The sequence below is a fragment of the Aedes aegypti genome, chromosome 2 (genome assembly GCF_002204515.2).
Source record: "Aedes aegypti strain LVP_AGWG chromosome 2, AaegL5.0 Primary Assembly, whole genome shotgun sequence".
Lineage (NCBI taxonomy): Eukaryota > Metazoa > Arthropoda > Insecta > Diptera > Culicidae > Aedes > Aedes aegypti.
In genome coordinates, this window is record NC_035108.1 from 77,170,054 (window position 1) to 77,458,411 (window position 288,358).

Genomic DNA, 288,358 nt, shown 5'->3' on the forward strand with positions numbered 1-288,358 from the left:
GGAGAATATGCTATGAAAGCAATAAAACAAATAAGTACATAACACTAGTACAAAACGGTTGGGTGACAAAACGTCGAAAGACAAAATGTCGAATGCCAAAATGTCGAAAGGACAAAACGTCGAAAGGACAAAACGTCGAAAGGACAAAACGTCGAAAAGACAGAACGGCGAAACACAAAATGTCGAAACATAAAATGCCGAATGCCAAAACGTCGAATGCCAAAACGTCGAAAACCAAAACGTCGAAAGAAATGACCGTTGAAAAAAATATGATTAATATCTAACAAAATGTCGACTTATTCGATTATTAAAATAAACGGTGAAATATAAAAATGAAACGCAAATGTAACGTAAAATTCAAATACTAAAGCATGTTTGGAGCAGTTGAAACAGTGAATAATACAGTATTGAACAGATTTAAGTACAAATTGGCCATTTTACATACATCTCGGCTTCTAATGGTCCCATTGACAAGAATTTTTTTACCGCAGATCAGAAATAACATGAGTTTCATTGTATTGGAAAATCACAATAATTGAAAAACAAAATTTTTAAGTTTTTGAATATCACCCATTTTGAACACAACTGTCAATTATACTCAAAATCTTATTCTACAAATTTGTGTGGTTCATCAAGTAAAATATTTTGTTTTACAGAAAGGCATATAACTCTAAGTATTTCCATTTTACAAATTATTTTGAATTCAAGACTTTTATCGTTTTATTCAAAATTGCAGATTTGTGATTTCTCAAAAGCTTGATTATTAAATGCTCTGAATTTTGAAGCCGCGGTGAAAATTTCACTAGACTGTGCACTAGTAGCCGAGATCCATGTCTCCAAACTTGACCGTTTTGTATAGAATATTGGCCAATGTGTACTTTATTTCGCCCAGTATTGTATATTCTTTTTCAATGTTAACATCGTGAAATTGTAATTTGTATCTGGTCTCGGAAGCGACAATAAAAAATAAATTGAAAATTTAGCTCGGATTTCATTAGGTTTATTAATTATAGACTACTATACTCCAAAAGAACATATTTAAAAACTTACTGGATATCCTGATGAAGGATTTCTGTTTCCGAAAAGCTAAAAAAAAATTGAGTCAACTATTCCTATTCGAGAGAAGAACGAGCAAGTTTCTTAAGAATAAAAAAATAGCTAATTCCTAGAAATCTAGTTGTATGTTTAATGAAGTTTATGTCACTAACTTGTTAAAGGAATGAGTGTATTTTAAAAGAATAAAAAATACACTTTTATTCAACACATAGCTTAACCAGAAATCCAATTCACTTTAGACGTGCTACAACGATTTTATAGAATTTATTTAACTGAAAAATATTCACAAGAAAAATATATAAAAAAAATTAAGCATATTGAGATTAAAAACAAATTAAACTTAGGCTAAATGCTTACGCTCTTAATATAGAGAATTGTTGGAGTTCCCACATTCTGATGCATCTGATGGTAAAAAATATTTTGTTTGCCCACGTAGAACAGCAAAAAAGATAAATACCCGAGCAACACACATGTTATAATTGTGTATTATCAACTAATATAGGACTAATTTTGGTCATATATCAGTTGATAATACACAATTATAACATGTGTGTTGCTGGGGTAGTGAACTGCTCTCAAGATTCATTCTCTCTGCCATCATGTGAATCTAGAGGTGCGACGAAAAAATGCTATACGACTTGGTCTTCTTCATACTTTTATGTAACAATGATAAAAGTATGGAAAAGACCTTCCTCTGGCTTCATTTTAAGTCTTCCTTTTGAGGTGCTGCAGTGTTTCTTCTGTGGTCCGAACTGAGTGTAAGATTGACATTTTTCTTAAAATTTGTTCCATGCTTACTTTGATGAACATTGCAAATTTTGCAGTATCCAACGCCGTTCGCATCGCAACCATATTTTCCTTGGCAACTTTATAGCCATCTTTGATTCCAAAACCTTCGCATGAAAAATGGTTGCTTTCGACGTTTTGTCCATTCGAAGTTTTGTCCCTTTCGACGTTTTGGGATTCGACATTTTGGCATTCAACGTTTTGGGTTTCGACGTTTTATCTTTCGACATTTTGTCCCTAAGCCCGTCTTGGTTATATGTTTTGAACTATTTTTTTATATTCTACAAACAAAATAACACTATTAAAATGAATGAATGAAATGTCTTTATTTTCGAGACAAAACTATTAAAAATAATACTCGACAAAAGAATTAATTTTTACCCATAGTTTTGCATGTAACTAAATGTGTTATAATTTTGAAATTATCGTATAAATGTGTTATTATTTTGTTACAGTCAGCGTCAGAGGCGCGTCAACTTTCGAAACCATGGGTAGGTCAAACATTAGCAATTTTATTTGTGTGCAGTGATGCTAAGAAAATTTTTAACCCTTGGCTGAAAATTGAAAGTTACTATATTTGAGGTGCTCAAACACAAAGCGGTGTAAGTGACATTTCGGTCGTTTTGAGTTGAGTTTAGTTGAGTTTAGGAAATTCTTCTGTTTCCAATTATTTTAACGATTTTTTCAGGTGATTTTTCCGCTCAACTAAATAATAGCGTAATTTTTGGAAGACTGGTTTGTTTATTTTTGACTCCCATACAATTTTATAGAATGAAAAGTTTCTGGAAAAACTTTTAGATAGATTATCACAAAACTAGTTTTTTGTCTCTGACATTCCTTTGCTTCTAACCCCTCAATTTCATGTCAGCCTTTACGACAAGACTACGAAAGCTTTTCGTCGGGCTGGTAGCGACTGAGTGCCTTAAAAGGATCCAAAAGGAGACCAAACAGGAACCAAGAAAAAAAATGGAAGTTAGAATAGAGTTTATTGAAAAACGTTGTATAGAAGCTCCATAGAAATTAGTGGAATAATCAAAGGAATTATTGTAAGAAATGCTGTAGTATATACTGGTGGGAAGACGTAAACAAACTTTTGCAGATTGCATGGGAGTTTTTTGAGAAACTTTTTTTAAGTAATGGAGCAAGTTCTGGAGAAAATCTTCTAAGCATCCTTTGAAAATTCGCTGAAAGAATTTCTGGGACAAACGGTAGAGAAATTTCTAGAAAAACTTCTGAAGAGAACTCTGTGAAAGACTGAAGCTTTTCCTCGGGAAATTTGCTACGAAATTCTTGAAGAACCTGTTGAACCCGTTATAGTCTCTGAAAGTTTTTTTTTGGAGCATGTAAAATTCTCCATCAGGATTCAATGCAAGCAGATTAAGGAAGAAGAGAGACTAAAGAGACCTTTTTTGTTGAAATAGATACTCTAAAGGCCTTCCGTAAAATGTGGAGACTTCTTGCATGTACTATCAGTGTGGTTTTTATAATTTTCTCATTTATTTCTAGACATCAAATGGATAAGCAACGAAAATTCGGTGAATTTAAGTTGTTTTTGTTTCTTTACCCCGAAGAGACTTGGCTATTCGCAAAAGTGTTCAGGAGAAACTTGATGATTGAGATGCTTGAAAAATTCTTCATCGTGCAGAAACTCCAACAAATTAATTGCTGGAATCTCATGAACAATTCTGCAAAACAAAAATCTCTCGAAAAATCTATTTTAATGAATGATGCTACAAAATATAGAAGAAATGATCCAAAAAATTTTAAGGAATTAAATAATAATTACTTCCAGAAATTTCTACGGCTTTTCTGAATCAACCAAGAACTTCTAGAGAGTGTGCTGTGGGATTTCTATTGGAATTGCTCTGAAAAACGTCAAGAGATTCAGCAATGCTTTGATAGATTATATCAAGAGAGATCAAACTTTCAGAAATCGCTAGCATCATCACACTTGTGCTGTTTATAACACGATGCGACTGGTATTAGATTATCTTATTATTACTTCATCTAAAGATTCTTCTATAATCTTCTAATAATTATCTATGGATGTTCCAGAAACGACTCAAGAATTACTTCTAGGAATGCTCATGGCAATTTGGCCCAGAACATATACAGGGTTGGCCTTAGATATATATAATAAACCATTCATTGATTGATTCAGAAATGCCATAGATGATGCTCCATTTGTTTTTATAGTGGACTAAGAAGTTTATTGTAGCAAGTATTACAGTTGAGAATACAATGAAAAACCTTACGACATTGATCGTGTTCCTGCTGATCTAGTGTTTTGTTTTGTTGAATCGTGGGTAGGACATTCCTTCGACTGTCCTTACCAAGTGTTTTTGTGCGTAGTACATGTCTAGCTGTCCTACCTGTCCTACCCACTTCCCGCGCCACTGTTCAGCGAATATTTGATTATATATTTTTTAATATTATGTTATAACAAACTCTATTACAAACAAAAAGGAAATAAATAACAACGGTTGTGATATGCTATTTTGCTCTTCTGATCGGGTTATGATATTTTCGAGTTGAATAGCGCAAGCACACAGGTCAGATTACTTAGATCGCTGGAATTTAACTTGGTTGTTGTGAAAATGATTGAAATATTCAATATTTTTATCGATAAAAAATTCAAACGAACTCCTTCTACAATATTTCAAAACGAAGTATCTGTTATTCAAATTTAAACAATATTTGTCAGTAGTAAGAAAACCCAGTATTTTATTTTTTTTTTATCAAAAACAGAATCCTTTTTTTTTACCATGCAAAAATGGTTATAATCTGGGAGGGAGAAACCGATACGAAATTTCTGTACGTCATAGTGAGCCGAGATTTTGCTGTCACAAACTGTCACTGTGAGCCCGGATCTTAAACAATGGACAAACATGGAAAAAGCGCGTAATTGATCAAAATAAATTTGTGCATTTCATCAAATGTGATAAAAATTCGAATGATAAGCTTTTTATGCCTGTGCAAAAGTAATGTCACGATAGCACCTTTTATTCTGATTGAATATAAAGTACTCAAATACGCATCATATTACTTTTTCTAATAAAAACGAAAATGAAATGTAAAGAAAACTTTGGCCATTTTTCCATGTTTGTCCGAAAACGCAGATGGTACACAACAAAACAAAACTAGCGATTTTCATCAAGTCTGCCTTGATTGTCGTTGGCAAGCTGGAGTTTTCTTGCAGTTTGAAAAAAAATCATGTCATATTTCGTGTGTAGTATCGGTGCCTCCCTCCCAGGTTATAATAAATTAGAAACAATTTTCAAATCTTTTTAAATGGTTTACCAGGGTGTTATAGCCTGTTTTTCACTAAAAAATCAACGTTCAAATGGCAAATGTCTTCATAACTTTGTTATTTTCTAACCAATTTTAAAGCTACTAGCATCATTTCCATAAATTGAATTTATGGAAAGTTTAAGAAACATCAATTGTGTCTAAAATCAAAACTAGTCTGTTTTCTCCCAATGTTTCTCCATGTTACTAAAAAGAATCATCTTATTTTTGTTATGGCTATATCGGTCATGCGACTCAAAGGTAAAGGGAGTCCCTAGACAACCAGAAGTCGCATCAAAGCTAACGTAATAACTCGTTTATTCATACAAATTACATCATACCCGCAAAATACGGTGGATCAAATCATCAGATTGATGAGTTTCCTCGCATAAAACGATATTTTCTGAGTTAATTTGTTTCGTCCCGTACACTCGTACAAAGTAAGTCGAATCAATTCGTAGCAGCTGTCAAATCAACATTTGTTATTATAATTTAAGTTGCACAAGATCACATGTTAGTTCGGCACAAAATTTATATACTCGCATTGTATGCTATTTTTCATCACATAATATATACACGTATATCGCCTCCACTTTTGTACGTAGAAGGCCTTTTCGTGACATCTTATAAGTAAAATGTTGCACGTACAAAGTCTCTAGGTGATTACGTTATACGTACATTTTGGTTGTCTGGGTCTGTAGAATATTTTTACAAATGATGAAATGAATAGGTGGATAAGGTGAAACAGTTTGTAATCAACTTCTAAGATTGCACTTAAACTTCAAAGGTACAAATCTCGCGAAGAAAGCATCTAACAACACTGCATTTTTATTTAGGCTTTGTGCATTAGCAGAAAGCTTAATAAAGAAGATCAGAAACGTTTGCCAACCGTTTCTCCAGATAAGCCTTCGAAAACGTGAGTAGGACCAAAAGTCGGTCATTATGACGGCTAGCATTGGACTCCGAGATGTGTCACCTTAAGGAAGCGACAAGATTGAAATTTTATTAGGTGGTGAAAATTGAGCAAGCCATCGTAGGCAGCCTGAGTACCACAGTTTGTAGCAAAGCACATAGCTTTGAGCATTTGGGGCCTTCAATAGCCGAGTGGTTAGAGTCCGCGGCTACAAAGCAAAGTCATGCTGAAGGTGTCTGGGTTCGATTCCCGGTCGGTCCAGGATCTTTTCGTAATGGAAATTTCCTTGACTTCCCTGGGCATAAAGTATTATCGTACTTGCCACACGATATAGAAATGTGAAAATTGCAACTTTGGCATCAAAAGCTCTCAGTTAATAACTGTGGAAGTGCTCATAAGAACACTAAGCTGAGAAGCAGGCTCTGTCCCAGTGAGGACGTTAATGTCAATAAGAAGAAGTTATGGAATCAGTACAAATCAAAAAGGCAATCATTAAAAGAAGGAATAATTACTGGTGAAAAACACTCTATACCCTACGTTGGTAACTTAAAACGAACCAACTATCAGCTCAGAGTCTAGACGCGAGTTCACAACTCCATCCTGAATTAAATGAAGGTTTTATTTGTTCTCTTGGAGCACTAATATAGTGACAAACATGATGTTCGGCCACATCATAAAAATCAGCAAATTAATTAGCTGATCAGTTATTGGGCCACACTTTTAAAATTCGTCTATTATGTATTATATATACTATATAAGAATTTAAGACAAAAAATACTTTTTTACATGTTCTTCTTCTTCCTCTATGGCATTACGTCCCCCACTGGGATAAAGCCTGCTTCTCAGCTTAGTGTTCAATGAGCACTTCCACAGTCATTAACTAAGAGCTTTCTTTGCCAAAGTTGCCATTTTCGCATTAGTATTTCGTGTGGCAGGTACGATGATACTTTATGCCCAGGGAAGTCAAGGAAATTTCCATCACGAAAAGATCCTGGACCGACCGGGAATCGAACCCTTTCAGCATGGCTTTGCTTTGTAGCCGCGGATTCTAACCGCTCGGCTAAGGAAGGTCCCTACATGTTTTTCTACATGTACGGACGTTAAATAGTTGCACATGTTTGAAAACATAAATTGCTTCAAAACTCAACCAATTCATTTAAAAAAAAAATATGCTAATTTGGGTTGCAGCAAACGTTTTTTCTCGTCGATTTGAATCCTACACATCAGCCTTGAAGCCATTTGATTATTTATTTTTGTTCTTTATTTGGCCAAACGGCTTGCAGCCAAACGACATTCGGCCAAATGGCCGGACTCCGTTTATACATGGGGACGGTCCTGGTGTAGTGGTTAGAACACACGCCTCTCACGCCGAGGACATGGGATCGAATTTCATTCCCAAAATAGTCACTTATGGCTTTTAAAAATTATAATGATGACTTTCTTCGGAAGGGAAGTGAAGTCTTTGGTCTCGAGATGAGCAAATCCAGGATTAAAAATACCGGTTATAAGGATAAATAAAAGGTTGCGCATTGCTTTCAAAATTTCTCCATGGTAATTTCCATGTAAAGCTACATTGTCTTTGGACCACCTTCAAATCACCAACGAAAACTATGAAAATTTCACAGAATACTATTGTTAAGGTAATGTTACAAACATGACCGATTGGTCACCACCAACGATTGATCAATGGCTTCGATTCATCTTCAATTTAACGAAAATATTGTAAGGAAAATATGAGGGAGTGCAATGGATATACAAGCTTTTTTTGCTCATTTGATCCGCCCTACTCTGCCATCCATCCCGCAGTCCACCAAAAGTAATGGCTCTCGATGCAAAACAAAGAACGGAGATTGCATCTTGATTACAAACGAAACACTTGTAAAGCGTGCAACGCAAACTGGGTTCGTCGTCTGTGCTAGAGTGTAACTTTTCCGGTTACTGATTGCAGGCAAGCAGGCGTCACTCTCAGAAAACCGGCAGCCAGTTTAGTTTAATGGACAATTGCACTGCTGCCGCGCCGTGTTAAAAGCTAAAACACACGGATTAATCATTCAAATTTTCCACTCGCCAGAATCCAAAGTGACAAACACAGAAACGGTGCACGTTGTAGCCCTTCCTCGATTGTGTTGGCGTGTCGCAGTCAGATGCAGTGGCAAATGCAACGGCAGTGGTTGATCAAAGCATCTGTATACAAGGTAACGGATTCGCTGAAATTGTCTCACCAAGTGGTCTTCTTGTACAATTTGAAGAAAAGTTCATAACTATATTTTGCTTTTTTTAATTTTCACACTTATGCATAAATAATTGGAAGAACCCGTTACCTTGTACGCTCAGGTACTTTGGTGGCTGACGAGGAATGGATTCAAATTTTTAATTACGCTCGTTATTCTGAGCTGTTGTCTGGACGACGCGGTGGGAGTAATATGTATCGCGATGAGTAATGATGTGATAGGCAAAAATAATTCAATTATAATAGAACATGCCATCACGGGGCGATCTGCCGTGCATAATAATCGGAAAACCCGCTTCAAAGTTTGCTTGTTTAGCTCTTGTGCTATGGAATACAAAGTCAATTATGATTATGCGTTCATCCTCTGTTATATTTAAGGATAGCAACCTCTATTTGGTGTTCGAATCTAAAATATAGAATATGTTACATAATGTTATCAGTATCTTCTTTTTCGATTGGAGAATTTTAAGTTACTAATGAAAAAAACTCGTGAACAATAGCGCTCCCTTTGGCCGGCAATGAAATTTCTCACATCGTTTTGGTTTTTCGCGCATAGGTACCCTGTATCCTTTTGGGGTACCTTTAACTGATCCCGATTTTTGGGTACAGTTAAAGCTCGTTATATTACAAGTTACATTGCGAATAATCTCTCTATAATGACATCTCCAATGGTCCATTCAAAGTTCCATATTAATGTTTCCTGTTATAGAGACACCTAATTGTTTCGACAGTTCTCTTTTACGACATTCGAATTCCATAAGGTCTTCACTCAATATAACGACATTTTTACGTTTTTCAATTATATTAGTTCATATAATGATCCCTTTCTTCCTCCTCGTTCCATTAAGATATCCAACTTTTTTCCAACGACGTCATTTATAGCGACATCTCCATATAACGAAGGTTCTTTGCGATGTCGTTAGTGGTACGGTCGATTCTTTGTCAGTATATTGAAGCTTATTAAATATTTTGCACAAGATTTACACAAATACTCCAACAAAGAGTTCTTCTGAGGATGCATGAGGAACTATTTAGAGATACCTATGGAAACTTCTCGAAACATTTTATTTTCTGAGCCACCATAAAACTTTTTTCTTAGGACACCAACACGCCTCCAGAGGACGAATTACCCTTTGATGGAAGCTCCACACTAGACAACGGAATACAACGCCCAGTGGCATAATAGGAAACTACCGTGTTGATTCGAATTGCTCGAATTCTTTGAATCCCAGACACCGACTCTAAAACACTCAAAAATTTCATATTCGACAACTTTTATGCATGGATAATGTAGAATACGTCGCAGTTCTGGATTGTAGACGGAAAACATCAGAATGAATTTCAAGAACACCTTAGGCTACTGTCCGGTTTTCGAAGCGTTCGGAAATTCGAAGCGGCACGGTATTCTTCACGAAAAGTTTTCCGAACTGAAGCGAAAACCGAAACTACACTCCATCAATCGATGAGGCTAAATGCTTGGTAACACTAATCGCATTTAAGCAAATTCTAAAATTCCTGAATTATTTCTTTATGTTTTTGGGACGTTTTAGTAATTTGAGAAAAGTTGTTGCTGATGTTCATATTCAAAAAATGTTAAAAAAAAAACAATCAGGTAAAGGTATTTTTGAAATATTTTGGCACACACTTTTATCAATCCTTAAACCCATTTCATAAATAATCAGAAAACTCCAAAGAGGATGAATAATTTAAGAAGTTATTCATGGCAAATTTATTAGGAGTCGAAAGTGTAAAGAAATATTGTTCGTTTAGTTGAGGAATAGATTATCGTACACATCTTCAACGAGGAAAAATAAATACTCACACGTCAGTTTATATGGCACTTTCATAGAAGCACGCACCTTGCATTCAATGTACAATCCAACATAATGCGTTACATGTGCGTTACTTGTTGGTTTTGTTAGCTACGACGCCATCCAATATATGGCAAACATGGTGGGAGAATATTTTGGTGGGACAAAATTATTTAGGTGTGAGTCTATTGGAGGGCAAAATCCTCAATATCCTGAAGAAATCTTAAATACAAGTTGATATTTTTTTTTTAATGATCTTTTAAGCACAATTTTGATTTGATTCGTAAAAACAAATAAGTAGTATGTCTGAAATTATGCCTATCAATTTTCTGGTGAAAATCTTGAAGGAGAGTAGTGTTTGGTCCGTTGAATCTGTTGCTACTTTATGGGCGAGCGACGGAATCCGGATCAATTGTGTCCGGTTCGCGTAGTAATCACACTATCGGTATCGTTCACCCGTGTATATGCTCACGTATTCGTTTTTCTTTATCATTCACCAGAACGAATCCTTTCCCATATCTAAACTCCCAGTGTTTTCTTGTAGAAGTGCAGACTCCTCGACTTCTGTGAAGCAAGTAACATGTCAACATCTCTCTCCCATCCCCAAATTGACCTGCATTCGGGCGCAGCCGGCGCCGGTTTTGTTTGTTATAATAATGGGAGCATCATTGCTTGCACATTGAGGATGCTACTGATCCCGAGTAGTGTCTGTTGGTTCCCTGTGTAAGTACAGCTGTTCTTGCAATTACGGAGTAGCGTCTGCGGGCGGTTAATCATGCTCATGCTCAATTATCCCTATCAAATTTCTAGTGAAAATCTTGAAGGATTCCAATGGAAAATATTCGAAAAAAATCCATTAAGGAATTTCTGGGGGAGTCATTAGTGGAAATTAATAAACGAATACTTTGTGGAGTCCTTAGGAAAATCATTTGGTTATTCTTGAAAAAAAGTTTATGAAAACAAAAACCGAGATTTCCAAACATAATGCATGCTAAACAACATCATGAATTCAATTCTACCTAAAACAGATCACAACAGATCAAATATTAGGGTTCCATTAGAAAACCTAGACAGGGAGAAATTTTCGTTTCCACTCTGAAACAGGTCATGCGGCAGCTTTCATTTCATGATTTTTCATGAGAATGTTTTAAGAGTATTTGAAGCGGGTCATCATTAGGCCACATTGGCATTTTCTGGAACCACCAGGATGCCCACACTGCTTTGAGGAGACAATTGCATTTTCTCTCCAAATCGTGTGACAGCTTTTTCTACATCATTTATCATAGGAATACTATTAATGTATTTGAAATGGATCATTAGCGGCAATGTTCGTTCCTGGAATCAACAGGGTGCCCTCAGGGAACCTGTGACAGAGTAAATTTTCTTTTTCACTCCAAACATGTCACGGGACAGCTTTTTCCTTACGATTTTCAATTGGAGGATTTTCAATGTATTTGAATAGAATAGTTGGCAAAATTGGCTATTCTGGTGTTCTTTCAGAGATTCTATGACAGAGGACATCTTTGTTACTACATCAAAACAGGTCTTGCGACAGTGCCACCATGATCCGAATCGACAATTAAGCCGGGAAAAAGTGCTTTCTCTGTTCTCGCCGATTTTAGAGTTAGATGTCTTCAGAGAAGTTATTCGTTATTGATTTTTGCATCTTCTGATAAAAAAAAATGAATAGGGTGATCCTTCCTTAGCCGTGTGATTTAACTAACAAAGTTGATACCTCGTATGCAATTGTCCAGATTCCAGTTCAAATTAAAACAATTTAACAGCCATAGCTAGGCTTTAGTTACCGAGTGGAACGTAATCTAGAAATCAATAAACAGATAGCGTTTAATTCTTTCAAAACGAAGTACATGGTTGCAGGTATAGAGAGTGGGAGTCGTAGTGGTGTTGATTCTGGTGTCGTGCTTGATGGGGATATGTTTGAAGCCGATGAAGACTTTATTAATCTTGAAGCACTTGAGACATGTAACCATAGGCGCGGGAAGTGGGTAGGACAGGACATGTACTACGCACAAAAATGCCTGGGTAGGACAGTCAAAGGATTGTCCTACCCACGATTCTACAAAACAAAAAATCAAGATCAGCACAAGAGCAAAAATATTCCATATTAATTTTCGTGCCACCTCTTTTTTTGTTGAAACATTCATGTTTTGATAAATATTTTACTATGCACATAAAAATTACCACACCTTGTTTGAAAATGTTGTGGAAAATATGAATTGAAAAAATTGAAGGCATAAGAAGTCTCTAACTTTCTACAAGTTCTTGGCTTATTCCATAGAAATTTATGGAAGTAGTTCGTAGTAAATTCATGAAAAATGATTTGATTAAATTCCTTAACATATTTAGAGCAGATTATGACGATTTTTTGAAATTTTGTTTTGAGTATTGTTGAAGAAATTCCTGCGTAATATATTTCTCCTGAACACTTTTGCGATTAGACAAGTTATTTCTGTGCAAAGAAAAAAAAACTATACAAATTGATTGAATGATAACGAAAGTTGATCCAATGAATCCTGAAGACAGGACTGGTAGTAGGATTTTTTATAGACACTTGGTCTCTATTTTAATGCAAGTTCCAATTTTTAGTGGAAGGTCTCTAATGTATATATTGTAACCAAAATAGTCTCTAAAGTCTCTTATTTACTTATCCTGCTTGCAGTACAGGCTCCGAAGAAACCTTTAGAGACTATAACTGGTTCAACAAGCTCTTAAAGAATTTCGTCTCAGATTCCCAGAGGAAAAACTTCATGAATTATCATAGTGATTTGATTTAGAACACTTTCAGGGTCTCCCACAGGGATGTCTATAGAAATTTTTCTAGAGTTTTTTCAACCAATTCTACCAGAAATTCTTCAAGCGATTTGTCAAAAGGATGCTTAGAAGACTTTCTTCAGAATTTGCTTTAGGGAATCCTTGAGCGCTCTAAAGCTACTACTTCCAGTAACTTCCTCAGGTATTACTTTGATTGTTTTTCCAAAACTATTATAGAACTTCCTCCAGATATTTTTTCGCTAATCCTTCTACCGAATTCTCTAGAAGATCGTTCAAAGATTTCTATAGAATTTCTTCCGAGGAAAAGGGTTTTTTAAAGAAACCCTACAAGAATTCCTCTGTCTGTTCATGTAAATTCCTTCAAAATTTCATCTACGTTTCCACCCACAAATCTGCAATTCCTTGAGAGGTTTGAACATGTTTTTCCATCATTTATCTAAGGTAGTATTCCTGCAGTTTTAGCAAACATTCGTTCAATACGAAACATTCTCATGCACTCTTCAAAATTATTGAAGCTTTCACACCAGTTTATACTACAGAAATTTTTCCAATTATTCCTTCAATCATTCCTACACAAATTTCTAAGACATTCTGTTTATTGGTTTTCGAGAAATTTCTTTAGAAAGTCCTGTGAAATACCATCCCGAGATTCGATTGTTATTTTTTTTTTAGATTATCTAGGAAGTTATTTCTAGGGAGTTATTTCACGATCCTTGCTCATTAATGGTGACTTTGAAACTTACCCAAGTTTTATCAGAGATTACTCTAGGATTTTCTTTAGAAATATCTCAGGGATTTATATTTTCGGAAAATTTCCTTGGAATTTTCCCGGAGACATTCCTAGAAGAATTCGTGACAAAAATCGTTCAAGACTTACTTGAGAAAAACTCAAAGAATAGCTGGAAGAATTTCTGTAGAAATCTAAGAAGGAATATCTGGAACAATTGCTGAAGGTAATCCCTACTTGCAGTCTTATATAAATTGTAAGAGACAACTTTAAAGGAAATTGGAAGAAATTTCTGGAGAAATTATTGATTGAAGTTTTGAAGATGTTTTGACTAGGAATCTTGTAGGATGTCCCACAGAAATCTATGGATGAATCTCTAGCTAAAATGTTGGATGAATTGGGACTTCCTTGAAAAATTTATCAAATATTTTTTGGAGGAATGATTTCTGAAGCCTTTCAACAACACTCTTCAGATGATTTCTGAAATAATCGTTGGAAAAATTCCATTTCTGTGGTTCTCAATGGGAAAATCAGGATTGAATTCTTGTGTGATCTTGAACAAATTTTTTGTACAGTAGAATTTCATCAACTCAACTCAAAATCGATTAAAATGTCACTTACAACCTTTTGCGTTTGAGCTTCTCAAACATTGAAACTTTGAATTTACAGTCCAGAGTTGAAATTATTCTTAAATTCATTGTGCACAAAATATTTGCTAACGTTTGTCCTACCCATGGATTCGAACGTGGACGCGCCTCTGCATGTAACGTTGACGTTTCTTGTACTGCGGAAAATCCTATTGTGGCTGGAAATACAGAATACCGTAATGCGGGGTGTGGTTGATCATATCCGTACCCACATGTAAAGACTGTCAAGAGAGCTATGATCTGTCGCATTACCTCTTGATATTCCTTAAACCGGTTTGTGGCAATAATTATACCATAGGAAAGAAGATTTTGCAGGAAATGTAAGATGAACTTTCGAAGGGTTCTTCCCCAAACAATCGACTTATGCTAAGGTTATATAAAGGCACCATTGAAATAAACTGTTCCATACATTCCACGAATTTGCATTGAGGATAAAAATTCATTTTCAGTAAAAATATCAATGTTTCTGTGAGTGGATTGCTGATTTCAAAGAATATTGCATACTTTTAGGCGTTTAATGTGGTGTATTCAGAAATTCACAACATGCAATACTAAAATTGGCCGATTTATTAACAAGTTGTAAAATTTTTGACACTTGATTCAGATTCAGTGACCCCAATTTTAGTGAATAGCATATTTCTTCAATTTTGAAAACTTCACCCCGGAATAAAAAACTTCACTTTTTGAGTAAAAAAAAAAATGTTTTTTGATATGATGATTATATTTCGTCGAAATTTCGTAGATGTATTTCGATAAAAATCCACCCAGTACATTTTTTGAAAATATTTTGATGATAATACATGCATCCTATTAGGAGTTATAGAACAAAATCACTCAAAAGTGATCAACTTCACCCCATATTACGGTAGGATAACTTTAACGAAAAGTGCTGAGGACAATACTCACACTCAAAAAAATCCAAACGTCATTGCTACGTGAAAAATCACGTAGATCATTCCAAATTCATTTTACCTCCACTTCACCTGACTAAGATAAAGATTACTAAACCATTCATAAACATCAAATAGTGACTCGGTAATGTTTACTGAGGTTACCTATCGCGCTTACGTGGAATTCACGTAGGTGCCTGAGTTCATTTTGACATCTGCATAGTGTACGTACATTCGGTGTTGAGCGCAAATCCTAAGATGGCGCCCGCTTGATTTAGAAGAACTTCAGAAGCTGCTGCGGCTTTATACCCTGTGTAAGATTGATTTCAAGGTAAATATGCTTTGAATACCGAAGAATCCGTGCATTACTTCATATTTTATACGTGATTTATAACCTCTATCAATTATAGCACGCGAAGGCTACAACAAGACAGACCAAACTTACAACATTGGGGAAACGAACAGGAATCAAAATGCTCAGATAGACAATAAAAATATCACAATCTTTTAAGTTTGTTTACATTTTCCAATTGGGAATTAGTTTTCTTCCAAAGCCTATTAGAAATAAGGTTGGTCTTTATTACAGTTAAATTTAATGCAAAACCATCTAGGTCCTATTGAAACGCTTCGTAAAGGCTACCGGAAAATCCACGTAGCTCTTACGTTTAGCGACGGTGGAATGGACGAAGTTCAAAAGTTCATGCGTTCATTCTGGGCTACCTATGATTAACGTAAGAGCTACGTGAAAAGTGCGATGGAAAAAAATCACGTATGTTTTCACGTAACAATGACGTTTGGATTATTTTGAGTGCAGTGAAAAACTAATCGTATACCTACATGAAGATAAGTATCATATGTACAAAGAAGCTATTTTTATTAAGCAAAATAAATACGGTAGACTATAATGGGCTGGACAATTAATGTGAAAGCCAAAAAATAAGCTGAAAAAAATAATATTCAGCAGGGAATACTTAACTTTTGTCTAACATAACATTAACATTTTTTTAAAATATTAGTTCAATCAGCAGTAAACATTGTTAATTATAACAACGGTAACGATAATATACTCATTGCAATCAGTGTTGCCTACTTTCTAAGCGTTTTTTTAAGGTTTATACTATCGCGCAATTTTAATATGAATTACTTTGAATTTATTAATCAAAAACTTAAGAGCAAGATTTCTCGAGATTCCTCCTAAGGATGTTTTTAAATTGGCCCAGAGGTGCAGAATGGTCTCAGGAGTCGAGCCCTGCACTTGAATTTGATGGTCATTTTTTTTATAATAAGGGTCTGTCGAGGCACCGTGTCCGCCAATTCTTTTAATTTTTTGTGTGGTGAACTACTTAGTAGTTGCTACTCCACTATCGCCAGATCAGCTGAACTTATACAAGGAACCACAGCCAGATGACTTCTTGGGATTAACAGAGACCTTCAGTGTATACATTTCTGACGATCTTCTATTTTTTTGGCGCCTGCCACGACAAACCAATGAGGAGAAGGGGGAGAAATTGATGATGTACAGTAATTTCTCGACTGCATCACGGATCCTAAATTTTTTGACGTGATATACCAAAGCGTGATATTCATTTATTTAGTTAACATCTAGGCAGATAACACTGAATCAACAATTTTACGCCACTATATTCGGTTTGTGGCCGCATCTCTCCATTCTCGGTTATGCCCCACGCTCGCCAAATCGCCAAATCACCAAAGCGTGTTATAATGAAAATGTTTTTTCTGCCATATAATTTTCATCAAAATTTGATCTTTATGTTGCAGAAATAGAGCAAATGAAATGAAAGGCACATGAGAGATAGTTCAAATAGGGTTATTTTTCAATGTGAAAGTATGAAATTCAAACAATTATTGTTCGTTTTGTTGAGGAATAGATTCTCGTGCACATTTTGAACGTGGAAAAATAAATACTCACACGTCAGTTTCTATGGCACTTTAATAGAAGCACGCAACTTGCATTCAATGTACAATCCATTATAATGCGTTACATGTGCGTTACTTGTTGGTTTTGCTAGCTACGACGCCATCCAATATATGGCAAACATGGTGGGAGAATATTTTGGTGTGACAAAATTATTTAGGTGTGAGTCCATTAGAGGGCAAAATCCTCAATATTGTTGCATGTTAAAATCGAACAGAAAACCGTGATATAATGAAGCGATATTAAAACGAGCAGTGATAAAATCGAGAAACTACTGTATTTTAAACTGGCCCACAGTAGACCGAGTATACTCCTGCATCTACACCAGCTCATGCGGGAAGGTGTAGGGGTGATGAGGAAAGGGGTGCTATAATGATGGAAGAATGGAAGCGTAGGGAAGGTTTTTTTTTTCGTCTCTGGTTCTAGTTAATTCTATGACCGAATAGATCAAGTGTGATAGATTAAGTGTTGAAAAAGTAGAAATTCATCGTGACATAATTTGTGTCTATCCCTAAGTTTATTTTACAAAAAAAAAAACATCAATACAAACAGATCTAACACAAAAACTATGCACAGACTTCAGTGTGTTATCACTCAATCAACAAATGTGCTGAAGAGGCCTAGTTGATTCTACCCATAGTTTTATTTTACTAGAACACTTTTTGTCTTAGTGCATTTGTCAAAACTGAACCTAAATGTAACTTTTGAATCAATAGTTTTCACACAACTCTTTCAAAAGCTACCAAAGCTTGAGCTAATTTGTTGTTCGTCACAGCCAGAGTTGGGATTTTGGGAACATTCATTAGATTTACGCTACAGTAGGGGAGAAGCATTCATTTTCGACCTACAAGTCTTAGAGCTCTACGCCAATTTTCGGATTTTCATGTGAAGTAGGCCAATATAGTATGAATGGGTCGCAAATTACTGCTCTTCCCCTAGTCAAGCAAAGCAATGAAGCAGCCGATGAACTCAGTAAAACTCACGCCTACCACCATGGGTGTAGCCAGGTTTTCTATCAGGGAGGGGCAAGCGACCTTGAAAGTCAATTAACGAGTTTTTCGCAAATACAACCTCTGCACCTTTTCTGCATGGAACCATAAACTATAGAGGACATCTATTCCCCTTTTTCATCACAGTAAGAAAAGTGTAGTCAAAAATCGTACACAGTTAAAAATAATGAAGATTACACGTCATGTAAACATCATTTATGCGATGTAAACATGACGTCATGTAAATTTAAGTTTGAAATCATGTAAAAATGTGTTATATGTCATGTAATCACACAGAATCCTGCTGGATTACATGACATATAATTGAATTTTACATGACATATCATGTAAATATCCATGATATTCCACGCTCCAATTATGTGCATTATATGTCTCAGAAATTTACACGTTTCGTTCGAACTGTGTACTGTTTTCAATTGTTTTCTGAGCAGTATGTCCATTCACGGTTTAAAAATTTACTATGATAGATTCCAGAAACATTTCATCCAAATCTAATTTCAATTTTTTTTGCAGACATCCGCAAATTAATTGTTATGTAGTCTGACTTTAAGCAATCCGTTAGAAATTTGTCATGAAAATGTCTCGGGATTTCTATAGAGTTTTCTTCAGGATATTATTTCAGATGGTATGTTATCAATCAAATAAAAAAAATATAAGGCATAAAGTTCATGATATTTATTCTAACATAATATAGTATTCATCTGTAAGAAGCTTTTAGAGGGTTCCTCAAGTAATTTCAAAGATTCTTCTAAGTATTTTTCTAAGGATTCCACAAATGGTAGGGGAAGCTGGTCCAATTCGGACCCTGTTCAAGTTCGGACCATCAAGCATTTCTCAATACTGACGCTATTGTAAAGATCGTGTGTAACGTTTTCCTACCCACCGTCAGGCTAGGATCTTACACAAAACATTTGACGCCATTCAGTTAATTCGTTTGATTTTCATATTAGTTTGTTGTTTTGAAGTGCTCTAGTGTGCTATCGGTTAGCATTATTTACAAGCTTCTGTAATTGACAATAATTTTCCAATCTTTCTGTGTTATTTTAAAATCTAATCCCCTAAGCCTAAGCTTTCATCTGACCATACGGTTTTGATATGTCTATGCACTGTTTGTGCTCAACTAGTTTGAAAATCTCAAAATGTGAGCTGGTCTAATCCGGACCTTTTATTATGGTTCAATACGGACCTCCTGATATTCAACGAGCAGTAAGTCTATTTCATAAGCTCCACCCCATGAAAGTCTTCTCGGCTTGCTAGAAAATCATAGAATTTGTTATTTTGATGGATGGTGCCTATGTTTTTGTTGCAGTCAAAAAAAACTAAGAAATACGAAAGACCACCCAAAGACTTTCCCTTACCCGATATATTGTATATTGTGGACCTCGTGGCCGTGCGGTTAGTGTCGTCAGGCATTTAAGCGCATCGTTTCATGGGGTGTGGGTTCAATTCCCGCTGCAGCCATTGAAAGTTTTCGTCACGAATGTTTCTCGGCTGTGCCACTGGAGCATGCTTGTCCGTTGTCTAGTGTTAAGTTACAGTCTGTGCAGCTAAATGGCTGGAGACGGTGTCCGTGTCTTTTTTTTTAATGTGTTTTGAACATGAATATTCGAAGTTTTGTTTAATTTTATAATCACTTTAATATAGCGTACTTTGACCCTAAAATGTATGTCAATACTACCCCAACTTGTTATTCGGAGACTCGATGCTGTCTCTCAGTTTCCCGAACAAGTTCACTTTTTCAACCCGATATTTTCATGACATGATTCATTATTTAAATTTTATTTGAAATTTTACTATATTCTAAGCAAAACTGTCTTTTTCCAATGAATTTTGTCGAAATAACAAAAAGCTCCAGAATAAAAAAATATGTGTTCTTTATCTCGATATCTGCCATACACGATACACGATGGTCAAAAAGTTTACTGTACTTAATTTTGAACCAGGTTCGGATTTCACCCATGTTTTATTTTAGTGAAATTCACATTTTACTTAAGCTAGTTCCGACTCGAACTAAATTGCAATTTTTCACACATTGATTTAATTTTTTATGGTTGCGCCTCTAGAAGAAGTTCAACAAGCTTTGAAACCAAACAAATCGGTGTTATATTTTATAGCTATCGTAGCAAAAAACAAAAAAGTATAGGGTGGTCCGAATTAGAACTTGTGGGGTCCGAATTGGAACAGCGTTGGTCCAATTCGGACCTTTTGGAGAGCTTTGTACAAACATGTCTTGTCATGTCCTGGTAAGAGATATCACAAAACTCTCTGAGAGAAAAATGCGCGCGGTAAATAAGGCTTTCGAGAAAACATAAAATTTTTCATGTCGTCCATCGTGCTGAAAAGATATGGCCAAAAAAATGTTAGTAGGTCCGAATTGGACCATGTTCCCCTACATATTATTTATCCTTCAAATATTACTCTTGATTTTCCTCATGAATAACACTCAGAATTCCTCTAGGGATTCTTCCCTGGATACTGTCAATGTTTTTTCAGGAATCAATTGAAAATTGTTTCATAACTTTCTTCTAAATTTCATCAATTATCCAAAGTCAAGATATTTCTTTCGACATTATTCCAAGAAGTTTAACTGGGACCCTGCCAAACATGTTCCACAACTCTATCAAACATTCTGCTATCGAACTCTTTAAAGGAATTTCGTTAGAGATAATTGGTGAAAAATATTTAAGGATTCCTCCAAAAGTTCTTTCAGCGATAACATTAAAATACCTGTACAAATTCTTTTATTTTATTTTTTTTCAGAATACACCCCAACAACAATTCCAAGAATCAAGAATTACTCATAGATCAACAAAATGTCTACAGAGATTCTTATAAGAGCTTCTCTCTGGATTCCTTTAGACACTCCTAAAAGTTACTTTCTAATTAACAATTCTCAACATTTTTTTGAGCACGATTTAGAAGATTCTTCCAAAGTTTTATCCAAAGATTTATACATAATTTTTCACAAGAATTCCTAAAAAAACCGTCCAACAACTTTTTCATGAATTTCTTCTAAATATACTTCAGATTTTTTCATGCAATCCTTCTAGTATTTATCCAGGATTTTTTGTGAGCATATCTTTTGCAGAAATGCATGGAATCCAGGAAGTTATCTTGAGTGATTTCCTTTGGATTCTGTTGATTTATTTTTGGTATTAATCATAGAGATATTCATAGATAAATTATATGTTTTGCTAAGAGAGGTTTTTCGCAGAAAAGACATTCGTTCCTAATAAAGCTATAAAATAAACCCAAAGGAAGCATTGAATGAAGACCAAGAAAAATCTATTTTTCCAAGAATCCATAAAAAATCAATCCAGATGTTATTTTAGATATTTTTTTTCTAAAAACGCTTCAGATTTTTTTCAAGATGTCCTTCAAGGATTCGTCCGGGTTTTTTTCTAAAAATTTTACTTTCAGAAATTTATAGAATCCAGAAATTAATTTCTGAGAAATTTTCTTTGAATTGCACAGATTATATTTTTGTAGGATAGCCCGGACAACCAGAAGTCGCATCAAAGTTCACGTAATAACTCGTTAATTACAAATTACATCAAACCTGCAAAATATTGTGGATAAAATCGTCAGATTGATGAGTTTCTTTGCATAGAACGCTTTTTTTCTGAGTTCATTTATACATTTTGTTTCGTCCCGTACACTCGTACAAAGTAAGTTGAATCAATCCGTAGCAGCTCTCAAATCAACATTTGTTATCATAAGTTAAGTCGCATAAGATTACAGGTTAGTTCGGTAGAAAATTATAAACTCGCATTGCATGCTATTGTTCATCACATAATATATGTACGTATATCGCCTCCACTTTTGTACGTACAAGGCCTTTTTGCGACATCTTATAAGTGGAATTTTGCACATACAAAGCCTCCAGGTGATTTCGTTATACGTACATTTTGGTTGTTTGGGAGTAATCTTTTTTTTTCTTTGATCAATGTTGTCCCAGTAAACACAAACTCGTATAAGATAGCGCATAAGAGTACAAATGTGGAGGCGATATACGTGCATGCACCATAAGGCTACATGCAAGATGTACGTATATCGCCTCCACATTTGTACTGTTATTTACCATCATATACGATGGTGTGTTTACTGGGGTAGTAGTAAATCAGTAAACATTAACTTGGAAGAAATGCTGTGTCAATATTTAGAGGAATTCTGAAATATTCACAGGATTAATTGGTCGGCGTTAAGTCAGAGTGGACCAAGTGACATTTTTCATATTTTGAGAAAAATGGGTTTAAAGTCTAATGCTCTGTAATTTTTGAACTCGTTCAAATTTTGATTCAATATTTCTACACATCTTTGTGTTACTTTCAAACAATATAATGTAAAGTGATAATCATGAAAAATCATAATCCAATCCTCTGATAGAACGATTTTTTGATGGACTATGTGTATTTGGTCCACTCTGACTGAACTCAAAAACACCGTTCAGTGAGTTGGTTCACTCTGACTGAACAATTTCTAGGAAAATAACAATCATTCAATCCTTGCATGGTCAAACTGAGTGCATATCTCTAAGAAAAACAGATTATCAAGACCCTTCGACACCAGTATCGTAAATTATTTAAGAATCCATATCGTCAATACTGAAATCAGTGGCATTACGATAGCTTGAAAATTAAGGTTTTGCAGGTAAGGGCATTGAAGACCAGAAATATTCAAATATGTGTTCAATCAGAGTGGACCAAGTGAAAATCTTGAGTACCAGACAAAACATACTGGTCCAATAAGCGGGTTCTAGGGCATTCCATACAGACATCATAGAACTACCAAAAACTTCCATCGGACTCTGAAAACGACTCGAAAAATTCAATAATCAATCAGTTTATTGCTTTTTGACACTTGGTCCGCTCTGTCTGCACAAAAATTGTTGCAATCCCTGACCACCCATCCAAATATGGTAAATGGTCAGAAATCAAAATCAAATGCATCGAATTAAGTAATATTTATAAATTTCTGTTAATGGATAAGTAGAAGAATTATTCGATGTCGAAAAATCCGACAAATCTCTTGAAATGTTTTTTTATTTCCTCGCATTCCTCAGCGCGTAGGCCTTTTTCGCGATTATGGTGTTTAGCACTTGGTCCCCTCTGACTGCACACTTTTATCGATTTTTATTGATCATCCAAAGTAGATTTGTTACATATCTCTCGCAGTTTACAGCATGCATCGAATCTGGTCAAAGTGAAACGGAGGTAAGGTAATTTTGCATCTAATGAGAGAATAATCCAATTTTCCCAAGTTTTGTACTTGGTCCCCTCTGACTTAACACCGACCAATTGTTAGAGAGACCAAAACGAGAAATAAAAACATAATACTTTAGGTTTTTCAGGAACAATTCCTGGAACTTTTGGAGATTTTCTTGTTTCCCTAAATCTCTATATAATTTTTATGATCTTTTTAAGAACTCCTTAAAATAACATCAACGAAAAATTTTATGCAACATACTTGGCAAAATCATTGATGGAATCCCAGAACAAATTCATATAGAAATTGTTAGAAGATCTTTTTATGTGATAGCTGCAGTAATTCCCAGAATAATCCGAGAAGAAATGCGTGGAAAAATGTATAGCGGAAATTCCTAAACAATTTTCAATTATTTAAATAATATTGCAAACTTTCATAAGGAACCCCAATCAGCATTCATGCAGAAATTGTACGGATGATATTTTGGAACTACTCAGGACACATAACTGGTGAAAAATTTCCTGAGGTGGGATCTTAGATTGCAATTAGAGCAATCCCGATAAAATTCTCAGAATGTTATTTGCAAGAATAACTGAAACATTGCATGATGCAATACCCTTCTGAAGACCATCTCTTATAAATTCAAAAATGCATCCAGCTAGCAAGCCAGTTGATTTTGATATTTGTTTTTCATCAGCCAAGGGAACACTGCCCCCCTCTGGCTACGCCCATGCTTACCGCTACTGCAGGAATAATACCTTGCAAGTAGCAAAATTACTGTAGAAAAAAGCTCTATTAACCGCTGTATTTCCCACATTTATAGCCTGTGATGTCACAAAATTAGAAAATTCATGCACCCAACTTAGGCTAATTGATGAGCTTGACAAATTTAAACTACTGTATTGAGGAGAGCCACGAAATATTTACAAAATTTTATAAAATTCAAGCCTACTACAATTACCATTCCCAGTCCTGGTCACAGTAAAAATTAAAAGAAGTGAATGAGAAACTGCGAAGCTTTCTGAAGTTGACCATTTTGTATGGGTAATGGCTTTGGTGCATTTCATATGTTCGATACTGTTTATAAACAATATAAATTAAAAACAAAATATTTCCTTTTTTATTTTTTTGATATATCTTCAGATCTATTAAAAATCAGTAAGCTTTTCTTGACTAATTCAATTTATCTTTTTTGTTGAGCCTTTCAAAAACGTTATACACAATTTATTCAAACGTACAACTCCAGGTTTCCACGAGGAATATTAACACACCAATTCCAGCTTCAATAGTTATGGTGCCTTCAAAGTACGTTAACAAAATCAACTCATATTCCTGTGGGAAACGAAACAAATTGTGTTTTTAAGCATGACAAATACATTTGATCAAGTTGTTTACGGGAAAGTACGTAACGTAATATCCAAAACCAACTTTTATTGAAAGTAAACAGCTTGACAGCCATACGCAAACAGGAACCAGGGCCACCAGGTAGGTTCTAAACAATCAACTCCCGGTTATTTTTTTTTTGTTCCTCCGTACATAAACTCTGACGTCACACGCGCTGACGCCTCTCGACATCGAAGGATGATCAAGCAATTGAAAGTCATTAGCAAGGAAACAACTTCAATTCGGCTGTACGTACACACAGTCCGATTGTATTTACACACCCGAAACCACTCCACATAGGAGTTAGTAGGTCGAATTCTTGGCCATAAGTCGAAATTGAATTTTGAGGATTTTTACTTGCCTTTAATTTATTTGAGATACTTGAAGGTATTATACGTGATTATGCTACATTTTTCCGAAAATCATTAACAACCTAATTTAAAATGTGTTCAAAACAATATGATCTATGTTTCGCAGCCTTTTAATTTATAACAGGCCATTTAAAAATCTTCAAACATTTTGGCAATGAAATAGGTTCTGTTACTCCTGTGTACCCTTTTATCGAACCTTAGCCCCATTGTGATTAGGCGTAAGCGATGCGAAGAACAAACTTCACAAATTTATGTACGTCATTCAGTGGCAATTACCATTCCCTGATGGTGAAGGTTCCTGTATGTTGTCGAGTCGACTGGGCGATATTGGATCAAACCAGAACTTTTTCTGTCCAGCGAGTGCAAGGGTTCAAATGATGACCCCTCGCGGTTAGCTGTAAGTTTTTTTTAGTCGAAGTCAACTCTTCCAGTTGAAGAAGAATAGGATCGATGGATATGGTTGGCAATATTGGTGGTTGGTAATTGACGATTTAATTTTTTTGTAGCTGTACTCAGGAACGATAAATTGAAATTTGAACGATGAGGCAGCATGATAAGGTGTTCCGAGAAATACGAAAAAAAAACATCTGATTGACAAGTTGTTTTGTTAAGTAAAAAAAGGTTGTGATATTGTACCCTATAATGACCGCTGATATTCTCTTAACTTAAGTGTTTATTAGAGGTTCAAATTAGCAAACAGTATTCGATTACATGAGACTGTTGCATTCAGTAAGCTATCCACTGCACATTTCAGTTCTATAAGGACGTACGATCTCATGAGGCATCATAGTTACTACCAAGTGTTTTCGTTTAAAGCGAAGTAGTGATTAATAAAAATAGTCTTATACAGCATCGTGATGCAACTTGCTTAGTTAAATAACCATTATGCTCCAAGAAAGAATAATAAAGAACTTTTCTGAATATAAAGCTTCCATCCATAAAATTACTCACAAAGGCATGAATTCAATGCTGTCAGAAAAAAAAAATCAGTGGGGGTTGTGTACAAGACACGACCGCATGACGTTAACTACGCCATGTGATTTGCTGCATTTGAATTTAAGTCAATTGTCATATTAGCAACCTTCCAGAATGTAACGGTTTGTGAATTTAAGAACAGTGAGAAGCTCTTCGTTCGGAAAAGTGCTCCAGTTATCGATATCGTCATCGCCAACGTAAATTTCAATTTGTCGTATTGTCAATTATTCTTCTTCTTGGCATAACGTCCCCACTGTGACAGAGCCTACATCTCAGCTTAGTGTTCAATGAGCACTTCCACAGTTATTAACTAAAAGCTTTCTTTGCCAAAATTGCGATTGCGCTGAGCAGGTTCGGAGCACTTACCAGCTCGAAAGCGAAAATGGAATGAAACCGAATCTGACGTAGAAAGCATGTTTTATTACCTTAGAATAGCAAATGATGCTCCTCCCTTTCGTGTTCTTCTCTTTCTGATAGTCCAATCAAGGAAATGGGCATGTGCCAATGATGTGTTGGGCTGAGAATTACTTGAAAATCTCAGAAAATGCTAATGCGTAAGAAATGAATGATTTGTTGGAAGAGTTGACATTTACTAAATATTCAATAATTAGCTATTGATAATCATTAGTTTTATTTATTATGAAGGTAAATTTCTGATCCATTATTACAATTTCCAAAATTATTTTAATTGTGCAATTTGAAGTAGATTATAAAACTGAATTTACTACAATATCATTAAATTCCACTAGAGTTTGTATCCTTTGACAGATACGCGTATTTCGACCTCAACTGTAAGGCCGTCTTCAGTGTCGTGTACTAGATTCGACTGTGCAATTTTGTTACATGTGATAATTTTCGTCATCGAAGTTGTCCCATGAAATATGGGAAAACAAAGACGCTGTTTGAAATGCAACTCTATTTTACAATCGTTGTGAAATGTTGAGCACTCATCCCAACGGCACTGCAGCAGCGTCCTCTAAAGCATCCTTAATTTGCCGTATTGTCAATTATTCGTAATAAATCAGTTAATGAATGATGCTAAGAGATGAATAAAGAGATGTGGTAAACACCTTAGGGAATATTACACAATCAACTCTTTTAAACACATTTGTTGGCTCTGGAAAGTGCCGATTGAATTGTTGATTTTGCGTAACACGGACACATTTTGACGGTGCACTGGTTGCAATCCTCCTCGCCCGATGAGATTTGCGGTGCTGATGACGATGTGCGCTTCAACAAGCGGCTTTGGTCGATTTTCTTCAGCCATCTCGTACAAACAGCTTGCCTCTGGTAGCGAGGAGCTGAGCAGGTTTGGAGGAGCTCTTACCAGCTCGAAAGCGAAAACAGAATGAAACCAAATTCAACGAAGAAGGGATGCTTTATACCCTTAGCATAGCAGGTGATGCTCCTCCTTTCAAATTCTTCGTTTTCTTATCTGGGAAATAGGCTATATGAAACTGATGTCTGGGTAAGGGATGTACAAGAATGGCATTATGCTGTTATTGCATCCCGACGGCACTGCAGCAGCGTCCTCGGAAACATCCTCAAATTGCCGTATTGTCAATTATTCGTAATACATCATTATTGTATGCTGCTATGAGATGAATTAAGAAATTATAGCAAGTATGTGGTAAACACATTAGGGAATATTACACAATTAACTCTTTAAAACACATTTGTTGGCTCTGGAAAGGGCCAATTGATTTGTTGAATTTGCGTAACACGGACACATTTCGGAGGCTTTAGTTAATTTTCTTCAGCCATCTCGAACAAATTAAGGAATATTACACAATCTACTCTTTAAAACACATTTGTTGGCTCTGAAAAGGGCCGATTGAATTGTTGAATTTGCGTAATACGGACACATTTTGACGGCACACTGCTGGCGTCCTCCTCGCCCGATGAGATTTGCGGTGCGGATGACGATGTGCGCTTCAACAAGCGGCTTTGGTCGATTTTCTTCAGCCATCTCGAACAAACTTGCCGCCGCTTGGTGATCGGACACACTTTGACGGCGCACTGGTTGTGATCCTCCTCGCCCGATGAGATTTGCGGTGCTGATGACGATGTGCGCTTCAACAAGCGGCTTTGGTCGATTTTCTTCAACCATCTCGTACAAACAGCTTGCCTCTGGTAGCGAGGAGCTGAGCAGGTTTGGAGGAGCTCTTACCAGCTCGAAAGCGAAAACAGAATGAAACCGAATTCAACGAAGAAGGGATGCTTTATACCCTTAGAATAGCAGGTGATGCTCCTCCTTTCAAATTCTTCGTTTTCTTATCTGGGAAATAGGCTATATGAAACTGATGTCTGGGTAAGGGAATTACAAGATTAGCATTATGCTGTTATTGCATCCCGACGGCACTGCAGCAGCGTCTTCGGAAACATCCTCAAATTGCCGTATTGTCAATTATTCGTAATAAATCAATTATTGTATGCTGCTATGAGATGAATTAAGAAATTATAGCAAGCATGTGGTAAACACATTAGGGAATATTACACAATTAACTCTTTAAAACACATTTGTTGGCTCCGGAAAGGGCCGATTGAATTGTTGAATTTGCGTAACACGGACACATTTTGGCGGCTTTGGTCAATTTGCTTCAGCCATCTCGAACAAATTAAAGAATATTACACAATCAACTCTTTAAAACACATTTGTTGGATCTGAAAAGTGCCGATTGAATTGTTGAATTTGCGTAACACGGACCCATTTTGACGGCGCACTGGTAGAAATCCTCCTCGCCCGATGAGGTTTGCGGTGGCGATGACGATGTGCGCTTCAACAAGCGGCTTCAGTCGTGGCGGCGTGTTGTTGTTCCATTCGCGTTCCATTGAAAACTGAGCTGAGAATGCGAAAGGCACTCGAGACTTGCTCGCCGACCATGTTCACAGTCTGACGGCAAAAAGAAGAATGAGCGAAGAAGCAGGAATCGGTCTGGTTTTATAGTGCGAAGCGGAACGCAAAAGAAGCGTGGAAAACTGCTTGCACGTGATTGGTTGCGTAAGAAAGGGGTCGACATTTTCCAAATTTTCAATAGTTTATTGTCGATATTCAATAGTTTTCTTCATTCGAGAAAATTGCTGTATACACTTCCGACCGATTGGTGGGAAAATTTTTAAAATCTATAGATAAATGACTGAGTTATTAGCGTTCAAAATCTTTCATAATTTCGTGACGGTCGCAAAATTTTAGATTTTCGATTGACACCCAGTATATTGCCGTAAGACGTAGTTAACGTCAAAAGAAATCGTAGAGAGGAGTGATACGCCATGCACTTGTTAGCAAAGACTACCTAATCCTCTTGATTTGAAAGAAATTTGTACCGTCGATATAGCTCGGGTATTGGCGCAGCTATGATTTTTTTTTCTGGAGTGGACCGAAAGGAAACCTGGCCTCCTCTGGTGTTGGGGATACAAGATCCGTCGAAATAATCATAATTTTCATAAATCCAATTATTTCCGGAGATTTTTAGTTATTATACAGTTTTTGTGATTTCAGTGGAAATATTTGAACATTAGAAAACAATATAACGTTTGTGAGTTGAAAGTTGTTCATTCATCCAAGAGATTCATACGAGGAATCTCTTCACTAGTTCCTCTTGAAATCCATTTATGAATTCCGGCAGGAATGGCCTTTACAACAACTTTCACAATTTGCATTTGCGTTTCTCTAGTTCTTTTTCAGTTTCTTCAAGAAATAGTGTAGGAAATTCCTTAAATTTAAATTTTAAGGACCATACGACTCTGAATCAAATTTTTCCATAATTATACGAGCTACACAAATTTGCCAGAAACCCACCATTTACTGTTACAGAGTATCTTTTCACAATTTCCATAATCAATCAGCGAGTTCTCCTATGCTTCCTTCAAATATTCAAAAGCTCCTCCACAAATTTTCCCTGATTTTTTCAGCACATCTTTAAGAAATTCCCGAACCAGCTCTTAAAGTGGATTTTCCGTAAATCTTGAGGGATAGAGATTCCTTCAGGAATTAGGAATTCTTTATGAATGATTTTCGAGAGTTTTCTCTAGTAAATCTTGAACGATCCTATTCTATTTTTTATCTTAAAGACTTCTATAGATTCCACTAGACATCACTCCATTGATTTCCAAAATTATTTAGGACAAACGCTAAAGTAATGTTACAAATTATTTGTCGATCAATATTTTAAGCAGCTTTAAGTTTGTATATTAAAAACTTATTATATTTTAACATTTTATTTCACTTTGTAAAAAGTAGAAAGAATATGAAAAATTCGGTCTATCTGTTACAAAATAAGCAACATTTTAGAATTGAACCAAAGCTGCTGTTCTTTCAAACATTTATCAATAAATTCTTTTTGTTTCACCAGAATTTTTCAAGGAAATTTTTCAAAAAGGGGTCATGCACAAATTATGTCACGCTCCAAGGGGCAGGGGGTCAAGCCAAGCGTGACAAGCCTTACCTTGACATTGATCCAATAATTTTCCTTTAGGCCTTATACAAAAAAAGTGAAAAAAGAGGGGAGGGGGTAAAAAAAGTTGAACTTAAGAGTGGCATAATTTGTGTACCATCTTAAAACCTATAAATCGGTGGAAAATTACTCCAGAAAATGAGAATTCCAATATATTTGTAAAAATTAAGCTTTCCAGAAAAGAAATCAAGCCTTCCAGGACATTCAAGATTCATTCATGAAATCCTCAACAAATTTCTTTCAGTAAACTATTCAGTAATTCAGCCCGCAGTTTCTCCAAAACTTCACAGAATGCTTCAAACACTTAATTGTAGAATGGAATACAGTAAACGCATTTTCATGTCTTTTTTGAACGAAGATAACTGCTTTGAAAAGTTTTCAAATCAATTATGGATTCTGCCTCCTGAATGTGAGGGATTCCACGGAGGCATGCAAGTCGATTCTGATCGACCATTTCAAAAATATCTGAAACTTTGCACAGTTTTTCAGTTCCATCTAAATCGTCATTTTCCGATATCAAATCTTCAAGTTGAGTCACGACTAACTTTTCAAAAGGGTGTATGTGAAAATGGTTCAAAAATATTCAAAAAGCTGCACAGCAAAAACGGTTCGTTCGATTGTTAGACAACTAAAGAAACAAAGTTAGACAACTAAATAAAGATTCCAAAAAAATACACACAGTAAAAAAAATTTTTTTTGCATTAAAAAACATCATTTTTGTCACAAAAACTCAAATATCTCAAAACCCTATCGGAATACCAACGTAATTTTTTGAGAGAAAACGGTCCATTATATTAGCTATCTACCATAAAAATTTGGTGATGGTAAGCCAATAAACAAAAAAGTTATGACATTTCAAATATTTCACAAATTTGACAGTTAGTGAAAAAAAATTTTTTTTCATTGTTAATTTTTTTTAGGACCGCAGTTTGTTGCTGAATTTTTTGTTAAGGGTACCACATGAGGTTAACAAGTTGTTTTCATGATATTTTATTTAATTATTCATAACTATTATAGCATCTATTAGAAAGTTAGACGCGATCCAGTGTTGTGATCTAAAGTCTTGATAGTGTCATATTTTTTATTGTACGTAACTGAAGAAAAATTCTCTCAATAGTGTTGAAACCTTTTGATAAAAGAAACCTATAAGAAATCTAATATTGAAGACAACAGCTACAAAAAAAGTTTTCTATACAGGTATACGAATAGTTTACCTGCAAAAAGTTTACCTCGTAGAGAACAAGGCGGGTGATCTAGTATACGTAAAGCAGGTCGGTTTTCTCGGCGCTGGTTTTCTCCACAAAGTTAAAATCTGAATACACCTGGGTATAGACCCGCCTTGGTAGAGAATAGACTTTGTTAATCATATTTGGGAGAAAGCGAGTAACTTCAACAACATCAAAAACATGATAGGTACATACCATGAACATACTCACGAAAAAGCTAAAAATATACTACTATAGGTCTTCGCTCAACTTTGACGAAGATATGAGCCTCCGATGGCGTAGATGAAGCACGCCTTACATCTACGCTGTATTCCATTAACTGTTCGGATGTTACTTGATGCTCATCTAGCCTGCTACTTGTCTAAAATTAACGATCCTGATAGTTTTTCAACCTTGACCGTTTTTCTCTTCAGTGCCACATTCCCTCGAATGTCGTTTCCTCGAATGACACCTCTCGGAATAACCCGTTTTTCCGATTCACCATTAGTGTTATGAGCACTTCCACAGTTATTAACTGAGAGCTTTTTTTGCCGATTGACCATTTTTGCATGCGTATATCGTGTGGCAGGTACGAAGATACTCTATGCCCTGGGAATCGAGAAAATTTTCTTTACGAAAAGATCCTCGACCAGCGGGATTCGAACCCACGACCCTCAGCATGGTCATGCTGAATAGCTGCGCGTTTACCTTTACGGCTATCTGGGCCCCACTAAAGAATATTATTTATTTATTTGGGATTGCGTCACTTTTCTGGGAAACTTGACATTCGAAGAACTGGCATTCAGGGAATTGAAATTCGAGAAAAAAGTAGTACAATTGAATGCATAATAGAGTAATATTATAGGGCAATCAAATGACAAAAGTCAAAAAAACAGTATTTATCTATCAAAACACACCAATGAAAATAACTGAAACAGAAACAATACAGATGATTCCTTGTTCTGTCAGCTTTCCGAGATTTCCGAGACTGAACAAACAATTTCGCCAAAGATGTTAACAATTCAACTGAAAACGTCTTAAAATGCGGTTAATTTGGAGCTGCAGTTCTTATGGGAAAGCTGCCGAAAAAAAAAACGAGGCTGCCGACAATAGTCATACTGACAAAAGATGTTCGAAGCGTTGTAAAAACGTTTAAAAAAATCTTTTAACAATTATGTCCGTGTGAATCGATAGAGGATTGAGCATCTCACAGACAAACACATAGTTTGTCTGCTGGAATTCCCCTATGTAGATATCATTCCCATACTTGAATATTCCATTATCCTATGTTAATTGAGACTTAATAAGATTCAATAAAATATATCAATTACATCAAATACAACAATTGACATCCAGTTCGATTTAATTTAATCGATTTAGTTTCATGTCATCTTACAAATCTTCCGCCTCCAACAAAGTAGCATTCATTAGTTTCTTGATTCCGCGAACAAGTCTACAGACTTCCTTAGTTTATTAGCAGCTCCGTTATAATTCCAACCAAGAAGTAACCAATTAATCACGACTGAGCACAGATCCTTCGCAGAGGCAAAAGGGTGTAGGCATATACGAGCTATTAGAATAGCACCTGCATTAGATAATTGGAATACCGTTAAGCTCGCCGGTGAACGTTCGGAACTGGACCTAAGATACAAAAATAAACCTGCGCCGAACCAGATTAAGGTCAAACAATTGCACCTGATTTAGTGCGGCAGTGGACGCTGCTGATCCGAATAACAACGACGACGACGACAACACCTCGCCGTCGACAATGCTGATCGGCGAGCTGCAAAACCGCGACAACGACAATAACGTGCGTGGTCGATAGTGCAATATAATTAGCTTAATTTGTACGCAGCGTGAAGCCGGGCGGTGCGTTGCTGGTGTAGGATTGCATGTTACAGCCAGCGCGAAAAGGTGATCAAACCGCCTCAGGAAGTCATCGCTTAACGCGGAGGGAGCGAACAGTTAGATGGTCCTTGATGGTTCCCTGATTGAATCGAGGATGTTGGTGATCTAGCAGAAATCTTTTTGAAAAAGTTATTTAGAACAGAACTTTAGAATCAAAATTCAACAGTTAGGTTTCCGACATGGGTATTCGACCACTCATTAACTTTTTATTATCAGAACTCCAAGTCTGAAAGGCTTCCTGGGAGAGATGGTGTTTCTCAAGGCAGCATTTTGGGACCAATATTATACAATATTTTCACATCTGACTTACTCAGGGAAGTCATTACTATTAAATCTTTGTTTGCGGATGACACAGTCCTCTGCGTCAAAGGACGAATCCTGTGTATTATCTGTAGTAGATTGCAAAAATGTTTGGATATTTTTCTTCATACTTGCAAAAAGGAGGATTCTTCCTAATGCTTCTAGAACTCAACTTATTATATTCTCCAACAAGGCAAAAGCTCTTTCTGTGAATCCTTCAAATAGACATGTTGGCATGATGAGAAGGGTTCCAAGAAATTGGTTAGATGAAATTGAGTATCTAGGGATTATGCTAGATAAGAATTTAAGATTCAAAAATCACATTGAGGGCATTCAAGTCAAATGGAACAATTATATAAAATGTCTTTATCCACTCATTAACACTAATTCGCAACTTTGTCTTAAGAACAAGCTTATGATCTCCAAATAAATTTTCAGATTATTAAAAAGGCTTTTGATGATGTTACAACAATCATAAGTAAAACTTCAATCTCAATTGATTTTGTTTGCTGACCTTCACGAGCTCATCCTTCCGATAAGTTAGCGCCTAAATTTTTCATTATGTCGGTTCATACCGGACAACGCAATAAAACCCATATTTACTTTTCCGGTTTACTTTAATGGGGTGATCATTACCAATATTTGCATTCGGCAAAGTGAGTCAACTGGTCTGATTCGATGGTGAAGACTATAAAACATTTACCTGAACTCATCTACCCTCCTCCGATTTAAATCCCAATTCAAAGAAAGGCAAAAAAACCGACACCTCGGCTATTGGTTCACATCTCGGTTAATGACAAGGTTCCCGCACTCAGGTAATTTATGAGGAAGTACTCGTCGATGGCGGTGATCTATGGCAGTACAATAAAGCCGATCATAATTATGTGTTAATTTGAAGCTTTCTGCCACACGCACCCTCTGTCTACCGAAGACGATGGATCGATGCATATCTTGATTGCCGCTGCGGCTCTGTATGCGTGACCAACGATTCTCTGTGTGAGCCTCGACGTAGTGTTTGGCATCACCGGCCTCACCTACGGTCACTATATAGTGAAGGGAATGTAGCTCCATCGTGTTTGTGTTCACGTGAAACGGTTTGTAATGATGTCGTAAAAGTTGCACAGTTGATATAAGCGAGAAGGTGCTTTAGAGGAGATAAAAGCTTTCGAGCTTTTCGTTGAAAAGTGTAACTGCTGTAACGCGTATCTAAGCTTAGGATAAAAGTAAAAGGAAATAATGCTAGGGTAGTTGCTTCAGTAGTGGTAGTCTTTATTACAGTCACTATAGTTTTAGTCTAGTCTATAGAACCACGTAACAGTGCCTTTAATGATGTAGATCAACTCCCTGAGGAAAGCGTTCTTGAAGCCAGCCACCATCTAAGTGGCGCTAGTGCTGAGTAAACAAATTTGCCCTGTAAACCCCGCGTGATAGCGACAAATGTCGCATGAGACAAAAATTATTACTATTAAAAATCGTTGATCATTGTGCCTAATAAAATGTGGCTAAATTAACTTGCAATTATAGGAAAATGGAAAAAGCAATACGCACTTAACACCAGAATGATAAGCGAAATATGAACGTCGCATTCGGAAACGAGTGTGTTTCGTGCTTAAATTGGTATTTTTTAACGAGCTGTCAAATCTGCACCTTCTTCAGCCCCAAATGCACGTTATGACCGTTTAAATGTCCGTTCGGATATTCGTGAACAAAACATCATGGGGAAAGGAACGCACAGATTGTGCTAAATCGTTATGACATGACATGACGCATGACGTTTATCTCTAGAATTCCAAGAAAACTGCCAGTTGTTTACAGAATATTTTTTCAATTCGGAATAATATTCATATTATATATAAATAATATAAGCAATTTGCCGATCATACTGAATACCACAACGAACAGCCAATTTCGCTAAAATATCAGCCTGCTCATTACCATGCAGGAACCCAAACAAATTTAATGATGTAACCCTGAGAATGTAACTGAAACAATTCTTCTTTCAATTTCAAAATAATGTGATGAGTTTTAAATTTGAAATTAATGGATTTATTTGTGTCGTAAATTCACATTCATCCGCCAATCTCTACAGCAAAACACAATCAATTTTAAAATAAATAGTGTGGACGCCATCTCAAACACGTCCGTTTGCCTCATAGTCTATCCAAAGAATCCCCTTCAGATTAGCAACAAACTCGTAGCAGCATTCTAACCTCGTCCTTTCTCTCTTTAACTAGAGAACCACATTATGTGAACATATTATGTCTGTCTTCCTTCAACGTCAGCCGTTTCCATTTTCCCACATCTGTCTTCGTTATGTCGACTATCAGTGATGCCAAATACTTCTGAATAGACCGTAATAAATGCACCAACGATGATGGCATTTTTAATATTTCTATTTTTATTACTGGCCTCGTTCTATATACTACATTCTTCCCCTCCTCTACTCTTATGTTAAGAAAATAAAATATTCTAAATGTTGCCAGTTATACATAAAGAACTACAATGTCACAACGTAGAATTTGTGACCGGAAGCCATAGTATATGGTTGGCAAATACTTATAACATGGTTACGCTTCATTGCCTTCGAATGCTGCAATGTCCCATCGATATCAATAATCCATAAATTAATGGTTTATGAACTTCATTTATTTTTTCAACAGTCCATTTTGCTTCAATAAGCTCAACAAGAAACGAAACAAAAACCAGTGATATATGTCCTCTGTTTTGGAATCACTGTAAATTTAAATCATTGTGAATTCATATACCTTCCGAACATGAAATTACTATGATCATTTCCCTTACCATCGAACTACAAAAAAATCAGGTGTAATTTTGTTGGTCGCCAAGTAAAAGCAAAGCATCTAATTTACTGGTCGCTACTGATACTAGCGAAACACCTCTTTTGCTCATGGTCTTCTTGCACTGTCAAAATTCACATTTACGCAACGGCAATGAAGTTTAGGGTCATCTACAAATTACGCAATGCTTGAAGTGGTGACAGGGTAAGCCCAAGTGGCGTTACGACCCACAAAAAAATGGAAAATTTTCATACAAACAGCAAAACGAAAGGGAGATGGGGTCAAAAATTTCCATGTTTAGCGTTACGTAATAAATGGATGGCCTTATCTACAGCACGGCGCTCTCTCGTACCAGCCAATCTCATACGGAGAAAAAAAAACTAAATTATGAGTTTGCTATACCCAAAATTAAGTATATCCATTATACTTTCAACCCAAAATCACCTTCCTTCCTCACGAATGTTGTTGAAAATAGAAAAATCTGAATCAATGGGAGTACTTTAGTCCAATAATCCAAATATGGGTAAATGAAACTTTTCTTATGCTTGGGTTGAAAAAAACCCAATTTTGCGTTAAATAAACCCAACATTGAGTATATTTTTTTAACGCCATCAAAAGGAAACTACCTAGTGGGACCTTGGAAATTTAGCCAAAATTTGTTGGAACCGTGTCTACATGCATCATATTCTTTACGCGGTGTTCTCTCGCACCGGCTAAACACGTGTGCTTTGTTCGGTATCTCACGATGGCGAGACCACAGATAACAGATGTTTATGTAAGAACAAAAATCTTCTGAAAACTTGTGTAAATATTCAAACTAAAATTCGTTGAAAACACTAGCGCCGCCACACAACGTATTGCTGCAATAAGTGGTGAATATAAGTATCTTGAAATGTTTCATATTAACCACAGACATCACCATGGGAACTTGGCGATAACAGCGCCACCACAATGTTGCTACTTGTGTTGCCACTTAAAATCACCATTAATTGTCTTACCCAGTTTTACAATCGGACATAAACATCTGTTATCTGTGGCGAGACACATTCTCTCAATATTTTTTTAATGCTCGGCGTCCTCTCGCACCGGCCAAACACATTTTTTTTTGCTCGGCGTCCTCTCGCACCGGCCAAACACATTTTTTTTTTAGTACGGCGTCTTCTTCCACCGGCTAATACATTCTCTTTTCTCGGCGTCCTCTCGCACCGGCCAAACAACATTTTTTATGCTCAGCGTCCTCTCGCACCGGCGAAACACATTTAACCACGCCATCTTATCGCATCGGCAAAAATCATCTGTTCACTATTTGCTTCCTTCGAATCATTTCATTTTTTGTTTTCCATTTTCTTCAGCAAACACTCAATACTTACAGATTCCTGGGAGCTCTACGCCATTGTCGTAACTTCACACTCATCCGCCAATCTCTACAGTAAAACACAATCAATTTTAAAATAAATAATGTGGACGCCATCTCAAACACGTCCGTTTGCCTCAAAGTCTATTCAAAGAATCCCCTTCAGATTAGCAACAAACTCGGAGCAGCATTCTAGCCTCGTCCTTTCTCTCTTTAACTAGAGAACCACATTATGTGAACATATGATGTCTGTCTTCCTTCAACGTCAGCCGTTTCCATTTTCCCACATCTGTCTTTCGTCATGTCGACTATCAGTGATGCCAAATACTTCTGAATAGACCGTAATAAATGCACCAACAACGATGGCATTTTTAATATTTCTATTTTTATTACTGGCCTCGTTCTATACACTACAATTTGCATTCAAACAGCTTAAACTATTTGTTCATAACACAGCGCAACAAAAATGACATTTTTGCGTGTCTCAAGGATCAAATTATGTGTCTCTAGTAGATTTAGGGTTGCTGAATCCGATGCCGTTCTCAGAAATTTCCCAGCACGTCACAATTTTTGGCTACAGGTCGCCAAAGTTGGATAAAACATTGGTTTTATTGATGTTTACCTAAAATTTGAAGTATATTTTATCAAACTTTTTTATGATCTCATCCACCAAGCATGCAAAAGAGGACTTAAATTTTCATTTTAAATATATTTTGGTTGAAATTTCACGATTAAATTTAGATTAAACCGATTTTTTCAACATGCTTGCAGTCGCCATACATAATTCTTCGTTTCTCTTATATGGCAAAATACAATACTTTTCTAAACCATCAAAAAATAACTTTTCCGCATCAAAAATGTTATAAACTTTGATGATCAGTATTGTTATACACATAAAGTTTGAGTTCTGTGGCAAATTTAGCAAATAAATTGCCTTACAAGCTGGCAAACTTGCATGCAAGTTGGCTGAAATAGTTATTTTTTGCATTTTCAACAACCAATATCTCAAAAACTAGACGTGCTATGATATTTCTGTAAACGGCAATGGATTCAGCAACCCTTAATTAAGTAAATAGAGGTATTTTGATGCTGGAGACAAAAACGTGTTCCGCAGTGTAATATGATAAAAATATTTGGAGAAGATTTTTTAATCAATGTACAAGTGAAATATAATGCAGTTAACTCAGCAACAAAAATGGGACAAGGGGATTGTAATTCATAAAAATATGCGGAATAATGATTATACACACCAAACCCAGCAATACCTTGGATTAATGAACCATCAGAAAAATATACATAATTTGTGTCAAGACCAACAATTTTACGTTTGAAAAATAAAGGTGCAAAACGAGAATATTCATTACTGGGATTTTGTTTCAATTCTTCATGTAATGATACATCAATATTAGGTTGAAATGAATGAACATCTATGGCATAGTAGTGAAAATTGAGAGAATGGTCTGAACTAGGTACAATATTTACAGAAGAGCAACAATTAAAGGAATCTAAAATCCTACAAGTTGGATTTATTTCATGTAAACATTTAAGAATATTTATAATTGGATGATTTCTTTTATACAGTGATCTCTCCATGAGTTGATGTACCATGACTCGATATCGACTCATGGAACCAAACTGGAAACAAAATTTCATGGTTACTATGATGGTCCCTTCAAACAGCTTTCCAAAGGATTGCTGTTCCATGACTCGATATTTCCATGAGTCGATGGTCCCTTCAATATCGACTCATGGAGGTTTCACTGTAACATTGTAATATGAGTTGACAATTCAATTCATGTAAACGAATTTTTAATGGATAAACTTCAGATAAAACTTCTACAGATTTTGTGTGAGTGGAATTCATCAATTTTAAACAAATTCTTAGGCATCGATATTGAATTTTTTGAAGTTTACAAAAATGAGTCTGAGCAGCACTTGCAAAAGTAAAACATCCATATTCCAAGACAGACCGAATAGTTGTTTTATAAAGTATGATCAAATCAGAAGGGTGAGCACCCCATCAAGTACCTGTTATGGTTCTAAAAAAATTTATTCTCTTCGAACAAACTTTTTGAATATATTGAATATGTTTATTCCACAATAATTTTGAATCATACCATATTCCTAAATATTTATATTCATCAACCCTTTCGATTTCATATCCATTAAGAAACAAATTAATACTGACAGATGAACGCTTACGAGAAAATAAGATGAATTTTGTTTTAGAAACTGAAAAAGTAAAACCATTGTTATGAGCCCAAATACCAATATTATCCAATGTATTTTGCATGAAGTGACGAATGATATCTCTATTCTTTCCACTAACAGCAATCACGTTATCATTGATAAAATTGACAACCATTTGGAATGACAGAAGAAATATAACTAGGAAATAAGTTAATGGACTTAAACAAGAACCTTGTGGAAGTCCATAATAACTATGTCTTATGAGTTTAGAAGAACAACCATGAAAAACATGCAAAGGTTTTAAAAGAAAATAAATTGTATATAAAAATTAGCAATAATGTTTGGAATTTTTAAACTACCTATTAGGTTTTTTTTAAAAGTAAATCAATTAAAACAGAATCATATGCTCCAGAGACATCAAGAAAAGTAGAAACTACATCCTGGTTTTTATTACATGAAAGATGAATTTGTGAAGCTAAAAGTGCAGTGCAGGCTCGAGTACTACAACCTTTTCTAAACCCTAATTGAGAAGCCGATAAAATTAGATTATTTTCAGCCCATAATTCAAGACGATTAAGTATCATCCTCTCCATAAGTTTTCTAAGACATGATAATAAACTAATAGGTCTACAACTATCAACTAACGAAGGATCCTTTCCTGGTTTTATTATACTAACAACCTTAATAGAACGCCATTCTGAAGGAAATATATTATGTTGAAGAAAACAATTATACAATGCTATCAGATGAGACTGGGGGTGACCCATTTCGCATAAATACGTTTCGCATAAGGACGTTTCGCATAAGGACGTTTGGCATAATGGACGTTTCGCATAATGCAGTTTCATAGAAGAACAGGTAGCATTTAAGAGAAGGCATATAATTATCGTTATGCCAAATGTCGATTATGCAATCGTCCTTATGCGAACCGTCTTTATGCGAAATGGCCCACCCCCGATGAGACTTCCCATCAAATGGCAAATTTTGAAGTACAATAAATTTTATGTTACCAATTCCTGGAGAAGTATTATTTGTAATAGATAATGCTTAATCTAATTCTTCCAAAGAAAAAGATGCACTAAGTTCAGGAAAGTAATTATATTTTCGATGATTTTTAAAATTATTAGCTTGAGGAACAAAATTCGGACAAATTTTAGATGCGAATTTATCAACTAAATCTTCAGAATATTCCAAAATATAAGAAGCAGAAGAATCATTATTTCTCAAATTTCTAGGTACAGACCATAAAGTAGTTAATGATGAATTTCGATCAAGACTTTCAACAAAATGTTTCAAATTATTTATTTTTTTATACTTAGTAACTCGAGTAAATTGAGCTTCCCCTTTGCAATATGAAAAATAATTTTCCATTGTTCCAGAATGACGAAATTGTTTGAAAGCTTTTGATTTATTGTTAAATGCTAATGAACAATCATTATTGTAGAAAATTGTTCATAATTTTCAAGTGGAGATAAAGAATAATCAAAATTAATTAATGAAGAAGAAATTAAATCAGAAAATTTAGTCCAATCCACATTGTTATATAAATCAGGAACAAAGGATACGTTAGATATATGACCACAATTAGAAGGAGTAATTTCAATCAAAATAGGTAAATTATCACTACCATTTGGATTATTGATAGTTTTCCAAGAAGAAAAAAATGTTAAAGAATTGGAACAAAAAGATAAATCAATGCACGAATGATGCGCAGATGGAACAGCAATCCTTGTAAATGATCCATCATTAAGTATATTCAAATTGAGTTCATCTACTAATTCCATAATCAAATTTCCTCTTCCGTAAGTATTAACGCTACCCCAAGCAAAGTTGTGCGCATTAAAATCTCCTAATATATAAAATGGAGTGGAAATATTATGCAAAATATTTCTTAATTGTGTTAAAGAAAAAACAGAATTGGGAGGAATGTAAAAACAAATAATCGAAAATTCCAAATTATTATTTTTAATGGTAATAGCAATATATTCTATTGATGAATTAAAAGGTGAATACCTTTTTCTATGTGGAACAAAGTTCTAGAATCCATGAATTTTATTCAAAATATACATTCGAAAATCAGCTTGTTCCAAAGATCGTGACGGACTGTGTGCATTTTCTGGAATGGTTTCACCTGTAACCCGTTTCCGAAGGAACTGTCACATATCATATTCAGAAGTTCATACGCTTATATCACGCATACCTGGAATCACGATACTATCAAGCTTGAATGTACCTAAAATTTTCCTTCGCAGGGTTTGAGTTTTTGGTCTAACCTTTCAGAAAACTCTTTCCTCAAAATATTCTATCGGTGAAATATTAAAATATTCGAGTTTTAATATTTTATATGAAGAAGTCCTAGATGGATGTTCCATTAGATAGAGTATGAGGATACTTTACATGACTCTCAGCCTTCAAATTTCCCCACAAATCTAAAACAATGCAAATAAGATATGGAGAAATCGAAAAATTTACAGTTTAATAATTTTCACTAAGGGCTCATGTAGCATACGGCATTACGGAGCCGAATAGATTTCTAAATTATTTCTATTTTAAACTCTGCAACTTAGTTATCTTTGTTAGTTAGGACATGTACTCGACTCTGGACGAGTAAGCTAGAGAAAGGCTTAGTTTTGTATGCTTCTGCCATTCAGCTTCATTCTGGTTATGTTATATTCTGTGATCATTTGTTCATTGCAACATGTTCACATTACAAAAAGTGAATACTACTCGTTTATTGCGAAGCATATGCTATGTCAGAGTGACGCTGAAGTGAATTGAACTACATTTCAAAGTTGTGTTTAAAAGAAAATAAGCATTTAAGTACTTTTTGATTGCAACATGTTGAAGATTTGCAATGGAAAGATCTGTAATTAAAACATAAGTGATGCATGAATGTTCACTGTACAACAAAATCTATTATCAAGGAACACCTACTTAAATACTTGATAAACGGAATCAATCGTGATATTGAAGCTTATAAAATGGCGTGAATGATTATAACTTTACAGAATATTTGGCATTAGTTTCAGTAACAAAATCGTAACTGAATCTTGTTTTGTAATTTAAAATACTATTAGAAAACTCATCAGAAATCAATGAAAGAGTATGCATGTAATGTTAATCACAGAACAGGTCAAATGCATGTACCGTAAATTCGGGTGAAATTTATCACCGTGTAACTCGATTTTATTTCTTCCTAATTGAGCACAAATACCAATTTTACCTGCAGTGAATGAACCTTATTTTTAAGAAACCTGAAATATTTAATTGATACCATAGTATTATAGATCTAAACATACAAGCGCACACTGTGCACAACTATATGCAAAACAAAAGTCGTTGTCTTTAGTAAATCTAAAAAACCTCAGTGATGCAGCTGAGGGTGTATAATCGCTAATGTCTTTAGTTTGTACGCTAATATTTTTGTATTGTATCAATAAGTCCACCCTTTGCCATTTAGCATTGCCACCGTATTCAATAGCATGTTGATTTATGTCTAAAACTCAAAGAAGAAGTTTAATTAAATAATGTTATTTGTTTAAGTTTCCATTGAGTCTTTTTCCTAGACAAAAACACCAAGAACATTTATTCCCAAAAACCATCATAGATAGCTGAGTTACAATGTTGACATAGAAAAAAATATCAAATTTTTGTTCGGCTCCGTAAAGCCAAATGCTGTATGAGCCCTCAAGTAAAAGTAATAAAATGTTAGATTTGGTTTCTTCAAATCTTTTTTACAGTGTTAGAGATTTTGAAAGGAACTCAAAGGTTGAGAGTCATGAAAGGAATTCTCATCTTCATTCTGATGGAGGGGATTTTTTTTTATTTCCGTACAGAGTGGGCCGAAGGGTCTCAGATTTTCATGAAACTTTTTCCACAGGCAGGGCTCATCAGTATATGAACAAAAAAAAATTGAGAAAAATTCAGGGTCACTTATTTTCCCGGAAAACTCAGTTGGATTTTTTTTGTTTTCCTCTGACACGAAAAATCATAACTCAAGAACGAAGCATCTTAGAAACAAAGTTTTTTTTTATGAAAATGAAAGCAAATTTTCTCAGGAATAAAAAAAATATTAACTGGAAAAAGTTTTCCACAAAATTTTCCACCGTTGAGAAAATATGTAAAGTTTTAACTTTCGATAGCATTCTCAGTTTGGGGGCCAGTTCAAATTAGGCTTCATTATTCCTATTACTACCTCCAGAGACTCTTCCGGAGATTTTTCTTGGGATTTTATCGAAAGGTTTTAACAGAAAATTCTCCTAGACAATCTCTACCGTAATTTTTACAGCGATTTCTCCAGGGATTTACCTAGCGGTTTTGCCAGAGATTCCTCCAGGCAGAACTTTTATTCGCCGTGAGACATTTTAGACCGGTTCTGTTAGAGAACCAGGAAAACCTTTAGCAATTCCTCCAGATATTCCTTTAGGGGTTCGCCAAGGGATTTATCCAAGGATTCTTGCAAGAAAATATCTTTATTACTCAAGGAAAATCTTTACTGGGATTCTTTTATGAACATCCCCAAGGCTTCCTCCAGGATCTGTTTCAGGAATTCTTTCAGGAATACTCCGAATTTTCTCCTGAGATTTCTCCTGAGATTTCTCCAGGGACTATTCAAGAAATTTCTTCTGGAATTCTTTCAGAGATTCGTATAGATAATTTTCCAAAGACAATTCCAAGAATTCCTCCAGGAAAATCTTAAGAAGGATTCATACTAGGATAATCTCTTCAAAGTATAACCAAGATATTTCTCTAGTGATTTCAACAGAATTTTGTCTAAGCATTCCTCCATGGATACATCTTGAGATTCGTCCAATAATTATGCCAAAGATTTCTCCCAGGATTCCTCCACGGATTCTACCAGGAGTTCCTCCATGCATTCCTTCAGGAATAACTCCAAGTATTCTATTAGAAATTCCTCCAAGTGTTCTAAAAGTCACGAATTCCTCAAGGGATTCCTCAACAATTTCCTTCATGAATTCTCCCAGAGAAACTATCAGAAAAATTGCTACATGACATCTTCGAAGGATTTCATCAGACTCCAAGAAATTTATCCAGAGAATCATTTGGGGCCTTCGAACCATAATCTAACGATTTCTACAAGAATTCCTCTTGAAATTCCTCCCGAAAATCTTCCATGAATTCCTTCAGGTATTTTATTTGAAATTATCCTAACATTTTGTCCAAGGATCACATTAGGAAAATCCAGCTAAATCTCTACATAAATTCCTTTCGGAAAATCTCCCCAGAAATTTCTACTGGGTTTCCATGGATCCCTCACACGAGGGTTTCCATGAATCTCTATTGTGATTCTTCCTGGAATACCTCCAATGATTCTCCAGAGATGTCTCCAGGAGTCCTCCAGCAATTAACCAAGAAAATCCTTAAGAGATTTATACAGAAGTCTCTATCCCTGTCTGAAGAAACACACCTCTGGGGATTTTTAAAGGAAAATCTCCACAGGAGTTCGTGCAGATATTTCTCCAGCTATTTGCATTTTACAAATTTAGACATTTTAACAGTGAAAAATTTGAGAAAGCCTTGAAAATAACTCTGCATAGATCCCTGAATAGATTTTCCTGGATGAATCCTTAAAGAAGTCTCTGGAAGATTTTGCGGAGGAATATTAGGAGAAATGGCTTGAAAAATCTTTGTAGGAATCTCTGGAGGAGTTCTTGAAGTGAAAATTTCAATGCGAGCCATTATTACCTGTTAAGAAGGTGTATTTCAATGTAAATACAACCTAATTACGTTTTTTACGAACACCCCTCTTACAATGTATGCACCCAACCACCCACACCCAAAATTGCAGCGCAGTCGTCGGCTAGTCTATGTAAGTAGGTCCATTGTGGGCTGCAAACTCGAATGTCAAGTTCAAAACTTTGCCAACCGTATCAATTTTCCATCCTTCCAAATTTCCACTCTCTCGCTCTCTGCGCGAGTCTTCTGGAAAATGAAGTTCTCTCCACAGCTAGATACATGCTCTCACCCAGAGCAGCAACAACTGTTTATGTTGACATGCTTTCGCATAGCCTTTTGCGTGAAAATCCTATCAAAACAGAGCAACAGACACATGCCATCAGCCATCAGGTGGCGTCATCGGAGATAGAATAGGTGTATTTCCAGCTCAAAACGCAAATCACGTAGACACTACCTTTCTTCAACACTACATTGCAGCAACCGAGTTAAGGTGAAGATGAATCTATGCCAAATCTCAAATTTTCAAGAACACAAATCTGGAAAACCAAACCTATGTTTAAGCTGAAAACTTAATCGATTGGTCACATGCTGGTGGTGACCAATCGATTAAGTTTTCATCTCAAATGAATGTTCGGTTCTCCAGATTTGTGCTTTTGAAAATTTGAGCTTTGGTTTCGATTCATCTTCACCTTAATCTCATTTTATTGACATTTTAACAAAATTTTGATAGAAAATGTCTTATTAGTTACTGAAAGTATTATCTAAAATGCAAACAGTCAGTCTGAAAAGGCTATTTTATTGACGTTTTGAGCAGGAACTGCCTATAAGAGAAAGTGTCCTCCCAGCTGGTCGGAGAGAACACCCCCACGCTGAGAGCATCCCTTTCTAAGGATAAAGGAAGCCGTTTCAGTCCAGTGAATCCTACGAGTGAAGAAGCATACTGCAGTGAATCTTGGTCGAGTGTGGACGCGTTCGTTCGGGTGTTCTCTTTCGGTCCCAGCACTTATTCCAGAACAGAGCAGATTTTGCACCGGATAACCCGCTTTTCACAGCCCACCGTGATCCGCTTTTTCCCTGGTCGCAGCATCCCGCTGAGAGAAGCACCTACTGGACGTACCTACGAGTGAGGATTAATCGTTCCGCATTAAATCAGTGCGTCCCCCGGGTTGCGTGTGTGTGGTGAGCTTAAGCTGAGTGATTTTTCTTCCGTGTGAAGATCTTTTGGGTGATTTTGTGTCGGTGGTTGGTCGTGCGTGAAATTTTCAATCCACCCTTGTGTGTTTTTCGGGTGCCCTCAGGTGTCGCGTAATGATTATTGCACAACGTTCCGAGATGACAATTTAGCAGAAAAAGCAATTCTGTTCTCTGTTCTTGTTGGTTCAAGACTATGATGTATTCAAAGAAGTAGTTCGTAATTAAGTTTTGAATCTTTGTAAAAAAAAGTTGATTTAGGTTTGAAATGTGCATCAAATTATTTGTTTGAGGAAATTTTTGATTGCTTTCTTCAACAAACATTTAGAAAGTGGTATTACAGTGAATCTTTCATGAGTCGATGTTCCATGACTCGATATCGACTCATGGTACCATACTTGAATCAAATTTTCATGGCTACTACAGGTTTCCAAAGCATTTCTGTTCCATGACTCGATATTACTATTATATTATATTACTCGATTACTTCCCAGGTAACAATTTGATGCTGCTCAAACGCTTTTCCAACTAATTTAAATCAGCCTTTGTTTGAACAAAAGCTGTTCATAGTCTCCACACACTCTTGTTCAGCTTTTAAATATCTAATTCTGGCGATTTTATTCAGCCTTAGGCTCAATTGAAACTTTATGGAAGGCTAAATAAAGGCTTTGCATGCGCTTATCCAACCTCCCTTAAATGACTATTATTCTATTTTTAAACCAGATGTCAACCTTCGAAAGCTTAACAATCGCTTATTCATCCTTTATTCAACAATAAAGCAAAAAAAGTGTAAAAATACTCACAGGATAATGATTTTGGAATTTATCAATGCCACTAACAATTTCAAACACATAGTGGATATATGCGGTGTAATTTAAAGACAAATTTTATTAATTATTAAAAGTTGAGAATTGAACTAAGATCCACCGATTTATAACCATATATAACATTGACATCTGCTGCACATGAGACTGCATGAACATTACTAAAAATAAGATAATAACTTATCGACTTGTCTGAATAAGGGTTACATTAAAGGTTGCTTTGAGGCTGGAGAAGTGACACTATGCAAAAACTCTTAGCTGTATGTGATTATGGTCTTTTTATAACATTTGTGGTGAAAGTGATGGGATATATATTTGCTAAACATGGCATAAACTTTCTTGTAAATGATAAGTTATAAAGAAATTTTAAGTGAAAATCTATGAATTCTAAAGATGCTAGTAACTCATGGAATTGATTAGACATTTTTTTTCTAGTGCCGTTTGAAAGGTCATACATGAGCTTGAGCTTGATTGGCCGCCCGTGGTTGCTACTCCAGTATCGCCAGATCAGCTGCACTTATTCAAGAAACCAACCAGATGACTGCTTGGGATTAACAGACATCGTCAGTGTATAAGTGCGGGTGATCTTCTATTTTTAGGCAACAATGGTGCCTGCCACGTCAGAATGCAGACCAATGAGGGGAAGGGGAAGGAGTTGATGATGCATTCAACTGGCTCCCACGGTAGATCGTATATACCTGAGACGAGACTCGCGATTGCTGTGATTGCTGGGTTTTTTTCTTATTCCACTTTGTGTTTATACCAATTATGCGCAAGCCGTTCAAATCCTCACATGAACCTCTCAGCAAAAAATGATTGAGTTTGCATCACATCGAATCATAAATAGCCGTTGGAGTGAAATTTCATGTCAGCAAACGTAGCAGACATGAGAAATAATTAATCTTCTGCTTAGATTTATCAGCAACTTTGGAAAAAACTGCTCCGCTGACTAAGGTTTTCAATAACAATTTACTTTGAACACAATACTTTTCAGTTTTTCAGCCATAAAAACGGTGAGCTGCATTTGACGTTTCATGAGAGGGGAATCTGGGCTGCATATGACGTTGATATTTTTCCTCTTCGCGAGTCTCTCTCAGGTATATACCACTGCGTCTAGGGCAGATCATGCGGGAAGAGTGAAGGGTGGTATTTTTTGTGTCAGCGAGGCTTGCTGGTTTGGTTAGCAGACTGCCTATGTATCAGACGTAAGGAAAGGCGTGCTATAATGATGAAAGAATGGAAGCGTTGGGAAACGGTTTTTTTCTGTTCGTCTTGGGTTCTAGCAAATGCTATGAACTATGATAGATCAACTGTGATATATTAAGAGTGGTAGATAGAAGCAAGTGAAAGATACAAGTACAAAGTACGAGGAAAGGGACGGGCCTGGGATTTGACCCATGACCTTCTGCTTATAAAGCAAAAGCGGTAGTCATTAAACCACCAACACCGTCATGCCTTTTGAAAGGCCATACACGAGGCAACTTTTCCTGCAAAAAAAAAACTGCTAGAGAGACTAGAATTTTCTTTGTGTATTAGAGTCATTTTTGGCCAGTGTGTGAGAAACTCTAATTCTCATAAATCAAGATTGTTTTTTTTTTCATGCGTGGATCCGTCATGTTATCTTATTTAAAAAGAAATTTATCCAGAAACTTTAAGAAGAATACGCCAAAGAGTTTGTTGAAAGCTTCACGTATTACAAAATAATTCCACCTAGAATTTCTCTGAATTCCTTCCTCTTTCGATTCTTCAACAAATTCTTCTATAATCACTTAAGGGTTATGTCGGGAAATCGTTCGTCAGAGTAGCTCAAATTTTTGCAACGAGTCGTAAGCAAAATCTCTGGGTATTTTTTGGAATGCAACTTTGGAAACTTACCAGAAATTTATTCAAAATAGACGAATTCCAAGTCAAATAGGTCAGTCACAGAGCTCGACCATAATTGATTTGCAGTAAACTTTTCACATGTTTTCGGTTTGGTAGAATAAGTGTATTCCACAGATAAATTGATTATTTTGCCGCAAGAATAACTTTTGAGAATGGCCTATGTGTTTTTGCGTGCAATTTATTTATAAAATTACACAGAGTGGTGTTCGATCCATCGAATCTGTTGCATGCTCCTCTGAGGGCGAGCGACGGAATCCGGATCAATTTTGTCCTATTCGCGTTTTTCGGAAGAAAAAAATAAAAAGCGCGGGTGAAAAAAAAATGAAAAAAAAAATCTACGCGTCAGTAGTTCTTGGTCCGTTGAATCTGTTGCATGCTTCTTTGTGGGTGAGCGACGGAATTCGGATCGTGTCCGGTTCGCATAGTCACCGCACTATCGGTATTGATCATTCGTGTATATGTTCACGTATTCATTTAAAAATATACCTTTATCGTTTACCAAAACGAATCCTTTCCTATATCCAAACTCCCAGTGTTTTCTTGTGGAAGTGCAGAGGACTCCTCGGCTTCCATAAAGCAAGTAACACGTCAACATTTCCCTCTCATTCCCAAATTGATCTGCATTCGGACGCAGCCGGCGCCGGTATTGTTTGTTATAATAATGAGAGCACCAGTACTTACACATTGAAGATGCTACTGATCCTGAGTATCATCTGTTGGTTCCCTGTGTAAGTACAGCTGTTCTTGCAATAACGGAGTGACAACTGCGGGCGGTCAATCATGCTCATGCAATTTATTTGAAAAATTACACACAAACCCCATTTTCATTATTTTGAAATTTTTACCATAGAATCATGATAGGAAACAGAGCTTCGGGACGAAGTTTCATTATTGAGACATTTACCTTAAAAAGTTTTTCTAAGAAAAACTTTTGGTTGATTTTAAAAATTTTGTATTGTTGTCAAAATAGATTCGTTCTGATGATAAAATAAAATTTTGAAATCATTCAAAACCATAATGATTATAATCATAATCACACCATAATCGCCTCTTCGGAAGCACTCATTTTCGAATTATTTCAAGTTTAATGCAAAAATGTAATCATTAATCAATAAAATAGGCCATTTTATTTGGTATTCGCGATTCTCCATCAAGAACAATAAGTTTTTAAGAGTATAGGCCATATTTCCCTCTACTCACTTATTTTACTTGATGTAGAACTTTGCCTAACTTATAAAAGTGGCCAATTTAATAATAGATATTTGTATTAAACTTGAATTATCTCGCAAGTTGCTACTTCTAGAAAAACGATCGTGTTAACTATTATGGTTGACGGGGGGTCTGTAGCCTTGAGGTTACGCTTTCGCTTCATAAGCGGAAGGTTCGATTCCTAGCCCTCCACAAACAACCCGTCCAGACACCAGAACCGTGCTTTGGGGAGCACATCCATCTTCCGTCAGTATCTAGATGGTGACTGAGACAAACTGACCCTCGTCGCAGGCAGCTAGCCTCACTAACAGCAGAGCACTCTTTTACCTGCACGGTGTGAGAGCAAAAGAGTAGGAGAGAGTGAAAGTAGACGTAAATATAGATACGTTGAAAAAAGATCTGTATCGGCAAAGAAGCTACAGAGCAACTGATTCCGGCACATTAGTGGCCACAAGCACAGAGTGCCTTAAAAAAACAATTATGGTTTAGAATAATATTAAGATGCTTTTTCTATCATTAAAACGTATTTCTCTTGACAACAAAAATACGTAAATTTTAAAATCAACAAAAAGTTGTTCTTAAATAATTTTTTTTATTAAAAATTTCTTCATTATGAAACTTGTTTTCAAACATCACTAAGATCCTACGGTGAAAATATAAAAATATTAAAAATGTGTAATTTAAATTCAAGGCTTTATTTTTGAAACTTCCATTATAATTTTTTTTTTCAGTGTGTATTTTTTTCTTGTAACTCAAAAGGCTTACTAAAACTTCTGTATAAAATATTTTTCTCTAAAATCAACAGTTTTGGAACTATGTAGATTTTTCCAAATAAATAGCATATTAAACTCATAGGCCATTTTCAAATACCGTGCACCCCCACTAATTTGAACGGTACCTCATGCAAACCATCGGGGTTCATTTTTAATTTGAACATCTAGTCACCCTAGAAACGTGCTTCTGGTACCTCTTTCACTGTTTTGTTTTGATTCTGCGTTCCGTTCCACAGCGTTCCATTTCACTTTACTCCGTTCCAAGAGCTAAATGACGTTTGAACCATTTTTAATCTGAACAATGTGCAAATTAGCGGGGTACAGATTAAAAAGTGTTCAGATTAAATGTGGTCAAACCAACGGGGGTACCCGGTATTATTCGTGAGTCAAAATGATCGATTCATCTACGGAAACATTCATTCTACCATACTTAAAATATGTGTGAAATTTTATCCAAATCGAAAATTATCGATCACGATTTCGAATTTTTTCGACTCATTCTGGATGGAATTCGTCAATACAAAGAATTGGTTCATTATTTTTCCCAAGGTTCTAGCAAAGAACTTATCGAGAAATTTATAAGGATTTTTCCAAGTATTCATCTACGATGACACTTTCTCGAATTCTTCTGGATATTTTTTGAGAAATGGCCCATTCTGGTTATTTCTCATGCATTCATTCATTTACTACCGGAATTCTTGCTCCTGTATCTTGTAAAATTCGTTCATTTCTTAAGAAATCTTAAGCTGTTCCTTGAGAAGTTGCTCCTATCTTGTGATCAATGAATAACATTATACACTTTTTTTCTGACATTTCTCTGGAAAACATTCATGAAATGCAACCTGAGACTGATATAAAATATTCTTTAAACTCTTAAAGAGAATTGTACAGATATTTCGCTAATTTTCTTTCGGGAATTCCACAGAACTTGAAACAAAACCAATTCTTTTGGACCAGAAACAGAAGATTGAAACAACAAATCTAAGTATTGCTACAGGAACTTTTAAGTTTTTGATCAGGAATTTCTTTAGTAAGTAGGAAGCATTCCACAAGAAATTGCTAAAGGGATTCTAAAAAGTAATTTGCTTCAAATAGTTTTTGAGCATTTCTCGCGTTACTTTTCAAAAGGACCTATCTATTATTCCGAAACATACTCCAGATTATTCCGAGAATAACTCAAGGTATTTCATAAAAATTTCCAATGGCGATTTCTGCAAAAAAATGCTTCAGGCATTCAAGTGCCTATGGAAAATAATTCAAGAAATTAATGAGAAAATACCTGAAGTGATGCCATTTGTTATCACACAGGAATCACTTCTAAAACGTTTCGCATTCATTTGTCCAGGACTAAATTCCGTGGAAAATAACTAAAAGGAGAAAAAAATACTAAACTTTCTCAACAAATTGCTTGTTGGATTCCACAAGTTTCTCAGAAGATATTAGAGAAAAAAAATCTGAAATATTTTTAGAAACAATTGATTGCCACTGTTTTGGTGAAGTTGCTAAAGTGAAAAAGTCTATATTATTCTTTTTACCAATTTTGTAAAATGAAGGTTATTCTAAGATTCTTATTTTAAAAGAATCTTCTAAGGAACTTATGTACGAAATAGTTAAAATTATTTGTTTAGGGCTATCTGTCAAATAACTTTTGACGATATTAAGAATCGTTTTTCAGGCGGGAATATTTGCTTTTATATGTGGAGTGCAATCAGCACTTCAACAGCGCGTAATGGGTAAAGTCATATACTGCCCATAAACGCATGTCAGTTCCATGTTTGTTTCCTATTCACATGGGACAATTATGCGTTTATGGGCAGTATACTTCTGTTCAGATAGTCAGGCTGTTATTAAAGCTTTTGCTTCGGCCGACTCAAGGTCGGGTACCTGACTATTTTTCCATCACTAAAAACGACTTGGCTGATGAGCTGATGAAGTGTGTGATAGTTGTGATTCTGATTATGAAACTTCGTACCACCTGATATGTAACTATCCGGTTTTTGCGCAAATGCGATTTCAATGACTAGTTTACCACTTATTAAGTGAAACTGATTTCAAAAGTCTGGTTTTCAGGACATTTTGTTATTCTTAACCCGCTGTGGTAATGAGCTATAGGCTCTCCTTACGCTCATACATTTTGCAGTGTCCTATTTTGGGCGCTGTTTGAACTCATTCTGGTATGGAGCTACATGCTCTCATTTTGCTTACGCGGTTTTTCCTCTTCAAGGGACCTCCAGGCTCAAATATGGGGATGGTACAGTCACCCCACAGTTATGGATAGCACACAGATATGGATCAGAGTTGGACTAAAACGGGAATATCTCATCAACTACAGGTGCAATTTAGCAGAACACATTTTACCTACGTGAACCATAAATCTGTACAGCAACGTAATTAATCATAATATGCTTAAGTATATTTTTTACGTCCGTAGGAAATAAAATGTCAACCGTATTCCCAGAAGCGTTGATTCATAACTGTGGGGCACTGAACACCATACCACAGTTATGAATCAAAGATAAGACGATTCCGAAAGAAACGCCGAAACGAATGCTTTCACTAACACTTCATTCGTTTACCTCGCAGATAAATTGCTGTTATAGTGTTTTGATCCATAATATGAGTCGATTTGATCCATAATAAGGATCCTCCTCTCCCACTGATCCACATCTGTGGGGTTGACATCGTTTGGAATTTCTATTGGAATCGACCCTTTTTGGTAAATAACCGAGAATTGTGAGCTGTAATCTCGAAAACGACTATATTCTGCAGGGTCAGGAAGGTAATTTTAATTTGTACAGCGTCACCATGTTTTTCAATCATATTTTGTTCTGAAAAATGAGCCTTAGTTGATCCATAACTGGTAGTAAATGTGCCTCTGGAGCTGGCCTTCTGATACTTGATACCAACGATATAAGCGAATGAAATATTTTCCCACTTGCGCCATCTTGTTTTCCGAACGTTTGACGTTCGATTTGGGCTATGGATCAAATTTGTCGAACACACCAACTTTTTATTTCATCACTAGCCAAGCGAAAGCAGAAATATTCGTGAGCCGAAAATTTGTTTTATATACCTATTGCTTTTATATGCGACTTTGGTTGGAATATGTGTACTACCTGGGTAGTGAATTCTGAATTGGTCGGCGTTAAGTCAGAGTGGACCAAGTGACATTTTGAATATTTTGAGAAAAATGGGCTTAAAGTCTAACACTTTGTAATTTTTTAACTCGTTAAAATTTTGGCTCAGTATGTCAACACATCTTTGCGTTACTTTTAAACCATAAAATGTGAAGTGATAATCATGAAAAAACATAGTACAAACCTCTTATAGAACGATTTTTTGATAGACTATGTGCACTTGGTCCACTCTGACTGAACTAAAGACCAACGTTCAGTAATTTGGTTTACTCTGACTGAACAATTTCTACGAAAATAACAATCATTTAATGCTTGCATGGTCAACCCGGGTGCATATCTCTAAGATAAACAGATTATCAACATCCTTCGACATCAGTATCGTAAATTCCTCAATAACTTCAATCCCAAAATCAGTGGCACAACGATAGATTGGAAATTAAAATTTTGCAGGGTTAGGGCATTGAAGACCAGCAATATTCAAATATGCGTTTAGTCAGAGTGGACCAAGTGAAAATCTTGAGTGCCGGACAAAATATACTGGTCCAATGAGCGGGTTCTAGAACATTCCATTCAGACACCATAGAACTACCAACAGCTTCTATTGGTCTCTGAAATCGGCTCAAAAAACGCAATAATCAAGCAGTTTATTGCTTTTTGACTCTTGGTCCGCTCTGTCTGCACAGAAAGTGTTGCAATTTCTGACCACCCATCCAAATGTGGTAAATGGTCAAAAATCAGAATCAAATGCATCGAAATAAGTAATATTTATGAATTGTTAGATGACAAGATGGATAATTCGATGTGAAAAAATCTGACAAATCACTTGAAAGGTCTTTCATTTCGTCGCATTCATCAGCGCGCTGATTCTTTTCGCTGTTATAGTAATAAGCACTCTGACTGCATACTTCTATGGATTTTTATTGATCATCCAAAGTAAATTTCTTACATATCTCTCGCTGTTTACAACATTCAACAAATCTGATCAAAGTGATATGGAGGTAAGGTAATTTTGCATCTAATGAAAGAATAATCCAAATTTCCCAAGCTTTGGAACTTGGTCCACTCTGACTTAACGCAGAGCAATTCAAACAAGTGGAATTCAGCAGTTTTATGATCAATTGTACAGAAGACAGTTCTCTCCTAAACTTTTTTATTACCACGATATTGATACTACAAGTACTGTCATATTAATCAGTGATGCATATTGAACTGAACGCGAGCCAAAAGTGAACTGAACGCGTTCTAATTTTGCTCGAGAACCTAGCAAGCATTGAACTCTCGTGCAAGATTCTGCACCTGCTCAAGAACGGCCCGTTCACTTCAAAATGCACAACGAAGCTGAAAACCATAAAAAACTACATCAGAACATATTGCGTTCATGACATTACAAATATATTGAACCATTTAAGTTTCCTGGCATGTTTGCTAAACTTCCGCATTCAAATATGTCGTGTATCTGCCATGGAGACAGTTTGCATTTCACGTTCAGTTTGTAGCTCGCACGGGTTCAAATTTTTGAACTGCTCATTGTTCAAGCCTACTTGATCCCTCGTTCAAAGGTTTGAACTGGAACGCAAACTGAACGCGTTCAAATGCAACACTGATATTAATAGGACGCTAAGCAATCGGGGCTTATGTCCTATTTTTAGGACGCTGGGCGGTTAAACTTTCAAAATCGATTTCAAATGAAGAGTTGTCAAAAGTGTCTTTAGTGAAGTTATTCGTACTAATGTTTTGTAAGAGTTTACTGGATAGCTATCAAAAACTACAACAAAAAAAGTTTGATTCAAAATTTGGACCTGAAGACTGGTTTGCTACTGACAAGAAAATGAATCGCCTATCTCGATGCGTGGAAAATTTCTTCCGAGAAATGGTACAGAAAATTACATTTTTTTGATCGCAGTATGGAGTTGAGAAGAAATGTCATTTCAAATGGGTCTCTCTTTAGGAAATTTCTTGACCCATTCAGTCAAGAAATTTCTTTACTTTTCTTGAGCCAAACAGCATACTTAGCCTAAACAACGAAAAACTGCTCTGAGAAAATCATACCTAAATCAACAAAACAGAGAAAAATTGAAAAATGCTAAATTATCGATTCGGACCATGTAGAATGTGCTCATCCTCGGATCACAGCGCCGTTGAAAATTACACCCGAAAATCTAATTCGGAGCAGTTCGATCTGTGAACGCGAAGGTTCAGATAATTAAGAGTTAACGGCTGCCGGACAACTTTCGGGGTCCTCAGGGCAACATCATTAGTAACCTAGCAGCGTTGATTGGCCAGGCGGGAGTGTGAAAATTGTCCCCTGGAGGGGAGGACAGCAGCAATAAGTGTGACAGCGAACCCTTGGGAAATTAATCATCGCACAACAAAACCGTCGCTGGACAGTGTCAAACGGATCGCCGGAAAAGCCCCAGAAAAACCGACGATGGATAGCACCGGGAATAAGAAGAACACCGTGTCGGAGTTCAGCTACATGTTGCAGAGACAAGTAAGTGGATTTCGGAAGGGGACGAAAGTTTAGCTTTTCTTTTCGGTTGGGGTGCTTTGTTTCGATGGCGAAGATTAAGCGGTTCGCAAGAAGTGGATTTCCATGGAAATACCAGCATCTGGAGTCGAGAGAAAGCGTGACTTAGATTAGGATCGTGGGATTGTAAATGTTAATTAGCTTTTGGAATGTGGGAGGTGTGTTTTTTGGAGGTGGTTAAGATAATCAAAGTTTTAATATGATTAATCAAAACTCTTTCTTTCGGCTGGTTGAGATTTATTCGTATAGAAATATATACGAATTCGTAAACTGTTCAGTAAAAATTGCCTTTGAATTCATACCTTAGATTTTCTAAAACCTTGTTTCACCATGATGAATCCGAACATCATGTCTAATATATATTCTCATACAAATTATCGCTCAGTATTCTATCTAACATCGTTGTGGTTTATATGTATTAGGAGCTGTTATAATACTGATCATCTATAGAGAATTTTTGAAAATGAAATAGATTAAGGGCAATGACGAACTACAGTAAGGTACAGTGGGGTAAGTGGATCATTTGTCCATATTAAGCATAAATACTTGAAAATGTTGAATGTTTTCGCACCATTGTTTCGTTTTAGGTTATATTCTTACGTCCACACTAATACTACTGCAAAACTGGTAAAACACGTTCACCAACACAAGCAAGCTTGTAAGCTGCAAAAATCAATTAATTTCAAAATTGTTTTCTATCAATCAAAAATCCATTGTATCTCTGTCTAAAATCGAAAACTATTAGTTTTTTCAACGCATGGTGAGTATTTCAGTTCTAATTGAGTGAATCACAATGAAAAATGTGTGATTTTTATAAATAAATACAGATAAAATGAACATGGTACACTTTCCCCTACTTTTAAATGGGATGGGGTAAGTGGATCAAGCATTGTTATAGCATATTAGCAGACTAATTATGCGAATTTGAATAAGTTTGAATATGCTGAAATGTTGTTTTCCTTTAATTTTTTTCATTTCTAGCTTAAATTTGTCAAAGTTCCATAGAAAATTTGACTTAATCCACCTAAAAGTATTTTCAATCTCTCTGGTATAAAAAAATATAAAATAATGAATATTTCAAAATTTAAACATAACTTTTCGTGGTTTATCTAAGCTTAATTGCGATAGTGCAAAATAAACAAATTTACCAATTGAAAGCATATCATCATACCTTATTTAACGATATAAATTGTTCTAGACGGATGGTACAATTATATTCACGAATAGAATAAAAAGATTTCAGTTTGTTAAACAAAAAAAATGTAACTATTATTTTTAAACTACGAGTATTTTTCGAAAACATCATTAGGAATAATCCTACAATATGTCTACAATACTTATGACAATAAAATAGATGATTTTTCTCCAAATTATTCAAGTTACAATATTTTTTTTTAGTGTGAATAAGTGTACATATATTTTTTATAATATTTTGATAAAATAAAGATACTTTTCAATTTAAAAAGTATCAAAATATAATATAACTTGCACTAATAACATGTACGAGAGTAATGTCATTCTTACTATACATAATTACACCACATTTGTTTTGAGAACCGTTTTATTTTTATTGGTGATCCACTTACCCCACCATGGTGGGGTAAGTCGATCCTTTGGCGCAAATTTTTAAGTCCCTCATACTCAATACATAACAATCAGACAAATCGAAATACATGTAGATTTGAAGTATATTAGTCCATCATTTGTTATCCACAGAAAAAAGATTGAATTACATTATTTACGATAGCCGTACATAACAATGAAGAGACTATTGATTTTTCTGTATCCACTTACCCCACGGTACCTTAATTAATCAAGACAAAGATAACATTAAAAACAATGCATTTATACACTTCAAGTTGATTACGTTGACTAATCATTAATCAACTAAAACTTTGATTTTGCCCAAATTTCAAGCACCCACATTGTTGCGGAGAGTATGTTATAGCTTCCTAATATTGTTTTTAATTTTCGTAAAAAAACTAAATTGAAATGAATTTAAATAACAGGAAGGGGTGGTACAAGTTTGATTCTTTGATATATCGGCGTCTAAGCAAGCATAGAGAAAAATGTTCCTTTGACAATTATTAGGCATTTAGAGCAGTAGCGGTAAACGCGCCCGTGATTCAGCCAGGTCAAGCTGAGGGTCAAGGGATTGAATTCCACCGGTCGTAGATCTATACGGGTTGGATATTTTCTCGACTTCCCAGAGCCCTTCTGCCACACAATATACAAATGCAAAAAAATGATCAATCAGCAAATAAAGCTATCAGCAAATAACTGTGGAAGTGCCCTGAAATGATTAATTATTTTATTTGACATTTGTTCCAATGTTTCAACATTGGATATGCTATGTAACTCATTGGTTCTATACTAGGGAGGAAGCTTCAGAATCATTTTCAAAATTTTATTCCTTCCTGGTATTACAACAGCTAGTCCATATTGGTACAGCATACAACATGGCTGGCCTGAAAAATTTGTTTGAATATCAAAAGCTTGTTCTTAAGACAAAGGTTTGATTTTCTTTTAATGAGGGGATAGAGACATTTTACATATTTATTACATTTGGCTTGAATGCCCTCAATGTGATTTTTGAAAGTAAAATTCTTATCTAGCATGAGCCCTAGATACTTAACTTCAGCTAACCAATTTATTGGAACCCCTCTCATCGTGACAACATGTCTACTTGAATTGAAACCTTCAAAGAGCTTTTGGTTTATGTGGGAATATTATGAGTTGAGTTTTGGAAGCATTAGGAGAAATCTTCCATTTTTGCAGGTGTGAAGAAAACATATCCAAACTTTTTTGCAATCGACTACAGATGACACGCAGGCTTCGTCCTTTGGTGGAGAGGCCTGTGTCATCCGTAAACAAGGATTTTTGACATCCCTGAGGTAACTGCTGCCTTGAGGAACACCAGCTCTTACAGGAAGTCTTTCAGACCTGGGGTTCTGATAATTAACCTGAAGTGTACGATTTGACAGATAACTTTGAATTATTCTAACAATGTATGTTGGAAAATTAAAGTTTTTTTTTACATTACGATCAAACACTGTCGAATGCTTTTTCTATGTCTAGAAGAGCTAGAATAGCCTTCAGATTTGTTGGAACGGATCAAATTTGTTACACGTAAAAGTTGATGAGTGGTCGAATGTCCATGGCGGAATCCGAACTGTTCATTGGCAAAAACTGAATTTTCGTTGAAAAAGTTTACTGATGGAGGAAAGCAAACTGGTTGGACGATAGCTAGAAGCTTCTGCTGGATTTTTGCCTGGTTTTAAAATTGGAACAACCTTAGCATTTTTCCACTTGTCAGGAAAATATGCTAATTGAAAACATTCGTTAAATATGTCAACTAAAAATGATAAGCTACTTTCTGGAAGTTCCTTGATGAGGATGTAGAAAATTCCATCATCGCCAGGAGCTTTCATATTTTTGAATTTTTTAATAATAGTTTTCACTTCTTCCAAATCAGTCTCCCAGGCATTTTCGAAAACGTTCTCTTGATTGAGAATATTTTCGAAGTCCTGAGTAACTTGATTTTCAATTGGGCTATTAAGTCCTAAATTAAAATTGTGCGCACTTTCAAACTGCATAGCAAGTTTTTGAGCTTTTTCGCAATTAGTTAGTAATAATTTGTATTCCTCTTTCAATGCCGGTATTGGCTTCTGTAGTTTTTCCAAAATTTTAGATAATTTTCAAAAGAGGCTTAGAGCCAGGGTCCAATTGAGAAATCTTATTTTCAAAATTTTTGTTTCTTAATTGTGCAAAACGTTTTTTAATTTCTTTCTGCAAATCCTGCCATATAATGTTCATAGTAGGATCGCGAGTGCGTCGAAATTGCCTTCTCCTCACTTTTTAAGGCCGATCAAGAGTTTAAAATCATCGTCTTTAATCACGGATTCAAATTTTACTTCACATTTTGGAATTGCAATGCTTCTGGCTTCAATAATGGAATTTGTTAAATTTCCAAGAGCATTGTCAATATCAGTTTTGTTTGTAAAGGAATATTAACATTAAAATTAGAGTCAATAAATGTTTCATATATAATCCAGTCGGCTCAAAAATAATTGAAAGTGGAGCTGATAGGATTGAGAATTGCTTCATGGGATATTTGAAATGTAACAGGGATATGATCAGAATCCAAATCAGCATGAGTAACTAGTTGGCTACAAAGATGACAAGAGTCGGTTAAGACCAAGTCAATCGTAGATGGATTTGTAGAAAAAACATGTAGGGCTATCAGGGTATTGAATTGAGAAATATCCTGAAGAGCACTCATCAAATAAAATTCTTCCGTTGGAATTACTTTAAGATTTATTCCATGACCGATGTTTGGCATTAAAATCACCAATGACAAAATATTTTGACTTATTGCGAGTCAATTTCCGCAAGTCAGTTTGGAGCAAATTAACTTGCTGTCCAGAGCATTGAAAAGGCAAATAGGCAGCTATGAAAGTATATTTACCAATCTGTGTTTCAACAGAAACACCCAAAGTTTCAAAAACTTTAATTTCAAATGACGAAAACAGTTGATACGCCTATGAATGATCATTGCAACTCCCCCACATGCCCCATCAAGTGGATCGTTACGATAAACAAAAAAGTTAGGATCTCTTTTGAGTTTAGAACCAGGTTTCAAATACGTTTCAGAAATAACTGCTATATGCACGTTATTAGCTGTAAGAAAATTAAACAGCTCGTCCTCTTTACCATTCAGAGAACGAGCATTCCAATTTAAAATATTAAAATTATTGTTTGGATCTATTAGAAAAACGTAATCCAATAACAATTTGATTAGTAAATTTTACACCTACTTGGACTGCTTCAGTCATAGTGGTGGCTTTGAACATTGAATCAATCATTAGATTCAATTGTTCAGTTAGAAAATTCGGTAGACGAAGAGGCGGATTAGCGTTTACCTGTGGCGGTAGGGTTTTTTCCATTTGATTTGAAACAAGTAGAATGGGTACTGTAGTAGATAATCGTTATAAAACATGCTGATCAATTTTAGCCTGTTTCACTTTGGAAATGCAAATAAACCGCCCAATATGATTCAGCACATCTAGCAGATATTTGAGGATGTGATTATATTCGGGTGGAGTGGGATATTTCGGCATTACGAATGAAAAGCGAGAGAATAGGCGCGAAATTATCTAGGATTTCAGCTTCGGATAATCGGCAACGTCGAAATGTCTCTGTATCGGAATAAAACGAACGACGCATGGGATATGAAGAAATAGAACCATAGAATGCGACTCGTGTAGGACGTCGGAGAGACATTCTTTAAGGAGATTGTAAAACGAAGCCAAACTTTGAATTTTCAAGTGCACAAGACTGGAAAATCTGACAACTGTTCGCGTTGAAAATAAATCAAATTGCTTGCTTGCTGGTGGTGGACAATGGGATAAATATTCAACGCGGAGCGCTGTTTGGTTATCAAGACTTGTGCTCTTGAAAATTTGAGGTGTGGCTTCGTTCTATAATCCCCTTTAGCAAAGCGGAGAGTTCTAAGCGGTTTGCTTTGAAAAAAAAAAAACGAGTCTAGAAACCGACAGCAAGCTATACCGCTGCTCAGTACTGAGCAGCGTGAGAGATTCAACGACGCCACGTCATCGTCGTCCTTTACCTCGGCTCGTAGCGCGCTTACTCAGTACCGCGTCGGTTACTCAGTACCGATCTTTGGGAGAGGTTCGAAATCATCACGAAGACACGGGAAGATTATTCTGTTGGCATATGTTGGCGCGATCGGACGTACATATTTGAATCCGATTGACGTAAAAAGTAAGGTGCATAAACGAAGGTAGAATCAGGTGAATTTTTGTTTTCGGTGGATTTAAAAAAAAAAACAATAATAAGATTTCGTTACGACAGGTACTCATAGTACGAATAGGTGAGGAGCTCAAATTACCTGCTACGATATTGGCGCAGCTATTCAGCATGACCAAGCTGAGGGTCGTGGGTTCGAATCCCACCGGTCGAGGATCTTTTCGTAAAGGAAATTTTCTCGACTTCCCAGGGCATAGAGTATCTTCGTACCTGCCACACGATATACACATGCAAAAATGGTCAATTGGCACAGAAAGCTCTCAGTTAATAACTGTGGAAGTGCTCATAAGAACACTAAGCTGAGAAGCAGGCTCTGTCCCAGTTGGGACGTAACGCCAGAAAGAAGAAGAAGATATTGGCAAAAGATTTTCCGTGGGTAGATACATTCGAAACTGAAAGATTCGAACGGCTACCCGACAGATTAAAATTAGTTTGTGAATGAGCATGATTATGATCTTCCTGATGGGTATGATTCCTAATCAAGCGATCGTTAACTGAAAAGTGAGTATTGTTCGATACTATACCAGGGAAATTCCGGAAACGATCGTTATCGTAACGGATATTATCTTTCATCTGCCTGGCACGAGCCTCAATGACTCTTTTGCGTGAAGGACAATCCCAAAAATTTGACTTATGATTGGCCCCGCAATTAGAGCATATAAACTTGGTGGTATCTTCCTTCACTTGACAGACGTCCTTAGCGTGAGAAGAACCTCCGCAAATCATGCATTCAGCATCCATGCGACAATTTTTTGTACCGTGACCCCACTTTTGGCACCGACGGCACTGAGTGGGGTCTAGTAATTTTCTCCAGGTTTCTGGAAATGTTCCCATGTCACACAGACATCGAACATAAGTTTTGCGTTCTTCTAAAGCTTTAATATTATTTAGTTCTATTTTGTTAAAGTGAACTAAATGATATTTTTGAGAAAGCCCTTTCCGAACAATGCCAGATTGGGTTCTCTTTTTAATAATGATTATTTGGACTGGGGAAAATCCAAGTAAATCATTTATTCCATTTTTGATCATTTCAGGTGACTTATAGTCACTTGAGAGACCTTTCAAGACAACTTTGAACAAACGTTCAGTTTTGTCGTCATAAGTAAAAAATTGTGCTTCTTCTCTTCAAGATGTTTGAGAAGAAGTTCGCGATCTTTAAGAGTTTCCGGCAAAACGCGACAGTCTCCTTTCTTTGCGATTTGGAAGGAAACCTTGATTCCCCTAATGGAGTTCACGATCTCTTGCCTAAATCCCCCAAATTCGGAACAATTGACCACGATAGGCGGCACTCTTTGCTTCCTCACTTGAATCAAAGAGCCTGGGCTAGAGGCTGCTTCGATTTGGTGTTCGGAAAATTTGTCTAGAACATCGAACTGATTGCTCATTTCGATACAATTATTCATTTCACCCTTGGAAGAAACTTCGCATTCCGGGGAAGCGTCTTTTCTTCCATTCTTGCCACGTGTAGTGACAGTTTTAAAACCCACTTTTTTGGAAGGAAGTAGTGAATTCAGAGATTCACCCTTCCTTTTGTTTGTTGTTGATACCATGTTTAGTTAATAAACGAAAGAAGACGTGACCTTCGAGAAGTTTTTTTTCCAAGACGGTGTCCAAGAAGGATTACCACCGCTAGCTTTCGCCAACGGGTCCAACGAAAAACCGAAAGCACGGGTCCAAACAAGGATCGTAAAGGATTCAATAGTAGACAAATAGTACTGAAAAGTACCGTTTTTAATTTTAGCACTTAAAAGTACTGTTTTTGTAGCACTGAAAAGTACTGTTTTATTGCTTTAGGTAGTTTTAAAGAAAACTTTCAAGAGCAGAGAGAATTCGTGTACGCACAGCACGAAGGTACGATGCGCACTGATGCATTTGACGTTTCGTGACAGCCGAATCTGGGCTGCATATGACGTTGATATTTTTCCTCTTCGCGAGTTTCTCTCAGGTTGCTAGGCGTCCTTTGATTATTTTGCTTTATGGCATTTGGAGGACGTTAATTCAACATTCGCATCTCAAATGCAAGCAACAGTACTCAAGAAATTTCCTGGATCCTACTTTTTTTTTCAAATAAACAATACGTTTCATTGTAAAACATTATCACTGTCTTGATTTAGTAAAACTTTATTAGGTTTTCAACCAGGTTATTTTCTTTGGCTTCAACAAACCCTTTTTAAAAAAAAGTTAGAGCCAGCAATATTGCCACCGTAAGCGTTAAGGGTTGTTTTCCCCTTTTCTTACCTTCTTCCTATCGCTGATGATAGGGAAATTCCTCTGGGTCATCTCATAAACTTGACTTTTTAGATAGTCACTATCTGACGGCCAAATAATAAAGGTTGGGAAAAGCGATATGGGAATCAGATTGTTATTTACACCAAAGTATGTTCACATTGGGGAAGATTTTAATTTTCTAATTCGACAGTCAAAGCAAATATGTTGGTGGTCACCCCGAAAAAGGCTGACCATCCATGGTGTCATCAATTAACAGATTTGTGCCTTACGGTATCCACGGAAAAGGCTAACAGAAGGATTCATTTTTAATTTTCCAATGGATGCGCATTGGTGTCACACCCAGTTCAGTGTATACCATATGCATATCTTGTACTTTTATTACAGTCCAAGAGAAGGTGGCAGCATGACGTCATTTAATCGGATTTGATATACTGTTGCCGTGGATAGTCATCACATGATTTATAATCTTTTTTTCCGACGAAGGGATCCTGCCTCGGAATCCAGATGGGACCAGCACCGCAGACACTCCAGGTTGGTTTGCCTTGCGAATGGGAAGAAAAAAAACGAAATCACTTGGAAGGAGAAGGATTTCTATCCAGCTTTGATGTGGGTGTGGACCTAACACCCAAAATAACCACCTTCAGTCGAGAATGAGAAAACCCTGGTTCGAATTCCGGAACGGGGGAATAAAAAGGCAAGGTACATTCAATATTCATTCGGTAGCTACTGTTTGCTTCCGAGTTTGAAGTGGCTTTTGTTGGTTGATTCGAGTCATTCGCCAGATTCCTCGAAATGGCTCCTTGCCTTCTGTTTTTCTCCTTTTTTACAAGCTTTGAATAATGCAGCCATTTGTATGCAAAATAAAATGTCAAATAATCTACAATTGAAGATGGTTAAATGGCTATCGTGACACGTGTGCGAACATCGCAATTTGTGTTCCATTTGTTGGGAAATAGGGTCAACAGAATGTGTTTCTTGTTCGCAATTGATAATGTGGTAATTTCACAGAAAATATGTGGAAGTAAAATAGAATGGTGCATTTACTGCCGTTTGTATCCTTTGACAGATACGCATTTTCCGACCTCAACTGTAGACTCGAGTCGAGTCTAGTACGCGTCACTGAAGACGGCCTTACAGTTGAGGTCGGAATATGCGTATCTGTCAAAGGATACAAACTCTAGAGGAATTGAATGGTATAGTACTATATTCGGTTTTTCACTAAACAGCTCGAAGATTTATTATCCAGATTTTTGTTGGTGACTTTTAACATCTGAAAAGAATACATAAAAAAAAAATAAAATGTGTACATAAAAATTTCAAATATTTTCTGTGATATTTCAAATATTTTCTGTGATATTAACAAATTTTGTTAAAGTAATGCATTTATAACTTTGTTCTCATTTCACAACCAACACTCGTCCACTCTTCAATCATACAAGAATAGGGATTCATAGAAAATATGTTCGTGCATTTTTCGCAAAAGCTCTTTGATCTTCCTTATGCCTAGAATTCATGTGAAAATTTAATTTCGTCCAAAGCGTAAAAATAGCGCCCTGCGTCATCTTGTTTGGCAACACATATGAAGCAATGGCTTGACTTTCTGTACGAAAGCACGTACCCGACCGAGCCCCCGCTACAACCAGAGTATGAAAATGGCTTACATTTGCCTTCTGTCTGCCTGTCAAACACATTCAACGGGTCCAACTGTGATCAACATCTCCCAATCAAACACCAACCGAGTCGAAGCCGAAGATGATGTTGGCGATGATGTGATGCGGGCAATGAAAGTTTGATGTGTGGTGGGATCATGGTGAGGTTGGCAAAAAAATAGTACTCGCACAGGAGTGTTTTGGGTAAATCATGGCTAAATTAATTATTATCCTCATTGATCTTCTAATGTTTTGAAATTGATTAAAAAACGGCTATACTTTAATAAGGATTGATTTCAAACCATTGCACAATGGTCCAGGAATCAGTTTTACGCGGAAAGATGCATTTTGAGCTTTAGAATGAAACATTAGACGAAAACGGTCTTCTACAAAGTTGTTTGTATTAGTAAGGCCCTTTGTTTGGTGTTATTGAACATTAGGGTGGTCCACGTTTTCATGGAAATGGCGTAACTAACTTTCTTATTTGTAGAAATTATATTATACATGCTTCAGCAAAGTTGTAGACCATTCAATTTCAAGCACCTATGCCGAAAACAGTTTTTTGTATCTCTTAAATTGACCGATTTAGAGCTTTTTTCCTACGGTGACATAGGGTGGTTCGAACAAAACTGATTTTCTGTCTCTAAAGTTTTCAGTTCAAATTTCTCATCAAAGTAGTCTATGAAACGGTGGTAGGTCATTTGGCATAAAGTCGTTTGGCATAAAGCCGTTTGGCATAAAGTCGTTTGGCATAATGGTCGTTTGGCATAATAGTCGTTTGGCATAATGAGTCTGAAACCAAGAATTTCTCAATTTTTCGTTTTAACGTTTCTATTGAATCTTTCTGACGACATCAGGCTTGTTTTCATGTCAATTGATACAAAATGACATCATATTCAACAATCATTCGCTCTTGAAGAAAATTTAAGCATAGTATGAGAGTTATTGCCAATAGTATTTTATTACTTATCCAGAAATTACCCTTCTTTCAAATATTATTTCTTCTTTTTTGTTTCGTTATTGGAACATATTTTTGCACCGAAGATTTTTATATATTTAGTACAAATTTACCCTTCTTTTAATTGTTCTTTTTTTCTAAATATGATGTAACCATAATTATAGGTATGAAAACTGTTGATTTAAAATATCAATATATGTCTCCTTCTTCTATGGGCGGCAATCGATAAGATTGATCTGCTCAAATTATCAGCGAAAAGAGAAATCGATTACTGCAGTTACTTCGGTGGATTGTGCTACTTTCCCCGAATGTCGTTTCCCCGAACGCCAGTTTCCCGATTATCCCGTTTCCCCGACAAGCCCACTTCCCCGAAAAGTTTTTAGCACTCATAATTGTCGTAACTTCATACATTTCAGGGTGGTGAACGAACTGACCATCTAATATGCACCCTTCTTTATTTAATTGGCGGTTCTTTCGAGTTTTAACCTGAGAGAGACTCGCGAAGAGGAAAAATATCAACGTCATATGCAGCCCAGATTCCCCTCTCACGAAACGTCAAATGAAGCCCACCGTTTTTATGGCTGAAAAAGTGAAAAGTATTGTGTTTGAAGTAAACAGTTATTAAAAACCTCAGTCGGTGGAGCAGTTTTTTCTAAAGTTGCTGATAAATCTAAGCAGAAGATTAATTATTTCTATATCTGCTACGTTTGCTGGCATGAAATTTCACTCAAACGGCTATTTATGATTCGATTTGATGCAAACTCATTCATTTTTTGCTGAGAGGTTCATGTTAGGGTTTGAACAGCATGCGCATAATTGGTATAAACAGAAAGTGGAATAAGAAAAAACTCAGCAATCACAGAAAAAGAAGACCGTCTACGCGAGTCTCGTCTCAGGTTTTAACGTCCTCAGCATTTTTGCCAACATGTGTATAGCCGAGAATCACAGAATACTTCCTTGTTTTGACTGTTTATCGTTATTTCTCGTCACCACTTTTCGGGGAAACCGGTCATTCGGAGAAAAGTAGCACAATCACTTCGATAATTCTGAACGCACTTTTTTATGTCTTTTCGTTGTAATATGCCGCAATAATTTTTTGCGTCCGTTTTTCTATTGGTTTAATTATAAATTTTGCCTCCTTTTGAAAATAAGCTGTTCTTTTTATTTATACTGGTTAAGCCGAATGTTAACTATTTTTATATTTTGCTGTTTTTTCAATTCTTGCCAGATGTGTTGTTAGAATGATAATTACTTTGGAACCTGCCAATATTCAACATATACTTTTTTGGGGCAAACGCGTGATCTCCTTCCGAGATATGCTGGAAAAAATATTATTTCAATCACAAATTTTCCCTTCTCTCGATAATAGATGTTTTTGATGTACACTTACAAAATTAGAATTCATATTGAACCGTTGAAAAGTTTTGCCACAAATATTTTCTTTTAAAGATGTGTTGTTCATTTGAGATATGCTGAAACAACAACATTTTAAACGAAAAATAATCTGATCTCATATATAGACTATTTTAGCATTAAGTCGCATTGATAGATCTTTGGTTCAGAGCTTTTGATATTTTGCAAAAAAAAAATCCATTCTTTTATCAAGTAATTGTCATGGAGTGTAACGTCCAAACTGGGACAGAGCTTGATCTGCAGCGAAATATTCTATGAGCGTTCCCTTGATGAATAACTGCGAACTTTCTTTTCCAATTTACTGTTCTCAGATATGTATATCGCAACTAGCACAAAGATACTCAATGTTCTGAGATGAAGAGACCCGTCACGAGCTTTATGTAATAATGCTCTCTAATGTTACAGCAATATTTTAAATTCTTACTGTGGAAAATCTCTAAACGAACACCACGCTTGTTTTTTTGCTATGGGCTCGGTTGTGTGAGTTCTCGGTGAAAGCTAGAAAAATGCCGATATTTATTTTAAGTCAATCATTATGCCAAACGGCCATTATGCCAAACGACTTTATGCCAAACGGCTTTATGTCAAACGACCTTATGCCAAACAACTTTATGCCAAACGGGGTACAATCCTATGAAACACTTTTAGCGCTTTGAAAAATGCGTAATTTGATGAGTGAAGAAATCGCTATCTCCTTCCGTTTGGGAGTTATTGTCTTTTTCTCTCAAAAACATGCCTACTTTGATTGTGAATATCTCTGATTGGGGCAAACATAAAAAATATGTTTTGACGGTATTCAAAAGACAAAATAAAATTGTATTTTAAATCATATATAAAAATTACAGATGTGTTTTTTTTTGCAACTCTAATAAAATGCCCTGAAAAACAAAGGATTTTAAACAGAAAAACTTTAACAACTTTTGAACTAAAATAGATATCATCAATATTTTTGCATGAAAATTTGCGTTTTGTGAAGTTCTTAAAGTCGTTCATAGACCGCTTCGACGTTTTCTAAAATAAACAATTTTTGAAGAAAGATTAGTCACCTTTTGCGTTACGTTACGTTTAACTATGCTTAAATAAAACTACTCGCTAACTTACATTACATTTCATTCGGTTTATCAGCCCATTTGAGTAAGCATCCTTTTCTGAATTCCTTAAAATGTTAAAGCTGTGGAGGAATGAAAGTCATTCTTGCGTTTGGTTTTCTCGTGTTGTTTACCTAGAACTATTCAAAACTCTCCCAGAGAGAAAAAAATCTAAACGTAGGGCAAATCTGAACACGACTTTGACGACAATTCCAACTCTCCGGCACATAAATTTCTCAAGATGGAAAAGTTTACAAATCAGGAGCCTCCTAGTGTTATATTTTCCACAGCCTTTGATCTACTTGATAGCTTTTGATCAGCTGAACTGCTTTACCGAAGACTAGCTTATCAGGATGTCGAGATACAGAAGATACAAGAGAATTTGTTTCTAGTGCCATCTTATAAATTCTCAATAATACTTATTACTGCCAGATGGCGCTTGATCTACTGAAAAACTTTTCTTAAGACACCTACATTCTAGCTCATCAAGATTCGAGATTAGGACAGCGTTGCTAGCTGTCACTATCAAGGCTTAACATTTGCTGATTTCGACTGGCCGACTGCGATACAACTCAGATCATTCTGTATAACATCAACATCATGCTGGTTATTCCATCATGATGATACAATATGGATATCACCGAAAGGTTAAGTTGAGTCTTAAATTAAGCTAATAAAACGGCAACTTATCAGTACGATATTTTTGACAGTGCTGTGGATGGATGGACACTTTTTGTTAAACATCGAAAAACATTAATAGCTTGGATAATTAGCACGTGCTTACTCATTCTGCAGTGATTATGATCTAGAGGGCGGTGTCGCTTCACTGCACTTGGTTATCAAATCAAAATTATATTGATAGCTCGAGAGTGACATTGATAGTTTTAGTCCATCAGCCATCAGTTGATATGACTGATATTGTGCAACTCTGGATCAGGATCCTGAGATATTGATCATTGAAGGAAATTTGTTATTAGTGCCACCTAGCGGATAAATTTCTAATTAAAACAGTTACCGCCAGTAGCCCTTAATCTGCTCAGCAACTTTACCGAAGACACTAACCTTAGAAGGTTAGCTAGAGCTCGTCAGGGTCTTTGGGGGTCATCCATTAATTACGTAAGAGATTGGGGGGGTTTGAGATTTCTTAGGCGTCATACAAATTATTCTAAATTTTCATACAAAAAAATCTAACCATGGAGGGAGGGGGTAAAAAACCGCCAAAAATGTCTTACGTAAATAATGGACCACCCCTTAAGATATAGAAGGTTGAACGAAATGTGTTTTTAGTGCGATAAATTCCCAATTAGGTTTGTTACTTACAGAAAGCCCATGATCTGCTCAACAACTTTGCCGAAGATACCGTTCTGATTCAAATTCCAAACAGCTTCAAATTCTGGACACTCAACTTTGTATGGGAAAGGTTTCAGTTAAAATGTTTCAAAATCTGCCGTTCAAAGTTTTACTAAGCATTTTCCTTAGCAATCCATGAAAATTTACAATTCTCAACTAGTTTTAACGATTTTCTAACGGCTAATAGTGTTTATTTAACGATTTAACTGTTCCAACTTTGCTTTACTCCGGAATAAGAAGCAAAAGTTAGGTCGCGTTAGTTGGTGTCCAGAATAAGAATCATGAAGAGGGCACACATTTCTATTTAATTAAATGTGTTGAAGTTTATATGCTTTTAGATTTCTCACACTTCGAAGAGGGATTTAGTGTCCGTAATATGAATCAAAACGGTACCAACCTTCTAGCTCATCAAGGTCTTGATATATCCGTTGAATGGATGATTTGGCCAAATCATGGTACCCCATGACAACCCGAAATAACTCCGGAACTACTTGGACCATATTCTCAATTCTTCCGGGCAATTAACTAAACGAGTTTTTCGTAAAGTTCTGAAAATTTCAATAAAATTCATCAAGGAACAATGATGTTACGCACATTTATGGTGTGTTTTCAGTATGTGCAAAATATTTTGGCTGAATTAATCTTGATCAATAGCTTTCAAACACTGTCACTAGCAAAAGGAGTATTGTGAAAACCATGGAAGGGTGAAATCAGTCTCTAGTACCAATGAACATCACACTAACATTCCTTCCCTATCCCGATTTATTTTTAGATAGTTCTCAAAACAGAAAATTCGTGTGCACGATGTTTCCCTGACCGTTATTATCAGAAAAAAATCAAATTTGTGCTCACCAGTCGTTTTCTATAGCTATGCTGCAGGTTTAGGCAAAATTTAAAAAAAAGTCGTAAGGCCCTTTTGATTGTATAAGTCCAAAAATTCAAAGGACGTTGCCGTGAATTTCAAATGAAATATACCAGTAATATTTTATTCAAATTTTATTCATTTGATTATTTGTAACTCGTGAATGGGGTTTTGAATACGAAGATCGACGAAATTTGGAGTTACGCCCTTTTGGAGTTGTAACCATAAAAAAACACTTATTTAAATAGAATAATTATGTTCAAATGTTTTCAATGACACATTGCACTTGCATGCTGTTAGCGGTAGTCACAATTAACTGATTTTTCAAAGGCTCGAGCGCAATAAGGCATTGTGGAGCTAATTTCGTCATGAAACCAAATTAATTTTTATAACACAATATTCTGGATAGTTTGGTGGGTCCATGTGTTCACGATTCAAATTATTTTACATGCCACTAATTGGCACAAACATGTAAGTATAAATCAAAAAAAATTCTTTCAAGCCTCAGTTTCCTGTTATAAGTAGCAATCCGTTATACTTGGTTAAGTTTTTAAGTGTAAGTAGTGTATGCTAGAAAATGAAATCATTGAAAAAGAAATCAGCAATACAAAATGAAAAAATATTTGAAAAATGTGGACTATCCGTAATAACTTTATGAAATTGAATTCAAAGTTGTAGCACTGTTTAATCTTAATTTTAAAAAGTTTGTCTTCGTCATCTTGGAAAAGTTTGTACAGCTTCCAAAGTACAGTTTGTTTATAGCAGCTGATGAGTTTTAATTCCACAGGAAAAGTTTGTGACCTAATAAAATGAAAGTTTACAGAGAAATTTTCAGTTTGTGTAAGATTTAAACCAAGTTATGGTAGGCAGACCACCAGGTAACTAACAGAATCATAAAACAATTTACAATTTTCCGGTAACCAAAACTGAAAATTATACAGAATCTATTAACATCTCTGTATTTACCATATTTCATATATCATTTTAAATTATACACTATCACGAATGTCATAAACCTGACGACCCTTACCTAGAGTTCCAGTACATAGAATGGCATTACCTAGAACTTCATTATCACGGAGCAATGTCATACAAGGGTGATGGAGTATGGGGTAGAATCTTCTTAAGAGAGTTTTGATGTGGGTATTATTTTTTAAAGAAGACATGTAAAACTAAACTCTGCAAGTGTAATGATTCAATAAAACCAGAGAGATTAGGTGATTTTTTGAAATATTAGTTTCCTCCCATACTGCGATAAAATGCAAACTTGGTATCCCCATTTACTCAATGCCTACTTTTGTCGAATGTTACAAATATGCAGTTTATGGGCAGTATACACGATTGTAATATTTTTTGTGATTATATATTATATTATATATTTTTTACAAATTTACAATTTTACTTGTGGGTTTTTCCGTACTTATCGATCATACAAACACGTAAGAGCCCTGGAGAATACAATAAAGAAAGAATTGTATGAATCCATCAACCCTTTCTCAAGCTAACTCGTGATAAGGAACCCTCAATACTTGGAATTCGCTTAAGAGGAGTAAGAAATATCCGTTTTAATTTGGTTTTATTGAATCATTACACTTGCAGAGTTTAGTTTTACATGTCTTCTTTAAAAAATAATACCCACATCAAAACTCTCTTAAGAAAGATTCTACCCCATACTCCATTCACCCTTGTATGACATTGCTCCGTGATAATGAAGTTCTAGGTAATGCCATTCTATGTACTGGAACTCTAGGTAAGGGTCGTCAGGTTTATGACATTCGTGATAGTGTATAATTTAAAATGATATATGAAATATGGTAAATACAGAGATGTTAATAGATTCTGTATAATTTTCAGTTTTGGTTACCGGAAAATTGTAAATTGTTTTATGATTCTGTTAGTTACCTGGTGGTCTGCCTACCATAACTTGGTTTAAATCTTACACAAACTGAAAATTTCTCTGTAAACTTTCATTTTATTAGGTCACAACTTTTCCTGTGGAATTAAAACTCATCAGCTGCTATAAACAAACTGTACTTTGGAAGCTGTACAAACTTTTCCAAGATGACGAAGACAAACTTTTTAAAATTAAGATTAAACAGTGCTACAACTTTGAATTCAATTTCATAAAGTTATTACGGATAGTCCACATTTTTCAAATATTTTTTCATTTTGTATTGCTGATTTCTTTTTCAATGATTTCATTTTCTAGCATACACTACTTACACTTAAAAACTTAACCAAGTATAACGGATTGCTACTTATAACAGGAAACTGAGGCTTGAAAGAATTTTTTTTGATTTATACTTACATGTTTGTGCCAATTAGTGGCATGTAAAATAATTTGAATCGTGAACACATGGACCCACCAAACTATCCAGAATATTGTGTTATAAAAATTTAATTTGGTTTCATGACGAAATTAGCTCCACAATGCCTTATTGCGCTCGAGCCTTTGAAAAATCAGTTAATTGTGACTACCGCTAACAGCATGCAAGTGCAATGTGTCATTGAAAACATTTGAACATAATTATTCTATTTAAATAAGTGTTTTTTTATGGTTACAACTCCAAAAGGGCGTAACTCCAAATTTCGTCGATCTTCGTATTCAAAACCCCATTCACGAGTTACAAATAATCAAATGAATAAAATTTGAATAAAATATTACTGGTATATTTCATTTGAAATTCACGGCAACGTCCTTTTGAATTTTTGGACTTATACAATCAAAAGGGCCTACGACTTTTTTTTTAAATTTTGCCTAAACCTGCAGCATAGCTATAGAAAACGACTGGTGAGCACAAATTTGATTTTTTTCTGATAATAACGGTCAGGGAAACATCGTGCACACGAATTTTCTGTTTTGAGAACTATCTAAAAATAAATCGGGATAGGGAAGGAATGTTAGTGTGATGTTCATTGGTACTAGAGACTGATTTCACCCTTCCATGGTTTTCACAATACTCCTTTTGCTAGTGACAGTGTTTGAAAGCTATTGATCAAGATTAATTCAGCCAAAATATTTTGCACATACTGAAAACACACCATAAATGTGGCGTAACATCATTGTTCCTTGATGAATTTTATTGAAATTTTCAGAACTTTACGAAAAACTCGTTTAGTTAATTGCCCGGAAGAATTGAGAATATGGTCCAAGTAGTTCCGGAGTTATTTCGGGTTGTCATGGGGTACCATGATTTGGCCAAATCATCCATTCAACGGATATATCAAGACCTTGATGAGCTAGAAGGTTGGTACCGTTTTGATTCATATTACGGACACTAAATCCCTCTTCGAAGTGTGAGAAATCTAAAAGCATATAAACTTCAACACATTTAATTAAATAGAAATGTGTGCCCTCTTCATGATTCTTATTCTGGACACCAACTAACGCGACCTAACTTTTGCTTCTTATTCCGGAGTAAAGCAAAGTTGGAACAGTTAAATCGTTAAATAAACACTATTAGCCGTTAGAAAATCGTTAAAACTAGTTGAGAATTGTAAATTTTCATGGATTGCTAAGGAAAATGCTTAGTAAAACTTTGAACGGCAGATTTTGAACATTTTAACTGAAACCTTTCCCATACAAAGTTGAGTGTCCAGAATTTGAAGCTGTTTGGAATTTGAATCAGAACGGTATCTTCGGCAAAGTTGTTGAGCAGATCATGGGCTTTCTGTAAGTAACAAACCTAATTGGGAATTTATCGCACTAAAAACACATTTCGTTCAAACCTTCTATATCTTAAGGGGTGGTCCATTATTTACGTAAGACATTTTTGGCGGTTTTTTACCCCCTCCCTCCATGGTTAGATTTTTTTGTATGAAAATTTAGAATAATTTGTATGACGCCTAAGAAATCTCAAACCCCCCCAATCTCTTACGTAATTAATGGATGACCCCCAAAGACCCTGACGAGCTCTAGCTAACCTTCTAAGGTTAGTGTCTTCGGTAAAGTTGCTGAGCAGATTAAGGGCTACTGGCGGTAACTGTTTTAATTAGAAATTTATCCGCTAGGGTGGCACTAATAACAAATTTCCTTCAATGATCAATATCTCAGGATCCTGATCCAGAGTTGCACATATCAGTCATATCAACTGATGGCTGATGGACTAAAACTATCAATGTCACTCTCGAGCTATCAATATAATTTTGATTTGATAACCAAGTGCAGTGAAGCGACACCGCCCTCTAGATCATAATCACTGCAGAATGAGTAAGCACGTGCTAATTATCCAAGCTATTAATGTTTTTCGATGTTAACAAAAAGTGTCCATCCATCCACAGCACTGTCAAAAATATCGTACTGATAAGTTGCCGTTTTATTAGCTTAATTTAAGACTCAACTTAACCTTTCGGTGATATCCATATTGTATCATCATGATGGAATAACCAGCATGATGTTGATGTTATACAGAATGATCTGAGTTGTTATCGCAGTCGGCCAGTCGAAATCAGGCAAATGTTAAGCCTTGATAGTGACAGCTAGCAACGCTGTCCTAATCTCGAATCTTGATGAGCTAGAATGTAGGTGTCTTAAGAAAAGTTTTTCAGTAGATCAAGCGCCATCTGGCAGTAATAAGTATTATTGAGAATTTATAAGATGGCACTAGAAACAAATTCTCTTGTATCTTCTGTATCTCGACATCCTGATAAGCTAGTCTTCGGTAAAGCAGTTCAGCTGATCAAAAGCTATCAAGTAGATCAAAGGCTGTGGAAAATATAACACTAGGAGGCTCCTGATTTGTAAACTTTTCCATCTTGAGAAATTTATGTGCCGGAGAGTTGGAATTGTCGTCAAAGTCGTGTTCAGATTTGCCCTACGTTTAGATTTTTTTCTCTCTGGGAGAGTTTTGAATAGTTCTAGGTAAACAACACGAGAAAACCAAACGCAAGAATGACTTTCATTCCTCCACAGCTTTAACATTTTAAGGAATTCAGAAAAGGATGCTTACTCAAATGGGCTGATAAACCGAATGAAATGTAATGTAAGTTAGCGAGTAGTTTTATTTAAGCATAGTTAAACGTAACGTAACGCAAAAGGTGACTAAATCTTTCTTCAAAAAATTGTTTATTTTAGAAAACGTCGAAGCGGTCTATGAACGACTTTAAGAACTTCACAAAACGCAAATTTTCATGCAAAAATATTGATGATATCTATTTTAGTTCAAAAGTTGTTAAAGTTTTTTCTGTTTAAAATCTTTGTTTTTCAGGGCATTTTATTAGAGTTGCAAAAAAAAACACATCTGTAATTTTATATATGATTTAAAATACAATTTTATTTTGTCTTTTGAATACCGTCAAAACATATTTTTTATGTTTGCCCCAATCAGAGATATTCACAATCAAAGTAGGCATGTTTTTGAGAGAAAAAGACAATAACTCCCAAACGGAAGGAGATAGCGATTTCTTCACTCATCAAATTACGCATTTTTCAAAGCGCTAAAAGTGTTTCATAGGATTGTACCCCGTTTGGCATAAAGTTGTTTGGCATAAGGTCGTTTGACATAAAGCCGTTTGGCATAAGTCGTTTGGCATAATGGCCGTTTGGCATAATGATTGACTTAAAATAAATATCGGCATTTTTTCTAGCTTTCACCGAGAACTCACACAACCGAGCCCATAGCAAAAAACAAGCGTGGTGTTCGTTAGAGATTTTCCACAGTAAGAATTTAAAATATTGCTGTAACATTAGAGAGCATTATTACATAAAGCTCGTGACGGGTCTCTTCATCTCAGAACATTGAGTATCTTTGTGCTAGTTGCGATATACATATCTGAGAACAGTAAATTGGAAAAGAAAGTTCGCAGTTATTCATCAAGGGAACGCTCATAGAATATTTCGCTGCAGATCAAGCTCTTGTCCCAGTTTGGACGTTACACTCCATGACAATTACTTGATAAAAGAATGGATTTTTTTTTTGCAAAATATCAAAAGCTCTGAACCAAAGATCTATCAATGCGACTTAATGCTAAAATAGTCTATATATGAGATCAGATTATTTTTCGTTTAAAATGTTGTTGTTTCAGCATATCTCAAATGAACAACACATCTTTAAAAGAAAATATTTGTGGCAAAACTTTTCACGGTTCAATATGAATTCTAATTTTGTAAGTGTACATCAAAAACATCTATTATCGAGAGAAGGGAAAATTTGTGATTGAAATAATATTTTTTCCCAGCATATCTCGGAAGGAGATCACGCGTTTGCCCCAAAAAAGTATATGTTGAATATTGGCAGGTTCCAAAGTAATTATCATTCTAACAACACATCTGGCAAGAATTGAAAAAACAGCAAATATAAAAATAGTTAACATTCGGCTTAACCAGTATAAATAAAAAGAACAGCTTATTTTCAAAGGAGGCAAAATTTATAATTAAACCAATAGAAAAACGGACGCAAAAAATTATTGCGGCATATTACAACGAAAAGACATAAAAAAGTGCGTTCAGAATATCGAAGTGATTGTGCTACTTTTCTCCGAATGACCGGTTTCCCCGAAAAGTGGTGACGAGAAATAACGATTAAACAGTCAAAACAAGGAAGTATTCTGTGATTCTCGGCTATACACATGTTGCAAAAATGCTGAGGACGTTAAAACCTGAGACGAGACTCGCGTAGACGGTCTTCTTTTTCTGTGATTGCTGAGTTTTTTCTTATTCCACTTTCTGTTTATACCAATTATGCGCATGCTGTTCAAACCCTAACATGAACCTCTCAGCAAAAAATGAATGAGTTTGCATCAATCGAATCATAAAATAAGCCGTTTGAGTGAAATTTCATGCCAGCAAACGTAGCAGATATAGAAATAATTAATCTTCTGCTTAGATTTATCAGCAACTTTAGAAAAAAACTGCTCCACCGACTGAGGTTTTTAATAACTGTTTACTTCAAACACAATACTTTTCACTTTTTCAGCCATAAAAACGGTGGGCTTCATTTGACGTTTCGTGAGAGGGGAATCTGGGCTGCATATGACGTTGATATTTTCCTCTTCGCGAGTCTCTCTCAGGTTAAAACTCGAAAGAACCGCCAATTAAATAAAGAAGGGTGCATATTAGATGGTCAGTTCGTTCACCACCCTGAAATGTATGAAGTTACGACAATTATGAGTGCTAAAAACTTTTCGGGGAAGTGGGCTTGTCGGGGAAACGGGATTAATCGGGAAACTGGCTTCGGGGAAACGACATTCGGGGAAAGTAGCACAATCCACCGAAGTAACTGCAGTAATCGATTTCTCTTTTCGCTGATAATTTGAGCAGATCAATCTTATCGATTGCCGCCCATAGAAGAAGGAGACATATATTGATATTTTAAATCAACAGTTTTCATACCTATAATTATGGTTACATCATATTTTAGAAAAAAAGAACAATTAAAAGAAGGGTAAATTTGTACTAAATATATAAAAATCTTCGGTGCAAAAATATGTTCCAATAACGAAACAAAAAAAGAAGAAATAATATTTGAAAGAAGGGTAATTTCTGGATAAGTAATAAAATACTATTGGCAATAACTCTCATACTATGCTTAAATTTTTCTTCAAGAGCGAATGATTGTTGAATATGATGTCATTTGTATCAATTGACATGAAAACAAGCCTGATGTCGTCAGAAAGATTCAATAGAAACGTTTAAAACGAAAAATTGAGAAATTCTTGGTTTCAGACTCATTATGCCAAACGACTATTATGCCAAACGACCATTATGCCAAACGACTTTATGCCAAACGGCTTTATGCCAAACGACTTTATGCCAAATGACCTACCACCGTTTCATAGACTACTTTGATGAGAAATTTGAACTGAAAACTTTAGAGACAGAAAATCAGTTTTTGTTCGAACCACCCTATGTCACCGTAGGAAAAAAGCTCTAAATCGGTCAATTTAAGAGATACAAAAACTGTTTTCGGCATAGGTGCTTGAAATTGAATGGTCTACAACTTTGCTGAAGCATGTATAATATAATTTCTACAAATAAGAAAGTTAGTTACGCCATTTCCATGAAAACGTGGACCACCCTAATGTTCATAACACCAAACAAAGGGCCTTACTAATACAAACAACTTTGTAGAAGACCGTTTTCGTCTAATGTTCATTCTAAAGCTCAAAATGCATCTTTCCGCGTTAAAAACTGATTCCTGGACCATTGTGCAATGGTTTGAAATCAATCCTTATTAAAGTATAGCCGTTTTTTAATCAATTTTCAAAACATTTAGAAGATCAATGAGGATAATAATTAATTTAGCCATGATTTACCCAAAACACTCCTGTGCGAGTACTATTTTTTTGCCAACCTCACCATGATCCCACCACACATCAAACTTTCATTGCCCGCATCACATCATCGCCAACATCATCTTCGGCTTCGACTCGGTTGGTGTTTGATTGGGAGATGTTGATCACAAGTTGGACCCGTTGAATGTGTTTGACAGGCAGACAGAAGGCAAATGTAAGCCATTTCATACTCTGGTTGTAGCGGGGGCTCGGTCGGGTACGTGCTTTCGTACAGAAAGTCAAGCCATTGCTTCATATGTGTTGCCAAACAAGATGACGCAGGGCGCTATTTTTACGCTTTGGACGAAATTAAATTTTCACATGAATTCTAGGCATAAGGAAGATCAAAGAGCTTTTGCGAAAATGCACGAACATATTTTCTATGAATCCCTATTCTTGTATGATTGAAGAGTGACGAGTGTTGGTTGTGAAATGAGAACAAAGTTATAAATGCATTACTTTAACAAAATTGTTAATATCACAGAAAATATTTGAATATCACAGAAAATATTTGAAATTTTTATGTACACATTTTTATTTTTTTTTTATGTATTCTTTTTCAGATGTTAAAAGTCACCAACAAAATCTGGATAATAAATCTTCGAGCTGTTTTAGTGAAAAACCCGAATATAGTACTATACCATTCAATTCCTCTAGAGTTTGTATCCTTTGACAGATACGCATATTCCGACCTCAACTGTAAGGCCGTCTTCAGTGACGCGTACTAGACTCGACTCGAGTCTACAGTTGAGGTCGGAAAATGCGTATCTGTCAAAGGATACAAACGGCAGTAAATGCACCATTCTATTTTACTTCCACATATTTTCTGTGAAATTACCACATTATCAATTGCGAACAAGAAACAACATTCTGTTGACCCTATTTCCCAACAAATGGAACACAAATTGCGATGTTCGCCACACGTGTCACGATAGCCATTTAACCATCTTCAATTGTAGATTATTTGACATTTTATTTTGCATACAAATGGCTGCATTATTCAAAGCTTGTAAAAAAGGAGAAAAACAGAAGGCAAGGAGCCATTTCGAGGAATCTGGGCGAATGACTCGAACAAACCAACAAAAGCCACTTCAAACTCGGAAGCAAACAGTAGCTACCGAAATGAATATTGAATGTACCTTGCCTTTTTATTCCCCCGTTCCGGAATTCGAACCAGGGTTTTCTCATTCTCGACTGAAGGTGGTTATTTTGGGTGTTAGGTCCACACCCACATCAAAGCTGGATAGAAATCCTTCTCCTTTCCAAGTGATTTCGTTTTTTTTCTTCCCATTCGCAAGGCCAAACCAACCTGGAGTGTCTGCGGTGCTGGTCCCATCTGGATTTCCGAGGCAGGATCCCTTCGTCGGAAAAAAAGATTATAAATTATTGATGGACTATCCACGGCAACCAGTATATCAAATCCGAATTAAATGACGTCATGCTGCCACCTTCTCTTGGACTGTAATAAAGTACAAGATATGCATATGGTATACACTGAACTGGGTGTGACACCAATGCGCATCCATTGGAAAATTAAAAATGAATCCTTCTGTTAGCCTTTTCCGTGGATACCGTAAGGCACAAATCTGTTATATTGATGACACCATGGATGGTCAGCCTTTTTCGGGGTGACCACCAACATATTTGCTTTGACTGTCGAATTAAAAATTAAAATTCTTCCCAATGTGAACATACTTTGGTGTAAATAACAATCTGATTCCCATATCGCTTTTCCCAACCTTTATTATTTGGCCGTCAGATAGTGACTATCTAAAAAGTCAAGTTTATGAGATGACCCAGAGGAATTTCCCTATCATCAGCGATAGGAAGAAGGTAAGAAAGGGGAAAACAACCCTTAACGCTTACGGTGGCAATATTGCTGGCTCTAACTTTTTTTTAAAAGGGTTTGTTGAAGCCAAAGAAAATAACCTGGTTGAAAACCTAATAAAGTTTTACTAAATCAAGACAGTGATAATGTTTTACAATGAAACGTATTGTTTATTTGAAAAAAAAAGTAGGATCCAGGAAATTTCTTGAGTACTGTTGCTTGCATTTGAGATGCGAATGTTGAATTAACGTCCTCCAAATGCCATAAAGCAAATAATCAAAGGACGCCTAGCAACCTGAGAGAAACTCGCGAAGAGGAAAAATATCAACGTCATATGCAGCCCAGATTCGGCTGTCACGAAACGTCAAATGCATCAGTGCGCATCGTACCTTCGTGCTGTGCGTACACGAATTCTCTCTGCTCTTGAAAGTTTTTTTTAAAACTACCTAAAGCAATAAAACAGTACTTTTCAGTGCTACAAAAACAGTACTTTTAAGTCTAAAATTAAAAACGGTACTTTTCAGTACTATTTGTCTACTATTGAATCCTTTACGATCCTTGTTTGGACCCGTGCTTTCGGTTTTTCGTTGACCCGTTGGCGAAAGCTAGCGGTGGTAATCCTTCTTGGACACCGTCTTGGAAAAAAAACTTCTCGAAGGTCACGTCTTCTTTCGTTTATTAACTAAACATGGTATCAACAACAAACAAAAGGAAGGGTGAATCTCTGAATTCACTACTTCCTTCCAAAAAAGTGGGTTTTAAAACTGTCACTACACGTGGCAAGAATGGAAGAAAAGACGCTTCCCCGGAATGCGAAGTTTCTTCCAAGGGTGAAATGAATAATTGTATCGAAATGAGCAATCAGTTCGATGTTCTAGACAAATTTTCCGAACACCAAATCGAAGCAGCCTCTAGCCCAGGCTCTTTGATTCAAGTGAGGAAGCAAAGAGTGCCGCCTATCGTGGTCAATTGTTCCGAATTTGGGGGATTTAGGCAAGAGATCGTGAACTCCATTAGGGGAATCAAGGTTTCCTTCCAAATCGCAAAGAAAGGAGACTGTCGCGTTTTGCCGGAAACTCTTAAAGATCGCGAACTTCTTCTCAAACATCTTGAAGAGAAGAAGCACAATTTTTTACTTATGACGACAAAACTGAACGTTTGTTCAAAGTTGTCTTGAAAGGTCTCTAAGTGACTAATAAGTCACCTGAAATGATCAGAGAATGGAATCAAATGATACTTGGATTTTCTCCCAGTCCATAAATAATCATTATTAAAAAGAGACCCAATATGAGGCACTTGATCGGAAAGGCTTTCTCAAAATATTTATCATAGTAGCACTTTAACAAATAGAACTTCAAATAATATTGTAAAGACCTTAGTAAAACTGCAAAACAACATGTTCGATTGCAGTGTGGGTGTTCCAGAAGGTACTCCGGCATGAATCGCTCGCAATAATACCATTGGGAGATTAGCAATATCTGTGCCAATCTACATTTAGAGTCGTCTTTGCGATCATGGTCAAAATATGTGAACAGGCTTTCACCTCACATGGTCATAGGCAATAATAATATCCTCTAATGTTTCAGTCGGATATCACTCCGAGTGCTGTAATCACTAGCATTGTTGTGCCAGTATCTATCTCACGCTTTAAAGTACGATTTAGTCACATGTGAAGTGGCACACGAGTGACATCAAGTTTCTTAGGTTGCATACTTGCTCTTCTCTAATGGTTGGCGTTACATAATGCAAATTGTTTGATAATAGTATTTCGGATGGTCAGTGCTCGCTACCAGCCTCAGTGATGAGACGTAACATTTCGATCAGTTTACTAATTTAACTAGATTGGATTGTAGCTATTACTCATGATGATATTCAATTACTGATTATTAGTTCGAAACTCGAATATCCGCATTGACGGTGATTGATCTGATACATTCGAGGATATACGAGCTCATCACATACAAGTATCTAGTGTGTCAGTCTCGATATTCAGTACGTAGTGCAACGATCTGCATAGTACTCACATCATTTCTCGGTTAGTCGAATAGAGAGTGCTCTCAGGCTTAGTCTTTAGACTCCCAGTGACTTTCGATCAACTTCGATGCCAATCTGCACATCTGATGGATAGCCTTAGGTAGCGATAAAATATGAATCGCAAGCACAATTACTACGATAGATCTCGACCTGATTTGTTTATTACAGATCCTCAGCGTCACTGATCATAACCTGCCAATTCGTATCGATTTAGTCCTCGAGTTACTACTGGTCTTCGTGATAACCGAAACCTATTATTGTTTTTTTTTATTTAAATCCACCGAAAAACAATAAATTTCACCTGATTCTACCTTCGTTTATGCACCTTACTTTTTACGTCAATCGGATTCAAATATGTACGTCCGATCGCGCCAACATATGCCAACAGAATAATTTTCCGTGTCTTCGTGATGATTTCGAACCTCTCCAAAGATCGGTACTGAGTAACCGACGCGGTACTGAGTAAGCGCGCTACGAGCCGAGGTAAAGGACGACGATGACGTGGCGTCGTTGAATCTCTCACGCTGCTCAGTACTGAGCAGCGGTATAGCTTGCTGTCGGTTTCTAGACTCGTTTTTTTTTTTTTCAAAAGCAAACCGCTTAGAACTCTCCGCTTTGCTAAAGGGGATTATAGAACGAAGCCACACCTCAAATTTTCAAGAGCACAAGTCTTGATAACCAAACAGCGCTCCGCGTTGAATATTTATCCCATTGTCCACCACCAGCAAGCAAGCAATTTGATTTATTTTCAACGCGAACAGTTGTCAGATTTTCCAGTCTTGTGCACTTGAAAATTCAAAGTTTGGCTTCGTTTTACAATCTCCTTAAAGAATGTCTCTCCGACGTCCTACACGAGTCGCATTCTATGGTTCTATTTCTTCATATCCCATGCGTCGTTCGTTTTATTCCGATACAGAGACATTTCGACGTTGCCGATTATCCGAAGCTGAAATCCTAGATAATTTCGCGCCTATTCTCTCGCTTTTCATTCGTAATGCCGAAATATCCCACTCCACCCGAATATAATCACATCCTCAAATATCTGCTAGATGTGCTGAATCATATTGGGCGGTTTATTTGCATTTCCAAAGTGAAACAGGCTAAAATTGATCAGCATGTTTTATAACGATTATCTACTACAGTACCCATTCTACTTGTTTCAAATCAAATGGAAAAAAACCCTACCGCCACAGGTAAACGCTAATCCGCCTCTTCGTCTACCGAATTTTCTAACTGAACAATTGAATCTAATGATTGATTCAATGTTCAAAGCCACCACTATGACTGAAGCAGTCCAAGTAGGTGTAAAATTTACTAATCAAATTGTTATTGGATTACGTTTTTCTAATAGATCCAAACAATAATTTTAATATTTTAAATTGGAATGCTCGTTCTCTGAATGGTTAAGAGGACGAGCTGTTTAATTTTCTTACAGCTAATAACGTGCATATAGCAGTTATTTCTGAAACGTATTTGAAACCTGGTTCTAAACTCAAAAGAGATCCTAACTTTTTTGTTTATCGTAACGATCCACTTGATGGGCATGTGGGGAGTTGCAATGATCATTCATAGGCGTATCAACTGTTTTCGTCATTTGAAATTAAAGTTTTTGAAACTTTGGGTTTTCTGTTGAAACACAGATTGGTAAATATACTTTCATAGCTGCCTATTTGCCTTTCAATGCTCTGGACAGCAAGTTAATTTGCTCCAAACTGACTTGCGGAAATTGACTCGCAATAAGTCAAAATATTTTGTCATTGGTGATTTTAATGCCAAACATCGGTCATGGAATAAATCTTAAAGTAATTCCAACGGAAAATTTTATTTGATGAGTGCTCTTCAGGATATTTCTCAATTCAATACCCTGATAGCCCTACATGTTTTTCTACAAATCCATCTACGATTGACTTGGTCTTAACCGACTCTTGTCATCTTTGTAGCCAACTAGTTACTCATGCTGATTTGGATTCTGATCATATCCCTGTTACATTTCAAATATCCCATGAAGCAATTCTCAATCCTATCAGCTCCACTTTCAATATATTTTGAGCCGACTGGATTATATATGAAACATTTATTGACTCTAATTTTAATGTTAATATTCCTTTACAAACAAAACTGATATTGACAATGCTCTTGGAAATTTAACAAATTCCATTATTGAAGCCAGAAGCATTGCAATTCCAAAATGTGAAGTAAAATTTGAATCCGTGATTAAAGACGATGATTTTAAACTCTTGATCGGCCTTAAAAAGTGAGGAGAAGGCAATTTCGACGCACTCGCGATCCTACTATGAACATTATATGGCAGGATTTGCAGAAAGAAATTAAAAAACGTTTTGCACAATTAAGAAACAAAAATTTTGAAAATAAGATTTCTCAATTGGACCCTGGCTCTAAGCCTCTTTTGAAAATTATCTAAAATTTTGGAAAAACTACAGAAGCCAATACCGGCATTGAAAGAGGAATACAAAATTATTACTAACTAATTGCGAAAAAGCTCAAAAACTTGCTATGCAGTTGAAAGTGCGCACAATTTTAATTTAGGACTTAATAGCCCAATTGAAAATCAAGTTACTCAGGACTTCGAAAATATTCTCAATCAAGAGAACGTTTTCGAAAATGCCTGGGAGACTGATTTGGAAGAAGTGAAAACTATTATTAAAAAATTCAAAAATATGAAAGCTCCTGGCGATGATGGAATTTTCTACATCCTCATCAAGGAACTTCCAGAAAGTAGCTTATCATTTTTAGTTGACATATTTAACGAATGTTTTCAATTAGCATATTTTCCTGACAAGTGGAAAAATGCTAAGGTTGTTCCAATTTTAAAACCAGGCAAAAATCCAGCAGAAGCTTCTAGCTATCGTCCAACCAGTTTGCTTTCCTCCATCAGTAAACTTTTTCAACGAAAATTCAGTTTTTGCCAATGAACAGTTCGGATTCCGCCATGGACATTCGACCACTCATCAACTTTTACGTGTAACAAATTTGATCCGTTCCAACAAATCTGAAGGCTATTCTAGCTCTTCTAGACATAGAAAAAGCATTCGACAGTGTTTGATCGTAATGTAAAAAAAAACTTTAATTTTCCAACATACATTGTTAGAATAATTCAAAGTTATCTGTCAAATCGTACACTTCAGGTTAATTATCAGAACCCCAGGTCTGAAAGACTTCCTGTAAGAGCTGGTGTTCCTCAAGGCAGCAGTTACCTCAGGGATGTCAAAAATCCTTGTTTACGGATGACACAGGCCTCTCCACCAAAGGACGAAGCCTGCGTGTCATCTGTAGTCGATTGCAAAAAAGTTTGGATATGTTTTCTTCACACCTGCAAAAATGGAAGATTTCTCCTAATGCTTCCAAAACTCAACTCATAATATTCCCACATAAACCAAAAGCTCTTTGAAGGTTTCAATTCAAGTAGACATGTTGTCACGATGAGAGGGGTTCCAATAAATTGGTTAGCTGAAGTTAAGTATCTAGGGCTCATGCTAGATAAGAATTTTACTTTCAAAAATCACATTGAGGGCATTCAAGCCAAATGTAATAAATATGTAAAATGTCTCTATCCCCTCATTAAAAGAAAATCAAACCTTTGTCTTAAGAACAAGCTTTTGATATTCAAACAAATTTTTCAGGCAGCCATGTTGTATGCTGTACCAATATGGACTAGCTGTTGTAATACCAGGAAGGAATAAAATTTTTGAAAATGATTCTGAAGCTTCCTCCCTAGTATAGAACCAATGAGTTACATAGCATATCCAATGTTGAAACATTGGAACAAATGTCAAATAAAATAATTAATCATTTCAGGGCACTTCCACAGTTATTTGCTGATAGCTTTATTTGCTGATTGATCATTTTTTTGCATTTGTATATTTGTGGCAGAAGGCTCTGGGAAGTCGAGAAAATATCCAACCCGTATAGATCTACGACCGGTGGAATTCAATCCCTTGACCCTCAGCTTGACCTGGCTGAATCACGGGCGCGTTTACCGCTACTGCTCTAAATGCCTAATAATTGTCAAAGGAACATTTTTCTCTATGCTTGCTTAGACGCCGATATATCAAAGAATCAAACTTGTACCACCCCTTCCTGTTATTTAAATTCATTTCAATTTAGTTTTTTTACGAAAATTAAAAACAATATTAGGAAGCTATAACATACTCTCCCGCAACAATGTGGGTGCTTGAAATTTGGGCAAAATCAAAGTTTTAGTTGATTAATGATTAGTCAACGTAATCAACTTGAAGTGTATAAATGCATTGTTTTTAATGTTATCTTTGTCTTGATTAATTAAGGTACCGTGGGGTAAGTGGATACAGAAAAATCAATAGTCTCTTCATTGTTATGTACGGCTATCGTAAATAATGTAATTCAATCTTTTTTCTTGTGGATAACAAATGATGGACTAATATACTTCAAATCTACATGTATTTCGATTTGTCTGATTGTTATGTATTGAGTATGAGGGACTTAAAAATTTGCGCCAAAGGATCGACTTACCCCACCATGGTGGGGTAAGTGGATCACCAATAAAAATAAAACGGTTCTCAAAACAAATGTGGTGTAATTATGTATAGTAAGAATGACATTACTCTCGTACATGTTATTAGTGCAAGTTATATTATATTTTGATACTTTTTAATTTTAAATTGAAAGTATCTTTATTTATCAAAATATTATAAAAATATGATGGAAAAATACTCGTCTAATTTTTCATGCTACCATTCACCAAGAAAAATTTAATTGTCAACTTGCCAATAATTTTGTACTTATATTGAGCTTGCCGATCATATATCAGCCCTCCTCTGTAGCAAAACCACTCAATCACCTAAATTCTATATGGGGTGGGAGATATATTCATAAGGGCTGAGGTTATTATCTCTCTCCTCTCATTAAAACGGATATTTCTTACTCCTCTTAAGCGAATTCCAAGTATTGAGGGTTCCTTATCACGAGTTAGCTTGAGAAAGGGTTTGATGGATTCATACAATTCTTTCTTTATTGTATTTCTCCAGGGCTCTTACGTGTTTGTATGATCGATAAGTACGGAAAACCCACAAGTAAAATTGTAAATTTGTAAAAAATATATAATATAATATATAATCACAAAAAATATTTACAATCGTGTATAGTGCCATAGTTTAGCCAACAAAGCATTACTCAGCAATTGAAGTTCAAGTTCAGTCTAAAGTTTGATGGAACATCCAGCTAGCCACCCAGGGCCAGCTAGTTATGCTGTAACATTATTTGATGAATAGTAATGATAATACAAAATTGGCTCCGTAATGCCTTTCAACACTTGACCCTATGGAAAATAAGTTAATTGTTAAAGACTTTTGCGACATTTTAGTGCAATGTGTCATTGAAAACATTTTAACATGCTGAACTGTTTTAGAATGCATAATTAATCTGTTTAAATTTGGTGTTATTTATGGTTACACCTCCAAAAGGGCGTAACTTAAAATTTCGTCGATCTTCTAATTCAAAATTCCACTAATAAGTTACAAATCACCAAAAAAACAAATTTTGAGTAAAATAGGATAGGTATATTTCATCTGAAAATCACAACCCATGACTGCCCGTCTAAACATCCAAGATTTCTTTTTGAGTTTTTAGACTTATACAATCAAAAAGGCGTAACTTCAGAACGAGCCCTGCGATTTTTTTTATTTTTACCCAGACATGCAGCATAGCTATAGAATTCGACTGATGAGCACATATTTGATGGAGATTTTTTCTGATAATAACGATCAGTGCAACAGCCTGCTGTGCTCTTCTGAATTCAATCACATGGAAAGAGAAACCTTAAATTTTGAGCCAAAAATATTAAGATTTAGATGTGATCTTCCTTAGCCGAGTGGTTAGAGTCCGCGGCTATAAAGGAAAGCCATGCTGAAGGTGTCTGGGTTCCAATCCCGGTCGGTCCAGGATCTTTTTGTAATGGAAATTTCCTTGACTTCCCTGGGCAATTGGGCATAGAGTATCATCGTACCTGCCACACGATATACGAATGCGAAAATGGCAACTAAGGCAAAGAAAGCTCTCAGTTAATAACTGTGGAAGTGCTCATAAGAACATTGAACTGAGAAGCAGGCTCTGTCTCAGTGATGACGTAATGCCAACTTTGGAAACTATGGCCACAAATTTGTTTCAGTCACTCCTCTGTGCAACGTTTGGAGGAGCAACGTCTTCAACATCCTTCATTGGGCGACGAAACGCGCGTTGATGCCAAAAATTGACGAGGATGGTTATTCAAAGCAAACGCGTTCAATGGCGAAAACACCAAATGACGACGTGACATTTTTGATGAAGGTGGAAAGTCACCAGAATGCAAGAAGAATTTCGCACATCCCCACCTACGTACGGTGCTCGGGGATTTTCGGGTCCGGAAGGGGGGGGGGGGGGTGGAATGCCAGCAGGAATGTAATTTGTTGGGGTTTTTCTCCATGTTGGGGAACCATTTAGAAAATTTTGAACAAACGAAGTATGACGAGGCAATATCCATTATTGTGATGAGTGAAAAATTCTACTTTTTGCCAATCGCATCACTCTATTTAATGATGAAAATCGTAATTAGAAGAAGTCTGAACCCCTAATATAGCCTTAAGGCAATGATCGCGACTTTAGTTGCGGAGGAGGAGGAGGAGACTGTTAAATTTTCTAAAAGCTATCTTCAAATAGCAGATATTTCTGAAACTTATTCGAAACCAGGATCCAAACTCAAAAGAAATCCTAACTTTTTTGTTTATCGTAATGATCGACTGGATGGGGCATGTGGTGGAATTGCTATCATCATTCATAGACGCATGAAACATCACCTATTTTCGTCATTTGAAATCAAAGTTTTCGAAACTCTGGGTGTTTCTGTTGAAACACCGCTTGGTAAATAGTCTTTCATAGCTGAATCTTTGCTTTTTCAACGCACTGGCCAGCAAATTAATTTACTTCAAAATGACTAGCGTAAATTGACTCGCACTAAGCCAATTTTTGTCATTGGTGAATTGAATACAAAACATCGCTCATGGAATAATTTACAAAGCAATTCAAATGGCAGGATATTTCTCAGTTCAATATCCTGATAGCTCCATTTGTTTTTCCTCTTCTAGAAACCCTTCTACTATTGATTTGGTCTTAACCGAGTCTAGTCACCTTTGTAGCCAACAAGTTACCTACGCTGATTTTGATACTGATCATGTCCCTGTTACATTTCAAATTCTATTATTTTCGAGCTATGTAACAAATCTGAAGGCTATTCTCTTCTAGACATATAAAAAGCATTCGACAGTGATTGGCATGAAGCTTGGTTGTAAACAATGTATTCAAAATATGCTGAGTTCCAATATTTTGTCCATTTTAACAAGACGAATGCAGTATTCATGGGATTCCTCCTCTTCAATGAAACCAAATAAAACTCATTTTACCCTATCGTTAATCTAAAGCCATTTTTTCGCTCAATTTCCTTTAAATACACCAAAGCCGGAAGTCGTTTCGAAGAAGGTTGCTCCATCATTTCATTTGGCCATGCTTTCGCCTGGACGCTCGGACCACTCCACCCTCATCACGAGATGCTTGATGAAACTCTGTCAAATTACGACCACTTCTGTGAATCGCCGGTGTCGTTGTCGTCGTCATCATCGCCGTGACATGATGGTCTCACTATCGAATTTTGACAAACCACGATATCTAGATATAGGGTAGGCAAGCTCCGGCCACGAGCTGCTTCAATCATTAATTATTCACCTCTTGGCGATTGACATTTCGTTCCGACGGGCGCTTTTCCTGTGTATAGTCTCACCCCCTTTTTTCACGACTCCTGTGCAGATCTGCAAAACATTTAAACACAGCGATGATGATGCTAACAGCCTCCGGTTTGTGATGGAACAGCGCGCTTGGGGAACCCAATGCGATGGATAGCTGCTAGACAAAAATTTCGCAAATTGCTCTGTGAAAGCACCATTGAGCTTCCGATTTGATTACTTTTAAAGTGATGCTATCTACTGGTGACAAATTGAGTGGGAAATTTTTGCGCACGAGTTCACATGTATTGATGAAGCCGAACAAAGCAAAAAGTGATTTTTTTTCGGTGGTTTACTAAAGAATACTACACACAAATGGATGATATTTTTATCGCAGTAATGTACTTCTATTTGGTTCAGCAAAGGAAGTCGTTAGTAATGATTGATGGTGTGTCTGGTCGAAAAAAAAGTCTCTTTGCTTGCCCTTGTCTCAGGAACAAGACAAGCAATAAACTGCCTTTTTTATTCCTTTATTATCATTTCATACATTACATTCATTTCTTATATCTAAGTGTTCTATGTTAAACAACACTATCATTCTAATTTGGTATAACACAATAAAGCTTTTATTAACATTTTGTTAACAAAAAATTACATTTCATTTGCCATAGCGGTTCAGATTTTTTACAGGTGAGTTGATTTCACCTGCTTATAAATGAAAAAAATAAATAAAATAAATTTACTTCACCTAATTTAACCTAAATGTATAACGCATTAATCGTGGCAATAGAAGATTGTAACGATTTTTGTCTAAAATTATTGATTATTTTATTTTACTTTTGTTCCAATCTTTCAACATTGGATATTCTATGTCACTCATTGGTACTATGCCAGGGACGAAGCTTCAGAATCATTTTCCTGAAAATTTGTTTAAAGATCAAAAGCTTGTACCCAAGACAAAGTTTCGATTTTCTATTAATTTCTATTACCATATTTATTACATTTGGCTTGAATGCCCTCAATGTGATTTTTGAAAGTTAACTTCTTATCTAGCATGAGCCCTAGCCCTGACCAATTTATTGGAACCCCTCTAATCGTGACAACATGTCTACTTGAAGGTTTCAAATAAAGAGCTTTTGGTTTATGTGGGAATATTATTAGTTGAGTTTTGGAAGCATTAGGAGAAATCTTCCATTTTTACAAGTATGAAGAAAAAATATCCAAACTTATCCAATCTACTTCACATGATACACAGGCTTCGTCCTTTGGCTAAGAGGCCTGTGTCATCCGCAAACAAAAATTTTTGACATCCCTGAGGTAGCTCAGGTAAGTCAGATGTGAAAATATTGTATAATATTGGTCCCAAAATGCTGCCTTGAGTAACACCACCTAAGTAATAATTTTGATACTAGCTGGTTTTGTTTATGTTTTACGATAGTTTTATTGTAGATTTGCATATTGTTTAGCTTTAAACACTTCTACAAGAATAATGCGGATCCACCAAATAAAAGTTCTTTTTAATAAGAACCAGTGACCTTGGCAACAGTTTTATGATTCTCTCAAACTTATCTTCAAGAACACACTCTTAAGCGAGAGTTAGAACTTTTGGGAGAGAACATAATAAATTTCTCCTCCATATATCCCTTACAAGAATTTGCCACAAGAAGCTTGGTTGAAATTCATAAATTTGCCTTATGAAACTAAAATTTGAAAACAAACGATGTTTTCGCAGCAACCTGGGATCGAACCAAGAATCTTGCGATCGATTGACTCGTGCATACACCACGCGCCTATTGGCGCCTTAATGCTAAGAGATGCTAAAACGATACATAAAGCGTTCGTAATCCTTTGTTCCTGAACTCTCTATCGTCTTCTTCTTCTTCTCTCTGGCGTTACGTCCCAACTGAGACAAAGCCTGCTTCTCAGATTAGTGTTCTTATGAGCACTTCCACAGTTATTAACTGAGAGCTCTCTTTGCCGATTGACCATTTTTGCATGTGTGTATCGTGTGGCAGGTACGAAGATACTCTATGCCCTGGGAATGGAGGAAATTTCCTTTACAAAAAGATCCTCGACCAGCGGGATTAGAACCCACGACCCTCAGCATGGTCATGCTGAATAGCTGCGCGTTTACCGCTACGTCTATCTGGGCCCCATACTATCGACTTATGGAGGATGAAATACACGAGAAGATATTTCATGGTATTCTCAAACCAAGTGAAGATTAACATGGTTTGTGCAGTGATCAGGTAGAATTGGTTGAGCTAAGATTTTCTGTGAAACTGGCAACACTGAACAATAATGTGCAGATACTAGAGGTGAAGAATTTACAGCAAGTATCATATGTCAATGGAAATGCTGCTATCATTAGGTGTTTTGCCCATACAAAGGTGTTTCCCTCAACAAATTTCAATGATTTTTATCATCTACTGAATAGTCTGTCATGGATACTCAAATTGTCGGAGGAGCAGGGAAGAGTACGGCGCCAGGAATACGAGGAAAAAGTAAGGCGTGGATTCACAAACGAAACTAACGTTGTCAGCACCGGTTTGTAATACCTCCCTATTCAAAGGATTCAAGTATGTGATTCATGTCTATGAGCGGCAAACAAAAGCATTTTTTTTTCTAACACACTACAACCAAACCACTACAGCCCAGAACAGAAGCAAAGAAAAAAATTGGATCTGCTCTTGGCATCGAATCGGAAAGAGTGGTGACGACATAACTTGAGTGAAAGGTTGAATGTAAGAAGTGTGACGAAAGAACTTCAATCACTTCACTACACTTTTATTAAATTTATTAGAGTATGTTTAAGAGAAAAAAAACGACAAATTAGACTTTAACACTTCACTTTTGCAAAAAATAAAATACTAAAATCATTAGTAAGACGAGCAGATACCTTTTAACTCTAATATGCTGCTTATCTTGACAGAACGGCCTATTTCGTCTGCGACTTACAGACTTCTTCAGTGTCGAGTGCTCGACTTGAAGAGAACACCGCATGGATCTATTACACTGCGGAACACGTTTTTGTCTCAAGCACCAAAATACCGCTATTCACTCAATTAAGAGTTGCTGAATCCATTGACGTTTCAAAAATATCATAGCACGTCTAGTTTTGCTATAATGTCTGTTGAAAATGCAAAAATTGACTATTTTTGTCAACTTGCATGCAAGTTTGCCAGCTTGTAAGGCAATTTATTTGCTTAATTTGCCATAGATATCAAAGTTTATGTGTATAACAATGCTTATCGGCAAAGTTCAAAATACTTTCGATGCGGAAAAGTTATTTCTTGATGGTTTAAAAATGTATTGTATTTTCCCATATAAGAAAAACGACGAATTTTGTATGGAGACAGCAGGCATGTCAAAAAAATCGGTTCAATCCAAATTTAATCGCACAATTTCAATCAAATTTAATCAAAAATGAAGGTTAAAGTGCTAAATAGCATGCATGATCTAATCCACTAAGATCACAAAAACGTTTGATAAATTATACTTTAAATTTTATGTTAACATCAATAAAACCAGTGTTTTATACAACTTTGGTGACCTGTAGCTAAAAATTGTGACGTGCTGGAACATATCTGAAAATGGCATCAGATTCAGCAACTCCAAATCTACTGGAGACACATAATTTGATGCTTGAGACACGCAAAAATGTCATTTTTGTTACGCTGTGTTATTCATACTAGAAAAATGTGTAGGTATGTGTGGGTATGTTAGAACTAGATTCTGCCTGTAATCGTATACTGGGAGTCATTTTTTTAATTGTGTACATAATCAAATGAAAGGATTGTCAAAAATACAAATTCCTGCTTGATTGGCGGTCAATTGATGTGTTTGTGTATTGTGCGTGTGAAGGTAAGGTATAAGTTTAAACAGTCAAGAGTACCCGTTTCCTAGATCTTAGTTTAGTAATTTATTGTCGTTTTGTTTGAAAATTTCAGTGCTTTCCGCTACGTCAAGCTTCCAAGATTTGAAATATATCGTAAGAGTTTAATATTTTTCGTGTTTAGGAAATGTTGTTCATTGTGAACATGTTCTGCAACTTTTGATTTGAAATGGTGTACAAGTCCTTTTTTCTGTGTCTTTGTGTGCTTTAGTAACTTCTGCTACGTGTTCTTTAAAACGTGTATTGAGAGTGCGTTTTGTTTGTCCTATGTAAATATGGTTACGGTCGTCGCATGTAATTTTGTAAACACCTGATTTACATAAACTGTCAATTGGGTGTTTTCTTGAACCTAGGAGAGTTTGGAGTTGGTTGTTTCTACTAGTGAAAACTTACTCAAAACCAAACCTTCGTAGGATTGGGCGTAGCTTTTTGGATTTGTTTTTCGGAAAAAAATCTCGGAGGTGTTAAGACTGTCTTGACAAATTTATCAAATATGTTTTGATGAATATAAGACAGTTTCTGAAATAATCTTTGGAAAAATTTCATTTTCTTGGGAACGCCCAGATAGAATTTTTGAGGTTTCCTAAATAAAATTCTTGGAGAAATTCCTTGGGAAATAATCACTAATTAAACTGCTTCAGAAATTTCCGGACAAGTAGTGGGAATTTGGACAAGTAACTGACTAAATGTCTGCTGAAATTCCTAGAGATGAAAAAACACATACAGTAATACTTGTCGTAATGTCATGAGGAATTTTAAAAACAAATCTAAGATCTCAGAAAATTGTCTGCTCTAATGTCTAATAAGGTTTTGTTTTGTTTCCATGATTCCTTTTGTTCTCTTTTCACACTGTTTTTGATTCCTTTCAGGTTTACTTTTGGCACTTTTGGTCTCTTTTTTCTGGCAAAAGGTCTGTAATTTCCTTAGTAGGCAGTCAGTCGCTACCAGCCCTGTATAGATGAAAAGCTTTCTTGGTTTGTGGTGTCTACGATTTTTCGCACGTAAGGAGAATGCTTTTTTCGCTTCCTCACGGGAACATCTTTTTTTCGCTCACGTTAATTTTCCCTGGAGCTACGTGGAGGATAACCGACAATCATTCCACTCCGGGGATAATTTATGTTTCACTCCATCATATTTTCGCTCACCAACTGCTCCCGAGAATTATCACTATGGGGATAAACAAAAACTAGTGCCGGCGACGGGATTCGAACCTAGAACATTGCTATAAACAACCACGATGCGTGCACTCTAACCATGCTACCACATCAACTTGACGAAAGGAGTGGTTAATTTGGTGCATTAAAAAACTGCTGCCCGTTGCGATGGATACAGGCAGGCTTGATAGAAACTCCTCTGCGATGCAAAGAGGAGGCGATTTTGCCGTTTTTCTGAGGAGAAAAAAATAAACTCAAAATTTTCAACACAGATCCTCAAGCGATTCGAGTGAGAGTGCAGAAAAATGCGAGGATTTTTCCAGACACTCTCTCTCTCTCTCTCTCGTTGCGATGCTCACCATCACTCACACTTCAAACGAACTCTCGAGTCTGCCGCCCGAACAGACAGTCCTCGGGGAGTTGTGAGAGCACCCTTTTTTGATGGAATTTAACTCGGTTTTTTTTTGTGATGCATCTTCCTCGCTCATTTTTCGTTGCCTCGCTGCTTAGCATTTTTTAGCTCCCTCGCAAAGAGGCACTGGCAGCACGCTGCTCTAGAGTATGTCACCGAACTCTGATGATGTTGAGGAGAATTATCAAGCCTGGATACAGGAAAAGTTCTCCATGGATAGGAGAAAAAGAAAACAAACTTCTCACAGCTGCGGATCAGATGCAAAGTGACCCGTAAAAAGAACGCACTGATTCTTTTCTCCTATGTTAATGGATCATTAAAGGTAGCTCTTTCGTCACTCACCGCATGAAAACAGCATCGCCATCGTATATACGATTGAACATTGTGACAGCATTGCTGTTGTGTCAAACACACAAGACTACGGTGGCGCTATCTATGCATTTCATAGCGGCCGTTTTGGTTATTTCAATGATCCATTCGTACGTATCTACACACTTAGATTTTATTTCGTTGTTCGGTAAATTTTCTTACCGAAAACGAACTGTAAAGAAATATTCAACCGAAGTTTCGGTATTACAGACGAGCTCTACCGAAAATCTGCAATAATTAGCAGAATCTAAACGTCATTTCTCTGTTTTCACCGAAATCGTCGATTATTTTACCGAAAACCTTGTAAGTTGTGAGGATTCACCGTAGACTGCAAATTTTTACCGTACATCAGTACATAGTGTTGCAATGCCTTACCGAACAAACGGTAATTTGAAATGTTTGAGTCCACCACATATGTTTGTAGCAGCCAAACTTTACTGAGAAAAACGAAAATGCATTATCGGCGTCGTTCAATGGATAAAGGTAAATTACCGAATGAGTCCAACGGTATTAACAAAAAATAATCCAAATTGTTATTTTCTAGATGGAAGATGAGACATCCATTGCATCAGCTTTGTTTGCTAGAGGAGAATTGCTGCAAACGGGCCAGGACTGTGGCATCAGTGGATTTTTGCAGCATACCTTTACGTTGTTGCCGGTGTTGCTGAGAGTATTTAAAGTTTTTCGCGAACTTTAAAGCAGTTTTAATGAGAATCACAGAAGCAAAACTCATGTATACATTACCATTATTTATTTCAGTGGAATTAAATTCATGAAAAAATAAACATGTCTAGAAGAATACAAAATGGGGATTGTTCAATTTAATATCAGTATAAATACTGTTTCTCAATCATCCTATTCAATACCGACTGCCCGCTGATATGAACAAAGCGTTCGGTAATTATTTTCACAATTCGTTCGGTAATAATTCGCGAACAGTTTGTAATTGTTTTGACAGCTGAGTTTGGATTCAAATTACTGATTGTTCTGTAATTCTTAACATTACCGAAAGCACTACCGAACGCTCAGCGGTTTATATTTCGGTAATAAAATTACCGGAGTCGGTGATATTTTCTTAGTGTGTAAGCTTTATTGTAACGTTTGGCGCGTATCGCCACGCCACACATGCAAGCACAGTTCGCTGCTGCTTCGTGCTCAAATCACTCTCAACATAGACGGACAAATTTGGCCCACCCACTTGCTTTACAAGCAAACGAAAGATAAATAGATAAAGTAGCCACCTGAACGGCAAAGCGCATAGTTTTGGTTCGGGTAGGGGAAATCGGGCAAAATTATGTTCATGTCCGGTCGAATCTTGAGTTTCTGTAGAAGAATGTACGAAGAATGAGGAAGCAAAAGATCGTACAACACATGGCAAGCGAGTCGCGCTACACGGAATGAACCGTTGGATCTAGAGATGCGCGACTCACTCACAAATCATTCAAAAGAGTCGACTCTCAAAAATGAGTGAACGAATCACAATTCTTTTCAAAAGAGTCACGATTCAAAATCGTGTATTATTTGTATCGAAAATTTCTGAAGAGGGCTTTAAAATTATAAAGAATAATATTATTAAGTTGCACTTATCATAACCAAACATTTCGAATATTGAATACTTGAGGCACTTGTATGAAAATATGCTCATTTTGAAAATTGTTATATTTTTCGTTGATTGTGTGAAATAGATGATTCATTTTTGATTTTTTTTTGCATGATTCACCAAATCGATCAAAAGAGTCGATTCACTTTTGTGAGTGAGTCAATTACGATTCACTCCCAGAACTTGGCGATTTTGGATCTCTAGTTGGATCTATTCGATCGGTTCAGTTCGCTCTTTCTTTGCGATCCGCTGAGCAACTGAACCGTTCAAAAGGTCCGATTCACTAAAGTGAGTGACTCGAATCGGATCCGCTCGATTAAAAGAGCCGTTTTGCCCATCTCTTCTGCTTCTTGGCATCAACGTCCTCACTGGAACAGAGCCTGCTTCCCAGCTCAGTGTTCAATGAGCACTTCCACAGTTATTTACTGAGAGCTTTCTTTGCCAAAGTTGCCATTTTTGCATTCGTATATCGTGTGGCAGATACGATGATACTCTATGCCCAGGGGAGTCAAGGAAATTTTCATTACGAAAAGATTCTGGACCGACCAGGAATCGAACCCAGACTCCTTCAGCATGGCTTTGCTTTGTAGCCGCGGACTCTAACCTCTTGGCTAAGGAAGGCCCCATCTCTACTATGCACAAAATATTTGCCAACGTTTATCCTACCCACGGTTTCGAACGTGGACGAGCATCTGGTATTGGAATTTTTTATTTGTTTCGTGAATATTGTCCATATAAAGTTTTGTTTATAACAAAATATTAACATCTAAATTGCTAACAATATATGCTTCATATGTAGCTCGTAAATAATTGAATATGGAGTTGATCGGATTGAGAATCGCTTCATGGGATATTTGAAATGTAACAGGGACATGATCAGATCGAAATCAGCATGAGTAATCAGTTGGCTACAAAGATGACTAGAGTCTGTTAAGACCACACCAATCGTAGAATCTAGAAGAGGAAAAACATGTAGGGCTAACAGGGTATTGAATTGAAAAATATTCTGAAGAGCACTCATCAAATAAAATTCTGCCGTTGGAATTATTTTGCGAATTATTCCATGACCGATGTTTGGCATTAAAGTCACCAATGACAAAAAATTTTGACTTATTGCGAGTCAGTTTGGAGCAAATTAACTTGATGCCCAGAGCATTGAAAAAGCAAACAGGCAGCTATGGAAGTATATTTACCAAGCTGTGTTTCAACAGAAACAAATAAAGTTTCAAAACCTGTAGTTGCAAATGACGAAAAAGTTGATGTTTTATAGCCTATGAATGATGACTGCAACTCCCTCACATGTCCCATCAAGTCGATCATTACGATAAACAAATAAAATAGTACCGTAAACCGGGGTAACATTGATCAGTTTTTAGGATATTTCTTGAATATTTCATCCAAAAATGTAAATGATGTGAGTTTTATATTTTTTAAACAAGTACTGCCACCCATAGCTCATGACTATATACTGTAGTTTGTTTTTTGAAAGATTTAAGCATGTTTAAAAAAATGTTTTATGTGATTTTTTCATTTACCTGATATGGGGTAACATTAATCACCCATATAAACAACGTTCGTTAATATTGAAAATGTCGTTACTTACATAAATCATGGCCCCTGAAGCCGAATATGATGTCGAAACGCTTACATCTCATTTAGTTTTTGAGTTATTTTAAAATAAAAACACCTCGAACAGCGGAATACGCCTAAAGGTAGGCCATTTCCTAAGGGAATTCTACATTCTTAACAGTAATTCGTTAATGTTGCCTAATTGAACATACTTATAAATTTTTTGACAACGGAATCGTTTTTGGCGATGCCATTTTTAGTGAGAAACGTATTTTCCTTGCTCATATCGCTTGCAGAACTTATGTGAGACATGAATCTTTGGTAGTGTCATCCATAACCATTGAAATCATTGTTTCACAAACTTGACAAATTTACGCATAAAGTTAACGCAATGTTTGCAAAAATCTTAATTTTTAATAGCTTCTAAGTATAAGAAAGAGAATCAACATTCATGCTTTGGAAATTTTTCATCAATAAATGACGATACCAACTTATTACGAGATGAGTCGTTCCGATCAATGTTACCCCGCTGATCAATGATACCCCGGATTACGGTATCACTTTTGAGTTTGGATCCAGGTTTTAAATAAGTTTCAGTAATAACTGCTTTATGCATGTTATTAACTGTTAGAAAATTAAACAGCTCGTCCTCTTTAATATTCAGAGAACGAGCATTCCAATTTAAAATATTTAATTTATGATTAATTGGTTCCATTAGAAGAACGTAATCCAATAACAATTTGATTAGTAAATTTTACACCAACTTGGACTGCTCCAGTCATAGTGATGGTTTTGTACATTGAATCAATCAATTGATTCAATTGTTCATTTAGAAAATTAATATTTGAGGGAGACATATTACTTGAAGTAGGTACATTATCATGGTTTTCCGTTAGGATTTTCCGTAGACGAAGAGGCGAAGTAGAAGTTACCAGTGCCGGCAGGGTTTTTTTTTTCATTTGATTTGAAACAATTAGAACGGTTATTCGTAGTATGAACTGGGGAGGAGTTTAAATTACCTACTACGATATCGGCATAGAATTTTCCTTGAGTAGATCTATTCGAAATTAAAAAATTCGAACGGCTAGCCGCTGGAATAAAATTAGTAGGTGAATGAGCATTATTACAATCTTCTTAATGGGTATGATTTTTAATCAAGCGATCGTTAACTGGAAAATGAACATTCTTCTATACACCACCAGGGGAATTCCGGAAACGAAAAAGATGACCGTTCATCTGCCTGGCACGAGTCTCGACGACTCGCCTACGTGAAGAGCAATCACAAAATTGACATATGATGCCCCCCGCAATACGCGCATACAAACTTTGTGGTATCATACTTTACAGGACATACGTCCTTATCGTAAGAAGAACCTTCGCAAATCATGCAATTTTCCAAGTTTCTTGAAATGTTCCCATGATACACGGACATCGAACATAAGTCTTGCTTTTTCTAAAGCTTTAATATTATTTAGTTCTTATTTATTAAAGTGTTATAAAGATTATTTCTGAGAAAGCCCATCCCGAAGAATACCAGATTGTGTTCTCTTACCATAATGATTACTTGAACTGCTTAAAATCCAAGTAAATCATTTATTCCATTTTTGATCTCTTCAAGTGACTTATAGTTACTTGAGAGCTTTCAAGACGACCTTGAACAAATGATCAGTTTTGTCGTCATAAGTAAAAAAAAAATTGCTTCTCATCTTCAATATGTTTTAGAAGAAGTTCGCGATCTTTAAGGTGGAGATTTGTGCTCTTGAAAATTCGAGGTTTGGCTTCGATGCATATTCACCTTAAGAATTTCCCGAAAAACGCGACTTTGCGATTTGGAAGGAAACCTTGATTCCCCTAATGGAGTTCAAGATCTCCTGCTCAAACCCCCCAAATTCGGAACAACTGACCACGATAGGCGGAACTCTTTGCTTCCTCATTTGAATCAAAGATCTTGGGCTAGAGACTGCTTCGATTTGATGTTCGGAAAATTTGTCTAAAGCATTGAATTTGACTGGTTGCCATAAAAACCATATTTTACTATGGTTCTCTATCGAGGTACGGAAAATCAAGTAAGAGAGAGTTGGCTTTATATCTTCCTTAACGGGACCCGTAGATGATGAATAACTGAAAGTTGACTGCAAAGCCTACAATAGCTTTTCCCTTCCAATTCACCCGCCATCATTAATTAACCCACATCTCATTCGATAATTGCCCAACAACAGTTCCATGTCAACTAATTTGCTGCATCCACCCAACAGAACATCCATCCCTTAACCGTCCAGGCCCAGCAACAACGCCGGTCTGGCCTGGGCAATGATTGTGGTTAACCCTTCCTCTGTAAGCATTTAGCTCCAACAGCTTCGGTTCTGCTCTAACGACAATTTCCACCACATGGACCCCTATCATTTTCATCCAACGACGACACGGGATATATGATGACGAGAATCGCTTCATCATTTCCGCACCGAGGAAACTATCAATTTCCCGTTCCATCGCATTCCGTATTGATTTCTACGTGAGGAGTTCTTCGGCACCCACCACATCATATGTACAGCAAAAAATAAACTGTAATATTACGTTGTTATAGATGCGTATCAGTCCCGTCGTAATTCAGGTGTATAATTACACCATTTGAACGTAAGTAACAAGCTAGCAACAATTGAAAATCGGTGTCTGGCAATCGATAGAATCGGTTTGAGAAATTAACAAAAAGAGTAACAGTTTGAGTGGAATTCGAACCTTGGTCAAGCGAGTGAGCGCCGCCGCGTACGATAGCTTTTGGTCATCTCACAACGCTGAAGGTAGTAAGTTCGAATTTCTTTGAAAAATAGTGAAAAGAGTTATATACTAGGCAAATCTGTTTATGTTTTGAGCGAAATTTCGTCGAGGCTTTCCTCAGTCTAGTAATAATGTTCACAGCTACAATGCAAAGCCATGCTGATGGTGTCTGGGTTCAATTCACGGCCGGTCCATGATCTTTTCGTAATAGAAATTTCCTTGATATTCTTAGGCATAGAATATCATCGTGCCACACACACGATATTAGGAATGCAAAAATAACTAATTTGCCAAAGAAAACTCTTAAATAATAAGTGTAGAAAGTGCTTGTTACATACTGAGTTGAGAAGCTGGCTCCGTCTCAGAGAAAATGTAATGCTTAAAAGGAGATTATGGAGAAGAATATTGTTGTAAAAAAAGTCATCGAATGCACTTTTGTCTCATTACTGATACATAGCCGGAAATTGCGTCGGCCGATATATATATTTTTTTGCTGTGTAACTCCATACCATGGTTCCCTGGCGGAACGAGGTGCAACAGGTCATTGATATTCCAACAGCTTATTCCCGGAGCAACGGAAACCCATTCGAAAGATACGCTTCTGGGGTGGAATCATAATATGCAACCAGATGCACTCGTAAAGTGAGATTGGTTGTAAAAAAAAGAGATAACTGCAAAACGTCCTGGAATCTGGGGGGTTGGGGAGTGAAACGTGATTGAGCATTCGTTATTCCGCTGAATGCCAGGGTCCTTTTGGTTGAAAAATTCTTGTTCAGTTACTGAAGCCTGTTCTCGTTTCACAATGACGAACCGGAGAGTGACGCATAGTTTTCATTCCACGCGAGATTGAAAGACTATTATAGAAATGTTATACTGTAACATTAGCAGTGCACCAATGCACAGTGTTTTCATTTGTTCTGCGAAGCGGTCATAAATCATCTAATACTATGTTTCTCGGAAACATACTCAGACAGACTCAAGTCAGAAAAGTAAAGATACTTACTTTATCAATTTTACGTGGTTGTCAGAATTTATTCTACACGTTCTACTCTAAACCAACTCGATTTTTCTTTTTTAGAACAATCAATTTCAGAATATACCAAACGGCGCCAACTTTCGCCACCTAACCATACATGCAAAATTTAAGCGAGGTACACAGAGAAAAAAGGTGAAAGGGATTCATATTAAACAGTTTTAGAAGACAGGTTGTGATACTTCTCAATTAATTTTCTAAAAACCGTATGAAAGTTAATCGAAATCGAGATTTGTTGAAAAGTTCCACCAGAAATTGCCGAATAAAATACGTTTTGACTGTCAAATTGATCCGCAGAATCATATGGGAGAGAAAAACTTGACAATTTTTGTCTATAAATTCTAAAGAACCAATCCCCAGATCGTCAGTTTTGAGAAAATTTGAATAATGCTCACTACATTCTCAATTCATGTTTATCAGTATTCAAATCAATCAATGTAATTTCTTGCTCCTTTAGCGATGGTGTCAGGTCATCAGGCTGAAGTACGTTAGGCTGAAGTTTGTTAGGCCGAATAGGTTATTAGTCTGAAGTCTATGTTTCAACTCAGAGGTTTTCATATCGTACTCCGCGGAGCACTTGGTGCTTGGAAGCCTTGACAAGTGCTCCTCAATAGTTTTGAAAATTTGAACCAAAGCTGTACCTAGAGTTTAATTTTAAGACCACTTTTGCTTTGTTCTTAAAAATTAAGAGGTGGTTTTAATTTATGTCAATTTATTTTATCTTATCACACTTAATTTTTTTTTCACGAGTTCGGCTGTGCAAATTATCCGGTTGCTTAGCAACGAAGCACGATTTACTGATACTCGGATTTCATTCCCTGAGATGCCAGTAAATTTGTTTGCTGACTACTCGGCTGTGCAAATCTCGGTTTAAAATAGCCGAGATTCGGCATTCAAAATTCAGTGTGTTCACCGTTATGGTGGATGAAATAACAAAGTTTTCACGAGTCTTATATACAGCGATGTCAAAATCTCAATTGAAACCTCGGATACTCACGAAAACGTTCAATATTTGGGTTAACATTTTGTTAGGGGAAAAAATTCCCGTACATTTTATATGGGCCAGTTTTAACTGGAAAATTGGGTTTTCTTGAAGTATGCACACGTAAATTATTTTACAGGAATCCGTAAATTGCACCGTAATCTCAACAGCTGAAAAGTTCGGTGAAATAAATGAACATAGTACAGTAAATTTTTACAGTTTTCGGTAAAATTTCATTGATATCCGCTAATTTTCGACGGAATAATGGTGTTTTATTTTACAGAACTGTTCAGCTGTTGAGATTACGATGAAATTCACGGATTACGGCAAAAATTATTTAAGTGTGTGTAGTATGGAAAACAACTCTTAAAATTGAAGATATCCAATTTCCCCGAAAGCATATTTTGAAACTTTCTGGTTGTGAAAGTCTTGTCCGGGTACTTATTCTCGTCGGAGTCCGCGGCTACAAAGCAATGCCATGCTGAAGGCGTCTGGGTTCGATTCCCGGTCGGACCAGGATCTTTTCGTAAAGGAAATCTCCTTGACTTCCCTGGGCATAGAGTATCATCGTACCTGCCACACGATATACGAATGCGATAATGGCAACTTTGGCAAAGAAAGCTTTCAGTGAATAACTGTGGAAGTGCTCATAAGAACACTAAGCTGAGGAGTCGGCTCTGTCCCATTGGGGACGTCAATGCCAAGAAGAAGAAGCAACTTTGATAATAATTGAAAAAATTATATCGTGATACAAAATTAAAAGTATTTAAGTTTTACCAAAATTATTAATATTTTCGTGAGTGCTAACGTTCATTTTTTTTAAACAGGGTAATTCTGCCATTTCAAACCAAGAGTTTTGAAATATTTGACTAGAAACCCACTAAAGTTTAATTGAAATGCCTAGTTGTCACACTTCAAGACTGAAGTAAAAAAGCTTTCTCAGTCAAATAAAACATTTTTTTTAGATAACAATTATGTATCAGTTTTAAAAAATCAAAATTAGACTGAAGATGAATCCAAACCTCAACATTTCTCAAGCACAAATATGGAGAATTTAACATACATTTTAGCCGGAAACTTGATCGATTGGTCATTATCAGCCAGTAACCATGTTTAAAACTCAAACGAATGTTTGGTTCTTCAAACTGGTGTTCTTGAGAATTTAAAGTTTGAATTCTAATCATCTTCATCGTAATGAAAGATTGGTTAACATAAATCTTGACGATTTCCGTAGAAATTAAATAGCCAATTTAAACTCGTGAAAAGTCTAGATTTCAAACGGAGTGGTGATGGAGAACAGGTACTCCCCGCAAACAATTATATTTCAAAGCCTGAAAACCCCTGTTTTAACTCATTCGGCCTAATGGCCTTTCAGTCTATCGTATTTCAACCTAATGAAATTCGACCTAACATATTTCAGCGTACTTAACGTACTTCGGCCAAATCATCAAGCACCATTACACAATAAAGATCGATTTTATTCAGAAAACCTCCTAAAATGTTGAAAAAGAGTCATAAATATACATGCTTGGACCATTTTGGATTTTAAATCTAGCATTGTTTTTTTAGGCCAATTTAAATTTTGTAACCGTGCGTAAGCTCTTTTTGATCATTCCAAATGAACAAGAGGGAGACATTCTTTCGGGTAGCAAATTTTTTTTCTGGAAGGGACCTAGGGGGGGCTGGCAAATTCTTATTTCACATGAGCAATGTCGATCGCAATAATCACGATTTTAACAAATTTCGGAGTTTACATACATTTGTAATAATTTAATTTGTTTTTGATTTTGTCTAGTATCGCTGCACATTTATAGTAGGGGAAGAGCTCCAATTTTCGACCCATTCATACGATTTTGGCCTACTCTGTATGAAAATCCGAAAATTGGCACAGAGTTCTTGTAGGTCGAAGATTAGTGCTTTTCCCCTAATTCGTGTAAATTTAAATTTTCACGGTGGAAAATATTTTTCTTTGTCTAATCCAATCAATCATCCATTAAAGATTCTCAAGAACTCACAAGGAATCTATATTTTGTGATTCTTCTACGAATTTTCCAGCTTTAGGAGATTCCTCTGAGAATTCACACTGAGATTTCTTCAGTAATTATTTCCGTACATTCTGATCCTATCAGAGAATTTCGCGAATAGTCTATGTATGTGCTTAAGATTTTTTTTAACATTTATCCAGGAAAATCTTCTACTCATATAAAAACCAATTGTAAGTTTATAACATCATCCAAATGTAATAAATCATTGAGATGTTTACTGGAATACCTATAAGTAAATGAAAAACCGAATTAAGTACTAGACTCGAGTCGAGTACACGACACTGAACACGGCCTTACAATCGAAATGCGCATATCTGTCAAAAGATACAAACTCTTGTGGAATTTAATGGTAATTCGATTTTTCATTTACTTATCATCCAGTTGTTCATCAATAATTTGTTTGTAATTTTCTGGAATGACTAGGGATTTCTCCAAGAAAAAGTACAAGAAATTCTAGAAATCTCACCAAAATTGTCTTCAAGGATTCTTCAGAGGTTCTACTTCATTTAGTCGAAAACATTAAGAAATTATCGTAGAATTCCTGAAACTTTTTGACAAAAAGATTTAAATTGATTTATAGGTTTACTACAAAAATTCTTGTTCAGTTTTCTACGTCTGTTATAATGGATTGGCGTTAAAATGAATGAAATTTTTACTTAATGGGTTGAACAGAGGGGCTATGCATAATTTCGAAAAAGCGGTTTTGGTCGTTTTGGAGATCGGATTTATAATGATGTGACTATGATTATTTCGACAATTTTCATATAGCTAGTGGGTGTTGGGAGATGCATTTGTTTAAATTTTGATTATTGTCCTTATTGAATTGTAACACGAGAATTAAAAAAAAATGCGGATAGGATTACCGAAGAGCTCAATAAAAGTGTCAATTTATACGAGAATTTTAATTTTTGACCTAAGGATGATGCCACTGTGCGATGGTATGAAATGGGGAAACAGTCGATCTAATTACTCAGATTAGACAGTTGTAATTAGAAATATCGGCTGTGTCCATCGGCGGTTGGTTGAACGTTGTCAGCGTAGCGTGACCTATGTCAACCGACATATTGCTGTTTCTGTGTTTGAATTGCGGTTGCATGGAATCATCGTTCGGTCGGTGCGGTTGTTTAGTGATATGTGCCTCGTACATACATTGTGTACTATACAATCTAGATATAATTGGCATATTTGTAAATTAGAAATTCTAAAGTAATGCAGCTGTAATTCAAATTAAGTTCATGCTAGGCAATCGGAAAAAAAAATTCAACCCAAACAGCTGTCTCATTTTGCTATTGGTTAGATAAACATGTATGTGCCATGTTCTGAGAATGTCGGAATATGTTTGCGGTTCATCTATATGTAATTCGATGGACTGGAAAAACTAACGCAAGTGAAAAATGATTCCATCAACACCAATATGGTGTGAATATTCAAATATTTAACATCAACATGATACACTACAGCGCTGAATCTGACAACAAATATCTTTCGCATTATTCGAGAGCAAATTGAACAGGTTTTAAAACTAGGATGATGGTTGGAATTTAAACTGGCACAAGAAGGTGTAGAGCGCAGCTATCTAGGTGGGTAGACCAAATGCATTCGAGGATGAAGAAATGCTGTCGCCTACCGAACATTGTAGCGTGAAGTTGTTGCTGCAATGTTTTCTGTTGTGATGTTAATTAACACTTCAGTCGTCGCGCTGTTGTATTTTGTACAACACCGTCGAAAAAACCTCGCTTTTCGTTCACAACAGCAGCGTGGTGGTTCTGGCGGTGGCAAACCGCGCGACGACTGGAAGGTTAAATGAATAAATAAATTAATCCATATTGAAATTATTATATATTTGAATTAAATTCAATATTCTTTAGTTTCACAGAATAATTCATTTTCTAATTCATAAAACCACTTCTCGTTGTAAAATTCTAAGCCTTCAGGAATTATTTATTATGAGTTAACCATTTTGATAATCAGCTTAAACTCTGTCTTTGACCAGATGCTAAATACGTTATCATACCCCATTAAACATGCAAGCTTTTCCTTTCGAGCAGCTAGATTTATTCTCCATTAAACAAGAAGTAGCTATCGTTTAGTTTTATGGCACCCAACAGATGCACCGCCAGCTACTCGGTCCATTGCATTGACTGCGCTTGTTCTAGACTTCTAGAGCATCCTAGTGGTTCCAATCGAGAGCAGCATCTCCTCCCACTCTTCTCGCTGATGAACATTATTCTCCTTCTTCTGAACCAGCACTTGCAGCTGACTAGTCTATTGAATAGTGCATGCTATTGTGCAGATTGTCCTCACATGTCGTCTTCGCAGATCCTATCATCGCCAGTTGGCCCACTTCTAAGCAGCAGTCTCAACAAGAAGTGGAAGCGAATCGTGCTAATGCGTTCGGTCACGGCCTCCTCGGTACGAGTATGACGCAAATCCCTAAACAATGCGGGAAATTCCCATTTCTCTGTCAGAAGGGTCGTGGGCGTTTCTAGGATTTCCATCAGGGACATATAAGAACACTCTTAAAAATAATGAAAATTCAGAAAAATAAATCCTCCAGCGTTCAATCAAGAATGCCAAAAGGCCATGTCCTACAAAAGTTCGTCGAAGAATTCTTCCAAGAATCGGTCGGGAATTTCACATAAAATTGTTTCAAAATTCCTGTGAAGGTTCCTGTGAAGGTTTTCAGGAGTGCCATTAGAAATTTCTCCAGCTGCTTGAGTATCTACTAAAAAAATGTGCTTTCGAAAGCACAAGGATTTTTTTCACGAGTTCTTCTAAGAATAAGAAAAAATATTTCTTAACGAAATATTTCAAGGAATTTTCCAAAGATCGGACAAAACGTTCTTCTGAAATTTCATCAATAACTTCTCCTAGAATTTATCGACATATACTCGAAGTAAAATTAGGATTCAGGCGGGAAGGGGCAGGGCGGTCGGATATCATGAAAAAAGGCACAATTACAGAATTCAATGCATTTTGTCAAGGTACAAACTGGCGTAGGGTAACGGTCGTATTTTGGACCCCCTTAGGAAGTGATTTTAGTTTTTTGTCCCAAATTATTAATTGCACAGCGTAACCAAGTCAAAGAACATGTCAAAATATAGAGATAAACTTCCTCTACTAAAATGTATTATAAATAAGTATTTCTTCACTTGGGATATTAACAGTTAAAAGATGTTCACTCGTCGGCGTCCACTGTAAAAGAGATCGATCATCTCGGTTTATTCTCCCAAGTAAGGGGCGGTTCATTAATTACGTAAGACAAATTTCGGGGTTTTTCAACCTCCCCTCCCCCCATGGTAAGATTTTTTGCATTAAAATCAAAAATAAATCGTATGGCGCGTAAGAAATCTCAGACCACCCCCCACCCCCCATAAACCCTTACGTAATTAATGGACAGCCCCTAACTTACATTTACATATTTTGGTTAGGAAGGTTGGTACAGTCGACTCTCCACATCTCGATGTTCTACATCTCGATATCTCTCCCTATGTCGATGATTTGTTCGGTCCCTTTATCCTGCATACATTTTCACTCTCCATATCTCGGTATCCTCCTTATCTCAATATCTCCCTATATCGATGTGATTTTCGTTCCCAATTTTCTCTCCATATGTCGATATGCCCATTATCAAAGGTAACTAGACTAGATTTTAGAGATTCAAAACAATTCGCGAAGACGATATGACATCTGTTTGTTTTTAATTTTCTTGGTAACGGAGTGATTTTCAATCTAGTATTCGTTAAAAATTTGTTCTATCGAGATGTGGAGAGGCGACTGTATTTGAATAATAACAAATCATGATGTGTCAAACGACAGGTTGCACTGAACCAAAAGATCTAATCGGATACTACACTCTACAAGATAAAAATGCCCATACGGTCATGTAGGGTCCAAAAATCGTCGAAAATAATCGAATTGTGAAGCACTGTTTTCCATTATTTTGGACACACCAATACATTTTGGACCCTCAAAGTATATATTTTGGACCTCCGGCATTTTTTATCGTTTGGTGACAAAGTCCACGACACTGGTTGCATAATATGCTTGCGATTGACAATGGAAAATCGAAGAAAATCTACGCCTTTAGTTCAGAAATTTGAAAAAAGTTTTTGTTTACATATGAAAAATTTCTGACGGCTTTAATTTCTGTGTGTAACGTGTTGTAACGGTTGCATGGATGGACCGATTAAATTAAATTTATTTCAAATAAAATGAACACATTTTCAAAGTACATACGGTTGATGCAAGGACTGAATAGTCCTATCTTTCTAAATGGCATGCGAATTGAGCTGGTCTTTCGATTAAAACTGTAAAATTCACAGGAATATGGGCCAGGGGGTCCAACATTTATTGGTTACCCTATTTGTTTGAATTTTGTATGGATGTTTATTCTAAATATATGTATATATGTAAAATTCAATACTCTTTCATGAGTTAATGATGTAGCTCACATATGCATACACTGAAAACTGAACTCAGCAAATGTGGTTTTTGACCAAGACATTTATTTATCCGAGCTGCACTTCAGTTAAGATTTTCATAAACTCCATATTTAAACTCACGTTTAGTTATTGTTGTTACGAGAGCGGTCCAGTTTCGGACTTCTTTAGAGCAAATTCGTAATTTAGGGTTGAGTATGCTTTAAGCTATAATTGTATCACTAGTTTAGTTAATATGTTTTACATTTCTTTTTATAGGTTAACTTACATTGATTTGTCTTCAACTTTAGCTTTGTCTTCAACTTTAGCTTTGTCTTCAACTTTAGCTTTTTCAAAAATTGTTGACTTACATAAATTAAAAATTATCTTTATTTTGACATATTTCCCGTGTTTCTCAAGTTTTTCCTTAATTGCTCTTAATACTTCAAAAAAAAGTTAAATCTACAGTTAAAACTCAAAATCACACTTAAAAGAGTTGATTCTTCATGATATATTCTCAAAAACGCTCATGAAAGAGCACAATTTCATGAAAGAACTGAAATTAAGTGTAATTCGGCTTAAGGAATGTCTTGGTAAAAATGACATTTATCGTATTTTGACCCTATTTTTTCTTTCAGTGTATGCGGTGTAATTCATCGCCTACTCATGACAGAGTATTAGTTATAGTCTAAGACAAGACGTGTCAGGTCAAAGTACAAAAACGAAACCAATTGTCTGTCAAAAAAGACCACTTCTCATTGGTCGTTTTGGCAAGAGCCTACTTTCACATCGTTGAGTTGAATTGCAACAGGGCACTTTGTTGCTAACCCTGCCATGTTGCTAGTTCATAAATTGCAAGAAACAACAAAATTATAAGCATTGATGCATGAATGTGTTCACTAGATTTGCTTAAGAAGGATACTGGTAGCACTGGATTTCGTATAGTCACGGTTATCGAGTGAAAACAACAGGGCAGTCTTCGTTGAGCTGTCACGTCCTGTCCTAGGTTATAGTATAACATCGAACGAAAAATAGAGCGAAACTAATAAACTGGATTTCTGAAAGATTAGAAAAAAATGGATCTCTGCGAAACGAATATTCTCGAACAGTCAATTCAAGGGAAGTGTCAAAAATTGGCAAAAAAATGCAACGTCATTTATAGACGGTCCCTATGAGGGGACCATCGTAGCCATTGTCGATGTCTAGTGATGGAACATCGACTCATTGAGGTTTCACTGTATGTATTATTGTCAATCTCATCATTTTATGGAAAGACGGTGTTCGGGGAAACAATTTTTAACGATTTTAACGACTCGTTCTGAGGTATTGTAGTCAACGTGGGGAAGAGTTCTGAGATTCACACTACAGTAGGCAAGCTGCTGTAAGCACAATGCCTTGAAAATAGCAAAACAATCGTTGCTAAGGGCATCTCAAAACTTCTGTAGAAAATGTTCTGTTTCCCGCTGCATTTTCCAAATATACAGCCTTCAATGACACTACTGATTCAGAAAATTCATGTACTCAACATAGGCTACTAGGTCCAAAAGCAATCCACAATAGTCCAAAAGCAATGTCACGATAGCACCTATTATTTTGATTGATTATAACTATTGAAACATGCTTATTTTCCCCTTTTCAAATAAGAATGAAAATAAAATGCACAGAAAACTGTAGCCATTTTCCCATGTTTGTCCAAGAAGATCGAAGGTGCACAACAAAAGAACAACAGGTTTTTCAAGCCTGCCTTGATTGTCGTTGATGAGCTGGAGTTATCTTGCAGTTTGGAATAGTTTTGTTTCATATTTCGTGTGTAGTATCTGTGCCTCCCTCCCAGCTAAGTATCATATCATTTTCAGCCCTGATTAGAGCTGAGACGAGACTCTCGAAGACGGTCTTCTTTTTCTGTGATTGCTGAGTTTTTTTCTTATTCCAATTTGTGTTTATACCAATTATGCGCATGCTGTTCAAATCCTCACATGAACCTCTCAGCAAAAACTGATTGAGTTTGCATCACATCGAATCATAAATAGCCGTTAGAGTGAAATTTCATGCCAGCAAACGTAGCAGACATTAGAAATAATTAATCTTCTGCTTAGATTTATCAGCAACTTTGGAAAAAACTGCTCCGCCGACTGAGGTTTTTAATAACAGTTTACTTGGAACACAATACTTTTCACTTTTTCAGCCATAAAAACGGTGGGCTGCATTTGACGTTTCGTGAGAGGGGAATCTGGGCTGCATATGACGTTGATATTTTTCCTCTTCGCGAGTCTCTCTCAGGATTAGAGTATTCGTTCTCATTTGATTCGAAAGCACGATCAAAGCAAGCGAATAAAAACATTCGATCTGTATCGCTCCATGACCGGCAATGTTTCGCAAGTTGTAACATGTTGAAAACTGAGAGAGAGGAGACAGCTGGCTTTGATTGCATGCTTTCAAAATTCTTGGCGAACCTGTCACCAATTGTCACCGAATGTTAATACGTCAGAGTGCGAAAATTCGGCCAAAATTCGAAAATATGTAATTGAAATTTCTAGGTGTTTTTCGGTTATCTCACATTTTAAACTTAGTGAAGGAGATGTGAAAATGATTTTGACCTAGATTATGTTTATTCAACCGTTGTGCACAACCTAAGAATGGAAGAAATAAATCAAAGAAGACAAAAAACAAGTTAAGTGTTAGTGAGCTGCTTCTCAGGTTGTAACAAGCTCGATAAATAGCAGCAACAAACGAGAGCCCAAAAGAGAGGGCGATGATAAATTTCATTTCTTTCGTTTGTTTACCATTTGGGGTATGTGTTTTATTTTAATGGCATGACAAAGAATCCCCGAACATCATTTTGCAATAGTGTGCTCCAAGTTTGAAGCTTATTCAGAAGGTTTTATCATGCACTGCTTTCTTCCTGATCCAATCAAAGCTTTAGCAGTATACGATACACAGGTCTCATGATTTGCTGCAAATCATGATTGTAACAGAGAGCGACAAGTTTTAGATTATCTCAATTTTCTCAGGATACAATCCCTGCTCGTTATCGAACCTTCAATGAATGATTTCAAAGAAAATATATAACCTAAATAGATTAAATAACTATTGTTCAGTTGCGATATGCTTTGTTGAGTACAAATATCAAGATTTTTCCTATTTTTCGAACTTCTTCAACCATATTCATGAGTGGTTTTGTTCAAAGTTAAAACAAGCTGACTTTTTCTGACATTTTAAGTTTCTGAGATATTTGTAGATATGTTCGTTGGAAATTTTAGAGTTTTTATTAAAAAACGAATGAGCTCTGTGTATCGAGCAGTGCCTTGAATATGTCGTTTTGAGTAGATTCTAATAGCCATCAAAGAATGTTTACAAGACTTTGTCATATTATTTAGGACCCTTTATTTCTACCCTTTCGATCAACATTCCACAACATCCCGTAACACCTATGAAAGGTCATAGAGTCCCCTGCATCTTTCTTAAGTAGGTGTTCAATCAATCATCGTCTCCCATTCCCCAGCTTTCGCAAGGACGTGGCCAGGACAGCTCTCAACTGTTGGAGAAAGCGTCAATCTTGTCTGAGGGTAAGAGGTAAATCCCAATTTTTTGACTTTGCTAACGGACGGGAAGGAGGCAATCCTTATACAATGGTCTAGGACTGTTCCACCTACGAATTTGTGCGAAATGCAATGCTAATTATAATTCAGATAATTTTTTTTCTTAGCTCGGAATTCTAAATGATTTTATTTTTGGCATAAACCTTGGGATTATAATACTCATATTAGCAAAGTATTAAACTAATTTTGAAACATTTTTATATTGAAAAAAATGTTTGAAAATTTTTATTTTTATTACCTACAAATGCTTGCGTCTAATTTAACTTATATTTATCAATTACCTATTGCAGAAGAAGAGCCTGGCGAAATTGAAATAGTTTAAAATCGTTTTTTGACATTAGTTACACGGAAAATAAAATATGTTTCAGAAAAAAAAATATTTTCAAAAGTATTGCACAAACTTAAATTTTTATTTTTGTGAAAAATCAGTACCCAGAAGAGGTTTCAAGAAAAAATGAAAAAGGATAGGGATGTTCAAAAATAAAAATAAGAAAAATCAAAAACCAAAATTCATAAATCTGCGAATAAAAATAAATTGTCCAAAACGTGTTTAAATCGATTTTATATGACGAAAAATGATACCTAGAACGAAAATAAAAATTTGGGTATTAGATTGTTAGGACTTTGAAAGGAACTTTGAAGGTTTCGCAGAGCAACTGTTAGACAACAAAAAAGCTGTAATACCTGCAACAATATTCTACTTCAGGAACTCTCTGGATTTTTAGGAGAGCTTTAAGAAAAATCTAAGCTAAGATTTTTGAAAAAAATAAACTTTAACGAAATAGTCGAGTAAATCCTAGAGAAAGGTCCGCTAGGAATCGTAAATGGAACTTCAAGAAGTAATGGCCACAGAATTTTGTAGAAGAATCCGGAAAAAGTACCTCTAAGGGCCGATTTCTTCACCATGGCTTAAGCCGTAAACCACGCTTACCCATATAGTTAAACTAGGTTTAAGGTCTAAGCGGTGGTGAAGAAACCGCTTATAAATGAAAAAAAAAAAAATGATACATTTCTATCAAATTCTTGAAGAGAATTCCAGAAATAATTCCTGTAGGAGTTATACTTCTTGGAGGAGTTCAAAAATAAATACCTGAAAAAATCACTCAGAAAAACGATTGAAGGTGTTCTAAGCTGGAATCCTTAATGAACTCTTGGAAAATTTCAATGAAAAATCGTCAAATTTTCAAATTTTCGGCATTTTTGCAAAATGTTTTGACTTATTCAGTAGTTGTTCTCTATGGAACTACTGTAAGATTTTATTATAAGTCTTATTGTTAGTTGTAGTTTTTGCCTAGGCCTAACGATTTTTTTTCATATTATATATTTTCGAAGCAGTTTCCACAGAAAGAATTTTTTTAGGAGTTTTTTAGTGAGATTCATAGTGATTTATAGAGCAAATTCCATAAGAGCTGGAAGGAACAAATTGAAAAAAAAATACTGGATTACTGAAAATCCATATCGCACTCTTGTAAAATTTCGTAATATTTCCTGGTCGAGTTCAACAAAAAAAAAAAAAAAAACAAAAAGACAAAGTTTCTCAAAGAATATGCAAAACATTGCCTATAGGTGCTATTTGTGGAAATGTTAAACGAGCATTAGAGCGAATCCTATGAAAAAAATGTAATGCGGTTAGTAGGAATCTTTGCAAAACAAACTGGATAGATTTTTGAAGTAATTTATATACTTATTAAAAAACGAATTATACACGGTCTCTTGCGATTCATTTCTGTAGCAGTCTTTCAATGGTTTTCATCTGATTTTTTTGGAAATATTTCACAAAACTCTAAACAAAAAACCTGTTAAAAATCTGAAGTAATTGCTGTGGAATCTCAAATGAAATTTTAAACATAATCAGAAAGTTCTGGAAAGGAATGGTGGATTCAAGGAGGATCCCTGGAAAAACTAGAATGAAAAAACTTCTGCGTGGATATCTAAAACAAACCTTTGAGAAATTCTTGTATAACTCAGAAATACTGGTGCATTTCATAGAAATGTATCGTTATTATTTTTGGACGAAATCTTTGAATAGCCTTTGGCAGAAGTCTGATTTTTTTTAGTTGGACTCCAAAGAACTTATCATAACCAAACATTTAATAAATTGGAACCCTGGATAAAATTTTTGATAAGTTTGAACAAAATAGAAATCTTTGGAATAAATCAGTTTATTTTTAATTTATTTTCAGTTCAGCAGGGATAAGGGAAAGCTCTCCCCTCCTCTGTCTTCCTCTGGCTACACCAATGGCGAAGAAAGAAATCATCCGTGCAAATAACGAAACTCTAGTTTCCGCGTGGGCTCAATGCTCGTTCTGGGGATGGTGGGGAGTCAACCCGGTTAGAAACGTGTCGAAATTAGAAGCGATAACATTCGCAAGGACTTGAACCTGATAAACACATTCCAATGGTCATCCTGAATTATAACGATGAAGAAGTGGGCCGGCTATTTTTTTTTTTTTTTTTTTGGCTCGTCTTGAAGCCAAACTTTTTCTTTTCCGTCATTTTCGGTATTAAGCGATAGCTAGCGTCTCAACGACCGGCCGGAAAAGTGTCGTGCTGCAAATCTCCCAAGATGGATGTGTCGAGGTACGGATTAGTCAGACGGAACCTTTCTGTGTGAGATCCCGACCTGAATCATATAACAAGATTATAACATGTTTCTAACAACAAACAGTGGGAGAAACTAAAAAGTAGATTGGAGTACCTTGTACCTTTTAATTCTGCCCTATATCCACTGTAGATACGACTAACTGACACTGAAGAAGACTGCAAGTGTTGGTCGAAATACGCGTATCTGTCAAATATAAGCATTTAGGGCGGAATTAAAAGGTACAAGGTACTCCAATATACTTTTTAGTTTCTCTATTGCTATTATGCTCAAAGTATGCGAATACATTAAAAATAGAACAAGCAGTTGAAAATAAGAAGAATAAATATAATTTCGTTGTTAAGATGGCTTAATTCTTATCTTGTTATATTTTTCGTAACAGGTTTAGAAAATTATCTGTTATATTTTGACATCGCATTTGTAAGTTAACATCCAAAGTTATGAACAGTAACATCAATTTCAAACAAAATTGTTATTTCGTTACTTCATTAAAATATATTCTGTAACAATTTTGTTATCAATTTGATAGGATTTGTAATATTCTTGTTTCTTCCGACTGGTTGGGATATTCGTTTGGGGATAGGTATGGGTGATGTGTGCACACGCGAGGATGGCAGTTTTTGGGGAAATTCGAAATGGCTTTACTCGTTCGAACAGATGATACCCCAGCCAGCGATGTGAAATTGCACTGAAACTGGAGCAAAATGCCGGTGTGCTGAGCGTTGACAAAAGCTGCGATGCGACGTGAAGCGTCATTCTATATTCATAGATTCTCTGGTTGTTTGTATATGCAGTGACTTGTGCTGATGTCAACGCCGAATATATTGTGCAAATTCGCTTTTTAGTCCAACAAAATCTTTGATGGCAGAACCTTCATTGTGCTTCACTGTTATGTCCTGTCATTTCATTTGTCAGTACCTTGCTACCGTTGCCGTTAAAAAAGTCATCAATTTTTTTTATAAAATAATACAAGTTTAAAGCGAATTCTAGAAGCAGAGTCTTACCACTCGGCCAAGGAAGGTCCCATGTCTAAATCATGAAAGCTTTAATTGATACATTTATTAACCAACTGTTTTACATAGTCACAGAGTAATCACAAAATGGCGTGTCAATCATTACTAATCTAATCACCAATAATTTTCAACAAAACACCATAAAGCTCATTGCCCTTCATTGACCTAGTTTTCTCTCCGACTCTCTTTCCAGGGTAGCGATGACTCAACCGAAGCGGCCGCCTTCGACGATATCAACTCACTGATGAAGGTAAACATTGACCATCTTGCTGTCGTCTATCCCTCAAAGTACCTCTAAACCATCGTCATCGTCATCGGTCATCGTCTTAATCCCCATCCATCCAGCGCCTATTACATCATTCTGGTGCGTGACTACAGATTCCATCGAGCCCATCGTCCGAGACACGGTCGGAAAATTGTTCCGGTGTGGGCAAAAACTTACATCAAAGTTTTTTTTTTAAATTTTTTGAACTCGTATATCGAAAGCATGTTAAACACACGATAAGTACTTTGAACCGAAATGGGAGTTCAGAAAATTTGCAATTACATATTTAAAGACTTAATAGCCTTGTTGGTAAAGCGCTCTTCTAGCATAAAAGAGTTGTGCGTTCGAATCCCACCTGGGCATGTGGATTTTTTTTTTATAATTTCACTTACAATTTTTTCATCTTACAAACGCATAATAAGTAAATGTACGAAACTACAACTAGGACAAAATTAGTTTCTTTAATTTCTTTAATTAGGAAACTTTAATAGCACATGTCCAAAATTTCTTCAAAATCATAATCTGAATCTTATTATTTCTTACCGTGTACAATAGCACTAACCGGAAGAATGGCTTCCTTTAAGTTTCTGTAGCTATCTTCCTTCGAAACCGCAAATCCTCCGCTCGTAAAGGATTAATTTTATTTGATTTCAATCTCAAATCCCCATCGCGTCGATCCCCTGTTTTCCCCGTCCACCCATATCGACTCCTAGACAGACAGTGATGGAAATGGGATTTGTTTGCGAAGTGAATCCTTTCGCCGGGACTGAAGGTAAACATCCAAAGTCAAAGGCCTTGAACTCTGGCAGGATCCGTTCTCGGGGCTGGAATCAAACTTGAATGGGATTTTCCCGCTGTATGTCGAAGCGTTGTTCAAGTTTAAATTGAAATTTCAAACTACCCACTGATTGTGTACTGATGATGATGGCGGAAGTCCGCTGCTGCACTGGATGGCACCGACACCCATTGGGACCTTTCCGGTGGATCCGGCGCAGGGATGCCAGGTGGATTTTTAAGGATATGAGTCATATACACACTCATACGTGGCCTTCCTTAACCGAGTGGTTAGAGTCCGCGGCTACCAAACAAAGCCATGCTGAAAGTGTCTGGGTTCGATTCCAGGATCTTTTCGTAATGGAAATTTTCTTGACTTTTCTGGGCATAAAGCATCATCGTACCTGCCACACGATATACGAATGCGAAAATGGCAACTTTGGCAAAGAAAGCTCTCAGTTAGTAACTGTGGAAGTGCTCATTGAGCACTGAGCTGAGAAGCAGGGTCTGTCCCAGTTAGGACGTAATGCCAAGTAAAACAATAAGAAGTAAAAAATGCCAGATAAACCACTGTAAAAATCCTTCAAGAATTCTAGAACAAATCTCTGGTGGTCTCTAAAAGATTTGCTGTTATTTCCATCTCGTTTGGTCTAATCTATAAATTGAAATTCTAAATATCTTTCAATTGAAGAAATATCTTTTTATCTGGCATCCCTGATTCGACATTCCGGGTGCAAAAAAAGGACGAACGCTTCACTGGCGAGGACATTTTTCCATTCATCTTTGCTCACTTTGTCTCGGTGGAGGAAAAAAAAGGAATCGCAGCCCAGCGACGCGATGTCATCTACACGTTCGAAACGATCCAATATCAGTTGATGATGGAGATACAGTTGGGTCTTCAATAACGCTCTGACATCCGGTCATCAATCGCTATAAAGCTTCGATTGTTTTGAAATGAATTTTCTTGATTTGTTCGGTGATGAGCTGAGATATGTTAGAGTCTCTGAAATATTACAAATCTCGCATATAGGTGGAACTACAATCATCGACATCTTTTCAACGATTTTCTTTTTTTTTATTTTTTCTGGCGTTACGTTCCAACTGGGAAGAGCCATAGCATAGTGTTCTTATGAGCACTTCCACAGTTATTAACTGAGAGCTTTCCTAGTCAATTGCCCATTTTTGCATGTGTGTATATCACGTGACAGGTACGAAGATACTCTATGACCTGGGGATTCATGAAAATTTCTAGCCCGACAAGATCCTGGACCGACGGGATTTGAACTCACGACCCTCAGCCGGGTTTTGTTGAATTAAAGCGCGTTTTCCTTTACAGCTATCTGAGCCCCTTCAATGATTTTCTACTTGGATTACTATACGGAATAAAGTTAATTTTCGATTTTACGATGCAGAAAAACCTTCTTGTGAAACAAGAATTCGAAAATATTCGTCTGGCCAAGTTATGAGTGAAAGAATGAGAAATCGATCACTGCAGTTACATCATTATAATATTGATCGCGAGAAATGTATTTATTTTATTCATGATCACAGCGTTGCACGGGATCTCACTGTATTCAGTAGGAAAGTGCAATATGCAGCACATCGCTCCAACTTGGGTCCCCATAGAATGGACAACTTGATGAGTGGAGATGGTGTTTTAATTGATTTTTTTTTTGCTGCAATCATCTTGTTATTGAATTGGACGAGTTATGCCATCATCGACGAGCGAAGAGCATGGAAGATAGCGATGCTGTTGGTTTTGATTTTACCTTCCGGAAATTTTCTCCACCGATGGGAGTAGGAGTTTGTGTCAATAGTATGGTCAAATTTCACAAGAAATTCTCGTGACGTGCATAATAAGAGCTGACAGAGAAAAAAGCTCACCCACTCATATTGACCTTACCAGTAGTGCTTTGAATTTCTTGCAGAAAAAGACTTCTGTTGGCAGTAACAAACATATAAAAGGAGTAAAATTGATATTTATTGAGGAAGCCATTAAATATGATGGAGTCGAATTAATTTCCAATATGTGTAAAAGACGCAAGTTGGGGAAAGTGTGGCAGTTTGGCCGCCTTGAGGAAATTCAATACAAGTGCTGAAAATAGTATGGACTCTTCGGATTTTTGCATGAATTTTAACAATTTAAAATCAATACACTAGATCTGCATAATTTCCGCTGTCTCATAAAATTCAAGAATAAATGAATGATTTTTTTTAATATATAATTTTTCTAGTCGATTTTTAACCGAAGGGAGGATTGGACACCCTATTATAATAGTGAAATTATCTCATGTAATCCGAATTCGAAAATTCAATATTTTTACTACACTTTAAAGTTATAAATAAAATCAACTCTCCCTTACTCGATATTTTTCATCTCGATATCGAGTTAGAGAACCACAGTAAAAGTTGGTTTTCATGGCTAACTCGATTATCCCTTGGATCGCATTTGCACTGTGTGTGTATTCTGTAACTCGCTACCTCCCTCACTCGATTGTCTCTTCAATATCGAGTTGTTGAGAGTTGACTGTATTTATAAACACTCCGTGCGAAAATGTTATTTTTTTAAACATTCTAACAGTTAAGTATCATCATTCTAAAATGATAAAAATTTAAAGAGCCATTCGGGGCAATATGGGCTATTTTTCGAGCACTGTTTGTTTCTTTTCTTTGAGTTGAAAGTACTGACTTATAACCTACCTATTGCATTTTTTCCTTGTCAGGTTTAGGGTTGCATGTTGTTTCAGATGAAATTTAAAACATGTGTGCAGTTTTTAAAGGGTGCTCATTCCACCCCGTTGGCGAAACTGCCCCGACTATCTCTTTAGACTTTTTCACAATTCTCTTTTCCAACATTTGGTCAGTCAGTGCAAATGTGCACTGAAGTCTGTAGATATCATTTGAAGTACCAAAATCCATCCAAATTTAGAGTCATATGAGAAAAAGATTTAAAGAAAAATTGTCATTCGGTCATTCGGTTTTTAGTAATATTAGGGTACCATGGTAAAATAAAAAGTATTTGAAAAAGAGTCAATGCATTGGTTTGAGGCAAATAAGAATTCCCCATTCTTCAAAATTAGTATGTTCTTATAAAATATGCAATTGTCTTATTACAATGCAAGCTCCTGAAAGTTGTTATAGTAATTGTAACCTTGGATTGTGAGTGAAGGCATTAGTTGACTTTAAGAGCCAGTTCGCGAGAGCTGCAACCCCTTCTTGTATCGATGTACTCCGATCAGGCTGAAATTTTCAGGAATTGTTTAATTTATATAAAGGAAGATGTTTTGCAAAATTTTAGATTTTTATATTAGGGGGAAGTGGGACAAAATGACCCCCAATGATTTCATGTCACTTAACATGCAAAATCACAAAAACTGATATAACTATAGTAAAAGTGCACGGATTGTGTTGAAATTTGGCATGATTACTCTACGTTATATAAACTTTTAGATTGGCATGGTATTAGGATTTTGAAAGTACTTCAAATCGAGAAAAATGAGTTTTTCATAAAAATTTTAGTGATTTTTTTTTCTGTTTTTTCTAGTGATCATTTTTTTTTTCTTACCGAACTAGGTCAAAAATCTAAATATGACGTTTTGTAGGGCAACTCATGGGCTTTAATTTGAGGTGTAATCCAGATATGCGGTTTCAAAAATTTTCGAAAAAAAATTTTTTTCGGGGTGGTGTTTGAACTTGAGCCAATTTGCGGGTACCGCAACCCTCTTGCATAGAGAGGTTGTATTGACGTTCTTCGATCGAGCTGAAATTTACAGGAGTTGTTTTCCTATATAAGAGAAGTTATTTCGTAAAACTTCAGATTTTTATATTAGGGGGAAGTGGTACAAAATAACCACTAATGATTTATTATGAAAACAAACATTCAAAATGAATTAAACTGCTATAGCTATAGTAAAAATGCACGAATTTGTATGAAATTTAGAATGTTTACTTTACGTTACATGAACTTCAAAATGAACTTGATATTTGGATTGAAAAAATGTTTCAAATCGAAAAAAAAACTGTATTTTTTTGATTTTTTTTTTTATCAAATCGACTTATATTTTTTCAACCGAACTAGGTCAAAAAAACTATATATGTAAAGTTTTGTAGGGCAGCTTAAGGGCTCATTGGCGGTGTGCTGTGGTATATCAAAATCCGGACGGTACCAATATCCGGACATTCTGATAATATTTACCAAAAAAATGCTAAATTGAAGGTTAATATGTTTATTTTAATTCTTTACTTGTTATAAACATGATTACTTATTTTACGCGCATTTATGATTTAGTAACCATTTATGAATAATTATTAAAAATGAAAAAAAAATACTCCAGACGTGGTGTATTTTCCGTGGTGAATTTGTATTAGTGATAGTGCCAAAGAATACACCCACAACGTTTATATAACTATATTAAATGAAAAATATGCCTTCTATATAGTGATTGTAACATAATAATATACAAAGTTATAGTTTAAAAGTTTTGAAAAAAATATGATGTAAATACAGTTTAAAATAGTTAAAAGAGGCTGTCCGGAATGGAGCCAAATATTTTTTAAATCCGGACATTGTATTGGAATCGTATGTTTAGATGCCTTAAGTACACAATTTTCAAATAAAACTGAAATAATACTTTGATCATTATCAACATATTTGTAATATGTAATAAGAACAATACTGTGCGTCGTTCAATGCGGATGATTGCAATTTAAACCAAAAAACATGTCTGTCCAAACAAATAAATCACAAACATTGCTTAATTTTGTATTTTAAAACGAATACAGAACACATGCATTCTACAAGTTATTAAAGGCGTGATATATTTAGTTGATTTTGAAAAGCTTTGCATAGTTCAATTTTACAATTTTATGTTGAAACAAAGTTGATAGGATTTTGATTTAAAAGTGTTCGGATTTATAGCTATGATTTGCTGCATTTATCGTTGTAGTGTTTGAACTTAAAACAGGTAACCAAGTTACAATAAGCACAATTTATAGCTTGTCTATCTATCTATCTATTATAGTTTTTCAATATGTTTTCATTACAACTCAAAATGGAGCACATTTGGCAGAAGTACACTTTTCATAAGTTAAGTGAATCAAAATGACCCAATTAACCCGTTCATATTGGTGTCGGAAAATACACAAAACCATAAGAATTATTGTAACGTGTAATGTTTTTTTTTTTTTGTAAAAATACCTAATTTTCGTGAGAAAATGCAATTTTACTCTTTCGTGTAATTTGTAAACATCAAGGCCAGTAAAAGTCAAAACTCTATTCAAATATAAACAGTACAATGTCTCATAACAGCCATATGTGTAGTCAGTTTAAACTAAGCTCAAATCAATTATTTACAAAATGATCTCTAGCAAACATACCATCATATAAGGTACACATATATGTGGCCCTCCCAATCGAACCCATCAAAACATTACCCAAATTAATAAAATGTGGTAGTTGACTCCCAACCAAACAGCGTGAGAAGAAACAACGCTGACTGCCGACCGAAAATATTGGTGCAATGCCTTATTGTTATCCACATAATCACTTTTGCAAGGAAATGACACTTCTTTAAGATATGGCAGCGGCAACTCGGTATGATATAATCGGAGGCCTTCACACACTGCTCATACCGTCCGGATTTTTGTAATTTTTTAATATTAAGTTTTTTGACCTAATTCGGTTGATAAAATATAAGCCGATTTGATAAAAAAAAATTACAAAAAAAAACAGGATTTTCTTAATTTGAAACATTTTTTTCCAACCTAAATACCATGTTCATTTTGAAGTTTATATAACGTAAAGAAAACATGCCAAATTTCATGCAAATCCGTGCATTTTTACTGTAGCTTTTTTTAGATTTTTTTAGATTTGAAGTGTTTTTAAAATCCAAATACCATGCCAATCTAAAAGTTTATATAACGTAGAGTAATCATGCCAAATTTCAACACAATCCGTGCACTTTTACTAGAGTTATATCAGTTTTTGTAATTTTGCATGTTTAGTGACATGAAATCATTGGGGGTCATTTTGTCCCATTTCCCCCTAATATAAAAATCTAAAATTTTGTAAAACATCTTCTTTTATATAGAAGAACAATGCCTGAAAATTTCAGCCTGATCGGAGAACATCAATACAACTTCCCTTGGAAAGGGGCTTGCGGTTCTCGCGAACTGGCTCTTAAACTTTAATTTAAAATTCAGGTCCATAAATGGAGAGTTGCGCGAAGACTGAAACCAAGTCTACCTATTGAACAGTCAAATCGTCTACCTATCGAGCAAAATAAACAAACACGTTTTGGGGCGAGAGGAGTATCGTTATCGTGACCAAAAAAAAAAAAAGTTTCAATGCTACGGTTTAAGTTGCGATGTAGTATGATGATGTAACGAAATAATTGCTCTTTAGGGCCTATAATTGGTGGGTAATTTTAATGTAAGTAATCACCCTGCATCAGTGGAAATATATAAATACGTTTCATAGTTGAAATGCAACTAAAATTAGATAAACTATACGAAATAAGTTAGTTTGAAAACTATCTAATAGTTATTCAACCCAAACTTACGCAACAGATGTGGCTATTTTCGGTCAATTTTCAGTGGGATAGCAAACGGCAAAAATAAATTTACTGTTTTTACAGTTGCTCGTCGCGCGGAAACCAACAATATCAAATTTTTGAGGTTCTTGGTGTTTATAGTGTATGAGTTGTTGCAATGTCTACTAAACACTTCATTGTGATTACTTGTGATAATTACAAAACCAGAGATTAATTTCTATTTTGTTCTTTGTGACTTTGGAAACAAACATTCGAATTGAGAGTGCATTTGAGTGAAGTCACTGGAAAGCGCACACAGTAAAGTATGTGGCCCGAATAATAAATTGATTTGTGATTGGTGAACTTGTTGCCAGTTCTCTTTGCGCAACTCTCCATTCATAGACTCTGCATAAATGAACCTTGACACTTTTGATCATGTTTGACGTTCGCTTAGTCGACAAAAACATCACAAGGGTTTCAGTTTTAACACTGGGGTTGTTCCTATCTGACATTTCGAAAGAGACACGGAAAACAAAATACACCCAATAATTGCGTTTAAGCCAAGGGGTGTGACAAAATCTAAAATAAACATAAAAAAAATGTTTTTTGGACTTGAACAAACGAAAAACATTAAAAAATTGAGTTAACATGTGCTTTTAGCCTAAACTTAAGCGTTTGGTGTAAATTGTACTATTTTTAGATTTAGTTTTATTTTTTTTTCTTGAAAATAATGAATAATTTTGAAAATCTGTATAAAAATAAACTTGCCTCAGGGAACTTCTGCATCAAATATGATGAAAGTTATGCCAAAACACCATCAGAGATCATTCCAAGACGTACATATCGATATGTGATACGTGCCTTTGATTTAAATATGTAAGGTACAGTGGGGGAAGTGTATCAGTGGGGTAAGTGGATCATTTGTCAATATAAAGCATAAATACTTGAATATGTTGAATGTTTTCGCACCATTGCTTTGTTTTAGGTTATGTTTTTACGCCCACACTGATACTATTGCAAAACTGGTACTACACGTACACTAACACAAGCAAACTTGTTAGCTGCAAGAAGTAATTAATTTGAAAATTGTTTTCCATCAATCAAAAATCCATTGTATCTCTGTCTAAAAACGAATTCTATTATTTTTTTCGACACATGGTGAGCATTTCAGTTCTAATTGAATGAATCACAATGAAAAATATGTCCTTTTTATAAATAAATACAAATATATTGGACATGGTACACTTACCCCTACTTTTCAATAAGGGTGGGGTAAGTGGATCAAGAATAATTATCATTTATTGGCAGACTGCTTACGAGAATTTTAATAAGCTTTAATATCCGCAAATGTTGTTTTCCTTTATTTTGTTCCATTCCCAGCTTGAATTTGTCAAATTGACCATAGAAAATTTGAATTTATCCACCTAAAAGTTTTTTCAACCTTTCTGGTATAAAAAAAAATATAAAAAGAATAATAATTTCAAAATTCACACGAAACTTTTCGTGGTTTATCTAAGTTGAGTTGTAAAAGAGCAAAATATACTAATTGTCCAATCTAAAGCATAGTATCGTACCTTATTTGACCATATAAATTGTTCTAGACAGATGATACACATATATTCATAAATAAAATAGAACGATTTCAGTTTGTTAGTCAAAAATAAATGTAACTAATATTTTTAAACCAAGAGTGTTTTTCGAAAATATTGTTAGGAATTATCTTTCAATACTTCTGCATAACTTATGCGTATGGATGAATTTTCTCCAAATTTTTCTACTTACAACGTATTTTTTTTGTTCAAATTAGTATGAGCTAATATATACATACTTTTTACTATATTTTGATTAAATAAAGATTCTTATTAAACTGTAACATTACTAGCACTAATGACAAAAACGAGGGTTATATGATTCTTATTAAACATAATCACACTACATTTGTTTCGAAAATAGATTTTTTTGAATGGTGATCCACTTACCCCACCATGGTGGGACAAGTGGATCATTTGGCGCAATTTTTTAATTCTCTTATACTCAATACATAACAATCAGAAAAATCGGAATAAATTACGATTTGAAGTATAATAGTCCCTTATTTGTTATCCACAGAAAAAAGTTTGAGTTACATTATTCACGTTAGCTGTACATAACAATGAAGCTAACTATTGATTTTTCTGTATCCACTTACCCCACGGTACCTTATAAAAAACTATATTATGTGAAGTATTATCTAAAGTACCATTTTATTTGTAGAAAAGTTGCATTAAAACGTTTTAACGCGAAATAAACGGAAACGTACTGAGCACTTTCATGGTACCCGGAAACCCAAAACAGAATCGTACATCATATCATCGTATTGCTGTCTTTGTATTCTTGGTTTCCAAGGAACTGTTTTTTTTTTTCATTTTTGATATTTGATGCAATTTGAATCGTACCTTACTGATCTATCTAATATAAGAACTGTAAAGACTTAGTTAGGACTTGAAGTACACTGACAATGTATAAGGATATAACATTGTCACTCGACGTATAGTTCACGCTAGATAGTTCGACCAAAAGACTGCACTGTACATCTGTTCGTAGACGATTCTAATGTCGTACCCTTATTTACACGTACATCTGATTTATTTCCGCTCCTATTCCGTACTCAGAACAAATGTGCGCCCACTTCAACGAAGAGGTGATTGAGAGCAAAGCAAATTTGTCATCCCCAGGGGCACAACGAAAGCCACTGTTTTCTCACTTTTCCTACGTCATTTCCTTCTCTACTTGTTATATGGAGGAAACACCATACATCAACCACAATCGCTTTTGGCAAGTGAGGAAATTCTAGCTCGGCTGTGCTGTTGTTTTACCCTCTATTCAACAAGTTTCTCCAAACCGGAGCGGGTGGAAACAAATAGGAAAGTTCGAAAATCAATAACTGTCCCACCGGTGTGTCTGACGATGGCGTTTGGAATAAATTGTTGAGCGGAATTAAGTCTTCTAAGCAACCAACCGACCTTCCCCTGAAGGCGACTATGACTAAATTTCAACAAGTGAATCAAACACCAGTTTTGGAAACCTGGGAAGCACTTCAGCAGTCACGTTGCTGCAATTTGTTGGAATTCCAATTAAATTTGGTGACAAACAATCATGAGTTTGTGCTAACTCACCTGTTGTAGCAAGGACTGCCGCCACCAACATCATCAATAATTCAGCCCTTTGTACATAATCAGATTGAGCCGACACATAATCTGGGTTCATTAAAAATTAACCACCCGACACGCACAATCAGAACATCAATCCGTGTAATCTACACTTTCAACCTTTTCCTTACTACATTGGGTTAGAACGCGATTAGGGCGATATAACCCAACTCATAAATTAGGGGTCTTTCGGTAACAATATTAAGACTATAACCTCAAAGTTTGTTTAACATTCTGACCATTGGAAGCCAATAACGTTGAAGATGTGATAATTTCCCAGAAATTTAACTTATCGTAATCTTTCTCCTATAAATTTCAGAACAACGAGGGCTCCAAAGAGGAAACTCTGTCGTCACTTCCGCAAGCTTCCTTTAACTACATCAACTCCATCGTCGGCAGCGGAGTGATAGGAATTCCTTATGCGTTGCATCGGGCCGGATTTGGACTGGGGCTGTTCCTGTTGGTGATTGTGGCGGTGATTACGGACTACTCACTGATTCTGATGGTAAGTGTGCGTCTTAAAGGGTTTGGGGGAAATGAGGGTTGTGATTGCTTTGTCATTTGTTACAAAGATCGGCGAAGCATTACCGAAAGTGTTTCATAAAAAAGTAACTCGTGTCAAGACAATCAGATTCAGCACATTTCACATTATGTGGTGTTTCTCCTGAAACTTTACTAGAGATAACTTCTGATTCTTCAAACGTTTGTATGCATTTAATATATGTAAGAATTTCACCCCAGATTCCTCAAAGGATTCATGAAACAGAAATTCTCGAAATTTATCATATAATTGTAAGAAGGATTTTCACAGATATTTAATCACACATCATTTTAAGCTAACTTGCATTGCTTCAAGAATTTTGAAGATATCCTCAGAATTTCTCAAAGAATATCTTCAACCCACAAATCAGGCATTTTGCTAGGAAAAGATTCATCTAGTGATTGCATAGGAAATACATCATAGATTATACCTGCGATTTATATTAAGGTTGAGGAAAACAATCTTTCCGGAGGTCTTATAGTTCTTACTTTCAAGGATTTTATAGAAGTTTATCAAAGTTTAGCTTAATAAATTTCTTCCGGAGGTGTTGCTAAATAACTACAATGATTTCGTTTAGAATTTGCTCTATTTCATTAATTGTTCCAGGCATTTTTTTCCAAAGCTAAGATCTGTAGGAACCCAGTGTTCGGTCTCACCGCAGCGATTCTCCCATTTACTGCAAGGCGCAGTAAGATAGAACAGCAGCGCAGCAGTTTATACAGTGTACCCCCGTTAATTTGAACGATACCTCATACAAACCATCGGGGTTTATTTTTAATTTGAACATCTAGTCACCCTAGAATCGTGTTTCTGGTTACCTTTTTCACTGTTTTGTTTTGGTTCTGCGCTCCGTTCCACAGCGTTCCATTTCAATTCACTATGTTCCATGAGCTAAATGACGTTTGAACCATTTTTAATCTGAATGATGTGTAAATTAGCGGGGTACAAATTAAAAAGTGTTCAGATTAAATGTAGTCAAACTAACGGGGGTACCCGGTATTCAATTTCTGCCTCAGCTAACAGCAAGCAGCCCAATTGCTTTCATGCTGTTGCTTTGGGCTGCGTGATGCTAGCCTGTTGGCGCATTACAGCGATGTAAGATATCTGTGAATGTTCGCTTCGCTACCTGTCGCATATATAAGCGACTCTCAAAGCTGTGATAGTTAGTTGTAAGTTGATCTGTAACAGAAGAGTATCCCCACCGAGCAGGAGCACTGCCTCTCGGTGGAGGCAATAAATTAGTCATCGTGAAGGAGAATATAGTTCGTTATTCGTCTGCCCCTTCGGAATCAAAACTTACACAACGTAGGGCCTGGTCAACCCTAGACGAAACACCTAGATATATGGATAATCTACAAAACCAACTTCAGATATACCTTCAGGAATTCGTCTTATTTTCCATATTGTTTCTACAATTTTTTCCAAAGATCCTTTCAATATATTTTTTTTTTTCAATGTACCGTTAGACGGGCATTTTTCTAATTCCGGGGGTTACTTCTGACACACATGTTTTGTATTTATTTACAGCATTAATATTAATCTAAGCCATTTTGTGTCTTCAGCACTTTTATGATTTTCCAGAAGATTTCGGCAGGTCCTTTTCCAAACATTGTAATGGATTTCTCAAGCAGTCATTACAGAGGCACTACAAGGTATTCCGGAAATTAGGCACAGGAACCCTTCTGAGATTCCTCTAGGAATTCTGTTCTTGAATTTTGCCAGAAATTCCAGGGATTGCTCCATGGATGACTCCAGGAGTTCTGATTAGTTCTTTCTTTCTTTGATGAATTCGTCTGAAGATTTCTCTCAACAGGCCTTTCGAGATTTTATTTGAGAGTTTCTCCAAAAATTTGACTGAAACCTCCTTTCTTATTACCATTACTGCAAGAATTCTTGTTTTGATATAAAAACCTTCAGAAATTACTAAAATTATTGAAATTTATTAAATTAAATCGAAAGATTTTTACGGAAAGAATTTTTCTTCAAAGAAAATTACTACAAAAAATCCCTCTCTGATCTGATCAAACGTATTTTTTGTGTAATTCGATAAAACCAAAACTACACACTGATTTAGATTGCTCCAGGAAGGACCATAAAATGCTGTAGTAACTCCATTCATAAATCACTGGAGTAATTGCGATAAGGTTCACTGGAAGAAGTCACTTAATAAATTCCTAGAATACTTAGAGGTACCTTAAGTAGAAGAGAGCTTCCTGATCAAAATCCCGGAGAAGTACTTGGAAAACGTCTGTTAATGGCTTAAATTCCTAAAGTAATGTCTAGAGAAATACCTTCTACATTTCCAGCAGGTTGTCAAGGACTCCCAACACCCCTAGCGCATGACGGCTAACCATAGTAGCATGTCCGAAAGAACTTGAAACTATTGAGAACCAGAGCTACAGGTCCAAGGCCATGTTAAAGGTGGATGGTTGTGATGGCTATGACCATCATGTAAAGAACAAAGGACAATGCTGTATCGTATCAGCACCGAGAAGGCAGCCCCTCTAGCACGATGTAATAGGCAACCCTGGTTCGGTGGCCTATCGAAGACTCTTCACCAACCAAGAAAGGCAGAAGTAGAGCAAATGGATTGATTTTGCGGCAACAGACCCGGCAACGAATAAAGGACAACATTTAGAAAGTTAGACCTTGGAACGTGAAAACTTTGAATGAACCTGCGCGTGTTGGGCTTCTGGCTCGTGAACTGCGAAATGTCGGCGTGAAGGTGGCAGCTATCCAGGAAATACGCTGGCTGAGAACCGGAGAACGTGAATTCCGAGCGGTGGACCCCATCGCCAACACTTCATTCAAGTACCACATCTACTACAGCGGCGGCGACAGAGCAGAACGTGGAGTTGGCTTCATAGTAATCGGGAAAGAAGATTTCTTCCGACCCATCATTGGAACGGAAAGCCTTCATTCCATTACCAATGATAATGGTCTGCGGCTAGTAATCTTCGCTGCTGCTAGAGAGATGGCAACCAGTAGTACCCACTTCGCACGAGAGAATATCCGCAAACACACCTGGCGACACCCGAGTGGCGATGCCTGTTCCCAAATAGACTACGTGCTGGTTGATGGGCGACATTTCTCAGATGTAATGGATGTCAGGACCTTCCGAGGCTTCTAGTAGTAGCTAAAATTCCAGCGTCACGAGTTCCAGAACAAACAGAACGCTGCGCTTCAATATACAACACTTGTCGACTGATGGGGTAGCTGCACAGTACCGCCAGCAGCTAGACGAGCAGTTGAGAAGAATCAACGTTGCTGGAGATGTCGACAGCCTGTGGGACCCTATCCACAAAGCTGTTACATCAACGGCGCGGGAAGTGATTGGCACTGGTCAACGACGGAGACGAAACGACTGGTTTGATAAAGAGTGCCAAAGAATGACAGACATGAAGAATGTCGCCAGAAGCCGTATGCTTGTGGCCGGTACACGACAGAACAGAGAGCGGTACCAGGGCAGCGAGAGCCAAAGAAAAGCGAATCCACCGCAGAAAGAAAAGGCAGCACGAAGAAAGTGTGGTAGCTGAAGCTCAAGAAAGCATGAACCGGCATGATATGCAGAGATTCGGAGATTCTATGCAACGGTCAATGGTGCGCGGCACAATACCGTACCAGTGCCCGCTATGTGCAATGATCGAGAAGGGAATTTGCTGACCGATAAAACGGCGGTGGCTGCCAGGTGGAAGGAGCACTTTCAGCAATTGTTGAACGGTGAGGAACAGGATGAACACTGATGATGACGATCAAGCTGTGGACCCACCGACCATAGGACAGGTCAAAAAGGCTATCAGCGAGCTGGAGAACTGTAAGGCTGCTAGGAAGGACGAGATCCCGGTCAAGCTTCTCAAGCACGGAAGTGAGCAGCTTTATCAGTCGATCCACCGAGTACTTTTGAAGGTATGGGAGGACGAAAAATTTCCCACCGGCTGGTTGAATGATCTCATCCACCCTATCTACAAGAAAGGGCACAGACTGGAGTGTGCCAATTACAGAGGAATTACCCTGCTAAATTCGGCGTACAAAATTCTGTCGCTTATCCTGTTCAACATACTGAGATCACTTGTCGGCGAATACCAAGCTGGTTTTCGTAAGGGCTGCTCGGCAACGGACCAGATGTTTAGCTTGCGAATAATACTAGAAGAATTCCGGGAGTACAACTCGCAGACTCATCATCTGTTTATTGATTTCAGAATGCAGTACGATTCAGTGAAAATAAATAAGGGGTCATGCACAAATTATGTCACGCTCCAAGGGGGGTCGAGCCAAGCGTAACAAGCCTTACAACAATTTCGGAGGATTGTACGGACTCGGTGTTAGCGTTAGCGTAGTTACGGTATAGTTCGTAGATTGGATACTAGCAATATTAATGTATCTTTTGATAATCTCATCCAGACCGCTTTCAAGAACAATGCTGGGGAGTAAACCTTGGCCCATTCTTAAGGCCCATTCTGACCGTTATTATCAGAAAAAAAAAAATCTCCATCAAATCTGTGCTCAACAGTCGATTTCTGTAGCTAAGCTGCATGTCTGAGCAAAATTTTAGAAAAACCGTAGGGCCCGTTTTGAAGTTACGCCCTTTTGAATGTGTAAGTCCACTAATTCAAAGGAAATTTGCGATATTTCAACGGATTTTCATTGACCGTGATTAGCAGAAAAAATATATCATCAAAATATGGTTCAAGGTAGGTTTGTTTAGTTATTTGGAACTTCTTGGTGGTGTTTTAAATGAGAAGATAGACGAAAATTGTAGTTATGGCTTTTTTGAGGTGTAACCATTGAAAACATTAATTATAAATACAGTGCCTTCCCGATTTTGGCAACACCCGCTTTTGTCTACCTCCGATTTTGGCAACACCCGTTTTTGGCAACATTTTCTTCCCGATTTTGGCAACACATGGAAAACTATTTTCCATTGATAATTAAGCACTGAAACCAAATATTGTGAGTTCAAACAAAATGAAAATGTTGGTGACCATTGCGAGCTTAGAATGCTAATGTTGAATGTAATTATAAGTAAAATGCGCATTTTTCAAAGGGGAATTGACATAAAGCAGGCAAGCTGTAAAAATAAATGCTACATTGTTAAAAAGGCATAATAATTTGGTGGAATAGGATAGTAATCAACAGTAAAAACAAGTGTAATAACAGCATCAAATGTTAAGATTTTAGCTTTACTGTGTTGATCGTTAATGTTTTGTTATTGTTATGTGCTTGTAATTAACGTACAAATCGGATTACGTGTGGCGGTTTGAAGATCCTCAATATGTTTTCAAATTGTCTCGTGGTCATTGATTAGTTAATCTGTAGAAAATTTCATTGAATAATTGATGAATGATTTCTTTTGGGTATTTCTGTAGGAATTTTAGTAACAGTTATTGAGGAGAACATCGAGAAAGTTTGTTCATAACACTAGTTGACAATTTGGGCAAATTGTTGAGAATGGGTTTTGAAGTAGTCATTGAAAAACTTCTTTAGAAGAATTCTAAGAGTGAGTAAAAAGCCCATGCTCAAAATTCTTTGGACATTGTTATCATTTATATGATTCTTCTCTACAATTAAAAAGAAGACAAAATAAATGATTACAGGTCGGACTCGATTATCCGGAGACTCGATTATCCGTGGACTCGATTATCCGGGATTCGAATCTCCGGAATTTAAGACTCGATTATCCGGAATTTGATTTTTGATGTTCTTGTTTTTCAATTTTTATGCATTAATCTGAGATAATTTGGTATTGCAATATACAACATGAATGGTTTTGCAGTTTTGAAAATATTTAAGAACAAGGGGGTCTAAAAAGTTGCTTTTATGTATGCTGGTCAAAAAAAAATTTTTTTCTTGTAAAGACCCCTACTTTTCCTAGAAATAGTTTCAGGTTACACCACCGCGTCATATAAATGAAACAACAAAAAAAAGATAATATTTATGTTCTTTTATCGAAGATTTCATTTTTTTTCTCAGTGATTCGATTATCCGGAGAATTCGATTATCCGGAGTGAAAAAAAATCGATACTCCGGATAATCGAGTCCGACCTGTACTACAATTTTTTTCCACTGTCTCCGCATGTAAGCTACAATTTTTTGCTATCCGTTTTCATTTTTACGGATGTTACAGAATCTTACAGAAATCAAATCAAAACATTAGGGATACATGTAGCGATTGTATTTCTACCAGAAGCATCAAATGGTGAAATCCTTAAGTAAATTTATATGCACAATAGAGATTTTGCAAGCAGTTTCTTGACAAGTTCGTAAAAAATCTAATAAATAAATCTTGCAAAATGAAACGCAATGAAATGAATGAAATTTGAAATTTCGGCAGCAAAATTTTCAATAACTTTCAGTTTGAATATAACTCCTCGCGTTGCTCTTCACACATTATTTCTTCTATAACATGATTTATTGTTTCAAGAAATATCTTCCAATCCTTCTTCTTCTTCTTGACATTACGTCCTCACTGAGACAGGGCCTGCTTCTCAGCTTATTTTCAATGTGCACTTCCACAGTTATTAACTAAGAAGTGTCTACGCCAAAAGTTGCCATTTTTGCATGCGTATATCGTATGGCAAGTACGTCCAGGGAAGTCAAGAAAACTTCCATTACGAAAAAAATCTGGACCGACCGGGAATCGAATCCACGCCTTCAGCATGGCTTTGCTTTGTAGCTGCGGACTGTAACCACTCGGCTCAGGAAAGCCCCTCTAATAATTAATTTTGCAACTCTCAGCTTGATTTTTCCTGAATCTCAGCAAATGAGCATAATGCTTGATAAGAACTCGTCATTAACTCTATTTCTGGGTGCATGGTGGTGCCAGTCTTGACAAAAAAGTTGACATTACATTTCAACCGTGATAAAATTGATAGTAAGAAGTTATTTAGAAAAACTTCCACTTTTTTCCACTTAGAACCTTCTTCACTTTTAAGACGTGTGGTCACCAAAAATCAAGAAATCTCTAAAATAAACCCACCCGAAAGGATCCTCAACCCAACCTGTATTCATAATCTGCTACTTTTGATATGGTCTGGTTTTAAAGCACATTTGCGCTCTAAAACAGTCGCAAATGGCCACTGAAAGTAATACCACGCTTGTACTGTGTAGAACAAGTGTGCTTTTCAGATGGCGCATATAATCAGTACATGTTTCTGCTTTTAAATCAAAAGCTGAAATAAAGAAGGCTCCCACAGTAAGACACTGTACATTTATTAGGCATTCTAATACCTTAAAGCATGTTCAAATGTTTTCAATGATACATTACACTTACATGTCGCCAAAGTTTTTCACATTTAATTTATTTTTCAAAGGCTCAAGTGCTGTAAGGCATTACGGAGCCATTTAAGTGTCCCAATTCTCAATACTTGAAATAAGCTTAAGAAAATAACATGGGTTATTATTTGGTGTCATTCAAATTAAAATCATAACACTTGCAGAAATATTGTATGTCTTCCTTAAAAATCAAAGCTTTCTTGAGAAAATTCTGTACTGTTGTATCCTTATCTGAATTTTGACCATTTTCACCAATTGCTATAGAACCCCATGTATGCTATTAATGGTTAATGAATTATTTCGTTCGATTCCTGTTGACTAGTGTCTGAAAAACTAATGTCAATGTTTGTTTTTTCTACCGTATATATACAGAAAACTGTGATTTTTGGGTACTGTGGACCGACTGATCAAACAATGTTTAAACTCAATTTAATCTTATTTGCGTGTTCGACAAGCTTAAACAGAATAGAATTAGCTTTCAAATAGTGATAATAGCAGGTGTTTTTTTTATTTTCCACATGCTAGTTATGATTTTTCAAACCTTGAAATTAGCCCTAAACACATTTTTAACTTGAAGCATACTGAAATCTTCATCAAATTAACTTAAAATTTGGCCATACATTGTTCTTAGTATGAGAATTCAGGATACTGCTTGACCGGTCGATTTCCAGACATTTTTTCAAATATGAACAGGTCTACTGTTGATTACCTGCTGGTCTACCTACCATAATATGGTTTTAATCCTACAGAATCTGAATATTTCTATGAAAACTTTTATTTTATTTTTTCGATCGTAAACTGTGGTTGTGAAATGAAGGCTCACTAGCTTTCATGACCCTTCACATACATAAAAAATCATACTTCGGGAGCTAAATTCCAAACTGACAAAGACAAAAATTTAAAATTAAGCTCTGTAAATGCTACGATTTTGAATTCCATTGAACACAATAATAACCGATATTCTGATCTTTGCATTATTTTCTTCTGTGTTGTATCGTTGCGTTCTACGTCGTTCATATTATTTTATTCCATACACTGCTACCCATAACCGAAAACTCAACTCGTAAAGTATTCCTTAATGTAAACATCGCTTCGTATGCAACAAGTAGCAATCAGCTACAAGTAAAATAATCTAAATCGTGAGTACTTGGGTTCACAAAACTAGCCAGAATATTGCGATACACACACTAATTTGATTATATGATAGAATTAGCTCCGTAATGCCTTGCAGCACTTGAGCCTTTGAAAATAATTTGATTGTGAAAGAATTTTGTGTCATGTATGTGCAATATGTCGTTGAAAACATTTGAACACGGTATTAGAATGCCTAATTATTCTATTTACAATTAATGTTTTTAATGGTTACACTTCCGAAAGGGCGTAACTGCGAATTTCGTCTATCTTCTCATTCAAAACACCACCAAGAGGTTCCAAATAACCAAAAAAAACAACCTTGAACCATATTTTGATGACATATTTCTTCTGCTAATCACGGCCAATAAAAACCAGTTTAAATATCTCAAAATTCCTTTGAATTAGTGGACTTACACATTCAAAAGGGCGTAACTTCAAAACGGGCCCTACGTTTTGTTTTTTAAATTTTGCCCAGACATGCAGCTCAGCTATAGAAATCGACTGGTGAGCACAGATTTGATGGAGATTTTTTTCTGATAATAACGGTCAGGGGAACGAAAGTAAAAAAAAACAAAACTCCACAAAACATCTTCAGATAGGGGAATTTACGTTTTCTCGGCAGTCTAAGCGGATGCCACGCTTCTGTTGTATTTTTTTCGGACATCAATTCTCTATCGATTCACACCGACAGACTTGATGAAGGTTTTGGAAACGTTTTCACAACGCATCGAACATGTCTTGTCAGTGTGACTGATGAGTTTCGGTTGAATCTTTCATCGATTAAGATGGGATCTCGCTCGCTACACTCCAGATACTTCGGGAACTGGACAACGTGTTTCGATGGGAATAGAACGGGAGAAAAGTAACGGGAGTAAGTGGTAAGAAAAAAAAAAGCAATAACGATTTGCAGCGGGCGGTAAACAACTACGTTTCATCGTTTTATGCTCAGATGAAAATGGGTGGCTTGAATTATTGCAATGATGAAAAATTTCAACAAAGCGCTTGATTTTTCATACCTAACAATGACTGTTCCCATAAGAACTGCAAGCGAATCTGTTCGTCAGCTTCAAATCAGTCTAATTTTGAGGTGTGTTCATTTGTATTGATGTCATCGATATTGTTGGCGATATTGTTTGTTCAGTCTCGGAAATCTTGTCAGCGGGAAGTTGACAGAACAAAGAATCAACAGAACGTTTTCATTGGTGTATTTTGAGAGAAAAACGCTGTGTATTTGACATTTGAAATTCGGTTGCCGATAATAGTCGTATGGTGCCGAAACCATATATTGCCCTATAATCTCTAAAAAAAATACACTTTTAGCATTTTGAAAAACATTTGCACGTGTCATAGCACCGAATTAAGCCGAATCTACTTTTAACCAGCCGAATTAAAAAAAAAACGCGGCGCCAGCGCGCACGGCTTGCTGCGATCATAGGTCCCAAAATGCAAATGGAAACAAAATTCGCCCTGTTCAAACGATTGATTCTTCCTCTACAAAACGCTCGACAATGGCGTTACGTAGCCATCAATGTAGGTACCAACGATTCCTTGTGAAAAGAATACTTAAGATATATCTGGATAAAATTCCAGTGACTTCTTTTTTCGAGAAGATCCCTTAGAGAAACATTTTAAGTGGAACCCTTTGAGGGAAAAACTAGAGGAAATTCTGGATAATCTTCTTGTGGGTTGAATGGATGTATTGTTTGATAATCCTTGATATAGATCAGTAGATATCTCAGGAAAGAGTCGATCGAGAAGAACAGAAAAAAATTATTGAAACATTTATGAAGAAAAAGGTGCAGAATCCCTCAATGGGGATAAATTTGAGAAATCTTTCTTCTACTTAAATCTGGTATCACGTTCATGTGAGATAAAGCCTGTTTCTCCGCTAAGTGTTCTTATTAGATCCTTCTCTTCGGTCCTTGGATCAGGCCTTCTTCAGGGCTCGAATATTAATCCAAGTAGTCATATGGCAAGCATGAAGATACTCTATGCCCAGGGAAGTAAAGAAAATTTCCAACTCTAAATGATCCTCAATTGGTGAAATTCGAACCCACGGTCCTCGTCTTAGTCTTGCTGAATAACAGGGTTATTCGAGTAAACCGAATAGCACAATCAACAACTCATTTACAATTTTGTATGTTGAACAAAACAAATTTTGAATCTGAACAAACTAGGGCCAAAAAATCTCGTTAATAAATATAAAAAACCAATATTTTTTTTTAAACATTACAAACTAATTTCATGTTCATAAAACCAGGAAGCATGTTCAAAGCAGCAAATCTATGCAAATCTGTGCAAAACTGTAAATGAGCTACAAACACAGTAAAATAGAAAAAAGAAACACTGAATTTCCCGCTCTTCCCCGACAATGGAGACCACTAATGGATGTGACACAATTGAATTAATTGAGCTGTACTTGTCATACAAAACAGGCCCCACAGGTATTTTTCATTGTGTCTTAAATACCTGAGCATTTCTTCCGGCTTTTACGCTGCTGCCTCATCCGCAGCCACAGCACAAATTTATGGAGGGGCCAGTATCCGGCGCCTAAACAGGTCGACAAAGCTCCGTGCCGTTTCGTGTGTAGTGAATGAAGAACGTGTCGAGAAATTTTCCCACGTCCGACTCCGTACTACTCGAGAGTATCCCCGTGAGCTACAAACCTCCCACACACGTTTGCAATTTGACGTACGTTCGCTTCCGGAAAGCCTCCTTACCGTAATCTGGGAGGAATTTTATCACTGAGGTGAATTTGACTAGTAAGGAATTGGGTTGCAATTCCTGCTAAACGTTCCGTTCAGCCATTCATAGGACCCAAATTACTGCAATTTTCTAATTTTTTTATTCTTATGCATGTTTTGTCATAAGGTGTTTAATTTCACCCCCGAGAGTCAATTTAAATTAATGATTTTTGAGGCTATTTTTTAAGCAGAGGTCAAGGATGAGCGAAGTACTTATTTTGTCGAAATAAATTTGACGTTATTTGTAATTTCAAGGATAATAGAACAGAAAGTTTTAAAATACTGATCAATTCACCCCCGATTTACGGTACCAGCGCGCTGCTGCAGTGTTACGTTATTTTCGAGTAAGAAAGGTATTATTTTATAATTTTTCGAGTCCTTCACCCAGTTGTTCAACGTTAAAGTGCCGGCACTTTTGAATAATTAAAGCTCAAATACAGAAGGCGGGGGTACCGAAGCTCGCGCCGTGACAGCAAGCAGCGTGGATGACGACGTTGGTTAGGCAGAGGAAAATACAGCGAAAGTTCATGCAGCCTGTAGTTATTTATGTGTAGAACGGCGAACGGTATACTGAATGAAAGTGCCGCTTTTTCATACCAGCCAAGGATTTTGGTAAACGTTGGTAGGCGGTTGTATGCTCATGTTCAGTGGAAGGTCGAGTTTCAGTTGCTGTAGTGTAAATAACTGGAATCAGCGGCTTTGCTGTGGTTTTATGATGAGTAAAGAATTAAAGCTCCTAATTCGGTGAGTGGTGGTGTGCTTTAAAATTTAAACTGTAAATGAAATTTGATTATGAATTTTCAATAATTCAATACTTACGAAGAAAATTATTTTTAACAAAAAAAAGTAGCCCGACATTCGTAAAGAAACTCGGTCCGCATAGTTTATATTGATTCAAAACAGTATCACTATATGCTCTTTCATCCAGAAATAATACTGATGACGGATTTCACGCCAACTCAACAAAGGGATTGGCAGCACCCCTTCAGAATTCAATGAAACTTTCTGGGTGTGAAGACTATGTGAAACTAAGATACTTTAAATACTTTGTTTTTTTTCAAAAACACCAAACTAACATTTGGAAAGGGTCAAATTTTTTTTTACTTTTTTTATAAACCCGTATAACTCGAAAACAGTAAGACCTACAAAAAAGTGTTGTATGGGAGACAGTCGTGAAATTTCCTGACGTTTTAGAAAAAAAATATTAAAAAAATAAAAACACATTTTCTACACTGAAAAAAAAAATTCAAAACTTTAAAGTCGATTTAAAAAAAAACGGCCATTTCAGATATTGATCATCCTTAAGCAAAAAGTTTCGTAATTAAATTTACTAAAACTCGTCTATACATTGCAAATTGGGCATATTTTAAGGAAAAAAGTTTTTCTAACTTCGAATTTTTAAAGTCCAAAACTGAAATTTTCAATAACTGTAAGTGTAGATAAAAATGGAGGCATCCGGTTCGCGTTGGATGCCTGTGAAAAGAAAATCGTGTCAGTAGTGTGCGGTCGTTCGATTGCTTTGCATGCTCCTGTGGAGTGAGTGACGGTATCAAGATCAATGGTATCCAGTTCGCGTTGTGCGAATGCGAAAAGATTTCGTGTTCGGTCGAAAATGGATTGACAACTGATGAGCGCGTTTCATGCTTATGATAACATGTTTTTATTGTGGCAATATTACGTTTATGTAATTTACAAACAAACCATGGAAGGTTCGTCAATAGAAGTCGGAACTTCATATTCCTGTTGCATATAATTTAAACGTACACACATCTTTCTTTTTTGTCATAACTCTAAAAAAATTTGATTGGTTCGGCATTATAAATGTCGACGTACTTTTGTCTTCTATCATTATATTTTCACCACGGGACAAAAATTCAAAACTAAATCTAAGTAAGAGTCGTATTTTTCATTCTTGTCCATGAATTCCGTCACGGACCAAGGGTAACTCCCAGATCTCTTTCCTCCCTCACTAATCAACACCCTTCTCGTATAAATTGACGCTTATATTGAGCTGTCCGGTAATCCAATCGGCATGGTTATTAAATTAATCAACTCATTATTATTATTATCTTTATTATCGAGATTTTTAGCCATAGGCTGGTTCATCTCCTAGTAATCAAATAATTACGCGTGGTAAAGATGAACAAATTATGGGTGAAATTATGAATGAAATCCACGTGCTCGGCTGGGATTTGAACCCAGGACTCTATAATGCTAGACGAGCGCTTTACCAGCTAAGCTACCAAGCCACTTGGTGACCCGATAACTTAGGATTTTTTTCATAATTTCACCCATAAATTGTCCATCTTTACCACGCGTAATGAGTTAATTAATTTAACCTTCCAGTCGTCGCGCGGTTCTCCATCGTCAGAACCACCACGCTGCTGTTGTGAACAATAAGCGAGTTTTTTCAACAGTGTTGTACAAAATACAACAGCGCGACGACTAAAGTGTTAATAACCATGCGGATTGGATTACCGAACAGCTCAATATAAGCGTCAATTGATATTAGAGTGTTACTGCCTCTCTGTAGTAGTCATGCCATCACTTGAGTGAGAACGACACGATGATAGCCTTCTCGCATCTTTACTCTTCCACAATACAGTTGTTGTTGTTGTTGTTGTGGAAGCGATGTAGGTATGATAGGCAAACAGTTTCAACACTAAATAAACCGCACTCGCTCTTTTCGCATTTGTAGTAACATGAGATGGATGGCTGTGGGTTATGAAAAGGGTCTGCGTGGTATGTGGGGATTTGATTTCTAAACTTGCAACCAACTCAGTTGTTGGGTCACCTAGTGGCTCGGTAGCATAGTTGGTAAAGCGCTCGTCTAGCATACAAGAGTCCTGGATTCAAATCCCAGCCGAGAACATGGATTTTTTTTCATAACTCTACCCATAATTTGTCCATCTTTACCACGCGTGATGCGTTTATTAACCCTTCCCGTAATTAGTGTAGAGATGCAGAGGTATCCTCGGCAGCAACATCAACAACAATCACACACAAATATTCTTCCCACTCCAACAGACCGTAAGGACTTGGCCGGCGGCATTAGTGATCAATAATATGAGAACTGCTAAAATGTGCACTTCGAGAGTAAGACACAATCACATAGTAGCAATCATTGACATATACAGTCAGTCTATGCTGTTCTTAAATCCTAACTGAAATGTTGAATACAATGGAAATTTATTCCCTACTCGTTGAGTATTAAATTTGACTACCTTGATGTGAATTTATTATATTGAGACTTTCTTAATTGTGGTTGAGAAATATTGTAAGATTGTTTAACTTGAGAAACCAGCTTCAAATAAGCTGAATATTTGGTATCTTATTTTTATTTAAATTTAATGGGAAGTTTCGAGTGGATTTTTCTCAATAATTGTTTGATTAACCCATATTAGTCCTTATATTATAAACATTTTTTTTCGCTATCCTTCCCGGAATTTCGACCACAAATTTGGACATTTCCCAAGTGTAAACTAGAGAATGTCGAAACTGCTAGAAGTAGGCTATTTCCTAAGGGGATTCCTCATTCTTTACAGTCATTTGTTCATTTTCCTTCATCTCGTAGCAAGTGTAGCAGTAATACTGAAGGTGGTACAGGTTACGAAAGCTGAAGCTAGATCTGTTGCAGCACACCACAACGAAATCCTTGATTTAACTGAAAGGGTTTTATTGACTTTGGTGCAACACTCTCGGGAGCGAAAAGTTTGATTATGTGTGGTTCTGGGCACGCTTCCGTATGAGCAACAGTCTACAGTTACGGGACATGGTGTGCTTAATTGTATTTGAAGTCAAACATTTTCTGGAAGCATGGCTACAGGAAAGTTAAATAGTTTGGTTTGAATTTCTAGGCAGATTGAAAAGGAGTGAGTCAAAATTAAAGTTTTCATGAATGGATTACACAGTAAATGTAACCCGCTCCCTCTCCCCAACGGACATACTAAATCCTTCATCAATTTTTCAACAACATTCAATATCCATCCGAAACGAGTGTCCCCAAAATGAATTAAAGGATTAGTTTTATAAATTGCTATTTTCCCACGTGGTTAAATAAATTGCTCTACCACCTACAATCAAGCGAGCCGCCATCAGCCGAGGGGGAGGGGATAGGAAAAAACATCACGCCTACGAGGATTAAAGACCAAACATGCCGTCACACTCCATTCAATCGAGCTCCCCATCCCGAACAGGCACGAATAGCTGTCATCTACCCGAGCAGAAGAAAATTGCTGCAGAATGCCAATCAACACTTACCACCTGACTAAGGTATGGAAGAGCCCTGAATAAGCGGTTAGATAACTCAAATACATCCGATTCTGTTTTTGCGCGAGGGGTGCGTAACGTGCAAAAAAAGTTCTCGTTCAAAATTTCAAAAACCGTGCAAAAAAATCAACATTATTTCTCGACGTTTCATGCAAAAATAAGGTTTTGGCGAAGAAAAAATGTATGGAAACTTTTTTGCACGGCCGAGTAAAAAAAATTCGTGCAAAACAGTATCGGATGTAACATCTTATTCATATTCTACAGATACCAAACTGATAGTTCAGCCAGGTTTTGCAATACCTCAAAAATACATGATGAATTTTCATAGTATGAAAAATAATATTAAATAGAAGTGAAATTTTTCAATAGTAGTTCAATACTTCAAGCAGTCCTCAATAGCTTTCCAATACCTCAGTGAGGTAGTTTTAATAATTTTAGCAATATTTTCAATACCATAATTCGTTCCTGTTCGGGATGGCCGGTCGACCAACTGAGGGTGAGGTCGATTGGTACGGCAAAAGGTAGGCACGGTAGGTATGTGTTGACAGAGCGATTCTTGCATATTAAATACCCGCACACCTGTTGTGGGAAACGCCGGCCTACCTGCCTAAATGTCAGCCTATACATGGGGTAAAGCTCGGGAACGTGTGTAACTTGATCTACCGCAGATATGCGTGAATGAACCCATGGTTGGGTACGGGATTTGGTGAAAGTAGGGGGCCTTAGGGTCATTCTATTCTCGGAAATCGTATGGGAAAGTTCAAACAGGAAGATGAGTTCAATCACTTCCTGATGTATTCCACGTAGCGTTGTCCAATTTTGTTAAGATGTGCGATATTTCTAATAATTCCACTTATGATGTTTCGAAATGAAATTTCACGAAATTACACTTAATCCAATGAGAGAAAATTTAAATTTTCCAATTTCGCTTCGTTTCGTATATTTACAGAAGAATTTCAAACTAACATTCTAAAATCCTCAAGAGCAGTGGTTCCCAACTTTTCAACCATCCCCATTAAATTTCCACCAACATTTCGTGGATTCCTAGAATTGAAATTGCTTGAAAGAGTATTATTGAAAAAAATCCTCAAATAAGTTGTTCACACACTCACTGCCAACCTTTCAAAAATCTTGGTAATTCAATTGATATGTTTGGCAGAAATATGCAAAGTTAACGTCATCATTACAGAGAAGATAATAGTAGTTTACTCTTTACTGCCTGTCGAAGACTCCAACCTTCTAGCTGATGGATCTAGAGCAACAATGCTGTTGCATATGGTTGCTGATTTGTGTCCAATCAAGTTTTGAACAGCCCTTCCAAATTATATCAGAGTTTTAGGTAGTCATCTTTTGGCTATGGCACACTTTATAACTATTTGAATAACGCATTAGTTATAATTTCTGATCGGCTCCAATCTCCTGAATATCTTTGCCGAAGACACCTTGAGGAAGAGAAGATTGAAGATTTTCTTACAGGCGCCACCCAGGATATGAATTCCCAATCATATTCTTCACCGCTAGATAGCCCTTGATCTGCTAGCTGCCAAGGATCTTGAGATACAGGCTATTGAAGAAAATTTGTTACTAGCGGATCAATTTTCAATCAGATTTTTCACCTCCGGAATGCCTTTGATTCGCTAAATAATTTTGCCGAAGACACCAACCTTCTATTTCATTTGGATGTTGAGATATTCATTTGAGGTCAATTTTGGACCCCTCGTTTCAACGCTTTTTCCGTTACCCAAGCAGCACAGTTTGTTTCAACTCAAGAATAAATAAAATAAAAATCTCTTGAAACTAATCCAAGTTGTCAATGGTTGAAAATATGACTTTCAATTGCACTGAATAGCAACGCAAAAAGCGCAAGACGTGAAGTCTGTTTGCAACATATTTAAGTTATATCGAAATTGCTAATTTGTGGCAAAATACTTGAGAGAAAAAAAATGAAAACAAAAATATGAACGAGAACCAAACTTCCGACCTCAAGATCACCAAACTTCTCCTCTACTCACTACTCCACCAGCTCTTCGAACAATTGCTACGCCAATGCACTATAAAAGCGACCACATGGCCCATTAATCAAAGCTTGTTGCTTATAACTTTACTGCACCCTTCGGAATACAAGTTCATTACTGTCGAAATTAGACCACGCCTGAAATAATCTAAACTTTTTGCAAAAACTTCCGCGCAACATATTAGAAACACCATTCAAACAAATAAACTGTTGCTAGACCATGTTTTCGTTGTTAGATAATACGTAAGGTGCAACTCAACCATATTGCAACTCGATTCAAACAAACAAACTTCTAGCTGTCATACACGTAGTTTAGTGCAACTTGGTCGCAACTGGGATGAATCTTCTTGAGTTGTGGGTATGGAAACGAAAATTGAATGCAAGTTTCGGATGCTTTAAATGAAAGTCATTTGAAACATAACATTAAAACCGGCATTTTGGGAGAAGTTTCAAGAGTTTGTTTGAAAAGTTGCTGGAAACATCTTGACAAACTTGACTTCATTGCTATTTGCAAAGGACATTTGCAGCAAATCTTGTCGTTTCAAAAATGTTGAACGTCAAACAAGAAGTGAAATGCGTGTTCATTGGAATGGAAATCAAACTTTATGAGCCTGTATATTGATATGCAACCGAACTAGAACCATGTAAGTTACATATGCTTTTATTGATACGCGATTGAAACCATTTTTGAAAAGCATCTCTTTGGAAGATGTTTCGTGTGCTATTTGTTGGGAGATTTGTGCCATTTAGTTCATTATTATTGCGACTAATGTGTTTGGTCCAATTGAAAAAAAATGTTTAGCAAATTGAAATACATTATCTTTAAACGTACTCTCATATTTAGAAAAACATTCCAAGTCAAATGAGGAGAGTTGTATTAAAATATCACAAAGGACATACGCAGTTTTGGCCCAAATCACACATCCAACGACGGTGTAAAAAAATTGTTAGAAATTCATCAAAAATTTTCCTAGCAATTCGTTATATGTTTTCTAGGAAATCCCTCAATTTTTTTTACAAGATCTGAGAAATTTCCTACAAGAATTCAAGCCAAGAAGCTCTCGCCACTAAATTTCTAAAGATCAATGAAAAAAACTTTTTCAAAGAGTTTTTAGGAGTTCACTATGGGGCTTTGAAAACAAAACAAAAATCTCAGCGAGAACTTTCCGAGAACCTTGGTCTAGATTTGATGCAATGGTATTTTTTGTTTATTAATGCAGAAACGATGGGACAACTAAAAAGATATTGAGGAAATTGTTTTCGCTCTTTGTTCTCCTAATAATAGAATGAAACCCTATAATACAAATAAGTAGCCATACTTTTTATTAGATATTTGTTTGGTACCGATACCTTCTTTTGATATTACTTTTAAGTAATGGTATCGTTTCATGGTATATGTGCTTTTCACTTGCTTCTTTGAGTCAATCTAAACATTCTATTTACATATTTCTATTGCAAACCTGCTAATTACTAATTAGGGAAAACCTATACAATAAATCACCATACCACCATAAGCCATCCAAAGAACTTCTCGCAGATGCAGTGAAATTTGCGGCTTGCAGTGGTTTAAGGTTGGTAAATGCTAGACAGTCGTACCATTGGTACCTCGCGTACCTAAAGGAATAAAATAGACCCCTTTTTGTGATCCTTAGCCTCTTGGCCAGCAACTCCTATCCCTACCTCTTCATGGTACTGGCCGGGATACGAGCAACCTAAGAAAAGATCGGATAACCAACTCCGGTGGGAACTTTGGCCGTATGCTGATAAGAAGGGAGGAGTGCTAGAGGAGAATTTTAATCTAAACTGTACACTATGATCCTCCGAACACTTAGGGGGAATGGTCCCGGGAATCTAGGGGGTTGGTGTCAGGCTCTGCAAGCCAGCCATAAATCAAACAAGCAACGAATACTTAACGAGAGAATACGAACCGTGACAACCGGCGAAGACCACAGCGACGTGAATGGACTACCGATTGGAAACTCGGTACCGTTTTGACTCATATTCCGAACACTTAAGGCCAACAGTTAATTCAAATGCATCTGAAAGGCATATATTAGCTGATATTTATGAATATTTTAATTTCTTCGCAAAGTCTAACTGCCAGCTGTAGGATTTGCTGATGAAATTGGTTATTTAAACTTGTTTAGTATTGTTTTCACGCAAAAGTGCGGAGCAACATTTTGATTCAAATGCCGAACACTGTGTTCATTCTGTCTCATATTCCGAACACCTTGATTCAAATTCCGAACAGCACGAATAAATCGTATTCAAATGAATAATTTCGCAAATATATTCATCTGAGCTAGTTCTACTAGTCTCGAGCTAGAGAATCATCACTACTCCCGAGGTATAAAAAAGATTGGTAGACGTTAAAATTGAATTGCAATTGACTGCCATTTCCTGGTTGTTTGATGACATATTTCAGCGAAACATTTCAACCCAATCGCCATACAAAAACCGAGTGTTCGGAATATGAGTCTGTTCGGAATTTGAGACAAAACGGTACCTGAATTGTAAATCTCTCAACTTCATCGGTAGTACACTCACGCATACTGGTCGATACTGAAGGAACGCGGATTCAGAATCGTAGCGTTGCAGGAAGTGTGTTGAAAGCTGCGACAACACGCACAAGCAAGTGATGAAAAATATGCAGAGGCGCGTAATCGGGGTTGTCGAATAGCTTGCTGAGACGGTTGGCTGTGATGGTAAATCCGTTGAAGCGATACCACTGTGCACTACACTTTTCGGAATTCAGATTTATTTTATTACAAAGTCACTTCACTTTACTGTTCGCATTAAACCACTGTATATTTAAATTAACTTTAACGCAATTCAACTTTTTATTTCATGCAACTTCAAAAGGACTACTTTACTAAAATTAACCACTTAATTTTCGTTGACGTTTTCACTATCTTCGTGCTTGGTGACAGTTGGAGAGAAAGAGAGCTCGATGACGTCCATGAGGCCTTTTATACTGTCCAAGGGATCGGAAGTTAGTTTTCCTCCATGATGCTATTCCTGAAGGTCCGTTAATGTCATTGCTAACGGTGTCGGAGTTAGTTGGAGCACAGGTGATTGGCGATCTATACTCCTCTTCACGGTGAGATGGCGTTTGCGCGTTGCTTCATCATTTGCGGTGGTTAGGTGAAATGTGTAGTTGCATATCTCCCAATTTTCCGTGTATACGCGAACATCCTGGCCCCTTCAGAAATCCTATTTCTGATATCGACACTCGATGATGGGATGTCTGTGGGTTGTCCCTCGCTCTTATCGCTGTTTGTTTTGGTCACACATAAACGTCAGTCGGCTGGTTTCACAATCGGTCGATGTTTTTAATTGCTGGATGAAAGGAAAACAAAAGACCCGGTAGCGGGTTTCAAAAGGATACAAAATTTTGGACTGGTTCTCACCTAGTCCCTTTGAAAAAAGGGCATTTTATCGTTTAATTTAGGTTCTCGCCGATGGAATTACTGCTGGATTGTGTTTTCCCACGGACGGTGCTGTTGGATTGAAGATTTGGTGCTGGTGGATTAGAAGCTGCCGACGGCGATGATTCATTCGCTGGAGATGACGAATTGATGGGTAGCAGACATATTTTGGAGACAGGCCGAGTGTATTTTCCATGAGGTGTTTGGAGTGTGACGACACGAACGATCCCGTCAGATCCTGGATGCAACTCCGTTATCCGAGCCATTTCCCAACGCATTGGGGGAGTTTTCTCATCCTTAAGGATGACCAATCGTCCGATATCGATAGTTGTTGATGGTTTCAGCCACTTGGTTCGCGGCTGCAGCGTTGACAGATATTCCGTATGCCACCTTCGCCATATATCCTGGAAGATTTTCTGTGTTTGTTGCCAGTGGCAAAGACGGTTGAATGGTATAGCCGAATAGTCAACATCCGGAACCGCTTTAAGGGAAGATCCTATCATGAAATGACCAGGAGTAAGTGCCTCAAAGTCGCTGGGATCATCACTAATGGGAACAAGTGGTCTCGAATTTAGGCAGCATTCAATTTGAGCCAGCAAGGTTTCTGTATCGTCGAATGCTAAGATGTGAGGTCCCAACACTTGAGTAAAGTGTTTTTGTGCCGACGCAATTGCTGCTTCCCATAATCCACCGAAATGGGACGCTGTTGGGGGGTTAAAGTGCCACTTTATCCCATTTTTGGTGCATTCCTGAGCGATAGCAGCTTTGTGCTCCTGGCTTCGAAGCAGATGACGTAGTTCCTTGGCGGCACCAACAAAATTCCGCCCGTTGTCGCTATAGATGTCAGAACAGAGGCCCCTCCGTGACACGAATCTTCGTAAGGCTTGAATGAACTTCGATGTGCTCAGGTCAGCCACTAGTTCTAGGTGCACGGCCTTTGTGCAGAAGCACACAAAAACCGCTACGTAAGCTTTTCTCGGGGATGCTCGTCGGTGTTGGGGTTGTATTTGAATGGGTCCCCAGTAATCGATGCCGGTTACCGCAAATGGTTGGGTGGCTGTTACGCGGGCAGCAGGGAGCTCCGCCATAAATTGCTCGATCAATTTTGGTCGATTTCGGAAGCAAACTACGCAATTGTGGACAGTTCTTCTGGCAATATTTCTGGCCCCTATGACCTAATACTGGAGTCGGAGAAGGTTGAGTAAAAGCTGTGGGGCGGCATGAAGGTGTCGCAGGTGCAGAGCTCTGACCAGTAGAGTGGAGAACGTATGTGATGCAGGAAGAATGATAGGATGCTTGCTGTCGAATGGTAATCGTGAATTTCCTAGACGACCACCAATTCGAAGAATCTGATGACTGTCCAGAAATGGGTGGAACCAACGTAATCGTGATTTTTCTGATACCTGCAGATTTTGTTGCAGTCGTTCGATTTCGCCACTGAAGCATTGGAGTTGTACCAGTTTGATTAACGTGAATTCCGCTCTCTTGATTTCCTCCAAGGTGAGAAACTTGCAGGGTGGACGGTTACTAGCATCACGCCGACAGTTTTCCAAGAATCGAAGACAGTATGCAGTTATCCGTAGCATGGTAGTGTAATTTGAGAACGTCTGCACATACCGGTCGATAAAAGAGGGTTCTTCTTTGACTGGACATGCCGTGCTATATGACCTTTTCACTTCTTGCAGAGCTTCTTCTGAATGTAGGTGTTGTGATTGCGCTATTGGCCACTCGGCAGAATTGCGATGAAGCCACTCTGGCCCATTCTACCAGAGCTGATTCTTGATAAGGTTGGTTGGTGTAGTTCCTCTAGAGATCAAGTCGGCTGGATTTTGTACTCCTGCTACGTGATTCCAAGTACAGTTCTCCGTGGCAACCTGAATTTTTGAGACTCGATTTGCCACGAAAGTGGCCCAGGTTGATGGAGATGATTTGAGCCAGTACAGCACGACGGTGGAATCGACCCAAAAGAAGGTGTCTGCTTTTATGCGAAGGGATGCTACAACCTTTTCATAGAGCTGAGCACCCATTAGAGCGCCGCATAATTCTAATCGTGGAATGCTTTGTCGTTTCAGGGGGCTGACTTTGGATTTGGATGAAAGCAGTGCAACCTTAACCGACCCATTGGAGTTAGTTGATCGCAAATAGACAAACGGGCCGTATGCGTGTTCAGAGGCATCAGTGAAGATATGGATTTGAACAGATGTTGGCATTGGAAGAAGAACGCATCGTTGCACACGAAGAGCATTGAGGGATGGAAGCTGCATTTGATACGATGTCCAGCGATCCTTGAATGCGGCTGGGAGTTCCTTGTCCCAACTCCATGGCTTTTCGTCGTCGTCGACTAGAGTCCAAATCGCTTGCATAAAAATTTTAGCGGTTGTGACGACTGGACCAACAAGTCCCAGTGGGTCGAATAGGCGAGCAATGTGGGACAACACGGTTCGTTTGGTTAACACTTCAATAGTGGGTGACGCAGGAATTTGTACCTTGTATCGTAATGTGTCTGATGACGGTTCCCAATGTAACCCTAGAGTCTTGATGCATTGATCCTTTTCGAGATCAACTGATGGTTTCAGTGCCCTATTCTCAATTGGAACGTCCTCTAGTACGGCTGGCTCATTCGATGCCCATTTCCGCAGTTCAAATCCTCCTTTCTTGAGAAGCTTTTCTAGTTGTTCTCTCAGAGTAATAGCCTCTTCTGTTGTTTTAGCTCCAGAAAACAGATCGTCAACATAGAAGTCATTTCGAAGAACTTCAGCTGCTTCAGGGTAATCATTCTGCTCATCGTCTGCTAATTGCTGCAGCACACGAGTTGCGAGATATGGAGCGCTAGCAGTGCCGTAAGTAACTGTTTTGAGCTCATAGGTTTGCAATGGAGCATAGGGTGATGGACTCCATACGATGTGCTGAAGCCGATTACTGGATTCATCTGTGAGTATCTGTCGATACATTTGTTTAATATCGGCATTGAGCAAAATAGGATGGATTCTGGACCTCATAGTAATAGATCGAAGATCTTCTTGCACGGTAGGACCAACCATCAATGCGTCATTTAAGGATGGCCCGCTTGAAGAACGGCAAGATGCGTCGAAGACCACGCGTACTTTCGTGGTGGTACTGTCTTCTCGAATGACAGCATGGTGGGGAAGATGATAACATGGATTTTGCGATTGCTGATAATCCTTCACAAGAGCCATGTGGCCTAGTAGTAGGTACTCATCCATGAAGCTTCGATATTGCTGACAAAGCTCATCGTTGCGTGCTAGTTGATTCTGCAATAGGTGAAGACGGCGAATAGCGGTACGACGATTGTCACTCAGATTAGCAAGGACGCATGCTTTACTGGGAGCGAAACTATGTAACGACCTTCTGGTGTTCGAGAGACTGTTTGTCTGAAATGATTCTCACATGCTGCTTCTTCCAGGGATGGACAGGTGCGTGTGCTATCCCCTTCAATTGACCAAAACTTCTCCATGAGTTCATTCAAATTGGCGACGGTGGCGACATTAGCGATTATTGGAGTGGTTGATAAACTTCGGTTATTCTTTTCGGAAACGACCCAGCCGAATACGGAATTTACTAGAGTAGGTAGATCTGGACCAAGATTGATTCGGCCGGACACTTTGAAGAGTTCGAAAAATATTTCAGCACCCAGAATGAGATCGATGGGACCAGTTTGATGGAAGGCAGGGTCGGCCAGATTGATACCTGGTGGAATTTCCCAAGATGATGTATTGACGGCGACTGAAGGCAAATCGAAGGCGACTTTCGGCAGAACTAGAACTTCAACATTGGTGGAATAATTGCAGATACGAGAGTGGATCTTAGTACGGAATTTGAACCGCGATTCCGTGGTGGATTGTCCAATTCCAGATATTGGAAGATGAACGCGTTTACGTTGCACCTTGATGCGTTGCGAAAACGATTCTGTAGCGAAGCAACACTCACTCCCGGAGTCGAGCAGTGCTCTGGCAGCGTGTTCTGTGCCATTGTCGTCAACTACAATTATAACAGCAGTGGCTAAGAGAACGTTTTTCCGTTCGAGTCCAGCGGAAGCGAGGCTAATTTGTTCGTTGACAGTTGCTGATACAGAAGCAGATGGCTGTTCGATACATAGTTGACTTGGATTCACTTTGGGTTCAATCTCGGTGATCTTCGGGCTAATAGACGCTTGAGCTGGACACAGTTGAGTGTGATGGTGACCTCTACATTTCCGACAGCTAGTTGACGATGGACATTCTTTGGCCATGTGACCCTTGCGCAGGCAGTTCCTACAAAGTTGATGGCGGCGCACTTCCTTCTCCTTCTCCTCAAGACTCATCTTCGAAAAGACCGCGCACTGGTACAGAGGGTGATGATCTGAGCAAGCAACACATTTTCGCTGGGTTGTTGGACTTGCTCCGTGGCTAGCGATTATTCATTGGGCAGGTTTCTTGTTGACGCTGACCGGTGGTGAATTCTCGTTGGTCTTCCCAATCGTTTGCAACACGGTAACTCTTCGCTGAATGAAGTTGGTGAGGCTGTTGAAGGAAACGGCATTCAATGTCGATGAGTGTTCCTCCCAATCCCTCCTAGTTGTGGGATCCAATCGGCTACTTAGCATTCGGATCAGCAGAATGTCCCAGTATTCCGTTCTCTCGCCAAGCTGGTGAAGAACCTTAACGTTTGCATCAAACTTCTCTACTAAAGAGTTGAGTTCAGAGGCAGACTCCCTTTTGATGGACGGAAACTCGAACAGGGAATCGACGTAGGAATTCTTCAAACGCGCGGGATTCTGGTAATGGTCCAAGAGGAAGTTCTATGCAACCTGATAGTTAGTAGCACTGATTGCAATGGTCTGAATGAGTTTTAGAGCATCCCCAGAAAGCGAAGAACGAAGATAGTAGAATTTTTGAATGTTCGTTAGTTCGTGCGACGAGTGTACCAACGAAACAAACAGGTCATGGAAGTTTAACCAATGGTCAAGATTTCCAGCGAAGTTGGGTATCTTGATGTCGGGCAATCTAATATGGGACGACGTAGGACTAGGCGCAGTTAATGAGGACGACGAAGATCCACGAGGAGACGTTGGTTCGGTTTTATTCACGGATAGCAAGAAGCCCTTGACCTGGAAATAGGCCGTCTCGAATTCAACACGTTCCTTGAGATGAGCGTCAATTGCCGTATCGTCCAGAGTCTCGAGCTCGGCTTGCGTGGCGTTGAAGTCATTCCAGATGGCTACAAGGTGCTCGAGTCTAACGCTCACTTCGCGAGCACAGGAATCTTCACTGTAGTCTTCGACGAACGTTTTGATGAGCCCGAATGACGTAAGAAGGCTCTTCTGCCGCGTCTTGAGGGAATTGATCCGCCGTTCGTTGGACATAACGAAGGGAAAGGGGCGAAGTGATGAGCAGGATCTGAAAATCACAGACCGCGTAGCTCAAAAGGGTCACGTATAGGGTGGTTGGACAGCCAATTACCTGATATCAGGCAAGTCTTTGCCTTGTATAAATTTCGATGCTCGTAGATCTCTCCGAAGGGTACGGTGATGCACGTGGTGAGCAGCTCCAGCAGACGGTTGGATATCCGGAGTTCGACGGAGTATCCGGCTCGAAGGACCACTTTGTCGAATAGCTTGCTGAGACGGTTGGCTGTGATGGTAAATCCGTTGAAGCGATACCACTGTGCACTACACTTTTCGGAATTCAGATTTATTTTATTACAAAGTCACTTCACTTTACTGTTCGCATTAAACCACTGTATATTTAAATTAACTTTCACGCAATTCAACTTTTTATTTCATGCAACTTCAAAAGGACTACTTTACTAAAATTAACCACTTAATTTTCGTTGACGTTTTCACTATCTTCGTGCTTGGTGACAGTTGGAGAGAAAGAGAGCTCGATGACGTCCATGAGGCCTTTTATACTGTCCAAGGGATCGGAAGTTAGTTTTCCTCCATGATGCTATTCCTGAAGGTCCGTTAATGTCATTGCTAACGGTGTCGGAGTTAGTTGGAGCACAGGTGATTGGCGATCTATACTCCTCTTCACGGTGAGATGGCGTTTGCGCGTTGCTTCATCATTTGCGGTGGTTAGGTGAAATGTGTAGTTGCATATCTCCCAATTTTCCGTGTATACGCGAACAGGGGTTGCCGATCAATGAACGAATGTGCAAGTTGAGTTGAGGAAGAACTGACCTTTGTTCTTACTTCAGCATAATTAACGTGCACAACCCTCACTCCGGAAGCACTGATGATGATAAAGATGCTTTTCATGCGCAGCTCGAATCATCATAGGAGATCTAAATGCTCAGGTTGGCCAGGAGGATGAATTCAGACCGACTAATAGAAAGTTCAGCGTTCACCGGCTTACGACTAATTGATTTCGCCGCCTCCATTCGTAGTACCTACTTCCAGCACAGCCTTCCATATCGATACACCTGGAGATCACCACAGCAGACAGAATCACAAATCGACCACGTTCTGATTGATGGACGGCATTATCCTCCTACATTATCGACCACAGGACCTATCGTGGCGCTAGCATCGACTCTGACCACTATCTGGTGGTGGTTAAACTGCGCCCAAAACTCTCCATCGCTAACAACATACGGTACCGATGGCCGCCCCGGCATGATCTAGAGTGGTTTAAGCAACCGGATGGCGCAGCTGCATTAAGAGGATTATAAAACGAAGCCAAACTTTGAATTTTTAAAAGCACAAGACTGGAGAATCTGTCAACAATTCGCGTTGAAAATCACTCAAATTGCTTGCTTGCTGGTGATGACCAATGGGATAAATTTTCAACGCGGAGCGCTGTTTGGTTCTCAATTCTTGTGTTCTTGAAAATTTGAGGTATGGCTTCGTTTTATAATCACCTTAACAGAAGAGGGTCGTGCCGCGAGCCGAGATGTGCAGGGATAAGGATGGGAGCATTTTGACGGACGAGCGTGAGGTGATCGAAAGGTGGAAGCAGCACTTCGACAAACACCTGAATGGCGCTGAGAGCACAGGCAATGAAGGACGGGACAACGGAGCAAATGCCTTCGTCAGTACTGCGGGCGATGGAAACCAATCAGCCCCCACTTTGAGGGAGAAGATCTGCAAGATCTACGAGAAAAGCGACAAGTGAGATTTTGCGAACTTTCGAGCGGCCGTCGTCCTTAACGCGGCCTACAAAGCGTTATCGCAGATAATATTCCGTCGTCCATCACCTATACGTAGTTAACTAATTCATTAGAAGTTATTAAGCCAGCTTCGTTGACAGCCGATCAGCAACGGACGAGATTTGGCGGTGTGCAGGAAAACGGTGTGTGGCGACAAAGGATGAACCACAAGCTTGCCCAACTCTATGGCGTGAAATTGTTGATTCAGTGTTATCTGTTTAGATGTTAATTAAATAAATGAAAATGACAGCACTTCCACAGTTATGAACTGTGAGCCTTTTTAGCCAAAGTTACATTTCGCCAGTCGTAATGCTCTTTGATTTTGTATCCTCAGTCCCTTGAGCTGCCTCTGAAAAGAATTATTGCATCCTGTATCGCAACCTGCCGTTTAATTCCGGCTGGTCTCCCCAAAAATCTTCCGAGTTGATTCGCTTAATTCAAACATTTAATCAACGCAAATTAAATTCTCTATACATGTTCCGGCCGGACGATTGCTGTTTGTGTTGAACTCGCAAATCAACATTAAATGGAAATTCAAATTTGGTGGTTTCCTATTGGATGCAACGGGGAGACGCAGGTATTCGAAAACTACCTGACCAGAATGCAATATGGCTCTCATACTTCTGTAGGGATCGTCCGTATACCACGTGGACAACTTAGAGGGGGTCAATTATATCTTTAATAGCTTCAAAATCGTTTGGTGATCGTTTCAATTATGCAAAATATTTGAACCGGCTATGTACACCCTACGGTTCTATATTCTAGTATGTGATAGTTTCCAATGTTTTCTTTTCAATTATAGCCATTTTTGAAACTTTTCTGACAATTGAGAGAAATTTGCCAGATGTTTGATTGTTTTAAGTCCGCGTGGACATTTGGAGAGAGCGTAAGGCTTCGAATAAATGTTCACGCCATTCCACAGGAAAGGGGAAGGTGGTCTTAAAACAAGGTTTTTTACATACGTGCTATATAGACGCCCCCTTAGTAGAGCAGCCCCACAAATCAGTTGCAGCTAACTTTCCCGTTTCTTCTCTCGATGGGGTCGTAAATTTCCCTGCAACAGCCAATACGATGCAGCTGCAGCAGCCTCAAGCTTCTCTAACGGACGGCTTTTTGTTTTATTCCAGGTGCGGTGCGGCCATCTCAGTGGAAGATTTAGCTATCCAGGAGTCATGGAAGCAGCATACGGCAAGGCCGGTTACTACCTTCTCTCACTGTTGCAGTTCATGTATCCATTTCTCGGTAGGTATCACGTGACTTTGCCGTGTGTGTGTTTTGCGCTCGTAAGTAATGCAAGTATCGAGAGCAATTTCAGTTTCATACTTCAAACCATCATCCCTCATCAGTGTGTATGCATACCACTTTTAGTACCTACATATTTATGAATCATGGGGGACCCTTGGCGGTGTAGCATGTGGCACCCGACACGTGCAACAAATTCGTGATGTAAATATATAACTACAGAGTTCCTATTTTGAAGATGCTATTTTGGATTAACTTTGGATTAACAGTGCCTTAAAGCAGGGTAATTTTGATTGTTTCAAGTCTAAACAGTTAAAAATCTGCATTCTGATTTAAATATTTTCACTTTATATGTCAAATTTCGGTTTTGTGGTAACGTTCATAGTGGTAATGTAGACGCATCAAAATCCACAACAAACTACTGTTTGACATCATTGCAGTAAAACTGGGTTGGAGAATGTTAATAGAAAACGTGGATTTGATTTCAGGCATTATATACAGAATTTTAAAAAATTAACGTACAAAAACGTTCTTAGAGGAAACAAACATGACAATCACTATTAATTATGTATAAGTTTTCATATAAAATTATATTTCTGATAAGATATCGCTTGATTCGTATGTTTTGACATTGATTTCAAATTTATTGAAACATTTAAAGAGTAAAATAAGTATATGAGCAAAATGGATTTTTTATTTTGTTTCCAAAAATGGTTGAATCATTGTTTAGAGCTAGTTCTACTACAGTTAACTTTCCCTTACTTGATATTCCGTGTCTCGATATCGATTTTTACCATTCGTTTTGTTAAGAATTCTGTGAATTCTGCTTGAACTTCTTTTTGAGTTTTGGCAAGAAATGTCTCCATAAACAACGCTAAATATAATAAAGATTTTTATCTATCAATTAGCGTCGGTCAAAAATCTGCAAATATTAATTGACAAGAAAATTTTTTGCAAAACCCACAGACAATGCTTGTTGCTACTCCTTACTTTGAATTTACAGAACAAATTCTTAAATAGCAAGTAAACCAGCACAACCAACATATGTAACCCACAAAGCATAAACTTTTTCCTACCGTAGCAACGGAAAATTCCTCCAGCTAACCGCGCGTTTGTTGTTCGTTGTTTGTTTAAAAACTTTACACCGTTTCCCCGGTCGATTATCAGCGCTGCATAAAAATCTCAGCCGTATTTCATCAACATTCCGCTGGTGGCATCATGTGCAAGAAGTTTGTCGGGATATGTTGTTGCACCAAAATACAAACAAACGTGCCGACGACCGCTAACCGATTTTTCCAGTATAGAAGAACAAATGAATAAAACATTATTATCTTCGGTTAAAGCACATGATTTCAAGAGTGAAACAAGTACCCGTAAAACGGGGTATCTTTGATAATGCGGATAGCTTTGATAGTGCGTTACCCACCACTAGAGTGATGCAAATTTTGAAATTTTGGCTCCCCTGTGCTTAAACGATTTTTATTATGGTAACTAACATCCTCCCAAAGTTTGAAATGATTCGGAAGATATTTGACTGTGCACACGCCATTTAAAGTTTATATGGAGATTACTATGGAAAACGCTCACCATTTGTGTTCAGCCCTCTATCTCGCGGTCATAATATTTTATGGAAAAGTGAATAATCTCTACTCATGTGAAATTCTTGCAGCTACAACTTTGCCGAAGACCATATTTCGATTGGACGTCAGGATAAATTGCTATTCATCATCATAAGGTGAGTTTGCATTTTTCATGCTTAACCAACTGCGCGGCAGTTGATCCTGGTGGGTAGAATAGATCAAAGTAATCCAGGCTACTATGTTCTACAGCAAAAAGCAGTGTTGCTCTGAAAGTAACTGAATGATCATCTCTGCGTGGTTTGGACTTTGGAATCAAGAGTAATAAATTATCCTTACGTCCCAGCAAAATGTGGTCTTCGGCAAAGTTGTAGCAGCAAAGATTTCACTTGGGAAGAGTGTGTTCACCATTTCATATGTTATTATGACGAGCAGATAGAGGACTGAACACAAAAGGTTTGTCTTTTCCATAATAATCTCCATATAAACTTCAAATGGCTTTCTTCCAAATCAATTCAAATTTTGGGAGAATGATTTTCACCATAATTGACATCGTTTAAGCATAGGGGAGCAGAAACTTCAGTATTTGCATCAGTCTACCCACCACATACTAAGCCAAATATCTTAATTTCTGTAAATCGATTAAGCAAAAAAAAATGCAAAACTAAAGAATATTAGTATGATACTTCATGTAAGTGCTGTTTTCATTTAAATCGAGAACATTTGAGGCTTTATATACGAATATTAAAAATTAATACGATTTAAGCTTTTTCGAAACGCTTACAAACAATCTGTTCTATGATCACTATTTGGTGTAGTTTTGAATAGTTAATCACTTATCTTTCACAGCCTAGTTTTCATAGAATTTGAATATGGTCTTAAATCTCGTAGCGAATAGAGTTTTCACAAACTGGGACAATTTTTGTAATCTAGGTCAGAAATTTCCATATAGTGTTAAACGCCTAGAAGTATGCAATGTCCCTTAAGTTATTTGGCTTTACATCAATTATCTTGATAAAGCCTCGCCAAACAATAATTCCAAAACTAACTTTCGATTATATGAAAAATTATATATCCATTCATAATAAATCTTTTGGAAATATATCGACTGCAATCGATAGCTAGGATGCCAGTACTTGTTTTAAAAATATAAATTATTATTCTTTGAAACAGCATGCATAAATATTCAAGTTTTCTTCATAAAAACTATCAAAGTTACCCCGTTTTACGGTACTCTCATATTTAGAAAAACATTAAAAGTCAAATGAGGAGAGTTATATTAAAATAGTACTAAGGACATACGCAGTTTTGGTCCAAATCACTCATCCAACGACGGTGTAAAAAAATTGTTAGAAACTCATCAAAAATTTTCCTAGCAATTCGTTATATGTTTTCTAGGAAATCCCTCAATTTTTTTTACGTGATCTGAGAGATTGTGCGATATTTGCCAGAAAACCATTCGCCAGAAAACTATTCGCCAGAATGACATCCGCCAGAAAGTACCATATGCCAGAAAACCATTTGCCAGAACGTACCATTCGTCAGAAAACCATTCGCCAGAATGTACCATTCCCCAGAATGTACCATTCCCCAGAATGGAACATCCCCTAGTTTGTTTTTATAGAAAGAGCGTTAAAAAATTATTTATTTTTGTGTTTATTTTTGTTAGTATACTTAAAAAAGTACAGGGTCTCTTGGACACCAGTTGACTTAGTGAGCCAGCTTCGAATATTCGTTTTGGGTATTGTGGTTCTAGTATTCTAATTGTTGAACAAGTACACAAAACTTCCTTGCAGTTCAAAAAAAAATATAGATTTTTCGAGTATTCAACGATTAACATCGACATGTGAAGCTTTATAAATATGAATTGACCTAATCCTGAGGGAACGTGGAACTAGAAAGTAGAAAGAAGAAAACATACTATAGAATAACAATTGTATTCATTAAAAGCTGCTCCACCATGTATGGAAGGTACTGCTTACTGATGTAAAGATTTGATATTCAGCATGACGGATAATAAAGTAAGTTTTTTTAATTTATATTGTCCCTGTTAAATGGTATTATGGTTTGGAAGACTTCACAAGAGACTTGCCCTTCTTTTCAGCATAAGCTATTCTTCAAAGTTGTGTTGCTTCTTATGGACTATTTCATTGAATGTTTACGAGATTTCCATATACGTTGCAACAATTGTTATACAGATGTTATAGCATGAGAATGTTATTTTATACCTAGTGAATTCCACACTTATTTTTCATTCTTAATTTTTCAGTTTTAATCAAATGATTTTTTTTATATTACTAAGTTTACACGGAATTATGGTTTCGGAATATTTCACAAGTGGTTCTCCCTTCTTTTAATCATAGCTGTTCTTTAGAGTTTTGTTGCTTCTTAAGGGCTACTTCATTGGATATTTACAAGATTTCGATACACGTTGCAACTATTTCTGCCGTCTGTTCGATGAAGTAATTAATGCCTCCATTCGCAAACCAAAGATACATTTACTATAACAACTTTCAGGAGCTTTCAGACAATTAAATTGTAAAATCAATAAGAACATCCTATATATGAAGAATGAAGAATTTTTATTTGCCCCAAACCATATCAAGTAGCGATAGGCAATGACTCTATTTTGAATACTTTTCCATGTACTGATATTTAGGTGACCATTATCACTAAAAATCTTTTGGTGTATTTTTCCCGAATGTTGTGCCCTCGAATATCATTTCCCCGAACGCCAGTTACCCGAATGGCATTTTTCCCCGCAATCTATTCTCCCGAAAGGCTCGAAATTTGTATGGATCGTGTTATTAGGACAGAACCACCCCCTTCTACCCACCTTGAACGACCACCCCAGACAACCAGAAATCGCATGAAAGTTCACGTTATAACTCGTTTATTCATACTGATTACATCAAACTCGCAAAACACCGTGGATAAACTCGTCAGATTGATGAGTTTCCTCGCATAAAACACTTTTTTTCTGAGTTCATTTGTACATTTTGCTTCGTTCCGTACACTCGTACAAAGTAAATCGAATCAATTCGTAGCAGCTGTCAAATCAACATTTGTTATCATAAGTTAAGTCGCATAAGATCACAGGTCAGTTCGGTAGAATATTTATACACTCGCATTGTATGTTATTATTCATCACATAATATATGCATGCATATCGCCTCCACTTTTGTACATAGAAGGCCTTTTCGCGACATCTTATAAGTGAAATTTTGCACATACAAAGCCTCCAGGTGATTTCGTTATATGTACATTTTGGTTGTCTGGGACGTGATTATGGACGGCCCCCAAAATAGATGCAGTTCAAAATGGATAATACACAATCTTCAGAAACAGAGTGGTGAGTTAGAAAGAACGATAATGAAAACAATAAAAATGCTGAGTTCGGAGAAACTTTAGAGAACCGCTGATCAAAAAGAAAGGTGATATCATATGAACCGTTCATCACACTGAAATAAACAATAAGTTATGATAATTATGAGTGCCAAAACATTTTCGAGGAAATATACCACTTGAGAAAACGGGGTGTTCAGGGAAACGACATTCGGAGAAAGTAGCACAACCCCAATAAACTGTCCGTTGATAAGTAAAAATTATCTGGTAGTTGTACGAGAAGTTCTTTACAATACAATATTCTGATGACGAACAGCTCGCATTGAAAGGAAATGCAATTTTCACGAAGGTAAAACTAGGTAAAACAGCTTTTAATATAACAAAATATTGTATCAAAGCCTCTTAGGCAAAAAACTAGTAAAAAAGTACAATAACAGTGTTATTGTCTCCGCTCTGTACACTAGCAGCAAGCTTAAAATGAGAAGAACGAGGTTGTTACCGTTCTATTAGTGTTCTTAAAGATGTAAAAAAATCGCACAAGTCGAATATTGTGACGGCCATCTTTGGATTCCGAGATATTTCTCAATGCATTCGTTGATCAAAATCGACAAGAAAAATAATTCTGGGAAATGGTACTTTCTGGCGAATGGTTTTCTGGCAAATATCGCACAATCGATCTGAGAAATTTCCTACAAGAATTCAAGCTAAGAAGCTCTCGCCACTAAATTTCTAAAGATCAATGAAAGAAACTTTTTCAAAGAGTTTTTAGGAGTTCACTATGGGGCTTTGAAAACAAAACAAAAATCTCAGCGAGAACTTTCCAAGAACCTTGGTCTAGATTTGATGCAATGGTATTTTTGTTTATGAATGCAGAAACGATGGGATAACTAAAAAGATATTGAGGAAATTGTTTTCGCTCTTTGTTCTCTCAATAATAGAATGAAACCCTATAATACAAATAAGTAGCCATACTTTTGATTAGATATTTGTTTGGTACCGACACCTTCTTTTGATATTACTTTTATGTAATGGTATCGTTTCATGGTATATGTGCTTTTCACTTACTTCTTTGAGTCAATCTAAACATTCTATTTACATATTTCTATTGCAAACCTGCTAATTACTAATTAGGGAAAACCTATACAATAAATCACCATATCACCATAAGCCATCCAAAGAACTTCTCGCAGATGCAGTGGAATTTGCAGCTTGCAGTGGCCTAAGGTTGGTAAATGCTAGACAGTCGTACCATCGGTACCTCGCGTACCTAAAGGAATAAAATAGACCCCTTTTTGTGACCCTTAGCCTCTTGGCCAGCAACTCCTTTCCCTACCTCTTCATGGTACTGGCCGGGATACGAGCAACCTAAGGAAAGATCGGATAACCAACTCCGGTGAGAACTTTGGTCGTATGCTGATAATAAGGGGGGAGTGCCAGAGAAGAATTTTAATCTAAACTGTACACTATGATCCTCCGAACCTTTAGGGGGAATGGTCCCGGGAATCTAGGGGGTTGGTGTCAGGCTCTGCAAGCCAGCCATAAATTAAACAAGCAACGAATACTTAACGAGAGAATACGAACCGTGACAACCGGCGATGACCAAAGCGACGTGAATGGACTTCCGATTGGAAACTCGGTACCTAAATTGTAAATCTCTCAACTTCATCGGTAGTACACACACGCATACTGGTCGATACTGAAGGAACGCGGATTCAGAATCGTAGCGTTGCAGGAAGTGTGTTGAAAGCTGCGACAACACACACTAGCTGGCAACAGCTTCTAAAGTGATGAAAAATTTGCAGAGGCGCGTAATCGGGTGCTTGCCGATCAATGAACGAATGTGCAAGTTGAGGATCAAAGGTCAGTTCTTACTTCAGCATAATTAACGTGCACAGCCCTCACTCCGGAAGCACTGATGATGATTAAGATGCTTTTCATGCGCAGCTCGAATGCGAGTACGTCAGCTGCCCAAGCTACGACATCAAAATCATCATAGGAGATCTAAATGCTCAGGTTGGCCGGGAGGAGGAATTCAGACCGACTAATAGAAAGATCAACGCTCACCGGCTTACGACTAATTGATTTCGTCGCCTCCATTCGTCTGGAGATCACCACAGCAGACAGAATCACAAATCGACCACGTTCTGATTGATGGACGGCATTATCCTCCTACATTATCGACCACAGGACCTTTCGTGACGCTACCATCGACTCTGACCACTATCTGGTGGTGGTTAAACTGCGCGCAAAACTCTCCGTCGTTAACAACGTACGGTACCGACGGCCGCCCCGGTATGACCTAGACCGGCTCAAGCAACCGGATGTCGCAGCTGCACACGCTCAGCACCTCGAGTTACATTTCGCCAGTTACATTTCGCCAGTCGTATTGCTCTTTGATTTTGTAACCTCAGTCCCTTGAGCTGCCTCTGAAAAGAATTATTGCAGCCTGTATCGCAACCTGCCGTTTAATTCCGGCTGGTGTCCCCCAAAAATCCTCCGAGTTGATTCGCTTAATTCAAACATTTAATCAACGCAAATTAAATTCTCTACACATGTTCCGGCCGGACGATTGCTGTTTGTGTTGGACTCGCAAATCAACATTGAATGAAAATTCAAATTTGGTGCTTTCCTGTTGGATGCAATGGGGAGAGCAGGTATTCGAAAACTACCTGACCAAAATGCAATATGGCCCACATACTCTCAGGGATCGTCCGTATACCACGTGGATAACTTAAAGGGGGTCAATTATTTCTTTAATAGCTTCAATCGTTTAGGGGCCCAAATAGCCGTAGCGGTAAACGCGCAGCTATTCAGCAAGACCAAGCTGAGGGTCGTGGGTTCGAATCCCATCGGTCGAGGATCTTTTCGGGTTGGAAATTTTCTCGACTTCCCAGGGCATAGAGTATCTTCGTACCTGCCACACGATATACGCATGCAAAAATGGTCATTGGCATAGTAAGCTCTCAGTTAATAACTGTGGAAGTGCTCATAAGAACACAAGCTGAGAAGCAGGCTCTGTCCCAGTGGGGACGTAACGCCAGAAAAGAAGAAGAAGCTTCAATCGTTTGGTGATCGTTTCAATCATGCAAAATATTTGAACCGGCTATGTACACCCTACGATTCTATATTCTAGTATGTAATAGTTTCCAATGTTTTCTTTTCAATTATTGCCATTTTTGAAACTTTTCAGACATTTGAGAGAAATTTGCCAGATGTTTGGTTGTTTTAAGTCTACGTGGACATTTGGAGAGAGCGTAAGGCTTCGAATAAATGTTCACGCCATTCCCATTGGCGTAGGAACAGGGGGGGCCAGGGGGGCCAGCCCCCCCCCCCCAGAGTCTTCCAGGCCCCCTCCAGAATTTTGAATGAAAATATATATGAAAAAAAAATGTTTGCATAATTCTAAAGTGAAGTAAAATCTTCTGAATCTATTGATAAACATTCTTCAGTAGTTGCGTTCTTTTATTTTGATCAATAATAGTGGGAAAACCTAGTTTGTCGTTCACAGCATTAGTGTGGTTCTGAATTCGTTGAATTGTGCGACCATCGAAACATTAATCGTCCTGCTGTCGCTCGACATCTCCGTTTCAAAATACTGTGATACTAAAAAGCGTCAGTCTCCTAGAAAATCGGTTCCTTAAATTCGTATTTTCTAAGTAGGGCAAACCATACTATTTCAAATGTTCTAGCATAGTGTAGCCTTTTAACTGCATTACGATTTCCTGTGTTCTTGGAGGGTGCCCTGATCGAGGTGTCCGGTGATGATGATTGTCCCCATAACATTTCTTTAAAAAAAATCATTGATAAAAAAGGTCTCGGCAAAGAAATAAATAGACTTAATTACTAAAGGAACTTCTAAGACGTAAAATAGCTGCAATTATTGGCGAAAAACAAGGCCTAATTCGAAACATATCTCTTAAAAGAATTTCGAACTTACCTAAGGCTTCTAAAAAAAGTAAAAACAATCGGCCATAATTTTTGATTCTAGCAATATGTTCTTTCTTTGTTTTCGCTTCATTTTTTAATAATTTCGTATGAATGAACTTTTTGATTTATCTCTAAACTACGTTTTACCAAGTAAGTTTTTTACAGTCTCAAGAATTTTAATGATCGAATTCGTTAATGTGTCCCGAAGAGTGGTTTAAACCTTTTGCTTCAAATCTTTTAGAAAGTAGTCAAATAATATTGAGATTTGCTAAAAATTGCTAAACCTTTAAAAAGTTCAAACTATGCCCTAACATTTTTTCTAAATAACCGTTGATTCTGTCAAATTCCTTCATATAGGGGAATTTACGTATTCTTGGCAGTCCAAACCGATGTGGCGCTTCTTTTGCAATTTTCTCGAACATCAGCAGACAAATTACGTTTTTGCCTGTTTACATGTATGGGCTGCTCAATCCTCTATCAATTCACACCGATAGACTTGTTAAAACCTTCTTGGAAACTTATTTATAACGCTTCGAACAACCAATATCCGTGTGACTAATATCGGCAGCCTTTAATATTCTCTTCGGCAGATTTTCCATAAGAACTGTAGGCAAATCTCCAAATCAGTCGCACTTTGAGGCGTGTTCATTTGAATTGATGGCATCTATGGTGAAATTGTTCGTCCAGTCTCGGCAATTTCGTCAACGGGGAGCTTACAAAACAAAGAAACATCTGAATGTTTTTATTGATGTGTTTTGAAGGAAAAATACTGTGTATCTGGCATTTGAAATTTGGTTGCCGATAATAGTCCAATGGTGCCGAAGCCGTAAATGACCCTAGTTTTCCGAAAAAAGTTATTAAAAACTTTTTCGCAAAGTTCATTCTAAGTCCTTCAGAAATATTTTTAAAATGCATTGTAAATTGCGTTACAAATTCTCCTTTGTTTTTTTTTTTGTGAATTCTACTTCAAATCCCCAGATTCTACAGAAATTATATACGAAAAGTATTTTTGGAATGTGTTTTGGCTTCGAATCTCCAGAAGAAATTTATTGAAAAATCCCAGGCATATTTTTGCTTCCGAAATTAGCAATTTAGCAAAATAACTGGGCAAGGATTAATTAAGAAATTTGTGAAGATCTTCCTTAAAACAATGTTTCAGAAATTGTTTTATAAATTCTGCAAAAAATCTATATTCTGGAATTGAATTCTTGTACATTTTCAAGGCGGAATTCCTAGAGGCTTTTTGGCTTAATTATGAAGATTCTGATGGAGCTCCTTGAGAAATTCGTTTTTTTTTTTTTTTCAATATGATTTGAGCGATTTCAATTATCCTGCAGTTCATTGTTTATTTATCCAGCCCATTGATTAACCTCTAGAGAATAATATAGATCACTTATCTTTGGTTGTTTCGATCCGATTTAACAAACATTTTGTTGTTTCTCCTTCCTTCACATGACGTATTCTTAGGCACCTTCGTACAAAAATTCGTACTCCAAAAAGCAACATTTTAAAGAATCTAAAGGAGAAAAATGAATTCCAGGAGTTTTAAAATTTTTCAGAGTTCTTATACGTATGGCTCCTGATTTCTGTAAATCCATCAGGAATTCCTCAACGAATTTTCAAAGTTATGCAAAAATTTACTCCAAGTTTCAAATTATGAATTTTGTTATAAAACATCTTTGGCAGAGTTCTTGATAAAAACCGCCAATATTTTCACTTTCAATTTTTACAGTTCTACCACAATAGTTAAAAGTTTTTAGATTAATCTGCCATATTAAAGCTTCGGAGTTCATGCGAAACATTTTTTTAAATGTAAGATACAAACACCTTCATAAAAATTCCATCTGTTTTAACATAAACCGTTGTCTATTATAAAGACGATAAAATGAACAAGATTTTTTGTAGTTAATCCTACGAAAAACGCCAAAGCACACGCCACAGAAAAAGTGAGTAAAATCGTCAGGCCGTCAGAAAGTTCCAAAAATTCTACGATTAATTCTTGAATTTCCCGATAAGAGTTCAATATTTTTCCAAATTCAATTTGAACTTTAATAATAATAAAAAAAATCTCTGAACAAATTTCTCGATATTTTTTTTTGAGTATTTGCACGGAAGAGTTTATGAAAGAATAGCTGAACCAATTCTACTAAAAACTTTGAAATGAATGAATTGAAAAAATATGGGTAAGGAATTCGGGGATTAATATCAAATTGATTTTTAGATAAATCTAAAGAAACACTTAGACAATTTTCTTTGAAGAAATGCAGATAGATTTGTTGAAAACTTCTCTGGGAAATCACTAAGAACATTTTCCCAGTTGAACCTTATTTCATTATTTATGAAAACCTTGTGGAATATTAGGAGAGATCAAGAAAGAATCAATAATTTTTGCTGTGAATTTTTCAACCAATCCTTTACAGGGTGTCGACTCAATTTCGAAAATAAAATTTCCTGATTTTCCCCGACCTTCCAATAATTTTTTAGAAACATTTTAGAGTACTGAATTTGGTTTAAAGACGAAATAAAAATATAGTTGTCGGGCTCAGCGCTACATTTTGTTTACCAAGTTTGGCATATCGCAGTACACTTTCTACGACATTCTAGATTTTGATGTATTACTTCAAGTGCCGTCAAATTTAGAGCAACTACAATGAAAATTAAGGTCTTTATTTGGACCGTAATAGGTCGTATAAAGAAAAAGCTTTCGCTCAGTTTAGCAAAGGCTTTCACTTTACTCAAAAACAACTGTAAGATAATTTTCTAGAGCGTGTTTTAAAGCTAGTATGATTAAACTGATCACTTGAGTGTTTTCTTTCAAAGCTTAAAGATTCGTATGAAACAAAAAATAGTGAAACCTGAGTAGATACCCAGAAAATCCTGAATCATCTACTTACTAATCATACTCAGTTAAAATCTTCAAGATTTCAAATTCTCAATGTTTTTCTCTACATGTATTTGTTTTATATAAGAAGATGCTATTTCATAAACTATTACAGAAAATCTTACATTATTCCTCCATAAACTAATGCGAATATTTCTTCAAGAATACTTAGGAAGATTTTTTTAAAGAATCACATTTTTTTTTTTCACTTAAAATGACTCCATTTTTTTCGAATAGGTACTTCAAATAATTCATCGCGAAGATTTGTAACAATTTATTTATTTTAATAAAAATTTTGGACTTTCGATATGAATTATGCCTTAGTTTTCTTCCCCGAAGAATTCATCTAAAGATGCTTTAAAAATCATTCAGGGATTTATTATTGTTCTAATAAAAACTTGACGTGCCTCCAGCAATGCTGTGAGGAACTGCTCCGATACTTCTAAGAGTATCTTCAAGAAATCTCACAAAAGTTCAATCATAGCAGAAATTCTATTAAGAGAATTTCTGGACTCTTAAAAATCTTGGAGCAGGGGAATAGCACTAAAATTTTGACTCACAAGAATTCGGTAAATGTTACAGTTTTAATTTCACCAGAAACAGCCGATGAAATTGTCAATAAAATTAAATTTATGATAGCGGGGATGATCCAGACATAACAAATTGAAAAGAATCGCAGATTGAACACTTAAAGAGAATTTCAGAAGAATCTCCAGAATATCTGGGGAATTTTTTGTGTTCATTCTGCGATTCTAAACATCAGTTTAGGAAAGCTCCTGATGAGAATCCTAAAGTAACGCTTGGAACCTTATTCATCACATTTTCAAAATTCGAAATTCCGAGGATTTTTTATAGATAGGAAAATATAGTTTACTTTACCATACATAACAGCGCTTTATCAATGGTTAATAGCTAGGATTGATTACCCATTTCGTCCAACAAATTTATCGTATTCCATAATTTGCAGATAATCAACTCGTTTGATGTTGTAATATAGTATTGATAGATAATTTTACCTGACCTGTAGTGAAATTTCCTGACTTTCCAGGTCAAAAATGGGATTCCATGACATTCCCTGACTTTCCAGGTTTTTCCAGGTAGTCGACACCCTGACTTTAAGAATTTCAGAGAGATTTTTGAACACAATTTTGGTAGTATTTATTGTAATATTTCTTGGAGAAATCCTTAGTAATTCCAGAAAATCCATAATACATTATTAATGAATAACTTAATGATATTTTCAACAATTAAAATTTATGTGTGATAAGTACGTAGTTTAGCTTCATGGAGAAATGTTTAAAATTCTGATGTTTCTTTTGAGCAATTTGATACAGTTTCTTCGAAAAATTCTAGATTATAAAGCCTTAAGAAACTCCAAGAAAAATCTGTTTAATAATAACTACTTTTTCCGTGGGAGTCCCAGCAAAAACTGAGTGAAAACTGGTAAAGGCGTTCTTGCACTGGAAAAGTACGGAAATAGTTCATGAAGAGATTCCCGATACTTGAAAAGTTTGTGCAAGAACTTCAAAGGGATATTCTTCGTGAGTTCTTTGGGAAAATTCTCGAAGGATCCAGTAATTAGACAAAGAATTGATATTTTCCGTAATTATTATTATTATTATTAATATTTATTTAGGACACTTTACCATACGTGTGGCATTCGTGTCGAATTTTCCGTAATGAAAATTGAAATTAACAAGCATCACTGATATTCAGAGATAATAGCTGATATGAGACAAAAACACAAACAGATAAAATCAACGCAAATTTTCGCAAACTACGAAATTTGCGAAAATCATGATTATTACTTCGGTAAATCAAGAATTTTCTAGCCCCCCCCTAGGCCCCCTCCAGGAAAAAATCCTAGCTACGCCAATGGCCTTTCCACAGGAAAGGGGAAGGTGGTCTTAAATCAAGGTTTTTTTTACCCACGTGCTATATAGACGGCCCCTTAGTAGAGCAGCCCCACAAATCAGTTGTAGCTAACTTTCCCGTTTCTTCTCTCGATGGGGTCGTAAATTACCCTGCAACAGCCAATACGATGCAGCTGCAGCAGCCTCAAGCTTCTCTAACGGACGGCTGTTTGTTTTATTCCAGGTGCGGTGCGGCCATCTCAGTGGAAGATTCAGCTATCCAGGAGTCATGGAAGCTGCATACGGCAAGGCCGGTTACTACCTTCTCTCACTGTTGCAGTTCATGTATCCATTTCTCGGTAGGTATCACGTGACTTTGCCGTGTGTGTGTGTTTTGCGCTCGTAAGTAATGCAAGTATCGAGAGCAATTTCAGTTTCATACTTCAAACCATCATCCCTCATCAGTGTGTATGCATACCACTTTTAGTACCTACATATTTATGAATCATGGGGGACCCTTGGCGGTGTAGCATGTGGCACCCGACACGTGCAACAAATTCATGATGTAAATATATAACTACAGAGTTCCTATTTTGAAGATGCTATTTTGGATTAACAGTGCCTTAAAGCAGGGTAATTTTGATTGTTTCAAGTCTAAACAGTTAAAAATCTGCATTCTGATTTAAATATTTTCACTTTATATGTCAAATTTCGGTTTTGTGGTAACGTTCATAGTGGTAATGGAGACGCATCAAAATCCACAACAAACTACTGTTTGACATCATTGTAGTAAAACTGGGTTGGAGAATGTTAATAGAAAACGTGGATTTGATTTCAGGCATTAAATACAGAATTTGAAAAATTAACGTACAAAAACGTTCTTAGAGGAAACAAACATGACAATCACTATTATATATGTATAAGTTTTCATATAAAATTATATTTCTGATAAGATATCGCTTAATTCGTATCTTTTGACATTGATTTCAAATTTATTAAAACATTTAAAGAGTAAAAATAAGTACATGAGCAAAATTGATTTTTTATTTTGATTCCAAAAATGGTTGAACCATTGTTTAGAGCTAGTTCTACTACAGTTAACTCTCCCTTACTCGATATTCCGTGTCTCGATACCGAGTTAGAGAACCATAGTAAAAGTTGATTTTCATGGCTACCTCGATGGTCCCTTGGATCGCATTTGCACTGGTTTTGTGTTCTATAACTCGATACCTCCATAACTCGATGGTCTCTTCAGTATCGAGTAAGGGACTGTATAACTAGACTGTCGAAAATAATTGAAGAAATTTTCAATACTTTATCGAATAGTGTTTGCATGATAGATTGCATGATAGATAGAATTGGTCCCCTCATCAATTTTTAACATTCGTTTTGTTAAGAATTCTGTGAATTCTGCTTGAACTTTTTTATGAGTTTTGCAATAAATGTCTCCATAAACAACGCCAAATATAATAAAGATTTTTATCTATCAATTAGCGTCGGTCAAAAATCTGCAAATATTAATTCACAAGAAAAAATTTTGCAAAATCCACAGACAATGCTTGTTGTTACTCCTTACTTTTAATTTACAGAACAAATTCTTAAATAGCAAGTAAACCAGCACAACCAACATATGTAACCCACAAAGCATAAACTTTTTCCTACCGTAGCAACAGAAAATTCCTCCAGCTAACCGCGCGTTTGTTGTTCGTTGTTTGTTTAAAAACTTTACACCGTTTCCCCCGGTCGATTATCAGCGCTGCATAAAAATCTCAGCCGTATTTCATCAACATTCCGCTGGTGGCATCATGTGCTAGAAGTTTGTCGGGATAAGTTGTTGCACCAAAATACAAACAAACGTGCTGACGACCGCTAACCGATTTTTCCAGTATAGAAGAACTAATGAATAAAACATTATTATCTTCGGTTATAGCACATGATTTGAAGAGTGAAACAAGTACCGTAAAATGGGGTATCTTTGATAATGCGGATAACTTTGATAGTGCGTTACCCACCATATACTAAACCAAATATCATGATTTCTGTAAATCGATTAAGCAATACAAATGCAAAACTACAGAATATTAGTATAACACTTCATGTAAGTGCTGTTTTCATTTAAATCGAGAACATTTGGGGCTTTATTTACGAATATTAAAAAATTAATACGATTTTAGCTTTTTCGAGACTCTTACAAACAATCTGTTCTACGATCACTATTTGATGTAGTTTTGAATAGTTAATCAATTATCTTTCACAACCTAGTTATCATAGAATTTAAATATGATCTAAAATCTCGTAGCGAATAGAATTTTCAGTTATGTAATTCATTCCATTGTGTTCGATTTATACTCCATTATCAAAGTTAGCATAGCATAGCATAGCATAGACTGACTGTACATGTCAATGGTTGCTACTCCGTGATTGATCAGAACTGGTAAGAATTGCACTACGATCCAAATGAATAAGTGATGGGAGTTTCCGCTTACTCTCGAAGTGCAATTTTAGCAGATCTAATATTATTGATCAATAACGGCGCCGGCCAAGTCCTTACAGTCAGTTGGGATGGGGAAGGAATGTTAGGGTGTAATGATTGTTGCTTCTAGAGACCTCTGCATTTCCACAATCACCACGGGAAGGGTGTTTATTAGTAAGGGAGGAATAGATCTGGGAGTCACCTCTGGTCGATGATGCGATCCATGGACAAGGGGGAAATATACGGCTTATATTTAAAGCTAGTTTTGTATTTTTGTCTCGAGAAGTTTTTGGTAGAAGCTTTAAAAAATACGTCAACATCTATAATGTCGAACAATTCAAAAGATGTTTTTATTAATGACGAAAACTGAAAATTGCTTGTATATATTTTAAATTATATGAAACAGGAATAATGCCGAGACTTGTAGTGACGAACTATACATAGTTTGTTTGAAAATCACATAAGAGTATTACTGTCCATTTTGTCTCGATATGGTAGAAGTTTTAAAAAATACGTCAACATTCACAATGTCGAACAATTCAAAAGATAATTATTAATAATGTCAAAAAGAGAAAAATATATGTATATAGAAATTGTATAAGAAAAAACCTAATGCCGACACTTATAGTGACGAACCATACAAAGTTTGTTTTAATATTACTTAAAAGTTACGCTTTCGAGAAAAAATGTGTTATCACAAGCATGAAACGAACTCACCAGTTGGTAATCCATCCTCGACTGAACACAAAACTGACACTGACAGCAAAACTTCTTGGCGTCCCAAAAACAAACCATTTTGCATGTGCCTTCCCAAATACCTACCCAGCAAGACGCTCCAAAACAGAAAAAAAAAATCTTCGGCGACGAAACCACGCGCGAAACCGTGAGCAAAACCTATCTGACGACGCAAAATCGAACCGTCCTGCTTGGGCTTCACGAAGCACTACCCAGCAAGCATTGGCGTAGGAACAGGGGGACTGAAAGTTCTACTAGAAATTCTTTTGTGAATTTCTTTCAATATTTTTCCCATTTTTTTATTTTCCAAATTCTTCTGCGTCGCTCATCAATCCTTAAGAAATATTTCCAAAATACATCACAAGTTACGACAAATTCTTTTTGCTTTCTTCTAGAAATTTTGCTTCAAATCCCCAGTTGATTCATGAATTGGAAATAAAATTGTTTTTGAAACATCTCTTGCCTTCGAATCTTCAAAATAAATTTGTTCAAAAACCTCAGGAAACAGAAAGAGTAGAGAAACATGTAGCAAAATAACTGGGAAGGGGGAATGGATACTTTAAGATATTCATAACGAAATTTTACTGATCTTTCCTAAAACATTTCCTTGGGAATAATTTTACCAATTATTGTCTTATTCCAAATTCCTATGTTTTTGTGCGATACGAGGCCGGAATTTCTATAGGCTTTCTGGCAGAATTCTAGAAAACCAGAAGTAAAGGAAGGATAGATTTCAAAATAATTTCTAAAGATGATTCTGATGAAATCTTAAAAAAAAGGAAAAATTTGAGGAGTTTTGAAAAATTTCAGAATTTTTAAACGTATGGTTCCTGATTTCTGGATTCATCAGGAATTTCTCAACAATTTTTCAATGTAATGCACAATTAATCTTTGGTAATGTTCTTAAAAAAAAACACCTTCAATATTTCTGCGTTTAACTTCTACTGTAAAATTTAAAAAAAAAAAAATTTTCAAAAAATTTTTTTCGAGGATTTTTGGAGGATTTTCTTTAGGGAATTTCGTTAGTGCGGGTTGAAGAAAAAAAATCTCTGGAAAATAAATCTCTGGTATTTTGTTCGGGAGAATCTTAGGGAAATAATAATTTAATTCTCTAAGACATCCCAGAACAAATTACTTGAGAAATCTGTGAGTATTTTCGTGGAAGAGTTGTTGAAATAACAGTTCAACGGTTTCCGCTAGGAATTTTATAAGAATGTTAGAATTTTTTTAAAACATTTCTTAGTTAAGCAAAACAAAGAAAATGAAACAAAAATGCCGAGGAAGTTTTGAAGGAATGGGGGATGTTGCTCCTTGATTTCAGAGAAATATAAAAAATGCAGGTAGGCCTGCGTTGATGATAGATTGGCTTTTCAATCTTGACAAAATTGAAAAACTGTTATTTTATTTTGTCCAACATTTCGGTCATTTTGGGACCTTCTTCAGAGACTCAATTTTTAAATTTCTACTTTGAGAAATCATGAGAATAACAATTTCCCAATTGAATTCTGTTTAACTGCTCATAACATTTTCGTGGAATATTACGAGGAATATTTAGATTAACATCCAGAAGATTGTTTTGCGGAAAGTCTGGATAATTTTTGTTGTGATTTTTTCAAACAGTATGGTAGAGCTTCAAAAGCAAACTGTTCTGAGGTATTCGTGAAATGAATCTTTGCTTGGTGATCTTGAAGACATTTTTGGTGATTCTTCTGTACTACTTTTTGGAGAAATACTCGGTAATTGATTAAAATCTTACACAAATTATTAATGAGCAACACTTTAAACTAACAGTTTGTATGTATTGTTAGTATGGGCACGACTTTGATAATGAAAATCATAGTACTTTTCCAAACAATCAAATATTTTTTATATTTTTGTATTTTTCTATAGGCTATTTCAACCAGCATCTGTGATAAACTTATTTGATTTAATAATCGTTTACATTGCAAATTTCGATTTAGGAAAATCAATTTTTATCTGGTCAGCACAGACCCTACATTTTAATCTTGTTGAAAAATAACAAGTGAAATATGTTTTCATCAAAATCATCAATCTCAATTTTTCTGGTGAGATCAGAAAGTCTGGGAATGATTATCTGTGGAAAGCCCAGGACTAACTTCGTGAAAACTGGTAAAAGACTTCTTGATGAAAGCACTGAAAATTACGAAAATAATTCATAAAGAAAATTCCGTAAGATTTCTAAGTGGAATCTCTTCAAGAACATGATTGAATATTTGAAAAAATCGAGGAAGAATCACAATGGATTACAAAAAAGAATGAATTTGTATAATTAAATATACAAATGAAACTTATGTGCCGCGAAATGAGACAAAATCACAAATTATTAAAATCAATACAAATCTGTTAAAAATCCGAAATTTGTGAAAATCGTGATTATTGCGAACGACTACATCTGTAAATTGGAGATGAACCAGCCGTGGGCTGAAAATCTCCCCAATAGAGATAATAATAATAATACATCTGGTAAACATGTATATGCTAGTGCCAGCCCCCCCACTCCCCCCTAGGCCCCCTCCAGAAAAAAAACCTTAGCTACTCCAATGCCAGCAAGACGCTCCAAAACAGGAAAAAAAAAACCCAGCGACGAAAACAATTGTGTTCGATTTATACTCCATTATCAAAAATACCCTAAAACAGAAAACCGACTGCGGATTATATGAAAAAGTATATATCCATTTAAAATAAATCGTTTGGCAATCTATCAACTGCAATCGATAGCTAGGAAGGCAGTACTTGTTTTAAAAATACAAATTATAATTCTTTGAAACAACATGTATAAATATTAAAGTTTTCTTCGAAAAACTATCACAGTTACCCCGGTTTAGGGTACTGTAAGTACTGTAAACCCTATGGCCAAAACTTGGACAGTTTGAGATTCCACCTTCCCTCTTATAGCAAGGTATTTCTGTATTTCAAACGCATCTGAGGCTTTTTTTACGACATGCATCACATTCTCAAGAAATGCACCGCATTGCAATTCATTGCCATCACCCACAGCTAACAAATGCGCGTACCGTGAACTGCACGCCCGCACCATATCTCATGTCAAACAACTCACAAAAGCCAATTCATACAGCCACAGACTCTTGCACTGAGAATCCACCCTCATGCCTACCCGGGTAGAAGGAAGTAGCAAATGAATATCAAATTCTACCATTAGAATAGAAAGTTTGAATTTCAAAAGTTGATATCTGTTGTATCACGTTCAACGACTGAATATTTTTACGGAGCTATATTTGTTTCAACAGGATTGTAAAAAAAAAATACATGAAAAGTGGAATTGTTGACCTTTTTCTAGATTTGAACCGCCCTAATTCGATATTGAATGTAATGTTATTCAATTTGGCAAGTGTTTTTAATTTTATGACCATGTTGTTATTCATCTCTACTCCGGTACCGACCATGTTGATATCAAACTGAATTTTGCCGTGTTTTCCATCCCTTTCTCATCCCACACGCGCGCAGCAATGATATCGTACAACGTGGTCGTCGGTGACACGCTCTCCAAGGTGCTGGTGCGCCTGGTGCCCTCCTGGGGCAGCTCGATGGGCCCGGTGCGCTTCGGCGTGGTGCTGGTCGTGACCGTGTTCGTCGTGATACCACTCTGTCTGTACAAAAACGTCTCCCGGCTTGCGAAGGCGAGCTTCCTGAGTTTGGCGTGCGTCGTGATTATCCTGTTTGCCGTCGTGTACAAACTGCTGGCCGGCGATTATGCTGTCGTGTGAGTATAACTTTATTTGTCCAGGAGTGGGGTTGTTTGTATTTTTGGTAGCGTTGAAGTGTTATCACAGCTGATGACATCCTGCTTGAAGAAGATAATATATGTTGGACATTATACAGTGAACTTTTATTTCATCAAGATATGAAAACAAGAAACATTTAATTTCTATCTTTAGCATTTATGATTTTATTCGTCCAATTAGCTCATATTTTTTGTTTCTCTATAGTTTAGCACCATTTTTTCACAAGCCTCTTCTATTTTCAGAGTGTGCATCGATATTGGAAGAGTTTTTTGAGAACCTGTGAAAAAATTGTGCAACAATATTGGGAAACAAAAAAGTGATTGCTATGTGAATTTTTGTTGTTGTGAAAAATGCTTCCAGAAAAATTAACCAGTTGACAAAGAAATCTTTTTTATGAGAGATCAAATTTATTTAATAAGCTATAAATGAACTTCTTCTAAATTCCATAATAAACATTTATTTTTCATAAAATAAAGTGTTATGTAGTCAGTCAGTCAAAGCTCCAAAACCGCAATCGACTAAAAACTTGTTAATGATTTCAGTGTTATAGCATCTCCCATCAAAATAATTTTCACAACCCCAACCAGTCATGTCAAAGCCCCGTAAAACACGTTTCTCTTCTACGGTAACCAACTTGCTTCATAAACTTTTTTTATTCTGTTCTCTCCACCTTCTCCATCCCTTCCCTTAGGCCAGACACACCGGAATCGTGGCGATTTGCCCACACTGATCTGATCCCGGCCGTGGGCATCATGGCATTTGGTAAGAATTTCCACCACTTCCACTTGCAAAAGTTTTACTACGGCATCCAAATTGAAGAGCATTTAAAAAAAGAGAATCCAATCCCTCCCTCATCTCAATTAGAAATTTGATCAATAAAAAAAAAAAAAAATAAATTATATATTTCTACCGATAAATCTCAATTGATCCTCAACTATTGCCTGTATCGAATTACTTTATTGGAAGTTTTTTGGATAAATTAGTGATGGCTATCTTTTTTCCGGGGCATGATAATATTTTCCCCATTTTAAAACCTCACCCAACAATGATGTTGCTTTAATTTTCTTTCTACGGCCTTCTCTTTTCCTGGCCGCAGCGTTTATGTGTCATCACAACACATTTCTGGTATACCAATCGATGCGAAATGCCACTCTGGAACGGTGGGAAAAGGTGACCCACATTTCCGTGGGCTTCGCCTGGCTGGTGGCCGTCTGCTTCGGAATCGCTGGATATTGCACCTTTCGGGCGCTTTCGCAAGGTGAGTACTAGGGTGGCCCAAGATGATCAAATGACGGAAATCTCAAATTATATCCCCCCCAATTTATTCATTTCCAGTATTTGTAAGGATTGTTTTGGGGATACTGTCAAAGTATTTTCACGAATCAATTCAAGATTTGTACAAGACATTCTTAAGGTGAAGGTGCTTCGAAGCCAAACCTCGAATTTTTAAGAGCACACATTATGAGAACCAGACAACTTTTTGTGCTGAATATTAAATTCACTGGTCACTCGCTGACGATGACCAATCGATCAAATTTTCAACAAGAACGGTTGTCAAGTTCTCTAGATTTGTGCTCTAGAAAATTCGATGTTTGGCTACGATGCATCTTCACCTTAAAGTTTAATTCTACTTTTTTTCTAAAGATATCTATTCTCAAGAAATCTCATTAGGCATTACTCCTGGTATTTCTTTTTGTACTATGCCATAAACATTGCATTATTTCCAATAATTCCATCGATCTCTTTATTGCGGAATTTCTCTGGAGATTCTTAATGATATTCATATATAGATTTTGTCAATAATTCATTCAGAGAAATACTCCCTTAAGCTATAAACTTAACCTACAGAAATTCTTCAAGGCATACCTTCTAGAATTCTTTTAAAATAAACCAATTCCTAAATTCCTAAAGAGATTCATATAAAAATATCTTCAAAAAATTCTTGCCGCAACTCTTCCAAAAATAGTAAAAATAAATTACGTAGGATCTCCTTGGAACCTCAATTGGTATATGTAATTATTATAATTGCTCCAGAAGTTAATCAAAAGATTTCCACATACATTTTCTCAAGAATTCTTCGAAAATTCATCCAGAGGTTTCTAGGCAATTCCTTTTAGAAGAACTCTAGAAATTCATTCATAAGCTCAACCTAGGAATCAATAAGATTTTTTGTAATATACCATGCAGAAACCTGTGGAATCCAACAAGTTGAGAATTTTTTAAGATTGGATTTATTTTCCTATGGAAATTACAGGCGTTGTACTGATTTGTTACAGGATTAAGTTATCAAATAATAACAAATCATTACAAAGCCTCTACTTAAGAAAATTTGACTGATATGATAATATTGAAGCTCTAATTTCGGTGCCTCAGTCTAATGTAATCAAAATGACTGTTTTATATTTTTTCCAGAATTCTGTTGAGAATTCTTTCAGGATTCTAATGTCAATGCTCTCAGGATTGTGATGTGAATGCTCTCAAGATACTGTAGAGAATCTCCTCAGGATTATGTTGAGACCCGAGTAACACACATGTTATAATTGTGTGTTGTCAACTTATATATGACTAGTTTTGGTCATATATCAGTTGATAATATACCATTATAACATGTGTGTTGCTGGGGGAATTCTCTTGGAATTTTATTGAAAATCCTCTCAGGATTCTTTTGAGATTCCTCTTAAAATTCCGTTGAGAATCCTCTCAAAATTTTGTTGAGAGTCTCCTCAGGATTCTGGTGAGAATTTCCTCAGGATTGTGTTGAGATTTCTCTCAGGATTCTTTTCAGAATTCTCACATAATTCGGTTGAGAAACCTCACAGGATTCTGTTGAGAATTTTTTTCAGGATTCCGTTGAGGATCCTCTCAGGATTCTGTTGACAATCTCCACAAGATTCAGTTAAGAATCCTCTCAAGATTCTGTTGAAAATTCTCTCTGGCTTCTGTTGAGTATCCTCTCAGGATTCTGTAGAGAATATACTCAGGATTCTGTTAAAAATCTTCGCAAGAATATGTTGAGATTCCTCTCAGGATTCTGTTCAGAATTCTCACATGATTCGGTTGTAAATCCTCACATGATTCAGTTAAGAATCCTCACAGGATTCTGTTAAAAATTCTCTCAGGATTTTGTAGAGAATCTGTATGTAGAGGTTCATTTGAGAATCCTCTCAAGATTCTGTTGAAAATGCTCTCACGATTATGATGTGAATGCTCTCAAGATACTGATGAGAAACCCCTCAGGATTCTGTTGAGAATCTTCTCAGGATTCTGTTAAGATTCCTCTCAGGATTATGTTCAGAATTCCTACATGATTCGGTTGAAAATCCTCACAGGATTCTGTTGAGAATTCTCTCTGGATTCTGATGTCAATACTCCCAAGATTAGGATGTCAATGCTTTCAAGATACTGACTGTTGAGAATCCTATCAGGATTCTGTTAAGAATCTCCTCAAGATTCTGTTAAGAATTCTCACATGATTCGGTTGAGAATCTTCTCAGTATTTTGATGAGAATCCTCTCAGAATTTTGTTGAGAATCGTCTCTGGATTCTGAGGAGAAACTTCTTAGGGTTCTGTTAAAAATTCTCTCCTCCTTTCTGTTAAGAATCATCTCAGAATTCTTATGAGAAAACTTTCAAAATTCTGACGAGATTCCTCTCAGGATTCTGTTGAGAATCCTCTTAGGATTCTGATGAATTTCCCTTCCGGATTCTGATGAAGATTCTCATGAGAATCCTCTCAGGATTCTGATGAGGATTCTCATAAGAATTCTCTCAAGATTCTGATTATAATCCTCTCAGGATACTGTTATCAATCCTCCCAGGATTTTGTTCAGATTCCTTTTATAATCCTCTCTGGATTACGCCAAGAACCCTCTGAGAATTTTGTTCAGAATCTTGTCAGGATTCTGATAAGAATTCTCTCAGAATTCTAATGAGAACTCTCTCAGAATTCTAATGAGAATTCTCTTAGAATTCTAGTGAGAATCCTCTCAGGATTCTGATAAGAATTCTCTCATGATTCTTATGAGAATCCTTGCACAATTCTGATGAGATTCTATTCACGATTCTATTGAGAAACCTCCTTGAATGCTCGCAAGATTATGTCAAGAATACTCTCAGGATTTTGTCGGGAATCCTAAGCCTCTGTCAAGAATCCTCTCGGGATTATATTCAGAATCCCCTTAGGATACAGTTTCGAATTCTTTTAGGATACTCTTCGAAATTCTTTCAGGATTCAGTTAAGAATCCTTTGAGGTTGCTGTTGACAATCTTCTCATGATTCTGTCACCATGATTTCAACAGAATCCTCTGTTGAGAATACAGGCTCAGAATTCTCTCGGGATTCTGTTCAGATTTCTCTCAAGATTCTGTGTAAAATTCTCTCAGAATTCTGTGCATAATCCTCCCAGGATTCTCTTTGAAATCCTTCCAGGATTCTATTCAGTATCCTCTCGACTTCGACTCTGATCCTAGTCTTCTTCAGAGGAAGACTTCAAAATATTTTTTGATTACATTATTTTGAGAAATAAAATCGGTTAAAAAAGCTTGGTCCTTTCTAAAAGAAAGTCCAGATAAATAAAAAAAAAACTGGCTTACTTAGTCCAGAAAATTTCATTGAAACCTGAGAGGGTGCTGCCAGTTCAGAATACGATTTGGCCCGAAATGGGTCTTTAGCTTTAAACGAAAAATATGATACCTAAGAATGGAGCTCTGAACATGTTTTGTAAGTACAGTTAACTCTACCTTACTCGATATCTCGATATCGAGTTAGAGAACCATGGTAAAAGATGGTTTTCATGGCTAACTCGATGGTCCATTGGATCGCAGTTGCACTGGTTTTGTATTCTATAACTCGATACCTCCCTTACTCGATGGTCCATTCAATATCGAGTTAAGGAGAGTTGACTGTATATCTACTTTTTCAACCAAAAACATCTTTGACCGTTTGAACCCATCCCTCTTATCTGACTAATTAGAACTTCCGACCGAAACCTCATTTTTGAGACCAGTTTAGATATGGCTTTAGGACAACCACTAAAATTTTCAGCAAGAATTCTTCTCGAAATACCGTGGTGCATCAATACCCGGACGCTTAAGACGACATGAATGTTCAAACTACGATTTAAGTATGTTTAGCTAGAATTTTCGTAATGTTTTATTATGTAACACATTCTTACACTTCAGATCTTCATCAAAGTCATGGAATTATTGGAATTATTCAAGATTTTTACAAAGAAATCAATAAAATATTGGAGTCTATCTTGTCTTTATATCCGGACACCTAATGCAAATGATGTTTTTAAATCCAGCCACTTTCGAATCGAAATCCGGACACATATGATATTATAAGAAATATTTATATATCTTTTCAAGAAAACTTCATAAACTTGTTTAAATATCTTTCTTATATCAATTCGATGTATGTATTTTCCCTAAAATGTCACGAAAAACAAAACTTAACTATAATTAGAGCTTTAATTACCTGAACCAAAGCGCGTGTTGTTCGAACCTTATTATACGTGTGGCTTGATTGTGATAACGAAAGATATACACGATTAATCTTAAATTGTCCCGTTTTCTGATAACTCACAACTGTTTAAGTCTTCTCTTATTTTATTTTCCATGGAAAAAACAGTTCCACTAGTGAAAATTGGGTCTTTCACACGCTGTCCGGATTTAAAATCACTGGCTCGTAATCCCGGACAGTCCCTTTATACACTGTTAAATACACATTTGAATCATTTTTCACACCAGTACCGTGATGCATCATTACCCGGACACTTAAGCAACGCCGAAAGTTCAAACGCTATTTTAAATTTGATTCTGCCACATATAATACAAAATATATTGTTATTCACATAGGTACACGTCTAAACTTTGAATCATGGACAATAAATATAGTTAAAATACTAGTATAATATGTAAAACGTTAAATATGTGAAACATGTCGTGTTCTTAAATCCGGACACATGCACCAAAATGCCGGACGTTGTTGAATCGAAATCCGGACAGAAGCGTTTGGGTAGACAAAATATATGAAAAACTAATTAAAATTACATAACTTTGACTTTAAATCTTAAATATAATAAAATTCGATATACGTATGCTTAAAATTATATGAAAGGCCAAAACGTTGAGTAAAATTACTATTGTTTTACCTGCACCCCATGTCAACAGCCAGGGCTGCAAAACGGTGAGTCGACAACAAGGAAGGAGCGTTCAACACAGCTCTGGTCCTCACAAGTTCCTACCTCACGCTTCCACGGGTCAAACGATGACAAAGACCGCCAGCTAAGGGTTGCGTACTTAGCTGGTAGTGCAGCCTGGGCACTGTTGTCCTTCTGACATCAGCTAGATTGAGGAGGTACGTCTCGAGCGTCTGTTCACCAGGAGGTGCGGCTCAAACAGCGTCTGTTCTGGTATCCAGCGGCTGAGCAAGAAATGCTGAATCGCGCACAGCTAAATCCAAGGTGGTAGCCCCATCAGCGCGATCGTCCTAGTGTTAGTTGGGACGTTAAACAGAGCTGGCACGATGGCGCTCCGGCGAGACAGGAGTGTTGGCGTAGGCCCAATAAGCCACCCGTAAAAAACCTTATTGCGAATAACATAGGAGATAATACGACCCGGAACAATCGGCAAAGACCCACGCGACGAAATAAGGATTACGATTGGAAACTTGGAACATGGAACTGCAAGTCACTTGGTTTCGCAGGTTGCGACAGGATAATCTATGACGAACTACATCCCCGTAACTTCGATATCGTAGCGCTGCAGGAACTTTGTTGGACTGGACAGAAGGTGTGGAAAAGCGGGCATCGAGCGGCTACCTTCTACCAAAGCTGTGGCACCACAAATGAGCTAGGAACTGGCTTCATAGTGTTGGGCAAGATGCGACAACGCGTTATCGGGTGGCAGCCGATCAACGCAAAGATGTGCAAGATGAGGATAAAAGGCCGTTTCTTGAACTACAGCATCATCAACGTACACTGCCCACACGAAGGGAGACCCGACGAAGAGAAGGAGACGTTTTACACGCAGCTGGAGCAGATTTATGACGGATGCTCGCCGCGTGACGTGAAAATCGTTGTTGGCGACATGAACGCACAGGTAGGACGAGAGGAGATGTACAGACCGATGATCGGGCGGAACAGTCTGCACGCCGTATCTAACGACAACGGCCAACGATGCGTCAACTTTGCAGCCTCTCGTGGTATGGTAGTCCGAAGCACCTTCTTCCCCCGTAAAGATATCCATAAGACCACCTGGAGATCACCCGATAACCTAACCGAGAACCAAATCGACCACGTTCTAATCGACGGAAAATTCTTCTCTGACATTACCAATGTTCGCACATACCGCAGTGCGAATATAGATTCGGATCACTACCTAGTTGCTATATGCATGCGCTCAAAACTTTCGACGGTGACAAACTCGCGTCGAAGCCGAACGCCGCGGCTTAACATCGAGCGGCTACGGGACTCCGAAGTAGCCCAAGAATACGCCCAGCAGTTGGAAGTGGCCCTACCAACGGAAGAGCAGCTCGGCGCCGCCACTCTTGAAGATGGCTGAAGGCACATAAGATCCGCCATAGGTAGCACCGCAACAGCAGCACTAGGTCCAGCGGCCCCGAATCAGAGAAATGACTGGTACGACGGCGAATGCGAGCAGTTGAAGAATGAGAAGAATGCAGCATGGGCGAGAATGCTGCAACACCGCACGAGAGCGAACGAGGCACGGTATAAACAGGCGCGGAACAGACAAAACTCGATCTTCCGAAGAAAAAAGCGCCATCAAGAAGAACGAGATCGCGAAGCGATGGAAGAGCTGTTCCGCGCTAAAAACACACGGAAGTTCTACGAGAAGCTTAACCGTTCGCGCAAAGGCTTTGTGCCACAAGCCGACATGTGCAGAGACTTTGACGGAAATCTTCTCACGAACGAACGTGAGGTGGTCGAAAGGTGGCGGCAGCACTACGACGAGCACCTTAATGGTGATGTGGCCAGTAGCGGAGGTGGCACGGAAATAACTTTGGGAGCACGCGCGGACGACGAAAGACTTCCGCCTCCAGATCTCCAAGAGGTAGAAACGGAGATTAGACGGTTGAAAAACAACAAAGCCGCTGGAGTGGACCAACTTCCTAGCGAGTTGCTAAAATACGGTGGTGATGCACTGGCAAGAGCGCTGCTCTGGGTTATTTCCAAGATTTGGGAGGAGGAAGTATTGCCGGAGGAGTGGATGGAAGGTGTCGTGTGTCCCATCTACAAAAAGGGCGACAAGTTAGATTGCGCCAATTATCGTGCGATCACAATTTTGAGCGCCGCCTACAAGGTACTCTCCCAAATTCTATGCCGCCATCTATCATCAATTGCTAGAGAATTCGTTGGACAATATCAGGCAGGATTTATGGGCGAACGAGCAACAACGGACCAGATATTCGCCATCCGCCAGGTGTTGCAGAAATGCCGCGAATACAATGTACCCACACATCATTTATTCATCGATTTTAAATCGGCCTATGATACAATCGATCGAGAACAGCTATGGCAGATTATGCACGAATACGGTTTCCCGGACAAACTGATAAGATTGATCAAGGCGACGATGGAGCGAGTGATGTGCGTAGTCCGAGTATCAGGGACACTCTCGAGTCCCTTCGAATCTCGCAGAGGGTTACGGCAAGGTGATGGCCTTTCGTGTTTACTGTTCAACATTGCTTTAGAGGGTGTGATAAGAAGAGCGGGGATAGACACGAGTGGCACGATTTTCAGAAAGTCCGTTCAGTTACTTGGTTTCGCCGACGACATTGATATCGTAGCACGGAACTTTGAGACGATGGCGGATACGTACATTCGACTAAGGGCTGAAGCTAGGCGAATCGGACTGAACATCAATGTGTCAAAGACGAAGTACATGATAGCGAGGGGCTCAAGAGAAGACACGGCACGCCCCCCACCTCGAGTTCATATTGACGGTGATGAAATCGAGGTTGTCGAAGAATTCGTGTACTTCGGCTCACTGGTGACCGCCGACAACGACACCAGCAGAGAAATCCAGAGACGCATCGTTGCTGGAAATCGTGCCTACTTTGGACTCCGCAGAACGCTCCGATCGAGCAAAGTTCGCCATCGCACGAAGTTGACCATCTACAAGACGCTGATTAGACCGGTACTCCTCTATGGGCACGAAACATGGACCCTACGTGCAGAGGATCAACGCGCCCTTGGTGTTTTCGAACGGAAGGTGTTGCGGACCATCTACGGCGGAGTGCAGATGGAAGACGGAACGTGGAGAAGGCGGATGAACCATGAATTGCACCAGCTGCTGGGAGAACCAACCATTGTCCACCTCGCAAAAATTGGGAGGCTGCGGTGGGCCGGGCATGTCACCAGAATGTCGGATACCAACCCGGTGAAAATGGTTCTCGAAAATAATCCGACCGGCACAAGACGACGTGGTGCGCAGCGAGCAAGATGGGTCGATCAAGTTGAGGACGATCTGCGGACCCTTCGCAGAATGCGTGGCTGGCAACGGGCAGCCATGGACCGAGTCGAATGGAGACGTCTCCTACGTACAGCAGAGGCCACCCAGGCCTTAGCCTGACTGGTAAGGTAAGTAATGTCAACAGCCAGCATTTTAGGTTCACTGAAATGATCCTAAATATTGATACTTTTCTTGCGTAAATCCATTGTCTGGTAACTATTTACACTTTTTGTTATGTTATTATACACTTTTGCATCAATTCACACTAACATATTTACCAACAGCTCAATAAATATAAGGGTTTTTCCATCCGTCCGGATTAATGAACACTAGCCTTTAAATCCGGACAGCGTTCGAGGTAGCCTGTTTTCACACCACAAATGCTAATTTAAACAAGTTTTCCCACTTTTTCGTGCACTACACTTGAAAACTATTATTCCAAACACTATTCAGAGACGTAGAATATTAATATTATACGATTAAGTAGCTCCTTCAAGTCGAAGGTTGCTGATATTTTTGTCGTAAACTTCACTATTGGACTTGGCTCTTTGGAGGAACGACGTCCAACTGTTACTGCCTATTTGCTTTTATTTTTAACATTTCATTGCAAAGGATTACTAGATGAATCTATATATTAATATGAGGAGCAATATTGAAATCTAGAAATATACATTGCAAACCTACGTTTATTGTATGATTTCATATTTAAGCTTGAGCTTGAGCTTGATTGGCCGCCCGCGGATGCTACTCCAGTATCGCCAGATCAGCTGCACTTACACAAGGAACCAACCGAATGACTGCTTGGGAGTAACAGGCATCCTCAGTGTATAAGTGCTGGTGATCTGCTATTTTTAGACGGCAATGGTGCCTGCCACGTCCGAATGCAGACCAATGTGGGGAAGGGGGAGGAATTGATGATGCATTGAACTGGCTCCCACGTAGACCGTATATACCACTGCATCTACGCCAGTTCATGCGGGAGTGTATGGATTGGGGGAAAGGCATGGCAGAGAGGTTTGCTTTTGTGGTTAGCAGACTGCCTATGTATCAGGCGTAAGGAAAGACATGCGTGTGGAAGAATGGAAGCGTTAGGGAAACGGTTTCCTGTCCGTCTCTGGTTCTAGCGTTTGCTATGAACGAATAGTTTGAATAGAATGGAAGATAGAAGCAAGTGAGAGATATACAACTATAAAGTACGAGGAAAGGGACGGGCCTGGGATTGAACCCATTACCTTCTGCTTATGAAGCAGAAGCGGTAGCCATCAGACCACCAACCCCGTCTCTTATTGTATGATTTCATATTTAATTTGATAAATACTATAAAAGTGTCCGGATATTGGTACCGTCCGGATTTTGATTCACCACGGTAGTGTTATCGAACATTGAAAGTATCACTTTGCACTTAATTTTGTTCAAAACACTTCACAAAATTATACTTCACGCACTTTTCATTTAACTAAACGTTGTTCGTGCCTTGGCTCATGCGTGCAGAGATCGTAAAACTTGAACTAAAATGAACCGCGATGGAATGACGTCCGACAGAAACATCTAACTTATTGTTTTTTTTAATAATTATTTGGCAATGTTAACTAGATTGAAATGATAGTGAATAATCTTCAGTGTTTAAAGTAAAGAGTAAGAATAAATTTCAAACATATTAACATTCAAATTAAGCTGAAATTAATGAATATTAACAGAGTGTCCGGATATTGGTACCGTCCAGATTCCTTCTAATAGATATCCCCAGTGATTTCTCTTTATTTCTTCAGCGGTTACACCAGGACATGGTTTTCCAGATATTTCTTCATTGATTTCTCTAGAAATTGTACCAGGAGATTAGAATACCTTGCAGGATTCCTGGAGAAATCTTTGGCCGTTTTCCTGGAAGAATTCCTGAAGGAATTAGTGCAAAATTTTTCGATAATACTGCAAAAATTTAAGGAGGAATTTTTGGCGGAATTCCTGAAAGAATTACTGACAGATATAATGATGGTATTGCTTGCGAAATTTCAGAAAGAACACCAGGTGTAATTTTTGGAAGCACCCATGATGGAATCGTCGGTAAAATTTGTGTTGGAGCTCCTGAGGTCATTGGTGAAATTACTGAAGCTATCACTGTTGGGTTGTGCAAAAGACCACGGTCCATACAATTTTCAGCAGTATTATATGATGAGACTTAAGTGGAATTCCAGAAATAATATCTGGTAAAAAACTTATTGGAAATTTTTGAAGGAAGACCTAGAAGAATTTTTATAAAAAAAAATCCATTGAGAATGGAATTGATAAAATAATTTGGAGAATTTGCAGAGTCTTTACTGAAGGAATCCCTGGTGGAATAACTGGTGAAACTCTGAGAGGAACTCCAGGAGTAATTCTCGGAAGAATTTCCGAAGGTATTCCTGGAGGAATTTCTGGAAATTATCTGAGTAACATTCTTGGTGAATTCTTTGAAGAAAATCTTGAAAGAAATACTGAAATCCACAGAGAAGTTCTCGAAAATAACTCTTTATCCTTGTCAAAATGGTCAAAATTCCTGAATGAATCCCAGGCTTGATATAAACTCCTCTGCGATGCAAAAATAAGGCGATTTTGCCGTTTTCTGAGGAGTGAGAGCTAAACTCAAAATTTTCAACACAAATCCTCAAGCAATTCGAGTGAGAGGGCAAAAAAGTGCGAGGATTTTTTCAGGTACTCTCTCTCTCTCTTGTTGCGATGCTCACCTTTACTCACACTTCAAAAGAACTCTTGAGTGTGCCGTCCTAACAAGACAGTCCTCGGGAAGCTGTGATGGCACTCTTCTTTGATGGAATTTTACTCTGTTGTGTTTTGTGCTGCATCTTCCTCGCTCATTTTTCGTTGCCTCTCTTCTTAGTATTTTTTCGCTCCCTCGGCAGGAGGCAAAAGCAGAACTCTGCTCTAGAGTATGTCACTGTACTTTGATGATGTTGACGGTTATTATCAATCCCTCCTTGCAAAAATTCCAGAGAAGTCTAGGAGGAATCCCTGGAAGAGTCTCTGAAAGAATCATAGAAGAAGTTTCTGGAAAATGTCAAATTGGAATCTATGGAGACATAACTAAAATGTCTCCATGGGGTAAAGTGAAAAAAAAACACTTATTTATTTAGCAATAACATTTTCTTAGATCAATTCCTTGAAAAATTCCTGAAGGAGTTCAAGGAATTCTGTTGAGGAATCCCTGGAAAAAAAAATCTGGAACCCTGGATTTGCTTGGAAGAATCCCTAGAAAATCCCTTGAAAAGTCTCAGGTGTACCCTTTTTGAAAATATCTGAAATATTTTGTGGTGAAACTTTTGAAGATTTTTTCTGAAGGATTTACTGCATTCACTAGACAAGATTTAAATAAAAAACATTGGATCATTTCCTGTGGAAATGTTCCTGAAGAAATTTGTTGAGAACTTCCTGAAGGAACTTCTGGAGTAATTCCTGAGCAAATCCTAGGACAAATTCATAAAATAATTCTCGTAGGAATACCTAGAAAAATTACAGAAAGAATCCCTGGAGGAATCCCATGAAGAATTTTCGGAGGGAACTCTGGAGGAATCCTTCAAGAAGTTTCTATAAATTGAATTCAAATATCTGGTCAGGTGAAATTTTCGAAAAAAAAATTACTGAAATGCCTGAATTATTTCGAAAAATCCCTGTAGGACTTTCTGAAGGAATCCTTTTGGACTAATTCCTTTGAAAATTCTTTGAAATAATTGCTGGAGGATTCTTTAGACGAATTTCTAGAAAATGTCTGAAATATTTCTTGGAGAAACCTCTTAAGGAAATCTATGGAGAAAGTACTGTAATCCTGGAGAAGTTTTCGAATATATCTTTAAATTTTTACCTGGTAAAATGTTACTAGAAAAATTCGTTTAAAAATCTCTGAAGTAGCTCCTGAATCCTTGGACAAATTCCTGAAGGATTTTCTCGAGGAATACTGTGGAAGACATTTGCATAAGGATATCCTGAAGAAAGCCTTGGTAAATCCCTAGTAGAATCCCCGTCGGAATTTTCGTAAGAATCTCTGAATGAATCTTTAGTAAAATTTCTGGAGTATACTCTGGAGGAGTTCCGTGTGTGCTATATATAAATTATTTCTTGATGAGTTCTTTAAAGAAAGCCTTGAAGGATTTACTGGAATACCAGGAGAAGTTCTCGAAAATATCTTTCATTCACTGGCAAAATGATCTTAGAAAAATTCCTCGAGATATCTTTGAAGTGGATTTTGGTGAAATTCGTGATGGATTCAATGAATAAATTAAAGGAGAAATCCCCGGAAGTTCCTCTTTAGCAATCCCTAGACAAATTGAAGGAATAAATCTTGGAAGAATCGCGGGACGAATCCCTGGTGAAATTGTAGAGGAATTCTAATGGGAATTTTGAAAGAATGCTTGGAAAAATTTCGAGAAAATATCTGCATTATACTGGTGGAAGTTCGACTGTAACTCTTAATCGTTCTGATTTAACGGCAAAATTAGTTTCCCCCTGAAGAAGACACTAACCCTGTGTCGAAACGTTGGGCAAGTAATAAACCTCGTTTGATTCCCTCAAAGACTGCGTAGCCGTTAAATCAGAACGATATCTGCATTATGTAGAGATGAAATCTAAGAAGGCATTACTGAAATCCCTGGAGGGATCACTGAAAAAATCGCTGTAGGAGTTCCTAGCAAATCCCCGAAGGAATTCTGTGGAGAAATTCCTCGACAAATTGCAAGACTCCCTGGAACCATGTATGAATCTTTTGGGGATTTTTTGAAAGAATCTCTGCAGAAATCTACGGAAGTATTCGGCAAGGAATCACTGGAGGAAGCCTTGGAGAAATTTCTGGCAATTGTCTGACTTATGTCAAGGTACTGAAATCCTTGGAGGAGTGTTGGAAAGAATATCTGATTTTTTTTAGCGGAGAAATTTTGCCAGAAAAATTCCTTGGGAAGTCCGTAATGGATTTTGAGAGCAAATCCTGGACATATTGCAGAAAAAATTGTTTGGGGCAAAATCCTTAGTAGAACCCTGGAAGAATTTTTGTGGGAATCCTCGTAAGAATTCTTGGTTGACTCTGTGCAGAAATTTCTGGAGAAGTCTCTGCATGTAATTTGTGGAAAATATCTGTATAATATCTCAGTAAAATCTTTGAAGAAATCCTTCAAGCAAACACTGGAGTACCTAAAGAATACAAAAACATTTCTGATCTATTTACTGGCAACATGTCTCTCTTCCTTAGCCGAGTGGTTAGAGTCCGCGGCTACAAAGCAAAGCCATGCTGAAGGTGTCTGGGTTCGATTCCCGGTTGGTCCAGGATTTTTTCGTAATGGAAATTTCCTTGACTTCTGGGCATAGAGTATCGTCGTACTTGCCACACGATATACAAATGTGAAAATGGTAACTTTGGCGAAGAAAGCTCTCAGTTAATAACTGTGGAAGTGCTCATAAGAACACTAAGCTGAGAAGCCGGCTCTGTCCAAGTGAGAACGTAAATGCCAGATGCCAGAAGATATCTCTATAGAAAATCCCTCAGAAATTCCTGAAGAAACATATGGAGAAATTCCTGTGGAAATCGATGGACAAATTCCTTAAAAAATATCAGCAGGATTCTATTGAGGAATACCTAGTGGAAATCTTTGTAGAAGTAGTTCCTGGAGGAATCCCTGGTAGAACTCCAGAGGATCCCTGGAGATCCCTGGATGAATCTGAAGAGAAATTCCCTGGAGGAATCCGTAGAGGAATTTCTGGAAAATGTCTGAACTATGTCTAGAAGTCTTTGATCTTTTAACATCCTTGGAAATATTTTAAAAGAATCTCAAAATTATTTCATGGTAGAATTTTCCAACATAAATTTCTTGAAAAAAAAATGAGGTATTCTTTGGAAAACAGCAGGATAAATCTCTGGTGGAATCCTGGAGGAGTCCTTTTGAAAATTTTCATAAGAATCTCTTGACGAGTTTCTGGAGCTGTCATTGAAGGAATTTCTGAAAAAAAATCTGACGAATTTAGATCAAACTGAGTGAATGAAATTTGTTCTATTTTTGGTGGTCTATTTTTTTTTTTGGAACTGTTATACAATTGGACCAAAAAAATAAGCATCGGTGGAAACGACCTAAGGGTCCAAATGAACAAAATTTTGGGGGGGAAACTTATTATTTTAACATATTTTTCTCATATAAAAATGGTTCACCGTTGTGAGTATCGTTACAATTTCCAAAATTCAAATCTCACAATTCTTCCCCCTCGCAGGTGATCTGCTGGAAAACTACTGCTGGGACGACGACCTGATGAACTTCGCCCGGGTGCTGTTTTCCATCTCGATCCTGCTAACCTTCCCCATCGAGTGCTTCGTGTCTCGTGAAATCGTTCGAACACAAATCAAACGGTTCTACTCCCAGGAGGTGGTGGAATACGACACCGACAAGGATCCCTCGCATGCCACCGGTGCCGGTGAAGAGGACGATAAATCGGTAGCAACCACACTGGTCATCGTGCTGGCGGCGTTTATCATCTCACCCTACACGGAATGTCTGGGCCCGGTGCTGGAGCTAAACGTGAGTATTGCCGGTACAGTAGGGTGCGGCTTATTTTTCAAAAGATCTCAAAACCAAAAGCTCGTGTGCTCTTTTAAATTCGAATAATTAAAAAAATGGTTCAAAAATCGCTAAGATGTGTTAAGTTTACTGAAATTCATATATGATAACTTGAAAATTCACTTTTAGGTCGCTTACACCAGGTCTAAATCTATGAAATTTTAGTTCAAACTAGATGATTTGATTTGGTACGATTAAAATTCAGAAGAGCTCACAAACTTTTGCTTTAGATAACTTTAGTAAAATAAGCCGCATCCTACTGCACATTGTTGAATCGGCATTCCACAACTACTCACAATTAATTAATTCGACAGGGACTGCTGGCGGCGATACCACTGGCCTACGTGCTTCCAGGGCTGGCATACATCCAGCTGAGTCCACATTCACTGTTCAGTCAGGAAAAACTACCGGCAGCGGGGTTGGTACTGTTCGGAACTTTCGTGACCATATCCGGAGCGGCTCTGCTGGTGCCGAACCTCATCGGAGACTGTCGGACGGGCATCATTATGGGCTACTGTCGGGACGACGAGCTGGCAGTCAATGGGACCATGGCCGGGACAACGCCGTCAACTGATTGCACTAGCGACGGAGTTTAAGGGACAGATTGTTGATTAGTTTTATATGGCAATTGCTGGGTACAAAAAGTGCGACAAATGTGTAAGCGGGCAATCGGGGATGTTCCCCGTTAAGCGAATGAGGCAGGTTGCATTTCGACGTAGGATAACCTCCTTTACCAGAGAATACGAAATCAAAAAAACTAAATTAAGCTTTTATTAACATTTTGTTGACAATATATATATATAACATATTACTGTAGCAGTTCATTTTTTTTTTTAAAGGAGAGTTGATTTCATCTGATTAATCCAAACTTTTTTGCAATCTACTCGTTATATTTAAAAGATGATGAGTGGTCGAATGTTCATGTCTGAATTTTCGAATTTTCGTTTATGTGGACCATCATTCTGTTCAATATGACCGTTTCAAAAAGTTTACTGATGGAGGAAAGCAAGCTGGTTGGACGGTAGCTAAAACACAGTGCCCCGACAGACCGTTATTATGAAAAAAAAATGTCCATCAAATCTGAGCACAGGGTTTGATTCCTGAGGTCATTCTGCATCTCTGAGCCAGTTTTTGAACTAATCCCTAGGAGGAATCTCAAGAAATCTTGATTTGAAGTTTTTGATTTAAAATTCAATATAATCTATATAATATTTACAACTGACTTAAGGTGAAGATGAATCGAAGTCAAACCTCAAATTTTCAAGAGCACGGATCTGGAAAATCAAACATCCGTTTAAGCTGAAAACTCAATCGATTGGTCACTAGCTGGTGGTGACCAATCGATTAGGTTTTCAGCTCAAACGGGTGTTTGGTTCTCCAGATCCGTGCTCTTGAAAATTTCAACTTTGGCTTCGTTTCATCTTCACCTTAACTCACCTGAGTGTAGTTTTACATGGCGTAAATCATTAAGCTTAGTTGAATAGAATGAAATCTAAGAAATGAATTTCAATATACAATTGATGTTACGTTCGATAAATGTGAAACATTCAATGCTGAATATTATAAATTAACAGTTTATTTTTAGACTTTCATACTAAGTGACTAGCCCACCAAAGTCTGCCGTATTTATTTTGCTTAATAAAATGTGCTTCTTTGTACATCTGGAACATCTACCCTCGATGCTTACGTCTATTTTTTCCCTCAGCACTTAACGTGAAAAATATCCTGTTCAACATTCTTGACCACAACACGATTATTACAACACGATTGTCATATGTCACATGTATTCGAAGATTTTACAAAGTCTTTAACATCTTCAAACAAATCCCCAATAAGTACTACTTAAGTATTAACATCACTAGTACTTCCACTCTGTATACCTGCAACCATTTATTTCGTTTCATTTTTTCGGGATTTATCGTCCATCTGTTTATTGATTGCTAGGTTGCGTTCGACTCAGTAACTGAGCTGTTGCAGGTAATATCAAAGACTTTAAAATAATACTTAAAGTTGATTAAGCTGACAAATCAAGTGTTAGAATTGTAGACGAGGATCCTATTTTTATTTGTAAAATTACATGGAATGAAAAGAGATGAGTTACCGAATTTACTGTTCAATATTGCGTTTTGTCGCATATACTCTTAGATGTTGCAGTCGATGGCTTTATTGGAATCGATATTCACTGCGTAAAGCAGGGTTTCACTATTTTAAAGATGGACAACTTGGATGATTGATAAAGGATTATCCGACTTCATAGATGCATTATTTCGTTAACAACTTCGCCAAAATACCGCCAAAATACCTCACGATCCTTTATCGAAAAGTTTTTCGAATACTAAATCAGTTTTCAATAATAATACAAAGAGAGCAACGATAAATTTAAGCAGATTAAGGTGAAGATGCATCGAAGCCAAACCTCGAATTTTCAAGAGCACAAATCTAGAGAACCTGACCATCGTTTGTGCTGAAAACGCTACTCACTGGTCACTCGCTGGTGGTGACCAATCGATTAGATTTTCAGCACAAACGGTTGTCAGGTTCTCTAGATTTGTGCACTTGAAAATTCGAGGTTTGGCTTCGCTTCACGTTAAATGAAACATCATTGTCAATTTGTCCGTAGAAAATGCTTATTCTTGACTTTCTAAATAAAGTCGGTAAACTTCAGTGAGCTGATCATTTAGTTCTACCGGAAGAAAAAGTTGCATCAATCATGCGGAGATCAGCGGCAACTTTGGAAGACATACGCTTCTATTCATTCTGATATTGACGTGAGCGTACCAGAGCAACCTCTAATCGACTATAAAAGTATTCACATGGCTTATCTTCTGATTATTATTGTGCTAAATTTATTCTCAGATCCTTTTTTAAATAACAACATTGTTAATTGGCAATTTATTTGTTTTACCTTTCAATCGGTGCAACATATTTCAACATATTTCAATTAAATTTAAACAAATAAACTATAAAAAAACATACTTAAGCCACTCCACTGACTTAACTCAGTTGTAAATATTTTTAATTCTAACAACGGTAACAATTTTAACTAACAGTTTGGCCAACTTTTTGAGCGTTTTTGTGGTTTTTTTTCAGTACTATTGCAAAATTTTAATAAGGATTATATTGAAATTTTTAGTCACAATCTTCAAATCAAGATTTCTTGAGACTCCTCCTGAGGATTTTTTATTTAAATTGGTCCAGAGGTGCACAATGACCTCAGGAATTGAGCCCTGTGCTCAAATTTGATGAATATTTTTTTATAATAACGGTCTGTCGCAGCACCGTGTAATAGCTTCCGCAATATATTCGTCCGGTTTTAAAATTGGTACAACCTTGGCATTTTTCCATTTGTCAGGAAAATATTTGTTAAATGTATCAACCAAGAGTGATGAACTTCTCTGGAAGTTTCAGGATGTAAAATAGTCAATAATCACCAGGGGCTTTCATATTTTTGATTTTAAAATAATAGTTCTCACTTCTTCGAAATCAGTCCCAAAGAGTTGTTGATAACGTTCTCTTGAGAATGTGTTCGTAATCTTGAGTATTTTTATTTTAAACTAGTTGTCCCGGCAAACTTCGCCTTGCCATCAAGTAGGCTGTTAAAAAACGCTATGTCTCATACAAAAGGACAGTTCCGTTCACTCTTGTTTTTCCGACTTTCCCGGTGAATATCCTCGTATTTTATACACACAAACACTTCGGAACCCTTGACGAACAAAACGGAGAAAGATTCATTCAAATCCGTTGACCCGTTCGTAAGCCATTTCGTGACATACAAACATCACTCAATTTTTATTTATATAGATAGATTGGGCTAGTGAGCCCTAAATTAAAACTGTGCGCGCTTTCTCTTTTAAGCTTTTCCACCATTAGTCAATTAATTAATTAGTTTATTATTTTCCTCTCCTCACGCCGCAGTTTATTTTCCAAACATTTTTCATATTTTAGATAATTTCCACAAGGGCTTAGAAGCAGGATCCAATTGATGAATTTTATTAACAATTTTTTTGTATCTCTATTCAGGAAAACGTTTTTCAATTTCCTGTCTCTTTTATGGCTGATATTAACTTTTTTTGTTTAACTATTGTTTTAAGCGCAAGCGGTGAGAGTGAAGCATTTTCTGTTGAGTTTTGCATTCCAATGTAATGAAATTAGAGGTTGATATTGGAATTATGTGTGTAAGTATTGAAAACATAAATTGTAACGTCATATTTTCGGTGCAAGACGGATGACATGTTTTGTTGGAAATGGTTGTTGATATCCTGTGGATTGCTTTAATGAAGTTCAAAAATAACGATGTATTCCTAAGATTTGGGTTTGTTGCTGTAAAAAGTAAATTTATGTTTATTGATTTGCTATGTGGTCATAGAGAGTTATGCAATTCCCCCGAGAGGGTAACTCAATTCCCCCGATAGAGTGAAGCAATTACCCCGAGAGAGAATGCGGAATGTGGAATGAGAAATGTAGAATGAGCAATGAAGTGTGATAAATACGGAATGAGAAATGTGGAATTAGATATGAGGAGTGAAAAGTGAAGAATGAGGAATGAGGCGTGAGAAATGAAAAGTGAAAAGTGTAGAATGAGGAGTGAGAAATGAGAAGTGAGGAATGAGGGACAAGGAATGATGAGTGTGGAATGAGGAGTGAGGAATGAGGAGTGACAAATGATGAATGAGACTTGAGGAGTGAAAAATGAGGAACGAGGATTGAGGAATGGGAAGTGATGAATGAGAAATCAAAAATGAGAAGTGAAGATTAAGGTGTGAGGAATGAGGAATTATGATTAAGGAATGAGGGATAAGGAGTGAAGGGTGAGACGTTAGGAGTGAGGAATGAAGAGTGAGGAATGAGGAGTGACGAATGAAGAGTGAGGAATGAGGAGTGAGGAATGAGGAGTAAGAAATGAGCAATGAGCAGTGAGGAACGAGGGATAAGGACAGAGGAGTGAAAAGTGAGGAATGAGAAATGATGAATGATGAATGAAGTGTGAGGAAAGAGGAATGATGATACAGGTCGAACTCGATTATCCGGAGTATAGATTTTATTTCACTCCGGATAATCGAATCCTCCGGATAATCTAATCACTAAGGAAAAAATTGAAAACTTCGATAACAGAACTTAAATATTATCCAGAAATTCAATTTTTTTTTCTAAATCAAATTAACTTACACACTTAATCACGATTTGCTTGTTCGGTACTTTTTTATACTGGCTATGAAACAGACCAAACCAGTTGATATTTTAGCGCCATGAAGATATTTTAAAGACTCCATCAATTCTGATTTTTCTGACGCTATTTAGATACAGTTGTTTTATCAAATAGATTAGTTCTTTCAATGTTTTTGATATTTCGAAGGCCTGGGATACGTTTTTCTGATCCCATTAAAAGAAAAACACTTAGTCCAGTCTGCCTGAATACCGATCAATTGTTAATATTAAAAAATACTGAACATTCAGCTTTTTGATTGAAAACTTCTGAAGTTCAGAAATAATTTTTAATTTTTACTCTCCTGCTGTAGAATCACCTGGCATCAGGAGAGACGTCTGTGCCGATCAAACTTTTGCGCTTTCTCGTGGTAAGTAGTCAAAATATAGTGACAAAGCTAACCCCTTTAAACAACCAAATCGGCTCAGTACGATATTAACCTTTTACACTGGTAAATTTTGTTGGTTTCCATACAATTCTTCACCATCATTGAGTTTGCCTCTTATATGAAAACCAACGAAATAATAATGATTTTGTCACACATTTTTCGACTTCTTTCATTGAGATGAGTACTTATGATACATATTTATTTTCACAAAATATGCTTGATTGTTTTTTTATAATTTTTCAAATAATCAGAATCCGGAAGAGCAAAGAGTTAATCATGGTTTAACTGGAAAAGCCAGTAAAACGCTCTACAATTAGCTAGCAGTAGCTTAAAAACTCTAGCTACTGAGGTCGGTAATCTGAATTGGTTGTGTATAAAATAATGCGTAGGATACAAATATATCAAATCTCGCGTTGAGTATCATACAGGCGTATCTGCAGTGATCGATTTCTCTCCGTCGATTTTCTCTTTGCATTATTACACGAAATTCAACCGATTTTAGAAACATTTTACGATGCAGTACGATGAAAGATGATGAATACATTCCACTGAGTCAAAAATAGCAGTTGAAAACAGTCGCCCGACCAAATAAGGGATCGTTCAAATATTACGTAACGCAACAGGGGGAGGGAGGGGGTCTTACATAGTTTTACGGTCCATACAAAAATTTAAAATTGTCCATACAAAAGCTGTTACGTGGGGGAGGGAAGGGGGTCTAAAATTGACATATTTTGCGTTACGTAATATTTGAATGAACCCTAATTAGCTTGAGAGAAAATCGATCACTGCAGTTACGCCCTTATGATGCTGAACGCGAGAAATAATATTGCGATATATCGATATTTTGATTCAATATATCGGTAGTATTCAATATTCGATAATCGTATCGAATCAAATATCGATACTTCGTAGTATCGGAACGGAAATCAGTATCGGAAGTATCGGATAAGGAGAGTATCGCAGTATCGGAATCAATATAAATTTTACTTCACTTCCTGAAAAAAATCATAGACACTATTTCTGAGACAATCCATGCAAAACTCCTGATGAATTTGGAGGAAACATTTGGAACAATATGTTGAAAAGTTCATTGTTGTGTCACAAGCGGATTTTTTTAATATTGGAGAAGTTTCCCTGAATTACGAAATTATATATTTTTTGAGAAACTCATGAGTCTTCGGTCGATTTGTTAAAACTGAACAGAATATGTGATTTAAGTTGAACAATGCTTCATCTCAACTTTTTGTTTCCACAGGAGTAAAAAATTTTCCGACCACATAAACTGAAACCGTTGTACACGGAAATATCCATTGTGTCCACTTTTTGTACCTAGGAAAAAAATACCCTAGTAATTAACAAACCCAATGATCTCATCAAACAAATAAATGTATCAAAACCAAATTAAATTAATCCAGAAGACAAGGTAACCCACTTGACTATACGTCTTGAGTTTAGACAATCCACCGCAACAACACTGTATCAGTTTAAATCCAAAATATTGTATACTAAAATTCAAACAACTGCTTGAATTCTGTGTTGAAGAAACAGCTAAACTTATAAAAAAAGGAATCGAATATTCCTCACACCCTTTCCGTTTCCGGATATCCTATCAACTACGGCATGAAAAACACATGTTCTTGACTATGTGAACTTGTTTAGGGAATGATGATAAAACTATATTTACATTTTATAACACTTTATTTTTATAAGAACACACAAATAAACAAAGAGAAGCTTCTATCGGAAATCAGATTGTCTTTCAAATTGAAACTTGAATATGATACAAGGCGAAGTTATTGAACAGGAATCGTTAATCAAACAAAATAGAAAAATGCTGTCCAACGGCCAAAGATAATTCTAATATGAATAACCATCAAATGACCACCAGGATGGTGCTGAAATAACACAAGGGAACAGACACGAAATCAACCATATCGATTTACACTATAGAGAGGGTTTGGAGGCCCATAACTCACTCACTTTTTCCGTCTTCACATGTGTCGAGATATTGTAACTGAAAGTAGATCACTAGAAAAACCAAAGAACGACTTAACGAGTCCAAATCAAAATGTGTAGTATATTTGAATGAAATTGTAGCAAATCATACTGAAACTTTATCCGAAGTGTAGATTAATCCAGCAACATTAGCAAAATTGATTTCAGTTTTCACACTCTGATAGGCAGTACACGCTCATTAATTTTTACGCATATGTGACTCGATCACTCGTAGAGGTGGAACAAAAGTTATTGCATGAAAAGTTTGACATGTACTATCTCTACACGGTGTCAAATATTTGGCTAGCATCTGGCAGTAGCTCAAACAGTTCTTTGAAACTATCAAAATGTCTTCAGTATCAGACAATTGTTTAACCCTCAGTATAATGACAGTCAAGTATCTGACTCCATGTGGTAAATGCGTAAGTAAAACCAACCAACTAAAACCACAATTGAAAACTCATAAGCGTGTGCAAAAAAAGAGAATAAAAGAAGAACTTCCCCCCAAAGCAGTTAGTCTAACTGAAGGCGCAGAATTATATCGAAATAAACACTAACTCATCGAAATGCAATAAAATCACCAAAGGGGAGGAAAGCCTAGTTTTTGAAATGTGTACAATTTTTATACGGAATTAAAACAATATGGTTGAAGTTTTTCGTTAAAGAGAGTACAACTCCTTTGTAATAGTACACCATATGTTGCGGAACACTTGTTACAAATGAAGAACAAATTGGAAGAAGTTATTTTGACCAAGAAGAATGTATGAATTATGTTTTCGGTTATATTGTTACAGACAATTTAGAGCAAGAGGATATGGATGCCCTAGAGATTTAGGTATGGAAACTCACTTAAGAAAATAGACCACAAAAAGGGCAAGTAAGCTACTAATCACAAATCGTAACAAATCAAGCGATCAAAATAGTAGAAAAAAAAATATTTGAAGAAATCTACATATTAGCTAGATGGTAAGGAAGAAGACTCAATGTAATGTAATTTCATACAGATAATTATATATGTACTCAAGAAGTAGCTAATAAACGCAAATACAGTCAAATTGTTTTTTTTTTTTCGAATCAATCACTTTCCTCACGAAAATGGCAACATCACAGACGTAACAGCAAGAACAATTATAAATCCAAAACATAGCCATGTATTAACGCCCAATGCTAATTTTTTTTTCTGGCCTACCGATAATTAGATGGCGGTAGTGTGCAAACGTCAAACTTGAACAAAAACGATACAAGCGCCACCGGTAGGCCGTCGGCCAACTATCAAATGTTATTATTGAGCACTATTTTGCTGTAAGATGACAATAATTCGAATGTAACGTCTGTTTGTCTGTGCAAATATCTTATCTTACACAAAAATGTTTTTGACGTATTGAGGGGTCTGTTTTGTAAATCGAGCAGAATTAAGTGACTCGTCTGCAGTCATAGTCGAACAAAGTAAGTACCGCATATTTCAGATGTCACCCGCCGACTTCCATAGTAATCCTGTCACATAGAGTGTCAACTATCGTGAAACTCGAGTGACAGAGCCGTGTCGAGCGCCCTATTTTATAAGTCAAGTCGATCAAAAATTATCGACTGGAGCCGCTGTCGACAGGTGTCACTCTACGTGACAGGATTACTGAATTGACGGGTGACTTCTGAAATATGTCCGCTTACTATGGTCGACAGTGACTACAGATGATTGACATGGATTGTAAAATAGGGCCCTAATCAATAACACTATTTGATTTTATTGGACCAGAAACTAAGGGGTCTATTTTATAAGTCGAGTCGATCAAAATGACTCGACTGGAGTCACTGTCGACCGAAAATTTTGCTCGACTCAGCTCTGTCACTCGAGTTTTTCGACAGTTGTCACTCTATGTGACTGGATTACTATGGGAGTCGACGGGTGATATCTGATATATGCATGATTGCTTCGATCGACAATGAATACAGACGAGTCACATGAATCTGCTCGATTTTAAAAATAGGCCCCTAAGGGGTCTATTTAATAGATCGAGCTGTTCCATGTGACTCTTCTGTAGTCACTGTCGATCAAAATAAGCAGTGTCGGCCCTATTTTATCAGTCGAGTCGATCAAAATGACTCGACTGGAATCACTGGCGATCGAACAATTTGCTCGACACGGCTCTGTCACTCGAGTTTGTAGACAGTTGTCACTCTATATGACTGGAGTACTATGGCAGTCGACGGGTGACATTTGAAAAAGCCATGCTTACTTTGATCAACAGTGATTTCAGACGAGTCACATTAATGTGCTCGATTTACAAAATAGACCCCTTACAAAATATAATCTTTAGGGCCCTATTCTATAAGGGGTCGTCCACAAACTACGGGGTCATTCATGGAAGGAGGGGGGATGCTGCCAATTAGGTGCAGTTACCAAAGCCAGCGGAGAATACGCCGCGCTTGGAGCCACAAACAGGAGTCAAACCAAAAGCGACTCGAGATTCGCAAGCAGTCCCTATCAGGATCGGTCACATTCTGATCGTCACTCGCAAGCTGGTGCAGAAGGAGCAACCACCATGTCAAACGACATTTGGCTACCAAAGATAATGGTAACTTACCATTGGTAAGCCACGCAATCTGGCCTCCGATAAGTGAACCCAACAGTTCGTTCCACGCATTCTGATCGAAGGCGGTCCCTGGCTAAGAAACTTCCCCGATTCTCCGGCGATTCCGCTGATTGACCGATTTTCATCTCCACTGGAGATTCTCCAGCTACCGTTACTCTTCTGAAGCTTGTGGATACTAAAGAACATGCTCCGTTAGTAGCGGTGTTTATCGGGGTCAGCGCTCGAAACAGTACGCAGTCGCATGGAGCTACTAGCAGCCGTACCGCAGTTTATCGAGACTCTTCGAATACATTTCGGAAGACCGGAGTTGTTCGTTAATGGCCTAATCCAGAAGGTACATTTTAAGCCATTTTCTACATTTAATATGTGGCATTTTATTAGGTTGGTTCACTTATTTTCCATAAGGGTGGGCCTTTCTGTCGAAAACCCATAATTTGAATGGAACATTGAAAACAATAGTATTTTATCACCTCTTTCATCATCGTAGGCCATTTCCTTCATTAGATTCGTGATATTTCATTGGGAAGGCTCACTTATATTCCATTACGGTGGTCCTTTAAAAAAAAATAAGAATTTGAATGGAAGAGTAAATACAAGAGTAATTAAACATCTCCTATGTCATCGTAGGCCACTGTTAACATATAATACCGTCGGTGGGAGTGACAATGGGTCTAGGGCAGTGGTCACCAAACTGCGGCCCGCGGGCCGCATGCGGCCCTCAGCAAGGGTTTGTGCGGCCCGCGGAGTGATTTTAAATATTGGAGTAGTGCGGCCCACAAATTGTAATTTCAAAAGTTGAAAATTTATCTTCTGTAAAATATGGCAAACTTTTTTTCTACAGAGAGCCATTGGATTAATCTTCAGATTTTCTTCTTTCACATGTGTTGAACAGTGAAATGTCTATTGAGAAACTAAAAGAATTTTCTTATTTCTAGAGTTTGCCCGATAACCCAAAGTTTATTCATCTCTTGATAATAGAATATAAATAAAAAAAGTTCTTTTTTTCAAGTATTTCTCTTTTACTTCCAAAATTACGCTGAACTTTTAGTTTTGCTGTGGCTAAGAATTTTATATGACACTTAAGTTAATTGTTGATATTATATTAGTGTTTCAATTATTCTATTTAAAAAATGTTGAAAATATTGAAAGTTTATCAAAGCCTGTTTAATTTTTGAAAAAGTAATCCACGCGATTTATTTCTTAAATCGGTGCTGAATTGTTTGTAACCACGATATTTCACTTCCGGAAATCTTATAATTTTTACCATGTATCTTTGTACGAAGAACGACCTCTTAAGAATCCCGGGACATTAGGAAAGATTATTAAAACTGTTAGTAACTGTCGATTACAATAGGCATGCATATTTCAGAAGTCGAGTAACAAACTGTCGAAAACCTCGACTGACAGAGTAGTGCCGAGCGATTTTTTGGACGACAGTATTGTTTGTTTTGTAACGAATAGATTTTCGTGCAAATCTTTAATGTGTGGAAATAAATACTCACACGACAATTTATTTGGCAGTTCAGCAAAAGCACGCACCTTACACTTAATGTACAATCCGACAGTGTACGTTACATATGCGTTACATGTTGATTTTGTTAGATCCAATGTATGTCAAATATGATGTGACAATATGTTGGTGCTAAAATTATTTATGTGTGACTTTATTGGAGGGAAAAATACCCAATAAACTAGATATTTGTGGCCCGCGACGTATTTTAAGAGCAAAGTGGTGGCCCGCATAACCGGTTAGGCTGAGGATCACTGGTCTAGGGGGTGAGATTGGGTCAAAACGGAAAATTATTATTTATGAAATATTTCAACTAATAACGCTGATATTACTAAAATAATAATTCATACGTTAGGGAACATATTATTACATGTAATTCATCACAATATACATTTTTAAAAATAGTAGTTTTTGTTTACCATATCAATAAACTTGTATGTTGAAACTAGATAAAATTTACAACATTAAATTTCCCCTGTGTAAAGTATTACGCATTTACTTTAACCTCTATCGTTATATTAGTAGAAGGTTGAAAGTCTTTCCATTACACTTCACACGTATTTTCCGGAATCTATTTGATTTTTTCACAAAAATTTCATTTTTTTTTTCGGTACGGTGTCTAAAACATCAAAAAAGGGGGGTGAGATTGGGTCAAGCAAGAACGATAGTAAATGAAATCGCAAGTCCACTTTTTTGACATTTTACGGTGCCGGGTGTTCTCGTTTTTCATTAAGATGTGTTTATTCTTTCTAAATACAGCATCTCTGAGACATCAAACAAGTACTGGGAAATTCCATGCATTGAATAACAATGCAACGCATTTTGAAAACTTCTCAAACCAGCAACTGTGTTTCGTGCGCAGCAACATCGTAAAATTTTATCAAATGGATTTTGTTTTTGAAATTTAATTATTTATCAGTGTTTTCATATTATATTATTAACAATTTGTGCAGGTTTAAAACAATCACTGTTTCAGAACACCTTTAGGGAAACTGAATAGGCTTTATGGCAATGGGGATGAGATTTTGCAAACAATTTGGAAAAAAAAAAAACAAAAAAAAATTATGTAAACTTGACTATAAATGTTGAGTTTACATATTTTTTCTCATAGCTCTTCAATTTTTTGGTATAATAGTTCTTATAAGTGGGTTTAGCACACCTGTGAAACATCTTAGATTTCTTTCCGTCATGTTTGCATCGTATTTCATCAATATTTTTCAGCTGTGAATGGTTTTGCAATCATGTTCTCAAAAACAAGTTATTTCAATTACAGTGAACCAATGTCACTCCCTCTATGGGGTGAGATTGGGTCATTTTTCATTCACTTGTGGTGCCTCTGTGAAAAAATATATTTCTTTAATTTTATGAACAGTTGTTAATGTATCATCAAAGTACATACACACCAAATTTGAAATTTATTGCAGTTAAATTGCGATAGTTATTCAATAAATAAATCATGCATATCTCTTTTTGACCCATTCTCACCCCCAGCGACGGTATGTGATATTTCATTAAGGCTATTGTCCTCAGTTTTGCATAAGGGTGATCATTTAATTTGTAAATTGAAAAAAAAAATTCTCAACCGATCTAACAAATCAACTTTGTTTGTATAGTTTTGAATCATGATTCTTTATTGGCATGCAACTCTTCGTTAAGATATTTTCTTTTGAATAGTTAAAATAAAACATTCCAATAACAATAATCAGTGAACTCAGTGAAGCACAACTCTAACGTCCATAATCAAAATACAGATAAAAAAAGAATGAAATAATATTTAACGTATTCAAATTATGACAATAGCTCGATGGGCGACGATGAAGGGCAACAAAAGTGTTTAGTTTATATTTTCAAAAGAGATTCTTAGCCTTGGGCTCCTTCATAGCCGAAACAAAAGTACGTTGCCTTCTGCTTGCTATAGTACACGCGATTCGGTTGTGACAACGTAGGCAATTCCAGTTTTCAAAATCAGTTCTCGTTTATTCTTCAAAGATGTAGCTAAAAGCTCCTGCCTTTTCTACCTACATAGAATATAAGTTATACCTAAAGTGAAGAAAATCAAATCGGTGGATTTTTGTCTATACCGCAGCATGTTCAAAATAGAAGCTCCAAATAAATTGTATTTCAGTGGTGAATAAGAAAAGCAATTCGTGTGTCAAAAAAATTTATCAAGGCGTGTACAAGCGTTTTTTGATTAAAAATTCGGCTAGTTGGAAAATATCTACCTTTGTTCCCCGAATCTGCAAATTTGCCGACATACAGTGAAGTATTCCGGAAGTTCATGTTTTATTTGCGAGCAGAGAAGAAAAAGCCTAGAGCTAGCGCCCAGTTAACAACACAAGCTTTGAAGACATCATGGAACAAAAAGCATTTGAACCATTTGATCGACGATGTGACAGTGGAACAAAAAATCTTGCGATACTATGAAACTTGGAAATGCTTGCAGAAGCACATACTAAGGATGTCGGCGAAAGAAACTGAAAAGGAATGAATTCTCTCATCCATTGCGGAACCTTTTCGAAATCGCGAAGAAGTATAAACCAAAAACTAAAGAAGAGAAAAAAGCATCTCAGTATTTGCAAGAACAACGAGAACAATCCACTCTTCCAACAACAACTGAGACTGGTCCAACGGAAACTATCTCATGTAGTGATTTTGAGGAGGAAGCTACAGGCAACAGAAGAGACTAATCCGCCAACTAGTGAGCAGAAACAAGCAAGTCTACAGCAAAAGAAAACATTGGCTGGTAGTGAATCTCAATCCCTTGGAGTCCCAGGAGAAATTCCAAGGGAATTTCAGGAGAAATTCCAGGGGAATTTCAGGAGAAATTCCAGGTGAATTTCAGGAGAAATTCCAGGGGAATTTCAGGAAAAATTCCAGGGGAATTTCAAAAGTTATTCCAGGGGAATTTCAGGAAAAAATTCCAGGGGAATTTCAGGAGAAATTCCAGGGGAATTTCAGGAAAAATTCCAGGTGAATTTCAGTAGAAATTCCAGGGGAATTTCAGGAAAAATTCCAGGGGAATATCAGGAGAAATTCCAGGAGAATTTCAGGAAAAATTCCAGGAGAAATTTCAGGAGAAATTCCAGGGAAATTTCAGGAGAAATTCCAGGGGAATTCCAGGGCAATTCCCGAAGAAATTCCAAGGGAATTTCAGTAGAAAATCCAAGAGAATTCCAAGAGAATTTCAGACGTAATTCTTATGAAATTTGTGTATAAATTCCAAGGGAATTTCAGGAGAAATTCCAGGAAGATTTCAAAAAAAAATTCAGGGAAATTTTTGGAAAAATTTCAGAGAATTTCAGTGGAATTTTTGGAGAAATTCCAGATATAAAACATAGGAAACATTTCTAGAGAATTACCTTGAACAACTTTTAAAGAAATGTTCTAAATACACTTAAAGGGAAATTTGAAATGGATTTTCTTGAAAAAAAAATCTGTCATTTATCCCTTAAAGTCCCCCATTTTCATCCCTAATAAAATATCACGAATCTAATGAAGGAAATGCCCTACGATGATGGAAGAGGTGATAAAATACTATTGTTTTTAATATACCATTCAAATTAAATTTTTTTGACAGAAAAGCCCACCCTAATAGAAAAAAGTGAACCACCCTAATAAAATACCACATATTAAATGTAGAAAATGGCTTACGATTATGTGAGAGATGTTCCAATACTATTGTCTTCAATATTCAATTAAAATTCATTTTTTTATTTTTTTATTTTTCAACAAAAAAGACCACCCTAATGGAAAGTAATTGAACCACCCTAATGAAATATCACATATAATATGCTTTCAGTGGCCAACAATGATATAGGATATGTTTCAATACTATTGCCTTGAATTTCTCAACAATTGAATTCAGATCGTTCATTTCAAATTCAATGCACTCCCCCAACTCAAAAATTGACTAAGTCCCAAAAGGTTGATTATTTCACAAAAAAAAATATGTCCAAATAACACCAGATCTCGACGTTTCATGCATTTGTAAGCATCTGGCATCAAAAAAAAAATCGATTTCGGAAATTTGGGAGATTTTTCATGGGTCAAAAAAGCCAAACTTTGACAGCTCTGGGGGTCCACTTAATGAAGTCCGATTGAGCTCAAATTTTTCATGGGGACTTTTTTCGAGGAGACAAAACTTTTGAGCACTACCATTTTTGAAATTCAAAAAATCGATTTTCATTGGCACCCTAATGAGCAGTGGATAGGTAGATCGAGCATATTACCTAACTTTAAATCTTTTGTGAAAAGGTTAATAAACAAGTTATTTTATATAACCAAGTGTTTAGCATCCATTGAAAAGAACCGAATTCGTTAGTATTGAGTTCATAGTGGAAGGTTTGTCAATACCACACCAGTGCCCGCCATGTGCATTAATAGAGAAAGGAATTTGCTGATCGATAAAACGGCAGTAGGTGCCAGGTGGAAGGACCATTTCCACCAGTTATTAAATGGTTGAATATAGAAATGTAGCGAGAAACAGAGTGAACATTGACGATGATTCACCGACTATATGAGAGGTTAAAAAAGCTATCGATGAGCTGAAGAACTGTAAGGCTGCTGGGAAGGAAGAGATCCCGGTCGAGCTTCTCAAACAACTGTCAAACAAACACACTGTGTCTTCTGATTACAAGTTCCCAAAAGTATGTGAGCATCTCAAGCACGGAAGTAAGCATCCTTCTCAGTGTATCCAAGAAAAACTACTAAACTTCTCACCACTCAGCGAATACTTAACGGATTTCAATTATTTTTTGTCAATATACTCGTACACATATCTAGTTTCTAAAAGTGGTCAGAAGATCTCGGGATTGTTCATGTAGCCAGAGTTATTGTGGTGGATCACTGGGTCAAGTCGGGTGACAAGGGTTCTGTGCTTCTGTGTCCCTGTAGGTAGGCAAATTTCAAGTCACTGATAATTTCCAGGATCGTCTATAATGTGGCGACTATACCAAGGAGTTTCATGGAAAACGCATCAGCGTAAACTTTTTGATAATCGATTAAATTGAATAATTATGTCAACTGCATTTGATTGATCCTACAAATGATTATTTTTTGGTCCCCGAGATGCCTCAAATTTATGAAAAAGTGCGCAATTTGTGTCTCGATATCTGTGTCAAGCTAATGGGAACGCATTTTAGTGAACTATTATGTTTGATCTATACTTTAAGAGATTTGGAACGGTTTAGTCCTAACAAATGTAGAGCCGGTTCTTCAGGGCATTAAGTCCGAGTGGCCACATCTGGTACACTCTAAACGGTGAAAAACTATTTGTTTATATTGTTGAATATCAGATCTTAATGATTTATGCAAATTAAAATGATTGCCATTGAAAAAAAACAAAGATAACTTGGCATGTCCCAAAAAATCGCCTTTTTCTACCCGACTTGACCCAGTAAGCCACCGCAATAACTCCGGCTACAGGAGTTTTCCCGAATTCCTCTGGCCACTTCTAGAAACTAGATATATGGGCCAGTATACTAACAAACAATTATTTGAATCCGTTAAGTATGCGCTATGTGGTAAAGGTTTTCGTATTTTTGCTTTCACTCAGGCCTATACGGGTTAAAGATATGGGAAGACGGAGAAAATACCACCGGCCAATCTACAAGAACAGGTATTGATTGAAGTGTGCCAATTACTGGAGAATTCCCCTGCTGAATTCGGCGCTTGAGGAGTCCTTTGTCGGCGAATACCGTGTTGCCGCTCGACAACGGACCAGATGTTTACCTTGCGGATGATCCTAGATAAATTCCGGGAATATAGCTTACAGACTCACCATCAGTTTATTGATTTCAAGGCGGCGTACGACTCAGAGAAAATAAATGAGCTTTGGCAGATAATGTCTGAACATGGTTTTCCGGCGACACTTTTTGGACTGATACGTGTTAAGCTGGGTGGTTCGAAATCATGTTTTCGGATCGCAGACTAGGTGTCAACCTCGTACGTGATGTTAGGTGGATTGAAGCAAGGAGACGCACTTTCGAAATTACTGTTCAACATTGCACTCGAGGGTGCTATTAGGAGATCTGGCGTGCTGCGAAACGGCACTATCACCACACGGTCACACATGCTCTGTGGCTTTGCGGACGATATCGACCTTATTGGAATCGCAGGTTTGTGAAGAAGGCCTTCATGTCTCTGAAGAGGGAGACAGCGAGGATAGGCCTGACCATTAATTCAACCAAAACGAAGTACATGGTTGCAGGTAGATATAGAGGTAGGCATGGTGCTATAGGCGTTGAGTTAGTGTTTGATGGAGATGTGTTTGAAGTTGTCGAAGGAATTGTTTACCTTGGTTGGAACACTTTTGACATGTGACAACCACGTTTCCAGCGAAGTGAAAAGACAAATCTTGGCTGCTAATAGGGCCTTTTACGAATCGCACAACCAGCTTAGGTCCAGCAACTTGCAAACAGAAACAAAATTCAACCTGTAGCATCGATTCTTCCGGTGGCCCTCTACAAACACGAAACGTCGACGTTGAAAGAGTCAGACAGGAAAGTCTTCGGTGTTTTCGAGCATTAAGGACATATCCCCATGAGTACCAAAATGGCCTCTAATATGGCACCTTACTTCCCCCTTCGCATTCCGCTCCCTCCTCCCACACTTCTCACAGTGTTTTGGAGAGCGATCACAAAAAAAATTATTTGAAGTTACTAACCTTATTGTAGAGCGGTGGTTTCTTAACTGAAGGCATTCCATAATATGTTCTTCACAAATCACCAGTTTTTGAATGCAAATACGTAGTTATTGCTGTGAATTGTGTTGTAAAATACCACGCACTTCCGAATCACTTCTTCTTCACGCACCGAGATATTGTTTGTTGGCTTTTCGGTGCCCGTTCTAAAACTCACTTTTAATCGTATTTCTACTCACCGTAGCTATTCAAAAATCTAAGGACTGTGATTTTGGTGTTGATTTGAGCAACTTTGTCAAGAATATGGATTACGTCGTGAGCCAATTTTTTAGAGGGTTTGTGAGGAGGAGCCTTCGGTGGCCTGCGATTTGAAGAAAGAGTCAACTCTACAGCTTGAGCTCTACAGAGTTGACTCTTTCTTCAAATCGTGGGCCACCGAAGGTTCACCGGATCCAGGAAGCCAACAGGAAGAAGAATGAAACCGCGTAGTGTTTTGCTTGCGGAAAGGGAGACCATGATTTTCGGAAGTGCCAGTATAAGAGCTACGTTTGCAAGGTTTGCTCAGCAAGAGAGGAGGACGAGGCGGCGAATCGGAGTTCCGGTGGAAAAAGAAGAAGCCCGAAGAAAGTGAACCATCTGCGTTTGACCAAGGTGGACTTCCTTCCACCCATGCTGCTGCGAATGTGCGTCAATGTTAGACAGATTGACTTTGAGATGGACACAGGAAGCCCAGTAAACGCCATGTGTATGGGACTCTTCCAAAAGCTATATTCAAACAAGAAACTGAATACGGATGGCCAAGAAGAGTTTGTGTGCTATAATGGTAGTAGTTTTCGGGCGGTCGGAATGTGCTACGCTCGTATAAAGTTCAAGGCCCACAATACCAAGGAGGAAATTCTCGTTTTCGACGGTGACCGGCACCCATTGCTGGGAGGACGCAGCAGGCTGTGCGCGCGGGTGGATGTGTTTTGAATTTGCTGCCACGTTTTGTCTCGGTTCCTCATTGTTTCCAGTTCGACCGGTGAAAGTGTCTAAACGGCGGATGGTGCTATGCCACCCAGAAAGTTTTTTGATGAAAAGTGTCAATTTATGAGAATTTTTGATTTTGAATGCCGCGACATTTACAAGTTCGACAAGTGAAATATTGAATTGGCTTGGGGTGCTATGCCACCCGGCAAATGATGTGAGAGGGTTGTTTTGTGAAGTGACAACAATGCTTGTGGATGTTCTATAGAAGTGGAGTGCTGCATAATGTTGAAGTGTTTTTCTGCACCGGGCATTTTTTCTCTACCTTCTTTTTTGGCTTGTGGAGAGTTTTTCGGGATGGCCGAAGCCGCGAGTTATTTTAGAATATCTGTGAGACTTTTCTTCTCGGTTACCACGTGTGAATGGCACGTAGTGAAGTGTTTTTGTGTCTCCGAATGCAGAAGCTTTTGTTGGACAGTTTAAAGAGAGAGGAGCGATGAATTCAATAGGGACTTCGAAGGGAAATCGCTGAGTTTGTAATGTGCTGTATGATCTTACGAGTATGTGTACCCTAATGTGAGTGGGTGAGCGAGAAAAAAATAATCGAAATCAAATATGTTCAGTAAGAAGCGCGCTTTAAGCGATAATTTAAAAGTAGTGCGGATCGCGTCGGTAGTGTTTGATATTTCGAGTGTGTAGCCTACTCCTGCGAATATGAGCTCAACAACGTTATCCATAAAGCAGTGGAAAGGAACAATAAACTGGTGAGATCGTTCCTAATAATATAACCTTTCGAAACCATTAAATACGTGCCAGAGTCGAAAATTTAATTTTCGATTCAGGAAGTGTGAACTCATTTCAGATATCCATTTGACATCTGGGTGTTTTCATGCGGGGCTTACTGTAGTGAAAACGACCTCAGAATGTGTGTGTATGAACAGCCATTCTTGAAATGGGTCGTTGGAATTGCAGTAGAGCTATCACCTTCCATCTCCAGGGCTAAAGTTGTCTGCATCTATGTAGACATCTAAGTGTCTAGATAAATAGATGCAAACAAATTTCTTCCATAAAAGCACTGCCGGTCAGTGGGCGGTGGATTGTAAACACACACACACACACACACACACACACACACACACACACACACACACACACACAAAATTGTGCAAAATGGTGAGTCGACAACCAGGAAGGAGCGTCCAACATAGCTCTGGTCCTCACAAGCCCCTACCTCACGCTTCCACGGGTCTAACGATGACAAAGACCGCCAGCTAAGGGTTGCGTACTTAGCTGGTAGTGCAACCTGGGCACTGTTGTCCTTCTGACATCAGCTAGAGTGAGGAGGTGCCAGGTGGGAGCTTGGGATTTTTACCCTTTCCAAGCGAAACTCATACAGCCGTATGAAATACCACCTTTAGTACTTCCTTCGGGAGGTGGCCGAGCGTCTGGTCCATCTGACCAGGGGCTCAAGCATGGTCTACCTAGGATGTGGCGGGGGTTCATCAGTGGGCTCTGGTGAATCTCTACAAAAAACCACAGATCTGCAAGTAGCCCTGAACAAGCGACCTGGTACCGCTTTCAAAGTACCTTAGCCCTCTGGAGTGCCAACCGGCACATCAGGATGGATGCCAGTAAAATCCTGATTATGGTATACTGGTCACGGCGCAGAACAACGGAGAGGACACGGATTACGGATTACACACCACATTGCGACACAGAGCTGACAGTCGTGTTATTCTATTCCCCGAGTAAGGATGGGTGATACCAACTTGAAACGGCGAGTAGGCTAATGGTGCGATTGCCCCCGTCCCGGTAAAACCTTGGCAGGCCTCTGGATACGTTCGGATCCCGTCCATCGTAAGTGATGAGTACTAGGCTCGGATGACTAAACCCCGATCTACGCCGATCCGGCTCTGAACACGATTCTCATAAGGGATCGTGTCAACCCTTGCATGGCCTCCCTGCTTGCAAAGATAACCATGGGATCATGAAAGGCGACTACGTACGGCGGGAAATGATAGCGGCCCAGAGGGGGGACCCTGAAGAATGGAAGAGAGTATAATTGAGATCGAAGAAGGCGCGGCGAACCCTTTCGCTAAAGGTGGCTTAGTACGGTCACCACCATCGCAGCTAGGGCAACAGCAGCGCAATCAGGAGGAGCAGCAGGTACAGCGACAGCTTCAACAGCAGCTGCAGCAGCAGCCTCGAGAGCAGCAGCAACAGCTTCAGCAGCAGCAACAGGCTCAGGTCAGGGCATGGTCGAAGGTGCCAAAGCTACCGAGAGTTGTAGCAGCCAAGAAACTGGTGGACGAATTGCACGAGTTCGTCGATAAAAGAAGTAATGTGCACAAAGACATCAAGACTTTGGTGTTGAAGATCCAAGGAACCCTTGGACTAGCTGTCAAGGAATGGGCGGCCGTTGCACAGAAAGTGGAATCGACTGAGAAGGAGTTGTCGGCGGCCAAGACTGCCTTAGAAATAAGGCAAGTGCCGATTCAACAAACGGCGATGCCAATTACTTTTGCGAGGGAAACCAACGCAAAGAGGGACAAATCCCAGAGGACGGAGAGCGTGCCCTTCACACCGAAGAGGCCAAGAGCATCACCAGGAGATGCAAGACCGGGTGGTTCCAAGAAACACAAGGACACCCGCGTCAACGAGTCAGGCCCAGCGAACGCAGCAACCACCAAGGAAGGCAACGATACCCCATGGGAAATCGTCAAGGCGAAAAATCGGAAGACGAAAACCAAGAGCAGGTCCGAAAAACAAAGCCTCTTCAAGGGCCGGAAGAGAGGCGAGGCGCTTATAGTCAAGGCAAACGATGACTCGTACGAGAAGGTTCTCCGTGCAATGCGGACAAACCCGGAGCTCGAACAGCTGGGTGCAGACGTGCGGAAAGTCAGGCGCACCCGCACCGGAGATATGATCCTGGAGCTAAAACGAGACCCGATGGCCAGCAGCTCTTCCTACAAAGAGCTCGCCGAGAAAGCCATGGGTAACACGGTAGAAGTGAGAGCCGTGTGTCCGGAGGCAGTCCTTGAATGCAAGAACTTGGACGCAATCTCTACGGACGACGATGTAAGGGTTGCCATGAAAGAGCAGTGCATGCTAGGAGAAGTGCAGATGCAGATCCGCATAAGGAAGGGGCCATCCGGAATGCTAATAGCATCAATTAGGCTTCCGATTGAAGCGGCCGTCAAGGCACTTAAAACGGAGAAGATTAAAGTAGGCTGGTCGGTATGTCCACTGAGCGTCTCTCAGAAACCGGAAGCATGCTATAGATGCCACGAGTACGGCCATCTGGCTAGATTCTGCAAGGGGCCGGACAGAGGTAATTTATGCAGAAGGTGCGGAGAAGAAGGCCACAAGGCGCAAGCCTGCCGGAAGCCTCCAAAGTGCATGATCTGCGCTAACGGAGATAATAACAACCACGTTACAGGAGGCCTGCGATGCCTGGCCTTCATAAAGGCGACTGCTACCAAACCACAGTGGAGGTAATTCAAATTAACCTCAACCACTGTGACACAGCACAACACTTGCTGAGGCAATCTGTGGCGGAGTACAAGTGCGATGTGGCTATCATCTCGGAGCCATACCGTGTCCCGGCCGGCGATGGGAACTGGATAGCAGACAACGCAAAATCAGTGGCGATATGGACGGTGGGAAGATATCCTTTCCAGGAAGTGGTACATCGTGCAGATGAAGGCTTTGTTATAGCCAAAATTAACGGAGTCTTCTTCTGTAGCTGCTACGCACCCCCGCGATGGTCTATTGACCAGTTCAACGAGATGCTCGACAAGCTGACTGAAGTGCTCACAGCCTGCAGACCAGTCGTCATAGCCGGCGATTTCAACGCGTGGGCCATAGAATGGGGCAGTCGCTTCACCAACTCAAGAGGGAGCAGTCTACTGGAGGCCTTGGCAAGGCTAAACGTCGATGTTGCCAACGATGGTACCACCAGCACATACCGTCGGGATGGTCGAGAGTCAATTATTGACGTAACTTTCTGTAGCCCTGGGCTGTCAGGAAGTTTGAACTGGCGAGTGAGTGAGGAGTATACGCACAGTGACCACCAAGCGCTTCGGTACAATATTGGTAGCGGACGGCAGTTGGAAGCACGTGCGATCCCTTCGAAAGAGCGGAGGTGGAAAACGTCGCAGTTTGACAAGGAGGTGTTTGTTGAGGCGTTGAGATTGGAGCGCAATGCTCAACACGCTACTGCGAATGAGTTGACAGCGGCATTAGCACGAGCGTGCGATGCAACCATGCAGAGGGAAGGTAAACCGCGACATGGTCGCCGCCCAGCTTACTGGTGGAACTCGACGATTGCCGACCTGCGTACAAGCTGCTTTCGGGCTAGGAGAATGATGCAGAGAGCCCGCAACGACGCTGAAAGAGCAGATCGAAGACCAGCGTACAAGGCGGCGAAAACCGCTCTCAACAAGGAAATTCGGCTCAGCAAGAAAGCCTGTCTGGAGGAGCTCTGTCGCAACGCCAATTCAAACCCGTGGGGTGACGCCTACAGAGTTGCAATGGCGAAGTTGAAGGGCCCAGCTGTACCACCCGATAGGTGTCCGGAGAAGATGAAGACCATCATTGAAGCGCTATTCCCCCGGCACGAACCGACGAGCTGGCCGTCCACACCTTACGGAGCTCAGGATAACGACGAAGAAGAAGCCCAGGTAACGAACGATGAGCTGATCGCGGTGGCGAAAGCCTTAAAAACCAGGAAGGCTCCGGGACCAGACGGTATCCCCAACGTAGCTCTGCAAGCAGCAATCCAAGAAAACCCAGATATGTTCAGGATCGTACTGCAAAAATGTATCGAGGAGGGAAACTTCCCCGACATTTGGAAGCGACAAAAGCTGGTGCTGCTGCCTAAACCAGGCAAGCCTCCTGGAGATCCTTCAGCATATAGACCGATATGTCTGCTGGACACAGTTGGCAAAGTGCTGGAGCGAGTAATCCTAAACAGGCTTACGAAATACACGGAGGGAGAAAACGGCCTGTGTGACATGCAGTTCGGCTTTCGGAAAGGTAGATCCACCGTTGATGCCATCCGAACGGTCGTGGAAGCTATGGATACGGCGCGGAAGCAAAAGAGGAGAGGAAATCGGTACTGCGGTGTGGTCACTCTAGACGTAAAAAATGCCTTCAACAGTGCCAGTTGGGCTGCGATCGCCGAATCGCTGCACAGATTGGAGGTCCCCGAGTATCTTTGTAAGATTTTGAGGAGCTACTTTCAAAATCGTACACTGATCTACGAAACAGACGCTGGGAAAAGGTGCACGACAGTCACAGCGGGCGTCCCACAGGGTTCTATTCTTGGCCCGACTCTCTGGAACGCTATGTATGATGGAGTGTTGAAGCTGAGCTTCCCCCGGGGTGTGAAGATCGTCGGCTTCGCGGATGACGTGGTGCTCGTAGTCATCGGCGAATCACTAGAGGAAGTAGAGATACTTGCTACCGAAGCAGTAGACGCCGTGGAAGAATGGATGCGAGGGAAGAAGCTTGTGTTAGCCCATCACAAAACCGAAGTTGTGATGATAAGCAACCGAAAGGCAGTGCAGAAGGCGAGAATCTCGGTTGGACAGTGTACCATCGACTCAAAGCGGGAAGTCAGACACCTGGGAGTGATGATCGATGATCGGCTGAGCTTCAACAGCCATGTCGATTATGCATGTGAGAGGGCCGTGAAGGTGATATCAGCTCTATCCCGGATCATGCCCAACAACTCAGCGATCAGCAGCAGCAAGAAGCGACTACTGGCGAGCGTGTCGACGTCGGTACTCAGATACGCTGGCCCCGTGTGGGTGACAGCACTGCAGACGAAGAGGAACCGCTCCCGGCTGAACAGTACGTTCAGACTGATGGCCATGCGTGTGGCGAGCGCGTATCGTACGATAGCATCGGAGGCAGTCTGTGTGATTGCAGGATTGATCCCTATAAGCCTTCAACTCGAAGAGGACAGCGAGTGCTACAGGGACCGACGCACGCGGGGAATTCGGAAAAGAGCCCGGGATGAAACCATGAGGAAATGGCAACAGCAATGGGATAGCGCTGAGAACGGTAGATGGACCCACCGTCTAATTCCGTGCCTGTCGACGTGGGTAAACAGAAAACACGGAGAAGTGAATTTCCACTTGTCGCAGTTTTTGTCTGGCCATGGCTGTTTCAAGAAATACCTCAATAGGTTTGGACACGCAAGATCGCCGTTATGCACCGGGTGCGGCGATGTTGACGAAACCCCTGAGCACGTGGTCTTCGAATGTCCACGCTTCGAGCATGAGCGAGCCGAGATGACATCCGTCGTCGGCAATGACGTTAATGTGCACAATATCGTCCAACGAATGTGTGCCGACGAAGAGAAATGGGACGCGGTAAACAGAACTATCGTTCAGATGATGTCTCTTTTACAACGAAGATGGCGAGAGGAGCAGCGGCACTCTACACAGCGGACAGCACATGGCTCTGAATCGTTGGGGCAGCCGGAATCGTCGGACCGACCTTGGCGCTTGACAACTCAGCCTGTTGAAGAGAGCATATGAAGGAGACCAACGGGCGCGACCGGAGTAGGCTAGATCCTCCGCCGGGGACTAGACCGAGTAGAGCGGGCGTAGCGTAATATCGGTAATAAGTCGTCAAGGCGCCTGCAAACCGGAAGTCATCCTCCAACCGGAATTGCAGGACCGACCTCGGCACTTGCCGACCAACATCGCGTCGGAGTAGGCTATGTCCTTCCGCCGGGGACTAGCCGAGTAGATCGCGAAACAGCTCCGGCAAATGGTAGTCGGGGCGCCTGTGAACCGGAAGTTTCCCACCACCGGAATCGCAGGACCGACCTCGGCATCAGCCCGGTCAGCTTCGGAGTAGGTTAAGTTCACCGTCGGGGACTAACTGAGTAGAACGCGTAGTTGCACCGGCAAATGGTCGTCGGGGCGCCTGTGAACCGGAAGTTTCCCTCCACCGGAATCGCAGAACCGACCTCGGCATCAGCCCGGAAAGCATCGGTTCGGGAGATCTTCCGCCGTCGGGGAAATCTTCGTCGGAGTAGGATAGATCCACCGTCGGGGACTATTCTGAGTAGTCCGTAGCGAGTCACCGGCTTAAGTCGTCGGGGCACCAGTGAACCGGAAGCCATCCTCCAACCGGAATCGCTGGATCGACCTCGGCACTTCACCGGTCAGCAGCAGTGATGCGGGAACAAACGCGTAACGTTATCGGTTTCGGGAGACATTCCTACGTCGGGAACTCTCCGCTGGAGTAGGCTAGCTCCACCGTCGGGGACTATGCCGAGTAGCGATCGTGACAACCACCAGTTTTGGGTCGTCGGGGCGCCAGTGAACCGGAAGCTACCCTCCAACCGGAATCGCTGGACCGACCTCGGCATCCAACTGGTCCAACCTGGAGAACTCGAGAATCGGCGGATTAACAGCAGGCGCAACAGTTGCGCAGGGCTCTGGCGAGATGTCAGCCCCAAACACGTCGCAGCAGAGCAACGAAGCGTAGCAATGACAGAAGCGGTAGTAGAAACATGGCCCTGGCGCAATGCCAGCAGTACGAAGAGAGCAAGGGAAGTACAGGAGCGTAAGAAGCAAGGAGCAGTGCAGTGCTTAGCACAATAGCCTCCCCCATGAAGTAATGCCAAGAGGCAGTTCCGGGGGGAATGGCTCGTGGGCGAAGGTGGACTTTAGTCGGTATAAAGGACACACACACACACACACACACACACACACACACACACAGGGTTGCAAAATGGTGAGTCGACAACCAGGAAGGAGCGTCCAACATAGCTCTGGTCCTCACAAGCCCCTACCTCACGCTTCCACGGGTCTAACGATGACAAAGACCGCCAGCTAAGGGTTGCGTACTTAGCTGGTAGTGCAACCTGGGCACTGTTGTCCTTCTGACATCAGCTAGAGTGAGGAGGTGCCAGGTGGAAGCTTGGGATTTTTACCCTTTCCAAGCGAAACTCATACATACAGCCGTATGGAATACCACCTTTGGTACTTCCTTCGGGAGGTGGCCGAGCGTCTGGTCCATCTGACCAGGGGCTCAAGCATGGTCTACCTAGGATGTGGCGGGGGTTCATCAGTGGGCTCTGGTGAATCTCTACAAAAAACCACATATCTGTAAGTAACCCTGAACAAGCGACCTGGTACCGCTTTCAAAGTGCCTTAGCCCAACCATTGGAGTGCCAACCGGCACATTAGGATCGATGCCAGTAAGATCCTAATTACGGCATACTGGCTGCAAGGACAAGGACAAGGTCAAGGACTGTATCAACACGACGTTATAGAGCTGACAATCGCTCTATTCCACTTCCTTAGTAAGAATGGGTGACACTATTCTGAAACGGCAGGTGGGCTAATGGAACGGTTGCCCCCGTCCCGTTAAAACCGTGGCAGGCCTCCTAGTACGTTCAAAGCTCGCCACCTTAGCTGGTGGAAGTAGGCTCAGATGGATATTCCTGACTAGCGTCGATCTGGCTCTGAACCCGGTACCCCATGAAGGACCGTGTCAGCCCTCGCGTGGACCTCACTGCAAGCAAAGGTACCCATGGGATCACAAGGACGACTACTTACGACGGGTGGAGATAGCGGCTTGGAGGGGGGACCCTTAAGCATGGAAGTTAACAACATCAACGTAGGTGAAACAGCGAATCCGTTCGCAAAAAGTGGCTTGCCGAGGTCGCCACCGAAGCAATGCCAACAGCAGGAGCTGGAACAGCAGCAGCTGGAACACCAGCAGAGCGAAGATGAACTGCACGAGCAGCGAACACGTGAACAGGAGCGGCGGGATAAGTCGCAAAGTGAGCAGGAGCAGCGTGAGAGACAGCAGCAACATCAGCTGCAAAGTGCGTGGAAGTTACCCCCGAGGCAATCGAAGGTGGAAGCGGCGAAAACCGTCGTAGATGAGCTTCGGGAATTCGTCGATAAGAGGCACAACGTGCACAAAGACATTAAGGACCTCGTGGCAAGGATTCAAGGAACCCTCGGATCCGCCGTCAAGGACTGGAGGAAAGTGATGCAGAGGATTGAAGCTGTTGAAACCGAGTTAGCGGCGACCAAAAAGGCCCTGGCAGCTGCGGTAGTGCAGCCGGAAAAAACCGGCATAGCCCCTCGGAAAGACAGCAAGGGGAAAGAAAGGTCAGCGGGAATAGGAACTACGCCAAGTTTCACCCCCAAAAGACATAGGTCGTCACCAGGAGACGAAAGACAGGCTGTATCCAAGAAGCCGAAAAACGTAAATCCAAAACCGGCGGATGAAGTGCTCAGAGGGGGACCTGGCGATATCCCATGGCAAGAGGTCCGGAACAAGAAGAAGAGAGGCAAACAGGAGAGTGCCAGAAAGCAAAGGCCAATCAGGAAGAAGGCAAAATGCGAAGCTGTTGTCGTCAAAACTAGCGAGGACACTTATGCTGAAGTCTTGCGGGCCATGAGGACGGACCCTCAACTAAAGGAGTTTAGTGCCGACGTTCAGAAGATCAGACGCACCCAGACGGGAGACATGCTCATCGAGCTAAAAAAAGACTCGGTGAACAAAAGCTCGACATACAAAGAGCTAACCGAGAGAGTCATGGGCGAAAAGGTGCAGGTGAAAGCCATGTGCCCTGAAGTGACACTCCAATTGCGGGATCTGGATTGGATCACCACCGAAGAGGAAGTGAGGACCGCCATAAAGGAGCAGTGCGATCTGAAAACGGTGCAGATGACAGTACGGCTAAGAAGAGCACCGCTTGGTACACAGGCGGCGTCCATAAAGCTCCCAGTAGACGCAGCCAACAAAGCGCTGGAAGTCGGGAAAATTCGAGTCGGTTGTTCAGTATGTCCACTGAAGATCTCCCAGAGACCGGAGGGATGCTACAGGTGCCTGGAATACGGCCACCTGGCACGGAACTGCGAAGGACCAGACAGAAGTAAGCTCTGTAGATGGTGTGGCGACGAAGGTCACAAGGCGCAAGATTGCAACAATAAGCAAAGGTGCCTGATCTGCAAGGACAAAAGTCGCAACAGACACGCGACGGGAGGCCCTAAGTGTCCGGCCTTCAAGCAAGCGAGAAATTCTAAACCGCAGTGGAGGTAACTCAGCTAAACCTCAACCACTGTGACACAGCGCAACAGCTGCTGTGGAAGTCCGTATCGGAATCGAAGTGCGACGTAGCTATCCTTGCCGAGCCGTATCGAGTACCAGCTGGAAACGGTAACTGGATCGCTGATAAGGCGAAGACAGCGGCAATCTGGACGATGGGGAGGTATCCTATCCAGGAAATAGTGTTCCAGGCGGACGAAGGCTTCGTTATTGCAAAGCTTAACGATGTGTACGTGTGTAGCTGCTACGCACCCCCCCGCTGGACATTGGACCAGTTCAACGAGATGCTGGACGAGCTAACCGATAAGCTAGCCGACCGGAGACCAGTCGTCATCGCTGGCGACTTCAATGCTTGGGCAGTTGAGTGGGGCAGCCGTCTCACCAACCCAAGAGGGCGTAGTCTACTAGAAGCGCTGGCAAGGCTGGACGTAGACTTGGGTAACGAAGGAACAACCAGCACCTACCGTAGAGATGGCCGGGAATCAATAATCGACATCACTTTCTGTAGTCCTGTGTTGACGGGAAGCCTGAACTGGAGAGTCTGCGATGGGTACACTCATAGCGATCATCAGGAGGTCCGGTATAGAATTGGTGGAAGAACACAATGCTCACAGAGAGCGAGTACACCTCATGAGCAGATGTGGAAAACGAAACGTTTTAACGAAGAGCTTTTCGTGGAAGCCCTCAGAAGAGAAGAGCAGGTTCTGAACTTGAGATCGGAGGAGTTAACGGCTGCGATGGTACGAGCATGCGACATTGCCATGCCACGGAAGGTCGAGCCGAAATACAGACGTCGTCCGGTATACTGGTGGAATGAGACACTTGGCAACCTCCGCAAAAGATGTCTCCAAGCCAGGAGACGGATGCAAAGAGCCAAAACCGATGGTGAGAGGGAAGAGCGAAGAGTAACATTGAGGGCGGCGAAAGCCGATCTGAAAAGAGAAATTTCGCTGAGCAAGAGAACGTACTTCAAGGAGTTGTGTCGCGATGCCAATGCAAATCCGTGGGGAGATGCATACAGGGTGGCGATGGCCAAGATCAGTGGTCCAGCCGTACCCGCTGAAACATGCCCAGAGAAGTTGCAGATTATCGTCGACGGGTTGTTCCCACAACACGCGCCAACGGTCTGGCCACCGACACCGTATGGCCAGGAAGGTGAAGAAAGAGCAATCATTACCAATGATGAGCTCATAGAGGCGGCCAAGAAAATGAAGCCGAAGAAAGCGCCTGGCCCTGATGGTATTCCCAACGTAGCGTTGAAAGCTGCTATCACGGCCAACCCAGATATGTTCCGGACATCACTCCAGATCTGCTTAGATGAGGGACATTTCCCAGCACAGTGGAAAAGGCAAAAACTGGTTCTGCTACCGAAACCGGGTAAGCCCCCCGGTGAACCAGGCTCGTTTCGGCCGATATGTTTGCTCGACACACTCGGAAAGCTGTTGGAGAGGATCATCCTCAATAGACTAATGGCGTTCACTGAGGGAGAGCGTGGACTGTCGGAGTGGCAGTATGGATTCCGGAAAGGAAGGTCAACGGTAGATGCCATCAAAACAGTGATTGACACAGCCGACAAAGCAAGGACAAAAAAACGTAGAGGTAACCGTTACTGTGCTGTCGTGACGATAGATGTGAGAAACGCCTTTAACAGTGCAAGCTGGGAAGCCATTGCTGTGGCGTTACATAAAATGAAGGTTCCGGATTATCTGTGCAAGATACTAGGAAGCTACTTTGAAAACCGGGTCTTGAGCTACAGCACTAGCGAAGGACAGAAGACGAGGTCGGTAAATGCGGGAGTTCCACAGGGCTCTATCCTGGGTCCAACGTTGTGGAATGCTATGTACGACGGAGTGCTGACGCTTAGGCTGCCAACAGGCGTCAAAATCGTTGGATTTGCAGACGACATCACGCTTGTGGTCATTGGTGACTCACTGGAAAGGGTGGAGGTTCTCGCTACAGAAGCAGTGGACGCAGTCGAAAACTGGATGTACGAGAAGAAACTGGTGATAGCCCACCAAAAAACGGAGCTGTTGCTTATCAGCAATCGAAAAGTGGTGCAGAAGGCTGAGATTACAGTGGGAGAACACACCATAGCCTCAAAGCGGGAGCTAAGACACCTCGGCGTAATGATCGACGATCGGCTGAACTTCAACTGCCATGTCGATTACGCGTGCGAGAAAGCAGCAAGGGCAGTCACAGCGCTGTCCAGGATCATGCCGAATAACTCGGCGATTTGCAGCAGTAAGCGGAGGCTATTGTCTAGCGTGGCTACGTCGATCCTGAGGTACGCTAGCCCGGCGTGGGGAACCGCAATGAAGACGAAGAGGAACCGAGTCAAGCTTAGCAGCACGTATAGGCTGATGGCCATGCGGGTAGCGAGTGCCTACCGAACCATATCTTCGGAGGCAGTATGCGTGATTGCCGGAATGGTCCCTATCGGCTACGTTTTGGAAGAGGATAAGGAGTGCTACGAAGCTAGTAGTACTAGAGGAGCCCGGAAGATTGCCCGAGCCGACACGATGGTGAAATGGCAACGCGAGTGGGATACCGCTGAGAAGGGAAGGTGGACTTATCGCCTTATTCCAAATCTGGCGAAATGGGTGAGCAGATCCCATGGAGAAGTCAACTTCCACTTGACGCAGTTCTTGTCAGGTCACGGCTGCTTCAAGAAATATCTGCACAGGTTCGGCCACGCAGAGTCGCCGCTCTGCGCTGAGTGCCCAGTCGTAGAGGAGTCGCCGGAACACGTCATTTTCGAGTGTCCACGTTTTGCTGCGGAACGTAGCGAGATGACAGCGGTCTGCGGTGCTGACGTAACCGTAGACAACGTAGTGGATAGAATGTGTAGCGATGAGGTGATGTGGAACGCGGTGAACATGGCGGTGACGAAAATAATGTCATTGCTTCAGCGGAAGTGGAGGGAGGAACAAGCCGGTGAACCGGAAGTCAGTCTCCAACCGGAATCGCCGAACCGACCTCGGCACCCAACCGGTAGGTAAGCTTGATCCACCGTCGGGGACAAGACCGAGTAGATCGTGGAAAAGCCCCGGAAATTGTAGGCTTCGTGGCCGTGCGGTTAGCGACGTCAGTCGTTTAGGCATATTGTGCCATGAAGTGTGGGTTCGATTCCCACTCCAGTCGGTGGAAACTTTTCGTCAAACGAAAAATTCATCATTGGGCTACTGGGTGTTTCGTGTTGTCCGTTGCCTAATGTTTGTGATTGTTCAGTCTGTGCAGCCTTGAGCTGAAGACGGTGTAAATTGTCTTGCCAAATTGGTCGTCAGGGCACCTGTGAACCGGAAGTCATCCACCAACCGGAATCGCAGGATCGACCTTGGCACCTATCCGGGCAGCATCGGTACCGGAAGAACTTCCACCTCCGGGGAAGTCTTCGTCGGGGTAGGGTAGATTCACCGCCGGGGACTATCCGAATAGTGCGCGAGAACCTGGAGTGCTAAATGGCATGCGTCCAGCACCGAGAGAACTTCCTTCGTCAGGGAGTTTCTGGCACCCATGGTATCGTGAGCCGAATGGCTGAATATGGCATGTTTAGATCACAAACAAGGAATACTAACAAATTATTAATGGGAGCCGAAGGGCTCAGCATGGCATGGATTAGGAACTAACAAATTAATGATGGAGCCGAAGGGCTTAATGAAGGGTGCGCGTAGCATGTGTCGCCTCTTCTTCGAAGTAATACCGCAAGGTGGTGCCGGAGAAGAATTCTTTACGGTGACGGTGTACCTAGGAGACTGTTTTTTAGTGGGTAGGCGCCCCATTGCGAATCCCACACAGTGCCAAACCATACACTGTGGCATGAGCATGAACAAATACAGGCCAGTCTTGAGAAGATTTTTTTTAACTCCTAGAGATGCATGAAAAAAAAAAAAAAAAAAAAACACACACACACACACACACACACACACACCGTAGCTATTCAAAAATCTAATGCGATACTTGAAACACTTTGATTATTCACGCACGATGCTCCTGGGAGCAATAAATCACTTATGTTAGTCAATTTGTGCTCGAAAACAGCACCGGAACGCGAATTCACTGAGCCAACATTGTTTATGATTCGGATGCGCCGCTCTCACTGATTGGAAGTGATGCCAGTTTTTATGTTTGCAATTAGAATAGTTTGGATATTCATACACTTGCTACAACAATTTACAATTTTACAATTTCATAATACTCAAAAGGTGTACCGTTTTGATTCATATTACGGACAGCTTCAAATTCCGGACACTCTACTTTGTATGGGAAACATTTCACGCGAAATGTTTCAATTTTTGCTGTTCAAAAGTTCTCAATTTCAAGGCTCGTTTTAGTAAACTTTTTCCATAACTATCATTGAAAATTTATAATGCCCAACTACCTTAGATGTCTCTTTGGTGGTTTAACGATTTCGATTGATGATTTGACTGTTCCATCAATGGTTATCATGAGCTGTCCGGAATTCGATTCAAAGTGTCCGGAATATGAGGCAAAAGTGAGGAAGCGTCCGGAATAAGAATCATGAAAAGGCCACACATTTTGATTTATTTATAATTAATGAAGTTGCGGAAGCGTATTCTTCACCCACCGTTCGAAAGTAAAGGGCTTCCGACGTTCGATAGCGTTAAGAAATCATACAGAATGATTTATTTTGTATGCTCTATGCTGGGTTATATTTCCCTGAGTCCTTAAGTGTCCGTAATATGAATCAAAACGGTACAATGTCACAAGTGTTTCAAAACATTTTTATGCGTTAGAAAAACAATGTACGACGCAATTTAACAGCAAAAATGAATATAAGATATTGTACAGTACAATTGACTGTAGAATTCAAATGCATACTGATGGCAACTTTCTCCGTCCGTGAGAAGCGAGAGAAGAGAGGAGAAAACTGCCAAAAATAGTAAACAACACACGCATGGTGTGAAAAATGCTTATAATTTTGGTCAAAAAACATGTTTTCACTACCAAATGAAATAAATTGTGATTTTGAGTTTTTATGAAGTTGTTGATGAATTCATAACGACAATAATACCTTTGTATGAAACGTGTGCAAGTAACACAACCTACATAATTTTGTTGGTGGAGGTATACATGAAACATGATGATTTATTTTTGGCCGACGCACATAACATTGTGCTCCGCCTTGTTGGGTGGCTCGAGAGGGTGCTTTATCGGGTGGCTCGAGTGGGTGGGAACATAATGTTTACGTGCTCAATGAACCTTCACCTTAAGTTCTGTGGACAATACTCAGTGGAAATCTAGGAATGTGGCACAGAATCTTTATACACTTTTTATAACTATTATGTGAATAGTATTAAGCGTGGAAATATGACAGACTTCAGTAAGCTGTTCAGTTAGTGCGAATGTCGGAAGGAAGAATGGCGAAAATAATATTCTGCAGGGAACCAGGTAAAAGTAGGCGACTTTGTGGAAGACCAAGAAAACCCTGGTTGTACGCAGTGGAAGACGACTTAGCGACCCTAAACGTTCGGGGCAAATGGAGAAGTATCGTCCAAGACCGACGAAGATGGAACTCTACAATACGCCTGACTGGCGTGACACTACGCTGTAGCCATCAAGGTAGGTAGGTCCTTTCGATGTTTTATTTTTCAATATTGATCAAGGCATAACTGCTAACGTTGATTTTTGGGTTTACCTAGATAGTCTCCTAGACTACCTAAATGGGCTTGTGATATTCAATTACATTTAATCCACAGTTGCTTAATTTTTGAAATATATTATTTTATTTGCATCACTTTGATATTTCAACAAAAAAAAGTTTTTCCTTTTACAAGTAAAATATCATTCTCCTCTCGTTTTCTTACACGCCTAAAAGTGTATTTGTGGGGAAAAAGGTTATATCCATTAAATCACATTTGCTTGGTTCTTACTTCGTTTCAGGGGTTCCCCACCCTCAAATCGAGCGTGTATGTGTGCGTGTGTGTGGCACCACCCACCGCTCAAACGAAATTTTCTTTTTCTACAGTTCACCAATTCAAGTCAACCTACAAGCTAAGAGAGATATTGCTTCCTTACCGGCTAAAATCGCTTACTCAACTAAATTCTTTAACTCTCCAAACAATTTGGAATACCGTTGGATTTCGTACCAAATTTCTACGCGCGTTAGATTCGATTCGGTTTTTTGTTCTGGGGTTTTGGTTCTCGATTTCTGAGAAAAATGTGTATTATTATATGTGTGTATTTGTGTGTTTAAGAGGTTTTGATCTTTGTTGTGTGGATAGATTGTTGCATTGTCGACTAACATCACGCTTCACTTCCGTTTCGTCCGCTAAAATTTGATACAAAATTATTTTGCTTAAAATTGGCTGTCATTTCCGACTAAGACTATACATAAATACAGTGGTTTTTTGCTTACAAAAACACAGCGGAAGAACAAATAATTTACAAAGCAAAGCCTTACGTGCTAGGAAAGTATTTTCATTGTATTCTAGTGTTTTCTTGATCATCACATTGGCTCGAAGGATACTTCGAGTGGGGTAATTTTGATATCTACGAGGAAGTGTTCGAATCACTAACACACGGCACTGTATGTGTCTCCATTTATGATAAGGGCCGAGGACTCATACAGTCCGTGAGTGTTCTGATGGCACTTCCTCCAGGGTTTCGAATTTTTTGGATTGTGCCAAAATGGGGTCGCGTGGTCTCAAGCCGTAAGCTTGATCCAGCGGAATTTTCAATGGCATACAGAAAACAAAACTAACATAATGAAAATGAGTGACGATGATTTATAAATATATTAGGAATTAATGAATGTAAGACATCGGTGCTAGCCCCGAGGGCCGCGGTCTCTTGGGAAGCTTGGGCTGCCGGAGATCCTTCCTGGGGTCCCGGACTTTTGTGGCGGGCCAGGGCGAGCTTTGGCACAGCCCACAGCTTGAGACCGGCTCACCTGGGTCCGATCTTGTTTGACTTTCGCTCTTAACCGCTACTAAAACATTATTGCGTGACTTCGACAACTTTCTAGAAAGTGTCGCTGGAGTGACCATGAGTCCTGCGTAGCTCCTCGATTATTAGTACTAGTGATAGTAGTAGCTTTGTTTTAGAGTTAAAGGTAGTCGTATTAGTACACTAAAGTAAAATCACAATCAAAGGGTTTGAAGGGCTGCCGCTGCCTGTGGGGGCGGTCTTAGTTCTGAGGCCTGTACTCGGTCCGGTAGGACTTGACGAAGCTGGTAACCGAGGGTACAGGAGCGGCAGTTTCCGTCGTGGGCGACGCAGCCGTGTGATGATCGTGGACTTCATCAGTCTGCTTGAGACTGTCGTAGATCTGCTGGAAAGTGGGCATCTTGTCCTTGCCGATGGTCATCTCCTTGATGTCATCGTCCTTGGGGAGGACCTTCTGGTGAGGAACGTCGACGGCGGAGCCATCAGGTCGTACCATCACCACCATCGGTCCGGTCAGGTAGTTGGTGTTCTGTTCGTACGGGGCCAGATTGTCGAAATGGGTTGAGGCAGCTCCCTGGTATCGCTGGTACAGGTCGAATCCGGCAGCGCCTCCGGTCAGAGGCAGATAGTTCTGAGGTTCGGCGTACTGCAGGTCCTGAGCTGTGGCAGCATTATTGTAGTCGTAGTCCATGCCGAATTTGTCGACCTGGGAGTCCTGCTTGCGTTTGCTACCGGCTTGTGGCTTCGGTTCGTCGAACAGCGGATTGTGCTCGTACTGGCTTTCGCTGACGATCTGGGCCGGACCTTCCGTAGTCTGCGTAATCTTCTTCTTGCCGTTCTTGGTGTGGCCGTCCATCATGGCGTCCCAAACTGAAAGGAAGAGAGGAGAAGCGGGAAACAACAATGTTAGTCAGGTCATAAATTATGCGGCTGAGGTTCTACGGATAGGTTCGAGGTCATTTCCTGAACTTTTCACTCGCGCAATCGCAAATCGATCGCTTCCCGGTTCACCGCGGCGATGACGGCAACCCGCGATCGTATGGAAAAAACGAGTGAAATGATGGCAGATGAGAGGCTTTGGATCGAATAAGATTACACACGCAACGAGTAATTCCCGTATCAGGCAGAGGTCAGTGGAGATCACTTTGCGAGCAGAGAGGATTGCGTGCTCTTTCTTTTCACGATCGAGAAAAGTCTCGCATCGGATCGGATGAGGCGGAGCTGCGATCACGCTTATCACATTAAAATTAATGCATCGTCTGCGAAAAGCGTGGCGTGGAGAATCTCTTAAAGAGGAATGCCATCGGCAGTGTTGCCAGATTTGGGGTTTGCGATTTTCGTGAATACAGAGAGATTGATAACCGTATCGAGTACTGAACTTCAACAGGTACAAACTGTGATGGAAAATTTTGCCAATCTGGCACCCCTGCCGGCTTTGCGAGGAGAAAGAACACGAAAGCAGCAACGTATCGTCGTCGTTGGGGATCAAACACACGGCGGCCAAGGTCGCTCGGTTTTAAAAATAGCCGCCGCACGTATCGCCAACAATGCAGCTCAGTCAGCAGTGGTAGAAGCTCTCCTCTCCCTTCCAAACACCGTGAATAATCCTCTCCCTCAAAGAATATTAAATTAAAGCCTCCTCTTCGGCAGTAAGCACTCGTCCGTGCGTTTGCACATGCAACGAAAGCACAAACAGTCGTCATCCGACTCCGGTACTCAATATTCAAGTGCTGCGAAGCTGACGTCGATCGCGCTGAACCCCCGAGAGAGGTCAATGTGTAGATCGCACGCTAAGCTCATCTTCGATTCACTGGAGGACCCCATCACGGGATCCGGACTTCCTTGTCAAACCGATGGCGATGGCTTAGCTATTGACGACATTGACTCCGGATCGCACTCAATCACTGTTCGAAATGATTCACTCGCATCCCATAGGTGGACAGACAAGTGTGTGAATCTTGAAAAGCTCTCGTCCGGAAACGACTCTCAACCGCGCCGTCGCCGTAATTGAGTTGTCAATTATTCAATTGATTGCCTCTTTTTGTGGTTCTCTTGGATACTTACTTATATCATGGGCGCCTCGTTGGTACGGATCCATCGAGTCCAGATGCGACTCGTTCATGTCCTGCAGCTTGTTGATGCCGTACATGAGGAGGTTGCGCTTGCACATGTTGGTCGGCATGTCCTGCGAGCCCTTGCAATAGCTGGACACTTGCTTGGCGAACATCGAGTACAGGTGCGACATCTGAAAGTGGGAAGAGAAACGAGTCATCTCATGGGATATTTGTGGCGAAAGTGCGACCTTGAGAGAAGAAGCATGACTTGAATTTCGTGCGAAGCGACGAACCTCCGTATTTGGGCTCGCGTTAGTCATAACTCATTGCGCCTAATTAGCAAAACAGCTCACGAATAAACGGCTGGGCTTCGGGCAAGGTTACTCAAGGTCTAGCGCGGTCCAAAATAAGAGGCAAAAAAAGCTGTGCGAGTAAGCGAGGAATGGGCGGTAAATGTGTGGGAAGTGCCGAGTCGGTTGGTCATTGCATGATAAGGCAAGATTTGGATGTCTTCATGAATCACGAACGTGGAGAGAAGAGACTCAGTGCGTCGCAAGTGGAACCAATTTTTGTTTGTCTACTCCGTTGGCGTGGAGGTCAACATCAGGCAAGTTAGGTTTTGTGGTTTTGTAGGTGCTTTAATGAGCTTTCAATGAGATTTTTGTTCGCGTCCGAACGAGAAATTGACCAACGGCCGGATAAGGAGTGAGGATTGCTGCTTTGGAATGGTTCGTCACGGCCTAAATACTCAGGACGGCGATGACGTTCCGACACTATTGAGATTCTATCAAAGGTATACCGCTGATTCTTAGTCATAGCTCGTCATGAGTATATTCGTATTCCGTATATTTTTTGCTTATTGAAGGTAAAACATTTTTTTTTCGAGGTAACTTTTTTGATTGAAACGATGAAGCCCTTTTCAGCTAGATTTCAAACAGATAGATGTCAGATTTCATTTAATAAAAATGATCCCAAGAAACAATGAGGTACGTTCTTCCACCACGTTGATGATTAGTCTGAGAAGGATGAATCAAGAAAGCGGGAGATTTTCCATAGTCAACTGGTAGCAGTTGAAAGCGAACTTTTTCAAGAGCAAGTTTGATTGGAACAAAAGATTACCATCAAGAACATGATGAGTAATCGATCGAATTTTTTCCAAAGAACAAGTTTGTCATAATCAAAGCATATGAAATGGAGAGCTAATAGCTGCTCAGGTAATTAATTAATATTGAGAGGAAATTTTCCAAATAACTTGTTCGGTAGACAAAAGAGATTTTAATGAGAATTCTGTACACACATGAAATTTCCTACAATTAAATGGATGTGTTTGATTGAAATATAAAAAAAATCTAATAGGTAGCCGATTGCTGCTCAGATAGGATTTTCCTATAAACAAGTTCGTTAGAGTCAATCAGTTTCCACTAGGTGACTTAATACCGTCCACAACAAAATTGTTAAGAGACAGTTTTACCAAACATAAGAGATTGTTACTAGAAATTCATGACATTCAACAAGATGCAAAAATGAATAAACTAAACTGTATAAAAACTAAAAGTTACGTCAGTTTCTGACGTTGATTTGGTACCCAACATGAACAAATTCTCGCAGATGAAATAACGATGTATCATAATTGATTATAACTGTTTAGACGAGAAACTTACTTGAAACTGAAAGAGGGAAATATTATCTATACTGATCAGCTCTTGATGTTAACTCAGAGCCCAACTGATTAGCTGATAATTGCAGCTCTGAATAAAATGTCCCAGGTTAAACTTGTTCAAAATTGAACAAATTGAAACGCCCAAAATTCGACAATTATCTTGAATTTGAATAACTGAAATGATTTGTTAATCGGAACAAGGAAAATTCGCTTATTCGGAACGGGCTGACTTCACGCCAACCAAGAACAAACTTTCATGACACCGAAAACAAACTTTTTTGAAATTAAACAAAATTGTGTCGTCGATGCTTATCCTTATCCTATTAACTGATCCACATATTTACGGCTTGAAAAACTCTTATGAATTCGGCTAGTTTAGAAAGAGAAATAGCTAATTCTTTTCCAAGTTCCTAAATAATAAAACAAAATTTTATGAAATGATAAAAATCCTGCGAAAACAATCGGTTTCTAACGTTGATTTAGCGTGTAACGTGAAAAATTCTCGCAGTTAAGAATAACGATTTCCTAGTTTGATGGTTACTATTTAGACGAGAAAATTACTTGGAACTGAAAGAGATTTCTGGCAAAAGTATAACCTACGCTGATCATCAGCTCTATACGTTACTTTTGAGCCCAAAATGAACAAATTCTAACAGTTCTGATAATCCTTCTTACTTAGCTAGCTGCAGCTCAAAATAAAATGTCCCAGGCACAAACTTGTTTAAAATTGAACCAGTGTGGCACCCAACATTCGTGGATTCTCTTCAATTCAAATAACCATATCATCACACTGATGATTGTTATTCGAGTGTAAATTAGGCCAATCAAGAACAAAATTGTTTGGCGCCAAAGCAAACTTTTTTGGAATTATAGAAAACTGTGTCCTGGATGATCAATCCTATCTCATTAACTGATCCACATACCAAAGCCTTCAAGAACTGATATGAATGCAGCTCGATTTAAAAAAGAAATCACCAATTCTCCTAAATTCCCAAATAACCATATTATCAGACTGGTATTTGGTATTCTGATGTATTTTTCAAAAAAAAAAATTACTTGTTTGAAATTGTAAACGAATTCTAGTGCTGGAATGGCTCCCTTTGCTGCTTGACTTTTAAGCTTTACTTGGCGCCCAATATCAACACATTCTTGCAATTCTGAACAAGATTTCTATTTCATTGGCGATCGTTGTTCAGATAAAATTTTTCAAGGAGCAAAAATTGTCTGAAATTTGAAAGAAAGTCTTGCAAAACTTTAACTTGCTTTAACTATCAGCTCTTGGTTGTGCTACTTTTCCCCGAATGTCGTTTCCCCGAATGCCTATTCCCCGAATATCCCGTTTCCACGAATAGGCCATTTCCCCGAAATGGATTTTTGGACGCATATTTGTCATTTCTACATTTCAGGGTGGTGAACGTACCGGTCATCTGATATGCACCCTTCTTTATTTGATTGGCGGTTCTCACGAGTTTTACCGTCTTCAGTATTTTTGGCAACATGTGTGTAGTCGAGAATGACCAAATACCTCCTTCTTTTGGTTGCTTGGTTTCTTTTAATTTACCATCCCCGAAAACCATTTCCCTGGATGCAATTTCCTCCTCTCTTCCCAGAAAAAATCGTAATATAAGTGACATACTGAAAGCTTTTCATGATCCTGCTGCCCAAAAGTATTTCAAATGCTAGCTGCTGTAAGATTACAGGACAATTGATTATTTTGTTATGAAATTCATGTGTTTAAAGTAACTGATGTTCATAATAATGCCCAAAAACTCGTCCACGTCTTGAACAACCTTTAAATCTGGCTGAGATAGTAAAATATATCATCAAATTTCCTAAATTCAAATAAGCATATTAACAGACTGATAAGTTTTTTTTTAAAACTTTTGGATAACAAATTTTTACAGAAAAACTTGTCAAAAATTGAAAACCGAAGCAAAATTGCCTGAAATCAGAAAAAAAACTTACAAAAGATTTCTGGTGTTGAAAATTTTGTATTCGGCACCCAATCAATTATAAAAAAACGCATGAGTTCTTGAAGTTTTCAACGAATTGTGTTTCGGCTTTGCCAAAACTGAGTCCCTCAGAAAGTTTCGATCGTGAATTTGGCCAATCAAGAATTTTTGCTTTCAAAACAAACTTTTTTGAAATTAAACAAAACTTTGTGGTCGGTGATTCTTGTTATAATATTACTTCCGTTATTGGTTGGCTCTTGATCTTTATTGACTTACTTTAATTGCCAGCTCTTAGTGTCAGTTTGGTGCCCAAGATTTAAAATGTTCTGCTGTTTTGAACAAAGTTTTCACTACATTGTGCATTGCTGCTCAGATGAAGTTTTCCGACACACAAACTTTCTTGGTTTACGAATACTTGCAGTTTTAAGCAACATTTCTACTTGGTTTATCATTGTTGTTAAGAAAAACTTGGCCATATAACCAATTTGCTTGAAACTGAAACAGATTCCTGTAGAAAATATGGTTTATTTGGACCATTTGGCTCAAGACATTGATTTGGTGCTAAAACAAAAATCAAGCCAAAAAATTTTAAATTCTGGAACAAATAAATTTGTTTATATTGGAACAGATTTCTGATGAAAGTACGATTTGCAATGATGCTCGACTGTTGAAGTTGATAAGGTTTTTGAAGAAAAAAAAATTTAATTGCTGGAGAACAATTTTTTTCGCTAGGCTGATGATTTATTTTTAGAATAATTACAAATTGTAACCATTTTTGACATCTAATATGGAAATACTGCTAATAGGAGCCCAATCAATGATCGAAAACGCATAAATTTCCATGAAGTTTTCAACGAGTTGTGTTTCAGTTTAGCCAAAACTTATTCCCTCGAAGAAAAACGAGCGTGAATTTGGCCAACCAAAAATTTTGGCGCCCAAAACCAACTTTTTTGAAATTATACAAAACTGTGTGGTCGATGATCTATCTCATCCCATTAACCGAACCACATACCAACGGCCCAAAGAACTCGTCCCCGTCTTGAACAACCAACCTTCGAATCCGGCTTGGCTAGAAAGAGAAATCACCAACGGCGATATCTTTCAAGATAGCCAAAAATTCCAGCTCCCAGCATCTTCCAACAAGCCCCCATTTGTGCAGCATCCAACCGGTCCCCTCGCACACTTGTCCCATAAAAAACCATCTAATTTTATTCAGCGCCACTCTGTCGTCCCGGAACACATCGCTGCGCGAACACGGGAGTCGTCGTCGTCGAAGCGGGAAAAAGAAATTTACAACCCAACCGATCCGGTTCCATCCAGTTCCAGAAAGCCCCAGTCTAGTCCAAGTTCAAGTCGACCGACGAAAGAAGATGATCGCTATCTCCGGCGTGTGCAAGCCGGAGTCGAGGATCTTCAGAACAACCCCTCGTTTCAACCGCGCAAGGTCATCCAAGGTTATCGCGGTCCAGGAATCTGCCAACCGACCGACCGACGAGGGCTAAGCTATGCATAAAACATGATCATCGCGAGCGAGCGAGCCGGCAAGCTCTCGGTATGCTAATGTTGCATTCCGGCGTGTTTGACCTCTCGCCCCTCCGTGCCCCAAAGCAGAAGAGATCGATCATCGATCGGATCGTTCGGTTGAGGGCTTGGGCGCAGCATCTACAAAGTCGATTGGAATCTCTACACGTTCTATAGTGGCACATTGTCGGACAGAAACTCAGAAATTGAAGTTCTGTCAACAAGTGTTGTAGATTTCCATGCAATAGAATGAAGTTATCCAAAATTTTATTCCGAGCGATCATCCAAAAATTTTGAATTTCGGGTAATCTAGTTGTAGCATTAAGGGGATAGTTTCTTGCGCACTTTTCGAAAATAATGCTTCGATTCTCCAATTTGATGATTGCCATACAGTTGTCCACTTTTTATGTCACTAATTGTAACAAAAAATGTAAAATCAACTTTTTTTCAAAATCCGAAATTTTTGGTTTTTGTTTGTTTTTTATGAAGATTACATAGAACATCAAGTAGAAATGGTAAACTATCGTTTTCAATCGCTTTGGAACACTTTTGACGTTTTATGCGACCTTTGCACGAAGGTGTGCCACTATGCACCGGTTGAACCTATAGAAGGGGTGCGCGGGTGTGACCGCGATCGTGTACTTCCTCATCTCATCTCTCTCGTCGAAGGGTGATGAAGTGCTGTGCCGTGAGGAGCCGCAGATCGATTGATCGAGAAATCGTGACGCGCTTTGGGGTTAGGCTCTCGATTGAGCTGAACCATTAGGCAGTAGCGGGATTTTTTCCCCTCCAAACAAAGCCAGTAGGAATTACATCAGCGAGCGATCATTGATCGTTGTAATGTTCCCACCCTAGGACAGGTTGTAATAGACTTGCGTCCAGTGCGAACTTGTTGAACGTTCGGCAGCGCAGTGACTTGGGACTTCTTACAGAACAGGTTTGGACGAGTGACCGTGACCGTGAGGGATGGAAAATCTTCGTAGCCATCTTCGCCGTCATGACAGGTCAATTGGTTGATGCTAACAAACAAGGCTCCATCCATGCTCTTCTTGAGGGGAGCTGGGGCTGATTTGTTTACGACATATTTATTTTTATTAAATATAAACAAGTGCGTTGCGGAATTGAGTTGTGCATAGTTGTCCGTATTGCTTAGTCACGTTCCGTCGTCATGAAGAAGGAAGACGGAATCTTCTTGTTCTGAAGAGGGTGCCATGATTGGTCTGACAGGGTTCTAGAAAGATTACTTGATCATCAATTAATAAGGACTCAATACGACGTGAGTCAAACAGATTGAATCATATTCTTGTATGTATTCAATGTTGCTTTGTTGAATATTACAGTGTAAATTTTAATCATGCTTATCAACAAGCTCCCTACCCATGCTGGACAGGGCAACTGTTAAAATATTGTAATGATCGCTTGGATGGAGCATGTGGTGGAGTTGCTATCATCATTCGGCAAATAAACCACCAAATATTTTGGCATTTGAAACCAACATTTTTGAGTCTTGGCTTTTCAATGCACTGGACAACTAATTCCAATACTTAAACTGACTTGCGGAAATTGATTCGCAATTAGTCAAAAATCCGGACAAAAATTCTGAGCTTATTCTATGTTCGGCAAGTTAACATATATATTTAAACTAACACAAAACACTCATATATAAGACATAAATGTAATATACAACAAAATACTGATAAAGTTCATCGTTTATCATTTTGAACCTAAAGACCTTGTAATTTGTTACTACTTCATCAAACTTTCAAAGTTTCCAATTATCATCAATCCCTACAACAAACAAGTCAGCCTCAAATCAATCTCCCATCGTCACCTATTCGACCTCCAACCATTTATTGCCGTTTGATGAAGTTGTAAAAAGTTCCCCTGAGCCGAAGGCAATAGTAGATTTATTGATCTCCACTCAACACACAACATTGTATGAACCGAGCCGATCGTCTGCCTGCCTCCAGCTTCGCAAACGATCTCTCGTGTGGGTACAAGATCTACATGCACAGATAACTGACCTATTCCTCATGTGGATTCCGAAGAACCGCTCCTGCCTCCGGTCCCCCTTCACCCAACTCAAACAATTACTACACCAGAAGCTATTACGTCTGCCAATTTTCCCGGAATCCCGTATCAACGATTGAAATTCAAGCCACCCGAGATGTTCACTCACAACCCACTCCCCTCCCGCTGAACCTACCTTTTCGCCCCGACTCAGGAATTCCCACATGGGGATCGCGGAACCGGAACACTGCGACAGCAGGGTCATCGCCATCAGGGCGACCCCCAGAGCAACTCCTGCACTTCGAACCATATTTTCACCTCCGAGCACTGTTCTTGCTCACACAATCTGGCACTTGCTTGTTGGCAAACTTCAAACTTTTTGAACCCCCCAAAAAAGAGTTGCACCGTTTTTCTTCGACCACGTTCACAGCTGTTTATGTTATTTCTTCGCTGATCACTGATCACCGATTCAAATCAGCCTTCACTTCCTTCCGGAATCTCTTGAGCGCTTTCCACCACTTTCGTCTGATCGGTTCGTTTTCACTTGCTTCACAGCAGCAAATCACCTTCCAATTTTGCACACCAATTTTTCTCACTTACAACGTTTTTTTTTTTTCAACTGTTGGAAATCTTCCACTTGCAATCAGTTTCGTTTCGAATCAAACTCACTCTTCACTGCGTTTGTGTTTTTGCGAGCGATCATCTACTTTACTCAAGCTATCGTGTACGAATAAACAGTGCCGCCCGATTGGGTTTCACCTTTTATACTGCCGAGCGACTTCGGCTTCAATGACGTCATACGAGTGCGACCGACGACCGGGACCGACGATCGCCGCCGTGAAGACGTCGCGACCAGCGATGCCAGATTGTTGGCGCTGCAATTACGTAGTTCGATTATTACAAAGAATAGACCAAATTTGTACCATATGAAAATCACTTACAATTATATAACCAAAGTGAAATAGGCCAAATTGCATTTATTACGTAAAACAATTTTCGGATTTTTTAACCCCCCTCCCCCATGAAAGGAGTTTTTGTATAATAAAATATATTGTATGGCACGTAATAAATCTCATAAACTCTTACGTAAACAATAGACGGCCCCTAAAGTTTCAAATTTAATTGATTCACTGGAAGCAAGGAATAAAACATAATGGATAGGTATTTGAAAAAAGCTTAAAGCCCAGGTGGAACAAATGTCAAAACTTAAAAGCAGTTTTCTCCATTTATATCATCAAACCGAAGAACATAAAAACACAAAGTTCTCGCATAACTTATGATCTCGCCCTAAAAGCCATTGGTAACCACGGATTGGATTTACACGTTATTTAACATCGTTATAGTGAAGAAAGGATCATTCTCGACCTGCCAGTGGCGTTGGTTTGGATGCTTATTCATTCATTTGCTTAGAAACAATGAGCTACACACGTAGTTACCAATGGCTTCTAGGGCGTTATCCCAGATTATGCGAGAGTTGTTTTATTCGTGAAATAAAACAGCTGTGTTTTTATTTTCTTCGATTTGTTGGTTTTGGAAGAGTAAACTGCTATTTCAGTGTTCACATTTGCACCATTTTTAATTGGGCCTTAATGTTTTGGAAGGATGCCCGCAATTTTGTATAATGGTTAATGAGTGAATCGTTTTCTAACCTATTTTGTGTAGTTTTCGTAGGTAGGGTATGTTTTAAGAATGCAAGGGATTTAAAATTACAGATTATTATTTCGGACTAATTTCTAAAAACGAACATTTTTGTGCTAGAAGTAGCTGTTAGCGACCTCTAGGAATGGCGCTCTAAAAACAAATGCCACATTATGCATTAAAAGACATTATTTCTCCAGTGATTTCTGCTTTATTGCTTCCAAGCATATATGCAAAAATTTTCTCAGGTAGACCTCCCGAGGTTTCTCAAGGAGTTATTCCTGAGAGGTGGTGACCCCAAGAGTGCCTCCAGGGATACCTCCAAGACTTTTTCCAGGAATTGCTTGAAGAAGTTTTTGAAAAGCCCCTAGATTAATTCCTGGAGGAATCGCTGGTGATTTTTTTTCAGCCAGCCTAGAAGAACCTCTAGAAAAAAATCAAGAAGTTATCCTTAGAGATATCTTTGGGAGAAACCATTCATTGGAACAATTTTACAGAAACTTAAATATAGATTTTGCTGGAGTAATTCTTGGAAAAATTCCTAAAAAAAACTGCTGGGAAAATCTTTGAAGAAATCCCTGGAGAAATTTTTCTGAAATAATTCCTGTAGGAATCTCTGAAGGATTACCTGGGTTAATTGCTGAGTGAATCAATGAAAGGTTACCTGGGTTATTTGATGAAAGGATCTTTGAAGGATTACTTGGTTTAATTGCTGAAGGAAGGGAGACATCTCATTAGGAATCCCTGGAGAAATTCCTGGAGTAATTCTTGAAGGAATCCATGGAAGAGTCACTGCAAAGACTATGCGGGAGGGATCCCTGGAGAAAACCCGGCAGAGATATTTCTGAAAAGAAATCACTGGATAATTTTTGGAGGAGTCCATAGAGAAATTTCTGGAGGAATCCATAACAGGATTTTCCTGGAGGAACTAGGTAGAAATTTTCCTAATGTAATTCCTGGAGAAATTCTCAGCGTATTATCTGATAAAATTCCTGGAGGATGATTCCATGTTAAATCTTTGGAGAAATTTCTAGAAAAAATCTTAAGTGAATCCCTGAACGAGTTTTAAGAAAGCCAGAAGGAATCTCTGAAGAAATTGCCGAGGGAATCCATGGAAGACAACTTGGAGAATTCTTTAAAGTTATTCAAGTAGCAATTTTCCAGGAGGTATTCCTTAAGGAATTCCTGGAGAAATCCCTTAAAAAATCATGAAATAATCTCTGAAAGATTATCAGGACAAATCGCTTGAAGAATACCTGGAGGAATATCTGGAAGGATTCCTGGAGAATCCTTAGAGGTATGTCTGGAGGAATCCAAGTAAAAATCATACTAACCTTTGAAGGATTTGCTGAAGGCATTCCTGTGGAAACTTATCTTCCCGGAGGAATCACTGTTGATATCCCTCGTGAAATCACCGGAGAAATCACTGTAGAGATTACTGTAGATTATCTTGGAGAAAATTCTAGTAACACCCTAGCGAAATCTTCGAAAGAATTCCTGGAGAAATCTCAGGGGGAGTGTCTGGAGAAATTTCTGGACATATATCGGGAGGAATACTTGGAGTTTACATTGGTGAATTTCCTTAAGAAACTTCTGTGGGGTTTGCTAGAGCCATAAACACTCCTGTGCAAAAGTTTGGGTTCAAAAACATACAAAAGTGTTCTATCCATATTTCTGTAATTTCGCGTCCAATTGAAACTCTCTGAAACTCATTCGAAAGGCAAAGAGTTATTCTTACTTCGTATGTATTTTTCCAAAAACATTTTTTTTTTTTAATTCTGTATACTAAATTTTTACTTAAGGCTAAGTAGCCCGTCATTCGTTTTGGCAGCCATGATGACATAGCAGCTCGAAATTTCAAAGTAATAAATCTTAATCTTCATATTTCATATTGATCCGGAAAAGTATCACTATATGCGCATACATGCAGAAAGTATATTGATACTTTTTCAGATACACCAGTGCAATACCAACTGATTTTCTTTATTTTAAATTGTGACATGGAATAGGAACAATCACATTTCAATGACGGCCTACTTCGCCTAAAAGTTGTGAAATTTAAAAAAAAAACATAGCTAATTTCCTCAGCATTGGATGTTTTTCAGAGGTGAACCCAAACTTTTGCACGGGAGTGTATCTTTGGAGAGGTTCCCCGGAGTGTTCCAAGATTAAAATTTAGAAAATATATAAAATCTGTTTTCCAAGATAAACGCTTCGGAGCTTTTTGCTCGAAGGAATTGCTGAAGAATTGATAATTCCTCTGTGAAAATGTTTGGGAAAATCTCTTGAAAAATTCTGGTTCTTCTAGAATGGAATTGAAGTTTCTTTTACTAAATCTCTGCATGGATTTCTGATGTAATTCCAATAATATTTTTAAGGAGTTCCTATAGAAAATCACTGCCAACTGGGGCCTTCCTTAGCCTAGTGGTTAGAGTTCGCGGCTACCAAGCAAAGCCATGCTGAAGGTGTCTGGGTTCAATTCTCGGTCAGTCCAGGATCTTTTCGTAATGGAAATTTCCTTGACTTCCCTGGGCATACAGTATCATTGTACCTGCCACACGATATACGAACGCGAAAATGGCAATTTGGCAAAGAAAGCTCTCAGTTAATAACTGCGGAAGTGCTCATAAGAACACTAAGCTGAGAAGCAGGCTCTGTCCCAGTAAGGACGTAGTGCCAAGAAGAAGTGACAACTTAGTGGCAAATATTACAAATATTTTGTTATTCCGTATGCTAGGACATCGTTTCCCTAAGACCATTAAAATGCTATTGGTTTAGGTCTGAGCATAGACCACCTGTAGTAATTTTAGAAGAAATTCCTGTAGATTGTAATGCATTTACAAGCAGCGTAACTCGGTTTAATACGCCCCTCTTCATTTTCACAGTAATGATGCTTCTTTTACAAGTAAATATGAGCACATATCGTAAATATTCGGGAAAAATGATGTTGCGCATATATGTTCTTTGGAAGTATAAACAATCAATAAAAATTCTAAAAATATCAAAAATCAGGTTTTTTAGTTTAAGATTTTGCTTCTGATAAGCAAGCTTCAAAGAGAATGAATCCCATTCTTTACTATTGTATTCATTACAAAAACTTTAACCGGAAGACGAATGCTAATTTACCTTTTGAAGCTTAGTAGGTGGTGAAATTCTCCTTGGAAGCATTTCTACAACGCTGTGGACCTTTTTTCTATGGGAGGGGCATATTGCCCGGGTTGTTTTGAAACGTAAACATTGGGACCGTTTCGCAAAAAAAAACATCCTATACACTTTTTTGAAGCAACCTGGCAAGAGAAAGTAGTTGCGTGCAGAGCACCTACTAAATAAGGAACACCTTGACATACAAAACTTTAGAAGCGATGTATTTGCTACTGCGCTAGAGCAGTATTTCCTCTAGGGGGGGGGGCATATTAAACCTTTTTACCTTAGTTGTCTCAGAAAACTTCTGGGATCATGAAATTATTATTTTTTAAAAGGTAAGAGTCCCTGAAGTTCTCAAATGAATAAAAACAGTCTCAATGGATATTCTTTGAAAAATCTTTGGAACTTTTAAGAGGAATCTCTAGATGAAGCTTCTTATTAATTCCAAGCTATTTTTTTCAAAGGGAATGGTAAGGTAAGAATCAAGGTTGCATACAAGTTTAAGATAGGTGGTAAACCTGTAGGTTAAAAAAGACGATAAAGGCAAGGGAAGAAAAAGACAAGTAATAAGAAAAATCAAAAGAAAAGTACACATTACAAAAATGATGTTCCTGTATGCCACGGCGTACGCATACCAATTCGTGACGGGTCAGAATTTCTCTGTTCTACTTTTTCACAAGCATTGGATTACTTTGCGGTCTTCGACAATGTTCATCGTCGCAAAAAAATATGGAGGTCAACATTTTTATAGAGATCAATGAGCGACCTCTGCCAATTTTTCTTTACAGAAGTTTGTTTTCCCATAGTAAAACCCATAAAAACTTTGAACAGCTAGCGCTAAATTATATTTTCACCGATCGAGCTGAAATTTTACACAGTTCTTATGTGGCCAAAAAGTTGACTGAAGCGAGAGTTACCGTGACCCAGGCTAGACTGGTGGTGCTAAATGATTATAGTTTGCCGAAATGTACTAGAATATTATGAACATTTGCATGAGAAGACAAACTTCAAACTTTGGCTAAATGCCTACTAATTCCATATGGGACAGTTATGCTTTTAAGGACAGCATAGGTGACTCCCAGATGCTTATGTTATCCCACTAACAAAGAGTTTTTTTTATAACAACTGTGGAGATACAGAGGTACCGTGTTGATTTTAATTTCCCGGACGAAGCAAATCCCGGACACCGGCCTTAATACACCTAAAAATACTTATATCGTAAAATTTTATGAATGCAGAATGTAGAAGACATTATAATTAGGGAAAGTGGTGTAATAACAACAGAGATGGTAAAATGAACACCGTGCCATTTACGGAGGAAAAACCTATTCCAATGATTTTTTAACACTTACGGACGATTTCGAGCATGAAACAAAGAGTTCGAGTCAATACGGAGGTCAATTGAAGTGAAAACATCCATGAAGACTATGATTTTAGAAAACCGTGTTTTAAAATTAGAACTGGCGTATCTTTTAGCTCAAAGCTCTTGAGATTTTTCAGAGAAGTGTATATTCTTATGATATGATATCCAATCTGATACCTTGAGATATATTTTTGAATGGTTTACAATCATTTATGGATATAATTTTGGAAATTCAATAGAAATTTTCAAAAACATTTGTTTTGCTCACGTTTTTTATGATGTCCAAAAGCCAAAAGCCACATCTTGCAAGTAAAATGAACATTTGCATCGTTTCTTGCTGACGATAAAAAATATGAGAAAATTTAAATATTTTAGTCTGAATTCGTGTCGCTGCTTTGATAACATCCCTATCTATAATGTTGTGCTATAGTACTACATGAATGCATCGTTTTTCCATGAGAAACAACAAGGTGTTCATTTTACCACCTTTTCCCCTATGGATCCCACGTTAAAAAATATCGGATTAAATTCCAAAAATACCATTTAAAAGGCAAGTATTCGGCTTACGAAGCGTCCTGCAATTCGAAACAGCACGATATACACGGTCTCTTGTAACAAAGGTTGTCTAACTAACATTCCTTCCTTTCGCCGTTGACCTTAAGGACATGGCCAGTACCATTAGCGACTTTCATATGTTTAGCTCTCGATTTGTGCACATAGAGAATGGTAAGCTAATCCCAAGCCCAATCCATTGAATCTCTGTGCAACTTTGGTTGTTCTGATCAATCACGGAGAAGCAACTACGAAAACATCCGCCGATTTGGCATCGCTGATCGTGACGCGTTCGTTGCGCCCGCCGTCGCGTTGCTTCGATTCAAAACAAACCACCTCGCTCGCGCCGCAGAAGGGTAGGCGAGGTAAGCGCGAAATTCTTTGGCGATCGCGATCGCATTTTTACCTTTCTTCGTCGCGCTTTTCTGTTCTCGTTTTGTGGCGGTGTTGCACCGTGCGTCCATCCGTTCCTTCGTCCGTTGAGAGTCACGCAGTCAAGCGGTCATCGGTGTTGTTTACGTTTTTTTCGCGCGTTGGTGTTCGCGTTTAGTCAGCGGTTGGCGTCGTCGCCGTGCGTAACTTTATCGTTCAGAAGGATAGGCGATGCGGCGGACGGACGAATGGACGAGCATAACCGCCTAATTTATGGGGCGATCACGGATGTCGCACATACCGCTCTGGCTGAGGACGGGACGGGACGGGTGGCGTACCGGTTTCTCCAACTAGGTATAGATAGCTATGCGACGCCACGCTGGATCTGGGTGGAAGCATGGCAAGCACGGAGAATTTTTGCAGCATGGCGTCGTCTAGGCGTTGACGAAATTTTCGCGCTGGAATTTTGCCATTAATTTTGTTTTGTTTTCAAGCGGGAAACGTGGGGGGTATTTCCCGAAATATTTTGCAAGATTGGATTCCCGAAAGCGTTGATGATTTGGGGCGTTGGATGTTTTGAAACAAATCCGTCGCTTTTTAGTCACCACGGGATGATTTTGGTCTCGAAGAATGCGTTTAATCGGCTTATTATGCATGGAATATGTATCATAATGACGCAGTAGAGTTATCAACACATTTCAGCTGAAAACAAATGAATCATCCTGGTCGTCACCGCTCGATGCAGCGTTATCTTGGTCAACATTTTGGACGATCGAAAATTTTTGGAACAACAAAATGATGATTCTTTGTCATCTTTGTGTTTCTTTCTAGCTCACCTTCTGAATATTGGATTCGCCGTAGATTTAGGAGGTTCATCCTTCGCCATCACAATCCGATCTCCTGTACACCGCCAAAGATGGTCCTCAGCACCTGACGTTCAAAAACTCCAAAATTTTACAGATCATCGAGCATAGACTACGTTTTTGCCAACCGGTGTTTTGAACATGGTGATTTGAAGCAAGGATGCACCATTTTGAAACGCGCAATTTTTTTGGGATCATGGTTCATGAATGCTGGAAAAAGCTGATCGTCGTCCTATACACTGAAACAAGCGTTGAAGTAATGACAAGCCTGATCATGTTTTTAAATTTACTATACCATCTACGATTGAGCTATCATGAACGCTTCTAATGTACGTCCCCTCGATCCAACTGCATCGATAGCCATGCGGTAAGCGTTCGCGCTTGATAATCGCAAGATCCTCGGTTCGACCGGGGTCAACTTTTTAACCACGTTATAGTAATTTTTACTGTCGAAATGGTACTATGGTAAAATTGAATGCACAAAATATTTGAAATAAATGCAAATTTAGTCTGCACAAATCAAGTGGCGTTGTGCATTTAATTTAACCCTCTGATATAGTATTCTCAACTGCAACACTGTTCTCAGTGTAGGACTATAGAACCAGCAATAGACTCTAAGTTAAACATTGTAGTATTACACAGGGTGTGTCAGAAGGGATCGATGGTGACAAAGTTTAAAAGTAACCAACATCTACCAAAGCGTGTGATACACACGAGCTTGGAACAGCTGGGCGATATTCTGATCAAAGTCGATCAACGAGAGAATGTGCAAGATGAGGACCAAAGGTTGGTTCTTCATCTTTAGCATGATAAACGTTACAGCTTGCACTATGAAAGCAATGATGATAATGATAATAACGCTTTATATGCGCTGCTTGAACGCGATGCGTCAAAAACACCATATGAGACCTAAGCGTCTAACTGTTGACCAGGATGAGAAGTTCAGACCGACTATTGGTAAGTTAAGCGCCCACCAGCTGAAGACCGAGAATGACCTATGGATGATTGGTTTCTTCGTCTCCATGAATATGCCCATTCAACAGAGCATTCCGTATCAAGACATCTGGAGATCACCACAACTGTCGAAATCACAAAACGACTACGTTCTGATTGATTACTGGCACTCTGGTACTATCGATGTCAGGACGTTTCGTTGGATTTATCCAGTTTCTCATAGGAAGTCCTGTAGAAAACTATTCAAAAGCTTCTCTTGGAATCCCTGAAAAATTTGCTTCACAAATTTCTCCATGGGTTTTTTTGAGAAATTCTAAGAGAAGATCTTCCAGGACGTCTTGCAGGAATATGTAAAGATTTTCCCCTGTGACTCCTCCAGTTATCTTTCCGGCAACACTCGCAGAAAATCTTCAAGAAGTTTTTGTCGATGTGGAGCAATTAACATCCACAAGAAGACTTCCACAACTTCCACAACGTGAATATTAGAAGACGAGCACTACGTTCGAATGATTTTCGGCATATCGACAGATCGAGGACAAACTACGGCATGAACGATCCCGTGCAAAGTATGTGCCGGGTTTTTGTTGCCTGTTTCGAGGGCTTTGAATTTTGTTTAAGTAGAAATAGATCAAGACAACATTTTTTGAGTGTACTTTCTGTGTAATGTTAGAATTTTGTGTTTTTTTTTTTATTATCGTAATCCGGGGGCAAATTGATCACTGGGGTGAATTTGATCAGGTCGGTACCAAATAGCATTTCCTTTCAAGGGTGCTTAACACTTCGTTTCCATCATAGACATTCCATGTTTTGTAGTTTAAACTATTTCATTTTTATTAAGGTCAATTTTGCAAAGAAATATTCAGTTTTATAAGCTTTTAACAATACTGTTGGAAATGTCGGTACTTAACAATCCGCTGATGCTAAGAATGCATGTAAACTTTGAGTGCTAAAATGTTGTGTTAGCTTCAGTGTAAACTGCTGAACTCATTTTTGAAATCGTACAGCATTACAAGAATAGTTTTTTGCTCGTAAAACCGTATTTTTTTAAATAACGTACTTATTTTAAGAGAAATTTCATACATTTAGGCGTATTATGCAGATTTACAAAGTTTAATTTTGCTATAAAATGATGATATACAAGAGTTGTAAAGGTTTTGACATCATTTTCAGATTCAGAAGACCCAAATTTAATAGATAGGTAAATTTTACAATTTTACAAATGCTTTTTTATACAGTGATCAATTTCGCCCCAATGTGTCAATTTCATTTTTTGATATTCAAACTAATTTTATGAAATGTTAAATTTTATTTCATTAAAAATCAATTACATTACCTGATAGAGATCATTGAAGTACTGATTTTACCGAAGTAAATTTGACAATTTTTGAATTCCAAAGGAAATCATGACAAAAAGTTGTGAAAAAGTGATCAATTTGTCCCCGGATTACGGTATCTAAGTTTTGTCATTTAAATGTTTAAAACCTGTTGACGTACAAAAAATAAATAAATAAATAAATAAACTGAAAATGAGAGTTGCTTACTGTCAGTATCAGTATTCAAATTTTGCCGATTTCTACATTCCAACTGCGATACAACTCAACTGGCTCTCTATCACATCAACATTATTCTAACCAGCCATCATAAGTGCGTTGATGGTGATGGTTATTTAATGAAACAATGACATGAAACATTGGTTTAAATTTATATATACAGGGATGCGGATGAACTGAAATTTGATGTTGATCATTCAAAAAACTTATTTACTAGGAGAGTTATACTGTGATTACTTTTTAGCAATGATTTTCAGAGTGCGCTTTCAAATCAGTCCTGTTGGTTGTCATATCGTGTTCCGCGACAGTTGTGAAAATTTATACCAATACCATGAAATATCTCACCTTTTTGTTTTAAAATGCACTTTGAATCACAGTTGAAGTCGTGGAAACAAATCCCTTGGAAAGCTTTTTGAGGGGAGCATCATAGTAATCATGAAATTTTGTTTTCAGTATGCTGCCGTGAATCACATGTCAGTCCCATCTGTAAAAAGTAGGCATTGAGAAAATGGGCTGTGAAGTTTTCAAACTCGTTTTCCATACGAATATTCAGAAAATTCCAGAGGATGGAACATGATCAAATCTTAATGAAACTTTCACAATTTTCTTTTCACTACGATGTTTTTCTGAGAGAAATATAAAGACGATCAAATTACGCACTCTTAAAAATAATGAAAATTACAGCGGACGTAATTCACATTATGACTGAATGACACATGATGTAAGTGATGAAATGACGGAAAAATGTGATCTGAAATATGTATCGAACGAAAAATGTAATTTTACATGATGAAGGACATGAAAACGATGCCACTATGATTGACATTTCCCGAATCAGACACTATCGTATTTGAAATGTGACACAAATCCACGTCATTTGGCTCGCTTCTTTTATGTGCATCCAAAAGACGTAATTTTTTCGGAGTATGCGGTTCATTTTCGTGTTACACGGTGTGGAAATCTGTAGTGGGACTGATATGCGGTTACTTTTCATTATGGGACAATTTGACTTGCTGTTTTTCCTACTTTTTTTTCCGAACAAGAGCATTTGGAAGATATGTTGAAAACTGAACACAACTCAATTTTGACGAAAATGCAGATGGAACTGACCTGCGATTCACGGCCGTATGGTTCCATGAGCCGGTATCAAGTCATGGAACATCGACTTATAGAGGTTTCACTGTAAGTAAAACCAAGCCATACCTAAGATTCCCAAGAGTAAAGAGTCGGACCCTATTCTTGGCACTTTTTATTTACTCCGGCTACATTTTTTAACCTTCTAGTCGTCGCGCGGTTTGCCACCGTCAGAACCACCCCGCTGCTGTTGTGAACGAAAAGCGAGATTTTTTCAGTAGCGTTGTTCAAAATACTACAGCGCGACGACTGAAGTGTTAAAGCTGCTGAGCCAATATATAGTCTAGTAATGCGTCATATTGAAGTACTTCTTATTCTTTTGATTATTGAACTTTCGAGTACCTCGGATATTTTTACGAAAACGTTCATCATGGAAGGTTCAAGATGATAATAAATATTCAACCTTTCAAAATATTCTGTCGGATATATTTTGTATGGAAGCATAGAGTCATCTTGTGATGCGTTTGGTGGGTCGAGTTCTCCAAAACTGAACAAAATACAACCAAATGTGCTTCTTTTTACAAGAATAAGTCATATTTGGATGACCAGCATCGATTTTGTTTTCAATGACGCACAATTGTGATGATTTCGCCTCCCAACTTGCTGCAAAATTTTTGTTTTCATGAATCGACTGGAAGGAAAACAATACTTAAAGTTGAAGAAATCCAATTTTCTCCGACAAAATATTTTAAAATTTGCAGACTGTGGAAGTTTTGTCGGGATACTTATCCTCATTTCAAAGTTTGAAAATTTTAAAATATGGAAAATGCAACTTTAATAATATTCGACATTTTGATACCGTGAAAAATATTTCACGTGGTTCAACAAAATTATGACTATTTCCGGGCGTGCTGCACTTGTGGTTAACCCCTTCAAAACACATGAAGGCTTAAAAAAGGAATATGTCACCACAAAAACTCGTTCAGTTATTCGAACACTACTTAGTCAAACGAATTCAGCCGTTTTCAAGCCAAAATTTTGACATTTCATTTTGATGTCTAATTGTCACAGTTGAAGCCTTAAATTAAAAAAAAAAACCCAAATGAAAAAATCGTTTGAGATTACTTATAATTAAAAGTCAAAATACAATCAAAATTTAAGTGAAGAAAATTGAAAACCCTCAAATTGTCTCGAGCATGAACTGCCGTGAATCGCAAGTCAGTCCCATGTGCATTTTCGTTAAAACTGAGTTGAGTGTAGTTTTCAGCATACCTTCCAAAGCTCTTTCAACTACACAAATTAGATAATATAATTTGTTCGGAAAAAATAGTAAAAAACACCAAGTTAAATTGTCCCATAATGCAAAGTAACCGCATATCAGTCCCACTACAGCTTTCCGCAAAAAAAATTGGGAAAGTTTCATTAAGATTTGAACATGTTCCAATCGTCTGGAATTTTTTGAATATTTGTGTAGTATTTGTGCTCTTCATGTAATCTTCGTAGTCTGAAGTAATTACTGAAGAAGACCCCCTCGAAACTTATCTTGGAATGATTTCATTAACTGCCTCAACAAAATACTCTTAAAATACCTTCACCAATATTTCCTTGCAATAGATTCTAGAATTTTAACATGAATTCCTCATAAAATTCTTCAAGAAGCTCTTCCATGTATTTTTTTCTCCTGGAAGATTTTGAAGTATTTCTGAGTTACATTAAAATGAAAAAAAAAACTTTTTTCCATATGTTAAATACCGGTGAATGCTTCTAAAATTTATTAAGGAATTCTTACTGAAAATCCCTGAGAAGTTACTTCTAAAATACTTCAAGAAGTGATTCCAACATTCGCTCTAGTGGATGTTTCAGACACTCATTAAGGAGATCCTCCATATTTTCTTAAGGATTCTTTTTTAAAAGGTTTCTACATAAAAATCTCCTAGTTTTTCTGCAGAACTTACTGCAGTGTGGGGGGGGGGAATCAACAAAAAGTTTCATTGTGTATTTCAAACATAGTTTTTCTAGTATTATTTAATTTTTCCTTATATATTCCCAAAATAATTCCTTCAAGATTTTTTTCCAAAAGATCCTCCACTTTTTTGCAGTAATCCGTAGCTCCTATAGAAATTCCTCCAGGGCCTCCTTCCACGTTTTTTTTTTAACAATATTGCAAATGCTCGAGCTATATTCATATTTTTAGAGCATTTCCTGGTGGAATACTTCAAGGAATCCCATAGATTTCCGAAAAAAAATCCTTCAGAGATTCTACCTATTTCCTCAGAAACTGTTTCAGTGATTCTACAAGAGACGCTTAGAGCAATTTGTCCAGAGCTTGTTTCAGGATCACAGCACCCAAACTAGTATTTTCTAGAGAGGTTACTCTGAAAATGTCTCCGGATACTATTCTAGGATTTTCTTGAGGTGTTTATCATCTAATTCTTATACCATATCCACCAGTTGTTACTCTTGGATATTTTCCAAAGATTTGTACAAGAATTCTATCGAGAAAATCTACGATGGTAGACTGAAGAATTCCTACGCCGAATTTTCCAGCTTTCGTTCAAGACATTTTAATACAGATTTCTTCAACAATTGTTCCACAATTACTACAAACACTCTCAATTGAATATAATTGATATGTTCATTTTAAATCCTAAAAATATTTCGATAATTCCGATCGAAAGGGGGCCTTCCTAGGCCGAGTGATAAGAGTCCGCGACTACAAAGCAAAGCCATGCTGAAGGTGTCTGAGTTCGATTCCCGGTCGGTCCAGGATCATTTCGTAAAGAAAATTTCCTTGACTTCTCTGGGCATAGAGTATCATCATACTCGCTACACGATATACGTTTGCGAAAATGGCAACTTTGGCAACGAAAGCTCTTTGTTAATAACTGTGGAAGTGCTCATAAAAACTCTAAGGTGAGTAGCAGGCTTTATCCCAGCCAAGAAAAAGAAGAAGATACCGATAGTTCAATCCCCATCACGTTGTGCAATATCATTTTTCACACGTCAGCTTCCCACTCAGCTATCCAATCCAATATGATGATGACGTCCATTCGAGTAGCATTCCCTGCTGACGTAAAATCCGGATCCCAATTTCAACTAAAGCAGCATCGCCCGGTATCGTCTACCAGCCAGTTATCATCCATCAGAGGTAGGAGGATGGAACGTTGTCAAAAGCTAGCTCCTCATAAGGCATTGATCGATCGATCGACCGAAGCTCTTGGAGATACCTATCGGGGGATCGGAGCCCACTCAATAAGTCGAGAATCTTCCCCGGGGGACGACAGGCAAATGTGGGATGGCACACGCTCCGCGAGCAAAACTCGAAAGACCTGAAAGCTCTGTGTACTTACTTACTTTTTATTACCGCAATTGAAACACTTGCGCGGCGTGGTGGGCGAAGAGTTCAGCCAATGGAGATGTGCCGGACCGGACCTCGCGATTACTCATCATTTTTTTTTTGCGCTCGCTCGGACGGAGCGAATCTGAAAGCTGATTGTAGATAATCCGCAGAGGTGTAGACATTGCCGGGAATTCCCCCAGACGGATGGGTACTTGGCTTATTTTTTATCTGTTTGCTCAACAACAGAGTTTAAGTTTTCTAAAATTTGATCGTTGTTTCCAAGGGCGATGGAAACCATGTTGATGGAGTCCCTTTGATCATAAGATCTTTTTTTTTTCATATTACCCTGAGGCTATCAGAAGAGGACGCCCATACCGTCGATTCGGTAATTTAAACTTCATGGGATCATAAGTGCTCGTCGTAATTATTGTAATTTGTTACAACGAGTGCTGTTCACTGGGTTAAGCTATTAAGTGGGATGACTTGCGGGGGTCGAAGAATTAATCTGAAGCGGATGTTCTGCTCTCGCCTGGTTCTGATTAGAAGAACAGAAACGAGCGAATTCAGCGGTGATGTCACTGTTGGGTGCTTTTTGTTTGTTTCTATGATCAAATTTATGAGCCGGGAGAGAAGAGTTAGGACTTGTTTTGCCAAATTTGTTCTGTAGTTTGCCCTACTTCTCAGCACTAACTTCCGAAGTACATTGCGAGGTACGAAGTGTCAGTATTTTTTTATGGGACCATTTCTACACAGGCCATTAAGCTGTTAGTTAATCTTTGAAAGTTTATGTCTTTTTAAATGCTGTACTAAAAAAGGACCGGCAATACAATGTTGTCCGAATTTACTATTATGGTAATCAAGATAAATGTGCTGAACCTTTACCTTGAACTGCTGGAAATGGTTCAAGATATAGCCCATAAACCAGGGCTGCCCAACGTATGGCCTGCGACTTCATTTGGTGCGGCTCGTGGAGTGTTTGAAGATTGTTCTCATCTTGGAACATACCGTGTTGATTCGAAGTGTTCGGGTGCTTAGAATCCTGGATACCGGCCTTAAATCACCCGAACAATATTTTCTGACAACTTATATGCATGGAGATTTTAGCAGACATCTTAATTATGGATCCATGCGAAAAAAGAACGAAAATTGGTTCCAAAAACACAGTGAAAAAGGCGAGCGTCCGGCTTTCAAAGCGTCACGGTACCCAATTGTTTTAGTTCTTTATTATTTAGAATTTTCTTGAATACTTCATTTTATGAAATATTCAAACTGTCAACTACAAACTTTCAGAGTTTCTGGATGTTTTGCAATTAAATTTCAAGCACTGTAGATTAGATTTCGAAATTGAAAAAAAATGTTCAAACGGTCCTACACATCAATCAGAATTGAAATGATCAATTTGAGGTTCATTATAAAAAAACAACAAGTTTATAAGATTGATCTTGTTAGAATAACAACAATAAATTTTCTAACATAAGATGAATCAGTGGTTTTCAGATAGTACTTCCCGATGCAGATAGTTGTCCAAAAACAATAGCGCTACATCGCATCATATTTCTACCTATATGTACTTTCAAATTTCTCAATGTTTTATTTGAAAAGACATTGTATTTTTTGTCAGAAATGTAAACTGAATATATTTAATCACAAAAAAAATGATTCCAATACGTACGAAGGAAATATTATTTTGTCATTGTACAGGTAAAGAGGATAGGCAAAATGATTGAGAAAGGCAAAATTTCGCCCAATTTCATAGGATTATAACTTTATGAAAAATTAATGAAATTGGATGCATCCGGAAATAGTCGCCGGAAAATTTGGTCTTGTTTCAGAAAATTGCTCGGCCATGCATATTGGCCACCGAACAGTGGAATTGTTCCGGATTTTCCGAGGTCATGTCCAAATGACATTTTGTATAGGGTTTTATTCTACTTCGTCGTAAGCGCTACTATTCGTCGTATCAAACTTTATATGTTCCACTACGGCGGATATTCAAACTTACCTGCAACATAGATTCATTATCCAAGTGTAATTTTGTGGAAGCTGATATGGTTTGTACACTTCTACACCAAAAAATGCAATAAAACTGCTGTATTTCGGTAAATAACTTCAGTTCAATTATCCACTTTGCACTTTTTCACCGAAATCGCATGGACGAACACGATTTAGGAGAAATGCTTAGCGATCGACTGAGTCACACCACTTTCCAACACAAGTTTCTTCCCGCCCCCGTGGGTGACTTACTTTGTCGGGCACTTGTTTTCACTATGGAAAACCTTCGTACTTCTTCACTGAAGGATTTCATTCCAATCACACGCCGTAAAACTTCGATAAATCACCAAATTTTACGAATTTTTCTCAACCGCCGCGTATAATTGAGAATGTATACAAAGTTCAATCCGTCGTAGTGAGAGAAAAAGCTTGCGCGCATCAATGTGTGCGCGACGCTCGACGTAAAAATACGGTTCCTTTGATTGTGTTGTTTTCGCTGTACTGTGAGCAAATGCCATAATTGTACGGTCAAAAGGAATTGCGTTCATATGTTTGGGCTGAATTTTGATGACGAACAATTAATTTTAAAGGAAATTAGTATATTCCATAATGCTGAAGGAATGGAGGGAGATGCCCGTAGATCTATATATTCTAGTAAAACATTTTATTATAGCGTTGATATGTTGTATTTTAACCACTCAATACACACAGTGAGCCGTAAGTTGTGAGACGAATCTGGAAACTGATTGCGACGGAGTTGAAAACGATACGACGGATTGAGAATACGGTAAGATGCATTTTCTTTGCATTATTACCAAAAAGAGATCAAGATTTATCAAAATGTTATTGTACAATGCCGAAGCCGTTTTGAGAAAGAATTGTTTGGCATCGGTTTGTATCAGCATCATTCACTGCAATACTGGGGAAATTGCAGTTCTCACTGATCAATGCTAAATACGATGGCTACTAGCACATCACCCTATCGCTTGTATTCTGGCGCGGTGTGAAGCTGTATAGATGTTTATAATTTTCCTAGAAACTAGATCTAATAGGAAGTTAAATTTCGCCGGACGCATTAAGGTGAATTCCCGTTGAATCCACAAATTTCTGTATACAAGTAGTTGTCCACAAAAAAATATTCCCATATTTACCGGTAACAGTGAAAATATTATAAATAAGACATCGTTGCCAGGAATCAATGCATTAATTTGAGTCTTTCTCACGCCAGTTGAATAATATTGGTTGATGTCGTACGTAACCTTTAACATTCCTGACAGCACTGCAAACGAGCAGCTGACTTGAAATGAGAAAAATGAAAAAAAAAAAGCGAAAACTGGTGAACGGATGATCGTTTTAAGCACGGATTTGTCAAGTTTTAAGTTGTTACCAGCAGAAATCAACTAGAAGATGTTTTTCATTGAACAAGTAGTGAAAGTATACTGTGTTAGATGTTCTACGTGTAGCGAAAATTATTTAATTGGACGAAAAGTGTCCTTCGTTCGCGAGTGAATACGTATAAACAAACATAGGCATGTTTGTCTTTCGTTTTGAAAACTAGCACGATTTGTGAAATTTCCACTAGCTACTAGTTACCAAACTATGAAAATGTTAAGTTAACAGTGTTCTGATGTCCTGTTAGCAATTTGGGAGTGACTACTTGTAAGTAAGTGAATTATTTTGAGAAATAATGTGGACCGCTGGTAAATGTGTATGTATGTGTGAGGAAGCCATCTTCACTGCCATGACAGGGATTCCATCCTATATGTCCTTAATATTCGTTTAATTAATTAATCTTCAGAAATATTACCATTTCCGTAAAACTGCCTCCATATGTTCGATCAATCATGTTTGTTCTTCTAATCATGTATACATTATCTGGAGCTATATCCAAGTGAGCTTCCAGCAGTATATTCAGGACAATTAAATGCATTGCCCACTTTATAGTAGGTTCCAAGTGCCCTGGAGGAAGTCGCAAATTTGGATCATACCTGGAATCATATCAATATGGGCATCAAATTTCAAGATTTTCAAAGGCTGCTATGACCACTCTATAGTAGGTTCCAGATGCCCTGGGAGAAAAGGTCTATTAGTAACATGTTTGAAACCATACCAATGTGGCTATCAAACTTCAAGATTTTTGAAGGTGATGCTCCTGGGAGCATTTCCGGAACCATCGGCTGCCATTACCACTGTATAGTAGGTTTGGAGTGCTTCGAGGGATGTGGTCATGTTTCGAATTGGCCACTTCTCTAAGGGTCCCTACAATCTACTATAGAGTGATTATTACATCTTGTGGTTCTCAAAATGCTCCACATCCTCCAAGGCACATGGAACCTACTGTTCATGGTAGACGGTGATTCTAAAACTTCCGAATGTATGAATTTTGAAAATATTAAAGTTTGTTACCCATAGTAATATGATTCCGTATATGTGCAAACTTGGAATCTTCCATCGGGGTACCTCGAATCTACTAAACAGTGGTAATAACAGCCGATGGTTCTGGAACTGCTTTCGGAAGCATTACATTCTAAAATATTTATATTCGATACCCATATTGATGTAATTCTGGACATGTTTCAAATTAGCCATATCCTCCGGGGCACCTGGAACCTACAATAGAGTGGTCATGATAATCGGTGGAACTGGAAATGCTTTCGGAAGCACCGCTTTAAACAATCTTGAAGTTTTAAGTATTGAAGTATCCGAACATGTTCCTAATTGGGCACTTCCCCTAGGGCACCTGGAACCTACTATGGAATGGTCAGTACCAGGTCCGGATTTGGGGGGGTGCCGAGGGGCAAATGCCCCCCGAGGAACCAGAATTAAGAACAAAAACATTTTGAAATACCTTTCAATATTTTCTCTTTAGATATGTTCAAACGTTTCAGTCAACTTTCCAATTTTAAAGTAAATTGTTTTTCTTCGCCTGATATCTGATCCTCACAGCACAGACAAACAGACGTAACACTTAGAACTTATCTGGATCAAAGTCATAATCACGAGGACATGTACGCCCAATGCTAAAATCGGTGTGATTGGTCGACACGCCAACAGATGGCGGTCAGTGCTGGAAAAGTTCGCATCACGAAGCGGCTCACGATTGTATACCAACGCATAACACACATCACAGACTCGGGAACTGGCTAGGTGTGAGTAAGTCCGCACACGTATGCTCGGGAGAATATGTCAAAAGAAGTAGCAACAAGCTCGGGAGCGTTTACCCGCGAGTAACCGAGCAAGGTGTGATTTATTATGGTTTTGACAGACAAATTAATTGTATAACCATCATATTGACAGTAAACTACTAGTTTGTAGTCAAAAGCCCTCGAAAACCATAAATCTCGGAGGGGAAGCAGCTTTTTTCCCAAAAGCACAATATGACTCTGAACAGCTCCAAACACGTTCGCGAATCACTTTTTGCTTCAGTTACTCGGGAGTCGACAGATGCGAGTAAACCAGCGCTCTGACGCTCGGGAGCGTTTGGTTTTGTTTTTGTTCCAGTTCGGAAGAAGTGTTCGCCACTTTCCATCACTGGGCGGTAGTGTGCAAACGTCAAACACGAACAAAAATGATGCGAGCGCTGCGGGTGGCGGATTGGCCACCTAACATGAATTGAACACTCTGTTTGTCTGTGCTCACAGTATGATTTGATCAATAAATATATTACAAGAATATATTAATGTTATAGCCAAAATCTTCAAAATTCTAATAAGTTTCAAAAATTGGAATTTAAAATGCGCTCAATGCGCATGATCTTAAAAAAATGCGGCCAAACCTGTGTATCACTGTTCAATTCAAAAAGTTTATTGGGTTCCTATCAGAACTTTTAAATTTAAACATACAGTATCGGACATATAAAATGCACCAAAGCCGTTTTCCCATACAAAATGGTCAACTTCAGAGAGCTATATCTCCGCCGTTTCTCAACCGATTCTTTTCATTTTTTGTGTGACGAACTACAAATTTCCTCAATTTTCGAAAGCTATTGTAAAAGTTGTGTGAAAACTATTGATTCAAAAGTTACAGATAGGTTGAATTTTGACATAAAAAATGCACCAAGACACAAAGTGATGTGGCAGAAAAACTACGCGGCGTAGCATCTTGGTGTCTTCAGCGCATTTGTTCATTGTGTGATAAGGACCAAATGCGCTGAAGACACCGAAAGGATACGACGCATAGTTTGTCTGATGCATTACTTTTCGTCTTGGTGCATTTTTTATGTCAAAATTCAACCTATCTGTAACATTTGAATCAATATTTTTCACACAACTTTTACAATAGCTTTCGAAAATTGAGGAAATTTGTAGTTCGTCACACAAAAAATGAAAAGAATCGGTTGAGAAACGGCGGAGCTATAGCTCTCTGAAGTTGACCATTTCGTATGGAAAAACGGCTTTGGTGCATTTTATATGTCCGATACTGTATTTGCAATTCTATCCGAAACTTGAAGTGTAAGATAAATTCTTATGTGACGCAGTAGTCAATATTTTAAAATATCTATTCTATTCGGTATGCCATAGCTGATGAAGTTTTCTTTGAATTCAGCTTTGCTTCAGTAATGGCTTAGCTTTGAATATAATTCATAGAATATACATACGTACGGGAACTGTATAACAGCTTCTAACGAATCGACTGATCTGAAATTTCAATTACAGATTTAGACGCTTTTGCATATAATTTAATGATCTATTCACAGATCTAATTTGAAGTTATTTCCAACATGCAGTTCAAATTTCAGGTCAATCGGTTTGCTTCAAGCAGAAGTCTCCTAAAATACACAATTTATTCTTGCCAGTACTGTAAACACTTTTTTCCAACCGGAGATAAACTTTTTTTTTTACTATTTCGTTTAATTGAGGCTCAATCGCGTTTAACGCTTTACTTAGCCGAAATTCATCTTTAGTGTACACAATTCATTGACTTTTGCAGTATAAAATTGATATGGAATGGAGCCACGGTATTCGTGGCAACTCGTGATTGGTGGTCACAATTTTTGAAGGAAGAACATGGTAGGGATTGGGATCAGGGTTCTCTGCTGCTCATCCGGGAGGTATATCGTGGTAGCTCGATATTCGTTTATTGGTGTTGGTAACAGAGACAAAATGGAAACTTGTAGTAAATGGAATCAAAAAGAGCTTTGGAGTATAACGGCTTCGTAGATTTTTAGCAATTTTTCACTCTATACAAATTATATAAAAGCCGAAAAACGAGCCAGTCTTCTACGAATTGTTATACCAAACGGAAAAAATCACCTAAAACACTATTGGAAAACTTGAAAACAGTTGATTTTTTTAATGTATATAGCTCACAACCCACTTTTTATTTGGGCCCCTCATATTTTAGGACCGACCATCTCGTTCAAAACTCAAATTCAATACGTTGGTTTGGAAAAATTCCAAAACGTGCTGATTTTTGTATAAAAGGTCCCCTTTTATGAGATCTGACCCGGGCCCCCCGAAGGCCAAATCCGGCACTGGTCAGTACGTCTAATGGTTCTGAATATGCTACCGAAAGTATCATCTTGAAATTTAATGCTCATTTGTGTCATGTCTACCTATCTCAAGTGATATTAATTATTCTGCCTTTTGGCTTGGTACCTTTTATCTGTTCGTACCTACGGTATTTCTGAGCTATAAGTACTGGCTGCAGTTGGTGCAGAAGAGAGACTTCCCGAACTGTGGACTGATTAACATATTATTTTATTCTTAATTTGCAGGATATAAAAGTGGCGACGAGGATCATGGAAACGTGTGTTGAAGATAATCGATTTTCTTTGGGGTGGCGAATTGCCAATTATATCTGTTTTTGAAAGTGTGGTGAAATTGCCAATTTGTGTTGAACCAAATTGTTCTTCAGAGCTGACGAAATTGTCATTTATTGTGAACATAGTTGTTCTTTTGTGAAGCGATTGCTGTATGGAGATGAACGAAATTGTTCTTTAGTGTTGACGAATTTGTCAAATGTAATGTTGAGTAGTAAAATCCAATGATTTGAATGTTTTGTTGTAGTCTTGAAATTAGCAAATTTGCGTATTTAAAATAAGATCGTGGAATTCTTTGGATATATTTTTGATTGTTCGTTGTATGAGTTGTTGCAACTTGTAGCTGGCTTTTAAAGAGTTATTAGAAAGTTTCTAAAGGGGAAAGGACTGTCATGTCTACCTATCTCAAGTGATATTAATTATTCTGCCTTTTGGCTTGGTACCTTTTATCTGTTCGTACCTACAGTATTTCTGAGCTATAAGTACTGGCTGCAGTTGGCGCAGAAGAGAGACTTCCCGACCTGTGGACTGATTAACATATTATTTTATTCTTAATTTGCAGGATATAAAAATTTGGACATTACATGATTGGAATTATAAACATGGCTGACCATATTTTCCAGAACCTGTTTTACGGAAATGGTTATATTTCTGGAGATTTTATATGAATCTTAATGCGCTCCCCTGCATTCAACTTTCTTTTAGTTCTAGTTTCTAGGAAAATTGAAAATATCGATACAACTCCACACCGCATAAAAATACAAATGCCATTTGGACATGACCTCGGAAAGTCAAATTTGCCGTCGACTACATCCGGAAGCATCCAATTTCATCAATTTTTCATAAAGTTATGATGATTTGAAACTGGGCAAAATCTCTTGTATAAATGCTCCAAGCAAAAATCTTGTTTCAATAAGTGCTTCGAGAGCTAACAAATCTGAAAACCCCTGAGAAAAATTGAAACTTAACAGAAGATAATGCGGATATTCTCACAGAATCCTAGAAATGAATTCTATCAACCCCTAGGATTTATTAACGCAGAATCTTGGGGAAAATCATAAAAACAGGCTTTTAAAAACTTTTAAGCACTTTCTGTAAACGATTTTCAAAGATAGCATGAGAAGAATTTCCTCAGAACCTTCAACATAATTTCATAGATTTCTAGCGACGATTTTGAACGAATTCAATACGTAGTTTACTAAAATCCTGGGCAAAGTACCGTTTGGATTCATATTACGGACTTTTAAGGCCTCAGTGAGGTATAACTCACAAAAAAGCATGTTAAATAAAACTCTTCGTATGATTTCTCTGCGTTATCGAACCTTCAAACTCTTTAACTTTCGAATGATGAGTGAAGATTTCGATTCAGAAACATGAATACTTTTAAATAAATAGAAATGTGTGGACTTTACATGATTCTTATTCCGGACGCTTCCTTACTTTTGCCTCATATTCCGGACACTTCGATTCGATTTCCGGACAGGTCAAACAAATCATGAATAGAAAAGTAAAATCATCAAATGTAATTGTTAAACCACTTGAGAGACGCCTATGGAAGTTGGGCATTATAAGTTTTCATAGATATCTATGGAAAATGCTTATTAAAACGAGCCTTGAAAATGACAACTTTTGAATGGCAAAAATTGAAACATTTCGTGTGAAATGTTTCCCATACAAAGAAAATTGTCCGGAATTTGAAGCTGTCCGTAATATGAATAAAAACGGTACCGTAATTTCGAGTGAAATTGATCATTAGTGACTATGTCGGAAAATTATAATTTTTTGGTCTAATTGGAGACTAAAAAAAGCAATATGAAAGCATTGTCTCACAAAACAATAAAGTACCGTTTCGATTCATATCACGGACAGTTCTCATTTTCGAGGCTCGTTTTAATAAACATTTTCCATTAATATCTAAAATTTGTATTACCCAACTACCTTAGACGATTCTTTAGTGGTTTGATGATTCCAATTGATGATTTGACTTTTCTATTCATGATTTGCTTGAGCTGTCCGGAATTCGAATCAAAGTGTCCGGAATATGAGGCAAAAGGAAGGAGGCGTCCGGAATAAGAATCATGAAAAGTCCACACATTTCTATTTATTTAAAATTTTTCATGTTGCATAATCGAAATCTTCACTCACCATTCGAAAATTGAAGGCTCGATAACGCGAAGGAATCAAACAGAATGATTTGTTTTGTTTGCTTTTGGATGAGTTATACCAAACAGTAGCCTTAAGTGCACGTAATATGAATCAAAACGGTATGGCTTATCGATGGGTTTGCAAATATTTGTTAAGCTTTACTAGGCTTTTTTCCTCGATTTTCCTTATTACAGGTTTTTTGAATTTCCACGTGACCTATAAAATTTTACCTAAAACTCGTGGTTTTCATTGCTTTTAATTCTTCTATTCGTGTAATACTGATCAATTTTCTCTTAAAGGCTGGTTTGCTACTGACAAGAAAAGAAACTCGCCTATCTCGATGCTTGACCCATTCCACCATAGAATTTCTTTACTTTTCTTGAGCAAAACAGCATATTTAGCTTAACTTTTGAACGATTGATAAAGTCTACAAAAAATATAGTATTATAAAATAAATAAAAACTTTTTTCAAAACATTTCTTATCTACATCAAACAGTCAAGCATAATCAAGACAACTCACTTGCTGTAAAGACTACCGTTTTGATTTATATTACGGACACTTAAGCCCTCTTCGAAGTGTGAGCCATCGAAAAGCATGTAAATTAAATCAATCTATATGATATATCAGCGTTATTATGCTATCAGGACACATACCTGTCGAATAGTAGGTGAAGATTTAAATTCCACAACTTCAATAAATTTAAATAAATAGAAATGTGTATCTTCTTCACGATTCTTATTCCGGACACCACCTAATTTTTGCTTCTTATTTCGGACGCTTTGATTCGAATTCCGGACAACTCGTGAAAAGCAAGGTTGGAACAGGTAAATCGTTAAATAAAAAATACCAGTTGTTAGAAAAACGTCAAAACTAATTGAGCATTGTAAATTTTCATGGATTGCTATGTAAAATGCCTAATAAAACGAGTCTTCAAATTGTGAGCTTTTGAACTGCAAATTTTGAAATATTTCAATTGAAATCTTTCCCATACAAAGTTGAGTGTCCGGAATTTGAAGCTGACCGGAATTTGAATCAGAACGGTACATGACATCAGAGAAACTACTTGTACAAGCCAGGGAAGCCATCTTTGTTCTTGTTTACATTTTGCATAAGTGCTGATTTTGTGCGGTCAGTTTCAGAAAAAAAAGATTTTTATTGGTGAAATCATGATTGAAGTGCCTCGTAAATACGTAACAACAGTCGGATCAAGAACGTATCGCAACTATGCATCCGAAAAAGTGATTAAAGCTGTTGTAGCAGCGCAATCCGAATGTCTCACAATTTACCAAGCATCCGAGACATTTGGTGTGCCATACGGAACCATATTCAACCGGAAAATGGATTACACGGTTTGAAAAAACGGTAGACAGACCATGCTTACTGTGACAGAGGAGAAGGACCTGTCGGAAATCATTCAAATTGCTGAAGATTGGGGTTATGGAGTATGGCTGACATCAAGGGTCTAGTACGCGACTACATGGATGCCAACAACATTGCTAAAAATAAGCGCAACTTGCCCGAAAAGGATTAGCTTTACGGATTCCTCGAAAGGAACAAAAAAATCTTATCATTGCGACAAGCTCAAAACAAAAAGAAAACGAGCAAAAGTGAGTCCAGAAATGTTGAACGCATATTTCGACAAGCTAGGTATTGAGCTGACGCGAGTTCCACCAACAAACATCGTGAACTAGGACAAAACAAATTTCGTAGGTGATCAAACAAAGTTGTCGTTAGGAGAGGCCAAAAACATGCGGATAACATTTTGGATCATTCTAAAAGCTCTTATTTGGTCATGTTTATAGCCGCCGCAGATAGTTCGGTTCTTGCTCCATACATCGTTTACTCATCTATATCCCCTGTATGCTTCATGGACTGAAGGAGGTCCAAAAGGGGCAGAGTCCGGTAAGTGACAGTATAAATTCCATTTACGCGAAAATTCATTTACACAAATCTTTCAGGATGGTTCGATAAGAGCATTTTTGAGGATCGATTCGTTTCCGTGGCCTTACCCTATTTCAAGGGCATGAATATCGATATGCCTAGGGTGCTAATCGGAGATAACGTTGCATCGCACCTGTCCTATAAGGTGGTGAAAGGATGCTTGGAAAACAATGTTCGCCTTGTTTTCCTTCCACCCAATACGACACATCTCTGCCAGTCACTCGATGTAGCGTATTTTAGTCCATTGAAGCAAGCCTGGAGAAAAACACTCAAAGGTTGAAAAAAAAACGAAACAAAGGATCAGTCCCAAAACACATTTTTCCTCGCCTTCTAAAGAAAACCTTACTGAGCATTCAGGCTTTCAGCGCGAAATAGTAGTTTACGGAACAAGTTGCAGAATCATGATTTTTACAGCACGAGCCGTAAATGTATCCTACGAGGCTTGCCGAGTAGGATAATTACGGCGAGTGCTGTAAAAATCGAGTTTTCCAAAGAGTTACGTACAACATTTTTCGCAATTTCGTAGAAGACCAGTTGAGGGCATCAGAAGTAATATCGGAATGCATTCACCATCATTTTACAATTTCTGAAAAATGGTTGTGTAATGATTCATTACGCAACGCTAAACAGTTGCGTAACGAGAAAGCGTTGCGTAATGAATCATTACAGCAATGGTAAACCAGCAGATCCTCACCATAAACTATTGATGTGCACACTAGTATAGAAGAACAACGCGTAACTTCGATGGAGATTTGTAATTTTGATAATCTAAACGCTGTAATAGGGGTAACCCTGTTTATTTAAGACTGTTTATTTTGTTCTCAAACGCTAACAGTTGGCGCCAAAATTACAGACAACAACCTTTCGAACATTCAGTTTCTCTTACCGGCCGCCGAGCGGCGACACTGATGTTTGTATTCCACTCACTGATCGCGCTACGCTGGATTCTCAAATTTCTCAAAATTTCAACACAAGCGCAAGGAAGAACTGTCAAAAGGTATGGAAAATAATGAAAATCGTAAATTGCTTGCAATTAGGAAACTGAATCAAAAAAGTAGTGCTTAGAAATCAAGTGTAAAGTGAATACATAACTTTTAATGTTTAGTTCATCTTCCGTGGTGCTTTCTTTGCTTCAGGATTTCGTTTTTACTACCATTAAAAAAGAGCCATCCATTGCCTTTTCAGTTTTGAATATCGCCCTATTGCTTCCGTTGATTGGCAGTTTAGTGAGGGGGCTGTAGACTACAATACGTCATGCTTTTACGATCAGCTTTATGAAATATTTGATGCGCAGCTCGTCGTGTTTCCCATGGACCCTTCCCAACTCAGGAACACGAGGAACATGCTTCGTAAATCTAGAAAACAATTCTTTAAGACGAAGTCCTCGATCAACTAGGTGGTAAAATGAACACCATAAGGATATCATCTTGTTTCTAATAGACAAACGATAAATTCGTATACAGTCAACTCCTCATAACTGTATATTGAGAGGGACCATCGAGTTAGGGAGGTATTGAGTTATAGAACACAAAACCAGTGCAAATGCTCTCCAAGGGACCATCGAGGTAGCCATAAAAACCGCCTTTACTATGGTTCTCTAACTCGATATCGTGATACGTAATATCGAGTAAGGGAGAGTTTACTGTAGTTCTGTAGCACAACATCAAAAATAAGGATGTCAACTAAACCAGCAACACGAATTCAGAATAAATTTTCAGATATTTTTATCCTAAGCAAGAAAACGGTGGAAATTTTCATATTACCTACCTGCACTATTAGTGTAAAATGAACAGCTGTTGATGGTAAAATGAGCACCATACAAAATAAGTGAGCAAAACATTTTTTTTTAATTGCCATTGCTTTTCCGAAGATATATCCATGAATGATTGAAATCCATTAAAAAATCTAAAGCTAACAGATTTGACATCATATCATAACGGTGGATATCACTGAAAAACCTTAAGAGCTCCCAAATTACATCACTTCTAATTTTCAAACGTGGTTTTCTAAAATTTTAGTTTTCTCTTATAGTTATACTTCAATTGACCTCTGTATCAACCGAGCACTCTCATTTAAGCTCTAAACTGTCCATGCGTGGCAAAAATTTTATTGAAATTTGTTTTTCTCTGTAAAAGGCACGGTGTTCATTTACCACCCCTATTCATTTTTCCACCACCTTCCCTACTTCTAACTTTCAATACTCCACTGCACTGTGACGTCACGCATCAATTTTGCCAGGTACTGGTCCTGTTGTTTACAGTTTGGACTTAGTACTTTTCTCGAATCATTCTTAATTTCGTGAAAGTTTGCTGCGAGGAGAGGTCAAATCCACTGCAGATACCCACGGATCGTATTATTCTATCTTCCTACCGTGGAAAATCGTCACCATCAGCATGCTGGTGATAGAAATGCGAAGATGAAAAAATGATGGAAAAAACGAGTCCGAAAGTTCGAAACGTAAACAACAGGACCAGCAGCTGTCAAATAAGTGAGGTTAGGCTCGTCATATGCAGCGCTCTATGAATAGTGTAGGTGATAAGATAACCGGCACTTACGCAGGAAACCACGTATCATATCAATGTTTGCCGTCGCGCACTTTGTTATGATTTTGCAATTCTCGCGTAACTTTTCAAAAGGACTAATCTGATATTAAGTGGATCTCTTTGTTTACTTTCTTTTCAATAAATAAGTGAGTCACGTTAACCTTCTGTTGCGTTTTTGTGTGAAACGCTTGCCAAGAACATTGTCTTTAGATCTATAGTGAAAAACTTACGAAAAGCTTTAATATTGCACTGTTATAATCGAAAGTGAGCAAGAGAGCGAGAGAGGAGAGGATCAATCATTGTTACTATGACCTTTAGTAAAGCTAGGCCAGATATTTGTTTCTAGTCAATAAAGCACCAATGAACCTTTTCAGTTATGTTGATAAAGCAGAACAACAGTTGAGTGAACATTGCAAAGTATTGTATACCGAATTGAATTTTGACAAAAATATAATTATTAACAACTATGGTTTAATGGTTTATAGCTAATTTTAAGGACATATAGGAAGGAATCCCTGTCATGGCAGGGAAAATGGCTTCCTCACACATACATACACATTTTCCGGCGGTTCACATTCTTTCTCAAAATATTTCACTTACCTATAACTAATCACTCCCAAATTGCTAACTGGACACCAGAACACCGTTATGTTACCATTAGTGTAGTATTCGCAACTGCCAAGCGAAAATTCACGAATCGTGCTAATTTTCAGTACGAGCAACGAACATTCCTGCGTTTGTTTACACTTCCTCTCCTGCGACCGAAGGATATTTTTCGCCCAATTTTAACACATCCACTACACGTAGAACTCCATACTCAGTTTACTTTCATTAATTGTATATTGAAAAACACCTTGTTGTTCATTTCTGATGGATACAACTTGAAACTTCACAGAACCGTGGTTAAAACAATCACCCGATCACAACTTTTCGCTTTTTTCATTTTTCTAATTTCAAGTCGGCTGCCCGCTTGCAGTGCTGTCAGGAATATTGATGATTCGTACGGCGTTAAGCAATATTATTCAGTCGGAATGAAAAAGACTGAAACTGATGCAGGGATGACTGGCAACGGCGTCTTATTAATTGTAATTTCACTATTACCAACAAATAAGATAATATTTTTTGTATACAACTCATTTCAAACAGAAATTTACGGATTCAACGGAGTTTCACCTTAATAATATAATGTCAAATCAACAATGTTTATAGTTTTCACCAGCAAAATTTTAAGGATAATATATTTTCCATGTAGATTCTACAAAATATCCAGCTCTATGCTTAGCAGAAAAAATATGTTTTTCAAATTCTACAAAAGAAATTAACTTCAATTAAGCTTTTTTTCTAATTACATGCGGTTATTTTATAAACTTGTAATAAAACATTGCGGTGAGACTGTATATTTAAAAAATGGTCCGCTTCGAACAATTGTTTCTGCGATTTGGCCCGGGGTTCAAAAAGGCTAGGAAGATCTGCTATGAACTTTATTGAAATTGCCATTATGTTAGATCGAGTTTATCCTACATTGAACCTAAAATATATAAAAAAAAACATTTGGAAGTATTCAGTCATTATACTGTTACATGCATTTTGTATCAGCTAGAAAAAGTGTAATGACCGTATATACTAATTATTATCATCCCGCCTTGTGAAAATTCACCAATCGCGCGGCTTGTCTACCGCAGGCTAATTGATGTCGATGATATCCCAAACAATATCTTCCCACATCTCGAGCGCGATCCAGAAGTGCTTCAATCAGACTCGATGGACTGCGCCTTGGAGATTTATGGACAAACAACATTTTATCACCTTGTTTTAATTGGGTTGGGAATCAATGGTAGTCGTGTGGGTTCATCATTTAAAACTTTTGTTTTTATAGTCCAATTAGGCTTCACACAAAATATGTGGATTTAATCACTTCTATATTGAGCAAACAAAAATAACCCCCCTTTTGAACAAAGAGCTGATAATTCAGAACAATGTTTACAAATTCAGTTATTGCTAAGAACATATTCTTTTTTTTTCTGATGGTAATATTAATAATACCTAAATCTGTAGAATGATACTTCTCAGCAGTGCTGTCAAACAAAAATAAAAAGCTTGTGCTTACAGCATATTTTCATACAAAAAATTGATCGATAGCAATTCAGAGTTGGTCACGACTATAAACCTTTATTGTGGCGATGTATTCAAAGTTCTAGGTTCCACTCATATTCTTAAAGTGTAAAAATTATATGGGAGAATATTGTTTGAACCGGACAATAATAAATCCACATTGTTTTCCAAAAGTCAATAAGCAATTTATTTTTAACCTTTGGAAGAACATCTGTCATCAAGATTTATGACCACGAAAACAGACATTCGTTTATTGGACAGCTTTCCCACTATTCCGCAAATATTTGCGCTGATCAAATCCGTCCAGTCGTCCAAAAACTGTAAACAATTTTTTGCCTCGACCACTGCTGGAAGAATAAAAAAAAACACTGTCGATTACCTTTAAAGGTTGTTTGGACGAAACAACGGTTGACCAAAAAGAAAACAAACAAAAATAAATAAATTTATTATCACATTTCACTTCGATTCGAATTCCCTCGGTTCGATCGTGGCGAGGGCACAGAGGAATGACTGGAACAAATTCGTGGTTTATCGGCAACAATTGAATTTTCGTTGATGTGGTCCATAATTCAAGATGGTCCATAATACAAGATTCTGCAGGATTTTTGTCTGGTTTTTAAATTGGTACAACTTATGCATTAGCCTATTTGTCAGGGAAATATACCAACTGAAAACATTCGTTAAATATATCAACCCAAAATGATAAGCTACTCTATGGAAGTTTCTTGATGAGGATGTAGAAAATTTCATCATCGCCAGGGGCTTTCATATTTTTGATTTTTTTAATTATAGTTCTCACTTCTTCCAAATCAGTCTTTTAGGAGTTTTCGAAAACGTTCCCTTGATTGGAAATGCTTTCGAAATTCTGAGTTACTTGATTTTCAAATGGACTAGTGAGTCCTAAATATCAACATAATCATCATAACTATAAGCGTGACAGTGATCTTTCGGAGGATTATGAACCAGGCCCAAAATAATTTTGGTCATAATCGACCAAAATCACTCCTCTGTGCGGTGACGAAGAGAAAGAAAAACTATAAGGGTACATCCCTATGGAGTTGTACGAACTGGTGACGTAGGACCACGTAACAATAGGAAATATATTGCATCCCAACGGCACATCAGCAGCGTCCTCGGAAACATCCTCAAATTGCAGTATTGTCAATAATTCGTAATAAATCAATTATTGTATGCTGCTATGAGATGAATTAAGAAATTATAGCAAGTATGTGGTAAACACATTAGGGAATATTACACAACTAACTCTTTGACACATTTGTTGGCTCTGGAAAGGGCCGATTGAATTGTTGAATTTGCGTAACACGGACACATTTTGACGGCGCACTTGTTGCGTCCTCCTCGCCCGTTGAGATTTGCGGTGCTGATGACGATGTGCGCTGCAACAAGCGGCTTTGGTCGATTTTCTTCAGCCATCTCGAACAAATTAGGGAATATTACACAATCAACTCTTTAAAACACCTTTGTTGGCTCTGAAAAGGGCCGATTGAATTTGCGTAACACGGACACACTTTGACGGCGCACTGGTTGATATCCTCCTCGCCCGATGAGATTTGCGGTGCGCTTCAACAAGCGGCTTTGGTCGATTTTCTACAGCCATCTCGTACGAACAGCTTGCCTCTGGTAGCGAGGAGCTGAGCCGGTTTGGAGGAGCTCTTACCAGCTCGAAAGCGAAAACAGAATGAAACCGAATTCAACGAAGGAGGGATGCTTTATACCCTTAGAATAGCAGGTGATGCTCCTCCTTTCAAATTCTTCGTTTTCTTATCTGGGAAATAGGCTATATGAAACTGATGTCTGGGTAAGGGATGTACAAGATTAGCATTATGCTGTTATTGCATCCCGACGGCACTGCAGCAGCGTCCTCGGAAACATCCTCAAATTGCCGTATTGTCAATTATTTGTAATAAATCTATTAATGTATGATGCTTTGAGATGAATTAAGAAATTATAGCAAGTATGTGGTAAACACATTAGGGAATATTACACAAATAACTCTTTAAAACACATTTGTTGGCTCTGAAAAGCGCCGATTGAATTGTTGAATTTGCGTAACACGGACACATTTTGGCGGCGCACTGGTTGCAATCCTCCTCGCACGATGAGATTTACGGTGCGGATGACGATGTGCGCTTCAACAAGCGGCTTTGGTCGATTTTCTTCACCCATCTCGTACAAACTTGCCGCCGCTTGGTGATCAACAGCTTGCCTCTGGTAGCGAGGAGCTGAGCCGGTTTGGAGGAGCTCTTACCAGCTCGAAAGCGAAAACAGAATGAAACCGAATTCAACGAAGGAGGGATGCTTTATACCCTTAGAATAGCAGGTGATGCTCCTCCTTTCAAATTCTTCGTTTTCTTATCTGGGAAATAGGCTGTATGAAACTGATGTCTGGGTAAGGGATGTACAAGATTAGCATTATGCTGTTATTGCATCCCGACGGCACTGCAGCAGCGTCCTCGGAAACATCCTCTAATTGCCGTATTGTCAATTATTCGCAATAAATCAATTATTGTATGCTGCTATGAGATGAATTAAGAAATTATAGCAAGTATGTGGTAAACACATTAGGGAATATTACACAAATAACTCTTTAAAACACATTTGTTGGCTCTGGAAAGGGCCGATTGAATTGTTGAATTTGCGTAACACGGACACATTTTGACGGCGCACTTGTTGCGTCCTCCTCGCCCGATGAGATTTGCGGTGCGGATGACGATCATCTCGAACAAATTAGGGAATATTACACAATCAACTCTTTGAAACACATTTGTTGGCTCTGAAAAGGGCCGATTGAACTGTTGAATTTGCGTAACACGGACACATTTTGACGGCGCACTTGTTGCGTCCTCCTCGCCCGATGAGATTTGCGGTGCGGATGACGATCATCTCGAACAAATTAGGGAATATTACACAATCAACTCTTTGAAACACATTTGTTGGCTCTGAAAAGGGCCGATTTAACTGTTGAATTTGCGTAACACGGACACATTTTGACGGCGCACTTGTTGCAATCCTCCTCGCCCGATGAGATTTGCGTTGCGGATGACGATGTGCGCTTCAACAAGCGGCTTTGGTCGATGTTCTTCAGCCATCTCGTAGCTTGCCTCTGGTAGCGAGGAGCTGAGCCGGTTTGGAGGAGCTCTTGCCAGCTCGGAAGTCGAAACGGAATGAAACCGAATCCAACGATGGGAGCATGCTATATACCCTTAGATTAGCAGATTATGCTCCTCCCCTTCGTGCTCTTCTCTTTCTAATCGACCAATCTGGGAAATGCATATGTGCCAATAATGAGTTGGACTTAGAATTACTTGATAATTGCGAAAAATGATAATGCGTGAGAAATTGGTCGAACATGAATGAAAGGGTTGACATTTACTAAATATTCTATAGATAGCTATTGATAATCAATAGTTTTCTTTAATATGAAGGTAAATTTCTGATCCATGGGTGCCAAAATGATGAATATTGTTCAATTAGAATTTCTTTTCAAAAGCATACTAAACATGTCGCAATTTTGTTACATGTGATCATTTTCGTAATCGAAGTGTTCTCATAAAATATGGCAAATCAAAGACACTGTCGGAAATTCCACTCTAGTTTACAATCGTTATGAAATTTTGAGCACTCACCCCGACGGCACTGCAGCAGCGTCCACGAATAGTCTCAAATTGACGTGCCATCAATTATTCATAACAAATTAAATTTTGTACGAAACTGCGAGATTGATTGAGGAATATAAGATGTAATCAGGTTGGAAATATTATTCCTTCAACTCTTTACCACAAATTTGATGGTCCTGACAAGGTCCGATGGCAGATGAATAGCACTGCGGGAAGTTATCACTTGATCGCCATGGTCAAACGGGAAATCCTCAACGCAAACAGCAACGGGTAGTGGATCTACGGGCACGTGTCGAAATCTGGAAACTCGAGCGCTTCCGACGCTCGATTAGCAGCAGCTCCTCGGATCAGCAATTCTGGGGGCTTCTGGTATCTGGTTCCTATCGGGCTTGCTTCTTGACCGCCGATGCTGAATTTATCACGGGTCGAAATCTGGGAGCGCGGATAAATTTGCGGCGCCAAAGACGATGGCTTGGACGCTTCTCCGAGCAGCAGTAGTTTGCCGCTCGGAGAAGCGCCCAAGCCATCGTCATCGCCGCCGCAAATCAATCTTGCGTCTTCCTCTTCCGACGACACAAATTGGACTGTGACGCGGGTGCAAAAGCAAAGCGAGAATGACTCGCCCGATCGTGTTCACAGTCCGACCGCAAAAAGAAGACTGAGGGAAGAGGCAGGGACCCGTTTGCTTTTATAGTGGGAAGCGATACCGTCGAAAAATTCTCGAACGTGATTGGTTGGATAAGAAAGGGGTCAACATTTATCAAATTTTCAATAGTTAAACAACAAAATTCACTTATCGGATATATTACTAACGATGCGTAGATACATTTCTGATCGAATGATACTAAAATCGTAATAATTGGTTCATAAACAACTGAGTTATTAACGTTCAAAATCTCCCCTAATTTCGTTACATGTCTCATTTTCCGTACTTTTAAAGTGCACCCCAATATAGAAAACAAAGACGTAGTCCTACGTCAAAAGAGAACAAGTGACGCCTTGGCAAGGACGGGAAGAAGATCGCGAGGCCACTCACTACGGGTGCGCCCGCATTCCAACGTAGGTTGTCTCCCCATGGAGGTTAAGCGCTTGGTCCACCCACCTGCCTCCCTCTGCCACCCCATCTCTAACTGATCGTCATCGACACTATCAGCGAGCTCAGCCACGCAAAACTAATATGATGATGATGGCGTTGTCGCCAGCCAGCCAGCCAGCAGAAGCAACAGCAGCCAGATGATCATGATCGTCTTGGCATCGGTCGTCTCATTTGCATAAATTTTATAACACAGACTGTCGTCGTAGTCACCGGCCGACGGTTGATCGAAGACGGGACTTTTGGGACGACAAATAAACAGCATCGAGCGCGAGATGCTGGCTACCCTCTAAGGCGAACCTACGGTGATCCCCGCACCGTTATTATTGGGAAAAAATCTCTTACAAATCTGTATTGGGCAAAATTAACTGACTTCCAGATCCTTACCTTATCCCACTAACCCAATATCTAATCCATGACAACTGTGGAGATGCCAGACGTATACTCGGTCTCCACTAATAATGGTTGTGTAACTAACATTCCTTCTCTTACCCGATGACTGTAAGGACCTTGCCGGTATCGTTACTGACTTTTAAATTTTGATCTCTCGATTTTTTGCACATTGAGAATGGTAAGATAATGCCAAACCCTTTTCGTTCCACTTTAAAAAGGAATTTTTGCATGTATTGGATAAAAAGGAATAAATCGTTCATATACAATGAGCTGCCGGTGGTCACTGCTGAAGTTGTCTGAGTTCGATTACCAGTCGGTCTAGGATCTTTTCGTAATGGAAATTTCCTTGACTTCCCTGGGCATAGAGTATCATCGTACCTGCCACACGATATAAAAATACGAAAATGACAACTTTGGCAAAGAAAACTCTCAGTAAAAAAAACCGTAGAAGTTCTCATTGAACACTAAGCTGAGAAGCAGGCTTTGTCCCAGTGAGGACGTAATGCCAAAAAGAAGAACTTCCAAACGGGCCCTACAATGTTTTATGAAATTAAGCCCAAACATGCGATTTAGCTGTAGATTCGACTATTGTACACAGCTGGGAGGGAGGCACCGATACTACACACGAAATATAAGACAACGATATTTTGCACTGCAAGATAACTCCAGTATGCCAACAACAATCAAGGCAGGCTTCGAGAAAACCGGTAGTTTCCTTTTGTTGTGCACCTTCGATCTTTCCTGACAAACATGAAAAAAGGGCCACAGTTTTCTATGCACTAAATATTCATTTTCATTGGAAGAAGTAGAACGATGCGTTTTTCAATGTTTTATGTTCAATCAGATTAAATGGTGCTCACGTGACATTACTTGCATTATGTGCATGAAATGATTTTTATTCGATTTTTATCATTTTTGAAGAAATACGAAAATGTGTTTTAATCAGTTACGCGCTTTTTTCATGTTAGTCCAATGTTTGAGATCTGGGCTCACAGTGACAGTTCGTGACAGCGGAATCTCGGCTCACTATGACGTACAGAAATTTTGTATTGGTTTCTCCCTCCCAGGTACACAGCATTGATGGAGATTTTTCTTCTAATAATAACGGTCTGTGGAGCACCGTGGTCCCACTAACAAAAGCCCGCGCCTATGCGACGCCACCAACGGCCACTATACCAGCGGGGCCGGTGACCGAGAGCGGCCGGCAGCGGGTGGACCAAACAAGACAAACGATCGCTTGTTTCGCAGGTTTTTCGGGAGTATCCCGTTTGGCAGTCAGTCGCGACGCGCACTCTAAATTGACTGCGCCCACCGGCAGCACTGTACCTTTTTCGATCGGATTTTTTGAAAGTTGAAGGCGCAGTTTTCACTGCGTTTGTAAACTACTTTTCGGAATTGGCGCGACCTAGATGATAAGGGGCTGAATTTGCGCTTCAAAATTTTTGGTGAAAACCAAACATTAGCCTGGTAGGGGGAATACGAATGTATTATTGAAACGATGTCGATATCGTGATTTCAGGTGTTTATTAAATCTACGAAATATAAACATTTATTATTATGGTATCACTCTGATCATATTAAAATGTATACAGGGTGATTACTAATTCCTGTCAGTAAAGACAATGTTCGTAGATAAAAGATGTATGTATGAATTTTAATTTCCGGTGTGCATCCTGTTTTGCACATCTATAAAGTTTGTTCGCACAAAGTAAAGATTAAATCTTTTTTCATTTACCTTAGTTTTTAGTCATATGTGTTGTTTTAGAGGCATTGCACCTGGCACGCACGTTTTCTACAGATATGTATTTTTGACTAAACTTCGCTGAAAAAATTGCCTGATTGAAAAAGCAAGTTATCAAAATCTTTTAGACTTACTAGGGAATAGAATGAGACTGATTATGGAAAATTTTAGCGAAAAAAATATGTATTTTTTGTTCAAAATATATGCTTTTGAATAACATGCGTGTTAACTGTAATGCTTCTGAAACAATGCTTGTGGCTGGAAATTGAGGTAAAAAAAATAATTTGTTATCTATGTATAGCAAAGATAAATGTTATAGATGTCCTAAACTGGATATGCACTGGTAATTAAAATTCATTTAACCATTTTTTTTCTATGATTACTTATTTTACTGACAGGATATAGTAATCACCCTGTAAAACTTCAAAACACATAATTTTGTTGTTTTCAAATTTTTTGGACACGGTTCAACCGATTTGTATGATTGTTTTCTAAGAAGTTTATCAATACCTCACATTGTGAAGCCCATTTTTATTTTTTTCTGATAAATTGGCTGCAAACAATATGGTGTTCAATAAAAAAATATATGAGAGGTGTCGGTAACCCAAGATTATCGAAATACCTTCAAAACCATGTGACCAAGGTTCTAAAAATATATCAAATTCTTGTTGATAACTTGTGATAAAATTGAGCAAAAATATTGATATCAGAAAAAAAACTGTGTGATGACAAATCATTGTAATCAAAGGAACAAACACTAATTAATGTCCAGGAATGTTGCTATTAGAGTGTCTACTTGACTTTAAATATCTCGACTGCTCGAGTAACTTCATTCATATCTTAGATTCATGTTATCGATAATATTAGAATATTTATACAACTTTTCTGGTTTCTGTCATAAAGCAAATTACATTCAACTTAATGCTATGAAGGCTTCCAGTCGACACACAGCTCATTAATCTGGATATAAGTACGATAGGTAACAGGTCCGTATTGAACGTGACTACTGCTACGAGCAAAGCAGCGTCAAAAATAGTGTTCTACTCAGCTTTGCAGTCGAATTTATAATTCTGTGGCAAATTCGTTTAATCTTGTTCTTCTTTCTGAAATAAGTTATCCAGGGTGCACAGTAGGGCGGTTCAAAATTTTAAAATGTTTGAGAATCCAATCTCTCATATGTTCCTTACCGTCCTTACCATACAAATAGTGTTCTGTGAAATTTTCAGCTTTCTAGGTGGTGATTTAAAGGTGACCCAAGGACAATGTAGGTTTATATGGAATTTACTATGGAGAAATTTTGAGAAATGGTCCGAACACGCTAGTACTGTAATGGAAGTGCAAACTTATTATCCCATAGTACAAACTCATTCTTCAATCCATAATAAGGAAATTTGCTGAAGAGAAGAATTTAATCCGACGGATAGTAGAAAAGATATTCATGAGTTTGTTTGGTATTATTTAGCTTAATATGGGATTACATGCATAAAAATCCCAAACAAAATTCGCTCAAAATGGATTTGTTTCTTCAGCAAAATCCTTCATTAAGGATTGAAGAATGAGTTTTCAATATGGGATAATAAGTTTATACTTACAATACAGTACTAGCGTGTTTGGAACATTTCTCAAAATTTCTCCATAGTAAATTCCATATAAACCTGTGTTTTTTTTGGGCCACCTTCAAATCACCTAGTAAGCTGAAAATTTCACAAAACACTATCTTTATGGTGAGGATGGTAAGGAGCATATGGGAGATTGGATTTTCAAACATTTTTAAAATTTGACTCGCTCTAGTGCACAGTAACTAAAAACGCGACGGACTTCGAAATGACGAACACTTTTATTCCGGGTGATTTTGGTTCAATTAGAGCACTCTACTTTCTATCGACAGATAGTTTGATGTGACGTGCGTACGATTTTTTTTTGCAATGAATATAAAGCTTACAGTGATAGACAAAAATTTGAAACCTATTTTAATTAGTGAATAAGCACAAGTTTACTGAACCTTATTGTTCATTTTTATGCATTTTTACACTAACAATAAATGGTCTTAAAATATTAACGTGTAAATCGTTCTAATTTTTAAACTAATGTGTTAAAATTCAAGTTTTGTCTAAAGCGAAGCACCACATTCATTTAAATTTGTGCTTTAACTATCCACAGTTCACAATTTTCTGGAAAAGTTAAAAAAGTTCCAAATTTATTTTGTAATGTCGTATGTGGTGCAGAAAAACGTTCAAAATGAGTAATTTATTGATTTTTTTTATATAATACCCTTTCCATTCATAAAATAGGATTTGGAAAAGCAGAGGGTGTTTAAGTTCAATGTTTAACTGCCATACGTGTTCATCCGGATGATGCTCGAATTGTTGCCCATGCATCGTGAAATGTCGACACATATTTCACATAAAACAGACTTGTAGTACAAGAAATAAATCGGAACAATTTCTGTCAATATTTGAGCCATAATTGAAGCACATTTAAATTGAAGCATTCCGAATACCTTTCTTTGTATTTGAGTCTAGTTGTATAGAAATCTTGATATTCATCATCAGCAGTTTTATTTGTATTCGAAAATCGATAATTCATTAATCCTGTTGGTAATGATAGGATCTTCTGGATCATTTTCGGTCAATAGCTTCATCCTCATTTTTTTATGTTTCAAAACATGTTTTTGCGGAAACAAGATGCAAACAATGAGCGTGTTTCTATCGTTTTTATGAACGGAGATAAATCATACTATCCGGACACTCTGACCAATTTTTAGTAATTAAAGGAAAAAGTAAATGTTATTCTGCCAGTTTTTAATCATATCAACTATTTATGATACCTCTGACGTTTTACTGTTTGTGTTAATCTAGTTAACATTGCCAAATAATTAATAAAATTAAAACAAGTTACGCTGAACGTCATTTTTTCGCAGCGCAATTCTATTCGGTAGTAATGTTGACAAACGCAAGTAGAGCGTTGCGTTTACCGTGAAAAATATATTTCATTTTTGTTGTTAATGAAGTGATTTCAACTCAAATAGAAATAAAACGATTGTTTTACTATTTAATAACATTTCAGTAATGGAATATGGTGTAAATGTATACTGCGGAGTGTGGGGGGGATTATGGTCAAATTTCTCAAATCCGGACATTACATTATATCTCCTCGTTAAATTGAAGAGAACGAATATTTTAAAAGTGATAGTGAAGGAAAACTAGTAAAACAACTACAGAAGGCAGCATGAATGGAAATGAAACGAATTATGGGGAAAAACTGTGTGATTTTATATTACTGCCGTTGAGTTCTAAGAAAGTGCAGTGCAGGAAATTCAAATACAAATTTCACTTATTATTCCTGTATTTGAATCACTGTAATCGAATATCGAAAAAATTGTCCGGATTTTGATTCGACAGTGTTCGAATTTAAAGACAACACTTGCTGCCGGTGTCCGGATTTAAGGACAAGGTATGCGTCATTATTCTACCGATTTTTGTTATAAAATCATTATTTTTTATAGAAAATGTATCACTCCTATAAACATCTGGTATAAAGCTATTCATTGAGTAATAGAACTTTAATTGTTTATCCATAAAACTAATTGAAAATGGTATTTAAACATTTGTCGCTGCTTAAGTGTCCGGCATCACGGTAGTGATTCAAAGATTATAATTAGAATAAGCCATCGTTCCTTGGTCGATTTGAGAAATTTGCCAACTGAACCAATGTTGGCTGAGCAGTCTTCAGGGAATCAAAAATTAGCGTTTTTAATTCCCTGAAGACTGCTCAGCCAACATTGGTTCAATAACATAACCTCAGTCGAAGCTCATCCAGAAATTTGCCAACAACGATCTTTATCAAACTTACGTACCATTTATTGTGAAAAAAAAAAACTGAATCAAACGTTTATTAGACTTTCCATCAGTACCGAAAATACCGGTACTCAATGCTTTCCAGTACGGGTATTTCGGTACCAAAAAATAGTCGGTAGTACCGGTACTTTCGGTTCCGGTACTCCCGGTACCAAAACCCTACTCAGCACCTATGAATCCCTACATCGAAATTCATAGCGGGATTTTGAGGCATCCTTTCGAATTCCTGAGAGCACTTTAAGAATCTCTGAAATCCCATGGATATCTTATATTATCTCTTTGGATGTTTCTGAAAAGCACAATCGATTCACTGGCAATGTAACTCATTGAAAAACTTCCTAGGAAGCCAATCCTAAGTAGAAGTAAAAAGCTGATCGTTTGTTGCTCTATCGTGAATTACTGAAGATCATAATCAGCTTTTAGTTTGTTAGAGATAAGACGTAAAAGATCATAAAAAAATATCAGAAAATAGGAATTTAAGAATATCTTGTCAAGATATTATAACATCAAAATAATATTGAATAAAATATAAGAAGTCAACAACCAGCATAGAATAATGAAATCCCCTTAAATTCCATTTTATTTTTTGTTTTCCCTCCTTCGATACAACAGAAATAACAAAAATAAAATCAAATATTTGTTCCTGCCACGTCTACTAACTAAGATAAGAAAGTCTTATGTTTCGTGTATGAAATGTGAGATATCATGTACTAAATAATCAACTGACTAACCATTCGATCATCTTCTCTATGGAGTAAGATGTTATTTTCTTCGTTATGACCACATTCACCATTACTTTTTTGAATGGGTCGATGACACGATCTTCAGCGAAATCGAACTTTGTACGGAGAAAATTGTACAAAATGCTCTCACAGATATTTGTATCAATTCATCTTTTTCTCAGGAATTCTGTTTCATCCCTTTTTTGAGTTGAAATCATTTACGGACATTGTGTTTTGGGTAGTAATATATAGCATTTACGAGTTTCACTTTATCGTGGGTGTTTTTGCCATCTTAATTGCCCGATCCTTGGTATCAAGATACGAAACATTATGTTGCTAATTCGAAAGCTTGTGGAGCTTTCCTTAGCGATTCTAGGTCGGTCCAACATCTTTTCGTAATGGAAATTTCCCTGACTCCCCTGGGCATAGAGTATAATCGTACCTGCCACATATATCGAATGCAAAAATGGCCACTGTGGCAAAGAAAGCTCTAAGTTAATAACTGTGGAAGTGCTCATAAGAACACTAAGCTGAGAAGCAGGCTCTGTCCCAGTGAGGACGTAATGCCAAGAAAAAAAAAATTTTTAACCAAACCCCCAGACGACATGAACCACAGTTCAAGGTTCTAGAAGCATTCAAACTACAACACCTTAGTGGCGCATTTCATCCCCATCGCCCTCGCTCGTGTCAGGTGCGATCTGCATTTGCACGGCTATGCAAACCGGGCATGCGTGACGATAGATCTCAAATAGACAAACACTTCGAATTAAACAAAAAATACATTAGTCATGTTTGCTCATAACTCAGTAGCGCTGCTGTCATGCAGTGACACATTTCAAACAATCCAAAAATATAAAAACCCTCTCTTCAAAATCGTTCCAGATAAAATCGACAAACATCCGCCAGCACCACCGTACAGTGGTTGAACTTCATACAAATGTTGGCCAAAAGTACAAATATAACTCAAATAGTTTGAATAATTAACATTATTGACCTAAACATGATTTTGAAGGCAATTTTCTGCAAATAATCGCTGTAACTAAAAATCGATATTCCCGATACACCTGGAAGAATTGTTTTACTAACATATTGATTGATTCAATTGAAACAACCGTATCAACATCAGCATTGATTGAAAAGTAATTATTTTCATATCAATTTGAAGATGAATACTCGTTAAAGAAGGTATAAGGCATAGGTTATAGGTATAATGTTAAGGTATGAGGTACGTTAATTTCGAATTAGACTAGTTCTGATAGATTTGGTTGAGAATTTGTATAGAAACAGCGTTTTTGGTAGAAAACAAGATATATGAGAAATTTAAAAGGGACAATTTTAACTAACATCTCTACATTTCTCATGATGTGAAATTTTATAATATATTCAATTCATCTAAAACATTGAGGTATTACTAATAAATTCAGAAAACAAAGAAACTACCAGCTAGGAAATTGAAAATTAAATATTTCCTTAAAAAAAGTGGAGTCTCTTTCACAACACTGAAGACGGACTTACAGATGAGATAGAAATCCGCGTATCTGTCAAAAAAAAACAAACTCAAGTGGATTTAAGAGGAAAATAACCATCATCGTTTTACAAATTTTTAAAACCAGTTTTTTTGCTCAAAATTGAAGCAATGCTCGAGAAAATCTATCATTGCATTGCACTTGCTATCTGAAACACGATGATAGGTTTTCATAAGGATTGGTTAAAATTTGTACGAAAAAACTGGTTTTTAATTTTTGATGATTGCTGATGATTTATTTTATTTTATCTTTATTAAGGAGACTTTCAGCCAGTGGCTGGTTCGTCTCCGTAATTGCTGATGATTGAATGATGGATTCTTGAGCCTTAAATGGTATAGTACTAAATTCGGCTTTTCATTTATTTATAGATATTCCACTAAACAAATCGAAGATTTATTACCATTTTTCTTACTTTTGGCCAGCCCTGGGCCACTGTACCCCGTGTGCTGCATCGATTGGTCATACAGCTATAGCGAGCATTCGTCCGATCAACCAAACAAACAAATAACAGCGCATGGGATGGAATTCGGTTGGCGAGAGCACGCGCTCACGTACACGTTTTCTGGTTTTACGCCACCACCCCATAAAACTGACCCCTAGATGGCCCCGAAACGAGATCACTTCCAGATGGTTCCTTCCAACGGATCGCCCCCAGCCACGTAACGTCGCATTTGAAACTAATTAATCGATGTTCCCGCTGTGATACGAGGATCGATTATGATCGTGGATCATCTCGATCGGAGCGGTGGCGCTGAGTAGAGGTTTGGGGTTGCCCTGCTTAAACGACAGGAGGCCACTGTGAGACGTCATCCAATAAGATAAACAGCCCTATCATGGGCGTATCCAGGATTTTCACCAGGGGTAGAGTGGGGGAAGCGACCACCAAAGTTCATAAAAATATTAAGTTACATCTCTCAAACTTGTTCATTTTCACCCCTAGACGTTACTACTCAAGCAGAATCTTTAACTTCGAGGATCGGACTAAACGAGCTAGGTGTTTGCATAGAGACAATCAACCGAATAAATGAAAAAAAAATGGTACCAATTACTTTTTGACCTTATTCCTGTCATTCTTCTTCTTTTTCTTCTTTCAGGCGTTATGTTTCCACTGTCTGTCCCCTGCTTCTAAGCTTATTGTTCTTATGAACACTTCCACATTAGACAGACATTAACTGAGAGCTTTCTTTGCCAATAGAC

General features: G+C 38.0%; 2 protein-coding genes across 7 annotated transcripts; one reads left to right on the forward strand and one right to left on the reverse strand.

The window, feature by feature from the left end:
• The first annotated feature begins 46,854 nt into the window (after positions 1-46,854).
• LOC5568904 (putative sodium-coupled neutral amino acid transporter 11) lies at positions 46,855-198,165 on the forward strand. 6 transcript variants are annotated; one of them, XM_021841303.1, is made up of 10 exons: positions 46,855-47,106; positions 57,055-57,436; positions 120,391-120,447; positions 131,274-131,459; positions 174,572-174,686; positions 181,022-181,277; positions 181,991-182,061; positions 182,396-182,557; positions 197,014-197,318; positions 197,672-198,165. In XM_021841303.1, exons 2-10 carry the CDS (start codon positions 57,374-57,376, stop codon positions 197,951-197,953), a joined length of 1,497 nt encoding a protein of 498 aa, XP_021696995.1. In that variant the 5' UTR covers positions 46,855-47,106; positions 57,055-57,373; the 3' UTR covers positions 197,954-198,165. The 6 variants fall into 6 exon arrangements, with proteins under 6 accessions (XP_021696995.1, XP_021696997.1, XP_021697000.1 ...); XM_021841305.1 differs by having other exon boundaries at positions 57,079-57,436; XM_021841308.1 differs by having other exon boundaries at positions 57,119-57,436.
• Positions 198,166-232,463: 34,298 nt separating this feature from the next.
• Positions 232,464-243,590, reverse strand: LOC5568900 (rhythmically expressed gene 5 protein). Its single transcript, XM_001658173.2, has 3 exons — positions 243,042-243,590; positions 235,713-235,893; positions 232,464-234,518 (listed from the first exon to the last, which is right to left on the reverse strand). The coding sequence occupies exons 1-3, from the start codon at positions 243,153-243,155 to the stop codon at positions 233,890-233,892; spliced, it is 924 nt and encodes a 307-aa protein (XP_001658223.2). The 5' UTR covers positions 243,156-243,590; the 3' UTR covers positions 232,464-233,889.
• Positions 243,591-288,358: the final 44,768 nt, after the last annotated feature.

Bases quoted from the DNA above. Each gene is read 5' to 3' on its own strand.
- LOC5568900 (XM_001658173.2), bottom strand. From the start codon at position 243,155: ATGGTTCGAAGTGCAGGAGTTGCTCTGGGGGTCGCCCTGATGGCGATG. The intron at 235,894-243,041 runs GTAGGTTCAGCG...TCCCACTTTCAG, and splicing joins TCCTGAGTCGGGGCGAAAAG to ATGTCGCACCTGTACTCGAT. The intron at 234,519-235,712 runs GTAAGTATCCAA...TCTTCCTTTCAG, and splicing joins ACGAGGCGCCCATGATATAA to TTTGGGACGCCATGATGGAC.
- LOC5568904 (XM_021841303.1), top strand. From the start codon at position 57,374: ATGGATAGCACCGGGAATAAGAAGAACACCGTGTCGGAGTTCAGCTAC. The intron at 120,448-131,273 runs GTAAACATTGAC...TATAAATTTCAG, and splicing joins ATATCAACTCACTGATGAAG to AACAACGAGGGCTCCAAAGA. The intron at 182,062-182,395 runs GTAAGAATTTCC...TCCTGGCCGCAG, and splicing joins CGTGGGCATCATGGCATTTG to CGTTTATGTGTCATCACAAC.